Source organism: Martes martes, assembly GCF_963455335.1.
Source record: "Martes martes genome assembly, chromosome: 4".
In the NCBI taxonomy this organism is placed as follows: Eukaryota; Metazoa; Chordata; class Mammalia; order Carnivora; family Mustelidae; genus Martes; species Martes martes.
The window spans coordinates 96,983,381-97,269,129 of record NC_137891.1 but is presented as its reverse complement, the minus strand read 5'-3'; the positions used below and the strand labels follow the sequence as shown (position 1 = coordinate 97,269,129).

Below are 285,749 nucleotides of genomic sequence, written 5' to 3'. Positions count from 1 at the left end.
GCGGGGGCTGGGGGGAAGGCTGCCCTTCACCGGCCCGAACCTAGACCCCCACTGCCCACACATATACCGCCGCCCCCTGACCCCACCACCACGGGGCCCAGTACAGAGCAGCTCGGAGCCGGGAGAGGAGGAATCTTAACGCTGACATGGCTGGAGAACAGAAGGATGAACGGCAGCGAACATGCTAAGGCAGACGTCGTCCTCAGCCACAGGTATGTGAATATAGATAACACATGGATCAGTTAAGCTGTCTTAAAGAAAAATTATTTATTTATTTATTTATTGACTTGAGAAAGAGGGAGAGCACAGAAGGAGTGGGAGAGAGAGAAGCAGACTACCCGCGCCCGATGCAGGGGCTCGATCCCAGGACCCCGGGATCATGACCTGAGCTGAAGGCGGATGCTTCACTGACTGAGCCACCCAGGCCCCCCCAACTGATCTGTCTTTAATCTCAGCAACCAGTCTGTGAGGTAGGGACTAGTCTTGTTGCCAAGTTACAGATGAGGAAGAGGAGACACGGAAGTTGCTCAAGGTCACCTAGACATAAGAGGTGGACCTGAGACCAGTTCGAGGGGGCATGCAGTCGTGGTGGCCATCCTTGTCCTTTCATGTACTGTGTCCTCTTCTCCCCGAGCCTCCCCGAGATGATGACAATGATGATGGCCACGATGGTTTGCGAGACTTTACTATGTAATAGGAATTGAGCTAAGTGTTCTAGGCCTGTCACCTCTTTGGATCTTCATATAAACCTATGAGTTTGCTATTATTGCTCTCGTTTTAATAAGTTAGCCCTAGGGTGTGTGTGTGTGTGTGTGTGTGTGTGTGTGTGTGTGTGAAGTAACCTGCCCAAGGTCACACACACATCTCATGCTGCTGGGACTCAAACCCAGGACGCCTCACTCCAAATGCTCTGACCCTAACTAGACGACCAAGCCTGCCTCAAGATGGTGGGGCTGGGGAGCTGGGCTTTGAGGCTACTCTGTCCTCCCCAAGGCAGTGGAGAAGGGTGGAAAGGGACAGGAGGGCAAGAGAAGGAGCTCAGATTCCCGAAGATAATGGGTAGGCTGGGGGCTTCCTTTCACTGCCATGCACATCTGGCCAGTCAGGAGAGAGAGCTAGCTTTCCACCGCTCTTCCCACCCCTTTTCTGCCCTCCAGACACCTGTCCTCCCTCAGCTGCTCTTAGACTTGGCTCCCGTGCTCTTCCTGCCTTCTCAGCCCAATTGGCTCCATGGCTCGGGCCAAGAGTGGGGACACCGGAGGCCAGCTCCCTTGTCCCTTTGTGGGTGTCTAAGGCCCGGGTCCCAGGTGCCAGCTGGAAGGGACTGAGAGGCTGACTTGGGTGAGGGCCGAGTTTGGAGGCTGGGCAGGGGATGCGTGGTCTGATAACATTCACAGTCCAAGCTGCCTTGGTCCCGCCAGCTCCCTCCCCAGATCTGCTCATGTTACCAACAGCAGACCTTGCATGAGGGGACCATCTGTTTCTTAAGCCCCCCAGAGACCTGCTGGGATCGTCTTACCTCCCAGCCTGGTCCTAATGCACAGAACTAAGCCCACGGGGCGGAGAGCTGGAGGGATCGGGAGCAGAGGGGCAGAGGCGCTCAGGACAGCACTGGCAGCTAACCCTCTTAGGCTCTGGGTCAAGCCCTCCCCTGTCCACCTCAGCCCTGGTGGAGGCAGGGCACCACACTGGGCTCTCCTGAGCCAGCGGTACTGATGCCTGGAGGACTAACTGTCCCTGCTGGCAACCCTGGGATTTGCCGGATTGCCCTAGCGAGCAGTCTCCGTTTGAGTGGCGGCTACAGCAGCGAGAGATGCAGCCTGGGAGGTGGCTGTGCTTGCCGATGGCCCCTTGCTCTGACCTCTTTGGCTTCCAGCCTCCTGGCCCCTTCTCCTTTTGGAGCATCTGGGAGGACCCAGGGCAGGGTCTGAGCAGACCCCAAGCCTCAAACCAAACTCCTCAGGTCTCTAACTGCAGACTGCTTCTCTTGACTTCCCTTTTTCTGCCACCTCCTTCATACCCTTTTCCGCCTCACCCCAACCGGGATGTCAGAGTCCCTTTTGGCTGTTCTACCCAGTGCCCCCATTCCTGTCCCCAGATGTCTCACATCTGCTTTTCTGTCTCCTGGAACGCAGGACCACCTGACCAATCTTCCCAGCACGCTCCTGTGATCATGTCACTCAGAAGCGTCTCTCTGTCCCCCACACTGCTGTCAGAACCTTTTCAGGGACACAACTCAAATGCCCTTCCCTGGAGTGCTACTCTCCTCCCCTCCCTGGCATCCTCATATGTGTAAAGGCTCAGTCGTTCTCAAAACATTCATTGAGCATCTACCATCGAGGGCAGGGGTGGAGATCTACAAATGGTTAGGTCTCCCCAGAACCTAGCTAGCATATTGCCGCTGCCATACACCCAGAAAACACAGTGAGTACCCCTGAACGCCCCAAGTCATCTCTCCAGCCCTGCTGCCCTCAGGCAGTAACATACTCCACAGGGGGGCAAGTCAGGGATGTGGTTCAGGGCTTCATTTCACCAACAGGCCAGGACTCTGAGCTAGCAGGCTTCCTTCCAGAAGGCTGGAACGCAGTCCAGGTCAGAGGCAGTGGGAGGAATGAAATGACCCCATTCAATCTCTTCCAGTATGGAAAAATCCCGAAGAAATAATGCTGACATTTTGTATGGTTTTCCAGTGAGAATGTGTGCGTATGTATGAATTCGGGCCTGCCCATAAAACAGAGGCCCCATTTAAATAAATAGGAGGTGAAATTTTACCTCTATGGAAAATCATACTCTGCACTGGTTAAGGTCTTGGGTTCCAGAGACAGATGGCACAGGGTTCAAATCCCAGCTCGGCCACATAGTAGAACCTGTGTGACCTGGACAGGCTATTTAAATTGTTTTTCAGTTTCTCTGTTCTTCCACATGGGAATAAGAGTTTCTGCCTCATACAGCTCTGGTCAGATGAGACGAGGTCACAGGTGTTTACGTGTGGCCTGGAGGTGAGTTCTGGTGGTTATTGTAAGACTTCCTAAGAACGTCCAGAACACTTCTTCTTCAGTGGAGCTTAGCACGTAGTAATAATAGGACTCCATTCATCTACCCGGTCCGATCAAGGAGAAACACGTCTCTTGTCCTGTCCCTTCTGCCCCACCCCTGGCCCCCACAGAGGGAGAGCCGGGGAAGGAAAGGGAAGCCCCACATCCTCTTGTCCATTCTCAGGACGGCTTGGTTGGCCAGCCACAGTGCTGACACTGAGGGCAGAAGGCAGCTGTGGGAGGGAAGACCAGAGGAGAAGGAAGTGCGGGAAGCTGGGAGGGCCAGGGAAAGTGGGGAGGCCGGAGCATCAGCTGGGTCTTGACTGAGAGCAAGCTGCCTTTCCCAGCCCCAAGGGGAATGATGTCACCCAGGGAGAAAGAGCCAGAGGGCAAGCTACTCTCTTCTTCTGGGGCGTGGGACCTTCTCCGATCCCAGGGTTTCTCTGGCCTCAGGAACACAAGAGGGAGCAGTGTGGGCTGGGGAGCAAAGGAGAGGGGCCAAATCAGAGAAGGTCCCAAACTAGATATTATTGACACTAAATCCCAATCCCCAGACTGTGGCGGCTGAGTTCCTCTCTGTCCTCCCAGTGCCAAAGCCTCAGGTCCTTCCTCAGGACAGGGACGCAATCCTGCCCAGCTTGCCCTCAGGGGCCTGTTGGAAAAGTCCTTAGAGGGTCTAGTTGGTTCTGTTTAGTCTGAGTGAGAGTGGATCTAGCAGCCTGCCCTCTATCCACCCCTAGTCATGCTCGCTGACGCGCACACATGCCAGAGTGGATCTGCTCCACCATCGGACATACTACCCCTAACAGCACATCCCAGAGACGGGTGGGGGTCTCCTTGCTGAGAAAGATCGTGAAGGTATCACCACCCTCCTTGCAAGACCCCGTACCCTCACCAGCCATCTCCCATCTCCTGACACTTCCTGGGCCTCAAAATGTTTCATCCTGAAAGTTTTCTTTCATTTATTCATTTGTCAGCGAGAGAGAGAGAGAGAGAGAGAGAGAGAGAGTGAGCGCTCGCATAAGCAGGGGAAGCAGCAGGCAAAAGGAGAAGCAGACTCCCCGCTGAGCAAGGAGCCCAACTTGGGACCTGATCCCAGAACCCTGGAACCATGACCTAAGCCAAAGGCAGGTGCTTTAACCAACTAAGCCACCCAGGCGTCCCCTCAAAGTTTTCTTCACATCACGCTTCAGTCTCTCCCGATGCCGTTCAATCTTTCTCCGTGTGTGAGAGCTGGATGGCCCCTGGGCACCCTGCGCGGGAGTCCTAGCTGCCTAACTCAGAGGATTCCAGCCGGCCGTCAAGTGATAAGCTCTTTCCTCCCGCCTCGTTGGACCCCCACAGTTACTCTGGCAGACTGGGGACCCCACTGCACAGAGTGAGATCTGAGATGTTCATTTTCTCCCCTGACGTCCTTCCCTAGACCGCCTTCACGGTTTTCACCACATCCACGTAGGACCTCCTTCCCGACTTGATGGTGCACACACGTCTGTTCGTCTAAATAAACTGTTTTTAGGCAGGAACTTATATGAAGTGCATATACTTATCATAAACAGATGGTGACTATCTAAAACTAGAAGGTTTTCAATGGAGCGTCACATAATGTCACCCCGAGGGCCTCCGGTGCAAAGGCGGATCTACGGCCCAGGGTCTGAGGCGTCTTTGTGGGAGGACTGGGACCCCAAGCCTGGCCCTCTTACTCTGGGCCAGTGGGCTCCTCGTGCCATCACGATGTGGCTTCTCAGCCCCATGGGACTGTTGTGAGAAAAAAACCAGGGTAGTCAACGCGACACGCAAAGCACAATTATCATCCCTTGGGGAGGAAGCGCACGAAGCCTTGGAAGGGCTCCAAGACCCAATTCAGCTGCTTTCCCCTGACGGCGCCTCTTCGTTGAATCATCTGAAGGAAGAAGGGCTGTCTGTCTGGAGCTGAAGGGGAAGACATCTCTAGCAAGCAGACCCACCATCCTTGACCTGCAGCACTGTGCCCTCCAGGGCTAGGTCAGCTGCCCATGGACAGCACATTCCCCCTTGGCACTCGCTGGGCCTTTTTGATATGGGAGGCGTGGCGATGGGAAAGTGACACCAGCATCCTCGGCAACCTTCCCAAGCCCTCTCCTGGGCCCCTGATGGATCCCACAGCTGTGCCCTCCAACCGTCCATCTCACGCCCTCTCCCAGCTCAGCCGGAATCCTTTGACACAGGCTCCGGCTTTGCCCGTGGACCTGGCAGTGCGCCCTGCCTTGCTCCCCCCACCCCCATGACTCACAAGACCCCCACACAGATCCTTTCAGTCCCTCTGGAAGCTACAAGGAGGTTCGGGGCCGGAAATGGGAAAAGCCCTGCTTTTGCCAAGTGGCCCATTCTCCAGTCCAGTGAATAGGGACCTTCACAGTCCCCTGTTCTTGGCTGCAACGAGCAACAGGAAGGTAAAGAAGAAACTGTGCCAAGAGCTGGAGGAGGGCGGAGGGTAGGGAAAGAAGGAAGTGTGAAATGGATGAGCCCACTCTCGGCTGAACCACCTACCGGGGGCCATGGGCTTGGGCAAGAGGCAGACGCGTGAGGAGGGGGGCCCAACCCTGCCTCCCCTGACCAGCTTTAGCTCCTCTCCACCGCAGGCACTGCAGTCACGACCTCCAGAAGCTACCTTCCTTTTCCCCTTTTCCAGTTCAGGCCTTCCTACTCTCCTGTGTGGGCTCTGTGATCACCACCTAACTCAGCCTCCCGCCTCGGTTTCCTCCCTCCTCTCCTCCACCCCATAGCACACACCTCTTAGATGCCAGAGCCAGACTTTCATCCTGCTTCTCCCAAAGCCCACAGAGAAGGGCAGGCTGTTTAGCATGGCACTCAAGGCCCCCATAGGCTATTCACAACAACACTCCCAGCCCTGTTGCTCCCTATTCCTCTGCACGTACCCTATGTCCTAGCTAAGCTTCTGTCATCTTCAAACATCCCTCCCGTTCCATCTCGGTGCTTTTCGTTCCTGTTGCTTCATTATCTGCCTGGAATGCTGTTTTTCTCCTGGTCACCTCCCTGCTGATCCCTCAAGGTCAAGCTCAAATGCTCCCTCTCTATAGAGTTTTCCCTGATTCCCTGGCTGGAGATAATTCCTCCCTTCTCGGGGCACTGCCCCTGTGCCTCTATGTAGCACGCAGCCTCTATTTCTGTACTGAACATATGCCTACATGTGCTGGTTAAGAGTCTAAGTTCTGCAGTCTGAATGGCTGGGTTTGAAGCCTTGCTCTGTCACTTACCAGTTCTATGACCTTGGCCAAGTCACTTGACCACCTCATGTCTCATCTGTGGAATGGGAATAATGGAAGTACAACTTCTTTGAGTTGCTTTGGCAATTAAATGACATAATCCATTACATGCCTGGCGTATGGATAAGGATGAACATCAGCACATGTTATTATTATTACCTCCCTGATTGAACGGCAGGTTCTGCAAAGGCAGGATCTTTGTCTGTTTGTATTTGTGATCACAGTGCTAGGGTCTGGTCAGGTGCTTTAAACACTGGATGAGCTCAGTTAATGTGTCCTGTGAATGAGTGACGCATGCGCACCAGCCTGATCCACCCGTCAGGATAGTTAGCACTGTGTTACGTGCTAAGGACAGATAGCCAGTATGTAATCTTCACAGTGGCTCTATAAAGCAGTTATTTTAAAAAGCCTGCTTTATGGACACCTGGGTGGCTCAGCCAGTTAAACATCTGCCTTCGGCTCAGATCATGATCCCCAGGTCCTGGGATCCAGCCCCACATTGGGTTTCCTGCTCAAGTGGAGCCTACTTCTCCCTCTGCCCCTCTTCCAGCTTGTGCTTTCTCTCTCTCTCTCTTTCTCAAATAAGTAAATAAAAATCTTAAAAAATTTTTTTTAATTTTAAAAACCTGTTTTACAGATGAGAAAACCAAGGCACAGGGAGTTAAGTAATCTGCCCCAAGTCCCATGGTCCACACTCCTCCCTCACTGACCCTACCCTGTTCTTCACCATAGATCTAAACATCAAAGGAGGTGACATTAGGAGATTCTTGGCAAAAGCTTTTTTTCTGCCTCAGGAAATTTGCTCTTTGGTCCCAAGAGCTGAAGGCTGTTCGTACTGTATCTCTTCTGTCACCTTCTTCTGTCCTTATCTTGTCTTTAGGCCCTGGTCTGCTTCTGCATGTCAGAACCTCTTGAACTTGTGGCCACTAGTGTCTACATAAATGCCTTCTAAATACTGAGTTGTCCTAGAAGGACCTTCTCCAGCCCCAGAGAAGTCCCTCTGCTGCTTCATCATGCCTCAGCTAGGACAGGTATTCCAGGAGTCAGCCTCCATCAACCTCCCCCTCCTCCAGGAAGCCTTCCTGGCTTGGCTGGACTTCATGAGCCTCCATCACTCAGCCTTTGCACACTCTATTTGCTCTACACTGGTATTGACTCAGGAACAACCCATGAGCATCTTACATCTGCTTCTTCTGTGTTCTTGTGTCTACCCCCATTTGTTGGAAGCCCTCAAGGGAGCAGTGTGTAAGAACAGCTGGTCCCAAGGCCTTGTGTTCATGCAGGGCCCCTCTCTGGTGGCTGGAGAGGAGAAAGCTATGTTCTCCGCTGAGTTGTGGCAGCCCCGACCCCCCTCATACTAATGAAGAAGTGTGTCAGCTGCTGCTACTCTCCTGCCCCATTTCATCCCTGAAACGGACCCCAGTCCCCTTCCAGGAGGGGGGAAAGGGCCAGTCCTCTAGGCATCAACCTAACTGAGCGAGGATCCCCAAATGCTTAGCCTCCCCACAAGGCTCACTTGTTAGAGTGCAATTTTCTGCTCTGAGAAATTGAGAAATTCTGCCACTTTGGTTTTCAGGAACACACTCTTTTTGTCTAGATTTTCTGGGCCAAGGACAGGGCCAGGATGCAGGAGGGGGACCCAGAACACCCTTGACAAAAATAATGTCACAACTTGTTAATGCCTTCTCCAGCAGTTTAACCCAGTGTCTGTAGGACACACACTTCTTGAAGGGATTTGGTGGCATAAATGAATGTAAAACTTGACCAGTATTGCATGCGTGCCATGCCTGGGCATATACTAACTTAAGGCAAAGCCAGGCAACACACAGTCCTCCTCAGTGGCAGGGAAGAATCTGCCCGAAATAAACATACAGGCCCCACTGCCTGCCACCACCCTCGAAAGTTCATACGCCTGTATGCCTTTCCCACCCCCTTGCTGACCTGGGGTATAAACAAACAAACTCTTCCTATCCTAGTCACAACCAAGCTGCACTGAAGTCAATCCCCACAGTCTTCAGAGGAGCCAGAGGGCTGAGCCTGGGCTAACTCAGCTCTACTTTCTTCTTCATTCCCATTGGGGAAACTGAGGCACTGAGATTTGGTTCAGCTACCTAAGCACTGGGCTGAGGTGTTGGGGAGTAAAGGGAACTCTAATACCTCTGCCTGTCACTGCTCTGTCTCATTTCTGGGCAGCCTGGCATGGGGGGAGGAGGAGGGGCAGCGTGGGGGTGGGGGAGGGGGAGGGGGAGGAGGAGGGTGCTGAGCTCTCCCATCTGAGCGTCATTCTGGGCCCCAGGCCAGGCATTTGGCTTCCTCTCCAAGAGAGTCAAAGGCTGAAGCTGCTCAGACAAAGGGCCAAATGAAAGCTAATGGGGAGCTCGGTGACTTCAGCCTCTCCCCTTCCTCCTTGCGGGTACTGGGGGGCTCAAGTCCTTGGCAGGAGAGGGTGCAAATCAAGACCTGGAGCTCAGTTCAGTGCAGATTCCTATTTGCCTTTTTTTATTCTCCTGGCATCCTCAGACTATCTTCCTCCCCTCACCCCTCCCACCTAGGGTGCTATAAAAAATGCAAATCAGTAGGATTTTAAAATTCAAGCCTATGCCAGGAACACCCACAAACCCTCTATTAAGGCAGATCCTGAGGTGGGTGGTGTGGTCCCAGATTCCAAGCACAAAAAGAGGACTCTATTAGATTCTTTTTTCAGTATGGGCCTTGGACTTCAGACATGATCTGTGATGACTTCAGACATGATCTGTGATGACCTTGACCTTTCTGATCTTGGACAAATGAATGGGAAGAGTCAGAATTATATATGCGTGGGCTGGGCCTGACCGTCCCAAACTGACACGGGAAGCACGGGAAAACCAGCATGGGAAGGGCCAGGGTGGAGACTCCTCTGTCCCTCACCTAAGCAGCATTTCTCTGGATAACTTTCCCATCTGAGTGTCACCACAAAAAGGGCTTGAAGAGGAAGTCCCAGAGAAGTGACCATTGACCTGAGAAGGCAGACGCTGGAGTGGGACAGGAAGAGTGCCTTCGGCCTTGACCAGGAAGCATCAGTGAGAACACCTGCTCTGCGAGCTGCCCTGCCCCCAAACTGGCCCCAGATACAGCTGCCAAGTTTGGAGGGGTGGGGGTGGGGTAGTGTAGAGTTTGCAGGAGCTGGAGAGGATGTCATGGAATCTGGAGAGCCACGGATCCAGGTCTGCTGTTGAGAGCCTGGGTGCCCCTTGCTCTGGAAAGAAGGAAGAAAGAAGGGAGAAAAGCGAGACCGAGGAGAGGTCCACTCCAAGAGAAACTAAAAGGAACAAAAAGAGGTAGAGGCAAAGGAACAGGAGGGAATCGGATTGAGAGAAAGGTGGGCCTGGAGGCCAAGGTGGGGCGGGGCGTGCATATCTGCGTGAATTCGGGTGGTTGCAGGAACAAGAAAGATGGCAGGTGTGTGTGTGCAGGGTGGGGTGGTATATGAAGTAGGTGAGAATCAACCTAACAGAGATTTGGGAGCACACATCCCTCTACTTGGGTGATTCCCTGTTCCCAGCCCGAGCTCCTTCTCCTGACCCCTGCACCCCTGACCTCCTCAAGCTCCTTCCGCACTCCCCACGCCCAGCCCTGACATCTGGCCGGGCCCCCGCAGCTCCGCTTGCGATCTGCCAGGCGGCGCCCCTCCTCCGGCGCGGGGCCCTCCCCCGCCCTTCCAGCTTGCCAGCACCCCCTCCCTGCTGGCAGACAAGCCCGGGCAGACAGCCGGCCCGGCCTGCCCCCGCAGCCGCGCCAGCTCTGCCAAGCCCGGCGGGGCTAGGGGTCCCAGGCGGTGCCAGCTCCCCGCGAGCCAGCGGTCCCCAGCCGCCCTCCGGCCCGCGAGCGCCCGGCCTTGCTCCCGGCGCCCCGCCAGCTCCGCGGGGGGACCCCGAGCGGTCCCAGCAGCCGTCCGTCTGGGAGTGCGCCCCCCGTGTCTCCCGCGCCTTCTCTGGGCGCATTTCAGTCTGGGTTTGGGTCTCTCGGTCTCCGTCACTCGCTCGTGTCGGCCTCGCTCTCTCAAATCTTTGCTCCAAGTTTCCTCGCGGCCTTTGCCCTCGGAACAGGCCCTGCCCTCAGCCTGCCCGCCCCCTCCTCGCCCGCCTTCCTCCGCCCTCGCACTCCCGGCTCCCCCGCCCGCGGCGGGGGCCAGGTGCGGTCCGGGCGGAGCAGTCCTCCGGACCCCGGCGCCCGCGCCGCGCTTACCAGCTCCTGTTTGAGGCGGCGCAAATAGCAGTCCATTTCCCTGCTCTCTTCCTCGTGCGCCCATTTGCCGGGCTCGGCTCCGCAAGAGCGTCCCCAGGTGGGAACAGCGGTCCCGGGCCCCAGCGCCCCGCGCCTCTCGCAGCGCAGAGCAGAGCCGAGCCCCGGCGCCCAGGCCCGGACTTAGAGCAGCTTCCTCGGCTCTCAGCGCGCGGTCCGTGCGGGGGGCGGAGGAAAAGTGGGACAGCCTATGAGAATTCAGGGGGGATGGCTTCAGCCAATGAGATGGGCGCACCGGGGGCGCGGGCTGGGCCGCGGCGAGGGGACCCTGCCGCGGAAGGTGGCACGCGGTAGGGCAGCGGCGACTGGGGGCTGGCCGGGCGACACCTGGTCCTCGCAGGCACGGCGGGGGGTATCGTGACGCCAGACTGTACCGACGTCCCCCAACAGAGCACGTGATCCCCGTTTGGTCATAAAGAGAGAGCACCGTCTTACGCGCGCGGGCGCTGGGTAGCGGTCTCAGTAAGAGGCCGAGTGCCTTAGTTTCTTTCAACCCTGTTTCCCAAACTCCGATCAGAAAAGGAACATCCTCCACCCAAGCAGCCAATCAGCAGCCCTTTTGAACTCTGGAAGTGTGCTGGAAGTCTGGAAGTTTGGGTGTACTTCACTTTCTAGTGTACGGTCCCTCCAGCCCCACGCCTCACCGGTGGAGCTGAAGAGCCACTGCTCGGTCCATTCACTTAAATTTAACTAACACATAACCGAAGCAGAGGCTCTGCTGTATTCCTTGCCAAGTGTGTTAAGTCTGGGGATACTGAATGAAGAAGACAGGGAAGGAGGTCTCTGGTCTAGACAACAGGCATGGGGGAGGGGTAGCGAAGGATAGGATAGGTTAAAATGAACAAACACGGTAATCTCAGGTAGTGATTCTTGGTGAAAAAAAGGGGGGGGGGAACAGGGTAATGGGATGGGGGCTGCTTTCGATAGGGTGGGCAAGGAGCGGAGGAATAGCCCCTTTCTTCCGCAGTACTCCTTCAGCGTCAGTTATCCCGACTGCTGCTCTAGGGAAGAGGACGCAAAGTTGCTCGATTCTATTCGGTGGACAGGGGCCTAGCCCGAGCCGGAGCTGGGGCAGGTGGACCTGAGAGGGGCCGCAAGCCGGCCGGGCGCCCCTCCCCTCGGAGCTCCGGACCCGCCACGCCAGCCTCCGCGCACAGCCGGATTGCGGGTCCTCCCAGTGTCTAGGCGCCGCGCCACCTTCCCCAACCCGCCCCAACTCGCCCCGACCCCCGGGAGCTGGTGTTGCAGGACCCTCGCGTAATTAGGGTGACTAGCGACATGTTATTTCAAGATAATTAACGGGAGAAAGTTTGCCCCAGGCAGAATTTGGGGTCTCTGTGACAGAACCGTGCAGACGCGGGAGAAGGGACAGAGAAAGCAGGCGCTGCGGTCATTCCCATCTTTGTCAGCAAAGAGTGCCGCCCCTGCTCGCTACTGAAAGGCGGGAGAGAGGCAGGGAGAATAAAAATGAACATCATCAGAAACGAAGACTTCGCAGAGTCCATTTGGATGCTTCCACTTAACCTCGGGTCCTCACTCACAGGGGATTTTGCCCTGTCTTTCGGCCCCCTGAGTGCTCCCCACCCCCCACGCCGCCTTTTGGACGAAGCTGCAGCAGCGGTAGCAGATGGTTCCAGAACAGAAAGAAGAGGAGTAGGTGAGTCAGAACCCGGTCCGAATTCTGTGTCTCGATGACCGCTTGCCAAGCCCAGGGACCCGCGCTTCCTCTGCGGTCCCTGCTCAGGATTCCACGTGGGTCACAAAACCCGGGGGACCGCAGGGTGGAGCTGAGAAACTGCTCAGGCGTTCCCAAGCTGCGGAACCTGACATTCCATTTCCTTCCTCTTTCCAGGTCCGTCGATAACCGGGATGAGTCGGGCCCCGTGGGTCCACACAGCGCTGTGCTCGGCCCAGCCTGCAGGCTTCGTTGCAGTTTGGAGCCAGAGATCCCCAAGGCGCGTCTTTCCGTGGTACCCCAGGCATACTCACCGTGGGAGCCACCCCCAAGGACCGAGCTGCAGTCCCCAGACTGGCTGAACCTTTTCTGGAGTTGAATCTTCTGGAATCGGGGCAGAAAAGGGGCACCTGACCACTATCATAATCTACAGACAATCTTACACAGGGAGAAACACCACCAAAGGTTCCCCCACCCCTGCAGGCCTTGCTCACTCTTAGAGCTCCAGGGCCCAGCAGTGGCAGCTATAGAAGGCAGTGAGTAAACATTTGTGGTCCGGGGTAGAAATAGTCTTTAGAGTCAAGTTTAAGCCACAGTTTTGCCATCCCCGAGGGCTCCTGGACTGGAATCCTCTTGGAGGTTAAGAGGATGGCTGCAGTTCACACTCTAAGAGATGCAGGCTGATCTCCTGTAAGAACCTTAGACTGAGTGGTCGGCCTCCCTAGCCTGCTGACAGCACACTCTGACTTGCACAAATGCATCCTTTTTACCGGCCCCAGCTTCCCTTGTGTGTAGTTCAACCTCTGTGAGCCTAACACTTTTCTACTCCTTATGAAACTCTACTTTGCCAATGATCTGGGATGTAGTCAGGACAAGAGGAATCCATCTCAGAGATGAAGAATATATTGTTAGCAAAGCCAGACTGTATTCCATCCACTTTAAATATATGTATGTATATAAAATAAAATCCCTTAAAGTGTATACATCTATATGTATATACATCTACATGTATATTTATATAGATGTATATGTATATAGATGTATATACCTATAGATGGCTATATATATGTATATAGATGTATATACATATAGATGTATATACTTTAAGGGATTTTATTTATTTCTTTGACAGAGAGATCACAAGTAGACAGAGCAGCAGGCAGAGAGAAGGAGGGAAGCAGGCTCCCTGCTGAGCAGAGAGCTTGATGCGGGGCTCGATCCTAGGTCCCTGAGACCATGACCTGAGCCAAAGGCAGAGGCTTAACCCACTGAGCCACCCAGGTGCCCCTATACATTTTAATTGAAGTATAGTTGACATATAATATGCTAGTTTTAGGTGTATGACATAGTGACATGACAGTTATATACATTATGCAATCCATCTACTTTTTAAAAATTTTTATATTTTTATATTTATTTTTATTTTTTATATATTCATATATTTTTATATTTTATATGTTCATATATTTTTTATATTTTTATATTATTATGTTTTATATATATTTATATTTTCATTAGCATATAACATATAATGTATTATAATGTGTATATATGTATATATATATATGTATATATGTATATAATACATATAATGTATTATAATGTATTATTAGCCCCAGGGGTACAGGTCTGTGAATCGTCAGGCTTACACACTTCACAGCACTCACCATAGCGCATACCCTCCCCAATATCCATAACCCAGCCACCCTTTCCATATCCCCCCATTCCCCGGCAACCCTCAGTTTGTTTTGTGAGATTAAGAGTCTCTTATGGTGTGTCTCCCTCCCGATCCCATCTTGTTTCATTTTTCCTTCCCTACCCCCCAAGCCCCCCACGTTGCCTCTCAAATTCCTCATATCAGGGAGATCATATGATAATGTCTTTCTCTGATTGACTTATTTCGCTCAGTATAATACCCTCTAGTTCCATCCACATCGTCACAAATGGCAAGATTTCATTTCTTTTGATGGTTGCAAAAATCCATCTACCTTTAAAGGCAAGGATATGGCAAGAGAAAAAAAATTGATGACCATGATCCCAGTGCAGGGCTCCAAAGACAGGTTTCAGACAAGTCAGAGATACTAGTACTGTGTGGTTCCCACAGGGTTTTGGACAAAAATGGCTGGTGGACTCTTAAGTTCTTTCATGACATTGGGCCGTTGCAAACTTGCCCTTGAGAAGGCCGGTGTTGCATGAGGGTGTGAAGGTGTATCTCTTACCTTGCTTCTGAAGAGATAGTTCTGTCCTTGGGGCAGAGTAGGAGGCAGGAGCAGGAAAAAGGACTTTCTTTTTTTTTCTTTTCTTTTTTTCTTTCTTTCTTTTTTTTTTCTTCTTTTTTTTTTAAGGTATAAGTGGTAGAGGATAAAGCTTGTTGCCATAGTTATATAAACATGGGTAAATATTACTCGGCTGAGGATGGGGGATGGGGGGCATGATTCATTTTTGCTGAAGAAGAATCAAATAGTTCCACCTCCTCTCTCCTGCACCCCGGAACCCAGCCTGGAGGGAGGAAGAGATTCTCTCATTTGAAAATTAAAGAATATGTCAAAGGTCTGAGATTGGCTGTGAATATATACTTTCTCAAAGCCATCCAGAGCTGGGATGGAACCCTCAGAAAGGCAGCTCAGCATTTGCCCCCTGCTGGTGGGATCGGTGGGGGGGGTGCTTTTCCTGAGGGAAAGAGTGCAGCTCCTGGAAACCGGTGTCTTAAGGGTGTCAGACTCATGGGGTTCGCCCAGCCTAGTCAGGGCGGGTGGCCTCCTCTGTCCCGCTGCCAAAGCCTGGAGGTCCTGGCACCAGTGACTGAGCTCAAAGGGAGAGGCAGAACTAGTTGTGTCCCAACAGAACTCACATCCTAAACGAAACAATGGAAACCCTGCTATTCTGGCTCCGCATCCTGTGGCCCCCACCTGGAGGTCCCCACCCACCACGTCTCAGCAAGCTCTGGAAGGGGCATCCCTGGGTGAGGCAGTACCCATCTCCCCTGGCAGCGGAGGAACCAAAGGGCTCATATGGAGGTGAGGAAAGACATATGGGGCCACACGCAGTCTGGAAACCCCATCATAACATACCCCTCCTCAGAGTGGGTTCCATATCCCCGCTGCCCTCCTGCCTCCACACCCTGGGCCTGCTGACAGCTCTCATCCCGAACCCCCTCCCTGATCCCCCCACACCTCCAGAGCATCAACAGGAAAGGCTGACCCTAGAGATAAACGCGTGCTGTTGGAATGTGTTCAGATAGCACTGTGGAACTGCTGCTCTCCCCAGGCAGAAGACCTTGCCTGGCAGGCAGGCCCGGAGGTGCTGAGCAGAGACTGTGCATCTGCGCGTGAACAGAACATGTCAGGATGGTGGGGAGGAGGCTCAGTGAGGTTTGGCTGTTCTCGAAAGAATCGAACTCCTAGCTTTAGTCCTCTGTCCACCTTAGACAGGGTGCTGGGCTCCTCTGTCTCATGCAATCCCAATTCCAGGCGGGACAACAGAGGGACCAAGTGGCCTATATGTTAGGAGGGCTCTAGGTTCAAGAGGAAAGATTCACTTTGGATTTAAATTGAAAAGTATTTTGACTGGCCAGAGGAATCGAAGAGTCTAGTTGTGAAAAAAAAAAATCCTTAGCTTTCATGTCTTCAAACACGGGTATCATTCTCCCCACTCACAGACAGAGCAACTGAGGCCTGAAGAGATTGGTCTGTATGGTGGTGGAACAGTCTTCCGGTTCCCTCTTTCTACTACCTACTCTGGCAAAAGCAGGAGGGATGTGTCCAAGGATGGGTTACCAGAGATAACTAGAGCCACTCAGGGAGCGAGCCCTGGAGCTCGCCTCCCGCCCCCGCCAACCTGTCCACAAACCCCACCATCGATTCACGTAGTGCCAACCTAGGTACCAACCTCAGCCTTAGCTTCTCCATCAAGTCACCTGCCTGCAAGACCAGGCCATCGGTCTTGCAGGTGCTGAAACTTCTTTGAGGGGCACGAAAGGAAGGTGTTGGAGGAAGAAATAGCAGTGTAGTACTTTGGAAAAACTCCAGGTATGGATGGGCCTTCTCTCTTGAACAACCCAGAGGGAGTTGACTAGTGTAAAATCAGACTCATCCAGATAATGAACCATAATTGAGACCAATCCAAATGCAGGCGGCTACCGAGCCCTATTTTGGCATTATTGACAACTATGGGTCTTGTGCTAATGGTGCCTAAGCAATGGCCTCATTGCTACTTGGGAAGCAAATAGTTCCATTTTGCAAACATTTACTGGACAAGCAACTTTTCAACTGCGAAGAATACTTGAAGAATGTCTGGGCATGGCCAAGGGAAATGCTTATGCTGGTAGAGGCACACTGCACGGAAAAGGAGAGGGACTCGTTCTCAGCACTCTTCTAGGGACATTCTGCCACCGCCAACGACTGGAGACCCAGCGCCGGCTTCTCTGTCATCTTCCCTCCAGTGGCCTGCCACTCAGAGTGAGCGCTCATTTCATTACAGGCTACTTACCACCCCAGCCAGCTTCACGTAGCTGTGAGCAAAAACCAGGAGTCGGCAACCTGCCAGGGAGAGACTTGTTAGCAAGCCAGAAAGAAGGCTACCTGCTTCTCCTCCTGAGGCTATGGGGCCAGAAGAAAAAGAGGTCACGTCTCAGGGTTGGTTTGCTGCGTGATTTACTTCCAGCAGGCTGGTTCCTAAGCATTTTCTGGTCTTCTGCAGGGACCTAGAGAACTGTGCTAGCCCCATCAGTTGTCAGTTCTGAGGTATCTCTGGGGACCCAGAGGGCAGCTGGGGCCGGGGTGACAGCTGCTGCTGGGAAGGCTTCTGCCTGACCAGAGAGGCAGGACCCTCTCCGTGGGGTTTGTAGAGATGGGGCGGGGGGCCAGTGGCTCCCAGCAGTAGCAGTCTACATCCAGAGAAAGCTTTGAATGCCAGAGTGCAATGGCTATGTGGCCAAGAGACCCTTGTCATCACTTCACGAATGAAGATGTATTTTAAAGAAGAGGCACTGGCCGCACAAAGGGGTTTGGGTTTTCACTGCCCCCCACTTTGGACAGGTTTTCTTTGTTGTGATTATTTCCCATGAATCATCACCCGTAGGAAGTAACCCAAGCACTGGAGAGTGAATAATGGAGTCCCTAAAAGGTCTATTGTGTGTCTGCCTGGAGGGTTTTGGAACTGACTTGTTTTTCATCTTTCGGACTTGGAGTCATAGAATTTTGGAGTGGAAGAGGACCTTCTAGAGAATCAGGGGATTGTGACCTCATGGAGAGACCAAATGTCAAGACGTGTGGGTCTGAACCTCCGGTCTATCTCTAAAAATAGCGCCCGCTAACATTTACGGAAGGCTTTCCCTGTATTAGGCGTTCATCTGTTCTTCCCAAACCCTCAGAGGCAGGGGCTCCTGTTGCCTCCATTCTTCAGACGAGGAAGGGAGATGAGCCAGAACTCCCCTCCAGTCACACATAGGCTCTGGCTCCTGCTCCAGAACCCACACCCACTCGGTCACTCCACTGCCTCTGCAGGGCCTCAGACAAGTAATTCAACCTCTCTGGGTCTCACTTTTCGCCTCTGTGGTCTTTAAAGTTTTAAAACTTTAGTCTTTAAAACAAAGTCTGTGTTTCCTGCCCAAGCTTATGGCTTACAAGTCAGAAATGCCAAATGATTTCCCGAGATCCCCCAGGTCGCTAGTGGCAGAACCAGCATGGGAGCCCGTACCCGGTGGTGCTTCCTCCCTGCCTCCCAGGCAAGGTGACCTTCCCTTCCCCTCACTCGGGCAGGTGTTTCTAGAGGAATCCAACTCCTTGCCTAAGAGGAGTTCAGATGGATTGGAGATGTTGGTTCTGGGTGTGGTCAATGACACCAGAGATGAGTTTCGGAGGCAGGTGACATTTATCTAAGTAACTTCGACCTACCTGTCCACCTGCCATTTCCTATCTTTCTCAGGTCAAGAGCGGTGATCAGAATCCTGTGGTATACAAGAAGAAAGAGCATCCAGTGGGACATGTAACACATCCTCCCCGCTGTGGGTGATGTTCACGGTGAAGCCAAATGTCCTCATCAAGCAAACGTTACCACCTCATGCCCACTCTTACCCAGCGTCCTTCATGGTGGTTGGAAGTCTGTTCCTCTCTCCCCTTTCTCCTGTTCCTGTTGTCCTGTGGCAGGGTTTGATCATGAACTGGTGTGTGAGGAGTGTGCCCTGGAGGAGGCTGGTCCCGCAGTGCCCTCCGGCAATCAGTGTGCACCGCCCCTGCTGGCATCCCGGTCCTGGTGTCCTCCCTACGGAAACAGAGATGGGGAGGGCTGGAGATGTCAACAAAGAAATCGTTGGCGTGCGCCCGGGGTGGGGACAAGGGCATCGTGGGTGAGGCAGTGCTCTGTTCACAATGGCAGTGTGTAGCCTGTGTGTGTGTGTGTGTGTGCGCGTGTGTGTGTGTTTCAGACACTCTGAAATGAGCTCTCACCCACCGGTGAGTGGAAAATTAGCTTTGGCAGGTGAGGAACTGGGTGACAGGTGAGGAAGCCAGCAGGGTATCGGTGTTATCCTCCTATGATTGCTCTGGTTGGTGTGGCTAACGGTCTCTCTCCGGCTTACCCCCCTGCCCTGAATTATAATTAGGGGAAGTGGAAATGGCTTGGAAGGGCTTGGGCGTGTGGGTGGGTGATGTGAGTGTGACAGAATGGCCTCATGACCTTTGGAAGCTGGCTGTGTGTTTTGCAGGTGGGCTGCACCAAGCCAAATGGGAACTGGCATTTTGCCGACGGCCCACAAAGCAAGCCGTGTGGCTTTTACATTTCTCTGGTGGGTGGGAGAAGAAATGGCAGTCCGGGGACTAAATCCTGGGAAATTCTGCCATATGGCATAATGTCGGAGGCGATGTGGGCCAGAAGCCGCAGGCAGGAGACCTGGGGTCTCGGGCAGGCTCTGCTGCCCATTTCTGCTGACTCTGGTAGGCTCCATGCCTCAGTTTCTCTAACTGCAAAGTGGGGCCTGTAATCCCTCTGCTCCCTGCCTGTTGTAAAGGTTAGCTGTGTAGAGGCCCTTTGAAATGTCAAGAGCACCATTGCAAATGTGAGGCCCCACTCCCACAAAGGGAGTTTGCAGGGGCTACGGGGAGGCAGCTGTCTGCCCCTGTGTCAGCCTCACAGCCTGTGCTCAGATGGGTCCTTAAGCATCACACATTCGTAAATCTCATCTCCTATCTGCAGTCAGCAAATAAGGGAAAGGGCAGGCTGATGCTCCCACCACCATCTGATCTTCTTACCAAGCTCGCCTCTAGGCCTCCTCCACCCCCACCGGAGGCGATGATCCCTCTGCCCTCCCGCTCTGCTCTCGGCCTGTCAGTTTAATTTAACGAGGTTGCGAGAGAGGTTTGATTTAATCAAACCAGTTGCTGTCTCCATTCTGCGCCGGGGTCCCTCAGTGTCACCACCGAGGCTCAGATTAGACAGTGACAATTACTTTTTCCCTGGCTCTGGCCTCCCCCTCCCCTTCTCTCCCTGAAGGGAACAAGGAGGCAGGCCAGTCTCCTGGGACCTAAGAATAGATGCACGAGGATCAAAGGAGGGAAGCAGCCTAGCCTGAGAGAGCCCCTCTCCGGCCTTCCATGGCCTTGTTTAAAGCTGAGCAACAGCCCGAGGGACGGGGGCCTAGAGAATTCGAGCAGAGCTGCCTTGGGAAGGCTCAAGGCTGCCCCAGGATAGAGCTGTGCCATCATCTGTGCCATCATCACCCCCTTATTGTCAGGAAACGGAGCACACCACAGGCATTTACTTCCAGGTTCTCAGCCTGGATCCTGGGGGCCCCCAGAGCCAGGAGACAATCACAAGAAAAAGTGAGTACTCCCTCCGTCCGAGTGTCTGAGGCTCTGTTCTTGATGTGAAAGCGACAGTGACAGGGGGTGCTGCCACCTGAGCCAGGGGTTGGAGGGAAGCTGCGTGATAACCGGCGTGGGGGCAGCTGGGTGACCGTGGGGCATGGCGGTGTGGGGGTGTTGTGTAACTGAGGGTCGGTGACTGGAAAACAAGGGAGGGGTCTCTGGGGCGGAAACCTCAGGGCACAGGGAGTTTAGAGTTCCAGAACAAAGCTCTCTTCTTGCCACTTCACCCTTTCATTTCCCCTCTTTTCCAGGAAGCAGGTGCTCAGCACCTCTTGCTTTCCTGAGCGGCTCGCAGGAGAGAGACAAAGGCCTTTCTGGAAGGGGAGTCCTCACGGACGGTGATGGGAATCCTGTTTCTGTTTGCTCATTTGTGTCACATTCTTCCATTGGGCTGGGCAACTGACAGGTGCCTCCCTCCCCGGGCCCCTTTCGGAGCCCCCCTCCCTGCCATTTGTCTCTCACGCGCATAGCCAGCAGACAGACACCACCATCCGCAGGAGCTGAATATGATTAGCAGAAGCCCTTCCTGACAGCTCCAGAGAGAATCCCTCAAACGCATATTCTGTTGAGTGCATCTCATTGCTGCTGACAGCCGCTTTATCAATTAAATTCCACGTTCCCGGTCTTTGGAGAGGCCGCGAACCTCCCTACCTAATAAATCACAGCCCCCCAGTTATTGTTACATGTCCCATCAGTCTCTAATAAACTCGCTGCCAACAGGGGCAGGTTATTTATTATGTTGCCCGGACAAGAATGAATGGGGCTCCCATTCTCACAAGAAGAAGAGCAAACGTGACGCCCTCTGCCCTAAAGACTGAGGCTGTGGTAGTAAAAGGGCCAATTAATCAACGTGGGCCTTGCTCAGAGGGGAGTCAGGTCTGGAGAGAGGGAGGAAGACCTGGGGTTCTTCCCCCCAAATCCTGCCAGGCTAATGCCCAGGGAGGGATGTGGCTACGCAGGGTGCAGTGGGGGGGCTAGGTCTTGGCTGCTTCCCCACCTCCTAATTCCTGTCTGCAAAGGTACTGAACATAGGGTCACCCCCTCAGCCAAGGGGCACGTGTAAATATAGTTAACCTCCCTGTTGGGAGGTAACCACACAGGACTGAGCAGATCACGAAACAGTAAGTTCCGTCTGGACAGCCAGATATTGTGCCTTGATAAACTCCAAGTAACTGAAGTTTATTGATGGCGCCAGTGCACTGAGCAGACAAACGGTGGAACACAGGAGGCAAGGTCCCTCTTGTCTGGGAGAGAGTGAGGAAAGGTGTGCCGAGTCAGTTTGCTGGATAAATAGCACGCAGGTAAGCCCTGACCCTCGGAAAACAGTGTGCCAACATCTAAAACACCCAGGAGCCATCAGGTGTGAGAAACAGTGTGTAATGTGGGCCCTACAGTCATCTGCCTCCAATTAGATCCCAAATTTAGACGATGCTCTGAGGCCTGCAAGTTAAAACCCAAATCCTTCTGCTTTGCCATGAATCGAGCCCCATCCACATTTCCAACCCTATTTCTCTTGTTACATAACAGACCTCCCTACCCCCATGCATTGGAGAGCACAGCACGCTCATTTGATCATCCTTATGGTCGCAGACAAGGTCCTCCGTAATGTGGGACCAATATAACTCGGCAGGCTCATTTCCTGGTACCTGCTGCCACACTTGCCTCCGTTCGCACTAAAGCTCGTGGCTTCCCTAAACTCTTATGGTTTCTCAGGCTTCCACGCCTTTGCACAAACTGTTCCCTTTGCCCAGAATATCTCTCTGATTTGTCTGCTTGGTGAGCTCTCCTTCCACCCCCACTACCTGATGAACTCCTTATCTATCCTTCAGGATTGGCTCAGAAAATGAGCCCCCAGTGCTTCATGGGACTTGAGTTTTGCCTCCTGGTGATGCCTTTTTGGTAGAAGTACTAGACCCTAGGGATTAGGTAGGGAGTGATCCGTGCATGGAGTTTTTCCCATAGTTCGATGCACGCTTTCAGGCACTTTCATTTGGGGTGGAGATGAGGAGGGCGTAAAGAAGAAAGCTATTGCTCTCTGAATACCAAAAGCCATTTTCCTTAATTTCTCAGAAGTTCTCACTCTCTCCCACATGACAGCCACACTTGAATTAAGGCCCTGAAAAATGTCAGGATTGCATGTGATTTTACACCACCTCGGGCTGCTTGCATATTTCCTCCTTGATGGGCACCACCTGTTTAGGTGTATCTTTCTCCTTGAGGGCAAGGGTCTGTTTATTTTGTCCCGTTTCTGTATCACTCTCATGTGGCTGATTCATACTCGGTGTTCAGAAGATGTCTGTCGAAAAAAAGGACAAGAGATGTTTGGGGGTTGAATGCAACTAACATTGCCTACCCTTTGTTGCTTTGAAGGTCAAATGAGAAGAAGTTGCTATAAAAACGGTAGTGCTTTTCCTTTCTACGTTTTCCCCATGGATCCGCAACACCCAGGTGTGCTTCTGTCTCCATTGTTTCCCTCTCCACTGGTACAGAAACCTCCACTGGGAAATGATGTATGGGACCATCAGATAATCCTCAGCATGCATCCCAAGTCAACAATTTACTTGCTTTTCGTTGCACAGAAATCCTTCCCTTCTCTAGCTCCCAGGTATAGAAGGTGAGGAAAGCCTTTCCAGGTAGACAGAAGAGCATAAGAAAAGGCTGGGTCCCAGTGCGATCTTACCCTGGGGGAGGCCAGGAGGCACACAGCAACAGTCCGACTCCTTACTGTGTATGTTACCCTCAAAACTTACCCAGTTATTAAATGGTCTCTTACATTTGGGTTTTACATTTATGGCACAAAAAGTTACAGCCAACAACATTATTAACATTTTTTGCTACTGAGGAAAACATTTTATTGATTTGTGTTTTTAGCTGGAGCAATACAATTTATTCCTCGTAACACTGCAATATTTGTGTCCGTGAGAAATCATAAACAACAGACACAATCACAGAATGCCTATAAAACTGGAAATGTTCTTCTCTGGAAGAGCAGTCTTTTTGTTTCTTTGGGGATGAGAGCTGGCTGCTTCATCAGTGACAGGCGCAAATTCTACAGAATTCTACAGAACTATTGCTATATGCATGGAGACTCCGTGGAGACTTTTGAGCAAGACTCTGTTTATTAGGCCCACCAAGGGCCTGTGCTGGGCTGGACAGTACAAAGTGACAAAATTTCCACCCTTGAGATGCTCCGAGTGAGGGACAGACACTCAAATAAGTAGATAGAACATGGGGAGAGCAAGACTGGAGTTATTGTACTATGAAGGGGGGTGTGGGAAATAAAAAAGGAACAGGATCTGAAGCTGGACCCAAACAACCTAAGATACGCCCTTAAGAAGGATTACTCCAGCACCTGTGGGCTGAGTGGCTGGGAGAGAGCACAAAAGCGTCTGGGGGACCATTCAGGAGGTTGTTTCAACAGCTAGGATGATAAAGGGGCTTAAAATAGGACACACGCCATGGAGACTGGACAGAGGAATGAATAAAATATGTGGAGGCCAAATTACCTGCCCTCAGGTCATTGTTAGAAAAGGAGAGGGATGGTAGATAGTGGAGTCTAGAATAATTCCCAGGTGTGTGATGTGGGGGTTAGGTGAATGAGAGGAGGGGGTACTACGAGAAAGCCTGGAAAATTCAGTGCCCTCTCCCAACAGCCCCCCCTTCACATGGACAGTTGACATTTTCTCAATGTTTCTAAATTTCTAAGCAAAATATATCATTGGGACCTCTTTCAAATGGGATTACCTTGCCAAAGCACCCCCCCCCGGCCGTCATTTGGAATCTGGGTATGTGCACATGTGTGAAAATCGGGAGAGAGATAATGATCAGAACGATGATATAAGGACAAAAGAAAAAGAATATCTTTGGATATCTGGTTTGGAATTGTGAATAAGATTAGGTCCAGAAATATTTAAGTTTGAAATTATGACTAAGACTTGGTCACAGGAGCTTGTTTATTCAATGTTGAGCACTTACTATATTTCAGATGTGTGTGTGTGTGTGTGTGTGTGTGTGTGTGTGTGTGTGTGTTTCCCATTAGGAATACGGAAGAGAACAAGAGAGGTCCCTGTCCTCATAGAGTGGGGGGAGAAAGACAATAAACACAATCTCAGGTAGTGGTAAATACCATGAAGAAAAATAAAGCAGAACAAGGGAACAGAGAGTGGTGGAAAAGGTGGGGTAGTGGAGGAGATAGGGGAACTAGGTTAGCTGATAATAATAGGTAGGGGTGAGATAGGTGATGGGCATTAAAGAGTACGCTTCTCATGGTGAGCGCTGAGTAACGTACAGAATGGTTGATCCTGTATCGTACACCTGATACTAATGTAACACTGTTAACTCTACTGGAATTAAAATACATCTATATGGATGGAACTGGAGGATATTATGCTGAGCGAAATAAGTCAATCAGAGAAAGACAATTATATAGTTTCACTCATATGTGGAATATAAGAAACAGTGCAGAGGATCATAGGGGAAGGGATGGAAAGCTAAATGGGAAGAAATCAAAGAGGGAGACAAACCATGAGAGACTCTTAGCTATAGAAAACAAACTGAGGGTTCCTGGAGGGGAGGTAGGTGGGGAATAAGGTAACTGGGTGACATGCATTAAGCAGGGCAGGTGATGTGATGAGCGCTGCCTGTTCTGTGCAACTGATGAATTACTGAACTCTGTATCTGATGATGTACCATATGCTAGCTAATTCAATTTAGTTTAACAAAGTATTAAAAAATAATAGGTCAGAAACGACCTCTTTGGAAAAGACGGTATTTGAGCAGAGATCTAAAGCAAGGGAAAGTGGCAAAGACTGTCAGTTGTCACCCTTGAGATGGTGGTACATAGCGCCAGCATCACCGCCCAGATGACCTCATAGATTTGGGATGTCCATCAGACTTTTCAGGGGCGCGGCTGAGAAGGCAGACGCCTTTTCACATCTAAGTTCAGAGAGCGGTCTGAGGCCCAGCTAGGGCCTTGGGAGGTGTGAGTCGAACCCGGCTGCAATTCAGCGGACAATATGGGAGCTCCGTGCGCCAGGTGCTGGGGCTGGCGACGGAGATGAGTGAAGCGATACCGGGACAAACTCGGACCGGACAACGGGTAAGTCCGGTCTGGCTGTGCTCGGAGCTCCGGGCGGGCGGAGACAGGCCCGGCAGCGGCGCCCTCCCCCGCATCCCGGAGGCGGGGAGCGTGACGCCCCACGCGCATCACAAAGCCCGCGTTGTGAGGATGGCTGGGCGGGGCGCGGGGCTGGCCGGACCGCCCGCGGAGGCCCGGGAGGCGGGGCTGCGCCCCCACCGTGAGCGCGCGGCGCCCTCTGCAGGCCGCCCGCGGCCGCATCCCGGTAGCCTCCTTCTTCCTCTCTTCCCTCTTCCCGCCTTCCTCGGGCCACATATTTTGTCGTTGTCGCTGTTTCCGAGACTTCCTAAGCCTCCGGTTTCCGTCCCTTCACCCCTCTCCCAGGCCAAGCGTGTCCGTGTCTCCTCGGGAGGACTGCCAATAAAGTTTTTCCTCTTCTCGCTCTTAGGCGCCCTCCCTCGCTTCAAGTATCGCGAGAGCCGGCGGCGCGGCGACGATGGCGGCGGCGTTTGAAGCACCAGCGGCCTTAGCGACGGTGGAGGCCGCTATGCCGGCGGAGCGTGTGGCCTCACAGCTCGCGGCCTCGGAGCCATTCCCCGGGCCGGTGCGGGACCTGCGGACGGCTCACGACGTCAGCGGTCCGCGGACCCGCACGGGGGACGTGCTGCTGGCGGAGCCGGCCGACTTCGAGTCACTGCTGCTGTCGCGGCCGGTGCTGGAGGGGCTGCGCGCGGCTGGCTTCGAGCGGCCCTCGCCGGTGCAGCTCAAGGCCATCCCTCTCGGGCGCTGCGGGCTCGGTGAGGGCGGGGGTCGTGCTCCGGCTGGGAGGGTCCGGGAGGAGCCCCAGGGCGACCGCCGGTGCAGGCCTCTGCCTGCGGCCAGGCGCTCTGCGCCTTCGAGACTCCGTTTCCTCTCGTAAAACAGAGGCGCGGTGTTCGTTTGGAAGATGGTTACTGCCCTTTGCACGACGACCGGTGGCTCTCAGTTCCAGAAGATGAACGGTAGAGGTTCAGGGAAGAGGCATGTTTCTGGATATGACCTCATGCTTTTTTGAACTAAAAACGGAGGTGCCATCTGGGTCCTCTCTGGAGGAGACCCTTCTGGTTCTTTGATTTCATGTTGGTATCGAAGCTTTTTTTAGTCAGTACTGGCTAGTGATATATGTGCATGTATATGTATATATGTGCATACAGATGTATATATGTATACATTTATTTATTATTTTAATTAATTAATTAATTTCCTCCTCAGATTTAATTGTTCAAGCCAAATCTGGCACTGGGAAAACCTGTGTGTTCTCTACCATTGCTTTGGACTCGCTTGTTCTTGAAAACCTAAGTACCCAGGTGAGTGTAGCTCTGAGAACCCAGAGGAGGAGGGTATGTTATGTGGATTTTATCACAGGTTGGATGCAGTACCAGTAGCTCCTGAGAGACAGAAGAGATGAATTTGATGAATGATTGAGTTAAGCCATATGAAGAGTATAGAAGTAAAGTAGATATTAAAACCGTTGAGTGGCTTGGTGGTGTGGATGGTGACAAAGGATTCGTCATTAGCGTTTGGAAGTTTGGAAGTTTGGAAGTTTCTGTTACTGCATCTTTTTTTTTTTTTTTTTTTAAATTTTATTTATTTATTTGAGAGAGAGAGATGACAAGTAGGCAGAGAGGCAGGCAGAGAGGGGGAAGCAGGCTCCCCGCTGAGCAGAGAGCCCAATGCGGGGCTCGATCCCAGGACCCTGAGATCATGACCTGGGCCGAAGGCAGAGGCTTAACCCACTGAGCCACCCAGGCGCCCCATCTGTTACTGCATCTTATTAAATAGATTAAGTCTGCCATGGGTGTCAATTTTTTCATTACCTGAAAATACAGATAGTTCTTTATTCTTTTACTTGCTGACTCAATTGTAGGATTTAGTATTTGGCCTGACTGATGGTAACATGGTGCTCTGGCTATTGCAACTGCAGGTGATTCTTAGAGCCTCTGTGAGTGTGTCCTGTTGATCTCCCATCTTCTAGGTTCTCTTGGAGTAGATCTAAAGATGGCCTTACCCAAATTAATAAGAGATTTAGGTTTGGGGTTCGTCTCTTCAACAAAGTTTGGCTTTGCCCTTGTTATGTATAAACAGTATGCCAGTACATCCATATTCAAAGCTTTTTGAGTCTTACAACCACCAAATTCTGGGTTGTGCACATAGGAAGTCCTTCTGCTTCCCAAGGACCTAAGCTATTCTACTTGTGAATTTGAGACGTATTCAAGATTTTGGCTTCTGACAATTTGGCAGTAGGTGAAATGCCAAAATGCTGCATGAGTTCCATAAACCAAATTTGTCAGATCTTTGTGTTCTCAAAGTAATACATATTCATTTTTGAAAATTGGAAAATTCAGAAAAGAAAGAAGTACCAAGAAACGGCACATACTCTTACCTACCCAGAAAAAAACTGCTGTTAACTGTTTTGGCATATTTATTCTAGTTTTTTTTTTTTTCTTTATTTTAAGGAACTTTTTTCTTCCCGTAGCTGAGAACTTGTAATTTTACCTTGTCCTTCAGTTGATAGTTACATTGCAGAGTTCTCACTGTGAGTCTCAAGACTCCTTTTTCATGGACCTAGATATCTGACCCTGATTTGGTCCAGTGACATGGCCTCCCTGCTGTTCTTCAGTTACACTGAGAACATTACTGTCACAAGGCCTTTACATTTGCTGTGTTCTCTTCTTGAAAACAGTTCCCCAGGTGTCACGTAGCTAGCTCTGGTCTGTGGTTTACATTTAGGTCTCTGCTCAAATGTTACTCTCTTAGTGGCCTTCCTAGATTGCCCCATTTAAAACAACTCCTTTCCTTCCTTGTCACTTCTCTCTTTTCCCTGTTTGATTTTTTTTTTATAGCACTTTTCATTGTATGTCATAATTTATGTATGTTTATTTATTGTGTATCTTCTTAAGCAGAATGAAAGTGCCATGAGAACAAGGACTGTGTATTATTTTTTGTTTTAAAGATTTTATTCATTTATTTGAGAGAGAGAGAGAGCGTGCATGAGCCATGGGGAGGAGGCAGAGGGAGAGGGAGAAACAGACTCCCCACTGAGCAGGGAGCCTGATGTGGGGCTTGATCCCAGGACCCTGAGATCATGACTTGAGTCCGGGGCAGACACTTAACTGACTGAGCCACCCAGCACCCCTCGACTGTCTGTTGTTGACCGTTGACTCTACAGCAGCTTACATGTTGCTTAGTATGTAAAGTAGGTTTTTGTTTAATATTTGTTGAATGAATACATAAGTAAATGAATGCAATAGCTTCCCTTGTCTATAAAAACCCATCATTTAAAATGATCGTTTAAATGAAAAATAGCTCACTGTAGTACGAATGTGCCAATCACATGTACCTCTTCCACTGACTTGTTAAAGGTATATATATTTTATGCTTTTTTAGATTTTGATCTTGGCTCCTACAAGAGAAATTGCTGTACAGATACATTCTGTTATTACAGCTATTGGAATAAAAATGGAAGGCTTAGAGTGTCATGTCTTTATTGGAGGGACTCCATTATCACAAGACAAAACCAGACTTAAAAAGTGTCATATTGCTGTTGGCTCTCCTGGTAAGATATCACCCTGTTCATAACTGGGGCTTTTAAGGAACCAAACACTTTTCATTTCATAGAAGTGATATAATTAAGGTAAAAATATGGGACTCTTTAATAAATATGATAATTAATTTGAATATTATAAATGAAGAGGCTTAGACCAGTAAGATACAGACACATGACTGGATTACCAGCAGAACTTATGAAATCTCCATTCCGAAGGATGTTTAAGCACACGTATAGAATTGGCTTCTGAGAAGAGAAGGAATGAAATGATTCTCACGAAGCCTATCTAGGCCGTGGATTGGGATTCTTTGCTTCTCTATTAATCATTCATTCACGAATCACTCAAAGCAGAATTTAGTATTCAGGGTCTTAGCATTCAAGTCTTTTGATGGGATCAGTGTTATGATCCATACTTACTGGTGGTGAAATGTGAGAAAAATAATGGGTTTAGCCAAGATCAGAACTCAGTTTCTGATTTGTGGTTCAGTGTTTAAATACATAATAATGAGGGTTGGGTCAAGAAGGTCAGCAGTATAACCTGTGAGTAAGTAGGGTAACAATATTGGCTGAGATTTGCACACATTTAGTGCCTCTTAAATATTTCAATATGCTTTTTTCTGGAATTTAGGCAGAATTAAACAACTGATAGAACTTGACTACTTGAATCCAGGCAGTATACGTCTATTTATTCTTGATGAAGCAGATAAGCTTTTAGAAGAAGGCAGCTTCCAGGAGCAAATAAAGTAAGAGAAATAACTTCCTTGACTATTAAAATGGTGTCCTAAAGTGTCTCTTTTTAGCTTTTCCAGGTGGTAGTTACTGTGATTGGTTTCCATGGCGTGTATTTCTCTTCTGTTTCACAGCTGGATTTATTCTTCCTTGCCTGCCAGTAAACAGATGTTGGCAGTATCAGCTACCTACCCTGAATTTTTGGCTAATGCTTTGACAAAGTACATGAGAGATCCCACTTTTGTAAGACTAAATTCCAGTGATCCAAGTCTCATAGGTGAGTATAGGTATTGGATACTTAGATTCCTGGTTTGTGATATTCTGGAGCTTTCCCTTGCCTATTTGGCTGTTGCTTTCATATTTGCTATTAGGATATAGCAAATATGTTTGTTTTAATAGAAGACTCTTCTTTGTAGGTTTGAAGCAATATTACAAAATTGTCAATTCATACCCGTTGGCCCATAAGATTTTTGAGGAAAAGGCTCAGCATTTACAGGAACTGTTCAGCAGAATTCCATTTAATCAAGCCTTAGTTTTTTCTAATTTGCACAGCAGGTAATGTACCTTAAGGGGTCACCTGGGGTACTTGTGGAATAAAAGGTGTTAGGGCTGTATTTATAAAATTATAATCCTCTGTGTTACTTTTCATAGAGCACAACATTTGGCAGATATCCTTTCTTCTAAAGGCTTTCCTGCTGAGTGCATTTCAGGTAAGTTCAGCTCTTACTTTAATCTGTGTTTAGTATTTTGACTTGAAGCCTGTCCAGAGTCAGGAGGAAGAAATAGTACTTTGTGAGTTGCCTTATGAATGTGAGGTTACACTGAGTCTTCAGAGTAAAGGAAGTTCCAGGTGAATTTTATATTGGGATTTGATGTAGTGGTATTCTTGTTCTTCAAGAAATAACTTGGTATATAATATGAAATTAGAAAATTGGGATGAATTGTCCATGAAGAACTTAATAATTTTATAAAGTTTGTCTTTGTCATCTTCAGAGAAAAATAGGTTGCTTCTTCCATAATCATTGTAAAAATGCTAAGAACTGCTACTGAATTAACTGCTTTAAGGTCTTGTGGAAGGCAAAGATGAATTTTTTTTTTTTAAGATTTTATTTATTTATTTATTTGACAGAGATCACAAGTAGGTGGAGAGGCAGGCAGAGGGGGTGGAGAGAAGCAGGCTCCCTGCTGAGCAGGGAGCCTAATGTGGGGCTCAATCCCAGGACCCTGGGATCATGACCAGAACCGAAGGCAGAGGCTTATTAACCCACTGAGCCACCCAGGCGCCCCGTTAAGATTTTATTCTTAAGTAATCTCTATATCCAATGTAGGGCTCAGACTCACAGCCCTGAGATCAAGAGTTTTATGCTCTACCCACCGAGCCAGCTGGGTGCCCAAGATGATTCATTTTTGACACAAAGCAAAATTATTACTGCTGACCTAATAGGAATAAAAGATTTAAAGGAATTTTTGATCAGTGAGATCCTTTTTAGAGTTTTCATTGATAGCTTAGTTTTTAACCTGTTAGCCTAAGCTTGTCTAGTCATTATGTGTCATGAGATATTGGGGAGAGTGTTCTCTAATGGACAATATTTTGACCATAGATCATGCTTCTAAACTAAATTTATAAAGAGCTGATTATAGCAATTTTATTTTCCTAAGAATTATTCTACTTCATATGTAACTTTGCAGATATAATGTTATATCTGCAGGCATAACCTAGTCACCATTTAAAATTAATTTTTGAATATCAAGTTGCCTGCCTAACCAGATTTTAAAAGATTCTGACTAGGTCTTAATCTAGAATTGCATATAAGGAGAGAATTAACTTCGGTTGGTATATTTTTCAAGTGTTAAGACTGGTAGTTAAAATTTCTGCTTTTTGTGGATTTGATAAATTTGTGTTAGCTTGTTCTTATATGACTTTCTTTTGGGGTGTTTTTAGGCAACATGAATCAGAATCAGCGTCTTGATGCTATGGCCAAACTGAAGCAATTTCATTGCAGAGTCCTCATTTCCACAGATTTGGTAAATTGCCTTTTCAGTTTGGGTGACTAAGCCATCTTGACTTGGGCTCTTTTATCAGATGCACAGGTTTCATTTATTATTTTATGTGGGTGTATCTGATAAGAATAGCAGAAGGGAATTGTCTTTCCAGTGCTGGGCAATTTGCTTTCTTCAAAGTCTTTTGTATTTTTATCTTTATTCTTGAAACTGGTCATTAGAAATGAATTCCCTTTGCTCCTGATCATCCTCCTGTTCTTAACTTGGCTGCTGGTTATATCAGAACAGTCGGATGTGTGTTGATGCCAGTGTAGCAGTTAATGCAGACACTTGTTCTCTTCTTCAAGACTTCCCGTGGGATTGATGCTGAGAAGGTGAACCTGGTTGTAAATCTGGATGTACCATTGGATTGGGAGACATACATGCATCGGATTGGCAGAGCTGGCCGTTTTGGTAAAAAAAAAAAAAAAAAGTTTGGCTGCTTTCTTTAGGAGGAAGAATTGTAGATGTGACAGGTGGAGCATCACTTACGTGAAACTGATCTACTACATAACATTCCCTCTGCACTTTAGGTACTTTGGGGTTGACAGTGACCTACTGTTGTCGGGGAGAAGAAGAAAACATGATGATGAAAATCGCCCAGAAATGTAACATCAACCTTCTGCCTTTACCAGGTATATTTTGTCCGTTCGTTTTTCCATCAAGAGAATAATCATATTGGTTATAGGCATAAAAATAATAGCTGATATGGAGTACTTAGGATATTGGGTTCTGTTCAGTATGTTAATTCATTCGTTTTATTTATTTATTTATTTTTAAATTTTTTTTTAAGATTTTATTTATTTATTTGAGAGAGAATGAGTGAGAGAGAGCATGAGAGAGGAGAAGGTCAGAGAGAGAAGCAGACTCCCCAAGGAGCTGGGAGCCCGATGCGGGACTCGATCCTGGAAGTCCGGGATCATGACCTGAGCCAAAGGCAGTCGTTCAACCAACTGAGCCACCCAAGCGCCCCTGTTAATTCATTTAATTCTCACCACAGCCCTGTGAAGGGTGTGCTCTTATTACCGACTTTTTATGAATGAGGCTGTCAAGGCATTGAGAAGTTAAGTAATTTGCCTAAGTTCTAATAGCTCATAAGCAACAGGGAGAAGATTGCAAGCTAATTCCTGGCACATGAAAAATGTTTTACTACTGTATTGGCTTCATATTTAGCTTGTAACCTTGTAATTTCATTTTATCCTTTTATATAACAGGGCATATATTTTATTACTTTTGTCACTGTAAAGGTAATTTTTGCCATATTCTCCTTCATCACTATGAAGAAGGAGTAGTGTCTTTGAATGCTATTTTGAAAATTTTGAAGTGTTTTCTTTCTTTCCTTTTTTTGAAAGTTTATTTATTTATTTATTATTAAGTAATCTCCACACCAACATGGGGCTCAAACTCAAGACTCCGAGATCAAGAGTTGCATGCTTTTCTGACTGAGCCAGCCAGGCACCCCTGAAATGTTCTCTTTTGATTTTAGTTAATCATTTGTCAAGCTCAGTTTTTTAAGTTCCACCTTGGAAACTGCATGTCTGAAACTATTAATGTTCTCTTGAAAATTTTTAAAAAACTGTCCTGTGGAAATGTGGTTTATTTGCTATATATGATAATGTATGCAGTGTTATAGGGTTTATGTGTATATACATGTGTATATGGACATATTGTGTGTAAATATATATAAACATATATAACATACATGATCTTGTAGAATATCAGATATATAGTTATTGAATAAATACAGCATGGAATATTTTACTAATTTATATATAACTCCTTTAGTGGTTTTTATAAAGCTAGATTAAGCAGAAGTCTGGGAATGAGTTCTGGCTTTGTAATCACTCATTCTGTGATCTTTTTACAAATTTCTTTAATTGCTCCAAACTTGTGTTCTGGTTTAGAAAGTACTTGTTTTTAGAAATGGTCTTTAGGTTCTCTGTCAGTTTTTGGACACTATAGTATGTTAATTCTATGTGTAAGTCTATTGGTAACCTGTCAAATGATTATAATGTGGAAATAGTAAATTGAAAATTGGTATAAGAGGGTTAGGACTTTTGGTGTAGGATTCATTATCATAGCATCTAGTGATAAAAAGAAAATTTGCCTTTGGATACTGGAAAAGGACATATTTGGATCTTTTTAGTGTTCATAGAGCCCTGAAATCATGAGAAAGTGTATTTGTGGTGTTAGATTTATATTGGAGTGGGAACTTGTAAGACAGTAGACTGCTCAGATGAAGTACCTGTGGCAGGAATGGGAGAGAAATCGTCCTGTTTGATAGGTATAGGCAAGCAAGGATATCACCTTAGCAGGAGCTCTGACTCCCGCTAAGCCCTGTTCAGCCCTGGCTGAACAGACAGGGTTCAGGAGCCCCATCTGAAGAATCCTGATCTGAGGGATTACGTCGTGGGTACATACACGTGAGCACCAGTAGCAACAACAAACAGGCAAGACCTCTGTAACTCAGGGCTCTGTATGTTTTGTCTGCCTAAGATGAAAACTGATCACACTTTGGGAAGGTCAGAGTATGTAGGTGGGAGCGAATTTTTCCACCTGGATGGAATAGGAAATTTAGAGAGCTGGAGCCGGCAATTTTTTTAAAAAACTCAGACGTGCCATTGAGACCATAGATCTTTTTTGCAGTCATCTAACTTTTTCCCCTCTAGAGATTTTTCTCTATTGTTGGGGGCAGTGATTTCTCCCTGTTGGGAGTAAGAGTGGCAGATTTACTTGGGTGTGAAGTTGTAGTTTTACTATTTCCCAGCTGACAAGGTTTGGGGAGCATAATCACTTTTCTAACATCTTGTTTTGCTGTCAGCATTACTGAGATAAAAGGGAGGAGTTGGGAGAATTGTTGCAGACTTGAACCTTACTCCTAGCCCAAGTCCTTTTTGAGTGGGAGGTATGGGGAGATGTTGCTTGTGGGTTTGGGATGGGTCTTGCATATTTGGGGGCATATTTCTTTACTGCAAGGATTATTTAGGTCTTTTGAAATACTAATGTACTCCTTAAGCTTCTCAGTATATTATTAGTATATTTTATTTCTTAACCTTATTTGACCATGGAAGGCTTTATGAAGTCATTCAAAAATTGCTGGTCTAGAACAGCTCAAAATTTTAGTATTCTTTTGTTTCTTTTATGTAGATCCCATTCCTTCTGGTCTAATGGAAGAATGTTTGGATTGGGACGTGGAGGTTAAAGCAGCTATGCATACGTATGGCTTAGCAAGTGTACCTGCGCAGCCCTTAAGAAAGCAGATCCAAAAAATGGAGAGAACCTTTCAAACTCAGAAAGCTCATGGTAACCACGTGGCTTCATCTAGAAATACTTCTGTATCTTCACTAGTAGTCAAATCAAAAAATAATACTAAACAGAATCTTCCTGTGAAAAGCCACTCAGAGTGTAGAATCATAGAAAGAGCAATGTCACCAAAAGAAGTGGGCTGTGGCATACAATTGGAAGAGCATACGAAGACTTCTGTTGAGATCTCTGTTGAAAACACTACCGATCAGCACCAGGTCAAAGAAGCTTTACCTGTGTCACTGCCCAAAATTCCTTGTCTGTCTTCCTTTAAAATCCATCTGCCATACTCTTTGACTTTTACAGAATTGGTAGAGGATTATGAACACTATATTAAAGAGGGGTTAGAGAAACCTGTGGAAATCATCAGGCATTACACGGGGCCTGGGGATCAGACTGTGAATCCTCAGAATGGTTTTGTACGAAATAGAATTCCCGAGGAGAGAGTGCCGATACTGGCAAGTAGTAGTCAGTCTGGAGACTCAGAGAGTGACAGTGATTCTTACAGCTCGAGGACTTCTTCCCAGAGCAAAGGAAATAAGTCCTACTTGGAAGGCTCTTCAGATACTCAGCTGAAAGACTCGGAATCCACTCCTGTGGATGGTCATATTTCTTTGGAACAACCTCTGAATGGAAACGACACCCCTAATCCAGCAGAGTATCAAGAATCACCTGGAATCCAGACAAAGGCCAGGCATAAAGAGGGGGCTAACCAGAGAGCCAAGCAAAGCCGGAGAAACCCTCCCAGGCGGTCTTCCTATCGCGCACCGGCAGAACCTCAGGATGATGGTTGGTATGACTGCCACAGGGAAACCCATCCGAGTTTTTCTGATGCCTATCAGGATTATGAGGAGTACTGGAGGGCGTACTACAGGGCATGGCAGGAGTACTATGCTGCTGCTTCTCAGTCGTATTACTGGAATGCTCAGAGGCATCCAAGCTGGATGGCAGCTTATCACATGAATACCGTTTATCTCCAAGAAATGATGCGAGGCAACCAGTGATCATAGGCAGCACCTCGCACCATCCAGAAATACCAACGAGTGATACCTTTGGATAGCCAACCTCCTTGGCCTATAGTAGAGTGGCAGTTTTGAGGAATTTGAAAAGTCTTGAGGCTTCCCTCTGGGACACCTCTATTTTTCAGATTGTTTTGACCTACCTGACCCAGGTACATTATCTTTTTTTTAAAGAAACTTCACAGATCAGATTCTTGAAGGGAAATTTTGGGGACATGGAGCCGAAGGATGCCATTTTCTGTAAGCCATTTGAAAAAGAAACATTTAAAAAGACTTACACCAGTGCTTACTTTAAAAAAATAAAAACAGTTGAGATTTAAAAAAATGTCAAGTTTATGCTGTGGAGTTCTTGACAAAAGGCTTAGACTATATTTCCATAGAGGTGTGTTCTTGGAGAAATTTGTAGCATGGTAGATCAGAAAATCCCCTTTTATGTTTAGGCAGGAAGGACTAAATACTGCTTCAGACTTTCCTAAAGGTACTTTTCCTGCTTTTTGCTTCCAGTAAAAATATTTGTTACCAGTAAAACTGCAAACTTAGCCAAATGTTTATTGACATGTTTATTGTTCATCTTTTGAATGTCTTTTAAGATTGTGAAAGCTGTCTGTTTTTACTGTGTATTAAATAGCTCAAGATCATCAATGGTGGTCTTATTTTTGTTTCCTTTCTTTTTTTTAAGATTTTATTTATTTGACAGACAGAGATCACAAGTAGGGGGAGAGGCAGGCAGAGAGAGAGAGAGGGGGAAGCAGGCTCCCCGCTGAGCAGAGAGCCCAATGCAGGGCTCGATCCCAGGACCCTGGGATCATGACCTGAGCTGAAGGCAGAGGCTTTAACCCACTGAGCCACCCAGGTGCCCCTTATTTTTGTTTCTTAAGAAAAAGAGTAACTCTTACTCTTTGTTGGTTCTTGGACCCTTTTATGATTTAGATGAAAGCTATAGATTTGAAGAGTTCCATTCTGTAAACAGGAACTGTATGTGTAATTCTAAGAGGTTCATAGATCCTCTCAAGCCCATGTATGGAATCCAGGTTAAGAACTGCACTACTCTGCTGGGAGGCTAAGGGAAAGTTCTAGCTCTTTAAGTATTTTTCGGAAGCTTGAATTCATTCTGTTCAAACTCTTCCCACAGTGTGTCCTAATCTTATGTCTTCTAGAAATTTCCCCTCAGTTTTTACTTGTAATGTTTTTAATTTAAATTTTCTCCCAGTTTTTACTTTTAATGACACCCAGTGGGGAACATCTCATTCTTCTGAGATGATGCATCTATGAATTACAAGTTAGAAAAAATATGATTGGAAGTTACAGCAGTTCCCCCTTATCTGGGAATCTGCTTTCTGTGGTTTCAGTTACCCCCCCCCCCCCCCCCCCAGTCAATAGTGGTCTAGAAGCAGACAATCCTTTTGATATATTGTCAGGCTGATAGTAGCCTAATGTTATGTCACAATGCCTATATCCTTCACCATCACATGGACATCCTAGCATCCCAGCATCACAAGAAGAAAGGTGAGTACATTACAGCAAGATTTTGAGACCACATTCTCGTAACTTGCAGTATGTTGTGATTGTTCTGTTATTACTATTAATCTCTTACTGGGCCTCATTTATCAACTGAAATATATATATATATACACACACACACATATATATATATACACACACACACACACACATATTTATATACAGGAAAAAATGTGGGTATATATAGGATTCAGTACCATCTATAGTTTCAGGCAAGGTCCACTGGGGACCTTGGAACATATTCTCTGTGGATGAGAGGGCCCGGGCTGCTGTACACATTCTTTCATCCCTTCTCTGGGGCAATCCTTTCATGATAACTTGCTTGGGTCCCAAACCTTTTTGTGAACTGGATTTGTGGTGAGAGAGCCTGTTACAGATAGAAACATATTTACTTTTTAAAAGGAAAGTTCTTTCCTGTATACATACATAGTAGCTAGGCAGTACAAACATTTACTCCCAGGGCTGTCCATAAACATCCACGGCCATTGTCATTTACTGTCCACCACTCACCTAAGCACCCCCCTGAACTCCTGTTTCACTTGGATTCCGGTCATCCAGGTTGGGCAATGGTAGGCTTTACTTACACGTTTCTGTACTGTACATGTATTGCCAAGTTAGAATGAATTAGATTAACTCTGTAAAGAGCAAATCCATAATTAGGTCCAGCATATCATTGAGAGGTAGAGACTTTAATTACACACATTTCAGTAAGATCCCGTTGCTATATAATTGAACTTACCTCTTTTCTTCTACCCTTTCCCCCACACTACAGCCAAGTTCACAGTCTGTCATTGCTAGGGGATTTTAATTAGAATACTGCTGCATCTTAATTAGAGATGAGGTTACCCATTAGTCTTGAAATTAATTGGATTCTCTCTTTAGGTCTCTTTGTCATATTTTGTGTTTGCTTTTTTTTCTTTTTACTAGAAATATAAGCTGGAGGTGAGGATACATATAACAGGAAAATGATAGCTTCATTTTCCATAAGCATTTCCTTGGAAAATTTCAGCTATTCCCATCCCAGAGAAGGGTGGCTGTGGAAGGAACCTGCCGCTATTTGTGCATGATTATATGGAAGACTTTTTTGTTTAGAATTGGCAGTTGAGGTGCCTGTCTCCGTCACCTGTTAGGAACCATAGATAGGTTTTAGGTAAATTCGCTTGTGAATGCTTTGTGACGTAGTGGAAAGAGTATTTGTCCTGGTGGAGGGTTTGCTGCTGCCTCCTTTATCTTCTATCTGTCATACGACCTCTCAGGGTCTAGTTTTCCCATCAATTAAATGAGGGAGCTAGACTAGATTTTTAGGTTCCCTCCCAGTTTCTAAGACTTAATTATATGACTAATAAGAGAAAATATAGTTAGGGAAGAGAATAATTTCATGAATATAGAGAGCCTTTATAAATTCAGGTGATTTGGATAAAGGCCACTGTGAATTGGTTTAACGTCTGAGTTGTAGAGTGCTAAACTGTACTGACCACAACTATTAAGTTAAGCTTTAACTTAAATTAGGCTAGCAGTATTAACATGTAGAGAGATCTTTAGGAAACCTGCAGCTGTGGATAATTCTGATTTTTGCGTAATAAAAAAGTAACATTTTCTAAATTAGCATAAGTATTACAGTAATACCTAACCTTTTAGAAACATGTGATCTAAATACTAAACCCCTGAATAATAACAATTGAACAGGAATTATACTATGTGAAGACCAAATCCTATGAGACAAGGGAATAGTTTGAAGTTTTAGGGGTTTTTTCCCCTCCCCTAAATATAAATAAGTCTGTTAATCTTTCAAAATAAGAGGATATTTTTGATAGTCGTAGCTGACCATTGGAACTGGATCCATTACCAGGTTGTTCTCTTGTTTTGGCAGAATATGGTTTTGTGCCTCTGAACAAGCACATATGTCCCAGTTAACACGGCTTTTCAGTGAAAACAAACATGCATTGCTCAGTGCACATCTGGTTTCCAGTTCCTGGGCTCCAGATTGTGTGAGCTGTGGATCTGTAGTGACACCTAGTGGGTGATAAGGATAGGAGCACCTGTATTTCATAGCCAACTTCTAAGGCCTTGAAGCACCATGGATTGGCCTTGATGTTTTCTATTTCGGTTTTCATTGACTGGGATGTGGTTGTGGGGAAATTAAAAGGATTCCCATTGTTGTTGGGGATGTGTGTCGTTCACTTGATGGTAGAATATGAAAATGCCTGTTGTTCTCACTACCTAAATCAGAATTAGTAAGGTTAGAGCAGGTCTTCAAGATATCTAATACAGTACCCCCATTCTTAAGATGAAACACACTGAAGCCAAGAGAAAAGTGCCTGAAGGGAAGTCATGCAAGGAAGTGAGAGAACCTAAATGAGAGCCTCCATCCCCCAATTCCAGAGCTTCCTGCCCTACCCTACATAGCATTTCATTTGGGGGTTTCTTTTCAGTGTCAGACCCTGGTTTAGAGGAAGGAGAAAAGATTCAGTATTCTCAGCAGAACCAATACCGATCTGTAAAGACAGATTTTCTTTCAGTAATGCAGAGCTGGGGCTCAAAACAGGGCTGTTGACAAAGGCAACACAGTGCTTGTGGACATCTCTGACAAACATACAAGTGGGCAAGAGCCATGGTCCCCATGGTAGAGGGGCTGCTTGCACGGAGGAGGGGAGGAAAGATAAGACCGCCCCGTCCGCACCCTGCAGAGATGCTGTGGCTTCTCTCCGGCAAGACAGAAAACCCCTCCGTGTTCAAATTACTCTTAGTTTCTAGCGGATAGCAGGAGAAACGGTAGGGAAATAACCATCCGTGATCACTTGAGGCTTTGTGGCACATGGTCTGTTTAATCCAGATCGGACACATCAGGTACAGCAGTGGCACGTGACTCAGTAATACTGTAAATGATAATACGTTTTAACATACGCACTACAGTTTCAAAAGAAGACGACCGGAAACTCAAGAGTTTTGTTTTTTTTTTTTTCCCATAGAAAGTGTTCACATGTTTATCTTCCTGCAGTTTTGTACAGTATTTCTTCTTTGCCATTGAGATGTTGGTAAGCAAAGCCCATTTATTATACGAAAATAGAAAAGAACACACTTGATGTTTTTCACGATAACATTAACGAAGGAGGGGTGACCTCTAAGGAAAACATTACATTGGAATGTCTGATTATCAAAAATATACCATCCCTCCCACCTCCCAGGTTTGTAAAATAGTCTATTGGTCCAAGGAGCCCCCCAGGACTTGGGTCAGTGCCCTACACTGGTTCGGCATGATGCCATCCAGTGTAGTCAAGTAACCTGCTAAGATAAATGTCATTCCCACACTTGATGAGAAAAAAACGTAGAACATTCTGAATAGAGAACAAGACTCAATAGGAACCCCCTTAAAGCTGATAGCCACTTTCTCTTCATGATGCTGTTTGGGCTCCAAGGGTCATGGGTCATACAAATGCTTTTCCTTTGTCCAGTAAAGCTTTGCACATGATGAGATTTCATAAGGAAATCACAAAAGGAAAATAAAAATCTTCCAGGTTCCCGTGTGTCATGGTTACCACGCCAACTAGTTGAGAAGGGAAACTAATCCTGCCTTAGACAACAGCATTGGGATCTTTCTGCCTCGTCGTGACCTGATGATTGAAGTGAGGGAGCCTGGACCACTGGACTTCACGAATAACCTCAGAGTCTAGGTTTAGCTCTATTCCAACCACTTCTTAACTCTGCAAAGTTAATTAGATGAGGGAAAAAATCTAGGTACATGTTTCAATGTACACTTTTCCTGCCTCTATTCTGACAAATAAGCGACATGATCCTGAACGGCAGGAATCGTAATCTGAAAACCAGGTAAAGCCCTCAGCATGTGCACAAGGTGACTCTCATTAATCATGGATCAGCATTTACTGTCCACTTTAATTTCTGTTCAAATTCTTTGTTTCTCTTAGTCTCACTTTTCTACCTGTTGACCTTAAACTCCCATGTGACTGTAGGCTAATCTGTTCAACTGTCACTGAGGACACCTGGTCTTTCAAACAGCATTCCACACAGTTAGTCCTGAACTTGACACTTTTAAGAGAACAGGGGATGAAGGTGAAACAGTACAGTTCGCTTCTGGAGGTCCTGGTTCACGGTGGTTCTGATGGAATGCTTCCTCCCACTAATCACTACCCCGGAAGTCCAAGTATTAAAAGTAGAAGCAAACCCCAGAGCAATGCAACATGATGTAGAAGAAAAATCTTAGGACAAGATGTCTAAGCCCTGGACTGCAATCAGTTCTGCCACTAACTTGCTGTATGAACTTGGATAAGTCACTCATCTTCTTCCTGCCTCTTTTCCTTCTCTGTGAATCAAGGACTTAGTCACTTGACCTGCTACCATCAGAGGTTGCAGTAAGGATCAAAAGGACTCTAGAAAGTATGCTTTGAAATGTTTTAGCCCTCTCTTCCTGAGAAGAGGTAGCATTCGACTGAATGAAAAACGTTCACTTGTTCACTTTTTTTTTTTTTAAACTGAATTGATAGTCCATAGCTGGTTCTACCCAGGGAATGGTGGTTTCAAAAGAATGATTTGTATTAGTACATGAAATGGTTCCCAAGGGCTGTGTCCAGCTCATATTAAATTTACATAAGACTATACCTCTAGTTACAGCATGTTTTCTTTGATGAGTCTTCTCCAAAGTGTCATTCCTCTGAAAGGCAGCAACTGTAGTAGAAAAAGCATAAGACTAACAGCCAAGGGACTTGTGTTCAGGTCCCAGCTAGAACATTAATGACTGCATGACCTTGAGCAAGTGACTTGATTTCTCTGGGCCTCAGCCTTCTATATACTGTAAAATCAATTAGATATTCCTAATCCTTTCTAGTTCTGATGTGTTCTTAATCCTATGTTTTCTAAGTTTCCATTCATTTAATGTAGCCTATAATAATTATATTATTTTTAAATGCTTCCTAATGCTGAATGGCATCAAATGGGGTAAGTGGTTTTGGGAATCTTCTATTATGCTGAAGTGATTCAGGAACTAGGAAAGCTCAAGAGTCATTCCCCCGAAAGGCATTGCCTCCAGAAAACCCTGATATCCTGGTTCTTCAGTCACTGGCCAATGAGTTAGATTGATTAGCTATTCAGCACACTTAGGTCTTTTGGTTGACTTACAAAAGTCTTCTAGCAGCGTAGTCTTGCCGTATTCTGCTGTGTGGATGCGCCATTTTGCCGGGTTGACATCCCTTGGACCAGAGGTGAGCTGGGTCTCTTATCCCCAGCTAAGTCTACACTGGGGGATGGAGATGAAGCGGATAGTCTAAAGTCTTTTAGGAACTGGCATAATGTAGGACTTAGAAATGAAGTTGAAGGAACACAAAACAGTTCATTAGGGCCAAAAATTGAGAAATTATTTGAAACATGATTTTAAAAGCTTGTTCATTAATTTTGTGGGACACAATAAAACGCTCCCTTGGTGCACTATCAAACAGACTCTGGGGTTGAATATTGTCATTATTCTAATCCTGTGATGAGCTGTTTTTAAACACGGGCAATTCGTATGTGTATGTAACCACGTTCCTATTTCCCTCTTTGTCCCTTACCCCACTCAGTTTTTATGATGTAAACTTAGATACTACAATATTCCTGACTTTGTTCCATTACCATTCTTTCAAAGGAAAAATTCCGTTTCTAGTCTTTTGCCTGACCTCTATATGGAGTCCAGCCCAGTCTTTTGCCTTCCCTAATGGGATATGTGTACAAAGTGAATGGATTTAAGCACTTATTCTCCAGTATGTTTAGGATGGTGGTGGTGTGTGTGTGGGAGTGGTGGTGTGGGGGTGTGTACACATATATATTCCTCCGTAGTTGTAAAGCTTTTCTGTCTACTTAGACTGCAGGCTCAGAAGGCCAAAAGTACCTTATTTCCATAGGGTGGTTGCCCCCCATTAGGGGGAAATCCTTGAGGCCAGACCCAGGAAAGGACTCAGTTGGTGGTGAGCAAGGATAGCATGAGATAAAGGTCAAAGGCTCCCTCTCCTCTGTCCTTCTGGCCACCTTCTGCTTAGAGGCCACCTCAGAACCCACTGATCTTCCCCTTCCACAGGGTCAGTAGAGCTGGGGGTCATAGGGAAGCCCACGGAAGGTGTTTCGTAGGTTCCCGACCAGTGAAACTTGTCTAGATGGTTGGGGTAGGCAGAGAGGTCCTTGGCTTATTGTGAAATTGCAGCTCGCTAACCTGTAAAATGGATAAGGGGCTTCTGTATCTCAGAGCCCAGACTAGAGATACTGCAACTAGGGAGGGTGGGAAGGGGCTTGTCATGAACCCTGAGGCCCACCTGCCCTCCTATATGCAGTGAAAATGGTAGAATTCCAGAAATGCTTTCCCAGTCCCACCAGAGTGCCAGCCACTTGAACGGGCTCTCCAGAAGTAACATTCACTCCCTCCCTTGCATGGAGGTGATCAGGCTTTGCCCCCACTTCAGTTACCTTCTGGGACATCAGGCCCAAAGACCCTTCAGACCTCAAATGTGTTTCAGGCCAGGTATGAATCATCTAGAATCGCTTACTTGCTTTCACACTTTGACACATCCTCCATGAAGCACACGGTCTTAAATCTGCCGGAGCCTCTGGAGTTACCTCGGTCATAAGGTAAGTTGGAAGCTTGCCCCTTCTGCAAGAAACTGCTTATGGGGCCTTTTGGCAGAATTCTGAATGGGCTTTATGATGGGTCCCGAAAGAAGGCTACAAACCAAGGAGCTCCAGGGGCCCACTACAGCTGTGAGCCCTGGGTTCTTCTGTTCTGTCTTCACTGGCCCACACCGGACTCGACTGTGTGTCCTAGGTCCTGGCTAGTTCCTGTGTCAAGATCCCAGTGTGAAAAATCTGGTCATTCCCTTTTCCCCACCCAGAAATGGAAACTGCAAACACCACTGGTTCTAATTGCAAGGGAAGCAATTCGTTCTCTAAAGAAGACTTCCCTCCTCCCTAAACTCTTCTGCTTTGGCTTTATTCTTCTCTCTTCCACAGCGGCAGTCACACAGCTCTAACTCCCAGGCAGGAGTCTGCAGGTGCTTGGAAGTGGAGACGGCTTTCCTAACATGTCTCAGGATCACTGGGGTCCATGTAGAGACAGATGGCTGGACACAGAGAAGAACGGCCAGGGGGGTGAAGCAGAGAGGGACAGAGACAAAGGATGGACAGAGGGTAAGTGTTGCTGTGTGGTCAGTTGGCAGCTCTGTGCAGGTCAGCTGGGCGGGGGGTGGGGGGGCCCAGGCTCAGTTGACCTCACCCACCTGGGGGGATGGAGAGAGAACTCAGCAGTAACTGACTTCTTAGCCTAAAAGCTTCTGCTATAAAAGAAGGAAAAAAAAAACCCTCACAAAATGCATTGTTTTGGTTCAAAGGTATTGGGTCCATGGAGAAAAATATTTCACAAAAATCCGTTGATGTTTTGTTTTCCACCTTTTCCCATGAATAAATATTATCCATTAAGAGCCTTGAAAAAGGTGCTTAAATACACAGTGTTATATTTTCTTCCTGTTTTGCATGACAACTTGGCCTCCGTGCTGCTCTTGGTCTTGTGTTTTCCTCACCCGGGTCTCCAGAAACAAGAGTTACTGGGTCTGAGGCTCCCCCCTCCAGGCCCTGTCCTGGCAAGCAGCCTCTCCAACACCCCCCGCCATCCCATCCCCTACCCCCCCTCCCTTCCTCCGGCCCCAGCGAGTTGCAGTAGTACAGGGCCAGGGCCAGGGCCACGACCACATCCACGCCCACGCCAGCAGCGGTGAACCTCAGGTGCCCCTTTGCTGCCTCCTTTCCCTTCCAGGCACAAGTTTCAGTGCTAGGGATGCAACAGGGCAGGCAGAAAGAGTGGGGGATGGGGGGAGGGAGTGGTCCCAGTGGCCACCCACCCACATGCCAGCCCCCTTCGCTCCCACTCCCCGCACTGGCCCTCTGTCCAGTGGTTTTACAAGGCGGAGACCTTGACGACATTGCTGGCTATGGAAGGAATGTTCGTGTTGGGGCCCGGGCTGGCAGGGGGTGGCCGACTTTCTCCCTCTGGGGTTAGCGCTGGCGGGGTGGGGATGCTGATGATGGCTGTGGTGATCTGGGATGTTTTGCAGTTTGGTCTCAGTCCGTCGTCTGCTTTCAAATTAAGGCTGGAACGACTGGGATAAAAGAAGAGTGAGTTGGTGACTGTGTTTCTTGCTAGTGTTCCCAGCATCCTCAACCCTCGCACGTCTAGCTCCCGGTAACTAGGAGGAAGCTCTGCCGTCCCTCTGTCTCTGGTTTTAGTAATCAGCCTGTCGCTATCCATTCTAATTATTATTTCTGACAATTGCAAAGTCACGTATACCGGGCTTTGGAATTCAGAGTACATGTTTCTCTCCCTGCCATAGACCTGTTCCCCATCCTTTGCGGCATTTGACTTTTGTTTTCCCTGAGTTCTTTGCAGCTCACTGGAGGTAGTGGGGAGTGGCCTAAGAGTTCTCTGCCTCCCTCTGGCAGAGAACGGAGGGACAAGGTCAGTCTCTGGTTCAAAGTGAGCCTGGGATAAGCCACGTCTAACACCATTGTGAAAACTGGTTCCCTGGGAACACGATCCATTCTTTGCACTGGGGAAGTTTCTTTCTTTGTTTTTGTTTGTTTCCCCAGTTATTGTTTCTGATATCTAACCCACCTGCTAGAGTACCCTCCCAAGCAAAGGAAGGGCCTTTGGGTTAACTTGCAAGGATAAGGAAGGGGGAGGGGGCTCGTGCATTACCTAAGGGGAGGGAGGGCTGGAGGAGCCTGCTCCCTTCTGGGACTGGCAGGACAGAGCGTTGGGGAGTGATGGGGCTGGAGGCCACGCACCTGGTAGTGAGGGAGGGCTGCTCACTGCCCTGGATGTGGATCGTGCTGAGCTCTTGCATGCTGCGCAGGCGAGTGGCCGGCAGGTTGGAGTTGGGCAGGTGCGTGGTCTTCTTACTACGACGGGAGCAGCAGGTGGTCGTGAGGCCCGGGTGACTGGACAGTGAGGGGCTTCTCGTGGACGGGTAGTTCTGCATCGAGCTCTCCATGCAGTTCTGCTCAAACATCTGCTCATCTATGAACTCGTGGTTCTGTGGGAAGCAGAAGGAGAAGAAGTAGGAAAAGGACATGGGAAGGAGGGGGACGAGTCCCCGTGTGGCTGCCTGCCTCTGTCTGGGCCTTGAGAGGAGGGCTCCCAGCTGCCTGGAGCACGGATAAGCATTTGGGAGGGGTGATGTCCCACAGGCATCAAAGGCAGAAAGAAAAAGATTGCTATGGGCAGCGGTGGCCATCAGGTAGAAGGGTGGGGACGGCAGCCGTTAAATCATGATGGGATGTACATTCCATCTGCAGCTTTGAGCTGATAGGACACAGAGGACCTGGAGGGATTTAGTGGCATCCTCAGAGCTAGAAGCAGACTTGACTTACTTTGCCGGGTTTGCACAGATCTCCTGGAGGCAGCCGGTAAGGAGTTGCTGACCTTGGGGAGTGGGTATGCTAGGCTATCTTGAATGCTGGGTTGGATTTAATGGGTAAGATCCTTATGATTCCTGGGTACGTGTGTGCTATGAACTTTTAAAGGCACTGGATTATTCATGCAATTGGGGGGAGATTTGCTCTTGAAGGCCAATGGGGTCAAACTGTCAGGGTTTTAATTTCCTTTAATTATTGTGTTTTCCGCCCCCTACCTGGTTCTGGGATGTAGATCCTTACTATATCTGGAGGCACAGTATTCCCTAAGTCAAATGTAAGCAGGGCAAGGAATGCTAACAGCTTGCTGGTGTTGAACTCGGAAAACAACAATAACAAAAATGGCTGTTTAGTTGTTTGCTCAAGGCGACTGAAAATCTGTGGCATCAGTGGTCTGGCAGAGGCCGCCACGCTGGAGAGGAATAGTGTAAAAAGAGAGTACAGAGAGAGATCAGCCCTGGCAGCCAGGACCAGGAGTTCCTGCGGAGCTGGGGAAGGGGCCCAGGGGCACTCACAGGGGACCGCATGGCCGCTGCATTCTGCCACCCTCTCCAAGGCCTTGGGGAGGTCAAAGGAGGGAAGCAGAAAAGCAGTCGGGTAGTTCAGCACCAACACCCGGAGGCCTGAGCTGCTACTGCGGATGGCCGTAGAGGTAGGAAAAAGCCCCCAAAGAACCGACAGCACATGCAGAGAACCGGACCGGGGTGAAAAGAGGAGAATCCACAGACTCAGAAGAATCAGAGAGAAAAACATCAATTGAATTTTTTAAAAAGTGATACCTTGATGGTGGAGGTTCGTACAGATAACAGGGGATCATCCACAAGATAGGACAACCCCTACAGGACAACATGCCAACAGAAGATAAAAACACCATTGATTGTACATTCCAGCATTCCCAAGCTCCGTTCTGACATTCAGTCCCTCCGTCCCAGCATTCCGCCCGTGAACCCAACATTGCGACCTCGCTCCCGGCATTCTCGCTCCTCTGTCCCAACATTCCACCCCTTGGCTCCAACACGACCCTGTTCAAACCCCACCTTCATTCCTTCCATCCCAACATTCTGCTTCTTCTAGCCCGGCATTCCTCCCCTGAAGCCCAGCATTCCATCTCTTTCACCGCAGCCCTCCCCGGCCCCGGCCCCGCAATCTGACTTTCAGTCCCACAAATTCAGCATTCCATCCCGCCACCTCCCAAGTCTCCGTTCTGCAATGCCAACATTCCAGCCCCTCAAACCCGAACATTGTTACCCATATCCGTTCAGTTGACACATTCCACCCAACACATGCAACTTGGAAAGGGCAGTTGGGTCTTGGCCTATCCCATTGGCAAGCTCCGAGTTTTTGACAGAAGTTCTAGATACACATATACAGTTCTTGACAGTAAGACACATTCGATAGATCCTGGAAACTAGGGTTCTCAGAGTACTTTCCCATTTTGGAAGCCCTCTTTGGGCTCAACTGCCATCCACAGTGTGCCATCCACACTTGGCTCACAGTAAGAGTCATCTGACGTCTATTCCCCTGCATCTAGAGCCCAGGATATGGGACATTCAGAAGTAGAAAGCTCCTTCCCTAGGGTGCTGAGCCCTGATTGTGGGCTCTTTGGGGAGGGCGGGCCTCGAAAGGAACAGGGAAGGACTGCACTCTGTCTCTCTTGGGTTGTCCACCCATATCCTCTTCCCTTCTGTTCCTCGTGCTTCTTGCCAAGGGTCCAGGGTTGGCCCTACTGCCCTTCCTTTCAGTCTGTTTGTGGGGCACAGGCAGCATGCCACATTCCAGCTACGGCTTCCTAAACCACAGCTCTATTTTCACAATAATTCTTGGAGCATCTGAACTCCCCGGGCCCTACAGGGTGACTAGGAGACAGCAGTACTGATGGACTCCCTGGCTCCAGAACTATGGGCACAGCCTCCTTCATTCACTGTCCTTTAAGGAGTGATGTGGGGAGGAAAAGGGACCCACACACTGCATCAACCTAGTCCCAGGGACGGGACAAAAACTGAGGACCTTCTCCACTCTCCTGTAGCAATCTAGGATAAATTCAGCCGAGTTTTGAAGAGTGATGTGCATCCGGACTGAGAAACTGAGCGGCAGAGTGCTGGGAGGCTCTCAGTAACCACGATAACGGGCTGTAGGAGCCGTGTAGGGGTGTGTGGGAAGGCTCGGAGCAGTGACCTATGCTGCAGCAGGACGGAGCTGGCCCTCTACCCTGGAGACTGCGCCCCCCTCCTTGGGGTCTTCCTCCCAAGGATTGACAAGGACCTCGTCGCTACTCTTTGGATCTGAAGGCAGACTCTGACGTCTGCAGCCTGGGCCCAGGGTGAGGATGTGGGCCCAGAGTTCTCGCTCCGAGAGCTCTGGCCCTCAGAAGGGAGGATGGGGGTTGGGGACGAGGAGGGTGCGGTGGGCTGGGACTCACAGTGGTTTTCTCCAGGCAGTGCAGCAGGTGGTGGTGCTGGCTCTCAATGAGTGACGTGCTCTTGCCCACGTGTTCCTCCTCTGGGGTGCCCTAATCAGAAAAGGAGAGAAGGCTGAGGCTCACGCCAGTGGCTCCTCCCACCTTCCCCAGGGACTTCATTTCCCACAGGAGGTGGGAGGGCACCAGAGAAATCGGGATGATCCACATTTCAGGGTCAACAGAGAACATGCTAGCTCTGGGGCTGGGGGCCCCGGGTCTACAGCTGGGTGAGGGGGTAGCGGTGATAATCCAGTGGGAGAAGTCTGTAGAGGGGTGCTCCCTGGAGAAGGTCTGGAAACATGTCCTTCTTAGGGTTCACACTGGGCCTTTGGGGAAGGTGGTGCCCCTGGGAAGAGAAAAGAAGCCCTTCCCCCCTTCCCCGTCCCCAGCCCAGGCCCACAGGCCCCACAGGCGCCTACCATCAGCTCCAGCGCCTCTGTGAGGAGCCCGTTGCGCTTGCTGTGCAGGTAGGCATTGGAGCTGCCTGTCTTGGCCACACGGATCCTGGCAAGGCGGGCTTTCTGTGATCGGCAGAGGACAAAACCAGTGAGTGAGTCGGAGAGACCAGACAGCAAGCCTGGCAAAGCCAGTGACAGCAGGCCACCCGGGCATGCAGTGGCATTCCCAGGGGATGCCGGAGGAAGGGGAAGAAGCTGCTTCTTCGCAGCCACACAGATCTCTGTTTGCAGACCCCAGCGCTGGGTCTGAGGCTCTGCATACCCACTTGGGGAAGCCTGGTCCTGGTCAGAGTTCCTGGGGGTCTCACTCATCTCTCCGGCTTTGGTACAATTCCAGCAGCAGGAATACCCCTCATCAAAGCCCTCCCTTCTCCCAAAAGCTTCATGAACTTGACCTACTCGGTACTGCACTAGAGTATTTCTCATCTCTAACTGGACAGTCAGCTCTAGAAAAGAGCGTGTGTGAGAGCTCTCCCGACACTCCCTGAGGGCCCAGTGCCATTCCCAGTATCCAGCAGCTGCTGGATTAACATCAGTTAGTTAGGAGAAAAGCAAGGAGTGTGCATCTGTGCCCTTCAACACGTCTTCACTTCTTTCCTTCTTTCTGTTTTGTCCGTAGCCCTTATTACTAAGGGAGTATACGGTGTCAGCATTTACCTCGCTACTGCCTCCCAGAATGTAAATTACTTGAGGGCAGGAGTTTTTTTGTTTTGTTCAGGTGAATCCCCTTGGTCTAGTCATTTTTAAATCAATAAATGCCTTGGGGCGCCTGGGTGGCTCAGTGGGTTAAGCCTCTGCCTTCAGCTCAGGTCATGATCCCAGGGTCCTGGGATCGAGCCCCGCATCTGGCTTTCTGCTCAGCAGGGAGCCTGCTTCCCTTCCTCTCTCTGTGCCTGCCTCTCTGCCTACTTGGGATCTCTGTCTGTTAAATAAATAAATAAAATCTTAAAAAAAATCAATAAATGCCTTGAAAATCGCATGTCAGTTTTGGGGAGTGGATGCCTGCATGGAGGGGCTGATACGCATCTGAGCTTGTCACGCCTGCCTGTGGGAACGAGGGCAGGGGCATGCACGTGTGATGCAGCGGCCTGCCATGTGTTGGAAAGAGGGGTGGACGGAACACATTTTTACACACCAGTCCGGCTTTAACTAGGACAATGGGAAACCTCCCTGGCCCCAGTCTAGGAGACCCCAAGCAGATCCCCTGCAGGATGACCTCGCAGTGTCTCAAGGCAGAGGGGGCGTGGCACAAGCCCAGACCCGCTGTGCATGCTGGCTGCTCCTCTCCTTCCTAACAGGCCCGATCACTGTCACCGTGATGGCAGCCAACCACGGGGGAGGCCCAAGAGGAAAGAGCCTTCAGGAGAAGGTTCTACTGGCAGTCCAGGCTCCTGGGGTGAGGAGCCAGCTCTAGGTCCTGGCTGCTGGAAGCAGAAGAGCCCTCAGTGACTCATGGGCCCATCGTGGGGCAGAGCAGTCGCACCCCTGCCTCTGTGAAAGTCCGCTGTCACTTCGCCACAGACCCTGAGCAGGACTAGAGACCTTGGGAAATTATGGCAACTTCCCTTTCTAGTCTACCTCTCCCCAGCACCAGGAAATGTCCCTTCCGGGGGGGCCCTGCTGGGCTGCTGCATGTGCTAAAAAGAGGCCAGGTCTTAGGATTCAGGCTGTCAATAGAAGCACAAAGGACATCGGTCTCTGGTTTCCTGTGGCCTGCGTGTCCCCACAGGGACAGCTTGACTCCCTTTCCTGGCCTCTTGGGCCTGGCAGACCTGCCCGGGAATCGGAGGAAGAGGGCTTCTCTGGGCGGCGAGAGCACAGAGGGGAATCCAGCAAGGGAAGCCTGGTGAGGAAGCCCCGTCGGTCCTCTTCTCTCCGAGCCAAGAACTTTCATCTCTGCCCCAGCTCGGTGCCGGCCCTCCCCACATTGACATGTCCACATTCAAGCACGGTGCTCATTTCAGGATGAGGCAGCTTTTGCCTTGGGTGAGGACTGGATGTTGAGAGCTGCATATGGAAATCCAATTGTGTCAAGCTCATTATAGCCTTATATAATTTGATTGCACCACTTAGAGCCAGACCTTTCTCATATCTGGGGTCTGTCTTCATTACTTTCTAGAGATGAAAGATTTTCCTGTTCTCCTCTGTGGCACTTCTTTTAATCTTATCTTACCCTGGGCTCTATTAAAGCAACAGATTGTCATATCAAATGCACAACACTGTTTAATCATTTCCCACACGGGATAAAGAGGTTTGCGACGTATTTACAGAACCCTAACCCAGCACATGAAATTCGGTGAGGATTTCTCGTTTGACTTGGAGCCCCTGAGAGCCACGGTCTGGCTTATGCGTATTTTTATCTTCGGCATCTGACAGGGAGCTGTGCACGGAACAGGTGTTCAAGCCAGGCTGGTGAGGACCCAGGAAGGGGGGCGGTCCTTCCCAGTTGGACAGAAATCCATTAATAAGGCCCTGGTCATGGGCTCGTCCCTGTGTAGACTGTGTCAGCCTCTCCCTCTTCCACAGGCCAGGAGCACAATGTGAGAGGTTAAAAGAGAATGTGGCCATCATCTAGGCTATTTTGAAGACAAGAAAATGGAGGCTATGAGGAGAAGTAACGTCTCCAGGGCAAGGCAGCATGCTGGGGGGACTTCTGCGCAGGTCTCCCTACCTTTAGGCCAAATGCTCTCTCCATAAGGGGCCTCTCCCTGAATTTCAATGCCTGCTGGGCAAGTTTCTAAACCGGATGAACTAGGTCTGGGAAGGTTCAGTTTCAGCAAGGATGGAGATTCCAGGGTTGGATAAGAGGTCTGGAAGGAGGATGCTCCCACTCTGGCTACGGTTCCAGGTGTGGTCTGGGCCACGAGAACTGACATCTCTTGCCCCAGCAGAGGCAGAAGAAGGACAAAGGGGAGACGTGGAAAAGCCACACAAAAACACAGCCAATTGCACTCTTGGGTGTTCATTCCCTGAGAAATGGAAAGTCACGTTCACACAAAAACCTGTTCACGAATGTCCACAGCAGCTTTACTCATAACAGCCAAAAATATGGTCGTATAGCCCCATGGCATGTGATACAGCCAAGCCATGGGTTACTGCCCAGCAAGAAAAAGGAACGGACTACTGATACAGACAACCTGGATACATCTCCAGGAGAAATGGAAAACAAACAAAAACAAAGAAAGAAACCCTCCAAAGGTTATGTAATCCTCCAAAGGTTACGTACTACACGAATCCATTTATGTAGCATTTTTTGAAATGGAAACATTGAGTAAATGGAGGACACGTGAATGGTTGCCAGGGCTTAGGGATGGGACAGAGGTAGGGTGGGAGAAATCTTTATGGTGCTGGAATAGTTCCGCACCTTGACCAAGGTGATGGAGGCATGAAGCTGCCTGGTATCAAACTTCACACACACACACACACACACACACACACACACACACACGGAACACTGGGGAAGTCTGAATAAGATTCGTGGATTGTATCAACATCCATACCCTGGCGGTGATAATTTTATAACCTACATGTAAACCTGTGCTTAGCTCAGTAAAATCCAGATGTTCCCTTCTCTCTGTCTATAGCCGGACCTCCTCACTTAATCTTCAATTCACTTAGCTTCAAGAACCCAGCCTCTAAAGCAAATAATCGTGGAGTCCGTTTTGGTAACAACCCCAAGCAAACCAGTCATGAAGGGAAAGGATGACAACTTTGTAAGCCTTTCCTTTACAGTGGAGGCCGGTGAGTGGAGTTTACCTTCACGGCTGGGCTGACTAGCTCCTGAGTATGTGGTCTGGGCTGAGAACTAGCAGCTTCCCAGTCCTTCCTGTCCCAGCTCTCCACTGTCACTAAACCTCTTGTACCTGCCTTCCTCGCTTCGCGGTGACACACTCAGTACTGGAAATGGTGGTATTCTTGCATTCTTTTTTTTTTTTTTTCCTTGCCTCTCACAAGAAGTCCAAGGTGAAAGAAACCAAGCCAGCAACCTTGAGGAGAGACAGTATCCAGTCGAGGTGAAAACACTGTAAATATTTATTTTGATTTCAAAGGGAGAGGGAAGAGGGTGGGGAGGGAGGCAGAAGGGAGGGAGAGTCAGTCTTAGCAGCTGGAAGGAAGGATACACCAAGGCTGATCCCTCCTGCACCACAATCATACAAGGTGGATGAGCCTTTTAAAGACCCAGCCGGAAATGACCACTGTTCTGTTCCTTGGAAGGGCGAACCAGCAGGGGATGCGATGCTCTTGAGAGGTAGGTGAGGGTGTGGGCACGGAGGGAAAGGTAGCTGTGGGAGCAGCTGAAAGCCCAGCCTCACTGGGGATTCCTTTAACCCTCCCCCACTGGACCAAACCCCTGTGTCAGCCCAGCCACTGGGGAGCGTGGCTCTAGGACCCTTGGCCCTTTCTCGAGGACAGAATAATGAATTAAGATATTGTCTGATATTGTCTAACACCGACCAGCTGACTCGAACAGGGAACGAGATAAGACTTCTGTTTCAGAGCCAGAAGATTGGTTTAAGGAAGGCTGGCAACATTACACAGCCAGGTCAAGAAAAGTCAAAAGATAGCTCAGCATGGGCTGAGGAGGTGACCACAAGGGCACGCAAAAGGGACTGTGTTGGAGGTGGGAACTGATTGGGTTCATTATGTAATTGCATTACATATATTATGAAGAAGTATTATATATAAATTGCCAGACATTTCAGAGCTATCGTTCATGAACGTAGTGACTTCGTTTCAGACAGCATATACAGATGTGTTCTGAAATTCTGGATTCCTCTGATACGTCAAAGAGGCCCAGCTATTTGGTGTTCCCCCTGTAAATGGGAGGGCAGTAGCAGGGGTCGTGGGGGGAGGAAACCACCCGCCGCGCGCACAGGACCTGACACTCCGCAGGTGCGGGAAGTTTGTGGAATGAATGAATGGCAGAAAGAATAAAATAAGGACATGAAATCTCCGCCCCCCGTAAGTGACTCTCTCAGCAAGCCCTCCACGCCGCCCCCCCACCACCGCCCCACTACACAGAAAGGATCTGACTGCGCCCCCTGGAGGTTGAGCGGCTGCTGAAGGGGTACCTGTTTCAGGCCAGGTCAGAAGAGAAATGGAAAACAGCCCCCATGGTCCTCCCCCTTCCTGATAGGAAGCTGGCAAAAGTCCCGACCCCAGAACCTTCACTGGCAGATGCCCTAAGAATGCACCAAAGCCTTCAGGCATTCTTCCTCATTCCGCCGGCCAGTGGGGGTGCCTGCCTTCAGAAGAAGCATATACTGGACATCACCGCAGACTTCTCTCAGGACCAATGGCTCTTCTCCTGCTCATCTGGGCCTGAACCCCAAACACCCCAAAGTGACCAAAGCCCATTTTGCCATTTGTTCTGGAACTCAGCAGCTTCAGAATGCTCTCCTTTCTGAGTATTTGCTTTCCGTCTCAGCACATTTCTGTGCTCTCCGTATGTTTTGTATGGGCTAGCAGAGGGTTTTGGAGAGCACTTACGTGCCCCAGTAAGCTCCTGGCAGGCACAGGAAGGGGTCCGGGGCACTGAGTGTTGGTGGCTGAGGTCTTGAAGGGGGAACCAGGGGACAAGGAAATTGCACAGAACATCCAGGAGGGAGAGAGTCAGCTTACGGATGATGGATGGCTCACTGCACCTGGCAGCTGAACGGAGCTTGGAGCTGGAATGCAGGACAACTGGTGGGTAGGAAGGGACACAAAGCTGCCTTACCTTCCAAAGCCAGAGGGTGTCTGGGTAGGGAGCTGCCCTGGAGGTCCAGGCCTGGTGACCTGACCGTGACCACGGTATAAGGCCCAAAGCAGAGGGCCAGGCCCCTGTCTGAGGCCGCCCAGGCTGAGGCTTACCTTTTGTGCCCTGCGTTTATCGGCTCTCTGATTCTGGTGGTAAATCCGGCTGAAGTTGGAAACAATCACAGGGACCGGCAGGGCAATGACCAGGACGCCACTCAGGGAACAGATGGAGCCAAAAATTTTCCCTGCAATTGTTTTGGGCACCATATCTCCATATCTGAGAGAGAGAGAGAGAAACAAGTGTGAGGAAGAGGGGGTCCCTTGGGAGACAAGCCTGGTTTCCCTGCCCATCACCCGCCCATCCCTTCATTCAACCGTTGTTTGAAGTACCTACTGGGTGCCTACTGTGACCTGGGAGGGAACAAAACAGATGAGATCCCTGCGTTCCCAGGGGCAACCACCCACAAGGAGAAGACCATGAGAAAATAAGGGAACACATAAAAACACCGGCTTGTCGTTACTTCTGTGAAGAGGAGAGAGACAGCTGCTGTGCCAAGCAGGGACAACACGGCCAGGAACAGCCTTTCTGAGGAGCTGACACTTCAGCCGAGATGTAAAAGTAAAGGATCCGGCCACACACCACACTTGGGGAAGAGGGTGCCCGGCAGAGGGGACAGGAAGGCAGAGGCCTTGAGGGAGGGGGAGCGTGGGCGGCCCTGGGAATGACTGCAGGCCCGCTGGTGGGGGCGCGGGGGCGGAGGGTCGCTACAAAAGGAGGTCGTGGCCACCCCAACAGAGTGTGGATTTTGTGCCAAGTGCTGCACGCCGCCAAGGATGAGTAGTAGGAAGAAAAGCCGCACAATCTCATTTATGTTCATACAAATAACAAATAATAAACCCACCCTCTACTCACGCGGAGACTTCTCACGCATAAAGCCCTTCTGCAAGCTTACCTCCCACCAGCTCCGCGGACGCCGTGGACTTTCTGTCCTCAGCCCCACTGTGCAGATGCGGGAAGTGAGGCTCACAGGCAGGGGGCTGCCCACGTTGGGGCAGAGGCTGGGATTAAAACCCGTTCCTCTTGCTTTCGTCTGTTTTCTACCAAGCACACTGTCTCAGAGGGCAGCCATGAGCTCCAGAACTCAGCGCCCCCCAGCTGCGAAGCCACTGGGGGACAGTGCCAGTTCCCCTCAGTTCCCCTCAAGAGCTCTGAGAAGCTCTCCTAAGTGCTTCACAGCCTGGTAGCTGCCCCTGGGGACCCACTGGGCCTGGCTACTGCTCAGCCCTGGGAAGGCAGGCCAGGGCCTCCCTCCTCCAATCAATAAGGGACTCTCCACAGTGGTGAAGCCTTTAGTCTCTTCTTTATTGAGATAAATTAAAGGCTTTATTAGGCAAAGAGCTGTGATGACTCTTTTGGCCAAAGCCAGAAACACCGTCTCCCCTTCCCCACCCCGTCATGTGGAGGAGGACCAGGAATTGCTGGCACCAAAATAGAAATAGCGAGGCTCAGAGTCCCTTGTCCTGAGGGGACCTAGGGGTCCTGAGGACTCAGAGAAGAAGGGGAGGGTATAGGGCGATCTTCTCAGGAGTGTGACGTCCTCCCCTCCTAAGCACCTAAGGGCTCTGTGGACGACCTGCCAGCCGTTGACACATATTTGGTGGGTGAATGAGTGACCTCATTTAAGCCTCTCGACAACCCGTGAATTAGGCTCCTCTTTTGCGAATGCTCTGCCCTCTCCTTTGGTGTCTTGGCCCCTTGTCCTGGCTTCAAGCTCTCTCTGTCAGGCCACTGACGCTAAGGCCTGAGGCCACTCTCTGTGGAAGCCCCAACATTAGACTGGCCCTCTCTACCATGCCGCTCAGGAGGTGCCTCGGAGAGTGTGGTCCAGACCCTGGCTTTTGGAGTCAGGTGACATGGGCTCAAGCCCCATCCAGCTCATCATCACACCACTGCACAACCTCAGGGGAATGTGACTTTGGGCCTCAGCCTCCTTGTCTGTCAAGGGGAGACAGGACGAGTAACCCGGACCATGATCCTTTGGTGACACGTGCAGCTCCATAAGCCATCCACACCCATTACTCAGGCCCAGGCGTCCCAGAAACCGTGGTCTCTAGGGCCGGGAAACTCTAAAAACACAGCTGCTTGTCCCACGTTCAACTAATCCCGATGAGGAAGGAAAGGGGGTTGCCCCTAGAGGCGAATGATGTTAGCTGGGATTTTCAGGGTTGTGACTGAAAGGTGGACATCGAGCTCACGGCCGTGGGTGGAAACGAAGCACGGCAGGTGTGTGTCAGCACCGTGTCAGAAAGGCTACATTTTGGGGGTGATGGAGGCTGGTGGAAAATGCTAAGGGCACACGGAAAGGTGGTTTTACCCCCTGGAAGAAAGAGTGAGGAGTAGATGGTCTGCACAGATGGTTTGCTGGTGACAGATGACAGAGCCAAAGCAGGACAGCCCAAATCCCGTGCGCTCTCTGCCTTCTCCCCGCAGAAGAACAGGCTTTATCTTGGAAAGGCTGAGGCAAATGTGGGGCGAAAAGATGCGGAGCTCAAGGGAGAAGAGGGGAGAGCGGGCGAGTGGCCAGCTGTCTTCACTGCAGGCTCCTCACAGCCCACCTGGAGCCCACCCCAGGAGACAGGAGGGAGGCACAGATGGGGTTGTAGAGCCTTGCCCATGACAGCTGAGAAATCATGGCGCAGCGCAGAAATACCCAGAGACTGGAGGTCCCAGACCACTGTGTTGATATTTTTGAAGACGGGAAAAGGAAGTCTGAGAAGCCACAGACCAACAGGCTTGGCACCCATCAATTCTGCCATCCAACTGCTGGCAGAAATTCGAGAGCAGATTATTAAGCGGACAGCTTGCGAATGCTTGGAGAATGAGCTGTATTGCTCACTAGGCACGCATCTGGCCAAATTAACCTTATTTCTTGTTTCGGGAGGGTTTGCTGGTTGGTGGATCAGGGGACGGCTGCGTCGTGATCTTCGCAAGGTGTGTTCTTGTCCCAGTTTTTCGTACCCTTGACAAGCTGGAGGAATGGGTGTGGATGGCAGCGCGGTCGGGAGGGGCTAAACAGGCACCTCCAGCCTTCTGGCACTTTCCAAAGATGACCAACAGTGGTCCAAGGCCAGCGAAGGAAATTTATGGCTTTCGTGCCAGAAGGGTCTCCTTTAGCGAAAGGCTAAATAAGTAAATGGAATAAAGGATGGATTGAGAGCTCGGTCTCCAGTGGTGTGTTCCAGAATTTCTCAACAACTTACATAAAGCCAGAGGGAGGCAGCATGGCCTAATGATTGAGAGAGGAGACTGGAGATAGGTCCCAGGTTGATCCCCGGCCCCACATTACTTACTGGTTAAGTGACCTTGGGAAAGTTATTTAAGCAGAGTCTCTACCAATATAAAATAGGTTTTATATACCTAACTTACAGGGTTATTGTAATAATTAATGAGATGATTCAGAAGAGGCACTTAATGCTGTCTCTGGATACATGCAAATTCTCTACAAATAGCCAGTGTGGTGGGCACCTATTGTTTTGTCTGCTAATGGCCTAACCATCTAGCAACTGTGCCCTCCCCACCATCATGAGGGAAACTCTGCCCAGAGGAGCTGGTTCTCAGAGGGGCTGCCGTATTCTTACAAACCTTGCCCTCTGCCCCTGCTCCCACCAGGCACGGTTAACAGGTTCAGAATGAGGCACCTGACTCACGCTGGGTCAGGGAACGTCTGTCCTGGATTCATTTGTGAAGAACTTTACTGACCTATAACTTATATACCATATAATTCATCCATTTAAATCCTACAATTCAATGTTTTAAAAAAGATTTTATTAATTTATTAGAGAGAGAGCATATGAGCAGGGGGGTGGGGAGGGGCAGAGGGAGAGGGAGAAGCAGACTCACTGCTGAGCAGGGAGCCCAATGCGGGGCTGGATCCCAAGACCCCGGGATTATAACCTCAGCCAAAGGCAGGTGTTCAACCGACTGAGTCACCCAGGCACCCACAGTTCAGTGTTTTTCAGTGTATTTCCTCAGCTGTGCTACCATCACGAAGGTCTGATTTTAGAACATTTTCATCACCTCCACTCCCCCCCAAAAACCCTACGCCCATCAGCAGTGGGGGGATCAGCCCACCTCCTCACCCCTCAGCCCCAGACCACCACTAGACTACTGTCCGTCTCTACGGACTTCCTTTTTCTGGACATTTCATGTCAATGGATCCTACAGTGTGTGGCCTTCTGTGTCTGCCTTCTCTCACATAGCGGAACATGCTAGGGCTTCAGGGTTCGTCCCCGCGGTAGCAGGGGACACTATTTCAAGCCTTCTTATTGCTGAATAATGTCCCATCGTTCGGATGTCCCGTTCTTTCTTTCACCCCCATCCGTTGAGGGCCATTTGAGTAGTTCCCGCTCTGGGACTCTGACGAATCCATTCTGCTCTGAAGACCTGCGCGCGCGTTTTTGCGCGGAGAGGTTTTCCTCGCTCTTGGAGTCCCACGACCGACTGCGTACTTCACAGCGTAGGGGACTGTGGAACTGTTTTCGAAAGCGGCTGCCGCCGCACTTCGCGTTCCCACCAGCGCTAAACCAGGGCTCCGCTCCCTCCATATGTTCACCGACACTTGTTACTATTTGTCTTTTGATTCTAGCCATCCTAGTGGGTGGGAAGTGGCATCTCACTGTGGGTTTGGATTTGCATTTCTCCTGCGGGCTACTCATCGCGGGCAACGTCCTCCCTCCCCTGGAGTGCTACCTTTGAGATGAGACCCATCTCTTCCTCTTCACAGAGGGCTGGCGCCCTAACAGAAGGGCATGGGCTGTGGGTGGGGGTGGGGGGGCGGAGGACAGGTGGACACGGAGCAAGAGGTGAGACGTGGAAAAGGGAGTCTGATGGAGCCTGAGTTCCCACCCTGACTGCGGGGGCCAGCTTTACCCTCGCCTTCCCCGTGGCTTAGCTGTTCAGTCTCTCTCCTGATTCTGCACACCAACAAATTGTTTCCGTTTTAACCTCCTTCCGTTTGGATCCCATGATAATAAGATGACGGTGATGGTGTTGATCGGGCTACTGCTGATCATTATTATCTTTAAGATTAATTTCCTCCCTCAGAGTCTAGCTGCTATATATTATCCTATTAGTTTCAGGCACACGTCATAAAGATTCGATATTTTTATACATGACGCATTGATTCCATAAGTGTGGTCGCTGCCTGACACTACACAGTTATATTGGCTATTCTCTATGCTGGATATTACATCCCTGTGACTTCTTTATTCCAAAACCAGAGGTTTGTACCTCTTCCTCCCCTTCATCTATCCCACCTATTCCATCTGTTAGGATACTTTGGTAATCAACAGTTTTTCCCTTAACTATGAGTCTGTTCCTGTGGTGTTTTGTTTGTTCGTTTGTTTTGTTTGTCTTTTTTTTTAGATTCCACATTTAAATGAAATCACACGCTGTCTGCCTTTCTCTGTCTGCTGCTGATTATTTTTAAGCGAGTTCTTCAAATTTCTAAATGACAGCGCTACTATGAATTGAGGTCTTTCGCAGTCAAAAGGATTTTAACAGGTTGTAATCACGGGTGAAACCAGCAGATTAATTTTAACAAAGGTGAATGACAACACCAGCATTTTGATTCAAGTAATCAATGACTTGTATAGCTGATGGGAAAAGCCAGCTTAAAAGCCATCCGTGTTAAAAATCACCAGGGAAATTTAACTTCAACACAGCCACCAGCGGAAGGCAGCTGCTAAAAAGCGAAGACCACCGTAGACTGGACAGATAAGAGTACAGAGCCCAGAAAGAAGGAGTCGGTGTTTGTACTTGCCCCTTGGGACAGACCACTTCCAGGGGGCTGTGCGGAGTGCGGGGCACTATATATTCTACAGGACATTAATTAGCTGGGTTAATTAATTAACTGGGTCGTGTCCAGAGAAGGGAGGTTGAGCTGGTGACTTGCCTGGAACCCCTCTCATAGGGGAAACAATCAAAGGACCAGGAACAGGGGCGCCTGGGTGGCTCAGTGGGTTAAAGCCTCTGCCTTCGGCTCAGGTCATGATCTCAGGGTCCTGGGATGGAGCCCCACGTCTGGGGAGCCTGCTTCCCTTCCTCTCTCTCTGCCTGCCTCTCTGCCTGCTTGTGATCTTGTGTCTGTCAAATGAATAAACAAAATCTTAAAAAAAAAAATTAAGGAAAAAAAAAAAAAGGACCAGGAACATTGGGCCTGAAGAAGAAGGGGTGGGGAATGGAAGGGTGGACGGGAATAATGTACGGGAGCCTGTGTGGGGACCTTTATCCGCATCCGTGTGTCTCACAGTAACCCTATCCTTAGGGACGCGGAGCCCATGTCCAGAGAGGACAGCGAAGTGTTTAAGGTCCTCAAGTAGTGAGGGGCAGAACTCGCTAGGTTAAAGCCCAGGTGGGTCTGTTCCCACTGCCCTGCTCCGTCCTTCACATCCAGCTCCTTGAGGGCCAGCGGGGGGATGGGGCAAGGATGGTCGTGGGGAAGGGCTCTGGGGAGGCAGCTGGAGCTCACCCACTTCTCTGCCTCTGGCTGCCTCGGTGGCAGAGGTCCCGTGCAGCGGTTAAGAGTGTGGACTCCGGGGGCACCTGGGTGGCTCAGTGGGTTAAAGCCTCTGCCTTCGGCTCAGGTCATGATCCCAGGGTCCTGGGATCGAGCCCCACATCGGGCTCTCTGCTCAGCAGGGAGCCTGCTTCTCCCTCTCTCTCTGCCTGCCTCTCTGCCTACTTGTGATCTCTGTCTGTCAAAAAAAAAAAAAAAAAGAGTGTGGACTCCGAGGCAAACCCTGGTTTTGCCACTTGTTAGGCGGGTGACTTGGAGCCTGTCACTTAACTTCTTCCACCACATTTCCTGGGACTGATAAAATAACAGTACCTACACTTCACAGGGCTGCTGTGAGGGGTTAGTGAGGTCCGATTTGGAACATGCTTGATTTGGGCACAGATGAAGAACCTTATTGAAGCTTATTAAACAAATCCAGGGCCCGGACGAGTGGGCCTTCTAGACTGGGGGTCCGCAAAAGCCTCCTCACCAGACTTCTCCCTTCTACTCTTGTTCCCTTTAAATTCCCAAAGAACCACATTCTTAAAATGCAAATCCATGCGTGTCCTTCCCCTGCTCAAACTTTCATTAATGTTGCTGGAACGTGTGAGTTAATGAATAGAACACACCTTGCAATGGGGTTGTAAAGACTACATGCTTGTTACGCAGTAAACACTCATTAAATAGCAGCTCATTATGACCGTAGTGCCCGTGCTGGGCAGCCATCTTGCCCCTGGGGCCTCCCAGGTCCCCCCCTGGGCAGGAGGACTGAGGTTCGGGAGCGGACAGTGGTGCTCCAAGTCCTAATGGCAACTATGGCCTATTTTCTATGTGGAATTTTGAGGAAAGAAAGGGATGAGAAAAGAAAAAAGAAAATGTCATGGCCTAGAAAAAAAAATTCAAGCCTTAGCCTTATTTCCTTTTTGTCTTCCTTTTCTCATGCAAATAAGGCCTCCCTTCCCCCTACCCCTCATCCTGGCTCTGCCAGTGGAAGAGAGGAAGGGAAGAAACAGCCCCTCCTGGAGGGGGACTCCCAGGTAAGGAGGAGCCATGGTGCTCATACCAGACTTAGGACTCACACCCAGACCTCTCCTGGGGCCACCGTGAGGGAGCTGTCTGCCCCTGGCCCAGGGGCGGGGGTGGGGCAGGCACTCAGTGTCCCTCTGTCCACCCCTCTCTCCCAGCACATTCTCGGTAATCCACAGTGATGTCTGGGCTGTGGCAAGAGCAGGGACGCTTACCCTCCTAATATGGAAGGCTAATTAATTTGTATTAGGGTTTAGGGATAATTAAACTTTTTATCTGAACTTAAGCTGCACAAACCACCCGCCTTGTACAATTAATTGCTGCCTTCCCTTCCTCCTCCAGGTGCTGAGAGATAAGTGCAAGCCAAGCTTCCTGGTCTGATTCTGCCTGCTGCCTCTCAGGCAGGGGTGAGGCTAAGCATCCGGAGGGCGGGGAGTCCCTTCTTTACTGGAGGCCACGCACTGCCCATTCAGAACCCAGCTGCTGAGAGCTCATTCAAGGAGACTCGTCCTTGATGAGTTCCCACGAGGGGGACATCTCCACCTCCGCACCACACCCAATCTTGCACCTGAACTTGGCTCCCTCCTCTGCTTCTGGACCCTTGGGATTGGGGGTGCAGGTGGGGGATGGAAGCTGCTGTGCGATGGGTGGGGTCATGGTGGGGAGACGCCTTCTCAGAGCAGGCTGGGCACCATGGCGAGTTCCAAGGACTCAGACCCCTGGGGTCACCTCCTTGTCCAGGGCAAAGGACAATGACTGACTACCCTGGAGGACACTAAACCACCAGCCTGGCTGACGAGTTCATTTATTGACAAACCTCTGGTCAGCCTCTTTTCATGTCCAGATCCCCTCCCATGGAGTAGAACTGCTGTAACTTTCTTTCTTTTTTTCTTTTAGCTCTTACGTCATGTTGGGTACTACAATACATGATCTCATTTGCTCCTTCCAGCAATCCTACGAAATCGATACAATTATTATGCCTATTTTCCTGATGAGGAAACTGAGGCACAGAGTGGTTAAGTAATATGCCCAAGGTCACTTGGGTAGCCAGTGGCAAAACCAGGTCTCTTAAACTCCAAAGTCCCTACACATTACTAGTTCCTATAGCCCAAAGCCATGGTCCCTGAGGAGCCAACATGGTGGGCGGAAGTCTGGTTCAAGAGCAAGGGGGGGCCATTCAGAGCTGATTACATCTATGGCAGGAGCCTAGCCATACCCCTACAAGGGATGTTAGCCCTGTGCTGTTGGTACTCAAGGAGGGGGGACTTGGAAAACCAAATGAAAGCCTCACATCATTTTTCCTTTCTACCACATGTCTCCATCCCCCTAAAAAATCAACCCCCATCCCTGGTCGTATTCCTGCAGCCAGGCACTCTCCTGGCTTCACCCAGTGGTAAGCCAGGAGCCAGAAGAATGGGTTGGCATTTGGAGCCTTGAGTTTCTTCTGAAGATCCCATCTGGGAATGGACCCAGAGTGGGGAACTGAAACCCAGAGCAGGAGGACCTCACTAATAACAATCACAGTAACAATCCACTAATAGTCTATTTTCATTAACATCAATACGCGCCGTTCGAGCTTCCTAACAACCTTACACGGTATCATTAGCCCCATTTTTGAGGAAACTGCCGCTGGGAGGGGCTGAGTACCATGTACAGGGTCATCTGCTTGGCCAGGCCAGCGTGTCAGCCTCGTGTGACTTCAGAATGCCCTGCGCGTTGTGTTTGCTCCACACACACTCAAACCCGCACGAACACACACGTTTCCACCCGTCCCTCTGGACTGATGGATTCATCAGACGCCTGCTGGGTGTTTACCCTGTGTCCCTCCCTTTGCTAGTGCCAGAAATTCAAAGCTAAATAGACAGGCATGTGCCCTGAGCTCATGGTCTCAGGGGGGATGGACAAGTAAATTTCTATGGTGGTTCAATGTCATACTGGTACACGGAGAATGCCCAAAGGCTCCTGTGTGAGCAAGAAGGAGGGGGGCTCTACGTGAGGCTGGGGGGAGGGGGGGGTGGCCAGAGCACCTCCCGGAGGTGGTGGCCCAGGCTGCCTGCTGGAGCTATGAGTCAGTAAGGCTTGCTGGAGGAATAGAAGAGAGTACTGGCTGCAGGGAGGGGCAGATGGGAGACGAGGTTGGAGAAGTGGTCCCCCGAAGGTCCTTGCAGGCGAATCTGAGGACTTCGACCTTTTTTCTGAAAGCCGCGGAACCAGGTGAAGGATTCTAAGTGGGGCAGGGAAGAATCAAATGCTCGTCTTTGAAAGATCACCCTGAGCACAGAGGGGAGGATGGGTTGGACGGAGATGGGGGCAGAGGCAAGGGAAACCAGTGAAGAGGCTACTGAACCAGTCCAGGCAGGGAATGGCGAGGCCTGAACCGGAGCAGGGGCAGTGGGTCTGGAAGGAGAGGCCGAGAGGCAGGATGGAGGAAGTAGAGCCTGCTGGACTTGGCTGGTCCCTGGCTCCGTGTGAGGGTGCACAGAAGAGAGGAACCTAGGGGGGCACTCGGGCAAGCTCTGTGTGCATCTGCAGCCAAGCTCTGACCGGGCCCTTCTTCCCGCTGTCTACACTCCTGCTCCCTGAACTTGCCTGTGCTCCCACTGGCTGTGGGTTCCTCCATGACCTCAAGCCTTTTGCCCGGCCCTTCCCTCTGTTGGAAAGGGTTCTCTTTCTCTTTCCCAGGCAATAGCTACTCATCTTTCCAGATGTTCAAATGTCACCTCTCTTAGCAGTCCTCCCTCACCCCCTAAACGGAGTATCACTTGTCCTGCTCTGTGTCCATTTCCATCAGAACATTTACTCCTCCCTGCAGAAACACACCCCCAGAAACAGCTGTTTTCCCCATTTCCATGAGTGTGCTCTGAGCACAGGACTCTCTGTGCCTGCGTCCCTGGTGCCTGGCACGCAGCGTGATGCATAGTAGGGACACAGCAGTTCAGAGGGAGTAAGAGCAGAAGGAGCCACTCTGGTGTGTGTTACACGGACTGGACTGGACCCCTGGGACTGGCTCCTTTTGGAATCAGACCGCAAGCTCCAGGAGGGGAGAGGCTGCATCCTTGGTATCTAGAATCATCCCTGGCACATGACATACACTTGGGATGTTTGTTGAACGAGCGAGTGAACTATAAACAGATTTAGCAATGGAACTGCTGACTCTAGCAGACAACATCATCAGGGAACCCTTCTGCAGCAAAATACCTAAATCCGGAATAAAATATACTTTCTGATACATTGCTGGGTTCACGTGCTGGCGGGGGAAATCCATGTTACCCCCAATAAAAAGGGACAAACCCCAGGGGGAATTCACCACTGGGAAGAGAGAGCAGGAAGCAGAGGGAGGAACACGGTTGCTCTGAGCACAAGTGCTGACAGCAGCTGGCAGAGCTGTGACCTGTCACTGGACCTTGAACCTTGGGTCAACAGCAGAAAAAGAACTCTCAGAGTCTTCAAGTGAGTTCAGTCTCCGCACGTGGGCTAAACTGCTCCCAAGAGGGTCAAGCTACCTGGCTTCTGGGAAAACCCGATTTAAGCCCAGTCCAGAGGAAAACACCCTTAACCCTGACCTCCAGGATTCCCAGAGATTAAGATCACGTAAATATGAGTTTGCTTAAAAAAAAAGAATCGTAAAGAAGCAAGCAACTGTGAATGAGAGTCAACAGAAAGAAACCAATAATAGATTAAGGTGCTCCTCCCTGCCCCCCCACAAGAACTTCAGACACTGAAACTGATGGGCACAGAGACTTATGTACGAAATGGTTTTACGAAGTAAAGGGTGGAAATAAAGACATCACAAAGACGAGCCGGCAACAGGACACTATCGGAAATCATCAGGTGCCCGTGAAAAAGAACCACGTGGAGTTTCTAGAAGCGAAAAAATTAAACGCTGAGGTTAATTATGACTGAAATCAACAGCTTATCCCTCATGGGCTCAGCCTCTGGAACAGACCGCCACTTCTCAGTCTCACCCTTGAAGACTGGTCACTCACATGGTCACCCAGTCCCTGAGTCTGTCCCTATCCCGACAGGCAAGGGGGTGGTGAAGACCACGGAGCTGCCCACAATGGCCCCTGCGTCATCAAGAGAGGCCACCACTGAAGTCACATCCCAGCGCTGAATGGAGCTTGCTTCTGGTACAGACACAAACCCTTTTGCTCTCACGGCTCCCAGGAAAGGCACAGTGGCACCGGCGAGTACATCGAGGACAAACAGATGACAAAATAAAGACAAGAACCCAATGTTCTAACTAGACAGGAATAGAGCCAACCAGCCAGCCAGCCACCTTCGTGTAAAAACCGGGAAGGGAGATGTAACCTCATTCACTGCTGGTCTCCCGTCAATGGGAAAATACGCAAACGAAAATTGGGATTTGGTTATTTCTGGGGATACTTCCTCTATACCGCCCCTCAGCCGTCCCCTGTTCTCTGAGTGGGCTCGCTCCCAGCATGGTCTGCAAGGTCGCCTGTCCTTCGGAGGGAAGACGTGGAAGGGCAGCGGCCCCGGGCACCGTGAAGCTGTCCGTGCCTGACTGGACCTGGCCCGGGGTCTGGAGAGGGCACAGAGGCCCTGGCCTGGGGCACCCGGGGCCACGAGTCACACTGGCACGCCCAAAGTCCCAGCCCCCATCTCGACTGGCAATGCTCTTCTGGAAAGTGGACCTCGCTCAGCCATTCTCCCCAGCCTCGGCCCCCAGGACGCCTGTCCCCATTTACCCCCGCTGCACTCTCGGGAGGAGACTTGACGTGAAGGGCCATGAGGAACAGCACACATGTCTGGTCCAGCCCCGGTGCTCCCTCAGAGACCTCGTCCCACAGGCCCGCGCCATCTGCTTCTCTTTCTCCATATGTTCCTTACAGCAGTCCTTCTCCCCGGGGCAGCTTGTCGGCCTTCTGCCGCCCTGGGCAGGAAGGAGCTGCCTCAACTACAAAGTGGAGCGTGACAGGCCAGACGAGCCTCAGGTGAGCTCCGGCATGGGCACAGACTGCGGAAGGCGCGGGCGGGACTCTGGGAGAGAGAGGGAAGGGCCCAGAAGGTCTGTACAGCCAAGGGGGGGGGTGTGGCCTGGGGCAGACACCAGATGGCGCCAGGGAAGGGGCTGGAGCAATGAGGTCAAAGTCCACACAGGGACCAGGGAGGCGGGGCAAAAGCTGGGGTGGGGAGGTGGTAAGGGGGACGAAGTCTTGGGGAGCGTGTACTTATTGCTGGTGGGGACCCTCTCTGGAGGTCGCGCTTGCTTCCCCTAGCTTAGCTCATTCCCCTGTAGCCGCAGCCGGACGGTGGTAGAGACAGGGACAGGCCGGAGGGGAGCGGGCAGGAGACAAGCACTGCAGGGCTGATGGGAGTCTTGGCCCCAGGTCCCAACAGGTGGAGGGGCTAAGCGATGAGACCCCTGGACCCTGTATATGGCCACCGGGTGTCCCCACTTGTCCCAGCACGGCTGTGCTGGCTGGAGGGTAAACTAAGTCTGCTCCAGCAGCCCCTCCCCTCCAGCCTGTACTATCCAGGGCTGCCCTCCCTCATCTTGGGGGTTTTCAGTCCCCTCCTCACCCGCCCCACCCTCTAAGGATCAGGAGGTGGATCCCACTTCCAGTAGGCCTTAATCAGAACTGTAATCTGTCCCCAGGGTCTCCGAGTCTCAGGGTGGCACAGGAGTCCTCTCCGCCGTGGCCTTCCCACCCGCTGGGGACCTCCTCTGCACAGGCTCTGGAGTCAGACAGACCTTTGTTTCAGGCCCTGCTCCTCCAACTCCACCAAGACCTCAGGCAACCACGAGCTTCCTCACTTTCCTCATCTGACCACGGGCGTAGCAACAAGCCTCCCCCCACCCCCTGTAGGGTTGTTAGGAAAGTCGCGTCTCTAACAGCTCTTTGTAAACTATGAAATGAGCTTCACTATAAATAATTGTATAGTTTATAGTTAGCACATGTATGTAAACCAAAGTTATCCTCACATATATAACTAGTTAGAATTACTTGACTATACGTAAGGAGTCATACGCAGCTCTACCCGAGAGCTCAGTCACCCTTCTTCAGGAAACAATCTGGGTCATGGACTCCTCACGTTGTCAGTTCACCCATAACTTATCCCTGTAAGCCCCGGTTCTGCCACGGGAGCCACAGAGTTGGTCTGTCCTTCTGCCGGCACGACAGCCCTCCTCCGAGCCCTTGTCGGGCTGTGGCTCCCCATTTCATTTGGCCTGCGCTGGAGGTCACTGCCCCACACCTGTCTTGTGCCCCCGTCCCTGGCAGACCCCAGGTGTGCGAGAACGCAGGTGTCTCGTGAACCTCGTGTCACTGTTGGGAAGACAGGGTCTCTCCCTTGGGTGTCACCTCAGCACCGGGGCCACACGGACAGGCCGTGGGCTGTGCAGAGGGACTGTGGCGATGGAGACTAGACTCAGACTTCATTTCTACGGCAGCTCTCGCCTCGGGCCTGGAGCAGGACTACATCCCTGGGTCTCCCAAGACGCTTAGCTATTACCTCTAACCTCATCTCAGGCACTTAAAATCCCGCTCCGGGGCCTGCGGCCAATTTCATGTTTCTGCCGAGCTGTGGAAAACCCCGAAGCAGCCTTCGGCATCCTCCACGCAGCAGGCCCCGGGCTCAGCGCTGCTGTGGTCCGGTCTGAGGCAGCTCCCTCTGTTCGCTGAGACTTGATCATCCCCCTGACGTGTTTCTTTTGCTTTGGAAGGTGGAAATGAGCTGCGGGCTGGGCTCTGTCTTGCCTGACCCCACCCGAGGCGGCTGGGGAAGGAAGGGGTGAGGAGGACGTGGTCGTCCCCCCCTGCAAACAGCACCCCCCCCTCCGGTTCTCAGGAGGTGCCTGGCCTCCCATGCCTGCCTGGAAGGGAAGGAGCCCAGCCTTTCTCCATCGCTAGCCTCTGTGTCTCAGAACTGCTGCCTCTTTCTCTCTCTCAGCCTCCACTTGTGGTTCGATGCCTCTCGGTGTGACACCCTAGAACAGCCCTCTCCTGCTCCATACCAGCCTGTCTGCTCTCTGCCCTCACCCCTGCCTGTCTCCCCATGGCTAGCCAGTGACAGCAGGGGCCCTGCCAGCCCGGGCCACCTCCCCTAGTACTCCCACACTGCCTGCCAGGTAGCGGGCTCTTCACAGAGTCGGTGAAGTAAGGGATGTTTCCCTGCTTCTCTTTTAGGCTCTGCCTCCTTTGGAGCCTTACGTCCAAGCTGTTCCGGGTAGCCCTGCCTGGGCTGAGGTCTGCCAGGAACAGGAACGATAGTCTTGGGGTGGGTTAAAGGTGGTCCTTGGGGCTGCTGGTTGTATGTGCATGCGGGTGTAAAATAGCGTTCCCCACCCCAAATGAACACACCACTTCCTCCTTGCCCCTCCAGAGGAATACTCGGGCTTCATACCACCCACGTGCTTGAGCCAGGTCAGAGTTGGAAGAAACTTCAAATACTGTATGTTCCACGAATATCAAAGTTTATGGGTGAAATGACTCATATCAGGAATTTGCCTTACAATACTCCAGGAATAAGACGAAGCCAGGTGGGTAGGTTCATGGGGCTTCATTGACCTCCTCCTACTTTTGTGTACACTTCAGATTTTCCATAATAAAATGTTAAAAAAAAATTTAGTTAGAAAAAGAGCCATCTCCTCCAACCCCCTCATTCTCTGTGATGTCAGAAGCCACTGCTCATTTCTCCCATATGACAAACAGCCCTGCAAAATCCCTTGTTGCCTCTTTAGTGTTTTATGGAGAGTGGGGCTTGTGTTGATAGCTTGATTCTTGCCTCTTGAGGGCAGGGCTGTGTCTGCTCTTCTGGATCCTTCTACAGAGCTTAAATGGGGCTGGGCCAATTGAAAAGTACTCAATAAACACTGATGACAGGAGCTGCCCAGCCCTCATCCCTTGGGCCAAGGCGTTCTTCATATCCCCACGTCCTTGATGTGTTGCTCCTTCTCCGTGCTCACCCCATCCCAGCTCCTCTCTGGCTTTGGCCAAGATGACGGGGGGATGCTTTGGGCAAGGGCTCCCCTCTTTCCGTGATAATCAGAGCCTTCCCTCTTCCCTGGCAGCATGTTGTCTGTCTGGGCTGTTGATATTTAATTTAACTAGATCTGAATGGAGGGAGGCTTGTGGGCTTGGATGCTACATCTCCCAGACTCCCCTAAACCCCAAAGTGACTGCCCATACATTGCCTTGTAATGGAGCCTCTACTCTGGACCCTCCCTTTAGAATGTTTCTGCCCTGTGCCCTTCAATTTATCTTCAGAGGTGTGGGCTCAGCGGGGGCTTCAGCTGCAGGGGAGGGGACACTCCGGCCAGTGCCATGGCTCCTCATGACACACACCGCCCCCCCCCCACCCGTGGGAAGCCTCTGTGGGAAACACAAGCGCCCCCAAGTGAAGGCGATGGGCCAGGATGATGTGAGCAATTCCAGCACATGAACGCTTATTTACCATGGGCTAGGCCCTGGCCCCACGAGCCTTCACTTATTTAATTCCCCCAACGACCTCCAGGACAGGGGCTGTGACGATCCCCACTTTGAAGATTTGAAAACTGAGGCTTAGCAAGGTGAAGTGACAAATCCCCAAATCACACAGGGGATAGACAGCAGAGCTGGAATTTGTGCCTGTGAACTTGAACACTTCCTTGCAGAGAGAAGGATGCTCGCTGGACCCAGAACACAAGGCCCAGGCCACTGAGCTCTGAAAAGTTTGCACTGCCCTCCCCCGCACCCCCCACCACCCCACCCTGCACCTGCTTGCCCTTCCCTCCACATTGTCCCTTGAAGGTCCATGCAACCGACTGATGGGCTGGGCGAGCCCACCGCAGGACGAGGGTGTATCAAACAAAGGGCAGAGGGCTTCTCGGCTACAAAGCAGAACCCTGTGGCATAAGGCAAGGGCAGCCTAAGTGACAGGCAAGGCTTATTTATGTGCTTTCCCTTCATCGAAGGGCTCCTTTCAAAATGACTCAATCTACTATTAATCTTGATGAAACATTAACCCCAGTGGGGCAGGGGGAAGTGTTAGAAAATCTGCAAGAGTAAAATGCGTGCATCTCAGCCTCGGCCACTTGGAGAAGGGACATGTGGGGACACTGCGGGGAGGAAATCTTCCAGGGCCTGGCCAAGAGCCACAGCCACCACCTGGGCATGCACCCAGAGCCCAGCTTGGTCCTCTGGTCCCCTACCCCTGCCCTGACTGGCTTCCCAGGCTGCCCTCCCTCTCTCCTGGCTGGTGGGGTCCCCACTGAGCCCCATCACAGCCAGACTGACACACCCCTTCTGTGTGTTAATGAGCCTCCTGTGTGGACGGCGTGGAAATTAATCTTAGAAATTTTACCCAGTGCAGAAGGAGAGTCCTCGAGGGGCATAAATCCATTCCCTCTAAAAAGCTTGGCTCAGCAGAGGCCTTAAAGTTTAGGGAGAAAGCAAACTTGACCAAGAGCAAGATTAGAGCTGGGAGGGGAGGGACGCAGAGGGTCTAGTCTTCTGTTCCCCTGGGCTTGGGTGGGGGTGGGAGTGCTGACTCCAATTCCCCCTGCTGCAGCAGGCACAAACGCAGCAACTCGCTTGTGGTGGGGCGGCAGCTGGGGGGAGGGGAAGTAATTACAGAATGTGTTTATGTTTTCATAAACTCAGAGGTCTGGGACCAGAGTGTTCTGGAAAGGGCTGCTGGGTGACTTCCCAGTGATAGAAGGAGGATGAGGAGTGTGGGTGAGCAAGCACTGTGGAGGCCTCAGTAGGTCAAATCTGAAACCCCTCTCTGGCTTTCCTCCTGGGCCCTTCCAACGAACAAGCCTAGCCCCCCACCCCCGACATCGGGCATTTTCTCTGGGGGGTACATATGCTCCAACCTGAGTGCCCACCTGCCCCTGTACACTCCAGCTCTGTGAGGAGCAGCTGTGTCCCCAGGAACAGGGTCACCCAAGGGGGCACAGGGATCCCCGCTCCAGCAGACAAGCTGGCCTGCCATTGCCACTTGGGGATTTTTCTTCTGACACAGACGCTCTGCTCTGCGGACGCAGCTGTTCACGGGACTCACTGCCTGGCTCTCCTGCTTTCCTCCGAGCCTTTCAGGGATACTTTATTTTTTATTTTTTTTTTTTTAAGATTTTATTTATTTATTTGACAGAGAGAGATCAGAAGTAGGCAGAGAGGCAGAGAGAGAGAGAGAGGAGGAAGCAGGCTCCCTGCTGAGCAGAGAGCCCGATGCGGGACTCGATCCCAGGATCCTGAGATCATGACCTGAGCCGAAGGCAGAGGCTTAACCCACTGAGCCACCCAGGCGCCCCTTTCAGGGATACTTTAAATAGCTTTCCTGCTCCTCTTTTCCATTTCCCAAGCATGGAAGAGGGGTAGACTATGGGCCTGGGTCTCAGGACAGTCTGGATTCAACTCTCGTATCCTCCACTCGGGGACCACTTGATCTGAGCAGTTTCTGACCCCCATTTTTTATCTGTAAAATGGGATTGTTCCTATCTGCTCACCTCACCCAGTCACTGTAAGGCAAAATGGGAGAAGGGACCTCTGCTTCCAGGAATGGAAAACTAACAATGTGGAAAAATCTCTCTGCGGAGGACAAATAAAAAAAAACTAGAAGAAATACGACAAACATCTCAGATCATCAATGAGGTAGCATCGGACCATAACCTCTAAGGACATGAGGGCTCAGGGAGGTGAGCCCGGTACTTGACGCCACCCTTGTCTTTGGAAAAATAAATTAATCCCGAAGTCACAGTGACAAAAATGGGCTGTGGATTTCGCTGTATCCCCTCTCCCCTCCAAGGTGGGAAGCCTGAATAATGCTTCCCACCTCTTTCAAAGTTGGGGTCCTGCAGAGCTTCACACTCGGGGTAAAGATGGACTGAAAGTAGTATTCCTTCCTATGATCATGCGGCCTTGAATTTGGGTCCAGGAATCCAGACTAAGGTGGTCCTGGATGGGCAGCCTTCCCAAGTGTCTGGGGGAAGCAAACTCAAATCTTCTTTGCAGGAAGACTGCTCTCATCCCGAGCTTACTACTCCAACCAATGTCTCGATGCATGGTCCAGCACAGAGTCAAAGAACACAGGGAAAGAAGACACTATGAGTGAGAACCAGAGGAAATGACAGATAACAAAGAGAGGCATGTACCCTTGAAATATTGGAATTATCACCTGCAGACAGCGATGTTTACAATTCAAAGAAATAACAGGCAAGCTTGAGAATTTTGCCAGGGCGTGGAAACTAAAAAGCAGATCTAGCAACTTTGAAGAAATTTAAATAGAAATTTTAGAACTGAAAAACCACAACAACCAAAAACTAAGGACTTGATGAATGGAGTTGAGTGTAGATTAAGCACAGCTGAAGAGAAAATCATTGCACTGCAAGTTGGAAGGAACTATCCAGAACAGAGCACCCGGGAGCAAATGGGAAAGTACTTGTGTCTTGTTCCAAGTCTGACATATAGATGTAGGAACCTGCTAAGTGTTTGTTTTTTTCCTTTTCCTCTTTCAAGTACTAAAAAGTATTTCTTATTTCAGGAAACCTTTTATGATTCGTCTGACCTGACATCCGTCACTCCATTTTGCCGGGTTTTCTTAGCATCTTTGTACTTGTTTATTCCTATTGACAGGAACTCGTTTATTTCTTGAGATCCATGAACGCAAGAATTAAAGTCATACCCAAAACCATGTCCCTTGGTTGAAAGTGTCCTGTCTGTAAACCCATTCCTCCTCTTTGCCATGATGATGTATGAATGCGAGGACTTCCTGGTTGCAACTAGTGTTCCACGCAAGAGGAGTCTGTTGGATTCCAGAATATGGTCCGTTTCCTGAACCCATTCTCCCATCCGTGACGGGCTGAGGCAAGAGCCGACCAAGAACTCCTGCAAATGCTTCCAGGTTCAGGGTCAACAGGGAACATGCACAGGCTCTCCTAAGCTTTCCTCTTCTATCACACCTTCCGGTCTAAGGTGGTTCTGGAGATTCTCATGAGCCAAGCTGGTGAGGAGTGGGAGGGGCCATTAATGAGACCAGGGAAATCACCAGCCTCAATCTGTCGGTTCTACAAGCAGGACTTCTCTTCTGCAGCCCCCAGCTGTCCAGGGCCTTTGAAATTCACAAGCATGTCTTGCCAGAGACGCACATTGCCTTAGGGCCTGTCCTTATTTCCAAGCACTGGAATGAGAGAGATAGGGATACCCTGAACAATCCCATACCCCACCCCTGATCTGGGTCATGTCAGATTCCTGGCTTCGAGGACACACGTGGACAGAATTGAGGCAGAACCAGGGCCCATGGCTGTCTCCCCTTCCACGGGCCTGAAGTGTAAGGGAGAAGGACTGGGACCAGCTCTGGTAGAAGAAAGAGAAAGATGCTGGGCTGTGCTGAGTTTGGGGAAGGCTGGTTGGGGGACCAGGGAGGGGAGAGCTGCGCAGGGGCTTGGGGGTGGGTGCTGGGCTGCTGAAGCAGGTGGGGGTGGGAGGCCAGGCAGGTGCTCTGTGTAGGCGGCAAGGAGAAACATTGTGTTTTGATTAGTAAGTGCCGGAGGGGACTACAGAATCCCATGCCCTGGCCTCACCTGTTCTGTTTCAATAGCTGAAAATTATTTTTCCGGACTTAGAAAAAATTGCATCCCATTTCCTCTGTGTGGTATGTGTGTGTGTGGGCGCATGCATACATGCCCACATGCATTTGATTAAGGGTTCACCAAGAACAAGGGCAGGCAGCTCAGTTTAAACAATACTGGTTGATGGCCTCTGTGTGTCTGGTACTCGGGAGAGCTGGTGACACACAAGTGATCCAGATGGGATCCCCACCCTGCTCCCTGGATGTCCAGGGGCTCAAGGGAGACACAGGCCCTCCTGAGGGCACCTTGTTCTGCCCAGGCTGCTCTGGGGCTCTCTCCATTCATCGATTGATATCTGCTCTGGTCAAAATGGTTTTTCATAGCCCCTCATGGCCTCCCAAGACAGCTCCGGAAATTTCAAGTAAGAAGCCGCTTCCTGGTCCAGCACTGGCAGCGTGGACAGGAAATTACTGAGAACAAGGATGGATGAACTGCTTGGGCTCTTGTCTGCCCTTTCTGCCCCTGACTGGGGAGCAGATACCCAAGGGTTCAGTGGGGGAGGGGCCTTCAGAAGAGATGGGAGGCTCTACCTTGATGAGACTGGGGGATGCTATTGTCTCTTGCTAAACCCCGCTTCCCACCAGCTTTTATTTCCTTCTTCAGATTTGGGCTGGGTTAGGTCCTGGACCCAGTGGCTATTTAATCTCTGTCTTCTAGAATGGGCCTTTACCTTGCTGGAGGAGGGTGGGACCTTCATGCTGAGACCAAACACCTGGAGAGGAGTAGCTCCTGGTTGCCCAGGGACTCATGGGGGCAGAGGAAGGAGCCACGCTCCATCCTGGGCTCCATCAGCCTACTTTGTCCCAAGGCTACGGCCAGTGGTCTGTGCCAGGCACAGGCTGACAGGCCCTGAACTTCTCCCCAGGTGTCCATCTTGGCTGGAGAGACAGCAGGTGTCTGAGAACCATCCCCTTCTCTTCTCAGTGATGACCCACAGCCAATTAGCTGAGCCCAGGAAGGTGGAAAATGCCTCTCTCCAGCCCCGGAGCTAACAGCAAATGTGGTGTTTCTTGTCGACATCTCTGCAAAGGGGGAGGACAGGGTAACCTCCCAGGACCTCAGGAACTGGTCTGCGGCTGTCAGCCCAAGGCTTTAATAACAGAAAAGGCAAAGGAACCCTCCACCAGGTAGCTGAACATAATAGTACAACTTGGCTATAGCTTTTCCTGACTGAGTCTGGAGCTGTGTGTGTGTGTGTGTGTGCACGCGCGCGCGCGTAGAAAGCAGGGACTCCCCCCGGGGTCTAACAAATTGGGGTCTTTGCCGTGAGGGGTGATGGCGGCAGTGAAAGGAGGAAATCTAATAACTAGGGGCTAACATAATTGGTCTCACACGTACACTTCTTCCAGCCCCTGCCTGTCGCTCCCTCCAGCTGCCTGGGCCTCTGGCAGGCTGACTCACGCAGCCGGCTAGACGGGGACACCTTCCCCATACCGCAATCAATAGTCAATTTAAGCAGATTTTATCCGTGTAAGACAGTTGAGTGAGGGAGCGGGGATCTAGGTGGTGCCATTCGATAGAGGAGGCCTGGTTCTGCCGCTCTCCTGCAGTGTGAATTTCTGTTTTACTTCCCCCATCGGCTCCTTTGACGTGGTGAGCCCTGGGTCACCTGCACACAGGAAGAAAAGGGGACCCGTGCTCCCCGAGTGGGGCCACAATGCACCAGACCCAGGCCAGATGCTCACCAGATATACTGTTCCACAGGCCGTGGTATGATCAAAAGGGGACGAAAGATGCCAAGGAATCTGGACAAAGCCAGGAAACACCATATAAATACAGGAGCCCATATGTTTTCTGTTTGCCACTCAAACCCGGGCATCCCCGATGGTGCCGGGCATACAGCAGGTGCTCAAGCAACATGCTGAATGCATAAACCCTGGGTTACCGGTGCAGTGTCACCCTTGCCCTACCTGGGTATGGGGCTCGGCGAAGAGCAGGAGAGGGAGGTGGGAGGGTGAGCCGGCCTGCAGGGCTTGAAGCTTGTTTCTGGGTCCTGGGTGGACGCTGCCACAGGATTCTGGGCCCATGCACGCTCTGGACCATCCTGCTGGGGATGGCCATCCGCGCCCCTGTTCTCTCGTCCTCGCCCAGCAGTCTCGGCTGCAGAGGACTAGGGCTTGATTGTTTTTAGAAATCAATCAGCTCCATTAAGGTATGACTAAAGTTCTATTTTAAACTTCCCCTGGAGAGACATTACTCACCGGAAATAGGTGAGTAACTCTGGCATTCTTCTCTGAGAGCTTGGGGCCTAGAGAATGGAGACTCGGACGTCTCCTTTCCCTTCCTGCACTGCCCGGCCCCTGCGCCCCGCACAGAGTGATTCCAGCACATGGGGAGGCAGCGAGGGACAAGGTGAGGCTGAAGAACCCGCAGGATGACTCTACTTTATCACCTTCACTGTCCCCTGGGGCCAGTCTCTTTGACTTTCTCTTCTGAAACCTGACGTTGATTCCTGGGAGGGGAGATATGATGATCTTCTGGGCCTGGTGCCTGGTAAATTCTGGGAGAGAAGCGGCTGTGCCGGGCTGGGGAGGGCCTGTCCACTTGACCTTCGCCAACAGCGGTGATGAAGAGGGAAGGAGACGGCAGGACCATCTCCCTGGCTCCACTGGGCACCCCGGAGAGCTGGCTTTCATATGCCTGGGGTCAGCTACTCAGTTGGTTTCGCCCGAACGCCAGGGGTCCCCGTGTGCCGCCTCTGCACCAGAAAGGACAGCGGGGTCCCTGGGCACCGACTACTGTCCAAGATGGAGCATTCAGAGGGCTTTGGTGCTGAGGGTCGGTGTTAAGATGCAATCGGAATGCAGTGTGGCTTTTTTCCAGGGCCTGCCGGGCAGGAGCCCCCCACCAAGTAGGCAAACCATACAAATAAGGGCATGGCACCTTTATTGAGTGCTTACTGTATGCCATGTACTATGCTAGTGCTTTCTTCACTTGGGCCTTTCACATTCTGATCTGTACAAGGGCTCAGCCAAGGAGGTTCTCTTCTTGTCCCCATTTCATAGATGGTGAACCTAGGGCTCATTTGTTTAATGACTTCTCTGAGGTCACCAGCTTGTGAGCAGGAAGACCAGACCTCAAACCGGGTCCTGCTTCACCCACTATCTTCACCAAAGCCCCAACGCCCCGGCAGCTGGGCGCAGACTGGCGCACAGGCTGGGGTGCCCTTCTCTTGGCTTTCTTTTGCTTGGCGGCAGGGGGCCTTCAGAAAGCTGTTCTCCCAGGTTCCAAGGGTCAGGCTCCTCGGTGAAGGAACCCCAGGCTCCGGGAAGCCGGCCGGAGAAGAGTGGGGGGAGCTCAGCTGTAGGCCACCGGGTGGGTGTCGGGAAAAGTTCAGGGAGGGGTCACCGAGGGGGCCCCCAGATCACCCTCTGAGCCCTAGCGAGGATTAGGAGCCTGCCGTTCTGGTGCCACCCCGATCAGACCACAGTCCCTCAAATGAATGTGCAATCCAATTTAATTTCCCTTTAGGAAATTACGTATTTTTAAAAAATACATGAAGAGTTGGAAAGGAGTCATGGCAACGAGGAGGCTGAGCTTCAGAGTCACGGCCGAGCCTCTTCTTCTTGGGCTGGGGCATCTGGTCTTCCAGGTCAGACCTCCTGACCGTCTTCGCATCATCATGCTTGTGCAAAATGTCGTCTGGGTCCAGGACACTAGGGTCAGTGGGGGCAGAGCCATCTGTAGCTGGGGGCCAGCAGCCCGAGGCTTTAGTTGTCTTTGACCTTCTCGGCTATAGAGGCCTATGCCCCTCACCCCTGCACCAGGGACTGGCTCTCTGGTCAAAGGCCGCTGGATGGGTTCAGGCGACACTGACCGGGCCATGCTAGGAGCCAGGCAGGCTTCACCTACAAGAATCTTGCGGCAGCTGGACTTTATAGGAAGCTTGGAGGCATTTGGTGACTCGCTTGAGATAACCACAGTAGTACTCAGTGAGTGCTTCTACTTTGTTGGGCACTGTGCTGAGGACTTCACACACACCCTCTGCTTCTGCTGTGGGATCCCCGTCTCCCCACCCCTCCCCACGCTGCTGATCTCTTTGCCTTCTTCCAGATTTGCTGCACGCCCCGGTCACTCATCAGATGAAGAGCACTTACGATGTGCGGGGCCCCAGGGTGGGTCTGGAGACGAACAAACGAGATGGGCCTGCCCTCGGGGAGCCCGGCAACGGACACAGGGACGCAAGCGCTTGTTCACCTGTGCCAGGGGCCTGGTGCTGCCTGGATGCCCGGGTACACAAAGATTGAGCAACTCCTAAAAGGTGTAGACCCGTGGAGGAGCCCAACACACGTCAGTTGACAGACTGCAAGGCAGCCCAGGCAGCAGATCCACACCATGAGAAGCCAATGCACCCATTGAGGGGGTATCCCCGCGGATGAGATGTGGGTACATCTGGGGGAGCAGAACTGTGTCTGACTTGACCTGGCGGAGTTCTGCACACAGCGGGGGCTGTGTGGTGAGGAAATGAGGTGCCTCTGTCATCCTCTTATCTCTCAGATTAATCTGGCTGGAACAAGTGCTTAAAGCTGGGGACCGATTACCAGAGAAACCCTAATTGCTGGGGTAAATAGCTTCTTCGGGGGCTTGGAGGTAACAGCCAGGGAACCAATGCGAACACACAGCCCCTGTGTTCCTTGGGTGTCCCATTGGTGGGGGGACACCGGCCCAGGGACCAAGATGGTGGCCGACATCCCCCTCAGGTTTTTCCATCTCCCCAGCCCGCAGCTTTGCTGTCCGGGGCACGTGCTTGTTCATCTTCTCCGCCCGAGTCCCTACATGTGTCTGTTCAGCTATATTAGGAAGGCCCAGTGCCCTAATATTTTTATCAAATAGCAGAATACCTGGCCATATTTGTACCAGGACCCATGTGGTGCCTTTATACCAAAGAACACAAGGCAGTAGGCAGACTTTGGGTCAGTTTAGCCTCCTCCTGCCTTGGAGAGGAACAGTAAATTCTCTCTTGTCGGCAGAAGGGACAGCTGAGGCCCAGGAATGTGCCTGAACCCTTTGGGTCTTGCTGGAGAACCTGGACTACTAGAATCGAAGGGGATGGGGCGTCCATACTACATTCAGGGAAACTGAGACCCACCCTCCAGGGCCATCTCTAGCTCTCTGGAGGCCCTGCTGACTTTCCCACTGGCCACTCTGACCCCTGATGGTTGTCATTCATTTCCTTCCTCTTCTCCTTTTGGGTCAGTCATTTCCCTTCATGATACTTGCAAGAGGCTCAGTTCAAGACAGAAGTGGAGGGGGCAAGAATTTCTGGGCTTTCCTGGATATTCCTGTGCAGAAAAATAGTCCTCCCTGCGGTGATGCCCAGCCCCCACCTCTACTGCCAGCAACCAGTCCCAGGACCCTGGAGAGAAAGCGAGGGGATGAGAAGACAGTGGTGGGAGGAAGAGGCTGGGGTTGCTGTGGGAATAGTGACAGCTACCCTTCCCCAGCAAGGACAGGAGACAGGACTACAGGCAGTGAGTTTTCCATGAATTCTCTCCCTTAATCCTCACAACTGTCTATGAGGTAGGTGTTCTCTGTATTATTCCCATTGTACAGATGAAGAAGCTGAGGCAGCAAGGGACAGCTGAGGTCCTGGCTCAGAAGGGTGGGCTAGGACATGAACCCAGGCAGTCTGGCCCCAGAGCACACTCACAAGCCACCATGCTGCCTCCCCAGGAAAGGCATGAGCCCCAGCACCCCAGCCTTTCTCCCTGAGGATGCCTGGCGGCAGTTCCCACAGGCCCTCTCACCAGCACTTGGCCTCCTCCTCCTTTCTCAGGCATATGAGTTTTATTCATGATAGGAGCTAAACATGTCAGGTTGGAAAGGGTCACCCTCAGACCTGGCGTGCCCTCAAGGACTTGAGGAAGATAAGATGGTCAGAGTGGAATGAACTCAGACCTCTTGTTTCTTCCAGGGAAGCCCATACGCATCATACAGTGGTCCACTCATTCCACACGCATTTGTAGAACCTGAAGAATGGACCATGCTCCTAGTGACTGAAAGGCAGAGAAGCATGGCTCCTGGGAAACCACCCTCTAACGGGTCTCGTTCAGCCTCCAAACATGCCCACCGGGACGCCCAAACTGGGGGAAGACAAGGGGAACTCTTACTGAGGGGGCCTCTGTGGCATCTTTGTGGGGTCATGTAATATTCGCCACAATTCTGTGTCACAGATATCATTCCCATTTTACAGATGATGAAACAAGGACTAAAAACTGGCCCAAGTCATACAATTACTAACTGGGGAACATGGAATCTGAGTCTGAAAGCTTCCAAAGCTCACTTTCTTCCCTCTTCATCTCCCTGTCTCCCGCCAGAAAGTGAAAATAAGCTCACATCACCAGTACACACACCCATACCTACAAATGTACAAATGGGAGCATCTGATCTCTGAGAGGCTTGTGCTGGCTGCAGAGTCTCTCTCTCTCTCTCTCTCTCACACACACACACACAATCCCATACCTGCATTCACAAATCAATGTTTTTTTCCCTAACTTCCTAATGTTGTGAACATTAGTCAATAAGCACATGGAAAAATACCCAAACTCATTATAAATGAAAAAAAAAGTGAATTAAGGAAGCAAGGAAGTACTGTCATTTTTAGTCCACCAAATTAGCAAATATTAGGGGAAAAAATGGGAAAACAGTCCTGAAGAGGACGGATCGCAATGGGAACCCTCACACCCTGCCGGCTGATACAACCCTTTGGGAAAGTGACGTGGTAAAAATCCATCAAGAGGTTTAAGAGTGTCTGAGACCATCTGCTCAGTCATTTCGCCTGAGGGCCATTCCGAAGCACACACATAAAAATGTTCAACACAACTCTGTTTATTACAGCACACCCTTGATAGTGACCCCAGTGACTTGTACAAGGGCTTCAGCCCATTAGATCAGACAAAGAGAACGACCAACAGCAAACAAAACAACGCAAAAGTGTGAATAGTGGTTCGGTGTGAGTGATCAGAAATCCTGATTAATTTCTTCCTCCTCCCCTCTGCATTTTCTTGCTTCCAGTTTTCTGTATTTTTCAATGAAAAAGGGGCCTGCTTCCCATTTCCAGTGGAGGTAGACTTGATGAAAAAAAAAAGAGGGTGCAGATCACAACACCACATGAGTGATAGAAAGCAGAGTGACACAGGGTTTTGTGTCGTCGTCAAGCGACACCTACAACAGAAACGATCTATCACGTCAGCAACGAGCAAAAGAGCCACTGCGCACCTGTGATCGGGCATAAATAGTAAAGAGTGTTCATAAACAGCTGTAATTAGGTTGGCTCTTACACCGCCGTCCAGTTTTTAGTTTCTCTCTCTGTAGTTCTTTAGCATCTGTTAACTGCATGGGGGCTGACGGTTTAGCCTAATACCAGGTGGGAGGTGTTCCTCTAGGCGTGCGCATGTGTGTGCGTGTGCACACAGGCGTGGACACACACACACACACTCACGTTATTATCAGCGAGTGTCCTGCCAGCTGGTGTCCAGGGCTGGGCTTCTTGAACCTTTCTCCTGGGCTGGTGGGTTCCAGGCAGTGGAACCAGCTAAGGGTGGGGAGATTCAGTGGAAGGTGGCCTCTGGGTGGAGGCAGGCAGGACAGGACCAGGGCCGGGAGGACCACGGGGCACCTGCCCATGCCCAGACCTGAAGCCTCGGATCTTCTTCTTCAGCAGGAGGAGAACAACTTCCCACTGACCTTGGTCACACGTGGCCTGGGGTGCAACGTGACTAATGTCAGATTAGAGGCTGAAAGTAGGTGGGAGTCAGGCAAGGAGGGCTGCAGAGCCCCGGCTGGCAGAAAGGCGGTGGGAAGGCCAGGGAAAAGCAACCTGACATTTTACTAGGGAGGGATTTTCACCTTTTCAAGAACCTTCTCTGCTTTTCTCCTATTGATCTATCAATTTTTTAAAAAGATTTTATTAATTAATTTATTTATTTGAGAGAGAGACCAAGCAGAAGGGAGAGGCAGAGCAAGAGGGAGAAGCAGGCTGAGCAGGGAGCCCGACACGGGGCTCAATCCCAGGACCTTGAGATCACAACTGGAGCAGAAGGCAGATGCTTAACCGACTGAGCCACCCAGGTGCCCTTCCTAGAGATCTATCAACTTTGCAATCACCAAGCCTTTTCATACCCCTCAGAGACTGGGCAGAGACCCCAGGGGACCGGGTGTAAGCGAGGGACCACAGTGTTCCACGAGCTTCCTGGGTACAGGTGGGAATGTATATTGTCCCCTCCGCGTTCACCTTCTCGCTCCACACCCTGCCCGGGCAGGCTGTTCCACAGAGCCTTCTCATCTTCTCTCCCAGGTCAGTGGGGCCAGTCTGGGCTTTGCTGTCTGCAGAGCCTTCCCAGGCTCACACAGGTCAGGGGCGCAAGGCTCAGGCCTTGTCTTGTGAGGAGATCCTGAAGAGGCCCCCGGGGACACAAGGCCAAGAAGGGGCTCAGTCCCATCCCACCGTTCTGCCTTATCTTTTCTCTCATCTCTGAACAGCTCAACTCAAGAGGAGAAGAAATTTCCAGCTCACCTTTGAACCCAGACAGGGCTTCTTGGCGGCCAGGAGGGCTCCCACACGTGTGGACACCCAGCCTCTCACCCACATGTGCTCACACATGTGTACCCACAAGTAGACATGTGCCCCTCTCTACCTGCGTCTGCTCTGATGCTGCTTAGCTGCTAGTGTGAACAGTATGCAGTGGGCCTTCTCACCTCTGAGGAAGCAGCACGGAGAGACGCACGGCATGGTTGGAATTCAGATCAGAGATACGAAACAAAAAAATCCCCAAGCTCAACGGGGGAGAAAAAGCTCATTAACATCTCCGTTCTCCTCTTCATTAAGCAAGAGCTCACTCATAAATATTCACAGAATTCTAAAGTAAGGTCAGGTGACAGTTCAGTTAATGCACAACAATTAAGAACTGTTCCCAGCTCTCTAGCGTTCGCATGGCTCTGCCTCCCAGTGCGGCAGGGCCGGAGCAGGGGTGTGGCAAAGCTCCGGGTAGAGACTCACTTATCCACACCCCCAGGTGCCCTTGAGAAAGCAGCTCATAGGACCTGCTGCTGTCTTGTGACATTGAGAATACCATCGTCATGGGAGGGGCTTGAAGCTGTTCCAGTGCCCATATCTGAGCACCCCAGCTTTTTTTTTTTTTTTTTTGCTTTATTGTGGTATACTGACAAATAAAATTGTCAAAATAAAATAAAATGCATTTGAAGTGCATATTTTGGTGATTTGATATATGTGTACACTGTGGAAGGATTCCTGATCTAGTTAATTGATAGATCCATCATTTCATTCATTCATTCATTCATTCATTCATTCGTGAAAACACTAAAGTTCTACTCTCTTAGTAAATTTCAGTTGTACAATGCAGCGTTATTAACTACTAATGGTCTCTGACTTAGGATGATTCAACTTAATGATTTTTTGACTTGAGGATGGTGGGAAAGTAATAAGCATTCAGCAGAAACTATACTTCCCATTTGGAATTTGGACCTTCTCCCTGCCTGGTGATGCGGGATATGAAGCTCTTGTGACGCTGGGTGTTGGCAGCTCTTAGGCAGCCTCGTGATCACCAGGGTGAACAAAAGATATGCTGACAACCATTCTGTACCCACACGGCCACTGTGTTTCTCGCTTTCAGTACCATAACCAACAAACTGCATAGATATGCACCACTTTACTGAGCCCTAGGCTGTGTTAGATGATTTTGCCCAAGTGTAGGCTCCTGTGGTGTTCTCAGCACATTGAAGGTGGGCTGGGCTAAGCTGTCATGTCCTGTGGGTTAGGGGGATTAAATGCATTTTTGACTTAATGATATTTTCGGCTGAATGACAGGTTTATCAGGATGTAACCCCATCATAAGTTGAAGAAGGTCTGTAAGATCACCTTGTGTTACACTAGATCCTCAGACCTTACTGACCTTATAACTGGAAGGTGTTTGTACCCTTTTCCCAGCGTCTCCCTATTACCTTCCCTATTACCCTTTTCCCAGCGTCACCCAGCCCAGCTCCTGGCAACCGTTTTTCTACTCTCTGTTTCTGTAAGTTTGACTTTTTTTTTTTTTAATAGATTCCACGTGTAAGTGATTATCATGCTATATTTGCCTTTCTCTGTCTGCCTTACTTCACTTGAGGTCACCGTAACCAGAAAGGGTCCATGACTTCCAACATGGCCACACCAAGCCATCCCTGGGGCTGGGGCACGTTCCACAACCCACCGTCAACCGTTGGCCAGGACCAGGGAAGCTCTCACTTCCCCAGGGGATCTCCTCTGGTTCCTCCCTTCCCTAGAGCTCTCTGATCCCGCACACTGCAGCCAGATTCATTTTCTTAAATGCCAGTTTAATCGCGTCCCTCCTTCCAAAAAACAGTCATTGGCTCCCCATTGACTATGAATTAAGTGCAGACTCCTCGTGTTCTGTGGTCCAAATGCTCCTTTACAACCTTAATTACCATTACTCTTTATTCATTTCCCAATGTTCCAGCCAAATGGAAATTGGAGACCTCCAAAAATGCTTTATACTTTCCTGCCTCCAAGGCTTGTTTATGTAGCTCACACTTTCTGGAATTCCCTCCCCGGCAGGTTCTACCTGTCAAAACCCTATCCATCTTTCCCAGGCCTGTTTCAAATGTCCTCTCTTCCATTAAACTAAACTCACCCTGTTTCCCACAATCTGATGTCATCTCCTCCAGGGTGTTTTGCTGGAACCTCTCGAATGCCACAGTTATAAACATCTATGCAATTCAACTAATAACAGCAGAATGAGAATAATAGTTGCAAAAGTAGTAGTTACTGCTTCTGAGTACCTCCTGTGTGTCAGTTGCCTTGTATATATCATACCCTGCAAGCTAGATACTGTTTTCCCATTTTATAGTTGAGTCCGCCTGGTGCTGAGAGGCTAAAATTTTTTGCTCTTTCTCTTTTGCTATATTGTCTCACTCTTACATTCCAAAGCTCCTTGGGTTGAATTGTGTCCCCCCCCCCCAACAGATATATAAAAGTCCTAACCCCCCGAAACCTGTAAATGTGACTTTATTTGGCATAGGGTCTTTCTGGTTGTAATTAAGTTACAACGATGATATCCTGCATAAGCCTGTCTCCCCATCCAGTAACTCATGTCCTTATAAAAAGGGGATTTTTTTTTTTTTAAGTAGACTCCACACCCAGCATGGAGCCTGACGTGGGGCCTGACCTCATGGCCATGAGATGGAGACCTGAGCTGAGATCAAGAGTTGGACGCTTAACCCAGTAAGCCATCCAGACACCCCAAGAAGGGGGAAATTTGGACACAGACACACCGAGGAGAGGTGGTGGAGATTGGAATAGTGCATCCACAGGTCAAGAACGGATGGCAACCATCGGAGGCTGGGAGAGAGCCAGGGGAAGTGTTCTCCCTCAGAGCCTCTGGAAAGGAAACCATCTTGCAACACCTTGATCACTAACTGCGAGCCTCCAGCACTGTGAGAGAAGGAATTCCTGGGGTTCTAAGCCTCCCAGCCCCTGGTACTTTATTCCAGCAGGACTAGGACACGAATACGGTCCCCAAGGACTGCATCCGCCTTTACCCTTCTCACTGCCCTCCTCAGACTGGAGCACTGTCTTCATGTGGCGGGTACCCAGGAAAAAGGCCTGTGGGAAGGAATGGAGCTTTCCATTCCCGGCCTGCAGAGGTCCCAGGAGCTGGGAACAGATTCAGCATTTTATTGGTGGGTGTCAGAGGCCCACAGAGGTCAGTTACCTTACAGCTAGCTGGCGGGGCAGCCGCTCCGGGGACAGGAGTCCCAGGTCTTGGCAGCTGGACAGCGCGGCGCCTGGTGCAACCTGCCTCCAAGGGTGAGGTCAGCCCAACCCAGGCCCTTGAAAGTGCATGTGGGTTTCTTTGGCACCCTCCACTCACTATAAGCCATTTAAAACGTCCTGGGGCTGTGGTGGTGCTGGAGGAGATTTTTCCTGGTGACCTACCCACTCAAGAAGCCCAGGGTGGCCCGCTCTGGTCCTGGACCTCAGTCAGGGTTGCTCTGGGTTCTGGGTTTTCCAGAAGGCTGCTAGAAGCATGTGCGGCTCGGGACACCCTCCAGAAGCAGCCAGTGGTGAGCCTTCCTTCCACTGCTGACTACTGGAGGTCGGTCCAGCACCCCGCACCGCAGCACCAGCAGCCCGGCTCAGCCTGGGCTCCCGTCCTGTCAACAGGCAGCGGGCTCCAGCCACTCCCGGAAGAGGGGCCGAGGGCCGTCCCCGGGATCTGGAGCATCCCACAGCCCCCCACTGCTGTTTGGCAGGGGGATGGTGAGCGTGGGGAGCTCTGCGGGCTGGCTGTGTGTGCCAATGTTGTACACGTCAGGAAGTGGGGCTCATCTCCTGGGCTGCTCACCCTGCCCCCCAAAAACTGAGCAGTGGGACTTCCTTTTCAGGAATTCTAAGCAACACTCTGTCTGATATTTCCCCCTTACACCTGCTGGGTCTGTCTTTGCCCTTGACCATGAGCTACGATGGATTCTATATTTTTTGGTTATGTAAGCAATTTTTCTAATTGTGGTAAAATATATGTAATATAAAAATCTACCAGTTTAACCATTTCTAGGTGCACAGCTCAATGGCAGTAAGTTCATTCCCAATGGTGTCCTGCTGTCACTACCTTCCAGCTCCAGGATTGGTTCATCTTCCCACATGACACTCTACCCATTAACCAATGGCCCCCGTTCTCTGGTCACCTCAGCCTTTAGCAACTGTTCCTCCATTTTCTGCCTCTAACGTCAAGGCGCTAGGTACCTCTCTTAAGTGGGATCATACATTGTTTGTCCTTCGTGCCTGATGAATTTCACTTTGCCCGACATCACAATCCGTCTACATAAGGCCACGTTGCCAGGATTTCCTTCCTACGTATAGCTGAATACTAGTCCACTACACATGTCTAATATATTTTGTCTACACATTCATCTCTCGATGGACAACTGCCTTGTTTCCACCTTTTGGCTGCCATGAATGGTGCTGCTGTGAACACGGGTGTACAGACAGCTATCCAAGTCCCTGCTTTCCATTCTCTGGCACATATACCCAGAAATGGAGCTGCTGGATCCCACGGGAGTCTCTGTTTCGTTTTTGTGGAATCAATCCTCTTTTCATAAGTAGGAGATGTAAAGAAAGGAAAAGAACTAGCTTGAACTTGGACACTTGAACACACACTTTGTGCTACGAATTTCATAGCAGCCTGTCTAAACGGTACAGCAAGCCTGTTGGTGGGGAGGTATCATTTCCCTTGTAGACCTGGGAAAGCCGAGCCAGCCTCTCCCGCAAGGCACATGGTTTGTAGGTTGAGCGGCAATTTAGACCCAGACAGACAGTAGTGGGGCCCAGCCAGGTGGCTGAGCTACGGTTGGGACCCCAGAAGTCGGGGTGGGGGGTCTCACAGCTGCATGGTCCTTCCCCTGAGGAGATAGTGAACTCCCCTCAAAGATCCTGAGGAGTGTCCTGGGGAGTTGGGCAGGGTATGGACTGCGGCGGAGAGATGTGCTCCACAAGTCATGAGGTGTGAGGGTGAACTCCTCATTCTAAGCAAGTAGGGTTGTGTATCCTGCCAACCTAAAGGTCATTTCCTATTTAAAAAAATAGTTTATTTATTGATTTATTTGAGAGAGAGACACAGAGCGAGCATGAGCAGGGGTGGCGGACAGAGGGAGAGGGAGAAGCAGGCTTCCCGCTGAGCAAGGAGCCTGCCGTGAGGCTCGATCCCAGGACCCTGAGATCCTAACCTGAGCGGAAGGCAGATGCTTACCCGACTGAGCCCCCCAGGCGCCCCTAAAGGTCTTTTCCCATCCAAACCTCTCAGTTTCTCTCAACAGTTTCTACATGTGACAGTGGCCAGAGCCCCCGCTGTCCTTCCTGTCCTCCCTCTGCTGAACCCACTCCGGTCCCTGACACAACAGGGCCTGACACATCCCATCAGAGCCTGCACATCAGGCCTGATGGCTCCAAGGCGCCAAGGGATCAAGCTCATTTAATGACAGTGAACTCCTCTCTCTCTTTGCTCCTATTTTGAGCTTTGGTTCCCTTTTTAATGGTGCTGATCTCATGCTTTCCAATCTGAAGAACATTCTCCTTGATGGGAAAAGCACAAGAGACAGAGATGCTGAATAACACATTGCATTGCGGGGTACATGATGCCCCGCAAAGCTCTTGGTGACCAACCTTGGCTTGATCCCGAGAACTAAGAGGGGCAGGGTTATTACACATTCGGCAAGGCTGAACGGCGGACACGGGGTCCCTTAGCTAGTTAGCAGCCCTGGCAAGGCCGGAGACTGAGGGAAAATTCTGACCACACAAGCACAAATCCTCCCAATCAGGAGGCATCTGAAGACAGTAATGTGGCCATGCCGGGGCTCTCTGATAAGCCATGTCTGAAAACCCAAACTACAAACAATAGAAAAAGGCTGCTTGAGTTGTGAAGAGGCAGAGCCCAGCCCCAGAGAGAGCGTGGCCCCCACAGGACACAGAAGATGCCGGCTTTTTAGGAAAAGTGCAGAGACAAACTAAAAACATTTTTAGGTGTGCCGAGAGCATGATCCCAGGCCCTCCCCAATGCCCCGAACAAACAAATAAACAAAGCCCAACAACAAACTCATGTAAGAAACAGCACTCAACAGCGAAGAACAAAACAGGGTAAGCTCGCTGTTTAGAGAAAAGTGGAGAAACACCAGTGTGGAGTAGACGGCTCCTTGGAAGGCAGGAGGGCAGCGAGCAGAGGGCCTGTGTGATGGGGGAGGCCAGGCTTAATCATGGGGACAGCCGGCTTACTCACGGGGAGCCACCCCCTCTCCTGCCCGCCCCCTACCCCTCCACGTTCCAGATGCCCAAGATTCTGGGCTCAGTGTTTACTACACTGTACTCATCCTTCTCCTGCTCCGGAGACTCAGCTATGTCCACATACCACCTGCATTACTAAATTTCAGCCAGATGCTGTGGCCCACTTAAGGTACCAAGCCTGAAGCTCACTCACACTTGGCTGGAGAGGGAGATCGGCACGGCTTACGGAGGTGTTACAGACACTTGACTAAGACTTCCTCCTAGGTATAGTTGGAAAGATAGAGTAAACTGAAAAATAAAGAACTTAAAAAAAAAAAATTCCGTGTCCACACCCCAACGAAGTTGCATCAAGCTTCATTCAGCCTCCTTCTGGGGATCACCAGTGATCTAGGGTGTGCCCAGTTTGGGGAGCGGTGGGCAACGCTGGAGATCACGGATGTCTCAGCACCCAGGTCTGTGGCTTCTCCTCACTGGGCAAGTCCACCCGCCCACTGTGTGCAGGTGTTCCGTCAACCCTGCACCTGCCTCCCAGCAGCACCCCTGCCCCGTGAACGTGAACATGACCTCCTGCTTCTCCACAGCCAGACCCTCTTGAAGCTTTAAGGTTCCCTGAACCCTCGGCCCCATGATCCCAGATGTGTCTTCAACTATGTGAGCCTTCCTCCAGGTCTTTTCAGATCTCTGGCCTTTTTACGCAGTTTATTTTTTCCATAATGAAAGCGATGCATGTGCATCGAAGAAAATCTGATCACCATCCAGAAAGGCAGAAAGAAGTAACTCTCCACTGTCCCTTCACCCGAAGGACCCACCCCTTATATTCTGTGTTCTATCAGTCATTGTTATTCTTTTTTCCAAATCATAGTTGTTAACAGATTATCTGGGTCATTTTGTCTCCCGCTTCTTCCCAGACTATCATGAACTCATCATAAACATCATGTTGCAAGTTGAATTATATCTCACTTTCACTTGTGCAAGTAACGTTATTAATAACAGTATTTCTGAACTAGTTCGAGTTCCTTAGGAGAGATCTGATAAGAAGGGACTCTCTTGGGTACCATATCCTACTTGTAACTTTTGAAAGGGACTCTATGCTGCTCCCATCCCGGATTTATTCAGATTCATTAAAAATCAAAATCGAGAATAATTTTGGTAAATTTCCCCATTTACAAGGCAAGAGCAGCTATCTAGTCATTTGAATTTTTGTTTTGATTACTAGTGAGATTGAAGAATTTCCATCTTTTGGAAAACGGGCTTTATTTTTTCTTTAGTGAATTGTTTATCACATCCCTGGCTCACTTTCCCATTGTACCTTAGGGGTTTCATTATTGATTTAAACTAGCTCTTTCTATGTTAAAGATACCAACCATCTATCCAAGATTTGCTGCAAATATGTTTTTCCCAGTTCGACATTTAAAATCTAGCTTCATTAGACATTTTCCATGTAGCCACACTGATTTCTTTAGATGCCTCCATTTTCTTCCTTGTTGGAATTATATGTGATTTTTTATTGCTATAATTTCATTTTTAGAGTCGCTCACAACTTGTGAGCTATGTTTTCTTCTGGAGTTCACAGCCATGGGACCATAATAATTTTATTTCCAACTTTAAAATCTAGGATATGGGTCTGCTATCATGCAGCATGCTCCCCCTTTGAGGGTGCACCCCCCCAGCTGTCCTTTATCATGAACACATAGGGACACTGAATAATCACTTAAAATATGCCAGTCATTGTTCTAAGTGCTTCACATGAATCATGCGGTTTAATCCCCAACAACTCCAGGAGGCTGGCACTCTTACTACTGCCAGGTTTCATATGAAAGAACCAAGGCACGGGGTGAGTAAGGAATTGCGCAGACGCCTTACAAGACTGGGAGACATGCACACATAGGGTGTGTTACTCAGAGGACAGGTGGGCATGCAAGTGAGCAGAAACTTCCCGGAGGGAGCTGAGGAGGCAGGAAATGGGAAGGTGCCCAGGGGAGAGGGAAGGCAGCAGGTGTTGGCTGGAGGGGGAGACAGAGTGAGCCCCCCTTCGCCCCAGCGAAGTCTCCATGACCCTCAGTGGGTTCACCCTGTAGGAACCCATCTGGTACAGGAAGCGGAGATCTCCCCGGGAGCCCCCTGGACACTGAGCAGATGGAATTTTGATACCTGCCTGCACAGCAAGTTAGGTCTTGGGACTCCTAGGCTTCAGGAGGGCAGGGACAGGGAGTCAGAGCAGCAACAGCTGACCTGCAGGGAGCGCTCGGTCCAGGCCAAGCACTGGGCTAAGAACTTCACATGCATATCTTCTGCACTCCTTGTAATGATCCTGTGAGACTGGTACCATTATTATACCCATTTTATCTATGAGGAAACTGAGGCTCAGAGAGATTTACAATTTTCATAGGCGGAGCATGCATGTCTCTGAAGTTTTTCCTTCTGCTGCCCTTTATGCTTCCTTCGGCTGCCCCTTCCCCTAGGTGGCTGGTGTTGGTACCATCTAGCTCCTCTCTCCCTTCCGCTCTGAGACACGCTGATGATGTGTCAGGGCAGAGCAGAGGGAGAAGAAATGCGGCTCCAAGGGACCCAGCAGAGGACATTGCCATTCTCTCTCTAGAGCTCTGGGACAGAGAAAAGTAAGAAGAAAGATTTGCAGTTTCCAGGTTGTTCTATTCCATCTCCTTTTCACTAATAAGAACTGGTGCCTGCTAAGGATTCCTGGAGGGTGGGGGGCACCTGCCTTCTGTGCCATGCGGGGCCCCAGGCTGGGCCCTCAGTAGCGAGGAGTACGTCCCAACAGGGCCCATCTGGGCATGGCAAGAAACACTCTCACTGATCATGGTTCTAGCCCCGTTTGCTGGGCTCAGGGCTGTGTCTGGTGCTGGCAGCAAGATCTGACAAAGCCATTTTCTTTCCCTCATGGAGTCTAGCATTCATACAATGTCCCGGAGGATTTGTGAACCAAGATGGGACCCAGCTTTGCTTTCGTCTACCTGTGGCTGGTTCATAATAATGGTCTCACTTTATGGGTTTCTGTCTCGGCTTTTAGCTCATTACTGCTCTCCTCTGAACAGATAAAGAGTGCATTTATACTATTCAGCTTCATCTCCCATTAGTGACTAGGCGAACCCTGTGCCCTGATGGGGCCAGCTCCCTCGCTGACTCCCCGAGCAATGAATCAGCGAGGGCCATCTGTGTGCAGCAGGTGCCATGGGCAGCTGCCTCGGCAAGCCTTCTGGTCAGAAGGCTCCTAGGTATCTGGTTGAGGTCACCCTAGAAGACTTGGCAATCCCCAGTTCCTAGGTCCAGCCCAAGAGGACACGTCTTCACTGTTGCCTGGAAGAAGCTGAGAGATCAGGTACTTGCCACAGCTCGGTGTGCTGGAGAGTGGAGGGAGCCACCCATGAACTCTGCTCAACTTTCTGTCCTCTCATCTGGACACTTGGCTTTGCTCATTGTTGCTGACACCCCCTGTGCCATCCAGGCTCAGCTAGGGACTTTCTTAGAACAAAGGAGGCACGTGGAAGCAAGGCACTCCCTCCCACCTGCCTGTGAATTCTGTGATGCTTATAGCCTGGCTCACAACCCAGACCGGAGCCCCTGTGGTCTTGATGTTGGGTACCTTGGCTGCTGGAGCCACCTGAAGACCACTGAATGTATCTCCTGCTGTCGCCCGCCAAAGCCGGGTGAAAGAACAGTTGACCTACAGTGTACGAGTGTTAGAACCCAGTCCTGGTGAGGCAGAACGGGAATGACCACTACATCTGATGGCATAGGCTTGTGTGTGGCTGGAGGTGGGGTGGCAAAGACCTAAAATGAAAAGGGTTGCTCGCAGGTCTTGAAGCATGACTGGGAATTCTCTAGGTAGACCAGTTTCTGGTAGAGTGGCGGGGGGTAATGCAACTTTCTAGACAGAACTGAGTGCAAGAGTGCAGAATGGTCTAGGGCGACAGCTGGTAGGGCAGGGAGAGCTGAGTGGACCACGGAGCCATGGTCGATGAGCGCTGAGCTTCTGGGGTGGACAGCACCGTGGTTACTGGCTTCATTGGTCAAGATGGAGCACCGTCTTCAGCGGGGTGGGGGGGGAGGGAGCCAACCTAGCCGACTTCAGACGTGCTGCCTTCAAGACAGGTGTGGCGGGAACAGATGGGTTAAGTGTTCATGTCCCTTGGCTGTCCTTTCTCCTCGCTTGGAGCATGGCTCCTCAGTGACACTGTTCAGCACCTGAATAAGGGATGACTCTTAGGTTTCAGTCCCCAGTCCAGCCCTCTGTCCTGGGAGGGGGACCCACACAATCTGACAGCTTGCTGGACCTCTCCTCCTGAATGGATCCACTCTCCCGGCACCTCCAACCCAACAAACACATTGCTAACTGAGCTGACTGTCCTTTCTCTGCCAAATGCTTCTCCTTGTGGGTGTGCTGTATCAGAGGACGGTGTCCCGACTGCCTGTTGGAGGTGGCAAGCTGGGCCCCATCCCAGACTCCCCCTATGGTAACACAGCCCACGGCATCCTTAATGCTGCTTCTGCCTGTCCCCTTCTTCCTCCTCGCTCTCCCCCCCCCACCACCCTCGTCACCATCACCCCTTGGACCATCGTTCCGACAGTCTGCACCCTCTGCCCCTCAGTTGGTGTCTTTGCCAGCAGGGTGGCTCTAGATGCCTACATTTACATATCTTCTGCTTCTTACTAGAAGATATGCTCCTTATGGGCTCCATATAAACTCCACACAATCAGAAAACCTCCATTCATCGTCATCCCGAGTGCTGGGACACAATAGGAGCTACAACAAGATCACTTGAGCAAAGGAATGGATGAATCTGAGGACACAAATCTGGTCCTGTCACTCTTACACGGCTTCCTACAGCTTCCCAGATCCGGGCCAGTTTCTCAGGGGAGCATACAAGGTCTGGCCCCGCTCAGTTCTTAAGTCTTCCGGCTCATGACTCCTTGTCCCTCTGGCTCTATTCCAGCTATGACAACCTCCCTGAACTTCGGGGGGCATCTCTGAAGCCAGCAATTTTCCCAGTATGGTCTGTGCAGCCCTGAGGGTTCTAAGACTCTTTCAAAGAGTCAGGGAATGTGGGTAAAAGATCCATTCAAAGTGCAAGAATGATTAAGAGATTTTAACGGGTCAACAGGACATAAAAAGCTCATCGGTATGGTTCAGATCCCGTGACGGAAGCAACTCACCACTGGTTATGTTCTGGTGTGGTGTCAAAAAAAGACAATCCCTCCTTACCCGATGAGGCCATTGAAGGACTCCTCTTTGGGTGCCTGGACAGTGGGGCGAGCTAGGCTCCCGGAACACAGAAGCTAAGGAAGGCCCCGCTCTCAGGGTAGACCCTGTGTCAGCATGACCCCCGGGTGGGGGTGGGGAGGCCTCCTTCAGTTTTGCTTCCTAGGTGCCCTGCTTGTCCCACCTCGGTCCTGGCTTTGCTGGGCGGGTCTGGGTTTTCTTCATCTGCCTGCACCAAAACCACACAGAACCACAGAGCGAGCGCAGATGTAGACAGGAGAATCCAGCTGCCTTCTATTAAGCCAGACCCCGAAGAGATTTGCAAAACTGTAAAACCATGCCATTCTTCTCGCTAGTTTTATTTTGGAAAATACAGCCATTTTTTTCGTGATATTCATGTGAACATGCAATGGATTTTATTTTTTTATTTATTTTTAAAGATTTTATTTATTTATTTGACAGACAGAGATCACAAGTAGGCAGAGAGGCAGGCAGAGAGAGAGAGAGGGGAGGAAGCAGGCTCCCTGCTGAGCAGAGAGCCCAATGTGGGGCTTGATCCCAGGACCCTGGGATCATGACCTGAGCTGAAGGCAGAGGCTTTAACCCACTGAGCCACCCAGGTGTACTATTTTATTTTTTAAAGGGGATTTTATTTATTTATTTCAGAGAGAGAAGAGTGAGCGAGAGTGAGAGCGAGAGAGAGCATAAGCAGGGGGAGGGGCGGACGAGAGGGAGAAGCAGACTCCCTGCTGAGCAGGGAGCCCCATGTGGGGCTGGATCCCAGAACACCAGGATCATGACCTGAGCCAAAGGCAGACACTTAACCGACTGAGCCACCCAGGCGCCCCTGGATTTGTTATTTTATTTTATTTTATTTTAAGATTTTTAAAATTTGTTTATTTGACAGACAGAGATCACAAGTAGACAGAGAGGCAGGCAGAGAGACAGAGGGGGAGAAGCAGGCTCCCTGCTGAGCAAAGAGCCCGATGTGGGGCTCGATCCCAGGACCCTGAGATCATGACCTGAGCCGAAGGCAGAGGCTTTAACCCACTGAGCCACCCAGGTGCCCTGGGCTTGTTATTTTAAGATGAATGAATGGATACATGTTTTTAAATACTTCGAAGGTTCCAGTTTTGGTTTCTAACACCATACATACCCCATATATATAAAGGCTCTTTGGGGTCCTCGATGATTTACCACTCTGTTAAACTAGACAGTGGGGGAAACATTGTTTTTTTTTAATATTAAAATGAGTATGGGTTGCATGAATGTTATCATTAAATAGGACTTCAGAGCACTCTGTGGTGGACGGATTCAAGCAGCCCTCCCGCTGGCCTCAGAGGCTGGCTGTACTCACTCCGCTTTCATGTTGGCTGTGCTCACTGCCTCTTTCATCCTCACAGAAGAGGGAAGGTCATGGATGGATGGATGGGTGGACCTAAGCTTCCCGCTTCGGGAGGGCTCAAATCTCTTGCCCTGAAGGCCCCAACCCTCTCCTCCTTCCTCATTCTTGCTCCTCCTGTGCTTTTCCTTCCCTTCCCGTTCTCACGTTCCCGTCACTGTCCAGCTCAGTCTCACTGACTCCAGGAAGTCACCGATGGCCCCAGTCCTAGGGCTCCCAGGGGGAGATCCCCAGATGCATGCTGGGCTGGTTCCAAGGGTGCACCTGGGGAGCTCGCCGAGCCCAGTCCACAGCCGGAGATTCCGATCCACAGGTCCAGGAATATGTATTTTTAAAACTCTCTCTAGGAGACCCCTTGAAGCCCAGGGTGGGAAGTGCTGGGTGTGGAAGGGGCGCTACCTTGAAGTTTTTCTTTCTTTTTTTTTTTTTTTATTTTTTTTTAAAGCAGGCTCCCTGCTGAGCAGAGAGCCCGATGCAGGGTTTGATCCCAGGACCCTGAGATCATGACTTGAGCCAAAGGCAGAGGCTTTAACCCACTGAGCCACCCAGGCGCCCCAAAGTTTTTCTTTAATAAGACTGTCATCTTGGGCACCTGGGAGGCTCAGTTGGTTAAGCAGTGCCTTTGCCTTGGGTCATGATCCGGGAGTCCCAGGATTGAGTCCTGCATCGGGGTCCCTGCTCGGCAGGGAGACTGCTTCTCCCTCTGACCCTCCATCCCCACCCCCCAACCCACTGATGCTTGCGGTCTCTCTCTCTCTCTGAAATAAATAAATACAAATCTTAAGGGAAAAAAAAAAAAGGCTATAATCTCCTAGAACTCGGGTTAGAATGTCTCCTTCCTTTCTATTCCAGAAGAAAGAGCACAGCGCTATGCATAGGGCTCTAGGTGTGCTTAGAGAATCCCGCTGAGCTGGGACTGCCAACGCCATGAAAACCCTTCTCTGACCTCACGTCCTATTCTGACACCCACAACACAGGCTTCCCCTTACTCAGGAAGTGCTGGGGAGCCAAAGCTTGCATAGACTCTGCAAGCTCTCCCTTCATCCACCCTGACTCCGAACCGCCCTGGCTAATGGTCAGCAAGCCAATAACAGGCATCTTTCAAAGGCAGGTGTACGCGATCCTAAGCTTGTGCGTGTACAGATCATATAGACACAAACAGGCTTTCCACTCCTCCACTAGCCTGGGATGCAGAGGGACAATTGGGGTCAGATATGGTGTTTCTTTTTCTGTTCTCTTTCTGGAGACCTTCTGAGTTCAAGAAGAGCTTCCAAGGGAGGCTTGTGTCAATCACAAGCATCTTTAATAAACACTGATGCAATTCTCTGATCATCTCTTCTATCATTTTATATGTCTTCCTTCTCAGAATCCCTGAACTCTTTCCTGAAAATGTCTCCAAGCTCACTGCCTTCCCCAAAGTGTAGGGCAGCTAAAACTATTTCTGGGACAGGCACAGGGAAAGGTGGCTAGGGAGGGCGTCCCAGGTCCTGCTTTTTATTTAGACCTGTAACCGCTCCATCTGCAAACTTGAGCTTCAATTTGGATCGAGTCCCCACCCCCCACCCCCGACCCCACCCGAGCCCCGCTGGAATGCAGCGGCAGAATGACAAATGTACCAGAGATAACTAGGCCGAAGGGAGGTGTCGATCTAATGGTATAAATACATCTTTGGTAAATCTTCTCACCAAGATGTCTTTATAACTAAAAACAGCCACTCTGTTCCCCATGGCTGCTGTGAAGGCCAAGAGGCTTTTGTATCTCTATGGGAGCCATTTCTCCTCCCTCTTCCAGCTCACCAGCAGCAACCAGACCTCATCCTGGGTCCGGGAGGGAATTAAAGTTTCAGGGGCAGGTGGGAGGCAGTGGGGGGAGAAAGCCTGTCAAATAGGAGGACCACACACTGGCAGTGTTGCCAGACTGACCTTGGCCCCTGGCTCCTGGTGACAGCCAAGCGTCTACAGTCCCTTGCTTTTATGGAGATTGAGAAGAAATGGAGTTTTTGCTTTTTGCCAGTTTCAAGAGCTCTCTGCTTTGCACATTAACGGGCTGGCCGTTTGACACCACACCCAATCCATCCACTGCTCTGCGAGGTGTCAAGCAAACTTGCTAGAGAGATGAGGGCCCAATTATGGCGCCTAGTTTGCACTTGGATCTTGACAGATGCTGGAAGCCTCTTAGACTCTGGGATAATGAGGGCAGACCTTCCCCTTTCTTGCAAGCAGCTCAGAACCCTTGCACCTGTTTTCTCAGCATCTGATGCATCCTGAATGAGTGGCCCTTCCCAGTGTGGCCCAGAGGGGCATCAAAGGTTCAGCAGCCAGGAGGAAAGGTGACTTTGCCTGAAATTATACTTCAAGTCCGTAACAAGTCGTCCGTTCCTTCGGAACCATGCTCAAAACAAGAAGTTCAGACAGGTCAAGGTAAGAGCAGCAAGCCAGGCAGAATTTTTTGGATGAAGAGAAGAGAACAAATTAAGGGGAACACTGTCCAAATGGCGGCGGTGCTGATTCCTGGCACGATCGCTCTGCCTTCTGCTGCCCAGACGGGAAGGCCAGGGAGTCTAAAATAGAACCTCTCCATATCACTCATTCTATGTCAGTTTCTTAATTCGGGGAGGGGGGGCATCTCCGCAGACGTAAAATGGCACACAGGTAGGTGTGCAGGGAAGATGGTGATGGGCAGCGGTGATTGAAAACCTTTAAAAAAGAACAGACTCATCTGATTAAAGAAACTGGAAGAGAAAGAGTGAAGAGAGCCCAAGGAGATGTGGCACTGGTGACAGCTTCTTTCAGGAGGGAAACGGACTGTCCAGGGTATGTGTGGAGGGGCCGGGGCTCAGAGGCTAAGAGTAGGAGGAAGATTGGTCACCCACAGGTATGGATGCCTGCTCGATAAGGGAAGTAGGGCTCTGAGTCATTTGAGGTGACTCCTTAGGTGGGCCTAATTCCATTTATCCATTCTGCCATTTCATGCAGGACCAGATCAAGGTGTTGACTGGGTATACTCCTCCAGCTCTCTCCCTGTTCCTGGGACCACCTTGAAGTCGGAAAAGGGGGTGAGGCTCAAGGAATGGAAGGAGCCGCCGATGCCCACCGGCGTTTGGAGGCAGCTTTCCTATGGAGAGCAGGTGTCTTTAAACATTCACACAGAAGCCAAATCTGGTCCCGCGGCTCAGACTCAGATTTCCTGCTCCTTCTGTTAAAAAGAACTCGAAAAACAAAACACAAGAGCTTAAAACCCAAACTCGAGACTTACTAAACTTGAGGATTTTATCTCAGCTCTACATACTAATCTCAGCTCTTTCCAACGAAGCCACCTCCCGCTCTGCCGACTCACTGAGAACACATGAGCCCATCATCGGAAGCTCGGGAAGGAATTGAGAGATCCTCTCATCCAAACTTCCATCGGAAGTGGAACCCCTCAGCGGCAGCCTCGACAGGCGGTAATCCAGTCTCTGAACCCTTGCCATAATGAAGAACGACTTACTTTTCTATGCCATCAGATTATCAGAGACACTCATCGGGAGAAAGCCTTCCTCGGGATCCAGCCAAACCCTGCCTGTCCCCAGCTTGGGTTTTAACTCTGCCTTCTGAGGATACAGAGAGGAAGTCTATCCCATCTTTTCTATGACAACTCTAGGTATTGGAGACAAGCAGCACGTGGCTTCCCCAGCAGGGCCTGGTCCAGGCCCCCCGCAAGTCAGGCTGCCCAACAGCGGAGTGTCTGTCAATATCTTTCCTTAAAGGCGGGGCCCTGTTCTGAGTACAGATAAGCCCCCTTGTCTGCACTCAGTGGGCTCGCAGTGACCTAGAGGGACAGGCAGCAGCTTGCATCCTGGTGGCTGGGAGGGGGCTCGGTCCATCTAAAGGGTAAGTTGAGAGCTGTTTTTCGGAGAGAATGTAGTCTGGTCACCTTCCAAAGCAGCGTGCCTACACCGAGGCAGCACGGGCGGGGGTCTGGGAGGGAGTCAGCCAAACCCAGTGAGGCTTTCACTCCTCACCTTGGCACCCTCAGGACTCACAGAGCGTGGGCTCTGCTATTTGGCCATGGTTGGACGGCTGGCAGGGGGTGATCCATTTTAGCTGTTGTTGATTTTATCAAAAGTATTCAGAAGATCAGCGTCTGTGTCATTTTATGTAAATCCAGATCCATCTGTCACCGTCTATTGTACCTCCAGGCTCTGCAGAAATTGCTAATACAATTGTTGTTGTTTTCCTCTCAAGGCATGCGGTAACATCTTTAGAAATCTCTGGTGTAAGGAGACGTGGGCAGAATGTGTGGCTTCGTGCCCTGGATGAGGCTGGTATTCCATGGGTGGACGCCGGACGGGGCACTTCTGGGCTTCTGAGATACGAGAAGGGTCACCATGGATCCTGAAGGACCAAATCACCATACTCCCTCTTCTGTGTCCCCGTCATGGTGCTGCCTCTGGGACTGGGTGCCTGGGCTCTGATGTTTACCCAGAACTTCCTTGGCCATTAAGCGCTCCATAAAAGGTGGTTTTGATGCATCTGGGATGACTTGTTCTTCTCGTTCTGCACCCCACTGATGCAGACCCTGTTCCTTATTCTCTACACTGTTTCCCTGTGCTATGTGGTCTGTCTCCGTGAGCGTGGGCTCTTCCCCACTGACCCCGGAGCCCCAAGGGTAGTGACTACGTCTCCTGACAGGCCCGAAGGACGGGGTTCTCAGAACACTAGCCTTTCCCCAGAGCTGCTGGGGCGGCAGATTACAAGGGCAGCCGCCGCTGTCCACCTGCTTACTGCGGGCTGGCCCACGCATGCACGTACTGTCACGGCAGCCTCGTGAGGGTGATGCAATTATCTCCACTGTACAGGAGAGAACACGAAACATCCCGGAAGTTGGATCAGTTTCCAAGATCTGTGCATCGTCTCCAGTCCACCCCTACTGCGCCGTGAACTCCCCACACAAGACTCCACCCCTGAAGAGAAGCCTGTGTCCTTGACATGCCCCTGTCATGGTTTTTGCAGCTAGAAAAGGAAGCATTTCAAGTGGCATTATCTTGGCCTCTTGCCCAACCTCTGTGAATGGGCACCATAAGAAATATACATCTAAGGTGGTTTTAATAAAACACATACTAACAATAGTTGCTTTTCCCTTGGCACGCTTCTGTATTTACTAACTCAATTTCATCCTCTCAGCAACCCTGCACAATTGACCAAAAGGAGTCTTCATCTGTACTTGGAGGATCAAGAGGCACAGACCCAGACAGGAGGAGGGACCTGCTCAAGGTTTCAGTAAATTAATCACCAAGGCTGTCCCTTCCATTTGCTGGTTCTCCACATGGCCTGAAGCAAGGGCTCGCCGGGTCAGCGTTCTCTCCAAGGTAAATATCATGAGCTCCTGCCACTCCTTCATCTCCTGCTGTTCTCTGAGATACCGAACACCCTTCTGACACAAGGCTTACCTTAAAAATAAGGGGCGCTGCCTGCCCCAGTCAGGCCTCTGTTGCCCACAGAGATCCACTTCCTGAGTAGTTGTCCTGGGTCAGAGGTGCTGCTCCACTAATGGCTCTACGAGGTAGTCACCATTCTTTGCCCATTTGGCAGGTGAGGAAACTGAGGGGCGGGAGTTTAAGTGGATCGACAAGGTTCCTATAGCTAGAATGCGGTAGTGCCTGGGCTTGAACCCAGGAAGTTTGGGCTCCAGAGTTGAGTCTCCTCACTGGGTCTGAGGAGCAGAGCGCTGCCAGGCTGCCTGATGTGGATGTGAGGAAGTGCGGGGGGCCGCGGCGGACCCCCTGCCTCTCACTGCCACACTGCCCAGTGCCAGAGACCGAGACGTATTGAATTTGGATGTCTCCCAAGATACATTTACAGTATAAGTCATTTTTTATGTTAAAAGCAGAAGTTTACACTTACATCCATTAAGTCTTTAAAATAAGCGTTTTTTTCACTTGAGAATAGTCGTAGGTTTACAGAAAACCTGTGAAGATAGCACAGTGAGTTCCAAACCTGGATACCCAGCCTCCTAACAACTTCTGTTTTCAGGGGCTACATTTTCCTACCATTAATGAACCCTTGTTGATCTGTTATTATGCAAGGACCATCCTGTATTCAGATTTCCTTCGTTTTTTAACTGAAGACCCCATCTAGGACATCGCCTTATGCTGAGTTGTCATATCTCCTTATGCTCCTCTAGAGAGTGAAAGTATTTTGGAATGTTTTTTTGATGATCCTGACAGTTTCGAGAAGTGAGGATTTTGTAGAATGTTCTCGATTAGAGATTGCCTAACACTTTTCTCATAATAAGATAGAGGTTATAGGTTTTGGGGACGAGGAGGACAGAGACAAAGAGCCATTGTCATCACATCATATCAAGGTATGATACCATGGCCTCAACAGGACTGGTCCCAATGGGCGACCACCTTGCTCACCTGCCCCAGGTGGTGCTTGTCAGGTCTCTCTGCTGTAAGGTCACATGACTGTCCCCGCCCCTGCCACACTGCTTGGAAGGAAGTCACGAGGTGCTGTCTACACTTAGGGAGTGAGGAGTTACCCTCGAGGGCAGGATAGCTATAGAAATCACTTGCAGTTTTTCTGCATGTCTCCCTGACATTTTGTTCAGATTAAGCTCATCATTTCAGGTGCTGGGGACCTGCTTGTGTCCCAAAACTCTGACCCTCTGATAATTTAACTTCCCTGGGTGGGTGGTGTCTATGTACCTCTCAGCATGACTTCTGTGTCACTTACACAAATACTGGACAAACCCCCTCTAAAGAGATTCTCTTGACAGGGGAACAACCTGGCATTCTGAGGGACATTTCTGAAGCCACATCATCGTACTCATGTCCAAATCACCCTTCTCCATTTTACCCACAATGTGATAAGGAGTAAGTTCATTTAATGTTTTCCTGAAATTAAATCACATTCTAATATTCTCAAGAAAATACCTAGTAAAAAATCTTTTTAATTTTGCCTGATTTATTTTTAGCATCCCCTGCTAGCTCCTGGGTATCTATCTGTTTTCTAAGTGCACACAAACGATCTATTTACTGCTCTGTTTATGACTTCACAGTGTCATACCAGGCTGCTCCATCCAGAGCTTCTGGAAGCTTGCTTTTTGAAAAGTGAGCTGTTTCCAATCCTTGAGCATCTCCTCTGTCCCATGTTGTTTCTCAACAATTACAAGCAATGTTTTCCTCATTGTGTCTGCAGATTCTTTCCATCCCGGGATGTTAAACATCTGGGTCTAGGCTCTAGCCCTCATTTAAGGATGATAGATACACAATTCCCGACACGTCCCATCAACAACTGTTCCCTTCGGTGACAAAACGGAAGCAAAACCCAAGACAGGTGGCTCTTTCCTTTTCTCTCTCTCGTCCAGGAGCGTGGTTCTCCACACCAGCTCATGAGCTGTATTCCCTGCCTGCCTTTCAGTGCTTCTCCTATTCCCTCTGGTGAGCTGTTTCTTTTGAACAAAGTTAATATTACGTCATCTTCCCCAAGGAGCCAGTCCTCTATCCTGTTCATTTTCCTGCTTCAGGCATTACTTAAAAATAACAAAACCCACTAAAAGCTAACATTTATGGAAGGGTTTGATAGTTAGAACAGAGACAAGGGCATTAGAGGCAGAGAATGATGATAATAATACAGATGGTGAGTACCTATTAGACCAAATGAGCCAAGCACTAGGCCACGTACTTGACAGGCATTACCAAGCATGGCATTCACAGTAACCCTTTGGGAAGAGATATCACTCCCCTTTTACAAGTAAGGAAACTGAGGCTTGGTGTGGGTAAAGAGGCTGTCTGTAGTCGCAAAGCTGAGATTCAAACCAGGGGGGGGGGGTCTGATTCCTGATTCCTTGCTCTTAGCAACAATAGGTATACAAATACCAAAAGTGCCTTTTCACTGTCTGGATTTTTGAGAACAAGTTTGTTCTGGCCTTAGACTTTCAGACATAGTTCTTGCAAGGAGTGGTGTCCTCTGGTACCTCTCATTGTTTTAACAGCCTCTGATGTGCCTCTCATCCTTCCCGAGTGGTAACCCCTCAGAAATATCCTCTGTACCTTCGTTGGTCCTTTTACACCAGCTCTCCTTAACACGAAGTCTCCAACCCCTCCCAAAATTATCTACAAAATGTTGCATAGATGTGCATTTGTTTTTTGCCTGGGAGAAAGAGTCTATAGTTTCATCAGATTCTCGAAGTGATTTATTATCCAACTGCTCATTCAAACCCGTATGAGTCATTGTTTTGGATGCCTCCCTTTTTCTCTCAGATGCTTTGCGACTGTGACACAGACATTTCATTTTTATAATCCCCCAACCCTCTAAGCTGTGTTCCCTTTTGGCCCAGGAACTAAACTTACTGTTCCATTGAGCTTTTCAGGTTCTCCATTTATAAAGCCTCACACTTACACCTGCAAATACCACCATCGCCTTCTCTGGCTATCGGTGGTGCTGAGCTGATGTGGCTCTCCTTCCAGGTTCCCATCCCTGTTCTTTTTATTCCCCGAGAAAATACTTGAGCAACTCCAATGTGCCAGGTGCTGTCTCAGGCAGAAAGGTCAGCCGCGAGCAAAACAGAGTCCTTGCCCCTGGCAGAATGTGCATTCGTCAGAGCAACAAGTCATTCTTTCCTGTGTCTCCCAGTTCAGTCTAGACTCAGTTCCCCTATTTGCCTGTTCTACCTTTTAAGGAATGAAATTATTAGCGGATCAAGTAAAAAATTCATCAGCTCTCCTGCTTTTAGCAGAATGATACTGTCGTTGTTTAATTAGCGAGCAGCCCTATCACCGTTCCTCTCCGTCCTGCGCTGCTGGGGCCTCGTTCCGGGGCCCGTCTGGCAGGCAGCTCGTGACATGTCCCCCACTCAAATCCCTCACCTGGGCCATCCCTCTGGCTCGCGTGTTTCAGGCAGGGAGGTGTCTCCCCAACGCACAGCATGACCCTGTCCCTACGTGGTTAGAACCTTCCTCGCTGCACACCTGGGGATGCAAGCTCCCTCCGACAGGCAGGAGGGCCCAGGATATGACCAGCGAACTTGGCCTCTGCTTTCTGTGCCAGCAGGCAGAGAGCAGAGAACCTAATGGCTCCTGGGTCTTGAGCTGCTACTTCTCAGGCTTCCTGGGTACCCCTTCCAGAAAAGTTCTTCTTTCTCCAGGATCAGTGTGTTCAACCTCCCCTCTGTGGGGCTTTGGGCAAGTTAAGTTCTCTGAGGTCTTCGCCTTTCTCTAGGAAGGATGATAATATTCAACTCATGGGGCGGACGCAAAGCATAAATGAGACAATGGTGGGCAGCTTGCGAAATGGGGCCCCCACATTCGGGCACCACCCAGGTCAGCTCGCTTGCCTTTCCTGCTGTGTCTCACCAGTCCTCCCCCAAGGTACCTGGCCTTTTCACTTTAAAGTCTTATTTCAGTCTCTGCTGGTTTAGGGCTCTTTAGGAGAGAAGAAAGAACTGAGAGGTGGCCCTCAAATGGTAAGGGTGGCAAGGGTCTCTGCCCAATGTGCCTTGGGGACAGGGGACAGCTCTTAGCCCAGAGATGCCATTTCCAACAAGTCCCTATTTTTAGCCCGTGCCTCTAGGCCAGGGCACACTGGGGCTTTGCCACACGGAAACACACTCTGGAGAAAAGAAGGGCAGCTGGGAAGCAAGTGCCTGAGAGGACATAGAAGGCTTCGCTCTGGATCCCAAATGCCAGGCAGCAAGGGGCTCAGGTGTCCTGGCTTTGGGACTGCTCTCGCTAAGCTGGGCATTCACAGGGGACATGGGGCTCAACGGAACTCCCAGCAGAAGCCCCATGGTGACAGTGAGTCAGTGTGGAGCTCTAGACTGGTCTCAGCTGTCCAGACTCTCCATCTGCCCTGAGGGGCTCCCCGGGCCAGACGACTATCCTTAGGGTCAGCTGCCCCATTGGATGTTCCTCTGAGAGCAGCCATGGCGGGGGGCGGCAAGGACACCCTACAAATGCCAGAGCTCAAGACTGGGAAAGGGGGTACCACTATCCACGGGGAGATCTAGCAAGGCTCTGACCAGGGAGCAAATGCCATTGAGAAGTATCGGGGCTGCCAAGGACCCAGCTGAGTCTGGAAGGACCGGGAAAAATATTTCAGCCAAGGCCGGGGGTAACTGGAGAGCAGGGCCGAGAATGACTCCAAGGAGGGTCCTCACTCAGCCCCTGATGGACAGTGACCATCAGGGACTCTGAGGAGCAGCCAATTAAGGCCGAGAATCTCTGCCAAGGTGAGTGACACCCACTGTCAGCCATCTGTATGACAGGTGCCCTCCCAGTTCAGCTGTGAGTTCGGGCTGGGGACGGGTGGCAGATAGGCTGAACCAAGGGCCACTGCCAGAGAACAGAGGAAGGGGGAGAAACTATAACCCCAAGGATTCAGCTTTGGAGGAAGAAGCACCAACCCTCCCGCCACCACCCCGCACTCTCTGCTTCCAGTCCTTGGATCCTCGCAGTCCCGCTGAGCAGCTGTGGGGCAGAGAACAACAGTAGTGCATCTTGAGGGCAAAGATGAGGTTCTGTCTTTTCCTGGCACCCTTAGCGTGCTTTACGGGCCTGAGTTCTCCCTTCGCTGAGCGAAGGATACATGATGCTCTTTGTTACCTTGTCTGGGAGGAGCTCAATGGAGAGCTTCTTTGTAACTCTCACCGTCCTTCCCCCTCTGAGTCCCAGATTTGCTCGCAGTCCTATGGAAGCTCAAACAGAGCTCAGGAAAATGGTCGCTGGGGCCTGGGGAGGAAATCACAGAGCCAGAGCCCGGGGCACAGGACGGACCACACGGGTTCCAGTAGACTCCCGTCCCACTGGAAGCCCCAGGACATAGATCTCCTGGCTTGGAAACCTTGGACGGGCAGAGGGCTGCGCTCCCCTGGCTTTGCATCGTGAGGGGCAGGAGAAGACCGGGCTTGCCCAGTCTCTCCACTGTGGCCAGATGGTGTAGGCCCCAAGCTGTCTGTTGTCAGAAATTGGGGCAGGGCTCAGGGGCTCACAGGGGAGCTAAAAATAAGGCCGGTCTGTTTCCGCTTCCTCGGTGGGGGTCCAGCTGGCCACTGGAGATAGGAGGGCTGTGGTCCTCCTTCCCCGGGGAGGGGGGGCAACCTGCTTTCATCTGCCTTGCGAGGCAGGGGAGCGCCTCGTGCCCTGCAGCCTGGGGTCCTATCGTGCAGCCCTGGGGGCCAGGCAAGGGAGCGTGGGGGACACTCGGGATGGGCACACAGTACATCCTATCGAGAAGCTAGACCTCCCCTGACAAAACGCCCGTGGCGCTCCCATGGGACCGTGTGTTTCCCCTCCCCCATGTGGGCCCTGCTCCTCGGCTGCACCCTGCAGCGTTGTTTTGAGTTCCTGAAAGACCCAAGCGCTGGAGGGCCCCGTTGCGGTCCTTGCAGGTCGGCGTTAAAATGGGGTGCGGGAGTGGTGCTGGGTAGCTGGGCAGGTCTGCCGCTCTTGGGGAGACGGACGGCAAACCCCCGTTTTCCCTGTTCTCCGCCTCCCAGCTCCCCACATGGCCCACGAGGAGACGCTCTGCTGGCACTTCTCAGGGATAGGAAGAGGCCAGGTCCACGGCAAGACAGGCGGAAGAGCCCCTCGGAATGTGAGCAAGGCATTCATTCATTCATTCATTCACTCATTCATTCTTTCACACTCGAACAGCCAACATTTCTAAACAACTTTAAATACGGGAGATGGTCAGGGACACAAGGCGAAGGCAGACGGGGCCCGGATCCCACCTTCAAGTTCCCCACATCCCCGCAGACCTCTTTGGGAGGAGACGCTCGTTTTTCTTGGAGGCAGGGAGGCCCCACCTGGTCACCAATGCCACCTCCGAATGATTCCTGGTGTCATATTTAGAAATTTAAAATTTTTAAATGCCGCCTGCTTCTTTGATGCTTAAGTAGATGCTGCTTCTATCCTTTTGTTGGTCCGTCATCTGTCAACGGCTCACTGGGCACCACGGCATCTAATTCACTCCGGTCCCAACCCTGCTGTCCCCCCAGGTGTCTGTGGGGTCCACATGGACCAACTTGACAATAGCGCCCGCCGGGGAAACACTGCTTTCCTTCCCATGCTTGGCTCTTCCCCAGGTGCACCCTTTCCTCCAGCCTCCTTACTCCCGTCCCTTCCCTTCACGGGGAGTCTTGCCGCCAAGGTTCTGGAGACAGTGGTGCCAGCGGCATGCTCGTCACGCCCCCCACAAAGTTACCTGCATCCCCACTCCGCCTTCTCTCTCCCCTCTGTCTCGCTGTAGAAGGCAGCCTTTCCCCAGTCAGCTAATCCTGCTGGTAGCCAGCACCTCGCAGGCGTCCACCCTCGCCAGGACGGGCCTCCGTCACTTCTGCCTTTATCTGGTACCTTCCACCTCTCCGGCCCTGCTGCGCTCTCCCCAGTTTGAGGCTCTGCTCCTTAAAGACCAGGACGCCTCTCCTGATCTTACATCCCTCTGTGGTCCCTGTCCCTTTCCTCTGCAGCCGAGCTTCTTAAAAGGGGACTACACTGGCTCCCTCTCGTTCCTTGTCCTTCATTCCCACCGTAACCCCTGCCATCTATGGCCAAATGCGCCTACCAAGGCCACTGATGGCCTCCACGGATTAACAGGAAAGCGGCTCTCCATCCCTGAATTGGCCGGTCTCGCTGCGGCATGGGCCACTGTTGAAAACTGCCTCCTTGGGCACCTGGGTGGCTCCGTGGGTTAAGCGTCTGCCTTTGGCTCAGGTCATGGTCCCAGGGTCCGGGGATCAAGTCCTGCATGGGACTCTCTGCTTAGCGGGAAGCCTGTTTCTCCCTCTCCCTCTGCTGCTGCTCCCCCTGCTCATGCTTGTTCTCTCTCGTGTGCGCATGCACAAAAATAACTAAAATGTTTAAAAAGAAAGAAAAGAAAACTCTCTCCTTGCTGAAATTCAAGTCTGCTTGGCTTCTAGGAAATAATTCTCTCCTGGTTTTGCTCCTGCCTTTCTGATCATGCCGAGGATCTTTTCACGGACCCCTCTCCTCCATTGGCCACCTAAAGGCTCATGCTCCCAAGGGCTTCTAGGTGCTTCTGCTCTGCTCCAGAAGGGGAGCATGCCAAGGGTGATGATGTAGGGGATGATGCCAAGGGTTGGAACCTTCAGCCCGGACCTTCCCTGCATGCCAGACATGGCACATCCTGCAAGCTCCTGGGTATGGCCTCTCACCTCTGATACCGCAAATCCAGTGGGTCCAAACGGACCTTCCCATGCCTGTGCCTCCCCTCCTCATATCTCCTCCTGTTCTCAAGGACCGCTTCCATTCCAGTGACCGAAGCCAGAGACCAAGTCATCCCTAGCCCGTCTCTGCTTACAACTCTTTATGTATTAAATCTATGGGATGCTTCCAACCACCCTGTGAGGTGTTAGTACTAGTTATTAGGTAGTATTAGTTAGTGCTAATATTAGACCTTATTCAGAGATAAAGAAAGTGACCTACAGAGAGATGAAATGATTTACTCAAGGCCATCTAGCTCAGAAGTGGCCCCATTGGGATCTGACTCCAGAACCGGGCAGCAGAGTCCCTGCCCTTATCCACTAACCCCATTGCCTCTCTGGGACCAAAGCCTGAGGATTCTACTTCCTTAATAATTCAACATCACTGTCCCCCCTGGACCACTACACCCTAAAGGTCTGGTTGACCTTGGCCTGTCTCCCTATAATTCACCCCTCAGTGGGTCTCCATGTCCTTCAGAGTAAAATCAGAGTCGCCGGGTGGGTTAGCAAAGCCCTGTTTTTACTCCTCCAGTACCAACCTCGAATTATGGTGACCATATAATTTATCATCCTAACTGGGATTGTCTGAGCGTGAACAGGTGCTATTTATAATTAAGCTGGGCCAACAGTATAAACCAGGACAGTCCCAGGCAAATTGGGATCTATGTTCACCCTCTCATCCACTTGGATTGAAATATTTGCTGTTCTCCGAATACACTGTGTTCTTTTACCTCTGGGCCTCTGAACACACAGTTCCCTCCACCAGAAAAAGGCCATTTATCCTCTTTCAGGAGCTCTTCCCTGGTGTCATTCCCCCCAGGTTATGTAAGACACCTTTCCTCTGGGCACCCATGACACTCTGTGCCGCTGCTCAAAGGACGACGGAGCCAGTGTTAGCTGGGGGTGAGGGCAGGTGGGGGGTGGGGCACAGCTGCCGCAGGGGACAGGCGCAGGCAGGGGAGCCAGACCACGGGGGCGGGGGGTGGGGGGTGGAATCTCAGCTCTCTGGGAGACCCGCATGGTGTCCTCCCCACACCTCCCCTTCCTCCAAAGTTTCTCGAGGGGATCGTATGGGGTGGTCCACATGAAGGGTGCCTGATGGAGAGCAGACATGCATCCCGCGTCGCTGTTGCTACGTACTGAGCTTGTGCCACATGCCGAGCGGGGCTGAGATCGGCACCCCACCCCTCACGTGCTGTCACGGAGGATCTGTGAAGGGGCTGCTATTTTCATTTTAGTTTTTCAACTGGGGAAACAGAGTCTTTTTTGCGGGGGTGGGGGACAGAGTCTTAAGGAAGTTCTCTGCCCTAGGTATCAAGCAGCTCTGGTGTGTGCTGGGCCCACAGCACGGGTGGCATGGTGATTTTCACAGCGTGGGTGATTGTCTTCTCTGGCCTCCCCCACTAGACTGCGAGCCCGCCGAGGGCTCCCCACTGCCTCTGCTCCCTTGGCCTGAGCCCAGGGTCTGGCCCAGGCCGGTAGATGTTTACCAGCTGAAGGCAGGCGCTTATAACTCAGCGGTAAGGAGAAGGAGAAGGCAAGTTCACGCTCATGCCAAAATTAAACTTCTAGAATGAGTGACCATTGTCACCAGGGAGGCAGGGCCAGGGGCCAGAGGGACTGAGGGGGGAAGACGCCTCATAGGCGCCGGGGGCAGGGACAGGGCTATCTTCTCACCGGATTTGGGTTTTGATATTCACAGAGGCAGCGAAGAGACACCTCTGCACCTCCTCTGCTCTGAGAATGTAGGTTGTAAAGTATGCGTATTGGGAGGTTGGGAGGAGAAGAGTGCCTGAGTGTGTTTGTGTGTGTGTGTTTGCTTTTTGCGGCAATTTGGGCTCCTGCATGCCTCTCGCCCAAGATAAAAATAGCCAGAAGAAAACAAGCCTCCCTCAGCCGTGTTCCTGCTCTATTCTGGAATCAAAGCCGCAGGAAGGACAGCCCAGAATGCCATGGACCTCTGGTGAGCACGTACAGTAATTCAGCAACGATGAAGACATGTGTGTGTGTGTGTGTGTGTGTGTGTGTGTGTCTGTGTCTGTGTGTCTGTGTGTGTGTAGGGGGATCCAGGTGGGGGCTGCCATATCAGTCTCTATGCTGAGGCTAAGCAGCAGCAAATTAACAAAAAATATTCCTACCAGGCCTCACACTGCTGAAGAGTAAATATAATTATCCTTAATCAATACAGGCCCTTCAGTGCTAGCTAATGGCTGTCCTGGGCTTAATTGTTCGCAGCAGCTGGGGAGCGAGGATGAAGGGAACAGAGTCCTCCAGCTTTTGTCTCACAGGCCAGGATCCCCGGGATGTGTGGAGGGGAAAGTTGGAAGGAAAGTTGGTCAAGGAGAAGCTCACACCATGAGCCCAGACTGAGCTGCCACCCGACCGTGGCATCCACAAGCCTCCACAAGCCTTCAATAAAGTTCTTGCAGGGTCCCCACAAGCCCCTCCTCAAGCCCTGGGAAGTGCGGGCATGGCGGGCCAAAGCTCCCGCTGCTGCCTTACGCCCTTCACACGCGGCACAGGTGTTGTGAGCACCGACTGGCTGTAGGCACCGAGGGCGACCAAAGACAGAGCAAGTCGCGCCTGGCTTCAGGCCGTTGGCGGAGCCCACTCCTCAGGGACTCCGTCTTCTGGCCCAGGGAACGCTGTCAGCTGCAGGGCAGGGGGCCATGTCCTGCGGGTCCTGGGCAGACACTGTCAGAGTCTCACGACACTGTAGATTCCCAGGGCACCTGACCCAGGGTCCCCAGGTGTCCCTGGAGGGGTGTAGTTATGGGTGTGTGTGGAGGGGGTGGGGGTATCTGTGACACCTTCTGTGTTCCAGGAAGTCCAGGGAAAACGTGACACAGAAAGACCTTTGTGTGCTGTTTGTTGCCACCTGCCTGAATCCCCTCCTGCCCTCCTCTGCCAGATGTGGCTCTGCCTCCAGGTGACTCTCGGGTGTCCCTCGGTGCCACTGCAAAAGATAGGCTCACACGTGCTCATACCAAAGCCAGAGGCCTCAGAAACCCTGGTTTCTACTCCCTGAGCATGGTCCGAGCCCGGGGTAGGGGTGGGGGGCTGTTCCCAAACTGCTGCAGGGGATGGGCTTGCAGGGGCCATGGCCTCTGGGGCCGGCCTGCTCCACACAAGTTCTGGCTTCTTTTAGTTCAGAGCCCTTGGGAGAACTCCTGTGAACTCCTGTGCTGCTCTGTGCCTCAGTTCCAGGCTGTGAGACCTGGGAACGGAGAGTCCCTCCCAGGTGGCGCTAGGTGAGGAGAGGTGAGGGGAGCACAGGTAAGTGAGAAGGATGCCAGGTGCCCCGAAAGTACTTCCCACAGGAAGCGCTGCCTATTCCCATCAGGAGAGGCTGCCAGTGGTCTCCTCCACCTGCCCTGCTCCTTTCCTCTGCATCCCCGGCTCCAATTCTGGTCTTCACCCCACCATCCTCCCCACTTCTGCTCCTTTCCTTGAACCTCTTGGGAGGTCGGAGACCATCATAGAAGGACGCCGGGCACCCGTTTGCTCCATCTTGTGTCTATTCCTGGCCAGGTGCTGGTGGCCCTCAGGGCCCAGTGTCCTATCGATTGGTCCTGAACGCTGTCTAGACAGGGCAGACCTCCTAAAGCAGGCACTCGCTATAATATCACCAAAACACCTGCAAAGGCTCTTGGCACTTATCTCCCCTCCCCTTGGCAGGCGGAGCCTCCCGACCTGTTTTGGAGGCTGCTATCTGGCCAGTTGCCTGCTGTGCTGCTATACCTAGAAATAGCACCTGCATCTGGCCATGGGTAGGGAAGGGCTGGCCCCCAGGTCCCTACCCAGCTCCTCTCCTCTCCTCCCTTCCCCTACAGCATGGATCTCCTGCTCCCTGAGGACTCATGGAGCCCTGTGGCAGGAGCCTGGCCAAGGGCCCTGAAACCCTCTTCCCCTGTGGGTGGTGCCATCGGTAGGGGCGGTCCAGGTCAAGCTCTGGGAGCAATCCTATTTCTAGGCAGGAGGAGGCAGAGGAGTACAAGGCCAATCACTTTGGAGCTCAGCATCAAGGCCATGGGTTCCACTGTGCCCGTTCTGGCTGAGGGGCTGCGATCTGGGTGCTCTGTCTGTGGGGAGGGGGTGCCTGCCCTAATTCTCATGAAGATGCCGTGTAGCCTGGCTGGGACCTGTTCACCTAGAGTCTCTCTCTTTGTGGGTTCTCGTCAGATGTGGTGACCTGGTTCCCTGCTTGGACTCATTTCCTCTATCATTTGGCTCTTCCCTTGGTCCCTCTGGGCATTCTCTCAGGGGCCAGATTTCCTACCTCCAGCCGCCTGGTTACAGAATCCCTGGTCTGAGCCCCAGTCTCCTTATCCTGGGCTCTTGTGCTTTCCATGAGATCTGCCTCCTAGTAGACACTGGACCCTCCTGGCTGACTCAGTCTGTGCCTTTCTGAAGGCAAAGGAGAGTCCACCTTCTTTTCCAAGGAACCACCCCGAGAACCCCAGAACTGCTTCATTGCCCACGTCACCGTGTTCCCTCCTGCTCCATCTAAGCACTTTTTCCTCTCATCCTCTCCTCTGCAGAGCTAGCAAATATCTGATTCTCCTCCAACTAACCCTGCCCGAGAATGTCATCTTTCCCGGTCCAGTCCTAACAGGCTCTGCACAGAATTTCCAATCCCGTGACACCCTGAGTTGGCCTGTTCCCCGCTCCCTGATTAGAAGAGCCCAAATTGCCTGAGTGCTAAGAATAGCGTCTTCTTCAGTGCCTAAACAACCTGACAGACAGCACCCTCGGCTCCCCCGGCCCAGTGTGCCCGGGGACATGTCTCCTGGGCCTCTGCTTCCTCGGGAATCCTTGGAGGCTGAAGAGCTATCCGGGGACCCCTTACAGCCAACCCCTAGTCTCCCTTCCCCTCAGAACATACCCCTTCCTGTGAAAGGAGGAATAACCAAGGGAGGGACACATGATCAAGAGGCATCGTCCCCACCACTCCGGGGAGCTTAAAGCGCACAGACCCTGGGCCCCAGCCTGGGCACACCAGATGGGAAGGTGTGCTAATGAGGCCCTCAGGAGACTCTGAGGGGACTGCTTCAGTCCCTGGCCACCACGTGCCACGACGCCACGTGACATTCCCGTGTTTGCCTTCAACTAATAGGAAGCCCAGGGACTGAGTAATTGACTAGGGCCATCCCTGAGGGCAGAGGAAGGCCGGCTCCAGGCTCAAAAGCCCCCACGATATATCCCCATAGGGGTTAAGCCCCCAAGTCTGTTTCTCTCATGCAGAGAAATCTACAGAGGGCTTATTCTCAGTGAGAGTCACTTGGCACTTGGGAAGTTAGTGTGCAATATTGGGATGCATTGTGTATCTCTCATTTGTATTTCTGTGGAGCTCCCGTATTAGCTAACTGCTTATGTCCTCAAAATCATCTGCACGGACCTTATAACAGGCCACTTTTGACCTGGAAACTCCTAATCACCCTTCAAAACTCAACATGGACACAACCATCCTTGGGAAGTCTTCCCCGAGCTGCTATTCTTTCTGCTCAAGTAGCTGTTTCTTCCTCTTTATATCCTAAAAGTTTCTTCTTGTGATGAATATCCTCCCTTCACTTGGCATGTGTTTAGTTCATCAGTCTGCCTCCCCTGTAGACCAGGGCAGCGACCTTGTCTAAACATCTTTGTATCTCCTGAGTCTAGCACAGCTTCTGGTATACAGTAGGTGCTCAGAAAATGCTCACTGAATCAATGAGCGCAGTGTGAGTCTTCCCACCTAGGGGGCAGACTCCTTGAGTCTAGGAACCATACATCTTCTACAAGCCGGCATGCCGGCATGATGCTCAGTACAGAAGGGCACACGTTTCTCTGTGCAATAAAGGACATGTCACTGCTCTCCTTCTGTCCCCAAACTCACCTGTACTCAGTGAAAATCTCAACAATCTTATTATCAAGTCAGGGCAAATGTAGTCACTCTTCTCTGCATTCAAACCTCTGTAAACACGCCCATGTGATGGTATTTATCCCACTGGATTGCAAGCCTTTGTTTACATATCTGTCCTTCCCATTCAATGGGAGACTCCTTGGGGACTGAGCGTGTTTCTCATCCTCCTTTATTCCCCCCATCCCAACACCTAGCAGGGCGTCGGTATGATGTGGGCGCTCAGAGCCTGCATATGGACTGAATCACCACCAGGACGGGGGCTGTGGCTGTGGGACAAAGAGTGGCTTACAGCTCAACGGAGACCCTGTCATGGGACTGAGGTGGTTCTGGAACCTTGTTGAAACCTTGCTGAGAGCCACTGGCCACTTGCTGATGGCAGTAAAGTACTAGGGCAGTTTAGAAAGGTGGCCAGTCCTTGATTTGGCTCCCCATAGCCTCCTCCTGTCCCTGTCCTGAAGGCCCTAAGAGCACCCGATCGATCAATCTGTGTAGCTGCCCCCAGGATCAGTGACTCTTTGTGGAGGTCATGGGAACAAGTGGTTCATAGGCTCAGGTTTCTATCCCAGAGGATGAACAGACCATCCCTTCGTCCTCCTTCCCTGTGAACCACCTCTTGTTTGATATTAACTGGGTACCCACTATGTCTAAGTCGCTATTCTAGGTGCTGAAGGCACTCTTCTGGAAAGAGAACTAGAGAGGTCAGTGGCTATTACAGTCCTGGGAAGGTTGGCAGGGAGAAGACACGGAGGGGGCTGGATCAGCAAAGCAAGACCAGGAACGATAAATTACAGAGGCCGGGAAAACAGCTTCAACACCTCAGGGCAGCCCAGAGCTCTCTGTGGGGCTTGTTCCCCTATACGTGGGGGTGGGCAGGGAGCTCTTTGTGGGAGCTGGCAGCGACCAAGCCCCGAGCTCTGCACTAGATGTCCCATGCATGAGCTGGCCCAGACGGCATCTGGCCTGGTGCTGGGCTCCGTCCTCAGCACCTTGCTTTAGGGTAATCATTTTAATAAATATGAATCGCAGGACTCTTGCCTGCGAATGAAACCGAAGCCGAGTCCCTGATGCAGCCAGAGGGGCGTGCAGCTGCACCGGGTTAATTACTCGCACGCCAAGCATATGGCGGCACACCTCCAGACCGGCAGGCGGAGAGCACTCTCTGGGACGCAATTAGCTCCCGTGCATGCATAAAAAATGAGCCAGCGCCTCCAAAAGAAAAATAAAATTGCTGAAGTCATAACCTCAAACCAGCATAATTACAATCACAGAGTCGCGCCACTTAGGTGTAAGCAACGTTTACTCATCTGCTCCCAGGCAGGTGGGCTTGCGGGCGGTGGGCCCTTCCTGCCTTCGTCCTTGTCCCGAAAGCACTTGCGCCAATTCTGTCTTTTCCTTCCCCAGCAGCCTGGGGCAGCCCTCTGCTTAACCCTGGCCCTCCACAGGGATTTGATGAGCAAAACAGTATTCTTAGAATGACAGCAGCAACAGGACTGTGCGGAGTCTGGTACTCATCCTGGAGCAATGCTGCGAGGCAGGTAATAATGTTAACCCCACTTTGCAGGTGGGGAAATCGAGGCCCAGGAAGGGGAATCAGTTGGGCCAGCCCAGCCAGCCAGTCTGACCCAAGTGCTTGCCATGACACGGGTGGACTCGGAAATGGACAGACCAAAGTTTGAAGCCCAGTGTCGGCATCTTAGGCACGACACGTCATCTTCTTAAGTCATTTTATCTTTCCTGTCTGGAAAAGCATGATAACAGAACTTACCTTTCAGGGTTGTTCTGATGTGGGGATGGAAAGAAATCATGGGTGAGAATGGGGTGGGCAGAGAGCAGACCCTCAGTCAAAGGTCTGGTAGGCAGACATGCAGTGTGGTCAGGAAGCTGATGGCGAGAATTGGAACCGGGGACGGTCGGAGCTCCTCTCAGCTCCTCCCCATGCCACCCTCACTGACTGCACATCTCGGCTTGAATGGCACCTTGTCAGGGTCCTTCCCGAGACCACCCTCATTTGAATTACAACTCCTGTCCCCGACGTTCCAGGACTGGATGCCCCCCTTTCTGTTCCTCAGAATATCACATACCCCTTTTCACAGACTACACATTAGACTTTGACTATGCCTGTCTCCCCTCCCCCTGCTCCTTGCTAGAGCTGCAGCTCTAGCTGCTTATGTTTTTTTCACCATTGCGCCAACAACAGTGCCCAGCACCTAGTAGGTGCTCAATAAATACTTGGGGAATGGAAAAACAAGTGACTAGCCTCAGTAAACCTCAGGGACCTCATCTGTAAACGACTACCTTCTTGGATTTTTGCGAGGATTATGTGACAGAACTTCTGGAGGGTTTAACGCAGAGACTGACATTTGCCACTTGCTTCAAACGCGATGGTTATGAGGGAGGGAGCCCTGGCTTGTTTGCCACTCGCCATGTAACTCCACAATGCAGGAGGGTGACTGGTAAAATGTAAGAGCTTCACTAAACGTTCGCTGAGTGGATTAGTGTCTGGAGGCTCTTCGAGTCTGAAAAGGTACAGGAGGAGGCCTGTGGGAACAGGAAGCCCTCGGGTGTCCACTAAAGGATGGCTTATGGCTCTCAGAGGGTCACAGTTGAGTATGGGGTTATGGCTTAGAGCATGGGGTTCGCCAGAGCGGGCTCTAGGCAGCTTAACGAGCCTTCTTGGCTGGGAGTAGGGTTGCCAAATAAAATATAGGATGCCCTGTTAAATTTAAATTTTAGATAAACATGATTCATTTTTTAGTTCAGGTATGTCACATGCAACTTCGGGACAGACTTACACTGAAAAATCATTGTTCACTGTCCTGTATTTTTATTTGCTAAATCGGGAATCCCCTGTGTTCTCAAGGCACTCAGAGATGATGGAGACACGAAGAAGACGCCCTTAGCCATAAGCGTGTCCCCTCCTTGGCTGTGATGCTTCGGCAGGGGCTTTGGTGAGCTCAGAGGCAGAGAGACAGCCGGCAGAAGGGGGCAGAGAAGCATGGGAAGGGTGAGACCTGACTTCTGCTACTGGGCAGAGGGGAGTGGGTATAAAAGGGTAAGAATACAGATACTCCCCTTGTGACACAGACATCCCTGCTCTTAGTTGCCATTGGCTACTAAAATGCCTTTCCCGTTTGCAAACGCCATCATCCATTAATGTCAGGGGACACACTAACTCCACTGGAGAGATCTGGGAATTAAGGTTCAGAGTCACCGAAAGAACTGCCTGTGTGACCCTCCTGGTCCACTGCTATGCTGGGGCTTGGACCCTGGCTTCCTGGTGCCGGACTCCTGTTTGAAAGGGGTGTAGGTTGGCCATGTGGCTAGTCTGTGCCAAGAGTAAACTGTGAAGAGCCTGAGAATCCCACTAATATTTCTTGGAGACCCTTCTTGGAGACCCAGCACCATGTCATAGGCAGAGTGGGGTGCTTGCCTCTCTCTGGCACGGTCAGCCCTGCAGCCTGGGTTCCCATCCCACCGTGCCCCGTGTCCGTGCTGGCCTAGCAGGCTGGCTCTCATCCCGTCTGGGGGACATCCTGTCCATGAAGCTGAGGTCCTTAGGCCCATGGGGGACGCCAGGCTGAGGTCAAACCCAGACCAAAATCTCAGAAGCAGAGACGCAGCCCATCCCTAAGCTGCCAGAGCGAGACCACTGTCCACACCCTCCATCCCCCAGTCAACCGTGTCCTGGGCCTCCAAGGCCTGGGCTGCTCTTCCATTCTCCAGGGCCCCTGGATGTCCACGTGGGCAACCTCCAGGCCTCCTAGTCCACTCCATCCCTTTACCTCAGGGCAAGCTCCCCCATCTCTTTCCTGAGTATGAGAATCCTTGATGCCTGTTATCCAAAAGCTACCTCATCCCACCCACCCTCTGAGGGTCAGAGAGGCATGTTCCAGCAAGTGAGACCGAGGGGGGACTCTAATCACCAGCCTATAATTACTTTTCACACCTCAGTTGCATCCTGATGGTCCTCTTTGAGCAAGGAGTCTGTGTCTCATGCTAATGACCACATGCCCGGCAGGCGAGGGAGGGCCAGGGAGGGAGCACACAACAGCAAGGTGGCTGCTGGGACCTCCTTCCAGACTGCTGGGATCCGGGGGAGCTCTGAGGAATGTATCTTTGTGAAATGGGCCCAACCTTGTGTCCTTCTCTCCATCTGGGTCTGCGAAGACCATACATCTTACTTTAGACATTTTCCAAAACTTCCTTCCACACCCCCTACCGTTGACAGATGGCTCAACATTTGGGGTTACCCTCACTCCAATGAAGGCAGCCTGGAAGGTTGATAAAGAGCCTCTCCGCAGAGGCCTGAGCAGGGTCTACCGAAACCCCGAGGGGCAGTACACTTGGCCGGGCTGGAACCCCGGACTATCACCCTGCCTTGGCTAGTGGGATGAGGGGAGGGCATGGCACCAAATCCAGGGAAAGAGAATCATGTAGAAAGGGACCCCTGGAGAGAAGCCCTGGCCTTCAGGTGTGGGACAGAGCCAGTCCTGGGTGACTCTCATGGAGTGGACAAGAGGACACCTCTGCTTTACTCTCCTTCCTCCCCGAGAGCTCCTGCCAAGCCTCCCCACCTGCAAACTCAGCCAGAAGCAGAGAAGAGTAGGTGGGCAGAGGCCAGCAGGGGAGCCCTCCCTGAGGAGTAGCTCTCTGCCTCCCTCAGGACCAGGGCAGGGCGGGGGGAAGGGCGGTGTCTCCATCCTCCACATTGTTTCCTGCGAGGGCACTCCTGTGGTGTGGGCAGATGTTTTCACCAGTTTCAGAAGAAGGAACACACAATTTGGTCTCAGAAGTGTCAGGACCTTGAACTGTGTATGTGTGACCTTGAGAGTGTCCCTTCCCTCTCGGCGATGGCGTTCTTATCTGTGAAGGGCGATACTGACCACACAGGTTCACTGTGAGGATTAGACAGGATCAGGTGAGTGAGAGCCCTCTGCTCAGTGCACGCACACAGTAGGTGTGCAATAAGCATGCCCTGAATCCCAACAGCAGCGGAAGATTGCCTGGGGACCTGTGCTTCCCTCCAATCCCGGGCCTCCTGCCTGCTATCTCTGTCTTTCCCAGCGTCCCCCCTGGCGAGGCCCCCTTGCACGTGTGGATCTCAAGCCTCTGCCCAGCGCGGGGTCGGCTCCCGGAAGCCAGCTGCCAGCCCCACCTGCCAGTTTGCACAGCTCCTGGCCAGCAGCGACCGCATCCTACCTTCCGTTCCTGTGTGCTCCTGAGTCTTGGCTCCATGCCCTCAAGGGCCTGCACGGTACTGTTGGGCACCAAGGTGAAGGACGGGGCTGAGGCCAGAGTGGGGCAGAGGAGGGAGGGAGATCTTACCTGCGGGGTCCCCTGCACCCTGGGCAAGCCGAGAAGCAGGGCAGAGGGGAGGGCCCTTCCTGCCCTGGGAGAAACCAGCAGCTGCCTGTCTACCTCGTTAACTAGAGCACAATTAAGGCACTTAGGAGTCTGACGATGGCTCATGTTTATTCATGCATTTTTCACACACTGTGTTTCTGTGTGGGTCACAGTTCCCTGGCTGCTCTGTGGCCACTCCCCATTCTTTAACTTTCTCTGCCTTCATCTGGTCCCTGGGCACACACCCTGAGCCTTCTCCCATCCACTCATTTACAAATCGTAAATGAACATCTGTACAATGTCTTACAGTTTACAAAGCGCTGTGCACATCCTTTACTCCGTGCAAGCATCCCAGCTGCCCTGCACAGTTTCTGCTATTCCCAGCATCCCATTCTACAGATGCCGCACTCGGCAGGGGGCTGTGCACCCAAGCAGCAGGGAGAGGCTGGGCCTCTTGGGCTCAGCCCCGCACTGTTCTTCCTCTGCAGGCTGGGTGCATGGGGCCATTTCTGCTGACCCAGGCGGTGGGAACAGAGATGAAGTGTCCCTGTGAATGCATCCGGGTGTGCTGTCATCCTCCTCCTCTCCTGGCTCAGCTCCTTGGGCCAGCAGTACAGCAGGGAGAAGCAAATACCCATCACTTAGGGGGAAGGGAGGGTTGCTGGCAACCCTCGGTGGGCGGAACAGTGTGGTGTCGCTGCCTCAGCAAACCTGGGGCTCTGACAAGCGTCGTGCTTGGTCCAGGGCTCCAGGGGAAGCTAGCTGCCTTCTCCGCTCTGCTCCACTGAGGGCGCCCAGAGCACTCCTGGCCAGACCCCCTTCTTCAGTGCAAGGGCCCCCCAACGACAGGGAGCTCACCTGTCCCTACATGCCCTCTCTGGGAGGCTCTCTATGATCACCTGTCCAGGAACCCCGTCTGGGACTCTCCATCCTCTCGGACGCTTTTTCTTAATAGCACATGTTCATCTCCACAATCGGTGATTTTCATTTCTTTACTGTCTGTCCCTCCCATGGGAATACAAGTTTCATGAAGGAAGAGTAAGAAACTAAGTATTTGCAAACTGAAAGTATAATGAATGAATGAATTACACCGGGCCTTTGAGAAGCTTCCATTCATATTCATGAGCACCTACTGTGCACCACACACTTTTGTTTGGGTTATTTTTTAAAAAATTTTTTCGTTCTTACAATGATGCCCAGCGATAGCTTTTGGTACCCCCCACCCCTTTCAGAGATAAGAAACTGATGCTCAGAAGAGTTACATGCTTTGCTCAAGGTCACTCACTGGCTGCCACGGTCCCTCATTAGACAGAAAAGCCCCATCTAACCCATGGCTGCCAGAGCCGGTGACCTGAGATCCAAGCCTCCTTCATCCCTGCACCTCTCCCCTCCCCACCACACACATCGTGGAAACACTCATCAAGTCTCGTCAACTCCACCACTAGAATATTCTTGACTCCATCTAATCCCTTCTCCTTCGCCATTTTCCTAGGCCAACCCACGACCAGCTCTCAGGGGCTGCCTTCACTTGACCCTTCAGGGTCTCGGTTTTCTTTTCTGCAAAATGGGGCAAGTTCAACCAACCCGGAGCCAAAGTGCCTCCGAGGACCCTCCAGCCGGGTGAGGAACTATCCTGGTGTGCAGGGCGCATTATGACTTCTGTGGGCCTTCTGCCTTCAAGGCCTTCTTCCTCCATTAAAAAAACATTAAGAATTATACCTTACCATCGTGTTAGTATAAAGACAAACATAATCCAGGCTGGATTCATTATTATATATTCATTATTATCATATTCATTTTTTTCTTCTGATTTTAAGAAAATTAGACTTAAAACATGTTCACGGGCTCCTAAAAGCATCGTAGGTCCCAAGCACTGTGTTTATTGTGCCTGGTGCCTTGGCTGGTTCTGTTGGTTTTAGCACTGGGAGTTCTCCCTCCAGGAACACCCCTCAGCCCTGTGCAAATGGGGACGGTCGGTCACTCTACCCCCAGGCCTCCCTTGACCCCGTTCCCCACTGCCTCTCTGCCCTCCATGCCTGTTCCCTTTCCCTGGCTAGTTCTGCCCCAGCCACGCTGGCTCCCTGGCTGGCCCTTCATCCAGCTGGGCACCCTCCTGCCTCAGGGGCCATGCACTCTCACTCCTCCCTCTGCCTGGCAGAAGCACTTGGCTAACTTCATTCCAATATTTGCCGAAATGCCATCGTGCCGGCACGGCCTTCTGTGACCACCGGCGCAACGCCAGGCTCCCTTCCTCCCTCCCACTCATGTCCACTTCCTTCTCCACAGCAGCTAGAGTGATTTTCCAGAAAATACCCAAACTGAGGAGGTCTGTCCCCGCTTACAAATGCTTCTTGGCTCTCTTGGCTTTTAGAGGATCCCAAGCCCCTGGCCTGCCCCACGAGACCCCACTGAGCTGAGGCCACAGCAGAAGCTTCCGCTGAGAGTCACTCCCGAGGCAGCCGGCCTGTTGGTCTTTACAACTCCTTTCCTCCCAAGGCTCTCCCCGGCACGGCCTGCCCTGATCACACGGGGAAAAGCTCTCTGGGGGGTGTCCGAGCTTTGGCATTAGCTCATCTAAGAAGAGTGGAGACCTCGGGGTGCCGGGGGAAGGCTGGGGACTGGGGCTGATGGGAAGCGTGTGGATGGAGGGGATGGAAACCCCGAAAGTTTTGGGTTTATTCTCTCCCTGAGCCTAGCAGGAACCTCGGGGGCCACCCCGGAGGACATTGGGCCCCACATGGCAGGGGAAGTGGCCCCAGGATTTTGTTTGGAAATACTTGCCTTCTTTTCCCCCTGGGTGTTGTTGGAGGCTAGACAGGGCTTTCCAGAAGCCACAGAATAAAGAACTCACAGGAGTCAGTTAGGAAGCACTGCTTTATGCCAACCCTGTTTCTCGAATGCTACGGTATCACACCTCAGTGGAAATGGAGAGACAGAAGATTGTCCTACCTCAGAGCTCTCTGTTTCCAAAGCTGGGCCCCCACTGACATGATAAAAATGCGGAGCTATCCAGTCTTTTTTTTTTTTTTTTAAAGATTTTATTTATTTATTTGACAGACAGAGATCACAAGTAGTCAGAGAGACAGGCAGAGGGGAGGGGGAAGTAGGCTCCCTGCTGAGCAGAAAGCCTGATGTGGGGCTTGATCCCAGGACCCTGGAATCATGACCTGAGCCGAAGGCAGAGGCTTAACTCACTGAGCCACCCAGGCACCCTGAGCTATCCAGTCTTTATCATGTGCCAACTACTGTCCTTGGCGCTCTACGGGCAAAAAGGCACTCCCGCCTCCCAACAGCCCTGGGAGGCCAGTACTGTTTCATGAAACGAGAGTTTGGAGCTCCTAACTCCTTGGGCCCTTCGGTACCAGGATGGCAGGAGGTGTGGGGAACACTTTCCCCACCCCTGGCCTCTGCATTCTCCAGGAAAGCCCCCGGAGGACACTCTGGGACAGTCCCGAGGAGCCGCCCCTGGGGCTGGCCCCCTAGAGTGACAGCAGGAGTTGACCCAAGTCCCACGCCTCACGTATTACTGACAGCAGGTTCTCTGACGGAGCCTGGAATATGGAGACGCTTCAGATAGACTCGGTGAAGAGACCCATGCACTGGCCAGCTATGTAACGCCAGTGCTCTAAAGGATCATTTGCACACATTGTCTCATTTAAGTCACACAGAAACCTTCAGAGGTCCCTATTATGAATTCTATTTAACGGAGGAAGAAATAGCAGCTCAGAGAAAATAAGTAGCTTAAGCAAGGCCACACGACTAATAAATGTTGAAGCTGGGATTTGTCGCCCGGTCCGTCGGACTTGCTTCTAACGGCTTAGATGCTTGATTAATACTTGTGAGGCGGCTAATGAAAGCCGTGGACAGCTCCCTGGGGATAAAAACAGCAACAGGCACGTCCAGCCCCTTGGGAGAGGAATCTGGAGCAGAGCTATAGCCTCTGGGGCGTCCCATCCGCACCTCCCCGGATCAGGATTTAAGCCCTTTCCGCACTGCTAATGGATGACCCACGCTCCTGAGCTCCCTCCAGCCCTACCCATCCTTGAGTGCGGCCGTGAAATCGTAGTGACAGATCCAGTTTAGTTCCCAGGATGAGCCCGTGATTATGTCTGTCTCAGCAGGGAGGTGACCCTTTCTCTGTCCTTGCCCTGTGACAAATGAGCTCTCCTTCCCCATTCAGGTAGCAAGCTCTAAAACACCACCTCTTCCATCAAGCCTTCCTGGATTGATCGGGTGTCGACTGTCAGCCTGTGCAGAGAAAGCTCTGGGCCCAGATCTCGGCCAGTGTCTGTCTCTGTCTTCCTGGATTATTGATGGGACATCTCTGGGAAGGTTTAGGCCCCAGCCAGGGAATTTCCCTTTGGTTCCCAGAGGGAGTCCTCTCTCAAGCAGGAGCTGTCTGGCACAGCCTGCTTCACCATGTCCCACTTCCAAAGGGAATGATGAACATGATGAACCCAGCAGCTCTTAGAAGGTGGTTAGTCGAGGTTGCCTCTTGAAAAGCCAAGGGGCAAAACTGGGGGAAACAGGGGAGAGCGAGAATGAGAGAGGGCATGAGAGGGGCGCAGGGGAGAAAGAAAGTAGATGGCACAGAGGCACAGATAAAAAGTTTTTTTTTAATTAAAAAAATTTTTTTTAAAGATTTTATTTATTTATTTGAAAGAGAGAGAATGAGAGAGAGAGAGAGCAAGAGAGGGAGAAGGGTCAGAGGGAGAAGCAGATTTCCCACCGAGCAGGGAGCCGGATGTGGGACTTGATCCTAGGACTCCAAGTTCATGACCTGACCTGAAGGTAGTTGCTTAATCAACTGAGCCACCCGGGAGCCCCAGAAAACTTCCTTTAGAAAGAGAAATGGAGTGTTTCCTAGGGCAGGAGTCTACACCTGGGTTCCCATGAAGACGTGATCTTACTTCAGGCTCAGAGATTTCGGCACAGGGAGGCACTTCCAGACTTTGGCTGTGCAAACCGTTTCCTTTCCCTCTCTCAGGAGTCTCAGGAACGTGGGATAATAAGGTTCCTGAGATCACCTTAAAAGCCTTCTCATTTTATAGAGAAAAAAAACTGAGGCCCTAAGATTTGTGGCAGGCAGGCCCACAGCAGGATGGTCCTTGTAGGCTGCAGGCAGCCTGGTCCCCTTGGGGCTGCTGAGGACGGGACAGAACTTGTCATACCTCCTGTTCTTCCCCTGCCCTCTCCTTTCCCACTTCCTGAGGTAGCATCTCCCGGCTGGCAGAGCAGGGGTGGGGTGCGGGAGGACTCTGCAGGGAAGAGGGGCCTGCAGGGCCAGGGCAGACACTAGTGACAAGAGCAATTTATTTCCCAGACACAGATTAGACGGCAACTGAGAAATTCTCTCTCTGCCATCCATCAGCTGCCCGCCTCCGGCAGCCTCCACGGGGTCAGGAAATTTGTCTTGACTGCACTGCTCTGCCACTTTATTTGGGCTCCTGTGGCTTGAGTCATGCCAGCGAGCGCCCCCACCCCCAAAACCAGGGGAAAGAATCAAACCCAAAGACTGTTCACAGAGCTAGTACCTTGGGAACCGCCCCTGCCTGCTCTCACCTGGGGCTGCAGACTTTCCCAAGGCAATGATGCATTTCCCTGTGGCCTATGGGGGGCACTGCCCTGGTTGGGAAGGGGGCAGACCCTGGAGACTCTGCCCGGGAAGCTGGGACCATTGGGATTTCCCCAGCCTGCTTGAACACGTGGGTGTTGGAAGTACTGTTCCCTGAAGCGGTTGGCAAACTTTTCTATAAAAGGCCCGGTAGTGAACATTTCAGTCTTGCAGGCCATAGACCTGTCACAACCGCTCAGCTCTGTCACTGCGGGGCAGAGGTAGCCACAGACGGTGCATATATGAGCGAGAGTAGCCAAACTCTACTTAGAAAAAAATTGGTGAGTGGCCTACAGGCTGAATGCTCTTGCCCCTAACCCTTCCACCTTCTTAACAAGATTTATCTATGAGGGGGCACCTGGGTGGCTCAGTTGGTTAAGCCTCTGACCCCTGGTTTCAGCTTAGGTCATGAAGGTCATGGTCACGGAATCAAGCCCCAAGGTGGGCTCTGCCCTCAGCATGGGGTCTACTTGAGATTCTCTTACCCTCCCACTCCCTCCCGCTCTGTTCCTTGCTTGCGCCTCTCTCTCACTCAAATACATAAGTAAATAAAATCTTTAAAAAAAAAAAGATTTATCAAATAATAATAATTTTTGCAATGAGAAGCTGTAAACTTAGCCACGGGGCCAGCGGACCTTACCCTAAACTCCCCTATCGTGAGCCTGCAAATTCTATCACCAAGTCTCAGAAACCAAGGGACCCGCTCTTCCCCGGAGCTGGGGCTACAATTTCTTGTAACACCCATACCTCTCATCCAACACCAGTGTCGGACAGAACCATGTGGGAGTTCACAGAATACTCTCCAAAAGTCATAATAGTTGGGTTTGATCCTTATTCTACCACAGTTTACTAGCTGGATGACCTCAACCTCGCTTGTCTCAGCTTCCTCATCTGTAAAATGGGGACAACAACAGAGCACCCTCACAGAGTCACTGTGAAGCTGAATAAGTTATTACAGGTGGAGGATGTAGAAGAGGGCCTGGCCTGGCTTATGGTCAGTCCCCACATGTAAGTGTTGCCAGACCTTAGTTAACCCTCACTAAACACTGGCCAGGGGATGGCTGGTCTTGGGTGACATGAAAGGTTAAGGTGTGTAGACACTACTCCTGGCCGATGGGCAGTAGGTGACTGTCTCCTTCCAGGCACATTGGCATCGGGTCTTTGGAATTTCTCTTTTGCCTTTGCCTATTTTCATTAGAATTATAGCAAAGAGAAGAATGAAGAGGAAGGATATGGAAACTACATTTATTGAGTTGCAATAATGGACTGGGAAGGGCTAGGAGCTTTGCATATTTTATTTCATGAAATCCACACAACTTTGCAAGGTGGGCATCTCTATCCTCATTATATAGACAAAGAACATTAAGTCTCAGAAAGGAGATGTGACATGTTCAAGGTCACTGAGACTGCTTAATTGCAAGTTCATTCTTTTTTTTTTTTTAAGATTTTATTTATTTACTTGACAAAGATCACAAGTAGGCAGAGAGGCAGACAGAGAGAGGGGGAAGCAGGCTCCCCGAAGAGCAGAGAGCCCAACGAGGGACTCGATCCCAGGACCCTGGGACCATGACCTGAGCCGAAGGCAGAGGCTTTAACCCACTGAGCCTCCCAGGCACCCCGCAAGTTCATTCTTTCATCAGATCTCTCTCTCTCTCTCTTTTATTTTTTTATTTTTTTATTTTTTTTTACCAATTACGGGTCAGACACTGACAATCTTGCATTTGGAAAACAGAGAGAGAAAACCAGCTCATGGTCTAGATGGAGGAAATGAGAATTTAAATCAGTCATTAAGGTGGGAATACAAAGGCAAATTTTGAGAAGCAGGAAGTCTTCACCGAGGAAGAGATACTCAAGCTGAGTCTTGAAAGATGAACGGGAGCGTATTGGGAAGATGAAGGAGAAGGGCATTCCAAGGAGAAGTAACACCATATGCAAACAGATGGAGGCATTAAATGTCATTGTGCTTTGAGAACAGCCATCCATTTGCTCTGGAGGGTTGTGAGGGCAAGTAGTAGGCAATGAGGTTGGAAAGGCAGGTCACAGGGGGCTCAGGGAGGCTCTGGCGGGTCACGACGGAGAGCTTGAACTTGATTCTGCATGCAATGGTGAGACACTTAAAGGGTTTTAAGCAGGGCAGCCACAGAATCAAACTGTGTGTTAGAAATGAAAAATGCAGGTTGGATTGGAAGGTGAATGAGGCAGGAAACAGGGAGACCACGTGAAAGCAAGTGAAATAATCCAGGGGAGACATCATGAGCAGCTTCATTAAGAAGTGGGAGTGGGGATGCAAAGGAGGAGCCGGATCTGAGAGCTATTGAGGATGTAGGCGTGGTTGGACTTGACAACTGGAATTAGGGTGCGTAAGGGGGAGAAGGAAGCAGTCCAGGGCGACTTGAAGCCTTAGGTGATGAGGTGAAACCCTGACTGACAGGGGGATGGAAGAGGAGGAGCAGGATTCTACAAAACAAATTCCATTTTGGACATGCTGAGAATGGCTAGTGTGGGGGTCAGATGCAGTGGAACGTGGGTGTCTGGATGGCTGGGACTGCGGGGAAGAAAAGGACGCACATCCTCTTCTCAATCCCATGTGGTCCTCGGTGATAAGTGCTGGGAACAGTATACTCATCAGCCTAGATAACCAACTTTGGGGGAAGAGTGGAGTGCACCCCCTAGATTTCTGTCTTGGGGAAGCCTCGACCTTCTACTCTGCAGAAGGATCTTGGAGTGGGGGAAACCACAGGTGGGAATCCTCCTTTCTTTTTTTTCTTTTCTTTTTTTTTAAAAAAACTGATTTATTTTAGAGAGGGGGGAGAGGCAGAGGGAGAGAGAGAATCCCAAGCAGACTCCCTGCTGAGCACGGAGCGTGGAGCGCGAAGCAGGGCTTGATCTCAAGGCCCTGTGATCACGACCTGAGCTGAAATCAAGAGTTGGACACTTACACGATTGAGCCACTCAGGCACCCCAGAATTCACATTTCTTAAGAACACAACCCAGTGTAGGCCACCTTCATTTCTTCTTTTCATTTCTTTTTCACTTATTTTGTGTTTCAGTAAAGTATAAATTCTGATGGTCATGCTCGGACACATGGTTCTTTAAGGGCTAAATAAAGATGACCAAACGGACAGCTTCCTTGTAACCATCTCGTCTGCCTTTCAAGTAGCCAGAAAATATTTGTCTAATGCTCCCCTTTCCCTCCAGACCCCAATCATCCCATGGCTGCTGCTGCATTTGTCTCCATGCCATGGGGACAGGTCCTGGTACCACCGAAGGTGTCTCAGGTGGAACTCCTGACTCAGCAAGGTCAAACAGCTCCCCAGCCTGTGTCCTCCAAATGACTCACTGCAGTCCTCAGCCCTGACCTCAGAGAAGGGAGTAAGGGCAAGGATTTTCCAAGGAGTAATAGGATAGCGTGCATGTTTGTCTTTGTGTCTGTGGGAGTAGAGGGGAGGAAGGGGGAGAGGGAAGGGAAGGGAAGAGACATAGGAGACACATACGGTCAGAGAGAATGCTCACGTACAAGAGAAGTGCAACATGAAACGGCAGACGGATAAGGGGTGGTAGAAACAGAAGAAAATAGGAAACAAGAAATAGGAGAAATAGTAGACAGATACAGGGTGGTGGTTGTGGTCTATCAGAGACAGTCTGAAATCAACAGTTCATCTTGGGCTGAAAGTGTCCCTGGCCATGGTCCTGCACTGCAAGGCACTTTGAGGTAGAGGCAGGTGGACCATGCTATGACTTCAAGCTGTTCTATTCACCAGGTTCCTGACTATAGTTGCTGAGTTCCCACTGTATGCCCGATCCTCTGCCACTTGCTTTCACCTATATTATCTCATTTAATCACAGAATCACTTCCTAACATAATAATTCAAAGAACTGTCAATGTCTCACCTTCGGTTACTCAAACCAAACCAGGAACGGGTACTGCCTGAAACTATCTTACTTTGTCCCAAGAACATTTTAAAAAATGCAAGAAAGGAGAGGAGGGATCTGGTCTCTGGTTACATTTAAACGATGACCGAAGGAGTCAAGGCTACATAGAGAGTGAGCCACCGTTAATTTCGTGCCTCCCACTAAGAAACTGCATGTCGGTGCGAACAGGGACAGGATCCTGAGGAATTCAAGTGTTCCTGTAAACTGGTATCTCTAAAATATCATAGACATGATGTATCAAAGAGAATCCTTCATAATACAGATTCTAGCAGTTCGAACCCAATCCAGTTATGTGGCTCTTATGAAACACTTTTCCCCCCAGTTTCTTTAAAAACACTCATTTATGTGTTTTTCAATTGTAAAAATTCTTCACGTTAAGGGTACCAGTTATTTTTGAAATACAATATTTTTAACCATTTTATTTTTATTTTAAAAATTCTTTTAAAAGCAGATTTAGTTCCACAGCAACATTGAGAGAATACCGTTTTATTATTCTGTGCTGCTTCTCTGATTTGTTTTTTCTTTAGAAAACACACACACACACACACACACACACACACACACACTATAGCTGAGAAGCTGAGCAGTGCTATTTTGGGTCAAAACCAAGGTGCGACTCTAATGTATTAAGGCTGACTTTCCTATTTAATTCTTAAATCGGCTCTAATGGCCATTTCCAGAGAGGCATTCTACAACCAATCAGGAATGCTAGCATCACTGAATTAAGTATGCAGCCTCCAAAGGAAGCCCTTTGAAGGGCAACACAATCTTTTAAATACACATCATGGAAATATTCCTGGGTGCATTTATTTTTTTTTAATAAAATTTTACAGCTTTAAAGTCCTAGTCCTGCCATTTATTCACCTGTATGACCTTGGATAAGTTACTTAACTTCCCTGAGCCTTCATCTGGAGGAAGAGGAGAGGAACAGGGACTAAACAGTTGATACAAGTACAATGTATCAAGAACAATGCTGGGCCCACAGGAAACGTGCAGCTGATGGCTTTCAACCTTCCTATCAAGCCCCTTCTTGCCTTTCATCTTCTAGGCACACATCCAGCTAGAAAAATCTAGTGAGTTACGCCATGTTAGATAGCTTGGTCCAGAATCTGGCATCAGGTAGGTGTTCAATATGTCTGTTGATCTGACTAGAACTAAATATAGCTCTTTTAGGAGCTGGAGGACTCACATTAGGATTTACTAAAAACGGAAAACTCTCTTGGATAGATTTCTAAGATCAACATGTTTTGGATATTATCTGAATATGCAGAGCCTCCCGATCCTGCGTCATAACAGGGCGAGACCAAAACTGGAAGGGAACCCTGCCCTAGGATCCTCTCTGAGCCCCCCTTCTCCCGTGGGGACACCTCTCACCACCATTTCCATGCGGCGGGAACAGGAGGGCTGGGGTCTGTGTTCTCAAAAGTATTGGATTAGAAAGTGGATCTTGCTAATGTGCTAGTTTTTGAGATTAATTCAGCCCCCGATCCTGGGGTAAAGTGCACTTCTGAGAGTGAAGAACTCAAATCGATTTTCTGGTGAAAACATTGCAGGCACCTTGATAAAGGTGTATAGGAGAACTTGGGATATTTTGTAAGGCACTTTGAAGAAAACTACTTCTGAGCGCAGTGAAAATCCTAGCATTGTGTAAGACGCTGTTTCAGTGGGTGAGGGAGCAGGCTATGGTGTCAGACCTTGGTTATAATTCCAGCTCCAACAGATACAAACTGTGTGACCTTGAGGAAGTGGCTCACTGCTCAAAAGCCAGGGGACCTCATCAGTCAAACAGGGATCATCCTAGCCTCTACTTCGGTGGGTTGGTGCAAGATATCAGTGAAATAAGGCCTGCAAAGCACTTAGCAGAGAGCCTGGAACACGAAACTCTAAGTGGTGACTATTATTATTTTAAGTGGCTGACTATAACAATAGCTACCATTTATTGAGTGCTCACTGTATGCCAAATATTCTGCTAAAGTACATCATGCACGTTATTTTATTTAAACTCTGCAATGCCTTTTGGGGTATCACTCCTATATTATAGTTGAGGGGCCTGAGGCCAGGGAATTCAGATGATTTTATCCTAGAGTCATACAAGTATTAAGTAGGGAGTCAGGATTTGAACCTGAGACGCCTTCCTCCAAAGCCCCATGCTGGTGCCCCTTCCATAGGCCACCCATTCTACCCGTGGGCCCTGTCACAGCAGGCACCAGCAGTCCCAGACTGAAATCAGAACACTTCTTCCCCCTCTTTCCTTTTCCTTGTTATAATATTTCCTCTCGAAAAGTCTGCTTAACATTCATAGGCTTCTGAGTCTTTAAAGTGAGCTCCTGAGACACATAAATATACAAGCTGCTGGAATTACCCAACAGAAACCAAGCTACAAGAGCTTCTAGCCCCAGCCTCCAGGCCCTTAGGAGTCCTAGGTGAGGGCTTCCTCCCAGCCCTCATTCCAAATGTGTCCACCAGCCCGAGCTTTCTCGGCTCGTCACTATATTACCTCGCCCTCTTCTACTCCCGGTAAGCTGGGACAATGACCGCATTACACACACCGCCCACCTATTTCTCCAGGGATGCTGCAGTCCCTGTTTACAGACTGAAAACAGAAATAGAAACTAATACTGAAAGTCAGCAAAGATCACTGAGTGGTCAAGAGGCAGAAATGGCACCAGAGCTTAAATTCTGCTAGGTCAAATCTTGTCCCGGACTGCTGCTAGATCTCTCTCATCCCTGTCCATAATGTGCACGATGGTCCCACTGAGTGCCCATTTGCACATTGCATTGGCTGGCCTGGGCAGCAAACAAGGAGCCCGATGCTCAAGGCTCCAAGTAAAGCTTGGCCCAGTGTGCTCAGTCAGGAAGGGAGGAATGAAACCAACCCAGTGAGCACCCACTCTGTCCCACACCCCATGGCAGGCAATCTCGTGTGCTCATCTCCTTCAACAACACTGCAAGGAGGTAGAGTAAGTTCGTTTTTACCGATGAGGACATTGGAATTCCCAGAGGTCAGCGTGCAACCAGGAAGTGGTGGCTCTAGGTTTGGAATTCCCATCTGATAAACTCTATACATTGTGTATGTTGGCTGGCGGGGAAGAACTGCCTCCCCAAAGAATGAACACACACACCCATGCACGCACACATACACACAGAGTCAGGTACTGACACAAAGTGTGTATATAAAATCAACATTGAGAATAACTGTATTCTATATACTACTGGATGGGAAACAAAGTGATTAACTGAGACACGTATAGGCAGAATCATAATAGGTCAAATTTGTTGAGCCCTTGCCATGTACCAAGCACTGCTCTAAGAGCTTGTGAAGTGTTAGCTCGTTTACAAGTCACATAGAGCCTGTGAAGGAGGTCTGGTGCTTACTACCATTTTAAAGATGAGAAAACCAAAGCACAGAGAGGATAAGCCCCTTGCCTAGGGTTGCAGAGCCTACAAACACTTGTGCCAGTGACTTATTCGCTGCTACAGCCCCATCCATTTTCTGTTCTCTACTCCAAGCTGGACCCATGGCTTCCCTTGGTAATTGGCTGTCCTTTAGGTTTTGCTGATCGCAGGCATTACAAGGAGACTGGAAAGCAGGAGGAAGGGAGGAGGGGCCTTCTTTCCAATTTTTTTCCCCTGTTTCTGTCAATGCAGCTCTAATAGTAGCTCTCAGCTCCAGCCGCTAACTCTTCTGGGCATCCCAGAACCAGCTTCTAGACACCCTTGAGGACCAGTGGCTGAAAGTGGTACTCCCTCCTCCGAGGTCTGAGTACCAGCTCCTTGGAGCTCCAGGTTCTAGGAACTCCTCTCTCCTGTCCTCCAAGTCCCAGGAGTGGTAGCCGTTTGCTGCATTTATGATCACTGGGTTACTACAATGTTTCCCTTGCTCTTCCAGCTCTCCAGCAGGTGTATAACCAATTCCCTGTATTGCATCCCCCCTGTTTGAAATACCTATGGTGGGTTCTTCCTTCCTGATGGAATCCTGAACACTTTAATACTTGGATCTGGCAGCTTGCTTCTGGAACGTGTTTTCTTAACTACTAGTGTCTTATTACCTTCCAGGACCTGTGGGAATTTCAAACTCCAACAGGTCAGAGCACAGAAGTCACTTTTATTACTTCATCCTCCCGCCCCCACCAGACATTAAATGCACATCTCACAAATAAAGATTCACAATTCCTAGCAGGCCATGGACACAGGCTTCACTGGGAAGATTTTCAGCTATGGGAACCCCAGTTGAGGGGCCCTGGTCATGGTGGACACTGAGAGCCACCAGTCTGACTTTGAGTTCCCTCATCCTGAGGCTGGGCCCGAGAGTCACTCTGCCACAGAGTCAGACTGAACCCAAATTAAGAGGACAGATGGTCACTTTGACACTAAAGGAAATGACTAGGGATAATAAAGGCTCATGGCTTTAATTAGAGGGCCGGCTGGTGTCAGTACCATTTTAAAGACATGAGCATTAGGCATTCAAGGTGGGGGGAAGTGAGGGCAGACACAGCTCAGAGAGCTTTCAGCTGGGTTGTCTTGTTAAGAGGACTTTGATGAGGGGAGGGGGAGCACCAACTCCAAAATCAGGAATGACAGCCATGAAAGTTAATGAGTATGGCGCTATCTATAGGTGTCTTGTCAAAGGTGGTCCATGAGATTGTACTTAGTGAGAGAAAAAAAACAACAACATACAGACACACAAACAAATCGAGGAAAAAGGTGGCCGCCGTCCAATCACCTATCCATCCATCCAACCATCCATACATCAATTTATTCATTCATTAAACATACATCTATTGAGCTACTATGCTGTGCAAAGTACGTGGGATGGGAAACAGAGATAATCAGGCATGAATCCTGCCCTGAAGAAATATAACCTCCAGTAGAGGAGAACAGGAGAGAAATAGGTAAACTATAGCAGGAACAACCGTGACTGAAGGAAATAGCAATTGAAATGCGGGAGGCAGGGGTTAGGGAGGGGAGGGTATATGTGAGGCAAGTTGAGGAATCCAGTGGGTTGCAGAGAAGGCTTTGTGAAGAGTAGTCATGGCAGTAATATCAGAAAGATGGCCGAGACCATACTGTGATAGAACTTGAGTCTTGTTCTGTAGGTAGTAGGGAGTAACTGAATATTTCAAGCAGGATATGGGATGCTGAGAACTGTTTTTTAGAAGAATATTCCAGAAGCACTGTGTAAAAGGGACTGTGTCCAGGCATCAGTTAAGAAGTTGTGATGGTCAAGGCAGTGAAGGAATAACGAAGGAGTGAATTTTGGAAGAGGCAGAGAAAATGCAGACAGATGGGAGCTCGCAACAGAATGGTAATATGAGTGGTAGGACCTGGCAAGAGGCAGGTCAAGCTTGGGTGGTGGAAAGGACAAGTGTGTCCCCAGGAGAAATGGGGAACATGAAAGAAAGAGCGAGGTTAGAGGGGTCCAGCTGTGAGTTGGAGGGGCTGTCGGGAATGAAAGCTGGAAAGAAGGACAGCATGGAGTTCGGGAGAGGAGCTGGGGATGGAGAATTCATTTGGGCACCCTCTGCCCTCATCAAGGTTGGCAGATGAAGCTCTGGAATTAGATATGATTTCCTAAGGAGAGAGTGTTGAGAAAGAGCACGGAAAAGCCAATGAACAGTTCTTGGGTAAAAGTGAAGTTTTGCAAGTGGAGGAAAGGAGGAAGCAAAGGACCAATGGCCTTTGTGGAGCAACAAGAGGGGGAGGACAAGAGGCAGAGGACTTGAAGCGAAGTCCAAGGTGGGAGGGTGAAGCATGAGGAATGGGGAGCTGGACATCAGCTGCTGCCCAGAGGCCAAGGGCAGAGATCTAGGGGCTGAGAAGTGACCAGTGACTATCAGGGGGGCAAGTCTGATGCAGTGGTGAAGGCAGAGCCAGATGAAAAAAAGCCAGAATAATCATCATAAAGATAATAATGAAAACATAACAAAACCATGTATTTGATGGTTACTCCCAGGATCGCCCGTCCTTCCTTCCTTCCTTCCTCTCTTTCTTTCTTTCAAGATTTTATTTATTTATTTGACAGAAAGAGAGTGAGCACAGGCGGGGGGGCGGTGGCAGATGGAGGGAGAAGCAGATTCCCCACTGAGCAGGGAGCCCGACATGGGGCTCCATCCCAGGACCCTGGGGATTGTGACCTGAGCCGAAGGTAGACGTTTAACCGGCTGAGCCCCCCAGGCACCCCCGCCAGGCACTTTCTAAACACATTCCATGCACTAGTTCATTTAATCTCCACGAGGACTCTGTGAGGTGAGTACAGTTAGCTCCTTATTTTACAGATAAGGGATCCCAGGCAATGAAGAGAAGAAGAGAAGGAAAGACTGGATTTCCAGAGCCTGTTCAGCAGAACCCGTGTCCTGCGAGAAGGGCACGGAGAAGGGCTCTGAGGTTAAGTCAATGTGGCATTTCTCCTTTTAGGAAAGCGGATGAGTATATTAAAGCCCAGGAGCCCTGCCCTGAAGAAACCTGTTTAATTTTGTTAAATCAATGTTTTCTAAATTTATTGGACGTGCAAACTTTTCTACTATTACCATTCCGTGGAATGACGTTCTACAAGGCTCACTTTGGGGAATGCTGGGACGCAGGCTCTTCCACAAAGTCACGGACAGAAACACGGGGACTGCAGGAGCGCTGTTCTTTTTTTTTTTTTTTTTTTAAATTTAAATTTAAACTTAAATTTTTTTGAAGGGGAAAGTGTATTTGTTTTTTATGAATGGGGAGCAAAATTTTGGGGTAAGCTAAAGGATCTGAGGGTGCGAGATACTTGAAAACAAGGAATCCTCGTGCCAGACAATTAATCAACAACACTTACAGAGCTTTGATCTGGGGTTCTTATCAAAGCGAAAGCAAGTTATCACCAAGCACACATCAGGCTCTTTAAGTCAGACTGTCCACTCCCAAGTACCCCCTGAGCACGTTCACCAGTTTACACACGCAGATGCCTCTATGGTTTTAGGAATAATCTGACCATTGTGACTCCTCTTCCCTTATCATTCATTCATTTATTCATTCAACAAACACAGCGTGGACTTTCTCTGGGCCAGATAAGGTGTTAGGCGCTGCTTTTGCTTTGATGCTTGTCTAAACTCCCAGCTCCTGGTTCTGCAGCCTGCATTTTGTTCCTGCCTCTGATCCTTTGCACTCAAAGCTGTGCCTGGTCTCCACCCCCACTCCCCCCAAAAGGTCAGTTTCCCCACTAGCCCCTGACCTATGCCTCCCGGTGCCTCATGAAACTTCAGGTAAGAACGCTGATCCAGTCCTGGGCCATCCACCACTGACACCGTCACCTTGTGCAGTGTTCCAGCCTGTCCTGCCTTGAAATGACTGTGCCCTCTGTTGGCGGGGTGGGGGGGGGGTTGGAGTGGAGGGTACAAAGGATGAGGGCACTTGGGCAAGAAGAGACGCTGCCTCCAGGAGACACATGCAGCCAGGACAGCAGTGGCACGCACTCTCCTTAGGACTGCCTGCCTAGCCACATAGAAACCAGGTGACGGTATGGCATGTGGCACAAGACCCGTGTGGTGTGACAGCTGGCAGGAATTACCGGGTGAAAAACTACTGAAGAGAAAGTCCTAAACGAGTAGCCCCACTTAGGGGCAGAAGTCCGTGGGCAGAATGAAGTCTGGCTTGGAAATTCTACTTTGTGAGTGAGAGACTGCCTGTTTGGGTCAGCTCCATTCCACGGTGGGGAAAAACGCTGCCCACTCCACCTGGAAAGACAGGCTACGTGTACTTTAATGTGCAGCTGCGGCCCCAGCCCAGAACCCCAATCAGGCCCAGGGCATCTGGCTGGAGAGGGTCTCTTTGAAGCAGATGCTTATTATAGACTTGTTTTGAGCACTTAACATGCCTTCTCTTTCCCAGCTGCTAGATGCCCATTTCCAAGTTATTGAAATTCACTGGGAAGTATGGTTAATATGCGAATATAGATTAGCCCCCTTGCCACCGAGGCAAAGCTGCCTGCTTGGCAGCCTTCCGTTACTCAAGATTCAGGAAATATCTGGCACGAGCCGGGAGAAGGGAGAAGAACTGGCCGGGGGCGGGGATGAGGGGGTAGGTTTAATTCTTGGGCTGCTAATGAATCTGATCACAGCCAACACTCGATTATACCCAGGTGGATTACACACTGGGCGAGCAGCCTGTCGGCAGCATGAAATCCGGTGAGCTTCTCCCCACTGCTCCGCGTACCTACAAAGCTTCCAGGCAGCCTGACCCAACCATTAATTGGTGCGCCCTCATAGGCAGCCAGCTCATTTCCATACTGGCTGAAGCAAAACGTAATTAGGGAGGCAAATATGCTGTAAGATACGGACAATATCTACCTATCCCACCACACGTCTGAAGTCAAACAACCGTAAGCTTTTTGGTTACCCACCGTTTTGAACGAATCACCCCACCGCTCGCCCTGTCAGAGGGAACCAATGAAAAGGCCCGGTGAGCCAGGAGGGGGTTTTCACAAACACCCGAGAACACACAAGTATTCGAGTGTGCTCTTGCTTCAGAATATTCACCTTGGGAGAGCTGCTCCTTAAGACGTCCCTGGAAGTTCTATTTTTTTTTTTTTTTTTTCGGGGAGAATTGCCTTTGGAGCATCTCGCCCATTCTTGAAAGGGTCCGTCTTCTACCAAAGGGGCAGAGAGCCATCCTGGGAAGGCAGACTTGATTTTTAAGGGAGAGGAGAAAGCGTTTTAGAGCCAAGGGCTGTGAGTCAAGTGCGAGCTTATAGTTCTTACTCATAAAGAATTGTTGAATTGTTGTCCCACTTCCTTTTTTTTTTTTTCCAAGAAAGGAGTTTAAGACGAATTTTGCGTTGATGAGCATTGCTTAAGCAAAGGGTGAGCTCATCTGTGCTCCCCAGAACAAAATGAGCAAGAGAAAACCAATCCCCCCAGCAATGACACATGTACCTTTTTTTTTTTTTTTTCTGAGCACACAGCTCTCTGCTTGGCAGCCACTGACAGCCCCACGAGCACAGCGCACAGCACACAGTGACATCTGACTAGCCCCCAGGGCCTCTCTTTTGTGAGCTGCTGCAACATTGCTTCAAACACCCTGCTCCAGGCCAACCTCCCTTGCCACCCAAATAACCCCTCATGCGACCTCTGGGGCCACTCATCAGCCCCGGCGGGCCGGGAAAGGCAACTTCATGTGAATGTCAGGGTGTGGATCCTCAAGGATCCACTGAGCTCAGGGGAGCTCAGTCCAAACCCCAAATCCTCCTTGGATTTAGGAGTTCTGATGTATTGGTTAAAACAGAAATCAACGTTTTGTCTGTAGTCCAAGGGAGTGCTGTGCCTGGTGAGAGGAGGTGGGCAGTGTGCTGGGTAAGTCTGGTACTAATTTATCAAGCGAGAGATAGCCTAAGCTCCTTCACCAGGTCTCCAAGAAGGCAAGGTAAGCTGTTGCTAAGATCCTGCTCGATTTCCCTAAATCAATCTCTTTCCCCTTAAAATATCTCCACTGTAGGTGCTACCATGGGGATGAGCCGTTGTGCACAAATAAGAAGGCTATCTCCAAGAATGAACATTCAGAAAGCCAGAGTTCAAAGGGAGGGGTGTCTGCAGATTCTCCACGAAGCTATATTCTTCCCAGGGATCCATAACCTCTGTGGACAGCCGTCCCTGGAGATCTGCTCTGATGCTCGGGAGAAGGGAATTCTGGGCCTGTCCCTAGATTCTCCTCCTCCGGGGTTGCTCTACAACCTGCTCCGGCAAAGTCCATGTCTGCATTTCCCTGGACACGGGGCCTCCAGATTCGCAGAAACTAGATTCCCATTCTTCCCTCTAAGGAAAACCATTAGACCTGCACTTAGCAACCACAGGAGGGTATTTTTAGCTCTCTGGCAGAAGTGTAATGTACAAAATGTAATAATCTCAGCCTTGAAGTTCCTCGCAGCCCCATTCAACATGAAACTGTGGCTGATGGATGTTCATGGAGAGAAGGGAAAACCAGGGCCAGCGAGCTTGTCTGCCGCTTGCCTTCTCTGCTCAGATGTGGGTACCAGACTCGGCAGGAAAGTTCAAAAACACACAGACCGAGGAAGTCCGCGACTCAACGGGTGGGTAACCTAGCTAGCCACAAATCTCTCTCTTCCTTAGGTGAAGTTGCCAGCCCGCAGGCCACAGCCACTAAGCTGGTATTTCTGAGTGACCACCAGCCTGGACCCCTACTCCTGACTTGCGCTGTGCCCTTGGGAGTGTCCTTTCCCCTGCCCGGGCCTCAGTTTCCACACCTAGGGAATGATCTTTTTCAGTTCGGACACTCTATAATTCCAAGGGCCACTGCATGGCATTGATTCAGGACAACCCCCAGGAGGGGGCAGAGGCCCAGGCAATCAAAGCCTGCGTGAGCCGAGTGCTTACGAGGTTCTCCACGTTCCTAGGGGTCTGCTCTGTCCCAGCCCAGGGTGTAGCTAATCCATTTCCTAACCCCTCTTTAGACCCATTTTCATTCCCACGGTGCAAAGCCTCATGATCTGTCACCCCTGCTTCCAGGCCTCTTCTGTGAGTGGATTTTAACTCCACGTAAAACAAAACCAGGCACGTTCACTCTGCTCAAAGACAGGGCTTCTGAGGCCCAGGGAAAGTGATTTGGGGATTAGTTGCTATTTTCAGACAACTGAAACAACTGAAGGGTAGGGAAGAGACAGATTCTGTTCTCCCTCTTTTGACCATGCCCTTCGTGAAGCAGACAAGGCCAGAAGGGGAGGAAGAAGAGCAGACGGAAATCTATAGAAAGAGGAAGAAAGATGGGAATCTGTGTGTCCTGCCCAGAAGTGAAGGAGGAGATAAAGTTGTCAACACTCACTTCCTGGTCTGACTCGCACAGGGAGCCAGCACTGCCCACCCCCTCTCCCCGCTCCCGCCACCCCCAGGGTTCCTGGGATCCTCCCCATCTTTCTCTCTCCAGGTAGGATGGTTCCACCTCTCCCTGAACTGATTGGGGTCCTGTCCCAGGGCTCTCCTGTTCCTTCGTTCCCTCAATCGTTCAGATGTATTTAGAAAAGTGCCCACTATGCACCGAGCTTACAAGTTGTCTCTGTTTAATAAAGTTTAATTTACAAATTGGGCACAGTAAGAGATGAACAGCAGTAACTGGGAATAGACTAGGACAGTTATAACAATATACTGTAAGTAATGTCGATGAGATCTCTCTCTTAAAACATCTCATTGCCCCATACTCACCCTTCTTCCTGTGAAGATGTGAGATGACAAAATGTGTATGTGAGAAGTGAGGTGAATGACGGAGGCACCGTGATGTCAGATTAGGCTGCGCTCTACCTTCCGACAATACATCAGAAGGATCACGCATCTCTGGACCACAGCAGACCACAGGTAACAGAAACTGTGGACAGCAAAACCACAGGTCTCTGTACCAGCAGTCTCTAATGGACAGAGGATGAGATTTCTCTACGTCTTACATTTGCCTGTCCCCCAAAATGCTTGAAACTCCACTGAACCGGTGTCTGCAGGGTGCCTCTGGGCACACACGTGAGAAGTGGGGGTGGAGCCTGGGGATGGGGAGGCGGGGAGAAGAGGCTCTGAGTTGCCTGCAGGAAAGGAGTAGGTCCTTCACTTTCAATGTGACCGGAGGGAGTGAGGAGGGCCCAAGGAGGACTACGAAAGGGAGGGAGTGGGGGGGATCAGCGGGTAACAGATGTGGTTCTAACTTGTGTACCAAGGGTCCACAGCCATTTGGTGGTTATCCGGGCTGGATCCGTGTAATAACGGAGCACGTTACGTATTATTCCCAAGCCCACCAAGCCGGTGGCTGTGGACCCTCACAGCCTCAGGACACGTAGTAAGGGCGGAGGGAAAGAATCACTGAACTTCCTCTTGAGTGAGTTAAGTTCCTTTCCCTGGAGTACGCATCATCTGGGGGGGGGTGGTGGGGTGGGGGTGGATATGGGGATGGGGGTGGGGTGGTGGTAGCTGGGAAGGGTCGGGGGGATGGAGGGATAGGGCAGCCAGAACTTTAAATTGGCCGTGCATATTCCACTAGCAGAAAACTGCATCTCCAAATCTCTGGAAACGAAAAGAGGCTGATGGATATTAATAATTGCTAACATTCTGGGCGCCCCTTCCATGTGCCAGGCGTTTTTAAAAGCCATTTAAATATATACACATTCATCTAGTCCTCACCAGCACAATGCTATGGAGTTAAGTGGTATTATTATTCTCGTCTTTTCTCAAACAAGGAAGCGAAGGCATGGCCGGGTGAAAGGATTTGCCCAAGGTCACATGGCTGGTAGATGCAGGAGGTATGCCCACGACAGCAGCCCCCAGACGAGCCTCACTGCCATCTCGGGTTACTGGAAAGAGACGTTGGTACTTATCTCCTCTGGCTGGTGGCCACTGCCAACTTCCAGACTCGCAGGCAGAGAAGCATGTACGTGAAACCTCTTCCTGTCTCTTTGCTGAGTCCCATTTCCCAGAGTGTGAAATGAGCTTCCCTCCTGCCAGCCACAATATGGCCTTATTATGCCTAATAAGACATGGGGCTTCAAGTCAGCACAAGCTCAGAGGTTGAGCCAAGGGGAGACTCCCCTCCGGCAGCCCCCTGTCCAGCGTGTGCGGGGCTGAGGCCCAAGGCTATGACAAGGCAGAACCCATGTGTGGACCCTTCTCCCTGTCCTTGGGGACTCTGCTCCATTGCTCCTGGTAGAGTGGGGTCTGGGGAAGAAAAAGAAGGAGGTAAGAAGGGGAGAGAGGCCTTCCCACGGTCATGGGTTCATGCTGTAACCCGCACAGCTGGCTGCCGAAGACAACAGATGCAGGAAGCCAACAGATAGGACGGCCTCATTAGGAAAGCCAACGGGACACTCCAAGCAGTCTCCCCACACTCCCGCCTCCTCAAGCATCAGTTGGAGGGCAAGGGGTAGAGAATGAGCCACTGGGTACATTCAGGCAGGGCCTGAATTTTATGGGTCAACTTGAGTGGGACACGAGGTGTCCAGACATTTGGTCAAACATTATTCAGGGTATGTCTGCGAGGGTATTTTGCATGAGACCAACCTCTGAACGGTAGACTGAGTAAAGCAGGTTGTACCTCCCCCCGCAGTGTGACTGGCCCTTACCCCATCAGCTGAAGACCTGAATAGAGCAAAAGGGCAGACCCTCCCACAAATCATAGGAAATCTCCTGTCTGATGATTCAAACCGGGGCACTGGTCTTTTTGGGCCTTCAGGCTTGAACTGAAACAGCGGCTCTTCCTGACCTTACGCTCCTGTCTCCCCTGGTTCTTAGGCCTTCAGACTCAGACTGGAACCATACCTCAGCTCTCTGGGCCTCCAGCGTGAAGACTGCAGATCTTGGGACTTCTCAGTCTCCACAATTGTATGAGCCAACTCCTTATAAGAAATATATATATCCTATTGGTTCTGTTTCTCTGGAAAATCCTGAATGATAGAAGCACCATAAATATTCGCAGGCGGGGACCTGGCTTGGAGCTTGGTGGGTTGGATTTCTGAGTGCAAGGGAAGGTTCCAAGTCAATGCATTTACATTCTCGCCTCTCCACTTCCAGGGATTACTCTAATGGCCCCTGAAATGCAGGCTTGAGCAGAAAACTCAGCACAGAGGCACTTTATCCAGCCAGATATTCCTAGATATGGCCTGGTTTTCAAAGCTTGAAATTAAAGCCCGTACTCAGAGCTCTTCCTTCTTTCCAGCTCTGTATGTGCTGCAAGGGCTGAAAAGAACCATATGGTGTGAAAGTTTGAACATGCTTTATCTCAGCCTTGCAGAGAGAAGCCTGCTTGGGTGTCCAGATGCAAGTATAGTCTGGAGAAGACAATGGTTGCCTTCAAGAGGGCCGTCTCTGCCAGTTTCGTGCTGCCGGGAGGAGAGGTTCTCATCCAGACATGTATTCTCTGCAGCCCCTCAAAGTCTTGGAGGAAGGTATCACCATGAGCTTGCCCACTCATTTATTCCAGGGTTGGCTTCTCCAGAAGATCTCAAATACTTTCATTCTAAGGCAATTCAATGTTTCTGCAGTGCAGACTTGAGTGGGCGACTCTAGGGGTGGCCTGGAGAGGCAAGGGGGCAGAGAGGATGACCACTGTGCCCACTGTCTGGGTCAATCCCAGCTCTGACACTGACCGCCTAGGAGATCTGGCGCCAGCTACTTAATACTTAAGCTCCTTGTGCCTCAGCTTTCCCCATCTGAAAAATGGGATGATGATAGTGGTAACTGGTCTTGGGGTTGCCTGTCGTGAGGATCAGATGAACTCATGTGCACGTATGGATATGGAGAGAGTAGCAAAGTGTGTGTCCTATGGTAGCACTGCACACTATTATTACGTATTTATAGGTTGGTGAAATAGTTCATCCTTCTTCGTTTCCCCCTCTAAGCCTAGAACTCGCCTGGGAGTCAAGGAAATTTACATATGCCAAAAATAGGGGGAGATGCAAAACACTCCGAGTGCAGGCATTACCCGCTGCCAGGTTCAGAGCCCCACCGAGACTCGGCGGGGGGATACAGGAGACATGGTCTTGATCATCAAGAACTTACACTCTGAGTTATGGAAGCTTATTTATTCTCACCGGGTTATACACTGGCAGCAACTGATGGGGTTCTGAGCAGAGTTCGGTCAACCCCGGGCGGAATCCGCCTGGATGGCTCCGGGCTCCAGGGTGATACCCTAGGGCCTCGAGCTTGCCTGACTGATGTCCTGGGTGGATGGGAGATGCCCATCTCCTTGGGATTAGGAGCATGGATTAGGAGAGAGGCCCTCCGAGGGGTTTTGAAGTTTTCTGTTGGGACTTCTTTGCTAGTGCCGTATAAATACGGGGTAGGAGCACAGTGTCTTAAGTAATAAAGGAGGAGGAGGAAAAAAATAATCCAGAGAGAAATCAACTTATGGCTCATTTAAACCTTATTGAAATTTCTACTGTGGAAACATTTAAATATCATCGTTACTGCCGTGTGTCTTTGCTCCTGCTATCCCCGGGTGGATGTTTCCTTGCACATTTGGTTGGGGAGCCGAACAATAAAGCTGCTTGGAAATTGCTTTCCCACTGCTAGGTAATTACAACAGGTTTTTATTCCAAATGTAAAGAATGAACCGTTATTTTTTTAATAAAGGGAACTCTCAGTTGGCCCTGGCCCTCTCCGCCTCCAGCCTCCGGCAGCACTGGCCCTTTGCTCCCTGGTCCTCTGCGGCATTTCCCAACGGGCCCCCTTTCTCTGCCTTTCTCCGAAGAGGCAGTTGGAAACAGCACTGTCTCCTCATCCAGGAGCCCCGTGTGTCACTCTTTAGAGAGAGGGACGGCCCCCTCCAGGTCCCTGTCAAGAACATTAAATATTTAGCCTGACTCCATCCAGGCCATCAAGCACACTCCTGTCTCCCTTTTCTACCCGAAGTGACACATTTCCCCACCTCCGTCTTTTTTTTAATCCCGAGCAAGCGATCTGGGATTAACTTGGCATTTGTCGGCTCTGTCTGAGCACGGGCGTGAACTCCTCGGCTCTCTCCCACCGGACGGAGCGCAGAACATGCCTTTTGTGTTCTCGGACGCACAGTTCAGCCTGGCAACCCAGGGAGCACCTGTCCAGGGCTGCACCGGCTCAAGCCCCACCAGCTGCCAACACGCGGCTTCTCTTATCCCATTTTTCAGATGTAACTCTGGGACAGCTTGCCCCATCACCTGACATGTGACTTTCTTTCCTAACCCCTCTGACTCTGGCTACTGTGTGTGGGGGGTGGGGGTTGCAGGGAACAAATTCTCTTTAAGCTAAGTCACCTTCAAGATCGCCAGGAGGGAGAGACCTTGGTGACATCTATACCTCACATGACATAGGGACAGTCCAGGGCAGCCTCTGGGCCAGGCAGGGCAGAAAGCCCACCATCCTGCCGCTGTGGGCCTCTCAGGGCCCCATCCCTCTTTCTGGGTCTCAGTTTCCCTCTTTGTAAAATACGGGAGGTATAGTAGATATCTCTGCATTCCTTTGAACCCCGTGACTTCACATTTTAATAATTTCCATTTTGACCCACTCTTCAGTCTTTGGCCTTGTCCATGTCCACATGTCCTTCCCTGAATCTAACCATACGTGGCTGGGGCCAGACAAAAGCACCGTGCTAACCTCAGAGTCACACGGCTCCCAATTTTCAGACTTGCAGACTACGCACACTTTATTCCAGGCAGGGGAGGGATGTAGCTGGTGTCCCGGTGTACTTCAGAAATATGAATGGAGACCCAGCAGCTGTGAATGGAGGCAGGTGGGTGGCCACTCCAGGACACACAGCTGCTGCTTTGGGGGTTGTCCCCTGCACTCTGTTGCTGGCTCTGACCTTTGGGGAAGCCACCTACCTTCTCTGAGCTTTGATTTTCTTCATCGGTTTAATGGGATGACATTATCCACGTCCTCTGCTTATGAGCATCAGTGAAGAAATGAAAAAAAAATGTTCTCTGGGAAGGAAGAAAAGTCAGAGGATCCATGGGGAAACAGGTACAGGGTTGCTCCTCCAACCCCCATCCCAAGTGTGTAAGAACTGACTAGCACTCACATTGGATAGTTTGTATGTTCATCAGGCAGGGTTCCTATGCTTCTGGAGGTCAGTGTTAGCAAGGAGAGATCATCTCTTGCCAGTGTCTCCCAGTCCTGGCCCAGGACCCCTGCGGAACAGACCCCTTTGGGCTCCAGGGCCAAGAAGGGGCCTGGAAGCGAAGCTCTGGTGTCTGTTCTGGGTCTGGAGCAGAGTGGGGTGGCAGTGCTGGAAGGAGACTTGGCAGGTGGGCCAGGACAGGCCCCCAGGCCAGAGCTGCCCTGAGGCTGGTGTCTGAGGTGTGGCCAGCGAGGGGGTGGGGGATGGGAGGAGAGCAGCGGCTGCGCTGGGGGCGGACAAAGGGAGAAGACAAAGATTATTTTAAACCTGTATTAATCACTGCTCCAAACAGGGACTGGGGGTGGGAGCCGCAGCTGTCATAGGGAGCTGGTGAGGGTGGTGGAAGAGAGTCCACAGGGAGGGGCCGGAACTTCGAGCTCCCCCAACCAGGACCTGGGCCCAGCCCAGCTGTGAGCCTGAGGCCTCACGGAGTCTCTGCAGCTTTGCCCTAGAGTCCAAAGTAAAGAAAGGATAAAACCTCCAAGGGCAGCCCAGTCTCCCAGCCAACCGGTCTCCTGGCCTCTCTGCGCCCTCCTCATCAGGCTCCCCTCCACACTTGCCAAGTGTTAGCCTAAAATAGTTTGGATCGTGTCACTTTTCTCAAAAGCCGGTGATGGCTTCCTGTACCCCAACAACTGGCCTCCTCCTTCGTCCGATGACAACTAGCCCACCTGGACCTTCCAGTGCCAAGATCAAGCCCCGGGCCACGGGTCCGACGGCGACAGCCCATTAAGCACTTCCCACCGCCTGGCGCCCAGCTAAGAGCTCTCATCCATTACTTCACTGACTACTCACATCCGCCCGCTGGCCGACAAAGAAACCGAGCCTTAGAGACACCACAGAACTTGACCTACATCTGTCTGATCCCCAAAGCATACATTCCTCAATCTTGGAGAGTCCCGCAAACATTCAGGATTCCCCGCCCTGCTCAGCTCTTGGTCCTTTTGCCCTTACGAAAGACCTCCTCGCTCCTCGGGGCTCTGATCCAATGCCACCTGTTTCAAGAAGTCTCCCTGATGGGAGCTTGACGCCAGACTCAAAATAACTGTGGACTTATTTCATACTAACTGCTGTTTGGGTAGGTCCCACTGTCTCCGTTTTACAGACAGAAAAACGGAGGCGAGAGAAACCAAGCATCCTTATTGACGCAGCTGAGTGACGGAGGAGGGACTGACTGAAAGCCCGCTCTCGCAGCAATTCCAAGTTCACTGTTCTTCAAAATCACTTTGACTGCTTCAATGACTCTTCCTTTATGTACCCATTGTCCTTTGTTTATGCCTTTATTCAGTGCTTATCAGATTCTGTGTCGAAAATCTGCACTAGGATATTAGAGTGCTGGATAATAGCTATGCTATTGACCGCTCACTATGCGCGCGAAGCATCTCACATGCTTATTCTCATTTCGTTTACCCACCCACGAGCTCGCTGCTGCTATCTCCCTTCTTGCAGAGGGGAAGCTGATACCTTGGGCATTAAAGCCCCATATCCAGTTAACACAGTCTCTCCATCTCCGTGGGATTCGGATGCAGCTCTGTCCCCAGTTCATGCCTTCCCACCACACCGACTGCTTCTTGCGAGCTCTTCGAGAGCTGGTCCACGTTCCATTTATCCCCGAACGAAGAGGACCCTAACCACATTTTGGAACAACGGCAGCTCACTGAACGCGAGATGGACCATTCCTGGCTGGGAGCTCTGGTCACCAGGGTCTCCGTGGGGGACCTGGGGCACTGGGCTCTACTGACACCAATGGCTCCTTCTTTAAAGCTTCAACTCAGTTCTCTTTAGACAGACTTCTAAAGCGATGTGGGGGGTGCTTTGCTTCCCCCCCAATTTGTCGAGGCTTTTGAAATGTTTGTCTGAGGACACCTCTCTAAGTGAGAAACGGGCACATCTAAAGAGGGAAAGAGAGCTGCTGTCCTGTGCCTGTCCCCTTGTTACTGACATTTCTATAAGACTCCCTCACTTGGCAGAGGTTCTGTGCCATTCCTGGCTGGGGCAGGGGGCACTGCAGGGAGCGAAGCCAGGAGGGAAGCCCTCACCAGGAATGTGAGCAGTCCCGGAAAGAGGAGAGAAGACTTTAGATAGGAAAGTCCCACGTTGAGCTGTCTCCATGGAATAGGACAGCCCTGGAGGAACTTATTCCCCCACGAGAGGAGCAGTCCCCCTAATCTGGGGACTGCCGACATGAGACTGGAGAGTCTAGATGACTTTTCATTCAATCAGAGGAGTCTCTCTTGCCAAAAAAGAATTGTATGTTTATGTAACTTTTGGAAAATGGTGATTATTAACAACGAACAAGATTCATTCAGACCAGGTAGCACCAAATTAATCTTGAAGAGTGTTTTTATTCTGGTAAGGTTCTAGGTTAGGGATTCTCAACCTTGATGCTGTGGACATTTACACCTGATAATTCTTTGTTGCGTATGTGAGTGGGGACACAGGGCCCTCCTAGTGGGCTAGGCTGTTTGGCTGCCCCCTGTACCCTCTATCTGCTAGATCCTAGTGGCTGCACACCCACCCTCAACACACACACACTCAGTAGTGACAACCGAGAATGTCTCCAGACATTGCCAAACGTCCCCTAGGGGAAGATCTTCTCTGGTTGAGAACCACTGTTGTAGACTGATGAATCAAGAAACCTCCACGCACCTAGTTCTCTAGCGAGGTGTTTGATGTACTAGAGCATTATCCCTGAGAAGGAGGAGAAAAATGGGCTGGGAATCGGCCCAGTTAGTTGTACAGAGGCCTGGGGCATATCCACAGTGACAGGTCCCTGGGCTCCATAGGTTTCTATCAGCAATGCGGATCAAGACGTTGAAGACGTCCTTACTCTGTGTACAAATGCCTTAAGTTTGGTAGATATAAGCTATGTCAGTTGAAAGACTGGAGATTCAAAAGGGTCTCGGACATTGTTAGGTGAGAAAGCCAGAGCTTTCGGGCGGTGTGTCCCCAGGCTGCTGTTCGTGTAAGAACCGGGTGATATACAAGAACTAGTATTGATATTGGCTTGTCCCCGTGTAAAGAAAGCCCAGGAGGACACAGGAGACACCTGGCACGTGGTCACCTCCTATGTGGGGAGAAAGGGGGTCGGGCAGATGGGGTGGCATGGGAACCCTTCACAGTTTACCTTCTTACATTATTTGACCTCTAAATATGGATGTGTGTTATCTATTCCCTTAATGAGATTTAAGACAGATTTTTGACCTACATTTGGGGCCGAAATAAATACGGATGAACCTGAGCAGGCACAACACCCATCCTGCTTCGGTTCAAAAAACTAACTCGGCCAGTATGACGAAAGCGGACTCGAGAAGTTCATGTGAAAATCAGTTTTTAGTTGGTCACAGGCCACCAAGTCAACCAATCACCAGACGCCCCATGTACACAAATGAAGGCTTTGACTATCCATGGCATCCAGATCAAGGGCAAAAGGGTCCCATTTGTACCCTGGGCAGCTCAGACCAGATTTGTAGCCATACCTTCGCGTCTCTAGGCTGTATTTTTGGAAGTGCATTGGCAAGTGGGTACAAAGGACAGTGACCCAGATGGCAAGGGGCCTGAAAATCATGAAAAGGATGAGGGATAGGTGATGAAACCAGGGATACTTAAATTAGAGGAGAGATGATTTAGAAGGGACACGAAAGCTGTCCTCAAACATCTGAAGGCTCATCCTACGCAGGAGGGATTACATGCCTTTTGTATCTATAGCTCCAGGTGGCAGGAGCCAGTCCTCTTCAACTTGTTGGGAGGCCAATTTCCTTTCAGAACCATGCAAAGGCTGCCTTTGCCTTTAATAAAATAGCTAACAGTCACCGAGCACTTACAAAGCATCAGGCACTGTGATAAGCACTTTCCCTGCATTACCTCCTGACTTTTCACAACACCGTGAAAGCTCTTCTCTTCATTGTCCTTTTAAGAAAAGGGGACACCGGGACTTTGTGAGGTTAAGTAAATGTGGCAGTGACACAAGCCATATATGGTGCATCCGTGTAACCCCAACGTATATTCTCAACCAATGAGCCTACCCCCAAAAGGTAGTGAGCTGCCTATCACAGCCAGCATTCAAGAGCAGTGGAAACACTGCCTGCCCAGAATGCAACGAGGAAACTCCTGCAGCCTAAAGCACTGTCATCCTCTAAGAAGATGAGCTCCGGGCCTGTGAGAAAGCCAGGGAGTGAGTAAGGCATATGGAGAGAGAGGCAAGCACCCTCCCGCTCATACTTATCTGGGAGCAAAATTGGAGTTTTTGGCAGGGGTGGTGTCAGTTAGAAGTCAGAGAAGTGTGAGCTAATAGGAAACACTGCCCAGGACCGTGAGCTGCCCTGTCTGTCCACGGAGCCTGAGCAGTCCTTGCAAACCCTGAATTACTATGTCCTCCAATCCATGAAGCCCCATCGTGGACAGGATTCCATTAAAGTACACAACAAGCTTCCAGCAAATCCCCCTCTGGCAGGTGGGGGTGAGGAGGGAGGGAAAGGGTGCCTTTCCAAGGGAGAATGACAAAAATAGACCATTAAGCAGTGGTCGTACCAGAGAAGGAAGAGGAGGGGGTTGGGGGGAGAGAAAAAGAAAACACAGCTCGTTCTTCTCAGCCTCCTCCGGGGGCCCAGACAGTCCTGCTCTGCTGCCTTCCAGTCCCTGACAATACTTCCAAGTGAAACAAACCCCCGAGAGGAGAAGAGCCCTCGTGTGCCCCACGATTCCGAGGTCATGGGATGGCGGGAGTAAACGTTTACTGGTTGGGCCAAGGAAGAACCGGCAAGGACACCAGATTGACAAGTTGCTGAATCAAAGCAAATGCAACACAGACTGGCGCTCCGTGTTTAAGAAGTTATCTGAAACGCTTGTGGGAAAAGAGGAAGGTAGGTGGGGCTTAACACGAGAAGGAATCATTTCGGAGGATCTGGGGATGGAAAGTTCCGGCCCAGGGTGAAGGAGCTACAGGGAAGTTTTTCTAATTCAGAGAAGACTATCCCATTTACACAAGAGCCTCAGAAAATTAGCAGAGGGTCACCCTGGTGAAAGCAAAGAAGTCCTAGGTCCTGGCAAGGGCTGTGGGGCATCAGACAGGCCAACACCGTGGGGCTGGGACAAGGTCACCCCGGGTGGGTGGGTGGGTCAGAGCGTTGGCAGAGCCAGCTCTAGAGAGACAAGGGGACTGGAAGGACCAGGCTGACCAATGGCTAGGGTCAACCAGAGTCATCACAGGTGGAAACCCGTACCGGGGGCCAAGCAGGAAGAGATCCAGGACTCTCCCCTGGACAGAAGACTGCCCTCCCCCCCAAAGGCCAGAGACCAAGAGAAAAAAACAGAGTGGGAGGGAGGTGGTGATTTCAGGCAAGGAAGGGGAGGATTCGGAGGGAGAGGAAAACGGACAAGGGAAGAGAGAGGCGGAACGGAGGAGAAAACAGACGGTGACACAGAGACCCAGATACGGAGAAACCCAGAAGCAGGGAGAGACAGAAAGCTCTGCGGTAGGGAGGCTCTAGGGAGAAGGGAGAAGGAGCAGCAGAAAGACGCAGAATGCCTGCAAAAATGTGTAGAGGCACATTTGAAGAGAAAAGAGGAGACACGGGCAGCGGGCAGAGGGCCCCGGGGTCAGGGAGGTGGGACTGACTGGGTGGCAGCCCTCCAGTTTCTCAAGTCCCGGGCAGCCCATCGTCCCGTCACCCCCTGGCAGCAGGCCTGCTGACACACGGTCCCCACAGCAGTAGGGGGTGCAGAGGTTGGTCTGTCGTTCCACAGGATGGGGCCGCATGTCCACCTAATGGAAGGGTCCGTCTGGGTAAATGGAGGCGCTGTGGTTGCTGGGCTGCCCTCAGCACTCTGCTGCCTCCCCAGGTCAGGTCACCCATGTGACCCCATACATAACAGAGGGCCGCTTTGCCAGTGGGTCACTCAACAGGCATTTACAGAGCCCTGCTCTGTCAGGGTCTCTCCCCGATGCTTGGAAGAACACGGCCCAGAACAAAGATTCCTGCTCCTGGGGGCTCGCGTTCTTCTACTTCCGTGAGCCAACCACGCCACCTGTTCGAAGGGGCAAAGGACTACGGAGGACAAAGCGGAGCGGAGCGAGAGGGAGTCGGAAGCCTGGGAGGTCAGGCCAGCTGCCATCCAAGGGGTGACATTTGGGGGGCAGTTGGCCATGAGGCATCTGGGGGTGAGCCTTTCAGGCTATGGAAACAGCCAAGCAAAGTCCTAAGGTGGGAGCATTCCTGGAATGTCGAGGCATCGAGAAGAAGTTCATGACTTCTGGGAGCCCGAATGAAGGACACCGTAAAGACTGTGGCTTTGTCTCTGGGTGAGAGGGAGAGCCATGAGACGGTTCTGACGGGAGAAAGCCATGCTGAGACTCAGGCTGTACCAGGGTCCCACCAGCTGCCACGAGGCAAGTAGATAAGGGATCAAGGATGCACGTGGCGGGCCCCATCAGGAGGACATTCCAGGCAGGCAGAGGTGACAGGGGCTCACACTGGTGGTAAGGGTGGAGACGGTGAGGGGCGGTCAGGTGCTGTGCGTGCTCTGAAGGGACAGTCAGCAGAAGTCCTTGATGGATGGAACGTGGGGTGGGAGAAGAGCAGAGGGGTTCAGGGCAACTCTATGGCTTTGGGCTTGAGCCCTTGAAAGGCAGATGCTCTCCTTCCACAAGGAAGATGGGCCGAGTGGGTTTGGGCCATGCCAGATGCAGGCAGGAAACCAGCGCGGTTTGGATGTGTCGGCTCTGAGATGTCTATGAGTTACTGCAGCGGACATGGGGAGCACTCCGACAGACGTAGGTTGGGAGGAGGTCTGGGAGGGAAAAATAAACACTGGAGTGGACATGCAGAGTACTGAAAGCCAGGAGATGGGACAAGAGGACCAGGGAGTGGGTGCAGATGAGAGAAAGTATGGAGAACTTAGCTCCGGGCTCTCCCCCAGCCCAGGATAGGGAGAGAGAAGCCAGCAAAAGAGACAGAAAAGTGAGGACACAGGACCAGGCAGGTGTGGTGTCCCGGAAGCCTGGGGAAGAAAGCATGTGAGTGAGCAGCTGGGCTAATGCTGTGGGGACGGCAGGAAGAGGACGGGCCAGGGGCCAGCATGGGATCCAGCAACAGGGACACCACGGGTGATCCCGACTGGACGTTCCAGAGAGCAGTGCATGGGAGTCAGGGAGTGGGGCACCCAGAGGCCCTGAGGCACAGCGACTGAGAGCACAGGTCTGGGCCCCAGGCGGCCAGGGTTCAAGTCCTGCTCTGCCTCTTCCTGGCTGTGTGATTTCAGACAAGCTCTTTAACCTCTCTTTGCTTCCATTTTCTTCTCTCTCTCTCTCTCTTTTTAAAGATTTTATTTATTAATTTGGCAGAGAGAGAGAGAGAGCGCGCGAGCATAAGCAGGGGAAGTGGCAGGCAGAGGGAGAGGGAGAAGCAGGCTCCCCCTGAGCAGGGAGCCTGATGCAGGGCTCGATCCCAGGACCCCAGGATCATGATCTGAGCTGAAGGCAGCTACTTAACCGACTGAGCCACCCAGGCACCCCATCTTTGCTTCCATTTTCAAATCTGAGGCCACTTACCTCACAGGGCCGTTAGGAGGATGAAATCAGTGAGTGCTCAGAAGGTGCCAGGCACGTGGGCACCACAGGAGAGTTTATCAAGTTAGAACGATGAGAAGAAAAGAAGAAAAAGAATAGGAAGAGATGAATCAGAACATTTCTTCCAAGGAGTTTCACTACAATGAGAAGCAAAGAGGGTGTGTTGGTTAGCAGGAAGTGGTGGCAGTGGTAGCAGGAAGGACGGAGGGAAGGAAGATCCTTCAGGAAAGAAGAAACAACAGGGTGTCTGAAGCCAATGGAACAGTCCATTAGAGAGAAGTTGGTGTTTCAAAAGAGAGAGGGCAGACTTGCTGGAGGCCTGCAGGAGGGGCGGCTCCCCGTGGGCACCTCACCTCCCACAGGCACCCTTCCAATCCCTTCTCGGGGACCAACACTGACTACCCTGCGTTCCCAGCACTGCTGCCCCCTTCTCGGCTTTGCCGTTCCAAATGACGCTGATCACGATCTAACCTATCCCTCTGCTTCCTTATCTTGCCTTGACTATCCCCCGGCCAGTATGTAACCTCCTGGAATGCAGGGAGCTTTGTCTGTCTTGCTCACAACTGTATCCAGAGTCTAGAACAGCGCCTGACACACAGTAAGGGCTCCGTAAATAAATGCTGAATAAACGAAGGAGTTGGTACCTGTACTTCAGGAGTTCCTTCCCCATCAGGGAAGGTAATAAGCCCCTATCTTCATTTATTTTACCCGTACTTCCTGAGCACCTACTATGTTCCTGGAACTGTATTAGGTTCTAGGGAACTGAAGTTGAATCACACACCACCCTTGTCCTCACTGAGCTAACTTTTTTTTTTTTTAAAGATTTTATTTATTTATTTGACAGACAGAGATCACAAGTAGGCAGAGAGGCAGGCAGAGAGAGAGGGGCAAACAGGCTCACTGCTGAGCAGAGAGCCCGATGCGGGGCTCGATCCCAGGACCCTGGGATTACGACCTGAGCTGAAGGCAGAGGCTGTAACCCACTGAGCCACCCAGGCACCCCTGAGCTAACTTTGTAGTGTGTACGTGTGTAGGAGAAGACCTAAAAGGCCGTTCCAAAGCTGTGTCTTCCAGGAGATGGAGGCCCGGGGTCCCACAGCCTTGAACGTGGGGGACAGGAGCAAGCTTCCTGGAGAAGGAGTGACTGGAACTGAAAGGGCAAACAGAGTTGCTAAAGGGTCATGAAGAGTTGGAGTATGGTCTTTTGGACAGGCACAGGCCTGGCAGTGAGAGTGCCCAAAGCTTGCGCCTGCCCTCATGCCCTCCACAGAGCCTGGCCTCCTGCTCCGGGCGCCCAGTTCTCCTTGGCTTCACCGCTAAGAGCCTGTGCATCTCACTTACTGGGCATTGCCCAGTTCTGCAGGTCAGCTATCCAAGGCACGAGTCTCGAGACCTCAGGCTGATGGTATGCTTTCTGGGGGAAAGGGGCCTGGTGACTACAGCAACAATATAGATATGGGAAGAGCTCCAGAGTCACTGCTCACAGAATGATTCCTGGGCACCTACCATGGGCAGGGAGGCCACTGTGAGTGAGAGAGTGCAGGCCAGGCCCTGCTTCCTGGAACTTGCATTGGATTGGGGACGACTAGACAATCAGTAAGTCAACATGCCTGTGAGTGAAAGATACTGCGGTACCACGCAGACCCTAACAATGGGTGGGTGGGTGGGAGCTCTCCTAGATGGCATTCGGGGAGGGGGTCTCTGACATTTCGGCTGCGACTGAAAGGTAACTATCGACAGAACCCGTTAGCAGACAAAAGGGAAGTAGGCAGGAAGACCTGCTGGAAACATATTCTGGGGAGACACGGAATTGAAACAGGGAGTCCCAGGGCCAAGAAGATCCTGCAAAGGATCTTTCCAAATCAAAGACTTCCTGGAGGGGGTGGGTTTAGGTCTGGGTTGATCCTGAATGGAGAGCAGCCTTCGGTTTGCAGATGTGATTAGACAGCTTGGCTTTTAGCTGGAGCGATGAGCATGAAGGATGGATCCGTGTCAGCGGACGCCTGTCGAGTAGCTGCTCTAGGCCAAGCACAGGGAGAGGGTGCTGGTGTGAGAGGCCAGCCCCTGCCCCCTGGGGGCTCACGGTTTTGCAAGGGATCATTACCACGCAGTGAGAGCCGGCTGTGGCGCCCAGAGGGGTACAGGGTAGCTGGGGGCAGGATGCTCTGGAACCCCGCTGCATGGCAGGGGATGGGGCAGGAGGTGGGGTCTGGGGACACTCGGTGGAGAAAGTGACATGTTGGTGCTTGAGGGATGATCAGGAGTTTGCCAGGGACGGCAGGGAGAAGACCCTCAGGAGGTGTTCAGAGAGATGGGGGACGTGCAGGAGGGCTTGGAAGAGTGACACAGCCTCCCACCGGAAGCTCAGGACTTATTAGGTGGCGAGGCTGGAGAATAAGGGGTAAGTGGGGGAGATGTGGTGGGCGGGGGCGGGGGGTGTGTGTGATCCTTTTAAAATCCCGAAGTTCTTAAAGAGTTCTCATGCACACGAAGTCCTTCCCAGAATACAGGCATCTGGAACATTTGGCAAGTGCTCCTCCTGCTCTACTATGTGGCCCACCCTTTGTTAGCCTCTCCACGGGGCCTGTCCCTTGTCTTGGGAGCCTGGACTAGAGTTGGTAGAGCTCTGGTCATGCTAGGTGTGGGCAGCCTGCAGCTGGCGGACAGGACAGAGAGCTAGATCTAAGACCCCCTCATGCCCTCCACAGTCAGCCTCCTCCGTGGGTACCCTAGCCCCCCTTGTTCCCCACAACCTGTCCTTCACATGTGAGTCAGCATGAGCATCGTAAACCATAATCCAGATCAAATCACCATGGTTTCCAACCCACCAGTGGCTCTCCAGGGCACCTAAAACCTTCCAAATCTTCCCCTGGCCTGTGAGGGAGCGGGGGCCCCCAGGGTCTGCGGCTGGCTGCCTCCTCACCGCCAGCCATGAGTGGAGCCCACTAGTCCACTGGCTCCAGCCACACGGCGTCCTTCCTGTCTCTCAGAGGGGCCCAGTCGTTTCCCAGTTGCACAGAGTGTTCTCCTTCCACCTGGAATGTTCTCCCCCTGTGTCTTTGCAGTGACTCCTCCTATCAGGGCCTGCCCCTGGGTCACCCAGACTCCTCCTCAGCGTCTGGCTAAAGCTGTCTTTCTCTCCTCCCCTCCCCTCTTCCAGCTCCTTCCCAGCGCTTAGCTTGAACTTATCTTTGTCATTTGTGTGTTTGTCTGTTTTCACGTTTGTCTGTCTCCCCCACACCTAACCAACCCATCCCCAAAACAAAGGAGCAGGAACTCTCTTATTTATGACACTGCTTCCCCCCATACCTGCCTGAAGTAAACACTGACTGACTCTCTCGTCAGGAGCTTAAAGATGGCGGAATGACGGTTACCAACCAGGGCTGCGTGGGTGCTAATGTAGGAAGCTCCTGCTGGGGGTCAGTGGAGGCTCCCTGGGGAAAAGGCTGCCCTAGCCTCACCAGGCCCGGAGCCACTTGGGTTCAGAGCAGCTGGGGAGATGGACACTCTCTGACCATCCGACTGGGCCTATAAGCAAGGCTCTGGGCCTGCATGTGTCCAACCTTTCTGAGAACTTCCTTCTGCTAAGCAATTTCCCAAATAGACTCTTTCTCAGCAGTAGGGCCTGCGCAGACCATGGTGGGCCTGGAGACCTTAGTTCATGTGTCCCTGCTGCCCAAGGGCAGGGGCCAGACTCAGCAGCAGGAGGAGGAGAGACAGGTAGGGGTGGGGAGAGAGGAAGATGGAAAGAAAGAGGAAGAGGAGGGAAGAGGGGGAGGGGGCTGAGCAGAGGTTGGGGGTGGGGGAAGGGGAAGGGGAAGGGGAGGAGGCGGCGGCAGGCAGAGGGAAGGTTCTGCCTCAGCCTATCTGGGGGCTTCTCTGCCTGGACTTTGAGGGCTAGGGCAGGGAGGACAGGGGTTTACCTTCCCTCAGCCTCCAGAGCAAAGTGCATACCAAATGGGGAGGTGGAGGAAGGGGTAATAAAAATCAAATTAAGAAAAAAATTTTAAGTTGGAAGAACAAATTATTTGGAGACGAAGCAAAAATATCTGTGACATACCGAGCACTGTTTTAATGACAGCCCGTGTGGGAGGACAGTTTAGTCATATTTTTTCATTTTCTCTTCCCCGGGGAGCTGCGTTTCAGTGATCAGGCCCTGATATCGAATTGGCATGTTCCCTAAATCAGTCACCTTCCCGGATTATTCAGCGGCAGGATGAGTCAGGGGGCCTCAGAGTAAGCCCTAGCTACAGGGCCCAGTGGGTGGGCAGGAAGCTCTGGAGCAAAGGCTGCTGGCTCCCCCCGCAGGGCCGCCTGAGGGGAGGTTCTGCTCAAACTCTGAGGGGCAAGGACAGGAGGAGGTCCCTTTGGAGGCCGCTGCAAGTGTGGAAAAGCATTTTTTCGAAGAAAGCCTGGTTCAATGCCAGGAGGAAGTTCAGGAAGCAGAGGTGCTTTCCCCTCAGGCACGGGCACTGCCAGGACCAACAATAAAAATAATGAGCCTGGTGGCTCAGTCGGTTAAGCATCTGGCTCTGGATCTCATCTCAGGTCTCAGTCTCAGGATGGTGAGTTCAAGCCCCACATCGAAATGGAAATTGAAAAAGTTTTTTAAAAATTAAAAAATAATGAGGACAATTTTCAGTGACTACCAGGATGTGTGGGCTTACCTTCCTCAGGGAACGGCACACTCTCCTCACACATCCCTTCATTTCTCTTCACAGTGGCCCTGCTACCAGCCCCGTAGGCTGGTAGCTCAGAGAAGGGGAGGTGACTTCCCCGAGAATGCAGCTGCTACGTGTCAGAGCAGGAGTTGAACCCGACTCTGTCGGATTCCAGAGTCTGTCGCCTCCCTGCATAGCATCATGGTCAAGAGTTCGCTTGCCTTCTGAGTTAACTGTGGTAAAAATATAAGACAGGGTCACCAGGAGGGGACCTATTCCTGACTCTTCACTCAGAAGATTTCCACCTTCTTACCTCCTATTTTATACTTAATACCACGTGATGCATTTCTGGAAACCAGGAGCGAGGAGGCATGGATCTTCCTTGCTTTACAGATAGGGAAACTGAGGCCCAGAACAAGGACGTGATCGGCCCTGGGACTGATAGATCTGGGCTTGAGCTCTACTCTGTTACCAACTGTCCAGTAAGTAATATATTTAAAGTTTTGATCTCCACTTCCTTATCTGTAAAATGGGAATAATGAGAACCACATCCGAGGCCAGTTGGTAGTTTCAAGTGGGCTAAATAAAGTGTATCTAAACTCTAAAGTATCATGCTGAAACGGGGGGTAGCTCACCCTTCACGAGCACTGTCATCAAAAGTTGTTAATGGCATGAGCTCTCAGGCTGCCTAGGTTCAAATACTGGCTCCTTCATTTATTAGCTGTTAACCCTCGGACACGTTACTTAATCTCTGCGTGTCTCAGTTTTGCCTTCTATAAAGTGGGAAGACAATCAGTACCTTCCTCCTGCGGCCGTTAAAGGGATTAAATGAATTAACACCTCTGTAAGTGGCAAGAGGCTTCTGGCATACAGCGAAGGCTAGCAACTATAATTTTTTAAGCCTTTTTTTTTTTTTTTTTTTTTTGAGAGAGAGAGAGAGAGTGTAAGTGCAGAGGAGCAAAGGGAAAGGGAGAGAGAGAGAATCTTCAGCAGGCTCCAAACTGGGTGTGGAGCCCGATGTGGGCTTCGTCTCATGGCCATGAGACCATGACCTGAGCTGAAATCAAGACTCAGAGCTTAGCCGACTGAGCCACCCAGGTACCTGGGTTGGCAACTACTATTATTACCATCATCAGCACACGGCTCCTATGAGCAGACTGTAACACCCTGAGGAGGGCTGGCCTGTCTTATGCACTGTAGCATTGCCAGCATTGAGCAAGCTGGCAGGCCAGGGCAGGGGCGCCCGAAACGCCGGTTCAGCGAAGTATGGCCACGGGCACAGGCCCTTCTTCAGTATTTGCCTGGCCCTTCTTCAGTATTTGCCTGGCCTGGTAGCTCCGGAGACTTTCTTCAATCCTTGCTAGCCTTTGGGGTTTGTGGGGTTTCTTGGGGTTCTCAGCTGTGACAATCGAGCAATTCTACCGCACCACAGCTCCCGGCCTCGGGGCCTGGCTGCCTGCTTCCTGAGGGTCCTCACAGCCTCGAGAGGTGGGGATCCTCCCTGCCCTCCATGGTTTGTTCTCTCCTCTCCTCACCCCAGAAAATGGCCCGGACTTCGGTCCAAGTGTCCTTTCAGAATTTGCATGTGGCGGGCATTTGTGTGTGTGTCCACATGAATGTGTGTGGGGGAGGATCTGGGAGCACAGGGGTGGGACAGTGTGGAGCTGGGTACACGTGGGACCCTGTGGGGCTGGGCCTGCGGGTCTGGGAGGTATCCACTGGGATGAGGTGAAGGCAGATGGGCCCACGTGTGGGAGTCTGGGGTGCAGGAAGAGGCCAGATCACCCAGTTCTGAGTGAGGAAGGTTGGGGGTAGGTGTGAGCTGTGGGCTTAGGTGTACATATGGACGAGGTGGGACAGGCAAGGTAGAGGGCTTTCGGTCCTGGTCTCTAGAACCAGGTCTCACACCAGAGGAATGCACCTAGTGCTTTGTTTCCATAAGGAATCTGAAGGATGGATTAATGCAGGTCAAGTATAAAGGAGAAAACACTTTATTTCTGAATTTTCCTTAGACCGCCCAAGGCTTTGGATCCTCGGAAGTCACCCCATCTCCAAACTCAGCCCTCCTTCTGTAAAACAGAACCTCTCTCCCCACCCAGCCTCGTTGGCCCTTGGGCAACCTTGAGAGGTGAGCTGAGGAAGCAGGCTGCCGGGCTTTGGAACCCAGCTGGGTTTGGTAGCTGTGGCCCCGGGCATGTCACTTCTCTGCTCTGGCTCCATTTCCTCAGCTGTAAAATGGGTCCACAGGGACTGGGAGGAGGAATCAATTAATCCATGTGGAGCGCTTCGAGAGGGAAGGACTCTAGTCATTTTAATTCCTATTATCTCTTTCTTTCCCTTGATTGTACCCCTGTGGCAGGAAATTAAAATGAATCCCCAGAAGTCCAGCCACTGGCACTGAGAAACGGCAACCCCCCCACCGGAAGTCCCCCTTCATGGGCTGTTCCGCCACCCACCGCTGGCCCCACCAGAGCCTGGAGCACAGCAAATGCTTAGAGAGGGCTGGCTGCTGTTATCCTGCCCATCGCCTGACATGGACATCAACGGATGGCAGCTGGAGATGTGTGACTGTCTCCCTGGGGGACTGTGGCCAGGACGTCACCCATTTGTCACTGGGTCCCTGGGGTCTGGCACCAGGGGACCTGCCGTAAGCACTCAGTGAGTGTAGGCTTGAATAGAGGGGGACCATGAGCACTGAGTAGGTTTCTCACTGGGTTTTTTTATTAAGCGTGGGGCTTTCACTGTCAACAAAGTTCAGCCCTTGTCCTCTAGGACCTCAGAGTCCTAGGGGAGAAGGACAGGGGGACAGCAAGAGCAGAAACCACAGTGTGGGGACTGGGACAGCTTCCCAAAGGAAGTGAGGTCTAAGCCGAGGTCATGGCCAAGGGCAGAGGTGGGAGTAGGGGACTCCAAGGCCTCCCAGGAGACATATGCTCCACACAGGGCGGCAGGACCACCAGCCAGCCTGACGTGGGGAACCCTCGGCTTTTCTGCTTAAGGACCAGGATTTGCCAGGGGCTCAGCAGCATCTCCTAACTGTTCCTTCCCTTCAGATCAGTGATACTGGCTGTCACACTAGACATGGAGGGGCGGCATGATCCTGTCCTCTGCCCCCCGCCCCTCCATGGCTGTGGTAGAAGTATTCCCTCCCTCTCTCCAGCCTCCTAGCATTAGGGGCTCAGGGGACCAAAGGCCTTCTAGCCGCTGATCTGCCTGTGCGCAGTCACTGGCAAAACTTGGCTCTGTGTCTTCCCTGCTCTGGGCCCAACTCCTAGCTTATCACTGTTCCAACGAGACTGCTGTGAGCCCTGACCTCTTCCTCTGCAGGACAGCGAGACTCACACTGCCTCTTTAGCTGGTCTCGTGAGGGCTAAGGAAAGCATAGACATGGAGGCCACAGGAGGCCCTTTGCAAATGTTAGCCCCTCTCCCCATCCATCCTTCACCTCCCTCCCTTTTTGCTGATGAACTTCCATTTACAAAGCCTTTATGTTCGGTTTTGGGGCCGGAGGCTAGGACTGTAGTGGGAGATGATGGGCGGCTCTGCCCTCTGCCTCTGGCTCCAGGTGACAGGAGCGAGGTGTCTGCAGGAGGGTCCACTAAGTTCCCTGCCAACCCCACACCCTGACCCAATCCCCATGGCTGCCCATACCCTCATCCAACCATGGTGGGTCCCCCATATCAGGAGCCTGAATCCCATTGGCCATAAAGAGCTGGGAAGGTTGTTTTGAATTTCCCCTTAGAATGTGTATGAGCACACGTGTGTGCATGTGAGTGCAGGCTGTGAACACATGTGCGTGAGTATAGGTGGAGTGGTGGCAAAGGAGGACAGAGGGAACTAGAATTGCAGGACGTCCCCACGCCGGCCCCCTGACCACATGGGGGTATATGTGGGCATCCCTGGGGACAGGGAAGGGGTGCCGAGAAAGAGCAGTCTGGGACTTTATCACAGGCTCCCGGAAGCATCTGGGGGACCACCACATCCATGCAAAGTCTCCCAGAGACTCTGTGCAATGTGGCCTGGAGCAGTGGACAATCAGGGCCATTGGCGGGGCTGCCGGTCACCTCACTCATGCCTCCTCCGAGGCTCTCCCCAGAGACCCTCACTCGAGCCTTCCCTTTGCTCTCCCACACCACTCCGCTGTGTCACCTCTGGCAGGAAACAGAACATCTGTCTGTCCCCCTGGAAGCTGGGATGATGCTGAATCCCCCACATTTCCCCCACACCTTGACCCACCCTGCAGAGAGAGGACTCCCAGGGCTCTGACTATGTTTTCCCGCCAAGCGTCCCTTTGCACAAGGCACTCAGTGCAAGGGGACCCAACAGCAACTTCCATCCTGCAAGCTAGCTACGAGCGTGAATTGGCAGAAGGGGCACCATCTCCCTGATATAGTGAAGAGAAAAAAGGAGGTTTAGATGCAGTTTTGCCCTCAGGAGCTTTGTGACCACAGACACGTGACCAAGAGTCCCTGAGTGCATTTCCTCCTCTGTAACACGGGAGGAATGGAACCCGTCTGCCTTGCACCCAGCCGCACCCCCAGAGCCCCTCCACAGCGAGCACTCAGCCCCTCTTGGCTGCTTGGGTGGATACATGAATATGGACGGATTGTCACCAGGGTTAAATGAGATGAGTGGCAGTACAGCGTTTATCACAGCGATGTCACGTAGTGGGTTAAGTAGAAGGCATTATTATTACTATTAACGTTCGATCAGGCTGCTTCCCAGAGCTGCGGTGCAGTCAGGTAATTAAGGCTGAATAGTGGCATGCCCGAAGAATGGAAGCAGTCGCCCCTGGGGTCCAAAACGTGCTACGTTGTATTCCATTCCATTCATTTTAACACGTTTGTATTAAGTACAACTTTAAGTCCAGAGTGGGTGAGCTCCTATGCAAGATACAGGAGAATGAAGGCGAGCTACCTTCCCAAAAGGGTTACCTTTTCGTAACTTGAGATCAAGGCTCAGTAACATAAATGCCTTCCAGCTTGAGCCAAAGTCTCAGACGGTATTCTACAGGCCAGCGCAAAACTTTCATTTAGGGCCTCAGCAGATAATCACAGCTCACTTGCTGCGCACGGCAGGCCCCTGGCGAGGCACTAGGGACCTGGAGATGAGCACTGTGAATTAGAGGAGCAGCTCTCAGGCTTGAGAATGAGATCTCATAAAAATGGGTCAGGACAATACCTGCTAAAACAGAGCACCGAACGCAGGGCCCTACCTCTGTGTGGGGCGGGGAGGCTCATTACCAAGACTTCCTGGGGATGCGGCTGGGAAGAATGCTTTCTCCTCCCTGGGAGATGTGCTCATAAGAGCCAGCAAAACCTCTTGACCGGGGCCCCAAAGCCTGATGTCACCCTGCTGGAAGCTGGAGAACCAGACTGTCCTTGAAAGCAGCCTGTTCCCCTGTGGCCTTACCACCCTCCCCCCGCCCCAAGTCCCCAGGAGCCCTGTGCCCTATGCAAACCCTCCAGTATTAGTGCTGGAAAGGGACTGAGAGACCACCGAGTGAAGGCGGAGCCCCATGGAAGGGAAGGACCTCAGGGCACTGCATCACGCAGTTGCAAGGCTGAGTAAGACGCCTTGTATCCTGATGCCAGGCCGGGGCCTGAGTTTCTAAAGCACAAAGATGCTGGAGCGCCTGTCAGACACAGCAGGTGAGTGAGGGGGTCTGAGACGGTCACAGGACCCAGATCAGCAGTGACGGGGAGGCCAGTCCCCGAGTGGAAGCAGGCTTCAGAGGATCCAATATGTGGGGCACCTTGTGCTACAAGTCAAAGAATCTAGGGTTCAGGGATTAAAAGGGTGGAGAAAGAGCAGGTGAGGGTCAAGCAACATCATAAAGCACCTGTTCCCAGTAGCAACAGCCCGAGGCTTCCACCAGACCTGGAGCGACAGGCGGCAACTGCATGGGAGAACGGCACCGTGGGACACAGGGAAGTATGGACGGGAGACAAGAAGTGTAGCTGAGACGACGGTCAACAGGTCCCGGGCAGGACCCTGGATCTAGTCAACTCTGCTCCTACCCCCACTTCCTCACCACTTCGTAATTCCAGCGGTTTGTGAATGCGCTGGTCTATGCTCATGGCACACTAACATCAACGCCCCTGAGAGAAGGGCCACGTGGAATCTGTGGCTCGTGGTTCAGAGCTCTGTGGCCAGGAGATCCTGTGGCTTCAAGTCTAAGCTTCGCCGGCCACTATCCAGTGTTATGTCCTGGGGGCAAGTTCAAGCTCTCTGATTCTTCTTTTTCTCAGCTGCAAAATGGAGGTAATACCTCAAGGCTGTTGTGAGGCACCAATAAAATACACTGGTGTCAAGCCCCGAATGCAATGTCTGGAATGTGCTAGAGCTCAGCCCATAACAGGATTATCTTCATTTATTCCTCTGTCCATTTTCAACACACTTTAGAAAACAATGTAGTGCTTTGCTATAAATATATAGTTTTAAGGATACAGATTTACACAGATAGACATAGCAATACACAGTAAATATACTCATACATACAAACGCTTATGCATGGACGTATGCCTAGGCTGCAGCATCTCAGAAACAGACCCTCATGGCCAGAAGGAATCCTTCACCCAGTATGTTCTGGAGCAGGACTGGGCTGTCCAGAGACCTGGCACTCTTTCACTGGGGCACCAGCCTGTGACATACACTTGGCCTGGCTCACCATCTCTGAGAGCCTGGTGACCAGCAGACGAGGGGGAACACAAGGAAAGTGCCAGATCCCGCACCTGGCTCTTTTCTCTGGTCCTCCTTGGTGCCTACTTATTGGTCCAGGTAAGAGGGCAGAAAAGGCCGAGCAGGGGGCTGGTTGGAGGAAGAGGGTCATGCGACACGAATGTCATGGGGGAGGGAAGAGGTTCCAAACGTCACAGCTTCCATCAGGCCAAGCACCCTGGGCAAGGCACCCGTTTGGGGCCCCTTGGGCCAGAAACGGTTCAGGTGTCTGAAAGCTACTACTTTCCGAAGCTCAGAGTGACCCTGCAAAGCAAAGCCTCCAGCAGAGAAGCCATCGAGTTCTGGTCTGTCTTTTAACTTGCTCATTAAGCAGCAGGGTCATTTGCATTACTGCCATAGTTGAGCCAAATTTGAACAATGATTATGAACTTGGCGCTGAACTCTTCACCTAGCACCGCTGGCAGCTGTGAAGAATGCCAGGCTGGCTAGATATTCCCCACACAGACTAGCTGGGGAGAGGGGTGCAAGGCCTGAGCCACGGGGGCCCCCACCTTTATTCACAGTCCCCAGAACCCACCGACTATTCCTCGCACCGCCCCTCCTGGCCAGTTTACATTAGGCTCCTTTGTATAAGCCTTCCTGTGTCTGCCCTTCTGCCTCCTGTTCATGCCTGTGTTCTCCCAGGAAACTCAGTCTCTCTTGTGCTTGACCTCTCTGCAATGCCAGGGGCTAAGGGAGCTCAGTTGAGGCTGCTGGTGTGGCCACGGGCTGGGCAGCAGAAGCAAAATGAAGGACATGCAATTACCTGGTGAATTCAAGCACATAAACAATTTGTCAGCCCTCTGGCTCCCCTGGTGTGCTGCATCTCTTTCAGGTTTCTTTGGAGGGCTTGGCAGGAGGGAGGCTGGACGTGCAGAGCAAATCCCTAGGTCGTAAGACCATTAACCTGGATTTCCAGTGACCCAAGTCCTTCCTGTGCCCCCTTCCGAAAGTGGTGCCCCTCAGAGGGGTCATTGATCTAGGGCCCTGGGGCAAATACTCAAATGGCCCCTGGGCTCTGCTTCTGTTCTGGACAGTGTCTCAGGGACCAAACTGACTGCTCAACAATCCAGAGAAGCGTGTTCTCGATGCTCCTGTCGCGCTTTCCAACACCTGCCCGGGGAAGCCCCCCTCCACTGTCCGGGAAATGCAGGGATGGGGTGGGTGGGGGAGCTGCGTAGGGGGCAGTTTCCCCTGATAGCTGCAGAGCAGCCTGGCTTCGTTGTTCTCCTCTCTCTTACTTTCCTTTTTACCTATTTCTTTAACCTTCTCAATGGGCGAAACACAGCCCATAGAGAGTGCCTAATTGAGGAATGTTAAACCTTCCTGTGCTGGGCTTGGAAGTCAGCCTCTTTCAAAGCTGTCCACCGGGATGTACCAGTGCAGGAGCTAAATATAGAAAGGGCTCCCTCCTCCCCCAGCCTCCCTCGCCCTCTGGGCATGGGCACAGGCGAGATCGATGCTATGCTTGGCGGCGGCAGCCTGCGCGACAGCCGCCCCTGCTTTGAGACCCTTATCTGCACCTGCCACCGATGAGCTCTGATAGAGCCCTGACATACTGAGGGACAGGAAGTCACCATGGCGACCTGGCACAATCCAGCGGGGAGAGGACAAGGGCTTGGCTGCAGGGAGACAGACTCGGCCTGCCCTCATGGGCTTGTCCTTCTGCCCTGGCCACTCCGGGGGGGCGGCGGCTCTGTGTCCAGGCCACCTGTGGAGGGGGCAGCCCCGTGGATGTTGACGGTGGGGTGGGGGGGGCACGGCAGGGAGGCAGGCGGTGTTATTCATGCCGGAAGTCCACGGCATTCTCAGGGACCTCTTCCATGTGCCTCCCCAGAACACCAAGAATGGATGAATCAGTCTCGGCTCATCAGAGCCTTTCATGCTAAACCAGCCCAAATGACTGATTTAGAAACTGCGTGGTCTTGTTCTCTCAGTGGATTTCTGAGGCTCCAGAGCAGGCCCAGGTCTTCATTATCCCCACCACACCCTTTGATCAAGCATCTGGGACCACACAGGATCGGGTGCTGGGGGCTATACCTCAGGAGGCACGGATCAGGGGCACCAGTGTAGAAACGCCTAACCAGAACACTCGGGTAGTGGGAAAATAATAAGAAAAATAATACCGTTTGTCCCAGTCTTTCAGCAGATTGTCATAACTCTGGGAGGAACGGCTATCGATCTAATCTGATGCGAGAAGGGAGAGGCTCGGTGCCTTTCACAAGGACCCCTGGTAAGTGACAGAAGGGACACACTCAAGTTTTCTAGCTGCGATGGTGGCAGAGGGCACCTGGTGCATTCCCAGCTCTGGGCTGTGAACTTGGGGCGTCAAAGACACTGGGGGGGTCGAGTGGGGGAGAGGCTTTGGTAAAGACTCCCGGTCTCACTCTGACCTGGAGACTCTGTGTCAGGAGCCAGAGGCCATGTTTATCGGGCCCCAGGTGGCTGCGGTGTGCTCTCCTCCAGGAGTCATGCATGAAACCGGCCATGCTTCAAGAGCCACGGCAAGCTTGGGGCTCTCGTGGTTCTCGTGGCTCTCATGGTTCTCTGCCCAGCAGCAGGTCAGGACCCCTCTGGTCAGTTTAAAGGAACAGCAATGCCCAGACTGTATCCCATCTCTCATCTCCTCTCTCAAGGGGCATCACCCACTTCAGAAAGACCCTTGCTCAATTCTAATGAGCAGCCAAGGTGGAGAATGGCTTTTCTGGCTGCCTGCATTTTACGGACGAGGGTCCCGTAGCTCTGAGGACAGTGAGTTGGTGGCGGTCACATAACCAGCTGCCTAGAGAGCCAGAGGGAATCCAGGTGTCCCGACTCTCATTCCGAGCTCTCTTACTGCCAAGCTCTATGAGCCCAGGAGACCCATGCTTGAGCCACGGGAGACCCATGCTTGCCTGGATGGTGAATGGGGAGGAAGCTCGTTTTCCTTTCCTAGAATCCTAAATGTGAGGAAAGAGCTTTCAATTTAGGAAAGTGGGTAGAGAGACCCAGGGACTTCTCCCTGCTCTGGAAGGCCTGTGGGGGTCCAGAGCGTCCACCCTACCCCTTCCTCTGACCCCCACCCTCTGGGGAGATGATTATGAGCACACCTGCCTGGGACCCAGCACACTCCGCCCAGCAAACATCCTGACCAGCTGGTCGGCTCTGTCTAGAGGACCACCTTGTCTACACTGCTCTGGAAAGAGAAACTTCATCCTCTCTGATCTTATGTGACCTTGTGTCCGGATCAGTTATTTGGCAGTTGGTCATTTAATTATGGCTTGTGACACTCGGCAGATCACCATATTATTTAAAAACCAAACAATCTTGGGGCACCTGGGTGGCTCAGTGGGTTAAAGCCTCTGCCTTCGGCTCAGGTCATGATCTCAGGGTCCTGGGATCGAGCTCCGCATCGGGATCTCTGCTCAGCAGGGAGCCTGCTTCCTCCTCTCATCAAACCAAACAAGTAACTTGCATTTTGGACGTTGCCCTGGCCTTGACCCAGTTCTCTCTAAGGACACTGCTTCCTGCACCTTGCTTCTCTGCCCCGCCCTGGGTTCAGGAACAGCCCCCTCCATCCTCGCTGTTGGAATTGGGGGATGAGGTCGTGACCGTTCACTCCTTCCTTATTCCAGATCGATTCGTGCACAAAGCATCCACTCCTGAGTCCAGTCCAACCAGGCCATCGAGGTGGAGCCAAGAACTAGCGAATCTGCTGCTGGCTTAACTGAGGTGTGGCTGTGTGCAGAGCTTTCCATGCTCCCGACCCTCTCACACTCTCACAGCCCAGACGCCTCTGTGGTCCCCACACTGGGTGCCTTTCTCCCCCTGAACCGCTTTCCCTGTCCCTGCTGACTGCAAACCCACTCCCCACTGCTGGCTAACATCCCGTCCTGCGGGATCAGTTTAGAATTCCCTCTGCAAGATGACATCTCTGCCCTCCTTCCCTCTCTGGTCTGCACCTGCCTGCCCTGGGCTCCTGTCCCCGGTGTTCAGCCATCCATCATGATCCGCCGCACATCGAGGGGGCACAGCACTCCGTAAAGACGGATGAACTGAACTGATCACTACAAGGGAACAGACTCGTCACTGGGGTACGCTCAGGAAGTCCCAGGTGTCATCCTCAGACCCAGAAGACCTAGAAGGCAGTGTGTGCTTTATGCATGCATGAAATAACTCAGGGGAAAGGACTCTCCAACCCATGCACTGTGGTTTTCCTTTCTGATTGGTGGACCTGGAAGAAAAAGCATCCTGTGTCTTATGGTAGGCAGCCTTTAAAATGGTCCTGCCTCGTGGTATGCACACTTGTGTGTGGGCTTCACTGAACGACTTGCTTCTACTAACAGAACGAGTCAGAAGTGATGGGAATCTCAATTCCAAGACTATCAACGGATTGTGGTGCCCACCTTGGGCTTGCTCTCTCTCTCTCTCTCTCTCTCTCTCTTAGATCAATTGCCTGGGAGAAACCAGCTGCCCTAGCAAGAGGCAGGCCACATGGTGAGGGACGGAGATGGGCCAACGAGCTCATGAGTCAAGTCTCCAGGTGACTGAGCTCTGGGTGACATCTTGACTGCCGCCACATGACAGTCCCTGAGCCGGAGGCATCCAGGTGGAGACGCCATTCCTGGATTCTCGACCCACAGAATCTGTGCGATAGTAAATGTTTCTGCTTTTAGGTAACTAAGCGTTGGGCGACTTCGTTACACAGCAATAGATAACTAACACACGTCCTTTGAGTTCCTCTTGTTTGCGTGTACACTGTGGATATGGCAAGGGGAAGTGGTAGCTGACAAGGCTGAAGGCAGGCCAGTGGCCTGAGAGGAGAGCTTTGGTCCCTGCCCTCCAAGGACTGGGAGCTCAGAAGCAGAGCCCAGATGAAGACAAACAGGGGGAGGGGTTCTGTCTACCACTTCAAAGACCTGCTCCCATACTAGCCCCTCTACCCCCCTTTATAATCATCCTGGGGCTCTGTGGATTCAGGACCTCTATAATGTCCCCAGCCTGTCTCAGCATCTCCTTGTCTTTCTACTTGACATTCATTCCTTCATTTATTCAACAAGCACTCATAGAATGCCCGTCATGGGCCTGGCACAGCTAGAAGGCAGGAGGCTCTGCAGTCCACTGTGCAAACATCACTGTTTCACCTACATGACTTTCCCCTTGGCCCTCTGGAAAGCCCCTTGAGCAGACCACCCTGCACTCGTGGCTCTCCACGGCACCTGGCCCAGCTCAGCACTCTGCAAATATTTGACTGTAGAGGAGGAGACAGTGAAGCCCTGCCCGCCAGAGGCATCTTCCCGGTATGTTTTGTATAGGGTGGCTGAGAATCTCAAGATCCTCTCTACTCCCCTGTCCCTTTAGAATACAAGATTGAGATTTGAATGACATTTATTTAGCACCTATTGTATATCTGGAAAGTATTAGCTAGGCACGTTCCTACACGGTAGCTTCTTTAACCGTCACAAATATTTGCTTGGGAGGCCCACATAATTCCCATTTGACTAGTGAGGAAATCGAGGCTCAGAGAAGTAAAAGAGCTTGTTCAAGCGGCCCGGTAAAGATAACAGCTAATGCTTACAGCCTGTTCTGAGTTAGCTCATGGAATCCTCCGCCAGCCCGGACCGAGGCAGATAAACACTCGGTAGCTTGCCCATGTTTACTTGTTACTTCCCACCTCCCAAGCAGCCTTCCCAACATCCAGCCAGTGTCACCCTGCTCCCATGTTCCAGTGACTTCCAATTTGACAGTTGATTTGCCTGAGTCGTTCTTTGACTGAATTCAACAACCCGCCCCCCCTTTTTTTGCCTCCAAAATAAATCCAAACTCTTCTCCTAGGTTATCCTGGAAATGCCACCCATTGCCTTCCCCAGCTTTTTAGAGGTTGTGCTATTGTGCGTGAAGAAAAGGAGAGGAAGGAAGGAAGACAGGAACGAAAAAAGCAACTAGTTAACAAGGGCTTTCTCATCTCTGAGGGGAAGTTTTGGTTCAAAATGAGTCGAAAGCCCTGGTGCTGTGCCCTCTTATTTATTCATTCATTCATTCATACATTCCCTTAGGTAAGACTGTGTCAGGAGGACAATAATGTGACCTGGTGAGTATAAAGTTTCCATAGGCATCCGGTGGGGACTTGAAATTTGGAAGGCAGGCTCCTCAATTCTGAATTAATTTCTTTTCTCTTGGGCACAAGAAGGTCTGTTTCACTCCTGTCTCCCCAGCCCCACACAGGCTCATTCCTGCAAGTCAACATCCCTGTCCCACAATAGGTGTGATTGCCTCCCATTACGTTGTCATGGCAACATCCACTGCCATCTGAGGGGTGGGGAGGTGGCAGTGGAAACAAATGAGTGGCCAATCAGGCTTTCCAGGAAAGTCTCATAATGACACGCCACTCATGGCCAAGTGCCAGAGCCCCGTGAAAAGAAGGTGAGTGTGCGAGGACCCGATGAGTGGGGCCCCGTGGTGGGTCCCTCCCCATCCCACTGAGGCACACTGAGTCCACATGAATGTGTCTTTGCTGATTGAGGGGCTATCGATCAGCACAAGGAAGGAGACACAGCTAGAGAACAGTAACGGCAAAAGCAAAAGGCATTCCCGTGTCGTAACCACTGCCTGGTTCGTATGAAACATCCACGGGGGCTAATGCTTATACACTTATAAAACCTCGGTGTCACCAGGGTCACTGCCGACCCTCCTGCCCCAACCCAGAAAGAAGTGGAAGAGTCCCATTGTCAAGACCTCCGAGGACCAGAGCTAGGGAAACCCTGGTTCTGGTACCAGACGCATCGCGCTCTGAAGAATCTGCCAGGTAGACGCTTGCCTTGCCCTGTCACCTTCCCTCCGACCCAGTTTTCTCCTTCATGAGCTGGCGGTCATCATGCCAGACCCTTCTTAGGGCTGTGTGGGGATTAAATAAGCCGAGGCATAGGCGAGGCGCTGGCGTCAGGCCAAGTCCTCGACAGATACCAGCCATCACGGTTACAAGGAATCACGCGTGCCCTGTGCTGGCGGAGATGGGGCCACCACAGCATCTCCCCGCCTCTCCGCCTGAGGTGCTGTGTTCTGGTGAGCAACACAGCAGGGGTGACTTTGTCGTGGCCCACGAGCCACCGCCATAGCCTTTCACTGTATGAGATTCTTAAGCCCTCTTCATCCCCTAACGTGGGAGATAGCCACCGCCGTGCTCTCCCTGGAAGAGAGGAGGTTTGACAGCTTGGCCTTCCTCTTCCGAACGGTTGCTCTCTTCAGATCACCGTCAACTAGAGTTCCTTTAACCTCACCTAAGGAAAGTCTAGAGCACAAAATGGGCCTTGTCTTGAAAGGGAATTGCAGCATCCCCCACGGGTGCCGCTGCAAGGGTTTATGGGAACTCTCTCAAGGCTCAGATCCCCAAGTCTCCAGTTCACACTCTTGTCCCAATGCCTGGTGTCTGACATTGAGCCCCTGGGGCTTTCTGATCAAGACTGAGGAAGACAGCCAGCCAGAGGCAGCCGCCAAGGTCAGCTAGAGCAATTAATCCTAAAGGTTACCAGAACCTGTCCTGCTGGGGAACAGGAATTCAATTACCCTCGGTGATAGCAGCTTCGTCCCCAGGGAGACACTTGTCAGCAGGGCGGCCCAACAACCTGTCTGCTTGAAACCTTCCTGACAAGCAGTCTCCTAAGCCTCCACTTCCTCCATGTACCTCAGCTGGGCACAGAGCTCAGCTGACCAGGACATCATTCAGGCCACAGTGCGGGGTGTGCGGAGCAAAGGACTGAATTCTGGGAGGCTGGACCAGGAGGAGCTCAGAAGTCTCCCGAAAAGAGCTCAGTTTGCTCCGTAGAAACAAGACCAGAAGGAACGGTCATTTTTTTCCAGGCTGAGCCAAACCTTTATGATCCATCAGAAGCAGGAGGGATGACAGAGCAAGAGAATCCAAATGAGTTGATTTGGTCATTAAGTAAATATGCAAAATTATGCAGATGTGGAAATGGGCATATAATTTTCAATCAATTGCTCTGCCATTATCTGAAAGAGACCCACATTTCTGGAGAAGGGACCACCGAGAATTCTGGCTTCCCTTCCTCCACCATCCCCCAAGAACACAGGGTAGGAAACAGGGAGCTTTGGAGGGAGGTGTGCTATGCCAGATGACTTACTTCTTCCCCGCTCTTCCTGTGTGGCCCTGACTCAGCTCAAGATGGGCTCCTACTGGTCCAAGACTTCCATGCTAGAAAAAAGTAGAAAAGAAGCCAAGTCTTTTGCATGGCCGCCAGTGAGGAAAAAAAATTTGACTTTTGTAATGTAAATTGGCTTCCTGGTTTGAAAGTGCATGATTAAAATGATATGTTTCGATGTGGGAGCCAGACAGCAGATTTGGTACTCGAAAGAGGCAGCTGCTGTTGCACACAGGAATATCTTTGAGGTGCGTGCAGGGGTAGGTGAAGAAGTGTGTTGGAGTCTGGAGACCATGGGACTTGCTAACCAGCATGGACCACAAAGATGGGTTGTATAGAGCAACTGGGGTGCATTCTAAGAAAGGCTGAGTACCTCTCTCTCCTTTCCAAAAAGAGCTGTTTTGTCCCAGATTTGTTAGTCAATTATTTATTCAACAACATTTACTGAGGACCAGTTCCATGTACCAGGTGCTGCCCTAGGATTGGAGAATATAGCAGGGAACACGACAGGCAAAACCTCAAGGAGCCCTGCGGTTTCGTGGAGACTGCTGACCAGGACTCAAACCTGGGCTCTGCTGCCTAAGCATGATATTATCTTGGGCAAGCTGCTTTATCTCTGTGCCTCCGTTTCCTTATTTTTACAATAAACGTAAGGAAAGTATATCTATTGTCATTTCTCCTTCCAGCCATGATAGAGTGACAGGAACTAAATGTGCCCTCTTGTCTTAAATAAGACTTAAACTTAAAACAAGGCTTAACTGCAAAATCATATAAAGTATATGAAAGAGGGACGCCTGGATGGCTCAGTTGGTTAAGCAGCTGCCTTCGGCTCAGGTCATGATCCCAGAGTCCTGGGATCGAGTCCCGCATTGGGCTCCTTGCTCAGTGGGGAGCCTGCTTCTCCCTCTGCCTCTGCCTGCCTCTCTGTCTGCCTGTGCTCACTCTCTCTGACAAATAAATAAATAAAATCTTAAAAAAAAAAAAGTATATGAAAGAACTCCAGGCACCGGAGGACAAGAGTATAAGATTGTGTTCCTGAGAGAAAGGAATCAAACAAGGTATAAGGGAGCCCACAGTTTTTCCACCGTACTGCCTGGACCCAGTTTCTAGGCTGTAGCACAGGCAAGGGGAACCCCAACAGAGGTCAGCCTCTTGGAGTTCAGGGAGACAGAGGTGGTTAGAATGTTCTGGACAGAATATCTGAAAGAGTTCTGGATATCTGAAAAGGATATCCTGGAATCCTTGGCTGAATACTGATATAGACATCCAAGCAATGAAACTCCATGAGCCTGGGGAAAGAACCACCACACAGCGGCAGGCCCAACAATTTCCGGAGTTTTAATGGGGCTGGGAAGAGTTCATGTTCCCATAAGCCAGGGTGAACATATTTTATAATAAATGCATCAGAAAGTGTCTTCAGAAAACAAGTATCTTAATAGTGGTGCTGAAAGACAGCTGCAGACTCACCCTGAGAGAGCATAAAAGCGAGCATTGAGGATTAAACTGATCCCAAGTTACTACATGCCAGGATGAAGTCTACCACTCTCTTTAAGAAAAAAAAATCACCCAGTCAAGTAAAATTCACATCTGGCATCTAATAGAAAAATGAAGGCCAGCAAAACAACAACAACAACAACAACAACAGAAAAAGTGACCAATGGCAGAGAGAAAATTAATCCATAGAAATGATCCAGAGTGACAAAGATGACATGATTAGCATTCAAGAATATTGGAACTACTATAGCAAATATACTGCATATGCTCAGGAATGTGGAAGAAAATATGAACATGATGAGGCTAGAAATAGGAGATATAAACATTACCCAAATGAAACTTCTAAGAATAAAAAAAAATATAATAACTAAAATGAAAAATATAATGAATGAGATTAACAGGAGACCACACACAGCAGAGGAAAGGTCAGTGAATTTGGAGATAAAGCAATAGGAAAATATCCAAAATAAAGAGAAGAGGGGTGCCTGGGTGGCTCAGTTGGCTAAGTGTCTGCCTTCAGCTCAGGTCATGATCCTATGGTCCTGGGATTGAGCCTCACAGTGGGCTGCCTGCTCAGCAGGAAGCCTGCTTCACCCCTCCCATTCCCTCTGCTTGCACTATCTCTCTTGCTGTCTCTCTCTGTCAAATAAATTAATAAATAATCTTTTTAAAAAATAAAGAGAAGAGAGGGGCGCCTGGGTGGCTCAGTGGGTTAAGCCGCTGCCTTCGGCTCAGGTCATGATCTCAGGGTCCTGGGATCGAGTCCCACATCGGGCTCTCTGCTCAGTGGGGAGCCTGCTTCCCTCTCTCTCTCTCTGTCTGCCTCTCTGCCTACTTGTGATCTCTGTCAAAAAATAAAGAGAAGAGAGAAAAGGACTGAAAAATGAACATATCAGTGACCTATAGGGCAACATCAAGTGATCTAACATATATATAATTGGAGGCCCCCTTCTCCCCAAAAGAGAGTACAGGAAAAATGTCTGGAAAAAAAATATATTTTTTTTTTCAAAAACTGGCAAAACCTATAAACTCACTGATGCAAGAGGCTCACTGAACTCTCAACAGAATAAACTTCTTCTTCTTCTTTTTTTTTTTTTTTAATTACACAAAGGCACATCATACCCAAGTTACTGAAAACCAGTGATAAAGAAAGAGACCTTACGGGGTGCCTGGGTGACTCAGTAGATTAAGTGTTCAACTCTTGATTTCGGCTCAGGTCATGATCTCAGGGTTGTGAGATCAAGCCCTGAATCAGGCTCCATGCTGGGTGTGGAGCCTGCTTAAGATTCTCTCTCCCTCTCCCTTCAGAAGAAAGAAAAAGAGAGGGAGAGAGAAATCTTAAAAATAGCCAGTGGACAAAGGACATTATATACAGAGGAGCAAAGGCCAGGTGGCAGTCCTCTTAACATAAAGTACGCAAACCAGAGCACAGTGACAACCTTAACCACTGAAAGGAAAAACTATCAACCTAGAATTCTATAACCAGCAAAAATATCTTTCAAATATGAAAGCAGGATAAATCCTTTTTCAAATTAAAGCTGAGATAATTCATCATGGGCAGTCTTGCTTAAGAAATGTTATAGGAAGTTTTCCAGGATAAAAGAAAATGATGAAAATCTGGATCTATACAAAGGAATGAAAAGCGCTGGGAATAATGGATATGTGGGTAAATTGAAATACGTTTTTACTCATTTTTGAAATCTCTTTAAAAATGTTGACTGTTTAGAACAAAAAAATTTTCACTATTGTGAAGTTTATAAAATGTGAAAATAAAATGTATGACAACTATATCACAAAGGACAGGAGTCAGAAAAAGAATACATAGTTATAAGATTCTTTGCACTACATATGAAGTAGTATATTATTTTAAGATAAACTATGATATACTAAAACCAATAAAATATGTTTATATTTACAATAAAACATATTGTAAACCATAGATTAATCACTAAAAAATAAGAGAAGTATGGCTAATAAGCCAACAATAGCAATGAAATGGAATCATGAAAATAATTAACACATGATAAGGCAGAAGAAGAAAAAACAGAAATAAAGAACAAGTGGGACAATTAGAAAATCAACAGCAAAATAGCAGACTTAAACTCAACGATATCAATGATGACATTAAATATAAATGGACTAAAAACTTCAACTAGGAAGCACTGTCCTATTAGATTTTTAAAAATCAATATCTAACTATATCCTGCCTCTAAGAAACACACTTTTTTTTTTTTTAAGAATTATCCACTTATTTGAAAGACAGAGAGATCACAAGCAGGGGAAGGACAGAGGGAGAGCAAGAGAAGCAGACTCCCCAGTGAATGTGGAGCCATCACAGGGCTCAATCCCATGACCCTGAGACCATGACCTGAGCCAAAACTAAGAGTCAGACGTTCAATGACTCAGCCATCCAGGCACCCTAAAACACACTTTAAATATGATGACACAGGTTAAAAGTAAAGGATTGAAAAAAAGGCCAAGCAAACACTGATCAAAACAAAACTGGGGTGACTACATCAAAGTAGACTCTAGAACAAGGACTATTACCAGGGATAAAGAGAGACATTTTATAATGCTAAAGGAATAGATTCATCAAAAGAATATTCCAATCCTAAATGTAGATGCACCTATTAATAGAGCTCCAAAATATATGATATGATACAAGTGAAAACTAATACAGGTGAAAGGAGAAATGGACAAATCCACAACTATAGTTAGAAATTTGAACATTCTCTTCTCAGTAATTGATAGAAAAGGTAGACTGACAATCAGCAGGAATGTAAAAGATTCAAACCATCTCATCAACTTTTTTTTGACACAACTGACATAATTACAAATCTTCACCAAACACATTGTCTTCTGTATATATAAACCACTCACCAAGATAGACCACAAAATAAGTCTCAATATACTGTGGTGGATTGAAATAATACAAAGCCTTCTCTTCAACTACAATAGAACTAAGCTAGAAATTTTTTAAAAAGATATCTGAAATATCCTCAAATATTAAGAGATTAAACAATGCAATTCTAAATAACCCATGGGTCAAAGAAAAAGTCACAACGAAAACAAGATATTTTGAACTGAATACAAATGAACACAACATATCAAACTTTGCAGTATGTAGAAGCTAAAACAGTGCTTAGAGAGAAATTTATAGCATTAAATGTTTATACTAAAAAAATAGTATCAAATCAATGATCTAAAAACTCCTAACTACAAGAGAGAGTAGGAAAAAAAGAGAATTCAGAGCAAAGCAAGCAGAAGGAAAGAAATAGTAAGGAGCATAAAACAATGAAACAGAAAACAGAAAAAGACCAATTCAATGAAACTAAAAGCTCTTTCTTTAAAAAAAAAAAATAAGTATAATTGGAAAACTCCCAATCAGGAAAAAAAAAAAAAAAAGACAAAATCACAGATAGGAGGCATGAAAGACTAAACTTCACTACAGCTTCTACACAATTCAAAAAGATAAGAGAATGTTATAAACAAGGTACAGAGGCTTCACTGATAAATTCTACTAAACATCTAGGGAAGATAAAATATCAGTTCTACACAAAATACTCAGTGTAATTCATCACATTAATAGACTAAAAAAAGAAAGGTCATATAATCATTTCAACAGATGTATAAAGAACTTTTAACAAGTATAATACCCATTTATTATTAAAAAAAAAAAAAAAAAACAAACCTATGAGCAAACCTCCACAACTGGAAAAAGGCATCTATAAAAAAACCCATGGCTAGCGTTGTGCTCCATGGTGGAACACAGGATGCTCTTAGACTAGTAACAAGGCAAGGATGTCTGCTTTCACCATTTCCACACACCACTGCACTGAAGGCTCGAGCTCGTGGAGTACGGCAAGAAACCGAAGACCATGAGCACTGAGACTGGGAATGAGAGGTAGCATGTCAGACCCCACGCCATCTCCATCAAAGTTGTAATGATCGGGTTAATCCCTGCAGAGTGCTTAGAATAGCTCTTGGCACATAATACATGCTCAGTAAGTGTTCACTATTGTCGTTAGCTTAAATGATTACAGAACAGAACTGAGACTATATAATGGGGGGGCCTGGCCTGGCTGGAGGAGGGGTTGTGGGAAAATGCCTGGTGGCCTCAGAGGCCGCAGGTGTTCACATGACCAGGGGGTCGGGTTGGGGGCGGGGAGGCAGGGAGTCACTCTCAGGGAGAAAATGAGTCCTCACATTTCTGTTTCTCCTCACAAAGGTCTTTGGGACACCAGGTTGTGTATGATCCTTTCATGGCCTTGGAAAGAGCCAGGGCAGATGAGTTCTCCACTGAGGTGGAGAAAGACAGCACAGGATGGGTTCCGAGGTCTCCATCCCGCACCACTGTACTTACTATTACCTCATCCTTCCTTTCCACTTTATTATGGGCTCCCCCCTCCGCCCACAGCCCCCCTGCAGCTGTAGAGGGTGTTTGAACTTTGACCAGCCTGGGTGGGCACATTTGTGAGAAGGCTGGTCTGGAACACAAGTAGGCCTTACTACGGAATGGTGCGCTGAGAGCCCTGGGGATTTACCCCCTTGCTTTATGAGGTCTTTCCAACCCACAGATTTGGTAGGCCCCTAGAAGACTAAAACGGAAAATATCCAAATCCGATCACGGCCCATAATAAGTGCTCAGTAAATGTTTACCTGAGAGATGTCAGCCGGGCCGGACCCCAGAGGAGATACGAGTGACTTCGATGTGAAGAAAGGATCACACACAAGGAAACCTCATTGTAAGCTGGAATGCGCTGTGCAGGTGTGATGCTGAGATGATAAGGAGACCAAAAAAGAAGGCTGGAGCAAAGTGTCCCTTGAGTGAGTGTGGAAAGTGTTGGGAAGAGACTTGGAAACAAGAAAAGAGGTTTGAAAAATCATGTCGCATGTGGAATGATGGGAGTGGGGCTTGGGAGAGAAGGAAGTTTCTCTAGTGTCTCCTGGGGTTGACAGGCCCTGTGCTAAGTGCTGGGCAGGAGGAGGTAAAGACACAGCTCCACCCCTAATGAGCTTGTGGCCTTATGGGGACAACGGGCATGTGGCTACTTTCCATATATTCCAGCGAGGGCTGGGATGGTGGTGAGTCCACCATCTGGGGAGCCACAGAGGAATTCTGCAAAGGGCTGAAGGAAGCTGCTACTGAGCTCAGGGAAGAGTGGCGGTAGAGAAATCAAGGTAGTAAGTGTAAGAATGAAGTAAAAGAGGGTAATGGGGCCAGACAGACTGATAATGGGTGTGTGGCAGGGGGTGGCAATTTTAGATATGGTACTAAAGGGAAGCTTCTCTGAGGATATGACATTCCCTAGAGACCTGAATGATGAGAAGAGGCTGCCCTTTGATAATCTGGAGGAAGTGGAAGCAACAGTCAGTGCAAAGGTCCAGAGGCAGGCATGAGATTGGCATGTGCAAGGACTAGAAAGAAGGCCTGATAGACTAACACCCTGAGGCCAAGGAATGGTATGAGATGGGTTTGGAGAGGAGGAGGGGCCTCATCAGATAAAGTCTGGAAGGTCAAGGTAAAGAGTTTGAATTTTATTCTAAGTGCCTCATTTTGCCTCCTCCCAAAGTGGTCACCAATCCTGATTTGACGCTGTCTCTGAAGCAGGGCAAATTTACATGTTGACAAGTACAAAACCTCACAGTTTAAAGTTCTTCTGGAAAATCCATGGTAGAGTCTCCTCAACCACAGTCTTAAAAAAGTTTGAACCCAACTAAAGCCGGCACCCCCCACCCCCTCCTGCTGAGAGGACATCTCTGGACCATTAGGACTTGACCGGATTTGAAACAAGTGCCACTCTTTTCTGGATTCTAGATTGCACCTGGAGGAATGACACTGCCCTTGAAGGAGCTGGATTGGGTAAAGCGAGGTGGAAGAACCTTCCAAGTTTCCTATTCAAAGCTCAAATTATTGCTGTGCCATCCCCTCTCCTCTCTACTTCCTACTCCTCCTTGGGACCAGGGAGCAAGGGACAGCTCTCGTCCCCAGGCTGCCGGACAAATGCCTACCTGATACCTTCAGGAGCATGAGGTGGGGGGGGGGGAAGGGGGGAAAGGACCCCACTGGCCCCTCCAGCTGGGAGCTAAAACGGAGGCCCCTCCTCCCTGTCGATGTTCCATCTGGGAAAGGTCACCGGGACATTGGCCTCACCCCGGGGTGAGCAGAGACAAACGCCGTGGGAGAGGCAGGGGGCCTCGTGTGCACGTGAGCCCTGACCCAGGGAGGAGAGGTCGCCTTCCCACAGCCCGACCTCACACATTCCTTCAGCATCTCTGGGAAATAATCACACCCCCCACACTGAAGAAACATAGTCAACAGATTCTGGTTTCCTAGATACGCCAGTGGCTTCTAAAAATAGCCAGGCAATGACAAAGCAAATTGGCGTATGGACTGCACATAATTCCAGTACCAGCTTGCCTGGCGGCACTCGAGGCTTCCCGTGCTGGGCACTTCCTCCTCTTCCCTCTCCTGTTTCTGAAAGTCTCTTGTTGCTGAACACCGCAGGCCAAGTGTGAGCGAGAGGGGTGGCTGGAGCCCCTGCCGTGGGTCCCACCCAGGGCTGGTGCGTCCTGCTGGAGCATACCTTCCCTGTGGTCAGCCCCATACTCACACTGAAAGTCCACCCCGTCACGCCACCAGCAGCTGTGTGTGTGTGTGTGTGTGTGTGTGCGCGCGCACGCACCCCAAAACCCTCCCAAGTAAACAAACCCTTCCCTTTTTGTGACCAGATGGGGCTGTCCTGGCATTCCACCCAGAGATCCCTCTCCACTGGTGAGAGGTCACTTCCCACGAGACCTGTGCCTGTGACTTAGTCCATTTCCTAGCCCCAGGAGGCAGACTTGGCAAAGTATCCCCCCCCCCCAGCTCCTTCATTTGCAAACCCTATATATGAGGGGCTGACTCCACACTCTTTACCATCTTCTCTCTATTCTTATTCTGAACTCTGTAAACCAATGGAGGAAAGAAACTCAGATGGCTAGAGTAACTTGCCCAAGGCTATGGCTGAAAAAGTTCCACTGGAATTTGCTAGTACGGCCCTTTAGCATGAAGGCCCTGCAAAACCACCACTGGGATCACAGCTCCTCTTCAAGGGGCTTCTGCTTCAAAGGAGCTTGAGTCAGGGGCAGGCAGGTACCAAACCCCATCTCAGAAGGTCCAGAGGCTCGGAGGGAAGGATCATTGGCAGCAGTGGGGCAGGACCTGGTGGGCCAATCAGGGATGACCTGGCACCCAGAGACCAGCAATGGGACTAGCCCCTCACTGATGGAGCAGGGGAGGGAGCCCCAAAAGTCTGATCGAAGGAGTTGGGGCTGCCAGGCAGGAGTGCTCAACATGGAGCAGTGCCCAGGACAGTGAGGAAGGAGGGAGGAAGTAACCCAGTCTCTCTTCTTTTCACCCTCAGGTCCCCTGTTTGGGCCTTAACTGGACGCCTGGGCATAGAGCAGACCCAGAGGGGTAAGGTAGACAATGGATCTCCAGGGACAAACAGAATGACCTGTGCGGGAAAGAAGTAAGATACTCCAACAGCTCAGGCGCAAGTCCCCCTCGATGCTCAGTGTTCGCTAAGCCAGAGTCAAGAGAAGGCAGAGAAGGACTGTGTGGCCTTTAGGAAGGAAATGAAGAGAAGGATAAGCAGGAGAGGTGGGAAACGTGAGCTCTTTCGACAAAACCCTTAATCTTGCGACTAATTTCAAAAATTATTTTAAAAATCATTTGACCCAACGGCTATGATTTAATTGGCCGTCTCTGCCTGGATCGCATAGTCTGCATTTCCACGCCCTGTGGAACTTAGCCCCGTGTCTATCACTTGCTAGTAGCCACCATTTGGTGAATGAATGACAGATCCCTTCTCACCCGGTCCTGAGGACACACTCTCTACCTGTGGGAAGCATAGCACTCACTCAACATGATCAGAGACACCTAGCCCATTACAAAGGACAGGATCAGTGGATATTAATAATTAAGAGTTGTCATCCATTGGTAATGCTCCCACATGTCGGGCTGGGGCTTTGCATGCCTTATCTCATAGAACCCTCCCAATGACACAATGGGACAGGCAAGGTCCTCATCCCGTTTTACAGATGAAGGAACTCAGGCAAAGAGAGAGTGTTGGTCCCACACCCCTTAGCCTTTGGAACCGTGTCTTGCAAGTGCTGCATTTCCTAGGAGCCAGGATGAACTGGCTTGCAGCTGGATTCAGCTGATGGGAAGGACTGGCAGAAGCCTGGGGGGCTGGGGGGAAGTGAAGAGCCAGTAGGTAGGTATCTCCCTCCAGACAAGCCATCATTATTCCACCTCCTACTAAGTGATGTCAGTGGGAGGGCTCCTACAACACTACCACTCCCCCCCCTGCCCCCAGGGAGCAGAGGCTTCCTGCTAATCCCTGATCACCTCACGACCCCCAGTCTGGCTTCTCACTCTTCACCACCCTGAATAAAGTACTCTTGAGTTCTCTCAGCTGCCACGTCTTAATTCAGAAATCGTCTTAGACCTAACATCTCACTTTACTGAAGCCCAGAGAGGCTAAGTGGCTTGCCTGAGGTAACACAGCTAGTCAATAAAGGCAGAGTAAAGGTTTAGAGTACAGATCTCCCAACGGTTCCCTGGTGATGTTTACCCCCTATGGCACCGTCAACCTCCTGATCTGTCCCAGGCTTTGGATAGGAGCAGTTACTGATTATGGTCAGAATTGACTTTCCCTTCTTGCATTGGAGCTGAAAAGGCATCCCGGCCTCACCTCTCCCAGAGTTGTTAGGAACATCAACAGGGCTCCTGGGGAGATAAGGTGGGTGCTGAAATAGAAGGCATTACGGTAGAGACTCTAGAGGGAAAGCACGTGTGGGTAAGCAACTATTTTTTAAACGATTTTAAGTTACCGCAACAGCCAAGGGTGTGTTTTCCTCAAGGCAGCTGAAAAACTCAATTCTGCAGACATTTCTGTCTCTGACTGTTTGTTGCCTTGAAGCCCAAGAGGGCTCCCAGGCAGCCCTGATTTGTCCAAGATGAACACAAAGGCGGCAATGGTGTGGCGAACCCAAGGCCACAGGCGGCATCATGTTTAATTCATGAGCAGGATGGCAGTAGCGGCCGGAAAGGAAGGGAGATGGTCAGAGGAATCTGCCTTGAACTCAAGGTCAAACGAAGATTCTAGCCAGTTCCAACACAGCTAAGTGGTTCTCAGTGTGTGTTCAGAGGACAGGCGATGTGGTCAGCGGTCATGGCTAGCAGAGCAGGGACTCTGAGCAGCGCCTTGTGCTGAGAGCCCAGGTGAAGAGCCCCCCGCGGTTCCTCCATTCTAGGCATTCATTCAACGATGTTTACTGAGTACGTGTAGCATAGTATTGAGAATGAGTTCTTCTGAGTCAGAGATCCTAGGTGCAAACCAGGGCTCTGCTCCTTAATGGCTGCATGACTGTGGGAAAGACACTTATGCTCTCTGTGCCTTTAAAGGGATAATAACAGCATTTATCTCCCAGGTGGTACGAAGAATTAATTTAGGACATGGAAGGGGCTGGATCGGTGCCCAACATACAGGAAGCATGCTGATGCCGTGCTTGTTGCCTTTCGCTGGGAAGTCAGATCTGTATGCAAGTTCTGTTTCTAGCAGGTGGCAGCTGTGTGACTTGAGGCAAGTTACTTGACCTCTCTGAGTCACAGTTTCCTCATCTACAGAAGAGCAGTTCCTGTTTTTACATGAGGGTTCAGTGAGACAGCAATGGGAAGTATCCAATCAATGTTGATTGAGTGTCTCCTCTGTCATGAAACAGAGACAAGACCTCACGCTTAAGGTTTACGTCTGGGGGTGAAGCAGGTGCACGCGTGTCCATGCACGTGATCATCCCTGCAGGCTCTCAACAGACACTGGGCACGAGTTGACCGGCCTGGTTCTGTGCTGGCTCTGCCCTCGTTGTTGGGTAACCATGCTCCCTGAGCTCTCAACCTCCGTTTCCCCACCCCTAAGATGAAGGGGTTGGAACACTCAGCCACGAGAGCCCCTTACAGCTCCGCCCCTCCGGGGCACGTTCTGTAGGACCCTCTGGACTCCAGGCTCAGACAGTCTTGAGAACCACCATGGTGGGGTGGAGAGGGCAGGCTCCCTGGGGTAGCTATGAGCGCATGAAGCTAGACAGCACTGAACAGCCAGCATGCACTCTACGGTGGCTTCCCGCCTGCATCTCTTATCCAGCCAGTCATCGCCATCCCATTCCACAATACAGGGTGAGAGGGAAAAGCTGAGGGGTGCCCCCAAACCATCCCGTATTCTTCCTCCATCCTGGGTCCCAAAATCCCTTCCTCCCATTCTCCAATGAGCCAGGACCTTGACACGCAGTCGTGTGTGTGTGTGTGTGTGCGCACACGCGCGCACATGACCTTTTCACTTTCTTCTCCAGGATTCTAATCTCTGGCGTTCTAACACCTGGGTCAACATCTTGGAAATGTATTTCTGTTCCTCCAGCTAAGGAAGCAGCGCACGTTTCTCTGTCAGTGAAAAGCCAGGAGGGGCCTCATTACCTCCTTGGAAGCTCTAAGCCCCTCAGTAGAAGGATAGGAGGCATGTTGCCCAGGTAGGTGAACACCGCACCCCCCCGCCCCCACCTTCCCGAGCCACAGGCAGGCAGTGGGATGGGCAGAAGTGCCACTGTGAGTACCACTGGCCAGAGAACGTGTCAGTGACCAGCTGCGAGGCAGAGGCTCAGGGCCTGAGATTTCAAATCTCAAAGAGATCCAAGAGCCATCCCTCAGGCAAGGGACATGCCCTTGGGCAGGGACTACCAGCGGAGCCCTGAGTGGTCCCAGGAGATGGCTCCCACGGGCACTAGCAAGGAGGGCTCTGCACTGTGTTTCCCTGCCTCCCTCCATTCGCATCCCGTCTGCAACATCCGGCGGCCACCTGGGCCAGGCCCGGAGAGTGGGACTGCAGACAGAGAGGTGAGTAAGGAGAGCACCTTCCCTCCGAAGAGCCCACAGCCTGGAAGAGAAGGTTGGGGACTGCTCAACAAATGATGACCAGAGCTTGCGCCAAGTGCTTTAACGTAGCCGTGGGTGCGATGTTCTGGGAGCGAGGAAGGTTCCTGGGCACATGAGACCGGAAGAACGCTCAGTTCAGAGAGGTGGAGGCTGGGGTCCCATCAGCCTGCCCGGATCCTCCAGAAGCATTTCCAGCTCCCACTTCAGGCACAGGAGGTTTTCTCTGCTTTCTCTGTTTTCTCTGCTGGCCGTTAGCATGCCCCCAGCTGGGAGCTCAGCTCTGGAGCCGCCCCACGGCCACCCCAGCCCACGCCAAGGGCCTCCTATGCCGAGCAAAGGCCTCCCCATGAGGATTCTGCCGATGTGGAGGACCAGGACTCGGACGTCCTCAGACCATTATAGTTTAGGAAGAGCAGAGATGTCGGGGTTGCCACAGCTCTGGCCTATTCCAGGACACGGTGCACTTGAGAAATAATAGCCTGCCTGTCTTCCCTCCAGACACGGGCTCCCTTGCACCTGACTCTCTCATTTCCCTGGAGGGGGAAACATATTGCTTCTGGCTGTGACCCTGAGAGGGACACGCGCATCCACCTTCCGGACCAGCCATCTCCTACCTGGGACGGGAGCCAGGCCCCGCATGGAGGTGCACTCAGGAAGGGAGCGCTTCTGAGGAGGGATCCGTGGAGCCAAGGCCTTCCTGACCCCAAGGCCTTCACTGCTTGTCTCCACAGTTGGGCCACCCTCTGTGTCCAGGAACCAGCATGATGCTGGCCACGTGTCAGGCGATGATTTGGACCTTACAGCAAATGTTCCCTTGACCTCTGTGGTCAACTGACCGGTGGGGAACGGGACAGAGCAAGGAAGGGGCCAGCCGACCTGGTTTCCTACACAGGGCTGCCCACACCCCTTTGCCCCTGGCCAAGGCTGTGTGCGGCCTCTCCTTGGGCACTGGCAACCCCAGAATGTGTGCCCAGATCATGCCAGACACCAAGACGTGCTGAACTAGACCAACTACAAACAGGTCTTGGCCCTGGCCATGGGTTTCTCTGGGGGATGAGGTCATGTCTGCCTTCATCGTGGCACACTTAGGCTAGGGGTCTGAGTCACATTCTCGTGCAGAGAGAGAGAAGCCAGAGGGCGCCCCTGACCCAGAGTGGGTGCTGCCCATCACAGTCCAGGGGCCAGAGCCCAGCTCTAGGTCCTGCCTGGGTCAGGGGTCGCCACCAGAGAAAACTCCCCACCAGGCCACACACATCCCTTGCCTGGGCTCACTCTGACACTCACTCCCCTAGCAGGTCATACGATCCGGATCTGCCACTAGAAGGAGGGGCTGGGTACTGGCAAGTCACAGCTGACACGTATCATGCTTGTCTGTGTCAGGCAATGTGCTAATGGTTTACATGGGTTAACTCATTGAACGCCCACATGGACACTATGAGAGGTACTGTGACTCTCCCCGCTGTGTTGACGAGGCACTGAGAGGTTATGAGGCCTGCTCAAGGTCACCCAGCTAGCAAATGGTGAGGCCAGGATTTAAACTCTAGGAATAGGAATTTAGAGCCTGCACTCTTACCCACTGCATTACTCACTCAAATTCCTCATTTAACTTGGGAGACACCACAATGGCTTCTTCTAACTAGCAATTTCATTGGTTAACAGTGCATGCTTTGGAGTCAGACACAAAGCAGATCTGGGTTCTAACTGTGTCACCTTGGGAAGGTCTTTTTGTTGCTCTGGGCCTCAGTTTCCTCATCTACAAAATGGGATAAGAGCACCTGCCTCACGAGAAGTGAAAATAGGATCACGTACTTAGTACAGTGTCTTTTCACCAGAAAGCAACTCCCAGAGGTTAGCGATTAATCATTTACAAACGCATTTTCTGGGCTGCGCATAGGCGATCTGGCCAATACCTAACCGATTATTAGCTGTGTGACCCTGGGCAGGCCATTTCATTGTTTTCTTTCTCTAAAACACTGGATGGCATAGTGCATTCCCCAAGCAAACCCAGGCTGGGCAGTGGGGAGAGGGCACCTTCCAGCTCGCCTGGGATTTGAAACTTCATCCCAGAAAAGCCACAAAGTAAACATCTACACACACACACACACACACACACACTCTGACATGCAAAAAGTCTGAGATGCAAAAAGTCTGTGACCTTCCCACGGTGTCTGGGGCCAGTGTGGTCCCCCCACCCCCACATCTGCCCCGGCTTCCTTTCCTGCCCTATCTCCACTTCACTGTTGTCCACTTAGCACCTACTGAATTACTCTATGTTTAATTTCACCATCTCCCCCGCCCCCACTCTGTCATAGCCCCAGGTGGGCAGGGACCTTGATGGTCCTGTTCCCAGCTGCATCCCGGGCTCCAGGAATAGAGCCTGGCACGTGGGGTACTCAGTAGGCGTAAACGTGTGCTCAGTGAATGGAAGAAGGAATGAGCAGCCCCTGAGGGCCGTCCTGGCTCCCCACCGAGGGCTCCCCAGTCAGAATTGGCCCCTCCAGCTCCCCTTCACTGCCCCTCTCTCCGCCGCTGAGCTGGAGAAAATGAAGTCAGTAGGCTTCAGAAGGCACAGACACTTAATAGGAAGGGCCAGAAAATGGCTAATGAATGGCTTTATTTAGCATGACAGTGCGCCCTGCACCGGGCTGGGCGAAGGACTCCGGGTGTATTCGCTGTATTAACTCACTAATCCTTATCACGGCCTGTCTCCAATTCACCAGGCACAAAACCAAGGCACAGGACAACTAATTGTGCAGGAAATCACGCCTGGGCAGACTGCTTTCAAAACAGACAGTCCTGACCTCTTTGTGCCAGGGCCTCCCAAGTTGTTCCCGGAGCTCCCCGCCAGCTTCCTCCCTTCTTCCCCCCAGATTCTCCTATCTTCCCACTGCTGCTCCTCAGTTACAAACATCTCCGCGCAGAGGCATGTCTCCACACAGGCATTCATTCAACAGATAGGCACTGAGGGCCTGCAGGCCCCCGTCACTATTTCAGGGAAGGGTCCCTTTCCCCCACCCCCACCCCCACCCCAGAGCACGCTGAGGCTCCTCAGGGCCTTTGATTGTGTTCTTTCTTCTCCAGGACTTAGTACTAGAGAAGTGCCCCTCTAACTTGGGGCGGGGTGCGGGGGGGGGGGAGGTGTCAATGGGGTCTGCCCCCCCCCCCAGCCGACATGACCTGGGAAGGAACCAGCCTTCTCTTGTGGGCAGAGAAGGATGCCGCCCCCACTCCCCCTGCACATACTTCCCCGGGTCTGATCCTCTCCCCCAGCTCTGGGATCCTCCCTCCTCCCAGCTGATCACAAAATGCCTTCTTTGCCTAATTATTACATACACTAATTATTTTCATTTACATGCCTAGCTTACCATTTATGTCTAATTATTGTGCAGCTCAGAAACAATCATGCATACCATTAAGAATGTATCGGGGTAACTCTGCAGCAGGTTTCACTAACTTCAGTACCAAATGGTTTGTGCGTGATTCATCTCCGTGGTGTGTGGTTCCCATGGCATGTAATTTCCCTAAACTGAGTTGGGGGCAGGAGCAGGGACACTAGGGTGCGTGACTCTGCTCTGTGATGGTGCAGAAGAGTGGCAGTAGGAGGACCCATAATGGCTGTAATTTACTGAGCCATGATGCACCCACCCCAGCTACCATTAAGCATTGCCTATTCATTATCTCCTTTAAACTTCTAGGCCTCCCGATGATTAAAGTGGAGGCAAGTAACACTTTCAGGCACACACAGCTGGGAACGGCATTCTGGGGCTCGGGTACAGATGTGTGAGGTCGGAGACTGATCTCTTTACTGCCTTCTAGGTGCCTGCCCACTGAGAGGTAAAAGGGGGGGCCCCCAAGGGCACCCGGGAAGCCATGCAGCCCACCCGCCTCATTCTCCCAAAAACAGGAAACCGAGGCAACAGCGGGGAAGTGGCTTGCCAGGGCAGACCGGGCCAGACTGAGACCAGGGCCCATCACCTGGCTCCCTGCTGTGCTGGAGGAAAGCCGCCCTGGGAACAGAAGCAGCATCTCTGAATTCCGGCCCATCATTGAAGGCTGAAGCAGGTAGCGTTCAAGGCTGACACAGGCACCTTGGTCAAGAACACCATTCGCTCCCATTCTCGAAAGCTGGCCAGTTCTAAGTGGCGCTCCTTCTGGAAGATGCCTGGTGTCTTTCTTCCCCTTAGGTCCTTCCTTTTCTAAACATGCATCCCCCCCTTCACTCCTCCATTTGTCTTCATTCTTGAGGTGTTAAACAGCACTTAGTGAGTGCTTACTATGGGCTGCTTATTATGCTAAGCGGTTTACACCTACTTTCCTGTGTAATCCTTGAAGTACTCATGTGGGGTGGAAATGATCCCTTGTCATCTCCCCATTTTCCAGCCAAGAGCTCTGAAGCCCAGAGAGGGTAAGTGGCATGCCCAAAGTCACACAGCTTGGTGAGGTCAGTGCACAGATCCACAGCCTGGTGTCTCTGATTCCAGAGCCTGCTCTCTGAGGTCAAATCACAACATAAAGTTTCTTTACACCAGCTCTGCTGGCTGCCAGCCTGGCCTCACATTTCTTTTTCTTTGCCAGGCAGCCAAAAGCAAACACTGTGTTTTGAGCCCAAAGATTCCAAGTGGCTCTAAAGTTGACTTCTGTCCTATTGCAGAGCTTTGGGCTCTGCCAACAGTTATGGGCCCTTCAGGGACCAGGCTAGATTCTAGGAAGTGTTTCTAGAAAGATCTCTGCTTCTGTGTCCCGGGATCTGGAACTCCACAGACCAGGAAGTCTCTTCTGGCCTAGTGTCAGAATTATCAAAGAGCAAGAAAACAGCATTCTGGGAGTTATGAACATTCACTGTTCTAAAGCTCCTGGGTGGGGTGCCTGGGTGGCTCAGTGGTTTAAGCCTCTGCCTTCCGCTCGGGTCATGATCCTGGGATCGAGCCCCGCATCGGGCGCTCTGCTCAGTGGGGAGCCTGCTTCCTCCTCTCTCTCTGCCTGCCTCTCTGCCTACTTGTGATCTGTCTGTCAAATAAGTAAATAAAAAATTAAAAAAAATTTTTAAAGCTCCTGGGCCTTCTGAACAGTGAGCTTGGGGGGCCAGCAGGACCCTTCCTATTGCCTATAGTCGGTTACCAACACTTTCCGGGCCTCTCCCCTCCTCTGGAATCGTGGCGGAGCAGCAGGTAGGGGGCAGCCCTCCATGGGAGGATTGTGTGGCAGCGCCAGGCTGAGGAGGCCAGGAAAGCCAGCCCGGAGTCCCTCCTTCTTCCTTCCCCGTGGGAGCCTGCTCACTCCTCTCACTCCTCGCCTCCAGATCTGCATTCCCACCCACAGGTTAGAAAAGGACACATTTTATTATCCACTTAGGAACCCCATCCCTGACTGGGCATGCCTTCCTCTTCTGGCCATAAGCCACTGAAGTCCCAAACACAGGGAAGTGACGGATAGCCAGCGTCGTCCCGCGTGGCAGACTTGACAGAGGTGGAAGGGTAAGCTCACTACTTCCCAAGTGTGCAGAAGGACAGAACACTGGCCTGGGCTTTCCGGACAAAGTGTGAGTGGCAGTGCCTATATTCATCTCTCTCTCTTTTCTCTCCCCGCCCTCTCTCCTTCCTTCCATTCATCCATCCGTCCATCTGTCCCCCCTGTCCACCCAACAAACATCCACTGAGCCCTTACTATATGCCAGGCACTGTGCTAGGCAGCAGAGAGGCAGCTCTGAATGATACACCTGCCCTAGGGCAGCAAAAGTTCACCAGAAAAGAGACCCAACAAACCAGAAATTACGGTACTATTGTTAAGTGTTAGAGCAGGAAAGCTGAGGTTAGAACACGGGGGCCTGGCTCATGGTGGCCTCCAAGGCCCTACCTACCAGTCCCTCGAACGTTCTCGACCCCACCTCCTCCCCCTCTCCAGCCACACTGGCCTACCTGGTGGCCTTCAGACATCCCTGGCCTGGTCCCACTTGCAATTCAGCTCCTGCTGTCTGGAACGTTCCTCCTCCCAGAGCGCAGCATGGTTCACCGTGCTTCCTATACTCAGAGGTTCTTTTTTTTTTCTTATGTATCTCTACATTATCAACAGTTGCTAGAATATAAGCCACAGGAGGGCAGGAATTTCTTCCTACTTTATTCCCTGCCATATCCGCAGGTGACTAGAATAGCGCCCATCCCATGGGAGCACGACAAATACTTGTTAAATGAATGGCCCTGAGGGGGTGGGGTCATGATGCACGGGAAGGAGAAAGGGTCCTGGGTTGGGCTCCCCTGTTCCCCCAGAGACCCAGCTGGCTGGGACCCCCTGCTCATAAAAATCTCCGAGGAACCCTTCCCTCCTTCACACAGGAAACACAGACACAGTCAATGCCCGGGCTCCGCTCAGCTCAGCAGGGAGCAGCAGGAGTGAATCCCCATCAAAGCAGGGGACCAGGCTGTGGAGTTCCCTCCTTAATGGCTGCGGAAGGCCACGGTACAACTGGTTTGGGGACAAATCCATCACCCCGACTGTATCTGCATAAGGTGGGGTAAGATGAGTTTGCACCCTCTCGGCAGGGCGCCCCAGGGCAGAGAAGGCAGCAGGCAGGGGTCCGCCAGGGAGGACAGAGCCATCAGAACAGAACCTGAGTCTAACTCACAGGTGCCCGCACCCCCCCCCGCCCCGTGTCTTGGCCCCAGAACCTCAGGGCAGCTCCACATAAACCTCATAATGTTCGCCAGAACAGCTCTTCCTGGGAGCGATGTCACAGTGGTGGGTGGGCCTTGAAATGTGAAGGCCCTTCCTACCTCCGCCTCCTGTCCCTGCCTCCCTGTGTGCAGGTCAGAGAAGGCAGCCTGCCTGGGGCCAGAGGCCAGGGGAGGAAACTTCTGCTCTGTAGACAACGGACCTCTTTCAAAGCAAAGATAACCAGCCTGTGAAGGCATTAGGGTGAACAGAGCCTCCTGTAAACTTGGAATCTGAATGGCTCCGGCAGCTGCATTAAAATCTAAAGTCTTTCCTGTGGATTTTTCCGATTAATGCAAATTTGTTTTGCTTTGCAAATTGAAAATCAGTTGCAAGCACCTGGTGTAAAAATTCTAGCCTTCCAGCAGGGAATGGAGAACCCCGAGGGCATCCTCACACCAGCCAGCCAGCCCCACCCCCGGACCTTTGCCATCTTCTGATTCTGGGGCAGCCAGACTTTCTCCTGGGTTCGAGGCTGGTGACCCCCACCACCCCTACCCCCTGTCGGTAACAAGCTCTCCACTGAGCAAAACTGAATGCATCTGGCGGTTTCCAGGTGCTGGGACACCCAGGCCTCTTTCTTCCCTGAAGGGTGATCAGTAAAATCTGGGAGGTCATTCAAGCCCTCTGTAAGAAGCCTGCCTTTGCAGGTGTGTGTGGAGGGGCATCATCAGAATGACAAGAGTGGCACAGCTTCATCTTTCAGCGCAGGGACTGACAGAGTGCCTTGGAGCTGCCCCCAGGTTGAAATCATTCCTTCTCAACCGTCCCAGGCCTATCCTCAGGGCAGGGCGACTTCTCAGCCTGACCAAGCACGTCCTCCCTCAAGCTCGGGAAAGCAGAGGGAACTGCGGGAACTCCCCGGGAGAGCTGGGTGATGAGGACGGTGCTGCTGGTGTCCCACAGCTGCCTCTCCCCCACAGAGCCAGGCCCATCCTGCTGGTGCCTTCTCCAAGTCGGGCTCCGTGTGCTCCCAGCCCAGTGGAGCAGATGAACGGATGAACGGGGACACCCTTTCCCGCCTGTCCCCTCCTCCACCAGCCTCGCATTGTTCATTCAGCTCTGAGATAAGTCAGGAGGGAGGGTAGTTATGAACGGGCCCCATTATGCTCCCCCTTCCTCTGCTACGCAATTTAAAGGCAGGAGACAGAGAGAAACGCTCTGGAAATCCAAATTAAAATGTATTCCGGCAGCAATCCTGCACCCAATTAAAGTAACCCAGAGCCTATTGTCCTTTGCTAAATTTAGAAAATGCTCAGGTGTGTCTGATCCTACTCTGCACAGATATTTTTAATACAGATTTAATCATATTTTGGGTTAGGAGAAGAAGCTAATTAGGTAGGCAGATTTAGAAAGGCTGCGGGAATGCAGGACAAAGAGAGGTGATTTGATGCAATTCACTATTTTCTGGGTGTTGTTTTTTTTAAACAGTAAGTTGTGCTGGGCCTGGGTTTGGGAGTCACAGCCAGCTGGCTTGAACACTGAGGTGGTAATGAACCGGAAAGCCCATATTAGTAGCCAACAAACCCTGGGGCTGCAAGGACCCCCGAAAGACGCTCACATCACTCTCTTGTCTCCTTTAACTGTTGAACCAAACAGGGGCAGGGGACCTCACTGTTTAAGATGACACATAAACAGGCATTCTTCATCTGTGGGACGGGGAAGTTCTCCATCTGCAGGAAGGCAAGGTGCTGCTTGGTGAATACTGGCCAGGCTCAGTGGCTGAGCAAAGAAGCCAAAAAACCAGACAGCCCCTTCACAGGGGCGAGCTGCTTCCGGCTTAGACCCACCCTGTCTCCTGGGCACCTGTCTGCCTGCGCTCCCTCCACTCTCCACGACTGCACCAGAGTGTAACAGAGAAGAGTGGGCTCTTGGCTTGACTCTGTGCTGAATCATGTGATTGAGTAACCGACTTAAAAACTCCTCTAAGCCTTAGTTTCTCCCCCAGCAACACGGGGATTCTGGTCTCTGTCTTCCTTAAATTAAGGCTGGCAAAGGTAGAGCGGGACTCAGTTGGGGCCATCTGGACATGTCAGGAAGGAGGCCGCTGAGGGCACACACCCAGGCAGCTCAGCTCCGTGGGTGAGACAGGAGGCGAGATTCCCAGTTCATTGTGCTTTAAACCAAAGCATGAGTGTATTATGGGGAGTGCTGTCTTTATCCAGGACCCACCCCAGCTCCCGTCTTTGTGATGGAGGAAGCTGAGCCCAGCACATTCTCACCGAGCTTTCCAAGTTCCTCCTGAACATACTATTAGGTAGTTAAGATCCGTGTCTTAAAATGCAAAGTGGGTTAAGCTTCTGCCTTCAGCTCAGGTCATGATCTCAGGGTCCTAGGATCGAGCCCCACATTGGGCTCTCTGCTCATCAGGGAGCCTGCTTCCCTCTCTCTCTGCCTGCCTCTCTGCCTACTTGTGATCTCTCTCTCTGTCAAATAAATAAATAAAATCTTTAAAAAAAAAATGCAAAGTACAGAGGCATTCCCACAGTATACCACTCCTCACTTACGAAAGAAAGGAAAAGAAGGAAGTACACCAGTGGCTTGCTCATTTGTACAAAAGGAATACAGGAGGGATAAGCCAGACACTTCAGAGATTGGTTACTGGGGTGCCTGGGTGGCTCAGTCCTTAAGCGTCTGCCTTCGGCTCAGGTCATGATCTCAGGGTCCTTGGATTGAGCCCCGCATCGGGCTCCCTGCTCCGCGGGAAGCCTGCTTCTCCCTATCCCATGCCCTCTGCTTGTAATCCCCCTCTCACTGCGTCTTTCTCTGTCAAATAAGTAAATAAAATCTTAAAAAAAGAGAGAGAGAGATTGGTTACCTGAAAGAGGTGGATGGGAAAGGGATGGCAAGAAGAGGGAGTGGGAACAGGGAGCAGAGATGCGGTGGGAGGGATACTTCCCTGAGAATACCTTTCTTTAGAGCTTTGATTCTTAGAGCCTTGGCAGTGTTTCACGGAGCTTTCATACAACCTAAAAGAAAGAAGTGAAACCAGCAGACTTCTTCCTCAAGGCAGGCTCTCTCCTCCTCAAGGAATGGGCCCCACAGACCGGAGAGCCTATGATTTTTATAGTATAGCAGCTGAAAGCGAAGATTCAGGGGCCTGGTTTCAAATTCCAGCTCTAATGCTTAGAGGCTGTGTGATTTTGAACAAGTCACTTACCTTCTCTGGACTTCCGTTTTCTCAACTATAAAGTGGAGTAGAACAGTAAGTACCTCACACAGTTATTACGAGGAGCTTATGAGTTAACACAGAACCAGACCTTAGGGCAGTGCTTGCTCTTAGGATGATCATTATTTTAGGGCTCGCTGGTTAGGAGCTGCTGCAGTCCCATGGGATGAGGAATCCCTTCACCCCCTAGGACATCCCTCAAGCACTGGGAATAGGCCAGCCTAACACGAGAGCTTTCAGGGGGAGGCACGCTGTGATGGCAGGAACCATGGAGCTCTGAAGGCCCCTGCTCAGGGACCTTATCCGTTTCCTCTGGCTGCCAGAACGCATTACCACAAACCTAGTGGCTTCACCAATAAAATCGTATGGGCTCATGGTTCTGGAGGTCAGAGGTCTGAAATGGGTCTCGATGGGCGAAACCCCTCGACTTGCGGTCCCCTCCTTCATCTTCAAAAGCAACGACACGGGTCCAAGTCTTCTCCCCTGGCATTACTGTGACACCTCTCTCCTCCCTGTTCCATGTTTTAAGGACACCTGTGGCTACACCGGGCCATCTGGATAGGGACACTCTCCCTTTCCTGAGGCCAGCTGATTAACCACTGTGATTCTCAACTGCTGCCTTCTTCCCCTCTGCAACATACTCCCATGTCGGGGGTCGTTAGGACATGGACCTCGCTGGGCCCGTTCTTCTGGCCCCACTCGGACCAGCCGTGAACCTGCTCCACCTCTCCCCTAGTGCTTAGGGCGTGGTCTCGGGTTGGTTGGGTTTGGTCATCTTGGCCATTTTTCAGTGCACAGGTCTGCAGCACTAAGTAGTCACACTGTCATGCAACCATCACCACCGTCCACCTCCAGGACATCTCTGGTCCTGTAAAACTGAAACTCCGCTCTCTGTAAACACTAAGTCTACACTACGTTCTGTCCGTTTGAGAACTCTCGGCATCTCACGCAGAAGGGCATCTCAGGCTAGAAGCTTGTACATGGATGTTCTGGCAATTAAAAAAAAAAAAAATTGTGGTGCGATGTGGTGTGATGTTGTGGACTGGGGTTGGGGAGTGCGGGGCAGACGGCTGCTCTGGGGTCCCGGGCACCGGGCTCCCACCCAGGCCAGCCGCCACTGGCTGTGTGTGGCTATCATCGGCGCCACTCACAGGGCGCCTCCAATGCACCAGTCTCCCCGTGAGGCACAGGAGCCCAGAGCCTGCTCAGTACCGTGTCGGCCACTTAGTGAGTACTCCCTGAACACTAGTTTGCAAAGGCGGGTGAGGTAGGGGCAGAGCTGAGAAGACAACTTCTTCCCAGGGTTCCCTGTGAGCTTCCTGTTAGAAGTCTCAGGGAACTGTGGTTGGGAGCTCTGAATCCTGGCAGAAGAGCCTACACAAGATCACAGCTGCCTTTCAGGTGGGGGCAGCTGCTCTGAGGAGCCTCTAAAGATGGGGGCCGGAGAGGCTCCCAGGAAGCAGCACCAATTCAAGAGTGGCATGAGTATGGGAAAGGAGGCAGGGAGGGCAAGTTTCACCTTGCAAAGCTGATGGGTGTTCCTGATCCTGCTTATTCATCTCCTCCTCCAGGAAGCACTCCATGATTATACCCACAGAACTTCAGTGACTTTTACTAGACATTTCCTCCCTATTCTCCTCTGGAGTCTGTGCTGTACTAATCTGCACGTTATCATTCACAATACAAAAACACTTAACCAGTCTGGATTCAAGCACTGTACTGCCAAGCATTTAAAAAACTCTCCCCAGCCTTCCCTCACACAGGGGCTACACTATGGGCAGGAGGCACTAAACATTGGGCATTGACGGAAATAGATGGGAAGGAGGAAGCCTCCTCCTGTATAGATCCCACTAGGTTAGCGCTGGACCCTGACCTTCCCAAAGGCCCTGGGAAAGGGGGCACAGTGGCAGCCAGGCATCTATTTGTGTGGTTCCAGGGAAAACACTGCAGGTTTCCAGGCTGCCGTCCCTCACCTGTCCCACTAGGAGGTGGGGGGCAGGGCCTGGGAGGTGCGATCTCTAAGCGAACTTGAGCAGGCACCGTTTTGATGCCTGTTTTGCACCTGGGCAAACAGGTGCAGAAGGGAGGAGGACGGCTCGGCTCCCCGGCTGGGTTGCGGTTTGGGTTCCAGGATTAAGGGTCTTCTTACTTAATCCTTACTCTAATTGCTAGGAGACCTCCTCTGTAGGTTGGGGGGCAGGTTACGGGGAGGGGTACAATAGCAGGATCTGCATAGAGATGAAGGGAAATGTACTACATGACACACTTCAGAGTCCCATCTCACAGCACGTCCTGAGTAAAGGCTGCTATGACCCTAGTATGGTCAGATGTGCATAGGGGGCCTTCATGGTCTCGGGGTCACAGTGTTGAGAAGATCCTCAGAATTCGCCTGGAGCAGACTTCAGCTCCAGCCAGGGCTCCCCTTGGAGATGAACCCACCTGCAGCTGTGCATTTCCAACCAGAGCTAGGCTGTACCCATGGAAATGCCACATCCAATGGACCAGAAAAGCCTGCTGCCTGCACGGGGAAACCATGTGGATGGATGGCAAGCCATCACGCTCACCAGCCTGCACAGCCCCTCGGGCCCCTGCCTCCTACTTGGGGGCCCTCAAGGAGGAGGCAGCAATGGTACCAAAAGAGAAATGAGCCTTTGCTGCTGTGGCAATTTACTTGGGCCACCTGGTTGGCCTGCGGCATTTGGGCAATTCATTCCTCCTATTTGCTCTCCCTCCTTCCCTCCTTTCTTCTTTTCTTCTCCCCACCCACTTATTTTTAAACAAAGGTACAGAGGTGAATATCCTGGCAAAGTCCAGACCAATCTAGCTATCAGCTCTCCTTGCCTTAGTCTTGGGCCAGGACTGTATTTTTCCAACTGAGGCCTCCAGCTACCCTCTCTGTAGAATGGGATTAAGCTGATGTATTCTCTACTAAGGACAGAGACAAAGCAATATGATTACAGACAATTCTTAATTCTGAATCCACTAGGGATACCTACCGCCAAGGCCTCCCCTCTCCCCCCATATTCAAGCCCATGCTTGTCTAAGCTGCTCTTAGAAAAGGGAACAAAGTGAAAATCTGGTGAGTTCTCGCCTGTTGGACACTTCACAGCCATCACTTGGTTAATTACATCCCCCCTCATGACAACCCTGTAGTGTTATTCCTATGTTACAGATGAGGAAACTGAGTCCCTGAAGTGTACATGACTTGTCCAGTGTTGTTCAGGGTTTGGTGGCAAGACAGAGAGAGCAGAGCTATTGGCAATAATGGGGTTCGGGTCTTCCTGATGTCCTCCCTTCTGTATGACAGGAGACAGCAGCCCTGACTACCCAAAGCTAAGTGTCCCTTGTCCTAACAAACACAGACAACTCTCGGGGCACCTGCACGGCACAGTGGGGTAAGCATCTAACTCTCGGTTTCAGCACAGGTCATGATCTCAGGGTTGTGGGATCGAGCCCTATATCGGGCTCTGTGCTCGGCGAGAGTCTGCTGGAGATTCTCTGCCTCTCCATCTGCCCCTTCCCCTGTACTCTCTCTCTCTCTCTCTCCCTCTCTCTCAAATAAATAAATAAATAAAATCTTTTAAAAAATAAATAAACATAGACAAATCTCGTTCAGCATGTCACGAGAGGGGTGCAGATCGCCCATCCCTTCCTGTTGGGCTCCGATGTTGATGACGAGTGTTCAGATTTCTTTAGGGGCAGACTTACCCCTTGATTACATACATCTGAAGGCAGCTACGAAGAAGAATTTTTCTTCGGAGCCACGTGCGCCTGGGTGTGTTGGGAGATGGCTGGGACCAGACAGGCCAGGAACCATGCTCCCGTGGCAGTGGCCCGTTGGCAACAGACCCCCAAAGGGCTGTGTGAGGCGGGGGTGGGGCAGCTTCCAGGGTCAAGGCTGCCCTGGCTTGTCCTGGGAGCTGTCTGGTGTGGCCCATGCCTGCCTGGTCTGGGTGGGGTGAGAGAGGGCTCCTCGGTCTCCCCTCTCACCCACGCCCCCACCCCTGCCATCCAGAGAAGAGTGGGCGGGTGCCCTGAGCCCCAATGGCTCTGCTTTCCCCCGGTGGACATCGTCTTCTGTCCTGGGGAGAGCACGCCATAATCATAGCTATCTTCCCAAGTCACCATTGCTCTCTAGCCCTGCAATTGGGCCACCGCTGGACTGAGAGGACAATTTGGAAGTGATGTGAAAGGATGGCCCAAGCACACGTGCCTGCCAAGGGATCAGCTGATGCCCAATGGGATGAGGGAAACTGGAGCCAGGGGATCCTGGCCACGGGCAAGGAACTCTACCCTGGGCCTGGGAGGTGGAGACAGACCAGGTGAACGCAATGGCTCAAGCCACAGGGAAGCTGTGAATTAATCCCACACCACTACCCTGTCAGACTTGTGTGGGTTCTAGAAACGCCAGTATCATTCTTAGAAAGATGGATATAAATCTGCCTAGGAGTGTGCACATGAACATGTGTGTGTAAGCATATGTGTTGCACACACGAGCATGCACACATATGCATGTGTGTGTGCACGCCTGTCTCTGTGTGTGTGTACACTGCAGGCAGAGACACAGTTGCATGCACGGTCTCTGGACCCTGGGTCTGTGTGTCGGTCTGATCACCTCCAGTTGGTGAACTTGGGCGATCGTGTCAGCCTGCTATGCCTTCGTTTCCAAAGCCACTTTGTGGGACAGTTGTAGTTATTTGGGGAGTAAAGGTGTATGGAGCACGTAATGCTTGGCACGCAATCCACGCTCGGTAACTGCCGACTGTGGTTCTTATTTTTGTTTGTTGATCTAGGTCAGTTGGCCGGTAAGTGTCCCCTCTTGTTGACTTCGGACTGAGGCACGCGGGCATCCCTGGAGGTCAGCAGACTCCAAGCTGGAGCCATCCGTATTTTCGGCGGGCGTGTAACGCCAAGCATGTTCACCCACACGAGACTTGTGCTTTTAAGTCGCTTCTCAGGTTCACGGAGGGACCTTCCTGGGCATGCCGTTCTGAGTCCACGCCAACTGGAGCCTTTGGATATGTAACCACCTTACAGCAAGGCCCTTCACATACTTCCATCAGCCTGGTCCCATGTGATCTACCTCAGTCTCTGGCTGGATGGCAGACAGAACTCTGGGTTGACTGGAGAGCCCCCATCCTCGGCTTTTGGACTATTTGTGCCATCGCTGGCTCCCCTTACTCCCAGATGACTGAACTGCCAGTGTTTACGTGTTTAGGGAGAGAGATCGCTACATAAATGAGACCGTTTTAATATCTTATCTTTATTTGGTTGCAACTACTCAGAGAGGAGAAAAACATGTCGTTTCCCCCTGAGAGGTGTAGATCTTTAGCATAATAGGTACAAGGAGCAGAGGGTTTTAAGTGACAGAGCCGACGACAGCGGTTGTGGAATACTAAATCGTAATTAAAATGGCAACAATGCTAATGGTGATAACGAGGACACTGGTGACAGCTTCCATCTCCCGCTGACACTTATAGGTGGCAGGCGCTATGCAGTCCTTCCCGGGCATTAGCACATCTGATTTTGGCCTCGGAGCCGAACTGCCTCTTTGCTGCATACTGACAGGCAAATTTCACCTTTTCAGGTGTGCGGACGAGGGTCGGAGGGGCCCACAGCTCTGGCTGCGCACCAGGGAGCGTGAGAGCATGCCATCCTGGAATCCCGACCCCAATCACATCCCTAAGGAGAACATCGCTCCTGCCCTTGGTGTAGAACACCCCCAGACCGCTTTTCAGTGATCCATATAACACGCATGCCCCCCTATGTAATTATCCCAACAAATGTGCTGAAGGAAAATAAACTCCACAAAACTACCCGTGTAAAAATAGCAAAATGCACGGCACAGGCCTGCTCTATATAATTCATGTAGAAAGCATGGAAACATCTTACCCTGATGAATGGTGCTTTCCGTGAATTTGCTGGTGATATGCACACACAGGCACGCACACTCGCATGCATGCACGGACTGCCTCTGTACGGCTGGCATGTGGATAAAGAGCTGGGGAGAGCCCGGTCTGAAGAATCGCTGTGCCCTGACAGGGAGGCTGGGGCGGGGGGGCTGTCAGCTTAGGGACGGGCACCTGAGGGGCTGGGCTTGTGGGCACTTTCTGGCAGCCTGGGCATGTCTTTCAGTCCAGGCTGTTCAGCTTCATCATATTTAGCAAGTCCCCGTGACACACTAGCCTTGGGTAAGCAAAGGGGTCACAGGGAAGAATAAGGGAGGAAGCAGATCCCTGAATGGATAAAAAGATGACAAGGTCGGTACGACTGTGATGCAGAACAGGAGGCTCAGGTGGGCTTCCTGGAGGAGGAGTCTGAGTCTGGAAGAATGACTGTGGTGGCCAGGGGAAGATGGTAGAGAAGGCATTCCAGGTAGAGGCAACAGCAAGAGCAAAGGCACCAGGCACCAGAAGACAGAGCTTGGACAGTTGGTCTCGTATCGCCAGGCCGGCGGCAGGACAGGCCAGGGCTCAGGCTGATGAGCGAGGGGCAGCGAGACAGGAGGCAAGGCCCCACCACTTGCCAAGTCGCCTCCCCACTTGGCCTCTGCTTAAGGTCTGTTTACCCTTCGGGGTCTGCTTAAGTGTCCCTTACTCAAGGAGACCTTCCCTGCTCCCCGCCTGGACAGATTGGAGCCCTTCCTTGCCAGACCCTCTCAGACCTCCTTCTCCTCCATGCAGGGGCTTCTAACTCCAGCTGGAATTAGAGAATTATCCATGCGATTTTGGGTCACAGTCTGCCCCGCGAGACGCCGGGGGCTTTCTCGTTCCCCCAGTTCCTGGTGCCTTTCCTGCAACACAGGAGTCACCCAGTACCCGCTTTTGCTGAATGAATGCAAGCATAGCTAATGAATGGGTTTTGCAACTAATCATGGGCTGGCTGCCTGGGGCTGAGTCTGGAGGCAGGAGACCCGCTGGACGGCCAGTGGAGTAACTTTGCCTGAAAGAGAAGAGTCTGAAACAGAGAGTAGGGAGGGAACATGCCCACCCCCTAAGAAGGCTCAACAGCGGGCAGACGCAGCTGGATCCAGGTGTGGGGGTAGGGAGAGGCTGCCTGGATATCCCAGTCGCACTCACTCTGGACAGCCGGTGGGCCATCTGCCCAGGTGAGGAACAAGGGAGAAGGAGCAGGTTTGGGGGCAGGGGGGTGAGGTGAGTACATGGTGGACCTGGTGAGTCTGACTTCCCAGAGACTCAGGACATTCCCCGCCTGCGCACAGTCACGGTGACCCCGGGTGGGCTGCCCCGGCATCCCTGCCACAGGCACTATTAGCATTCCCGCTGGCTGGGCCCTGCGCTTGGCCCCTCCACCAACCCTGCCCCCGTCTCCGGGCTCCCTGGGGGCAGGCAGGCCTAGGCCTGGCAGACTGCTGGTCTTACTGGGAGGAGGAATAGGAGGTCTGGCATAAATGGAATCTCAGCAGCTCCCCAGACAGATCATGGGCTGCTCCACACTGGTGCTCATTCCTTTCCGGGCCTTTCTCTCTCTTGATAACACAGCGATGCCCAGAGGCAGAAAAAGGGACTGGCCATGTAACGCTGTGGTCACTACAGGAGGCCACAACAGGATGGGGCAGCCTCTCCCACTGGGCTCCCAGGAACACTCAGGGAGAAGAGACCAGGCTTCTACTGAGGGTTCGGCCTCCAGCCTGGGAGTGGATGGGCAAGCCTCTCCCTCCCTGCCCCGGGGAGGAGCAAGCGATGAAGGGCTGGACAGAGGTCCAGGGTAACTGCCCTGGGCCCCACCCAGCCCACGCCCCCTGCCCACTGCCCACTTAGTCTTTCTAAAGTGACCCTGACACTCTCCTGCTTGACAACCTTCATGGCTCCTCGGTGTCTTTGGAACGGAGCTGAAGTCCAAATCCCCGTGTTCGTAGCCCCCTTCAGTCTGACCCCGGCCTATGCTCCCGACATGGCAGCTCGCATCCCCCCGAGTCCCGCCTCCACAAGGCTACTTCACTCCAGCCCCACGGGGTCTCCTTGCTGACTCGAGCCCCCAGAAAAAGGCAGAATCATGGTAACTACACCCGAGGGCAGTCTGGAGAGATCGCTGCAGCACTAAGGTACGCCTGAAACTGGCGCAACACAGTGTGCCAGCCAGACCTCAACCACGAAACAGAGACTCGTGGACTGTGGCTCTGGAAGGAACCCCTCATTCTACAGACAAGGAAATCAAGGTCCGAGGAGGTGAGGGATGTGCCTCAGGCCGGGGTCGGACCTGAGCCCAGGGTGTGAGCCATTCATTCATTCCCTCTGCACTGATTCAATGCCTCTTTCCTGCCAGACACGCTCTCAGCTCACACAAGAACATGAGAGCTTCCCTTAGTCGTTTACTTAACAAATTATTTATTAAGCACCTTCTCTGTGCCAGGCGGGGAGCCAGGATGCAACAGGAAACAGAGCAGAAAAGTCCCTGCATTCTTGGAGAGTCAGAGTGCGACAGGATCAATGCAGACACGCGTCAGACGGCCGGCGAGGACAGTGAAGAGCACCGGGGAAGTGGACGGAGAGCGACGGTGGAGAGGCGACTTCCAGGCAGGGTGCTAAAAGAGGACCTTGCGGACAGCTGGGCAAGCAGGCGGGAGCCCGGAAGAAGGGCGGACTCCCTGGGGGAAGGGTGGTCCAGGGAGAGGAAGCAGCCATCACAGAGGCCCTGAGGCAGGAGCACCTCAGCGAGTTGGGGGAGGGGCAGGGACCACTAAGGACACCAGAGAATTGGGGGATGGTCCAGCAGGTAAGGACTCTGGTTTTACTCTAAGTGAGATGAGGTCCAGAGTGGTGGAGGGATGTGAGCTAACACTGCGTAGTGTGACGAGGGTGCAGTAAGCCACAGCCGCACAGGAGATGGGGACAGGGAGGTTTCCCCGCCTTGCTTCCCAAAGCAGGATGGGCAGGTGGTTAGGCAAGAGAAGTGTATGTGTGTGTGTGTGTGTGTGTGTGTGCGCGCGCGCAAGAGTAATAGCTAAAAGGACTCACTACATGCCCGGAACTGTGCCGAGTATTAACTCATTTAATATTTCATTTCCCTCCATTTTACAGATGAAGAAACTGAGGCACAGAAAGGTTAACTTGTTCTAGACCATGCTACTGGGAATGACAGGGGGGCTCTGAAACCCAGTCTGGCTCCAGATGCCACCACATGGCATCATACAGGGCAAGTGTTCCGGGTACAAATGAGAGAGGCAAGGTGAGTGGGGACGGGTCAAGCATCTGGAGCAAGAAGGGCTCTGGCCCTTTCCTTCCCTTTGAGCCATGCCCCAGTGTTAAGAAAGCCCAGGCCAAGGCAGGGTCAGATGTGCTGTGTGTGGGGGGAAGAGGATCCCATCTCAGCCCCAGGGAGCCAGAGCCTGGGATGGGGCCCCTCACCCCCACAGGTCCTAGTGCTGCAGCCACACCTCTATGGTCCAGGGAATGTCTAGCCATTCTTCACCTCCTGAATCATAACTCCCATTTAAGCAAGACCCCAGGGGATGTATAGCAGACCCATTAAAATGCGTGAAGTCCTGCTCTTGACCTTAGGCCAAACAAGATTTCTTCAAGGAATCCCTTCCTGACCTACCAACTCTACAAGGCCTCAAGCCATGACCTCATTCTCTAAAAGCAGCTTCGAACCCTCCCACACAACGTTTCCCACAGGGTCACTCTATCGTTCTGCACACGTACTCACCTGGGGAGAGTGAAAAATGCGGGGTGGGAGGGTCGGGGAGGTCAGCTACACGCCTCACCAATGAGGTCAGCACCCAGATATTAGATTCCGTTTTTATTTCCACCAACCCCCCCCCCCGCCAACCCCAGGCACACACACCCTGGGGTTTGCAATGTTGCAGTCAAGTTTTTGAACCCGTGTTGTAACCAAATGCTTTATATGGTTCTTCTTCGAGTACATCCCATGATCACAGGAATTACGTTTGCCTTGTTTCCTGCGGCTCTCAGTGTCTCAGCATGGTGCCTGGCATGGAGTAGGGGTTCCATGAACATTTCTCGAAGGAAAGCAGGAAGGTAGGAGGGGTCGGAGGAGGGCAGGGTCTCCTGCTCTGATCAGCTTAGCTCAGAAGGGCGACGGCTATCTCGATTCCATGGATAGAAAGAAGAGCAGGGTCACTGTTGAGCTGCTGACCAACTTCGCCCATAAAACCTGACCCATTTGCCACTTCTTCTCGCTAACTAGAGGCGCCCAGGAAGGCTGAGGGCCTGGCTGGCGTGGGCTCTGCCTCCCACAAGAGGGAGCGGTTAGGCATCAAGAATGTCAGCGTGAGGAGGAGAGGGGGCCTGGAGCCTGCTGTCTGTGGGACCCCCTTCTAGGCTTCTCCTGCCCTAAGTGCCCCTGCACATAGTGGGGCTACAGAGGTACCCGTGCAAGATGACCAGGGAGCACCTGGGCCCAAACCCTTGGCCCTGCTCCTGGGGCTGACAGCTCGTGGGGGCTGACGGTGCCTGGCTCTAGATCGACTCCAGTTTTTATCACAGAAATTAATCAGGGGGGCGCCTGAGTGGCTCAGTGGGTTAAGCCTCTGCCTTCAGCTCAGGTCATGATCTCAGGGTTGGGATTGAGCCCCGAACTGGGCTCTCTGCTCAGCAGGGAGCCTGCTTCCCCCTCTCTCTCTGCCTGCCTCTCTGCCTACTTGTGATCTCTCTCTCTGTCAAATAAATAAATAAATAAATCTTAAAAAAAAAAAAATTAATCAGGGCCTTGTTCGACCCCGGAGTACACACTACTTTTCCTCTCCCACAAAAACAAACTTCTCTCCCATCCCTTCTGGAGAGGTTCATTTAACAGTGTGTGAGATGAAATGTCAACCAGAATTAGAACACATGGCCCCGTAATCCCCAACAGATGACAGGCAGCCAGGGGCCTGTGGCCTCCAACAGCCCCAGGCCGCAGGGAGCAGGCCTGGAGGGGCCCGCTGCCCGACCTCCACGCAAGCAGTCTCTCTGCTTGCAACTGGAATAAGGTCTTTGAGCTTCTGACAGCCGAACAGAAGCTGCCTTTGACACAGGAAATAACTTTGCTCTGACACACAATTAGCAAAGACAAGTATTCCCTGGGGCAGGGACCAAGAGCCCCATCAGTCAGCCCATCAGGGGTCCTGGCCACGGCGGGGCCATCCAGAGCAGGGTCTGGGACCTGCTGCCAATAACCATCAGCTCCCCTTCCCTTACTTGCTTCTACACAGGCCCCTGCCTCTGCCAGCTCACCTGCCCCTGGGACTCGAAGGTGTGAGAGAAAAAGGCCACCGCCCTCTGCCCACCTGGGCCATGGTGGGCAATGCCACGTTCACTTGATTCGATAACAGAAACAGTGAAGGTTACTGGGTGCTTAGTACGGCCGGCTCCTGTGCTAAGCCTTTCAGGTGTATTATTCTTCTTAATCGGCTCCTTCATTCAAACACACATTTATTGAGTATCTACTACGTACCAGACACGGTTCTGGGCACAGCCGTGAACCAACAGATACCAGCCCCCGAACTTGAGGCGCTTATGTTTGCGCGAGGCTGGGAGAGGGAGACAGATGGTAAGATAAATAAGAACAACATGTAGTAGGGAAACAAACAGCGCAGCAGACGGCAGGGCGCCATGCCACACCCCCTCCCGTCGCACGTGGCACATCATGGCGTGACGCCACAGTCCACACCGGTGGGGGCCTTGGGCTTGCTCTCCTTTACTATCTCAGGGCTTGGTCTGAAGCCTGGGGGGGGCCTCTGCACTCATGGAGGCACAGCCGGGGGGACATAGAGGTCAAGGACAGGTGACCACGCTGATGTCCCCCCCGCCCCGTGGGGCTGAGCTCCCCAGCCCCCCTTGCCGGCCTTTCCCCAGCTGTGTCTCACTTACCCTGCCATCCGGGGTGCCACCTTCAGGCAGCAGCCCCCAAGTCTTGGTCCCTGTTTTCAGGAGAGCACAAGCTCAGGCATGAGATGACGCATATGAGGGAGAAACTCAAGCGGGAAAGAGAGCGGGGATTCCATCGTAAGACAGGAAAGAATGACAGCATTCCCACTTTCTAGATGAGGAAACCAAGTTGGGCCTTCGACTTTCTAAAGGGCAGCTACTAAGCGGCAGGACGGGACTGGCTGCCTTCCTGGTTTTTCGAGAAGGTGGCTTTTATGTTTTCCACTCCTCCCATGGGAAAGGCTGGAGGAGGGGTCCGAGCAGGGCTGCAGCACAGGCTGTTGGAAGAAGGGGGGCCTAGGAAGGGCATCCAGGGAGAGAAATGGGAAGCCAGGAGTCACGTTGCAGGCTGCAGGACCCTGGTTTCCTCCCAATAAGGTAGGGTGCAAACAGAGAGTTGCCCTGGCCTCGGTCAGTTTCTCCTAGGCTCCTTCTCTAGGGACAGTACCGTGCCCAGCTTCCCTAACCTGCAGGTTCTGCCCCAATTCCTCCCCGGGCACGTGGCACTGTATTCACTCACCTCTGCCCCTTGGGTGGAGGCGGAAAAGCTGGAAGAAACCCAGATGTTGGCTCCTGGAATACCTTCATTGCTCCAGGGCAGAAGCTGGGGCCCAGAGAGGGGGCAGGACTGGTCTAGAGTCACACAGTGGGGCAGGAACAGAGGTAGGGCCAGAACCCAGGTGTCTTGACACTTGCTCTGGGGCTGGTGATGCCTTTTCCTTTTCTCCCAGGACAGGGGTTATATTTGCATAGAGCACTGCCTGCCCGTGCCTCCTCCGGAGAAAGGAAGCTGGTGAGAGCCAGGGGCCACGCGGATGCCTTCAGGACATGTCACCTTGACCTGTGACTCAGGCTGGACAGGCCCGGGGTGTAGGAGAGGAGACCTGGGCGGGGAGTTCACCCAGCCCAGGAGTGGCATGGCCAGGATTGGAATCCGCAAACTCTGATTCCCAAGTTTCATGCTCTTTCAAATTACGCCAGAGCCAAACCCAACCAGGGCTTCACAGTGATTACCTTTCATTAGCTTCAGAAAAACCTCTGCTGTGGTGAGTTGCATAAAGGACTAAATCTGTCAGGGAAACATAAAGACAGGGCCCTCATCCATCTTCTCGACAACTATTTATTAGACTTATTATTATGTAAATACAAAAGAGGATGGGAGAACTGCATTAAAATCCCATTGTGGCTGCCTCTGCAGGTAGGGGGTAGATAGCAAGGGAGGCAGAGGGGGCCTGGGTCCTTGGTCCTTCCTGGAGGCCCAGCAGGAGGCTGAGGACTGGTTGGGGGGGGGTGGAGCCTGGGGACTGGGGGCAGGGGGAGAGACACAGGCCGATGCCCACTCCAAGCTTGCAACTGCAGCGCTGCTTGGCCTATGCCATTGTCATTCCATTCTCAACTCATGAAAGGTTAGGATACATGCAAAAAGCCCAATGGTGCCCTTAATCCTGGCAGTGGGAGAGCAGCCTATGAGGGCCCTGAGCAGGCCCTTCTGGAGGGGCCCCAGACTCCCTCTGTCTGCCTGTTCCCACAAGAGACCCTCTTGGGGGCTAGCCCAGCCGGCCCTGGTCCTGACACACGGAGAGCCCCAGCTGGCCCTCCTTGATACTCCCTGCCCAGTCCCTGTGGACTTCCCGCAGCCTCTGCAAGGGCACAGTGCATGGCAGCTCAGGGATGGATCTGCTCCCCATGCTCCTCCCCATCCTCCCCCCCCCCAACCCCTGCCCTCACGCTGCTGCAGCAGCGTTGGCTCATTGGTCTTTGTGTGTCCCCTGCAGTCCTGGCACATACAAGGAACTCAGTAAATGTTCCTTCTTAGACCTGTAAATACATTCCCTGGGGGTGATTACACTGCAAGAGGAGGGAAGTGAAAACAAATACGGGCATTTCAGCCACCACCATTACAGGAGGCCCAAGGAGAGCCCCACGAGGCAGGCGGCATGGAGCTCCATATCCAGCACTCCACCGGGCCCACATGAGTGTGGGCACACAGCCTGCCAGGCTGTCCTCGGGCTGCTGGCCGGCCCGCACCTCTCCACCCTGAGCACCGTGATGACAGGGCTGGGTCTCACGTCCCCGAGGCCGGCACAGTGCCCGACACACTGTAGGTAGGTCCTCAGCAGGTATTTGCGGAAGGAAGGGAAGAAAGAAGGAAGAGTGGGAGGACAGAGGGAGAGGAGGGAAGGGGAGTTGGGGAGCTGAGTCTGGAACCTTCCATGACACACAAGGGGCACCCTGGGAGGAGCAGAAGTCTTGGCTCTGGATAAGGGAGAGGCAGCGCCGCAGGCACAGCTAGAAGCACACTGCACCTAGCAGGGCCACTGCTGGCCTCTCTGTGCTGATCAGAGCAAGGGGGGACACCTGTCCCCATTCTGGTGCCCTTGTACGAGGTACATTGGCTCAGCCATACATGGCAGCCTGTGTGATTCAGTTGCCCAGGGGGGATTTGTGGGGAAATTCAAAGACAGATTTGCACTGGATTCTTGGAGCAGTCTAGGACACATGGTTCAGGCTTCAGGGTCAAGGGCATAGCCCACAGGTCCTTCTACAGTTAGTTATCTTCCACTAATGGAACAGAGTCCTGCCAGTTCTAGACACAGTATCAAGAGGTGGGTGGATATGATCTACCTCCCTGTGATGTTTACAACAATCTTAGGAAGCAGGCACTAGTATTGCCCATTTCACAGATCAGCTCACAGATGCTCAGAGAAGGTTCAAAGGCTGCCCAAGTCATGGCTGGTAAATCCTGAAGCTAGAAATAGAGCCCAGCTGGGAGGAGGAGCTTGGCAGCTGCGTGGCTGACCCAGGGAGGCTGCTGGGACGGTAATAAACCAGACCTCGGCCAGGTCTTAAGCTTGTCCCTTTCTCACTTTCTCGGAACTCGGAGGCTCCAGGGGTCTTACCTAACTGGGCTTCTGCGGCCAAGTAGCCCGGCAGCTGTTTTGCTTTGTTTTTGTTTTTACCAGGCAGGAACCTGGAATCCCGAGGTCCTAGGCCATGACCAGTGATGGGGGATGAGAACAGCATTTGCTAAGAAACTGCCTTCCTGCCCCACCTGATACTACTACCAATGAGGGGGCAGCCAGGGGTGTGTGGTCTCTCTCCACACGTACGGGTAGTCCGGGGAGCATAAATCTGGGTGTCAGCTGGGTGGGGCACGAGTTCTGGCTTCACCATGTCACTATCTGGCCCTGTGACCTTGTACAAGCCTATTTCTGCCTCTGAGCAGACGGGAGAATACCGCCCAGCTAACTGAGTGTTGTGAGGATTAAATGTGCTAATCTTCGTCCAGCCCCGGGCCCCCTGCTTGGCACACAGTAGGTGCTCAATCTGTGGTAGCTGTTATTCTTCATAAATTATCAGCTCGGCTGCCTCATGGAATCATAAAAGTACAATAGGGCATTCTGGAAACTACAGGGGACATGCGCTCAGAGTACAGGGGACACAAGGAAGAAGGGATCCGTAACGCCTAAGTATGTGTGTGTGTGAGAGAGAGAGAGAATGAACGAGCAGGAGCAGGGGGTAAGGGAATGGTCAGGAAGGTTCCATGACCCCTGATCGGAGCTGGTGTTCAGGTGGTGGGCAGTGGGGGGAAGGTGTTCTGGACGGAAGCTGAACAGAGCAGAAGCCGCCATCCCACATCCTGCATGGCGCTGAGCACAAGGCTAGGAGCGGAGCTGGTGCTCCCTGGTACTCATTGAGTAAACAAGATGGGGCACATGTTGTCTGAGACCTTCTTGCCTTCTTAGGAGGAAGGGGGCCAACCTGCTCTTGACAGGCCTCCAGCCCCCCACCTGCCTGAGCTCACTCCCAGAGGTCTCCAGGGCCCTCTGGCTTGGGATGTGGCCGTTGCCTCCTTATCTAACCTCAGTGGACAGAGAACAACACGTCCTCTGTGTCAGACTCCTCCACAGACTGGCAGATTATTATTAAATGCTGAGAGCGTGAGCGCGGAAGGTTATGCTGCTCTCGGTGTTTGCAAAGGGCTTATCCACGTCCTGTCAGAGCTGCTCTGTGTCTCCACACCCCACCCCATGTGGGAAGCCAGCCAAGGGGGCCCCGCTGGACAGGCAGGGCCGGGGACACAGCTGTTTACTGGCACAGTCCTGCTCTGAGCCTGCCTCCATCCAACACGGAGGGTAGGATGCACGAAGCAGGAGCTGTGAGGCTCCACAGAGATGATGGCAGGCTGTGAATATGTCCCTTTCTGTCCCTTTCTCCCAGAGACTGGGAAGGCTGTGCAGTGGATACGTGACGGGACAGGCACAGTGTCTGTTTTCTGGCTAACTGGTAGGCCATTGATTAATACAGTCATCATGTGAGTGATTACTGCATGTGAGGCGCTGTTCGAGGTGCTGGAGCTATGGCGGCCAAACACCAAGGTCCCCGTCCTCGTGGAGCTCACCTGTTAGCAGGAGAGACAAACCATCCGGAAACAAAACATTTGCACAGCACTTCAAAGTTCACAATGTACTTTCTCAGACATCACCTCAGTTCTCGCACTAACCCTGGGATCATAGTACTTGTGTTATTCTCACAAGTAGCTGGAATAAAGACTCAGGTGAAGGGACTTGCCCTAACTCCCCAGCAAGTCATCGTGAGACCCAGACCCAGACTCCAGGTTTCAGACGCACGAGCTCATGTGTTCTTGAGACGGCGCTCTGTCAGAACACTGGTGTAATCGGAAGGGCTGTTCATGGTGGGGGGTTTCCATCATCTGCCTGGGACCCTCGAGGGGGATGCTGAGGTTGGCGGGTGCCACACTCGGAATGGCTGACAGGTGACCTCTGTGGTAAATCAGCTGTCTAAGAACTATCGCAGGAATCTGTGAAATCGCCGGCTGGGGTAAAATGGGGTATTTGACCAGTATTTCGTGTATTTGCTCATAGAACTATGTTTTGCTTTGTGGCTCTCGTCTTGGGTATGCAGAGGTTTCTTTAATGGGGACTGTGCGCATACACACGAGCGGGGAGCCAGGTAAACAGAGATGGAGGAAGACAGCAGGTAATGGCCTGATCTCCAAGAAACCTTCTGCTGCCACTTACTCTGTCTAAAAATCTGGGAAGTTCCTAGTGTCCCCTGGAGTACAAAGTCTACTAAGGCAAGCCCCATCTGCCTGTTTTGGGGAGGTTGCCCCACCCTGCCCGCTAGACAAGTGGGTTTGCCTATGCCCCTGGCTGTGCCCTCGCCTGTCCAGCTCTCCAGAAAGATCTATTTCAAGGCGCTAGGCTGGTGCTGGGCATGGGGCTCCCCTGCCAGAGATGAGTGTTGTTCCCATCTGTAAATGGCTCCAGCTCCTGGAAAAGCAGCCACAGACAAGTGCTTAGTAGTGAATAGATCACTCCCCACCGAGCCCGTGATTCACCAGGGCAGAGAGCCAGCCTCCCGAGGCGCAGGGAGGCAGCGGCCCTGGGAGGTGCCAGGGAGGGGCACGGGACTCTGGCCCACGCTTAAGGGTAGGATTTATTTCTTCCCCTCCCCACAGCGTGTCAGGCTCTTCTGCTAGTGCTTCTGCTTATTTTATTTTGTCCCTAGGGTAGGAGTGAGTTTCCATCCCAGCCATGCAGGGCATTTCCCTAGAGAGGCTTAAAAACCCTCGGACAAATTGGCTGACGTCTGTGGCCGGGGTCTCTTTTGCTCTCCCTCCTCAGCCAGCAGATCTCTCGCCTCCCTCCGTGCTGCTGATGCGAGGCTGACTGTGCATGGCAGGAGTGGGGAGGGAAGGGGAGGAGATGAGGGAGGAATGGAGAGTGGAGAAGGGGCTCTTGGAAGGCCACAGAGGGAGAAGCAAACAGAGAAGAGAGGCAGGTACAAATGGAGAATAAAGTAGGAGAGCAGAAGCGTTTGATACCATGACGATCCCTTCCTCGGAGCCTAATGTCATGCTCCAGTGTGGGCAGTAAACCCCAGCAGCGTCTCTGGGTATCATTCTGCATGTCTGGCACTGGGTTGATGCACGAGGGTAAAACGCGGCATTCGTCCCAGCGGGGTTTCATTCGGGAGGCGACTGGGCGAAGGGCTGTTATGAGCATCATAGCTTTGAGGTCCACCATAATATAAATATAATATAAATGCGAATGCATTTGTCTGGGGGACAGGAAATCTGCTGACAGTTCTGGCTTCGTTACTCACATCTGGGTGAACCTGGGCATGTACTGGACCTCCCTGTGCCTCAGTTTCCCTTCTGTAAAGTGGACATAATATGACACCTCTCTCGGACCTTGTGTGGCCATGGGGACCCTCCAAGGAGACACCATGGGTCCAAATGAGCTGTAAATTCTAAAACTCAACAGAAATGCAGGAAGCATAGCAGTCAGGGTCTGGATACTGAGCCCAATTGGGAATGGTCAGAGTCTTGAGACCAGGGCATCGGGCAGGGCTGGGAAAGGTCAACAAATAGTGTTAGACCAGAGAAGGAAAGGGAGTCTGGGGAAGGGGTAGGACACCCAAAGAAAGGCACAGAGGTGGGAATATGCTTCTTTTCTTTGTGACACAATTAAAAAATAATTCTGGGTTTGTTCCTTTGCTTGCTCTCTCCTCCCTCCTCCCACCCCTGGGCACATTTAGATGATTTTTCCAACCTAGGATAGGCTCCTATCTTCCTACCCTTCTGCTTATAAACTTTTATTAATAGTTCATGTCTCTTTTAGATGTCATACTTTCCAAGAAGCTCTTCCTGATTCCCAAGGAGGGGCTTGGGAATCCCAATATACCCTATGTTAGTGTTTTCTAAACATTTCTACTGTGACCCAAAAGAGGAAATATGTTTTACATCATAGGCACACATAGCACACACACATGCGCACACACAGTCACGCACGTGCACACATACCCCAATATATAAAATGGAAATGAAAGTTTTAAAAAAACATTTTTCCCTCATTATGAGTGTGATCCCATAATATCATTCTGTGATATTTCTATTCTGCTCCATTTAATTTTTTTTTAAATGCTGGTCGTGACCCACTAAGTTAATTTCATGACCCACTAACGGGCTGGTAACCCGCTGTTTGACAACACCACCTTCTGCTCACCCCTGCCGTCACACTTACTCCCCGCACTGGATTGCTATGCCTGTCTGCACCCCCGCCTCCCCCTGCAAGCCCCCTGAGGACAGGCACTTTATCAGGCTTGCCCGGGGCCCAGCCCCCAGCCCCCAGCACTGTGCCTCGTGCCCAGCAGGTGTTTTAAAAACGCTGAATGTAAGAACTAGTGAATGGAGGGACACCTGGCTGGGGCGGGGGAGTGTCACCCGCAGGAGGATGAATGAGGAGGTCCTCAGAAAGCAGGTGGAAGAAGGGGAATCTTCAGGGAGCCTACGAAGGCAGCAGGGCAAAATCTTGTAGGAGAGGTCGAGGGCCCGGCCTGGGGGTCACCGGCTGCAGCAGCCATGAGGAAGGGCTCTTTTCTGAGGCCATCTGAAGGGAGAGGTGACAAGGCTTGCTAGCAGAGAGCTCTAGAGGTAGCGAAGAGTAAGCGACAAGGAGGACCCCATATGTCCGGCATAGAGGCAGACACCATATGATAGCTTTTTTTTCCTCAATCACTGCAGCTTAGGGAATACCCATAGTCATGATGGCTTGTGTTTACTGACCACCTACTATGTGCAGGCACTCTCCCAGATGCTACGCACACTTCCACTATCGACCACCACAGGCCCAAGCTCATGCAGCTGGTGAGTGGCACAGATGGGACTCAAGGTGGGTCAGTCTACGGTCCACAACGCTTTGGCCTGCATGGCTCTGCCGAAGCCACAGTCTTCCTCACTTTCTGTCCCTCAGTTTCTGTGAGGACACAGTCTATGAGCTCCCAACGTTTTGTTTTTTTTTTTTAAGATTTTATTTATTTATTTGACAGAGATCACAAGTAGGCAGAGCGGCAGGCAGAGACAGAGGGGGAAGCAGGCTCCCCGCTGAGCAGAGAGCTCGATGCAGGGCTCCATCCCAGGACCCCAAGATCATGGCCGGAGCCTAAGGCAGAGGCTTAACCCACTTAGCCACCCAGGCACCCCTCCCAATGTCTTTAGAATTGGGAATTGCTTATAATCAGGAGGGCAAGAAATATGTGCACGGCCGGGGATAGGATGAGTGGGGTGGGGTGCAGATGGCATGTGTTGGCCACCATGAAGTGTGGGTGCGTCCAAGGGGTGAGGAACAGGGCACTCATTCATTCACTCATTCCTACATTCACGCATTCATTCATTCAGCAAACATTTTAGGGAGTGCCTTCCACCCTCCAGGCACTGGCCAAGGTGCTAAAGACACATGGAAGCCAAAGCAAAGCCCCTGCCTTTGCAGATTTGACATTCCCAGAAAGAAGGGAGCCAGATGATACTCAAGTAGTTATATAAAGTCATACTGCGACCTAATGAGTGCTAGGCGATTAAAGAAAGCAGGGCTGGAGTTAGGCTATTATAGGTAGGGTAGTCTGGAAAGGTGTCTTAAGGAAGTGACCCCTGAACAGAGACCCGGGGCAAAGGTCTACAGGAACACCCAAGGTTGTAGGTGGGAGGACCCGGCAACAGCAGCAAAGAGAGTCCAAAAAACCTGTTAGAGAGGATGAGCGTCTCCAGATACTCCAGAAAAACAGCAGGGGGTTTCATGGGAGAGGAGAGAGTATTTCAGGGCCCAGGAAGAGCATGAAAGCCAGGAGGCACGAATGTCCCCACCAAGACGCTGAGACTATTGACCAAATACTGCCGAGCCAGTGGGGCGTGCCTCAGCAATCGTGGCATCTTCCAAGAGCAGACTCTGGACCACTGGCCAGACTCCAGCCTCTGGGAGCCAGCCTCGGGGTCAGGATGGGGAAACACCGCCCTCCCGCAGTCTCCAGGGAGGCGGCTGCTTGCAGGGTGGCTGGGGGATTTTGCTTCAAAAGGGTCCTGCTCTCTGTGCCTTGTGGGGCAGGGCTGACCTGGAAGCTTCTGTAAACACACACGCCCTCTGCCTGTCCTTTTCCAGCGTGGGGTCGGAGAAGAGAGGGGAACCCTGTGGGAGGCTCAGGGAAATTCAGGGGCCCTGGGCAGCCCCAACAAGGTGATTCAACCTTCCCCTGCTCACGTTTTACCATCTTGTCTCAGAGCTTGCAGTTCTTGGTGTCCTGATAAGGGTAAGAAGTTTCTAGGCCCTGCTGCCATTCCCCTCTCAGCCAAGGTGGCTGGAAAAGGAGGGAACACTCTTCTTGGCTTCTCCCATTCACATGTCCAGGGCAAGGAAGAAGCTCGCTCCTTCCCAGAAGAGATGCAGAATGCTGGACGGAAACCTGCCCAATGTCAGACCTAACACTAAATATGAGAAAACCCAGAAACCTCCCTGCTTGCCTCCTTTTCTTGGCAAGGCACCCGGTACCTCCCAAGCTCCCTCACTAGGCTTGGAAGGCCAGCAAAAGAGAGGGGAAGAAGGGGGCTCTCTGGTTTCCTCCCCTCAGCTCTTCTTACTGGTGACCCTCCCCACAAATCATTTCCTAATCACATAAGAAAAAAAAAATTGCCCTCAACAGCATTTTATTGAGCAATTACTATATTCCAGGTATTAGCTAAACGCTGTATAGGAATAAACTCACTAAATCCTCATGAGACCCGCTGAGGTACCATCCTCCTCACTGTCCAGACAAGGGAACTGAGGCACAGCGAGGCTAATTAACTTACTCAACGTCACAGAGATGGTGCCACCAAAGTGGTCCACCAGACCACCAGACCACCAGGTCCACCAGAGTGGACGTCTTTAATCTCGGTTTCAGATGAGGCTCTGCATCAATGGCGACCATATTATTCAGGGAGGGGCAAGCCCCCACGCGGGACCCGAGCTCTCTGCTCACCGCACGCATCAGCACTGAAGGGAATGAGAGGAAGGTGGTCGGAGCCTGGAAGAGAGTCACTGAGGAGTCACTGGTGTGAGGGGAGCTGGGAGTGCTCCTCTTTCAGCTCAAGCCAAGAGCAAGGGGCTTTAGGGAGACCTCTCAGAGAGATGTACAAAGGTCCCCTGCCTTTGGGAGACATGGAAAATGCGGGTCTGGTTCTTGCCCGAATAATCTAAAGGGAAAGTTGGAGGCTCACTGACAGCTCAGAGGTGGAGCAAAGGAGAAGTTTCACATTCCCAGGTTCTCGGGCACGGGGACGGGGATGAAACGATGTGGAGAAAGCCTGCCTGGAGGGCTACCTGGGTGGGGGGCTGCTGGGAAGTGGGGGTGCCTGTCCAATGCTCAGGGCAAGAGGCTGAATGCCCCTGAGCAAGAGGTTGAATGCCTAATCAGGGAGAGGGCATCACTTACACTGGGGGAACTGCACGGGTTTCCCAGCAACTGGGTGGGCCAAGTGCCTCCAAGTGCCCCCAAGTGCCCCCCACTCCAGGGGAGAAACAGTCAGCATTACGTATCTGCTAGACCCAGAGAACTCAAGTGAGAACATCCACACCCTGCCCTCCTGTCCTCCCTTTCACCACACAGTCCAAACTGGGAGCAGAGGAAGAGAGAGGCCCCCACGCGCCCCTCCAGATGCACTGTCAAGCTTTCTTGGCTCCCATGCCCCCTGAAAGGAGCCACTGAGTCTAATGAGCATGGGAGGATGGTCTTCCCTCTTCCTCCCCTGCTTGGGTCTCTGTGGGCTCCTGTCCCCTTCTCCCTCCAGCGGCCCTGCCCTTCAAGCTCCCTTCTCTTGTGTCTAGTAGCTTCTCCTTCCCCTAGCACCTGCAGGCCCTAGGGCGCTCTGCTCTCCGAAGCCTGCCACCACCTTTGTAAATAGTCCTTTTAAAAAACTCCCCTCGACTTTCCAGCTTCTGACAGCCATTCGCTTCCTGTCAGGACTCTGATAGATACAGAAGGGAAGGAGAAAAGAAGGCGAGCATGCCCACCATGCTGTTTCCACCTGCGGCAGACAGAGCCGGGGGACAGGAGATGTCTTAACTTTAAATGGAGTTGAGAGCTGCAGTTATTGGACTGGACTGGACACAGCCATTATAGACCTAAGGCTGTTCGTGACACCAAAAACCGACCTGAAAAGTCATGGGACCTGGGCCCATTTCCACCCAGGAAGAGCGGGTGCCACTGAATAAATTCACGGTGGGAGACGACAGTAAGGCTGCCATCTCATCATCTGAGGCCTTGCCTCATTCACCACCCAGCTGCTCCCTCAAGTGCCAGGGCTGGGGGTCCAGCCCAGGTGCCGGGCTCCGGAGCCCATGTTCTAACCATTCTCCTAAACCGTTTCCTGCAGTGTGGGTCATCGCCCTCGCCATGATAAGAAACTCTGTCCTTTTCAGTGGTTGTCCCAAATGGGAGACACCAGACTTTTCTCTTAGCTCCTTCCTTCAGAATTCCACCTGTCGCTTCTAGGCTTCTTGTTCTAAACCCAGCTATTGAGTTATTTCCTTTGTTTTTCCAGGGAGGAAAGCGATCTTTGAGCCCAAGCCTGCGCCCAAGCACCTGCGAAGGATGTTGGTGAAACAACCCCTCCTCTCTCACAGCTCCAGACCAGCAGCTCTGCCTCTGATGTCACCCTGCACTGAAATGTTCCACCCAGATTTTCCTGAAGGATCAGAATGCTAACTTTGAGAGCTCCAGGCCTCTCTTTGCACACATTCTCCCCTCTACCTCGAACCTCTACATTCCCTCCACGTCCTGCTATGATCCCTTGGTCCTGCCCTAAGTCCCAGTCTCTGTGGCATGGCCAGAAAGCTGAGTACCCCCACTTGTCTGTGCCCCCCCCAAAGATCCGGGCCCCACTTCTGTAGCTGCTCTCACGGCTCTGCGTAATGATCCTGCACCATGCACGTCTCCCCCACCAGGCAGTGAGCAGCTCAACAGAACCCCCGACTGTGTTTAATGCTTTCCCTCTCTGTGATGTCTGGTATGGGCCTGACACATGAGGGCTCAATGAAGGTTCTAGGAATAAATCAATTAATGAACCAATGAGTGAGTGGACACAGCAGCCAACATTGATCAGTTTCTCTGCCCTCTCTGTGGCCAGCACTGGGCAGGGCACCAGGGGAGGTCACCTCAAGTGTAAAGGTACAGACCATTTCTGCCCTCAAGATGCACAATCTGGCCAGGAAGACAAGATGGTAGTGGTGATAGGAGCGACTGGTGCTTACTGGGAGCTCGCCACATGCCAGGCCCAGTTCTAAGCAAGTCAGCAGGAGGTAACACGTTCTGATCCTTGTAACCACCTCTGAAGAAGGTGCTACTAGGATCTCCAAAGCACAGACGAGGAGACTAGCACTTAAAGCCACCCAGCTAGGAAGTGGCCTACCGATCCCCAATCAGAGCATAAAATAATGCAGGAGGGACTGTGAGTGTTGCAGGAGCCCAGAGGAGGGGGTGCTCCCGGCCTGGAGTGGTTGGGGAATGCTTTGGGGAAGAGCCCGACTTGAGCTGGGTCACAAAACCCCTTCACCCTAACCTCTCCCTGTACCCTCCTGGCATCCCTTCCCACCCCCACCCTGGTGCATCCGGTGAACTGGGGGAGAGGAACTAAATAAATTTATTTATTCATAAATAAAAGTGCAACACCGCCCACTGGCTGACTGTGTGAGGGCACCGATGTCATCGACCCTCTTGGGGCGGCTGGTGCCCAGCTCCCGCCAGACGCCTCCCCAGTTCTGGAGCCTGAGGGGGCAGGAGCCCACGGCAGCCGCTGATTAATTTCTACTGACAAGAGGTTGCGTCTTCAGCAAGCACGGTATTAAATAGCTCCCTTTGATCATAATTAAGTTTCTCCCGGGCTGATGCTATAAATAGGCATGCCCTATTGATTGGAGGGTCTGGGCTCTGAGCTCAGCATCCTCCGGGAGCCTTTCCAGGCCTGGCCTGGGCTCTCGAGTCCCACTTTTCTCTTCCTGACACGCAGCTTTCCTAATTTCAAGGGCAGGTGCAGCCAAACACCAGGCTTGGGGGTTCAGCTCATTTTCCCAACCCTCCCCCAACCCCACTGCCTTGCCAGCAGGAGCCCAGGTTGACTCACTGGGTTACTCAGCGTCCTGAGGGAGGACCAGAAAGAGACCTCAGGAGGCAGGACACCCCTCAGGACTTGAGCTTCCCCCTCTCTCTGCAATGAGGCCGTTCTCCTTCCTCCTCCCTACTCTGCCCGGACACCCCTTCCTGTTAAACCAACAGTGAAGATGCTGTTAGTAGTCTCCAGAGAAGGAATAAACTCACGAGTGTTTTCCCTTCTTCCTTCTCTTCTTAAAGAATGCATAACCAAGCTTGTTTTGCTGTACTCAGTGCTATGTCTTAAGAGATGCTGAATGGTGGGGACTGGGGCCCAAATCGCAGGGTCACGATAAAGGGGGAAGGGAGAGGGGGAGGGCGGAAAGGGGGAGGGTATCCAGAACAAAGCAGTGATTGCAAAGCTTCCTCTGCTCAACTTGCATTTATGCTAGAGAAAAAAGCACCCAGTAGAAGGCCCTCCTTCTCTCCCACTTGGTGCCCAGGGGAGTGACTTTCCAGAAAGTAACACAGCTCTTTCTCCAGGGCTTCTCCCCAACTCCCGAGAGGCCCCACAGAATCGCTAAACACACACGCAGCCCTGTTATTTAGTCCAGGCTGTGGTTCCTTGGTGCTCAGTTCTGTGTTTGGTTCTGCCCCATTTTAGAAACATGACAGGCTACGAAGCAGGCTGTACGAGAGAGAGGAAAGGTCCGTCCCGAAGTCACCAGACTTTGCATGACCCCTCCTCTGCCACCAGCTAGCAGCACGGTCCTGGGCCAGGAGCCTCCCTTCTCTGCGCCTTCGTTTTCCTCATATTGAAAATAAGTGAGTAGAGTGAAATGACCTTTTCAGCTCCAAGTTCTACAAGGATAAGATTCTAAGTAAAAAACGAGTATGTGCACATAGCACCAAGAAGGGAGCATGGAAGAGCCAATGGGAAGTTTTCATTTTAAAGCATAAGTGTTGATTGGACTCCCAGAAAAAGAGGATGTCTGCGGAGGGCAAGCCCTGGGGTCAGGCTTCTGCCAGCCACTCCTTCTGAAACCACACCCTTGGAGCAGATCTGTCCCATCTTCTGTTTTCATAAATAAAAGTGCAACACAGCCGCGTTCATTCGTTACCGTCAATGGCTGCCTTTGCGCTACAACAGCTGAGTAGTTACAACAGAGAAGGTAGGGCCCACGAAGCCTCGAATATCTACCTCTGGCCCTTCACAAAATGAGTTGGCCACTCTCTGCTAGTGCATGTCAGCGGATGGACAGAAGGAGAAAAGGGCTCTCAGTGACGATAGGGAGTACGTGCCTGAGGAGCTCCTGGACAGAACGGACTGCCTGTTTCCCACTGCAAATCAGGGTATAGCCGGGGCCACTGGTCCTTTTCCAGGGGACCTGGATAAAGACCCTTGAGTCCCTGGGAGCTCACACACACCCACACACAGTTAGGGTGGGACAAGGGGATACTTTCATCCTAAGTTGTGACAGCGAGAGTATCCTAATCCAGCTTCTATAAAGGCATCCAACCTAACCTGACCAGGCTGTGCTCTTCTCTGCCAGAGACCCACGGTTAATCTGGAAACCTACTCAACCCCCTGCAGCTCTCTGAGCTGAGACCAGAGTAGGAGAAAGCCTCAGGCCCGATCAGCAGTGCCCAGAAGCAGGGCTATTCCCTGGGAAGAGCAGAAGTTGGTCCCGACATGCAGAGGAGACTGGAGGCCCTGCGAGCTTCAGCCTCGAGCTACTGGGGGAGCTGCTCGGGGCTGCTGGGGCTGCCGGGGTTGCCAGAGGACCAGGAAGTGGCTGGGGCTGGGGGGAGGGAACAAAGGCATCCAGAAGAATCAGCTTGGGTGAAATAAAAACACCATTTAGCCTCCACTCTTCGGCTCCCCCAGCTCCCCTAAACCTCTCCAGGCTCGGGCTGCTGAGCTGCAGAATTCCGAGGGTATGTCTGCTGTTCCCCATTCTTCCGCACCCTCTGGAACTCACAGGTCCCCTGGGTCTGGCCCTGTCCTGCAGTCAGCTGCGTATGGCCGCCCTTGATCTCCACCCCAGAACCTTCATCATCCACCTGGTGGGTGGTGGGGGGCTTTGATGGCCTTTTCTTCCTCACCATGAAGCCCGATCTGGTTTTTCAGGGCCGGGGGGGCGGGGGGTGTGTGGAGCAAAATCTCCCCAGTGAGTTCTCACAGGGCGCCTGCCCGAGGCCATATGCCGCGTTCCCCAGCTCTGCCATTATGCATCTTGCTTGTAATTGCTTTAGAATGACACTCATCATGTTCTATTTTATCACGCAGTGACAGATCCATATAGATAGGGGAAGGGAAACACTCACACCCTCACTCACAGAGGCAGCCAGACTGCAGAACGGTTTAAGAAGAGTGATTGTGCAGGAGTTCCAAGAGCTGGGCTCTGCCCCCTTGCCCGAACAGAGAGCGTGTGGCGTTCGCAGGTCCCCGTTCTGTGGTTCTGAGTATCAGAGGGAGGCAGTCAGTGGCGGACTGCCTGCCCTCGTTTTCCAGAAGCACTTGCACAAGCTCCCCAGCTCCCTGTAAACCCTCCATAAAACCTCAGCCTTCTTTGCTGGAATGACTCAAGGTATGAAGGCTTCTTTTCAGGAGCAAAAGGCAACTATAAACAGAGAGGCAGAAACTGAGGTTTTGCTCCATATTTAAACGCTCCACACGAGCACCCTAAGGTGCATAGTCCTCCCCTCCCGGCGCCACCCTGGGGCTGCCTGGTCGTCCCCTTCCTCCAGGCAGCTCACGCCACCCTCTACTTCCTACCCTCAGCAGGAGGGGCCTCTCATATTCCTAAAGGTCCAACAGGGTTTCGAAGCTTCCAGGGCCCCCCCCATGAACTGAGTGGCAGATGCTTTAATTCCACTCACTGCCTCCTGCTCTGGGGCCCAGCAGGGGTGGGGACGGCTATACTCTCTCACTGCCCAGTGCCGGGAAGGGTGTCTGTGATGAAGGAACGGAAGCATCTTCTGTGCCCCGCTGTCCCTGCCAGGGGTTCCGTGGCACGTAGAGAGTACGAAGTAGGATGCCAAGGGAGAGCTCCTTCCCCAGAGCTCTGGGTGTGTGTGTGGGGGGTGTGTGGGGGTGGGCAGGAATGGCTGCGTGTGTGAGAGCCCCATGGTCAGAAGGTCCCTCTGTCCTACCCACTTCTCCTTTCCCTGCCTTGGCCCAATCTCCTCCACACCCCACTGTGGGGACGCATTGCCTCCGCCAGAGCTGGCTCCACTGAAGACCCCACGCAAATCCTCCAGGGCCGCACTGGTCCCCAGATATTTAGGCCTTGATATATGGGCCCAGAGAAAATACTCCGAAGCCCAGGATCCTTTTTGGCTAAGGATGCTGATCCTCAGAGCATTGAAGAAAGCCCCACTGAGCAATAGCGAGGAGACTGCTCACAGCCCCTGGTCACCCTCCAAATGGAGAAAAGCGTCTGCCATGGAGTGGTGACACCACGGGGGCCAAAGACTGGCCAGCACTGGGTATCCCTCCCCACCTTCCCACAGGATTGGTCAGGCCCAGGAGGTCCCCCACGAGCATAGGCCTCTGCAGTCCCTACCCCTCACCCAGAAAGGGGTCAGGTACAAAATGCTGGAAGGTCCTGGGGGAAACATGGGGCTGCAGGTGGGGTGGGGGAGACACAACATCATTTCCCCCAGGCTGAGACAAGAGGAGAGGCCTGACTGAAGCAGACGCAGTTACCTATGGAAAGTGCCTAACTCCAGGTGAGATGCTTTCTCTCAATCCCCTTCTTGTATTAAGATGGGAATGAGCGTAGGTCCCCAGGGGACAGGGCAGGGAACAGAACAGACTGTTTCCAGAGCACTTTCCCGTGGGCACTCATCTTTCTATTTCTTAATGAGGAGCCCAAGGGGAACCTGGGGCCTTGGCCGTGGGGGGAGGGTAACGAGTGACTGGGGGAACCCCATCCAAACGCCCACTTCCGCTCTAGGGAAGGCTCCTGCCTCTGCCAGAGCACCCTGGGCATTTTTGTCCAGAAGCCCAGACTCCCTCTTGTCCCGGGGAGGAGGGAGGTGCTACGGAGTGTAAAGCTCTCTCTGCTCTGGGACCTGGGCTCCAGCCCGGCCTACTTTGCTGCTCTCTGGCTGTCCCGCCAGGAGCTGGTAGCCGGGATTCTGGCTGGCTGCTGAGGGCCTGTCTCCCTGCCTTCATCACATATGCGGTGGGCGTCCTCAGCTGTCCCTCAGAAAGCAAACACTGACGCCAGCGAGCCCATTGTGCTCCAAGCAGCCCGGTCACCCCCATCAGGCCCAGTTGGCATGATGTTTCCTGGTCTTTGCTGAATGTGTCCAATTTCCTGACCAGCTCCCTGATAAATAATCGTTTTCCTCGTTCGCTCCAGGCAGCTCCAAGTGAGAGGAAGGCGGGGGCTGTTTGATGGGGATGGCTCTCTCTTTTGTTTCCCCGGTGTCTGAAAGCCAGGCCTGACCTCAGCTCAGTGTCTCTGCAAAGGCCCGTGTCCTCCTCAGCAGCTGTGAGCAGCTACCAAACTCCCTCCTCACAGCCATCCTTTGGGCCGATGACGCGTCTTCTCTCCCCTTCCTTACGCTGAAGCTCTGGATCGAGGCCTGGTAACCTAATGATGAACTGGGTATTTTAAGGGAGGCCGGAGGGAAACATCAGATCTCATGCCACGGAGGGAAGGGCCCTGGCCAGGAATAAGGTGATCTGGGCTCTTCTCTGACCTTGGTTGCTGCCTGGCCACTAGTGGGGATGGCATCTCAGTTTTCTTGTGTCTAAGACTCGGGGACTCACCCAGAGCCCTGCTTGCCTGTGTGACTGGGACCCACGGAGCTGAGCCCTTGGGCAGCTACAGTCCCACTTCGGTTCTCACTGTAGTTTCTGCCCTGCATCTCCCTGGCCCGAGTTGCTGGCACACCATCTGGTATTCCTGGGCGAGCCAAGAGTTAGTTACCAGTGACAGCTCTGTCGCTCTGCCCATCCCTCCCCATGTGCAAGGGCAAAGGGGCCCTCCAAGCCCTCACGCTGGGCACTCGCATAGCCAGGCTCTGGCCTAGGCACCTTCCTAAGCAGCATCATTGCCGAACCTAACAGCATTCTTTTTTTTTTTCCCTAAGATTTTATTTACTTTATTGACAGAGAGAGAGATCACAAGTAAGCAAAGAGGCAGGCAGAGAGAGAGAGGGAAGCAGGTTCCCCACTGAGCAGAGAGCCCGATTCGGGGCTTAATCCCAGGATCCTAAGATCATGACCCAAGCTGAAGGCAGAGGTTTAACCCACTGAGCCACCTAGGTGCCCCGAATATAACAGCATTCTTCATCTGCCAAAAGATGAAACCATGGTCTGCAGGCAGCCTACTGTGTAGTCCTGCCATGGGAAAGTGGCAGAGCTGGGGGTGAAATGCAGGTCTGTTTGCTTTCGGAGCCCGTGCTCTTTGCAACCTACTCTCTCCAGTGGGGGACTCCTCAGAGAGGCCAGGCCTAGCCTCCAGCAACAATCACAGTTCTCAGAAAGGAACAAGCCTATGGCTTTTTGCCTTGGGATAGGAGGACACTGACGTTACCAGAGAGTAAAACCCACTCTCTTCACTGCTTTCTCCAACCCCGATCAAAACAGCCATACCACTCCGTTACTTCCCACAGTCAGGGACTTGAAACCACTGCCCCCATGTTGCACCATGAAAACAACTTGGAAGTTTAACCAGGCTAAGGTTCCTGTGGACCACCTTCCAGCCTGTCCACACATCCCCCGTCCATACATCCCCCCTGGTCCCCCACTATAAAATTGAGGCCACAGAGTTCACATAATGACCCTGTGGCAGGTTACAAAAACGTCTGCCAATTCTTCTCATCCTTTTGTATTCCCACCCCTGTGTAATGTGACATTGTGCTTCATCCCATCAAAAGCCAGAATCGACTTTCTACCCCCTTGAACTTGGGCCTGCACATGGGATTTGCTTTGGCTCTCGGGGCATTAGCAAATGTGACACAGCAGGGGGTTGAAAAAATGCTTGTGTGTTGGAGTTGACATTTCTTTCAGCTCTTGTGACCTTGGTGACCTGCTACCAGTTGAAGGATCCGGGCCAGCCCACTGGATGATAAGAGACAAGAACCACGCCATCCATCCCCATCGCTCCAGCCAGCCACCAGATGGGTGAGACCGTCCTAGACCATCTGACCCCAGTCAAGCCCCAGCTAACCAGAGAGATCAGCTCCACTGAGGGTGAAACCAAGGCAGTGAACAGACCCTATCATGACAGACAGAGGCTGGCCCTCAGCAGAACCTGCCTGATAGGGAGCCTGGCTGTGTGCAAAGAAGGTTACAGGGGACCTGACTACCAGATGGCCTTCTGGGGCTGGGAGGAAACCAGACAGCAGCACCGTCACTCTCGCCCGCTGCTGCAGTGACACAGATAGATACAGGATTTCTTCTCTTTCGAAAGGTTTCCTGCCTAAGCAAATCCTCAGCTTTTCTTCGATCATCTTACTGCCCTCCTCAAGGCATGTCTGAGCTGTTGGGGGGAATCAGTCCTCCACAGAAAGGGAGATGAGGACTCATCCTTTACCTCACTCTTTAATGTTCCTTCCCTCCCCAAGTCAGTGCCTCCAAACTGCCTTCTGGTTACAACTCTATTGCAATTCAGCAGAAGGAAGGAAATAGGCACTTAGGTGCTATTGTGGCTGCCTGGGCTCCTGGCCAGGGCCGGGCAGGGAGGGTGGAGGGGCCAAGACTCCACCTGGACCACAGTACTGGACTCTAGGATCTCACTGTCTTCCTCGGCTTGGCAGACAGTGCTGGGCCAAAGCAGACGGCCACTGAGGATGGCCCAGCTGGGACCTTGAGAGCGCCAGGTGGGTAGAGGTGAAACCAAGGATTCTAGAATTTCCAACCTGTGGGCTGTGGTGCACAGGTGGCCAAGAATGGGCTCCAGGCATGTGGAGAGGGGCAGAGCTGCTCGGGACCCAGGGCAGCCGGGTGGGGTGGGGGTAGCAGAGCCCCCGGCCGGGAAACTCCTACCTCAAGCAGCCTGGCCAGCCCCAACCAGCAAGGTCAAAGGCATGGCCAGGGGACCACACTGGGGAGGGCAGGCACACGTCTAAAGGAAAAGACCGTCAAACTTGGAGCTAGGAAGGCAGCATAAATTCATGCAGGGGGCCATCTCGGAACCAAAGTTCATATTGTTGAAATTGTAGCTGTCAGGAGGAGGTTTAGACATAAGAATAGAAAGGAGGAGGGAACCCATTCTGCCTCTCCCAAGGACGGGAGGCAGAGGAGCTAGGGTTCCACCATGCCACTGCCACGCCCCCACCAGGCTGGAATGAGCCCCAAGGAGAGGGGAATCCCTCGGGGCTAGGCCAGCGGAGAGGGCTGCTTCCTTCCCCTGCCCGCATCACCCGAAGTGCCTAGTCCTTAAGAAGAGCATAGTCACAGGTGCTCTTCTGATTCATCTCCTGTGCCTGCTGACCTCGCCCGAGGAGCTTTCCCTCACCTCTAGAGCAAGGTGCACCACCTGTGCAGGACATGAATGTTTGTTGGATGAATAAAGGAAACTGACCACAGCGGATTCTGACTGCATCTGAGGTCAGAGGCTTCCGGTTCCCACCTCCATTCCCAACACATTTTTGTGTCAACGGGACGACAGATTCGAGGAACTACTGAATCTCTCTGGTTCGGGTTTAATTTTAAACAAATTCGTTTCCGGTTTCTGGTTGGTTTAATTTTAATATGAAAATAAGATTTTTATGGTTCACCCATGGAGGATTTTGGAGGGGAGGGGGGTGGGGGGATGGGTGAGCCTGGTGCTAGGCATTAAGGAGGGCATGGATTGCATGGAGCACTGGGTTTTATACAAAGACAATGAATCATGGAACACTACATCAAAAAATCAATCAATGAATTAATAAAACACCAAAAAAAGAGAGAAGAGAACATTTTTAACTTTTTTTTTAACAGTAGAACACACATGCCTTTGTATCTACACAAGCCCCCAGCCTCATTAAAATAAAGTTGCCCTTATCCTATAACATGAGTTTCACTAAATAATCCTGCCACCCCAGTGAAAGGCACTCACGTCTGTGGGCAGAAGGGAATTTTACAGATGCTGCCTGAAAGATGGCAAGATCTTTTTTTCTTTGTATGTTTGTATGTTTGATATAGTTCGCAATTTTTTAAAGGAAAAGATCTAACATCTTCATTTACATGAGGTCCCTAGAGTAGTCAAATTCATAAAGACAGGATCCCCATCAGTCCTCTGAATTCTCCACGCACAGAGTCACTCTCTGGGGAAAAGGCATGGGTGGGTGAGGGTCTCATGTGAGAGCCAGAGTCCTGAGTTCTGGCACAGGATGATGCTTCTGCTAGGGGAGAAGGGTCACCTCTGAGGAGGCCAAGGATGGAGGCACTCCAAATGGCAAAAAGAGCACAAGATCTAGAAATTTCCCAGGGCCAGCAACAGCCTAGAGCTACACTGAGAACTCCCTCTCCGCCCCTCCTTGCCAGCGGGTCTTCACATGTGCACAAGCACTCACACACACACACACACACACACACACACACACCACGAGCATGCTGCCTTTTTCTGAGTGTCTCCAACTTTTCCTTTTTGCCTGGAACACTTTCCCTTTCCCGCTCTCCAAGCCTACTTCCTCCCAGGATGTGCACACAAGGTCTCTGTCTTCCGTGGCATCTCTAGGTCGAGCAGATCTGATGATCTCTGTGGCCCGACCCTCTCTGGATAGGAAATGGCCCAGAGTTACATGCTCCACCCCAAAATTGGGCACATCCTCCCTCACCACGTGCCATGAAATCCACAAACCTTGCACCTGACCCATGATCCAGCCCTACTCGGTCTAAAGTTCTGTCCGCCATTTTCTCTGACCCACACGTGTGCAGGTGCTTCTCGCTGTGTCTGAAGGGAACTGGCAGGGTGTGACGAGGAAGGGATGGGCCAGAACCTGGCAACTGGGCCCCTTCCGTGTGCCAGGCGCCCTGCTGGGAGCTGGGGTCTGGGACCAGAGTGCTTGCCTTGGAGGAGCCAGGGCTACCTACGCAGACAGGCCTGTGTACCCAGGCTTTCAGATGGTGGTGACAGAAGGCAGAGAGCCCCCCTAGGAGGAGACTCACTCACCTGGCCCACCTCCACCAAGCTTCCCCTTCACTGCCACCACCTGCTGCCCTCCCCCCCCAGTCCTTGTCCTCTCTGCACTCTGCACACTGGAAAGAAAGCCCACGAGATGCTCCCAGCCAGAGAGAGCTCACAGGTGGCTCACCCTCTCCCCAGTCCTCTGTAATCATCAGAGGTTGGTTTCATTCAAACACCTTAAGGTAATGTCAGCCACGCTGCCCACACGAATGCTAACAGTGATATATAGATTGCCCTGCGTTCCTGTGGGAGTTCATGTCATAAAATAATGGGGGTGGAGAAGGGAGAATCATTTCCAGACCCACGGGATAACGGGAAGAGAAGGAAGCTGGGGATGGGGTGGGACAAGCAAGAAACCAGCTCCTGGTGCAGGCATCGGCGGGGATGGCATGAGGGGAGACAGTGGAGGGGTTCCACTTGCCTGCCCACCTTGGCTATTCACCCCAAAGTGTGTGGTTTGGAGCTCGTTCACCCACAAAGCTTCCATTCCCTGAAGGGACTACCTGGGCTGGGGCTGAGTCACCCTGAGACTGTGCCAGGACAGATGTCACGGGGTCTTCCTGCTGCTGAGTCCCCTAGTCACTCCCCCAGCTATAATTATAATTGCCTTGCAGAACGGTTTCCTATACGGAACCTTCTGGGTTCTCAAAGCCCTCCCCCTTCTGGGGTGTAGGAGGAAGGAGACTTGGGCTGAATATACAGGGCAGGGTGGGGATCACTGACCCTTTCCAAAATGGGATGAGCTGCGGCCACAAGGGTAAACATTCATCCCTAAAAGTTCAGGCAGACCTGTTGCCATCTGCTGGGAGGTTGTTGGGGGGAGGGGGTCCAACGCTGAAGGGGTTAGCAAACTAGACTCTTTCTAACCCCAAGACTTGTGAGGCTCAAACAGCTGTCTGACGGTCCTACATCTTATGCCTTCTTCTCAATCTGGCCTGTGCAGAGGAGCCCTGGGCCTGAATGCACAATTCCCTGCTCTCACCAAACACAGTTCTGTGTGGATGAGGGCTGCTAACCTTGACCATGTACGTCATCCTGGCTCACCATCAGATGCCCTGGAGCTTTCTGGGAGAGTCTCCCAGAAGAACCTCCTAGGCCTTGCCTTTCTGTGGTCATTTTGGCCAGGGACTCTTAACTTCTTCCTCTTTGGAGGTAAGGAAAGGGAAATGGGGAGGTCCCCAATGGCCCGCCATGCACCCAGGGGTGGCGGTTGTGAGGGGTGGGGGTTCTCCAGGCTGTGAATCATCCAGCCTAATGGACTAAAAATCAATTTTCCTTCAAAGACTGAGAGACTTACAGCTTGTGGAACCGTCTAGGAGATGAAAACTCACCAAATTCAACCCCTTCTCATTCAGAAGAGGATGCTGAGGACCAGAGAGAGAAAGCAGCTTGGCCAAGGTCACACAGCCTGCCCAAACCAGCCCCACAACCCACATCTCCTGGCTCCTGAACCGGTGGTCTTTCCCTTGCCCTAGGGAGTCCCACCCCAGCCAAAGAATTCGGTCAACTCGTGTGGGCCAGCCCAGGCGTAAAGCACCTAACTCGGAACGTGAACGCAGCAGCCTCTGTTCTTCAGATGAGAAGCTGACCTTACATGGAAATATTAAGAAAGTCCAACGCAGTGTGTGGGGTGGGGGGTGGGCATAACGCTTTATCATCCCTAAGCCCTGCCCAAACTCTGAGCGTGGCCATCGGACTGTAAGAAAATGTTTTATTAATCGACACAGTGCCCTTTTGTTAGTCCAGAGAGAAGCTTCTGCTGGAGAGGGGAGGGGGGAGAAGGAGGGGGGGAGGCTTTGGCTCCAAGGACACAAGCCCTCAAGATATAAAACTCTGGGGAGATCTTCTAGCAGCTTCTGGAGGCAGACGAGAAACAGACCAGGGAAGAAGGGGAAAAAGAAAAACTAATATCATGTCTCATTTGGCAAACACAATTCATGAAGAGAGAGTCGCACCTGGTACTGTGATTCCTCATGGAGGGCGGGTGCAAAGTGACAGCCGTGACCCGTAGGGGTGGAAACCTGTGGTGACAGCCGTGACCCTTAAGGGTGGAGACCTGTGGACCGGTGGGGAACCCCGGGAGACTCCTCCCCCTACCTCCACCTGTGCTATCCCCGGGATCCTGTGCAGGGGCTAGAGCTGAGGGGTGTGAGAACGGGCCAGCCTGAGCTCTGTTGCCCGGCTCTGACACCCCCCACCCCCGCAGAGCTGCTTCCCACCATTCCAGAACTCTGAGCCTGGCCTCCAGCTCCCTGCTGCCTCGCCTGCTGTCTCTCCAGGGCGCTCGGAGGGTCCAGGAAAGGCTGTTGTGCCCAAAGGCCTGCAGCGGAGTGGGTGGGGATCCCCCCAACACCCAGAGCACCCAGGCAGAGGACGGGGCAACAAAGCCATCTGGGACCAGAATCTCTGCAAAGAGGAAGACCGCACGAGATTTGTCAAAGTTATTCTAAAAAAATTTTACAGAGGGTATTTACATAGTATGCGTATTTACCACTTTCCCTCTTCCTTGATTGTTTTTTCTTTCTTTCTGTTTTTTGCACTAACTCTACAACTACACTTATAATTTCCCTTCTCCTTTGTTTTGTCCTCCTTCCTGTTGCCAGGATTCCCTGGTCCTGTTGGCGACCTCGCCCCCAGCCTATCACCTGCGGTCACATCTTGTGGGCCCAGAGGAGCTTGATCCCCACTGGCCTTGTCTCCAGGGACTCTGCTCTGTCCTCCATCGCCATCCTCTGTCCACTCCTTATGCTCCTGACCTTTCCAAGAGGCCCGAGAGTCATTGGTCCAGGCACATCAGCACATTGGGGAGGCTGTGTCCACCTCCCTCTGACGGAGACAGAGGCTGTGGAAGGAGATTTCCCCCACCAAAGGCCTCCCGGGGGTAATGTGGGTCTTTAGGGAGAGCCAAAGAGTCCCTGCAGGTCAGACCAGTGCATGGGGGAGTCCCAGCCCCTCTAGTTCCCAGCAGAAGGCTCCGGGCAGACCTCCCGTTTCCCCAGCTTTAAAACACAGACAACAGTGATCTCCCTCTCCTTTGGTTAATGGGGGAGTTGAATGAGGAAATGCATATAAATAATTTATATCTAGCACAGGACCTGGGACACTGTCAAAGCTCGGTATCATCAACGAGTATTATTATTGTTGTTGTTGTTGAGGAGGAGGAAGGTCAGCGGTCCCGCACACATCACGGTGAGCCTATCTCTCCTCAGTCTCCAGCGAGGAAGACACACAGCTGCTTCTCCGCCTTCTGGACAGCATCCCTAACGAGACTCCAACACAGCTCTTACATCATCGTTTCTGTGCCGGGGCCAGCCTCCCTTGGACTCCTAACCAACAGCGGAGAGCACTTCCACTCGGGTAGAGGCTAGAGGAGCTGTCCCTGAGTCCTCCTGGCCTGACTCCTCATCTCTCCCCAGTGCTGCTGATGCCCTCCCTCTCTCTTCCCTTACCAGCTTTCTCTCTTTCTTCTCGGCTTTTACTTCAACCTTCCCTTTCAATACATTCATTTTACCGTCTGCCACTCCAGCGAGAATGCCAATCCCAGAGGCTCTGTCTGTTTAGTTCACGAGTACCCCCTCAGCCCCCAGCACACGGCCTGGCCCATGCAGACCCACCCTATTTGCTGAAGAAGTGATCGAAGGAATGAACACATCTAACATTGGCACTACAATCTTCCAAGGGCCGGCTGAAATGCCACCTCCTCTGAGAAGCCCTGATTCCTGCCTCCTGCACCTTCCCCTCGCACTTTGCTATGGTTTTACTCGTACCTCTCACCTTGCTGAGCCCGGACAGATAGCTCTGTGCACACACGGCACCTCTGTTACTGGGCTGACGCTCTTTGTGAAGACTCGAAAAGAGTCAGAAGACTTCAGACTTCAGTCCGAGCCCAGTAACGCTCCTACAGTGTATGAGCGGGGGCAAGTTCCCTACACTGTCAGTATCTCGGTCTTCTCAGACGAAGAATGGGAGCCTAACACCCACCCCGCAGGATTTAGTCCTCGCCCTGCTTTCTTTTTGTAGCTCCTCCGGTTAACCAGGAAGCCGTCTTGCTCATAGGCACAGCTCAATGCACATTTGCAGAATTACTGAGCCATAGCCATGCCCATTGCTTACCATGGGCCCAAGACAGGTATCTCTGGGAGGGGACAGGCCAGAGGAGCCTCCCAGTGATGCCAGCAGTGTGTCCGACGTTTCTCCCTAAGGAGAGGAGGGGAATGAGGGGCACAGGCAGCGTCTTAAATCCCCTAGGCCTCTGCTCAGGGGTCTGACCCTGCAAGCATCAGGACAGGGCCAGCCCCAGAGGCTAGGCCACTCTGAGTTGGCATCGCCCTGGGCCCAACACAGATGCTTTGTTGGTCTGTGACCACCCAAACCCCATCTATCTTATCCACATGGCAATGTGAGGATCCTTTTAGTATTATTGTTCAGCAAAGCCCCTAAACCAATTTTGCCTTCCTGGGTCAGAGCTGCTTATTTAATTAGCGTTGTAGGAAACTAAAAGAAAACCTTGTTTGACTCAGAAAACCAATACGACCTTTTGGCCCCAGCAGAGATGCAGCAGGACAGGGAAGGCCCACAGGCCGAGGAGAGAAGCTGAACGGAAGTGTTGGCAAAGCCACTGCATGGATACCAGCCGTGTTCCTGAAGGAGGCAAAGTGCCAGGGACGTGGGGCCTCTCCTCCACCTTCCCTTCGGTTTTCTTTGGTAATATCTATTCCCTGCTGCAGCCCGTTCCAAAACTGCCCCGCTAGACCCCTTCTCTGTGTTAAGCTCCAGACCTACCTTCCCACCTGCCTGCCAGCTGCCTCCAAGCCACCCAGGGTCAACAACAAGTGACCAAGGTCCAAAGCCAAGTTCACAGTCTCTATTTTCCCGTGCCTTTCTGCCAAGCTGCTCCTTCTCTGACATTCGCTGTCTCCCCTTCCCCAGTCACCCAGTCTCATGATCCCGGAGTTCACTTAGACTTCTCTTCTCTGGGATGCCTTTCCACTCTACCTCCTTCTGTCCCTTTCCACTGTGACCATCCCACAACAGGCGTTCTGCACGTCTTCCTGATCAGTCCGCTTGCTGATGTCACAATGGGTCAGGGCCCCCTCTAACATTCACCCAGGAGACCACTCCAAATAAATCTTCCTAATCACTGCAACAAGGACCACCACCCTTAGTGACTCCCTGACACCCACCAGATAAATGCCTTAGCCTAATAGTTTAGGGCCTCCGTGTCTCTAGCAAGCCCTTTATTCCTGCTTACCTCCAGCCAGTCCCCTCATATGCCCTAACCCCCAGCAAAGCAGCATATTGGTTAAGCTCCCAAGCACCGTGCCCTTTTGCAATTTACTTGGATTTCCCATTTCCGCATCTCAAAATCCTACCCACCGTTGTTGGTCTAGCTGAAATGTCACCTTTTCCATGAAGCCAATCACTCATTCATCAGCAAATATTTATTAAGCATTTATTCTGTGCCAAACACTTCCTGATCATTTGGAACATGCCCCGTCCTCTCTTGTCTGCTCGTAAACATACTCAAATCCCCTGCTGTATTATAAACTTCTTAGGACCAGGAGCGAGGGCTTATTTATTTCTGTTTCCCCAACACCGGCTAATAGGGAGCATCACAAATACTAAGTATCATATTTGTCAAACTGTACCGAGATTTATGCTGTCTGTGGTTTTAATATCATTTAGTTTAAAACTCCCCTACTTTTTTTTTTCTGCTTAAGTATACACGACCAGGAAGAAGTAAAAATAAACTAATGATACTTCTTTCTCAGCAGCTCTGAGCCTGTAATTATGGAGAGCTCTAAGTTACCCATGACACCGAAACCGTCATGCTGGAGAGAATCTCCCGCCAGAAGCATGAAAGCATTAACATCGCCAGTCTTTGACACGTATCACAGGACCGTGGAGGAGCGGATGTGTCCTTTTAACTTTGTGGGCCCAGTCGGCTTGGTCAGTCCTGGGAGCTGGCTGAGCGAGAGGGATGGAAGGAACGATGGAGGCCTGGCTGGTGGGAGGGTCCAGGGTGGGATGGAACGTCTGCCCTGCACAACCTCGAGGCAAGACTGGACAGTCACGCTGTCGCGGGCACTCGGCGTGTGTTTGCACGGCTAAGGCTCTGGCCGGTTCCTCTCGGACGACTGCAAAGGGTAGACACATCCCAGCCCCCTGGCAGCACAGGGTCCAGAATTGATTTTTGTTTAAGGACAATACCAAAGCCTCACTGGGACTGAGCAAGGTTCTGGGGTGCAGGAGGGCTGGGCATCCAGCCCTCAGTGGGCCACCGGGAACCGGGCGCGAATCAAAGACAATGAGATTCGCAATTCTGCATTGATAGCCGGATAATGTAGGGGAGCAAGCTCCCCTCTCCCACTTCTGAAGCAAACAAATATCACATGGGGTGATTCCGCAGCTGCATTAGTTGGGGAAAATTGATGCACATTTCATGTGTCAGGGAGCTGAGTCCCAGAGAATGGAGCCAGCCTCCCAGAAAATGGTTTCTTTATATAGTTCCATCCATTTATTGTTTGATTGGACTTTCTGTATATTAAATTCAAGCTGTTCTGCCGCTCGTGGGCATTCTGATGCGTTGGCTCCGTGGGAAATAATGAAGGTGATGGGATTTTACAGCTTCACATTACAAAGGAGGCGTCCCCAGCCTCATCCATCTCTCCATCAACTAGCTTGTGTGTGAGGTGGCACTTATATTAAAACGATTTTTCTGATTCAGTTTAATGACACTCATTCCAGTCCTGACACCCAGAATACGGTTACATGAGCCAGATGCAATCTTCCTCCATCCAGTCATGGTCAGCAGAGGCTGAGTTATCTTCCCTCCTCCTGGCCTCCCCACCTTCCCAGGCACCCAGCATTTGCGTGGCACTGGGCAGAGGGAGGCGGAGGCCGGGGAGAAGAGGCCTCGGTTCCAGCCCAGGAAATGCAGGCTGGATAGAGGCCCAAGCACGAGACTCAACTTGGAGGTCACCATCTCTGAATCCTCTGGCCCGGAACTCTGGGCGCTCCAAGGCACTGTGGTAACTCCTTCCTCCTCGTCACAAACAAGTCCCCGTTGGAAGGTGGTCTGAGGTCACCATGGAACACCCCTTTCCAACAGAGATTGCTTGGAGACCGGTTCCTACTTCCAAAAAAGAGAAACTGCTTGGATATCACCAGAAGGTGCTTAGGTCATGAGTACGGTGTTGGCTTCTGGGAAGGAGTTGCTTGTGTTCAGGGGGCCACCTGCCTGAGCACAGGGGCTGGGAGCCTCACAGCTAAGTCTTTGCTCCTCTCCCTGCCCAGGAACGGGGTGGGGGAGGGGACAGGGACGTTCCCGGCCACAACAGTATGTGGACCAGAGTCCTGCACAGTCTGGAACAGGAGCTCCCTCCCGGGTGAGAGAGGCAAAAATACTCGGGGAGTTACTGAGGGGTTCTGGGTCCCTCCCCTGAGGAGAGGGAGGGCCGGGCTGCCTTTTATTTACACTATTTTCAGGCAGAATAATTGCTGCTCCTCGGGAAGAATCATGTTTGTGTTTATGGGTGTGTTTAAAGAGGGAAACCCAAACAAAAGCAAACAGAGGGAGAGAGGGAGAGGGAGGGAGACTAAGATTGATTTTGAGAGATTTAGGAAGAGAGCTGTGAAATGGACACCAGCCTAAAGAGCCCCTCCCCAAAACTGGAGCAATGTGAATTGCTGGCTTGGAAGACCCATCAAAGGTAATGGTTCTACTGGGAAGCCCCCGAAAGTCTCCTATCCCACCCATGGGACTCCATCTCTCCCCACCTGCAGCCCCGACACCCTGCCCACCCCTCCGTCTCAGCTACTATTCCAGCCATGGACCTCCGTCTCCCTTTCTGAACCAAGACTGTCCCCCAGGGTGGTAAGCACGGTGCCCAGCCCTTGGCAGATGCTTGGTACTTGCTGCCTGTGTTGAAAGGAAACCCCAGGGGTGCATGGGTGGCCCGGCCAGTTAAGCTTCTGACTCTTGGTTTCATCTCAGGTCACGATCTCAGCGTCATGGGTTCAAGCCCCCGCACTGGGCTCTGTGCTCAGGGCAGAGTCTGCTGGGGATTTTCTCTCTCCCTCTCCCTCTACCCATTCCCCCACTCACGTGCTCTAAATAAATAAATAAAGGAGTAAATAAAACCTTTTTAAAAAAAGAAAAGAAATCCCAATCCAGGTACAGACGCTCCTGCTTGCAGACAGCCCCAGCCCGGCTCTCAGACATCCACACTCCAACTTGGGCTCTGGGGCTGGTTCACTCCATCCTTGCTGGGGTCTTGCTGCCCTGGGCCTTGAAGCCACCTTCTTGCAAGAGGCCCCTTCTTGTGAAATGCTTCTCGCAGGGGTGGAGAAGGTTTTTGGGACCATGTCTTCCCGGGCCAGTCCTTGATTGGGGAGTGAGGAAAGCCCTGGGCGTGGTAGAGGCAAGACCAGCATGGCTCCCTCCCTGTTGCCCCTGCCTTCGAATACATGCAACATCTCCCAGCTCTCCCTTCCCCGCCGCCAGCACCCTCGGCCCAGCCACCATCACTCGCTGCCTAGACGTTGGTATTCACTACCCAGCAGCCAGAGTGATCCTTTGCAAATTTAAGTGAAGCCTACTTAAAACCCTCCAGTGGCTTTCCATTCCAGGCAGAGAAAAAGGCAAAGGGCCGAGTCTCTGACCCCAAGGGCCCCGCAGGAGCTGTTTCCCCCATTACCTCCTGTACTTGGTCCCTGCTCCTGCCGCTTGACCATTAGGACCTTGTAGCTATTCCAAGAATAGCATGCCAATCCTCTCCTGCCTGACGGCCTTTGCTTTTGTTGTTCTCTTGGCCTGGAATGCTCTTTCCTAAGCTACCCACATTCCTTCAGGTCTCTGCTCAAATATCACCTGAGCTCCCGACACAAAATAGCAACTCTCCCTCCTTCCACCACCTTGCCGGCGCTCGGCACTCCCGGCTTATCCCCCCAGGCTTTATTTTTCTCTGTACCATGAACTGGTATTTATCTGCTGATCTATATACTACCTGGGCTCCTCCACCAGAATGTAAGCCCCACAAGATCAGAGACTACTGTGTTGGCTGCCATGTTCCTAGTGCCTACTGGCTAAGCAATAAATATTGGTTCTCCAAAGAATCGAATGGCAGAGAATTTCATGGATGGGGGCACTTATCTCTGGCTCCCTTCCTGTTTCTCCTTGGTCCCAGAGTCTGTTGTGGGAAGCATGGCCAAGCGGCCCAAAAGAGTGAAGATTGAGGGTTGAAACCTCCAGTGCAAGAAAGGCCCCACCAAGCTAAGGCTGACATCCAAACTAGACAACGTACCGCTTGGCCTCCCCATCTACCCTCTGCCCAGAAATGGATATTTGTCTGACATGACCAAAGAGCTCACATTCGGATAGCACTTCCACTGTTTCTTAAAATGACCAGGAGATGGTTAGCAAGTAAGGAAAATGAACATAGGAAAACTGGAGTACAACCCTGTTTAGCTGAACAGCAATCTAGGGAGACCCCGACTTAGGCACGGACCACACGATGATCTCTGGAATTGAGACCTGCCCTTGAAGAGCTCACAACCTGGGAGAAAAACACATAAGCAGATCAGGTTAACAGAATGTGGCAACTGACAAGACAAAGTTATGTCCAGGCCACAGTGGAAAGCAAGTGGAGGGGTACCTACTACACCCTGGGCCTGGGGGTGGCAGGAAGGTCCCCTGGAGGAGACGATGTAGGGGCTGAGCTGCGAAGGATGACGGGAGTCAACCAGACACAGAGTACAGTGAGGGCTTGTCTCTGGAGTGGCAGGAAGAATATGAGAAAAGGCCTCTTTTTCTGACCCTCGGTCTACTGCTCTTTCCACCATCTCTTGTTTTGGTCCAAAGGAAGAGAAGTGGGTCTCATTTAATTCATTCTGCCTGGACCTTATGCTGGGCTGATGAGCAATCATGGTGCTTTGTATTTGCAGGGCCTGGCACACAGCAGGTACTCAATAAACGTTGAATGAATGCAAGACTCCTCATTGGGATGTGGATCTGTGTCTTCTCTTGGGAATTGCAACATCAGAGAACTGTTGGTTAAGAAGTGTCAAACCAAGAAAAGATCTGCAGTCATTCATTCCCCATAAATGCGGCTATGACCAGATTGCCCTGGGCAGGAACACACCACCCTCCAGGTAGTCACAGCTGGCTAGTGTCCCGGGCCAAGGCACTTGGAAGTTGGGAGGAGAGCTGCTGGGCGCCAGAGGCAGGGGATGAAGATGCAGCAGGAATTTGGGGGACTGAAGGGTTAACCAGGTCTCAGACTGGCTTTACTTCTGGCACTGGGTGGGGGGTAAACCTGGTCAAGCACCCCGTTCTGTGATGTGCCTCTATTGATTGTCCAGGCCCAGCTCCCAGTCTCACAAAACCTCAGGCAGGCCCCTTCCAGGATTATGTTTTAAAGGGAAATGCAAATCACCTGGAGGCTGCTTCATGCTTGGAAGAAGTAAAAATCGATTCTGTTTTCGTTAAAGTGATTTTTGGACACCGTCAAAAGCTCTCTCATCTCAGGCCATGGGGTGACAGATAGGCTGCCGTTCTCGATTACATAAGCAAGCCAACTTGGAAGCGGCAGGCCATTGCACCAGGAACAAGGCTGCTTGGGGCCCTTCCCAAGCCCCCACCCTGAAAACAGCCAAGAAGGCCTCATCCTCCCCAGTCTCAGAGCTGGCTCTTGACAGCCCTGGTGGTTGCTTGCTCTGCAAGGATCTCCTTCCGCACGCTCCCCAGTTCCACACACTGAACTGGAGCCTCACCCACAGACTGACTCAGTCTAGGCCAATCACGATGCCAAGCAAAGTCAAACAAAATTCAGAAGGAAAATCTGCTTTAAAAAGTCTACAACATAGAATATCTGCACGAACTAGGTATGTTGGTCTTAATTAATACTGGGAGTTCTGCGTTATCTCTTTCCTCTGTTAACTGAGATAATTGAGGATTTTATTTATAGCTGCAATTATAAGCACCAAGAGTAAACCTTTCGTGGTACATGTGGGAGCTCCACGGTCAAGGGAGCATAAGGGAAACATGAGCTGGCCATGGGGGTCTTCCCCACCAGCCCAGGAGGCTGCAAAGGTAAGTCATCCTTGAGCCTTGGTGGCAGTTGGGCCGTTATTGTTCTGTGTGCTTAAGGTAGTTTGAGATATTAAATAAACAGAAATAATCGGTTCCATGAAATTCCTCCCTGGAGGACACCTGTGTAACTCATCAGTGAGTCCTGGGAAAGAGGACAGAGTTAGGAACCAGAGCGAGGGAGCATGAACTCCCCTCAGCGCATCGGTCCTCGGTCCAGCCCCATGGCCTGTCACTTGGCCCTCCTTTGCAAAGGAGCCGAAGACAATTTCTGCCAGACTGAAACCGGAACTTGGGGCAGGATTAGGGCAGGGAGGATCTGAGGACGGGAAGAACAAAGTGTCTGTTGGGAGCTGTTGGAAGCACTCGGACAGACGGTGGAATGTGGCAGAATATTGGCCCCTGTTATTCCACAGCCACTTGGGGGCTCAAATGCCAGTAAGGAGTAAGAAAAAGAAGGGTTCTTGGGGATGGTTTAGGCCTGAAACTAGCCAGTGAATATGTTCAGGGCCGGAGCCAGCCAGGGGAGAGGGAAACGTTTCCAGGGTCGAGTTGGGAAGACCTCCAATCAGAGCAAGAAGATCACCCACCCCCCACAGCCCCCACTACCACCACCACAATGCTGCAGAGTGTCCCAGGGGATGGACCAGAGGCCAGGTGAAGGCTGCCCTCCTCTGCCCCCAGGACCAGGGCTGGGCCAGAGCACGCATCTTAGGTCCACCCTAGAAAGAGGACGGGCAGGTCTGGAAAGGACTGAGAAAACTATCAGGCCAGGCAAATGGAAAAGGTGCCCCATTGACACTGACCAAGCCACTAAAAAGGGTTTTGCCAAGTACCCGCTATGTATAACCAGACAGCGATCCTGGCGATGGTTCCATTTGCCAACTCAGGAAGAAGTCAAAGTAGCCCAATCCAGCCTTTGACCACACCAGCTGGGGCAGATGGGAAGAAAAAGCCTGCTGTCCCATTACTTATCTGAGGTTAAGGAAAACACTATGGAAGGAAGTCTTCTTTTCCTGCTCATTCCTATACCCTCCCAGAGGCCAGATGTTTGGAGGCATGGGAAGAGCAGGGCGAGGAGTCCACAGGGCCACTGGGGAAACACGCTTCTCCCTTTTCCCCTTTCATCTTCACTCCTAGCCGTCCCCTTCCTGCCCTCTGAAAGTAAATACGAGGCCAAGATTGTCCGTCCCTGACACTGGACTTACCCCTTGACCTACAGGGTGGATGCTAAAGGAAATCAGTGGCCTCCCTAGCGACAGGGAAACAGTGAATTTTGCCAGGAATGCAGTCGTTGATTTCCAAGGCAGCATTTGAACTGACCAGATGAAAATGTTTCATTTACAAATTCCCTGTGTGCCTAAGGCAGTGGCTGTGGTACTCACTGTGCTCCTGTTCAAGAGCGACATGCCTTGAATGAACTAACCCCTGAGGCCATAATATAAAAGAAGTAACCCTGGAGGTCTGCTTTCCACCCATGACCCCGAACGGTATGGGGACAAGCAGACTGGCATGTGAACCGGGAATGGGTGCTGGAGACAGCCAGACTGGCATTGGAAAATCAGCTCTACCCCTGATCAGCTGTATGACGACAACAATCTACTTGACCGCTCTGGGCCTCGCCTGCTGCATCTGTGAAGTTGGATGGCATTTTTCCTACCTTGCAGGGCTGTTGTAAAGACTCAGAGGGATAATATATGCAAAGTGCTTAGTGCACCACTGACACACAGTAGACACACATATGCTGTTATACTAATAATAAAAAGTAAAAGGCAGGTGGTCTCCGAAGTTTCCATCGATCTCCTCTGAAACGGTCCCACTTCAACTCTGACATCCATCCATCTGCCCTGTTTTGTCCTCATGGCAGTCCCGAGGCATCACTCTAGTGTCATGAGTCCCATCAAAGGACACATAGGGCAATGGACAGTCACAGCCACATCAGGAGTGGGGCCAGGGAGGTCCTGGACTTTGGGGGGGGTGTCCCTTTTAGGAAAATATGAAAGGACGGTTAGGGTCAGCCTCCAAGGGGCAAAGCTGCCTCTTCTCCTGACATGGTGAGCAGCTTCCAGGCCATTTTATCTTTAAACATCCTACTGTGCCAAGAGACAAGGTCAAACAACCAGATGTTCCTACCAACCCCGGGTGTGAGTGGCTGTTCGAAGAACTGTGTGTGTGCTGGAGGGAGAGGAAGGGGCAGGATGGCCTGTGTCAGACAGACAAGAGGGAAACAGAATGCCCCCATTCAGTGTAGCCTCCACAAATGGACAGTGACACCCCTTGCTCCCCCGCTCTCGTGTGGCACAATGACAAATGTAATCATTTTAAAAGTCCCCTCACCTGCTCAGTCATTCCCAATAAGCACACACAGCACTATGGAAAAACCGACACCAGCGCCGCGGGGTGTCGGCCAGGAAAAAAAATCGAATCACCAGAACGCCACCAACCAAATTGTCAAAGACCAAATAAAAAGCTTCATGAATTCTCCATCAGCAATATAATGCTTCCCAGCCTAAGCAAATACAGACCCAGCATATGAATTGTAAAGGGATTTTTGCATTAGCCTCAATGACTTCCAACGGCCGAAGCAGAAACCCTTAAGAAATACGTGTCTCCAGAAAGCTGCCTCCATTGGCTCTAATCCTGTTAGGGGGAAGACTGCAATCTCCTTCCTGAGCCCCTTCCTCGGATGGAAAGCTTTGCAGGCCAGCCCCATAAATACATTTCTGTGACCACAGCTAGAAAAGGGACCTCGGGGAGATGGAAGACATGGAGTCACCCATGGCCTTGCTGAGTGCCTCTCCCTCTCCGGGATGGTCCTGCTGCTTCGGGGGCTGACCCCATGATCCCTTCAGACCATCTCACAATGGCCCAGGTAGGCCGGGTCATTCAATCACAGTCAGGCCGAGAAAGCAAGGCTACTCCTCCTTCAGTGAGGAAATAAAAGTAAGTCCGGTGCCCTGCTTTGCAGAAAACCCAAGTTCAGAGTCACTTCGAGAAAGTCTGCTCAGAGCTACTGAACTCTTGAGCGTCTATGGCGGGGCAGGGGGGCGGGGGGAGCAAAGCCCAAGAGAGATAGCCTGCAGATACACGACTGAGAAGAAACGCAGGAAGGATCCAGAGAGAGTGCTCTCCGTGTGTTCTGGTTAATGCAACTGTGCACCCTCCTTACGGCACTCCCCGAACTGCTCAGGCCCTTCTTCCTTCCCACCTGATGCCCTTACAAGCACAGATGCGTTTAAGAATGCAGCAACCGCTACTCACTCCACCCCACACACAGACACGAAATGCACGGCTGAAAAGAGAACTAATGTCTTCATTTCCATGTTTTATAAAATGCATGCCACCGCCCCCTCCCCAAGAAAACTCAATCCAGAGCGAGCTCTCGTCCCCAAACGAATCACCCGTGCGCTTTCCTCCTTCGGATGAGACAACTCCCCTCGCTCCTATGACCCCAACAGGCGACTCCACCCCTGTCTGCTGGATCCCGCTACCGGCCCAAGTTTCCCTTCCACGTAACCTTCCGCCCAACCCGCCACCAACGCGGACTCACCCCAGCGTGGTCATGGTGACAATGGTGTACCAAAACGAGGCGGGGATGCTCGTGAACTTGCTGGCCGAGGAGCCCTTCTCGGCGTAAAACATCACAGTGGCAAAGATGATGATGGCCATGGTGAGGGAGAAGAGGAGGAAGCCGAGCTCGGAGGCACAGCTCTTGAGCGTGTAGCCCAGGATCCGCAAGCCCTGGGAGTGGCGTGAGAACTTGAAGATGCGGAAGACGCGGAAGACGCGGAGCGTGACGAAGGCGCCCGACACGTCCTCGTTGTTGGTCATGACCAGGCCGATGTAGTAGGGCATGATGGCCACCACGTCGATGATGCTCATGACGCTGCGGACGAAGCGGTAGCGGCTGGGCGCCGCGAAGAGCCGCAGGAGGTACTCCACGGTGAAGATCATGACGCAGGCCGTGTCCAGGCAGAAGAAGGCCACCGAGTAGCGCTCGCCGCACGGCAGCTCCTTGCTCCCGGGCACCGTGCCGCACGGCACCGTCTCCACCACGTTGGTGATGACCGACACGGCGATGAAGAAGCCAGTCACGTAGTAGAAGACCAAGGCCAGCGTGCTGGTGTGCGGGTTCTCGAAGGCGCGCCACATGGTCTGGCGGAAGCTGAGCGACGGCATGGACTCCTGGTTGTTCTCCGAGTCGTTGTCGTCCATGAGGCGCTCAGCGTTCTCCCGCTTGCGGTCCTTGTACTCCTCGTAGCAGCAGTCGCCGATGATCTCGGGCAGGATGCCGTAGAAGGCCAGCTCGTCGTCGTATGCCGAGATGCACTCGTAGCGCGGGTAGTGCAGCTTCCCCGTGCGGTAGAAGTTGAGCACGCAGCGGAACACTTCGGGGTCCCGGTCGAAGAAGTACTCCTTGGTGTCCTCGTTGAAGAAGAACTCCTTCTCCGTGCTGCCCAGTAGCGTGTCCGGGTAGCGCTCCAGCGTGGTCCGCCAGGTCTGGAACCTCCGGCCGCTCACGTTGAGGACGATTAGCTCATCCTGCCGCTTGTTCTTGTCGGCGGGGGCGAGGGGCATGGGGCAGTTGGCCACTGGCATCCACCCGATGGCCGCCGCCCGCGCGAAGGGCAGCCAGGCCGCCACGCCCGCCGCCATGGTGACGACTCCAGCTCTCGGGCCGGCCGCTGCTGCTCGGAGGCTTGGCACACCAGCTTGGAGTCAGTCCCGCGGCCCCTGCAAGACAGGAGGAGAGAGCAGAGGAGCGGGTGAGCCCGCGATTGCCTACCCCCCCCCCCCCCGGAGGAAATGGGACTCGGGGCGGGGTCAGCGCTGAGTGAGAGACAGCCAAAGTCCTGATGGCAGGTCAGTGGAACACAAGTCACTACCCAAGGGAGGGGACTTGATTCTTTTTCCCTCCCCTCCTAGAGAGAGCACCTGGGCCAGGCCAGTGCAGCCGTGTGGGCTTGCCAGATGTTGTTGACCGCCCAACAAACTGTCAAGTTCCAGGAAGGCTCAGGAGCATTTGGAGGGAAAGCCTCTTTGGTAGGAAGATCTGGGAAGGTGCAGGTAATAATCAGCTCTGAAAGGTTATGGCATTATTACGAATTTAAATTGGGAGAGGGTAAATGAGTTCTCATTAAACACATTTAAAAGTGGGATAAACATGTTAATTTTTATTTCACTCTTCACCCACCAGGGTAATCAGGAATGGGAGAGTGGGTGAGGGAGATCAGGTAAACATATACTTTCTACTCTTCATTGGTGAGGTGGGAGGCTGGGCCTGCCCATGTCTGGAAAGTTCTTCTAGATGGCGGGTGAAGACGATAGGCCCAGAGCTTGATACGGTTCTTTCCCCCAAGTCCCATGGAGAAGGCGATCCCTGGTGTGCTACTCTCTGGGCCAGCTGGCAACTTAGCATCCATCCGTGCTCCTCAGAGCCAGGACAGAAAAATGTGGGAGAGGCTGTGAGGCTGGGCAGGGCTCCTTCACCACCTTGTAAAGCGGGTCTTGGGCTCTTGGTTCACCTGCCTTCCATGCATTGTCCCTCTCCCTCCCAGAGGAAGCTGATCCACACTCTGCCATCTCCAGATTCCTCGCCTCCCATCTCCATCTGCCCACCATCCATAGCTCCCTCGGGTTATGTAACAATACTCTTTCCCATGCCAGCCCCTTTCACCCGGCTCCACTCCAGCCCTGGGCTGCCTCATCCCTTCCCCCAGTAGACTCTGAACCACACCGTGGACACATCTCCCCATCACCTGCATGGATGGGTGGGGGGTGGGGATGGGGAGGGACAAGGGCTCAGAGAATTATTTTTGGCTTTGAGAAACAGATTTACCTTCCCAAATCTGGCTTTTTAAGGATGATACTGAAATGACTCTGAATCCCCAAATGTGTTACCATCTGTGGGAAGACATGTGGTGACACAGAAACACACGTAACAGCACCAGGAAATTGTTTGGGGTTGACACACTCATTTTCACTGATCCTAAACTGGCACACGGGACCAATCCTCGCTCAGAATGATTTGGACCCTCTGGAGTTCGGGTTGGCTTGACTCTATGTTGAAATGAATGAGGCAGAGGTTTATCTTGTAAATGGGATTTTGATCTTCATCTTTCCCTCTAAACCTGCTTCCTTCTCCTGATTACCAACTCCTCTAGGCTCTCAGAGCTCCACCTCCTCTCAGTCCTGAGCTGCCACTAGAGTGTCCCCATCTGGGTGCCCCTGACGCTGGACAAGGTCAAACCGATCCTACCTCCTTGCCCACAGCTGCTTCTCAGTCAGCCTTTTGTTCCTGGCTGCCCTACCCCCGGGCCTGTCCCTTTGGCCATCTTCCTCCCTGCTTCACCCAAAGGGTTGCCCAATAATGAGACAACAGCTCTTACTACCCTCATGATGGCCCTCGTTCCCTCAGGCCTCCTTCTTTCCCTTCCCACTGGCCTGCTCATCTCTCTCGTCCCACCCCGACCCTCCACCCCTGTTTCTCCTGGTCCCCAGAAATCCATTCTTCTCAGGGTGAGTTCCCTAAAGCCAGGTTCTGGTGGTGCTGAATCCCACAACCTATGATCTCAGGTCTGAACTCTCTGGCCCAGCATTCCAGCCTTGCTGCAAACAGATCCTGGCTGACCATTCTGGCCCGTGCCCCGTGCCCCGTGCCCCATGCACCTGCCCCAGCCTCCAGCAACAAGAGCAGAGTGGCTCGTGCACAGACCAGGCACAGAGAGGGGGGTCTGTTTATGGACACTCCTCCTTCTGTGGGGAATATCCTTCTCTTTCAACCATCCTATTTGCCTCCCTATTCCCCATCCTCTCCGCCATGCCCCCTTCTCTTGCCACCTTGAAATGCTCTCCCTCTTTGGGCTCCCGGAGCTTTGTTTGCCCCTCTTCTCCAGCACCTCTGGCCCCCTGGGCTGGATTACGAGACACTTTCCATGCATCCAATTAATACTCATCACTAACAATCATCTTGTACTTACTCTATGCACTGTCTCCCTCAGATCATCTCCTGTTACCCTCACAGCAACCTAGGAAGAAGTCTGAGCGTTGGCAGTCTGCCAGCCGGAAAGGGACAGAACAGGGATCCCACCTCAGGCAGCCTGATGCCCCCTGACCCCCGCAATACTACCTGACTACTCTAGGTCTTCCTATCCAGAGAGGGACAGCCGCTGATGTTTACAGAGGGCTGGCTGGGTGCCAGGCACCATCTCAACCCACCCCACCGACACACTGTCGGCCCCACGTCACCGATGAAGAAGAGGAATCATGAGGAATTTGAATAACTGGCCAAAGGCTGATAAGAAGGTGATAAGAAGGCAGAGAGATTTAAACTCAGGCAGTCTCCATGTGGGGTTCAAGGGTACCGCCCTGTTTTGCCCATCCCACAGTCAGCTCCTTGAAGGTAAAGACCACAACACCTCCATTTTTACCCGACAGCCCAGGGGGCAGCTCAGCATGCTGCACTGGGAGGTTTTCACACTGGGAACCTGGGTTTTATACATGTCATTTGCATTCTATCAATCTTACTCCATGCCTTGCTAAGGGAGTGGGGTTCAAGGGTAGACATTCTCTCTCCTGACAAACAGCAAACTCTGCAGCCAGACCAGAATCCAAAGAATCCAACTGAAGTGCTCTGACTCACTGTGCTCTCAGGCGGGTTTTCTCAAGAAGCCAATCTCTGCCTCAGTTTCCTCATCTGCATGCTAAGGAGGATAGTCACAGGTGCCTCTGCTCCCTCATAAAGGGAGGTTGATTCAGATGCCGCAGAAGACAACAGGAATGACAATGACATTGCCTATAAATGTCATCACTCAGAGAACAGAAAAACAGCACAAGCCTGATGAGCTCTTGATTATGGCAAAAGAACAGGGGGGTTGTTCATTCCCCGTGGTGGGGAGCCGCAGGCCCTGATGGATCTGGGAACACACCCTGCGCATTTTATATCTTTTTCCAGAAATGTACCCTGCTCACTCCCATACTTTCTTTGGGCTCTCGGGAGGATCTGCAGTCCTTTCCTGCACTCTTCGCTGGGTTTTCTAGGGAGCAAGGGCGGTTGGACAAGCAAGCCCGCAATGCACGCCTCAGTCCCAAGTAATTCCAATTCACGTCCAGGGCGTATCGATGGTGTGCTGACAAGGCTCTGGGCATGTTTTAGGCACTTCTGCAGCAACAGTTTAATTTATCCTCACAGAAAATCCTATGACTTGGATGTTTCCACCCATCAGTTTCAGGGAGGGAGCTGAGACTCAGATCCCTTCTGAGGGGCTGAATTCCACATTATGCAGGAGCTGATGATTTTTCAAGCAGGTCATTGACCGAGTCACTACCGAATGGCTCTCCTGACCTAAGCGTAGACAGATACTGATGTTCCTCACGGCAGAGAGCAGGCTGCAGAGACACCCCTCACCCTGGCCCAGGCAGCAAAGAGCAGGTCAGGGAGCTCTGCGTTCCGTGTCACTTCTCTCCTGCAGTGGTGAAACCAAGCCCCCAGGTGCCCTGCACCTCAGAGTCCTCCTCTGTCAGAGGAGAGAGCTGGACAAGAAAGTGACAAGGAGCCCTTCGGCTCAAGGCACCCCTGACTGCCAGGATCCGGGACACGAGGCTGAAGCTCCTGAGACCTCTTCGAACAGCTGCCCATGCAAAGCAGGAAGTAGAGCATCTGGGTTTGTTGCTGTGGGGACAGACTTCGCGGGAGCCTCATCTCCACAAGAGGCAGTTCTGGGAATTCCTGATGAGGCTGGTGCCCAGAACAGGGTACACAACCTGCATCAACTCAGAGCTTGAGGCCATCCGAGACCGGGTCCTCCTGCAGAGCCCTCCTGGCCTCCTCCCAGACGCTGCGCCCTGGACCTCTGACACTTAACATCTTTGCTTTATCCTGGAACGGAGCTCGGAGAGGCAGGACCTTGAGGGGGTTCGGGCGGCAAAGAGTAAGGCACGAGACTGCTGAGCCAGGAGGTACCCCGTGAGCACACTGCTCGGGCCCGATATGCAGCTCTGCACCGGGCCGGGCCAGCACCCTTCCCCTTCCAGTCTCCCAGCACTGCTCCAGCCTGACCAAGCCTCAGTGGCTGGCATCTGTCCCTACCAAGCTGAGTCCCAACCCTTTACCCTCTCCACCTCAGGCCATCTCCTCTTCTCAAGGGCAATGAGTACCTCATCTATGGCTCGCAGATGAATAATTGAGAGTTATACAGAAGGAAAAACAACCTCTGTCTATCATAAAAGCTTCTAGTCCCAAGGCCCAACCAATCCAGGACAATCTTCCCAAAGAAGGCCAAGCAAAAGCCAGGCCATCTCCAGAGGCTGTTCCCCTGGTAAGAGGTACCCCAAAGGAGCATTACCCTACTGCTACTTTCTGTATGTGTGTGTGTGTAAAGGGGGTGGTGAGGTTTGGAAGGAGAGGAAAAGTTTCCTATCTGATACCGGGCCCAAGGCCATATAGCCTCCACACAAGCCCACAGATGTGACCCTGTTTAAGCAGGGCTTCTCCACGGCACTCTGTGTAGCGCTTGCCCCCTGACAGGGGCCAACACCTTGTGGAGCAGACCCGCCTATGAATTCCTGCAACAGGCACAAGAGTGCGGCCCCATTTCCAGCCAATGGCATGGCACACGTCTCAAATGCCAAGGTTTTACTAGGACGTGGACGCTTTACAAATGAAAAATCTGAAGCTATTTTTGCTTTTGGCAGAAAGAGTTTGACAGTGGGAAAGATGGGGGTGGGGGGAGGCCGGGGAAGAGCCATTTAAAACAGGTGAGGGCTAAAATGGCAAAGGCAAAAAAATCCTAGAAGAGGGGAATACAAATTCTCCTGCCATAAAAAAGTCAGCCCTATTAAACAGCTTCTGTTTTGGAGGGAGAGGGCCCAAAGTGGGCAAAGTGACGAGACAACCTGTCCTGGGGACTGACACCTAACCTGAGCCCAGGCACAGGGCAGCAAAGCACCCCATCACCAAGGTCTGCCCTTCAGTGACCTCGGTAGAGTGCTGGGTGTGGAGAGTCTCTGGAAACTTTTACCTTCCATAATTTTACAACACGTTGCTTAGCCCAGAATGGGGCCAGTCTCGGGGCAGGGAGGGTCCTGACCATTCAGCGGGCCTTTTCCTCTGCCCACAGGGTTTGGATGGAGGGGCACAAAACAGACAGGGTGCCAGGCTGGGGATCCCTGAGGTACAGGCCTGGGACAAGCACACAGATCCTCTTCTCCCACACTGCCACTCCTAGGCTGGCCAGGGCACTTTCCTGAACTCCCTTTTTCTCCAGCCTCCTCAACAGCAAAAGGGAACAAGCTACTAATCTTTCTTCCTCTGGGGGTCCCTTGTGTACTTGCATTTTGTTGCCTTCAAGTAGCAACTGGGAAAAATAAACACATCAATTCCCATCTGTGTGCCAATATGTCCTCATGGGGAAATGGACACATGCTTTGCATTGAATTCCTGCACGCCCTTTCTAAAGACATTAAATATCCAGGTTTTCTTGAAGTAACGGTAAATACCACATACATTTAATCATCACATACATTCATGCAAAATACCAACATGCACCACAGAGGAACCCCAGCCCAGTCTTACAAACAGGATCGTAAGAAAGTTCAGACATCCTCTCTTCAGAAATACAACGGAGCTATAAGATTCCAGGTCCGGAACCTCAGCCTGTTGCTGACATATCAGGCTGCCCAGGGATAAAAGCAGAACCTCTTGGACTCAATTCAAATGTCAACGCTAAGCAAGGACAGGAATTCAGTTGATTCCAGGTAACTTCTCTGCCCTGTCCCTTCTGCGCCCCAGCCCCAGTATAAACACCTCGCCAAAGCGAGTCTTTCGAACCCCCCCCACCCCCCGCACCGCGGCCCGCACTGGCCCCAGTGTCACTTAGAGACCTTTCCCAGAGATCGCCCGGTGGAAGCGGCGTCGGGCAGGACCAGATGTGCGGCCCCCCGCCTCTGGTAGGCACACCGCAGGCTCGCCGGGCTGGAGAACTTTGCGAAGCGCCCCAAACTGCTCCCTGCTTCCACCCTCAGCCATTTCTCTTGTCCTCTCCTCGCAAGGAGCGGGGGTACAGAGCAAGCCGTCGCCACCTGCCGCCGGATCCCGGGGCGCTGCCTGTGGCACCCCCCGAGGGAAGGCAGGCCAATGGAAAGAGGGCAGAGGTTCACACCCCCCCCCCCACCAAGCCTCACGTCGCCGAGCTGCCCGGAGGTGGCTGCACAGCCAGCCGGAGGGAACCGACGCCCCCGGGCCGGCTGCCTGCTCCCCCGCGGCGCCGGCCCCACCCCCAATCCTTCCGGCGCCCCAGCGCCCACCCACCCGGGCGCAGGAGTGGGAGGGTGCCGCGTGGGCAGCTGGAGCAACAGGCGTGGGAGCAGCGCTCCTCACACTTCCTGGCTTCAGAAGGCTCGGTCGGGTCCCTCTTACCTTCGGCGAAGCGAGCCCCGGGCCCCGCGCCCCGCGCCCGCGCGCGCGAGGAAGCTGCGGCCGGGAGCCGGGGGCCGCGGAGGCGCCGAGCGCCCAGCAGCGCGGCGAAGCGCCCAGCAGCCGCCGCTCGCCGGCGAAGTCTTCCTCGCTCCCTCCCTGGCTCGGTCCGTTCGTGCGTCCCTCGGTCCGTGGGGCCCTCCCTCCCCCGCCGCCGCCGCCGCCGCCGCCGCCGCCGCTCCAGCCCCGGCTCGGCGGCGCGTCCCCTCCCCGCCGCCCCGCTCGCGGGCTCGCGGGCTCGCGGGCTTCCTCGCTCGCGCCCTGCCCCCGCCGCTGCCGGCGCCGCGCGGAGCGGAGCCCGGCGGGCCACCGGCTGCCTGGCGAGGTCCCTCTCCCGAAGGGGGAGGCGGTGGGGGCGCGGCGCGGGCGGGGCGGAGAGGAGAGTCCGGGGGCGGCGGCGAGGCTGCGCCCTCGGCTCCCTGCCGATCCCCGCCGGCGGAGCGGCTCCAGGCCAGGCCCGAGAGCGCGGCCCGCCAGGCAGCGGAGGGAGAGAGGAAGACGACCTGGAGGCTTGCCGCGGGAGGGTGCCCGGGGCGAGGGCGTGTGACTCCCCGCGCGAGGGTGTGTGTGAGTGCTTGCGTGTGTGTGTGTGTGTGTGTGTGTGTGTGTGTGTGTAGGGGCGCGCGCGCGAGCGGGGGGCGGGGAGACAAGGCAGAGCCTGGTGCGTCTCCCCGGGCGAGTGGAGGAATCCTAGGGTGTGCCTGGAGGTGGCGGAGTGTGCCAGCGCGGGTGGAAGCGCGTGTGCCGGCAAGGGTGGGCACGGGGGTGAGCGTGGCAAGGTGAGCTCGGCTTGGGCGTGGGGGCGGAGCATTGAGTGGGCACGAGTGTGAGCTCGGGGGCGTATATACTGGGGATCCGAGGAGAGGCTGCACGGAGCGCTAGTGTGTGCGCGCGCGTGGGGGGGGTGTGGAGCTAGCTGGGTGTCTCTTTCTCACCGACTGTCCACGCGACACCAGCACTTGCTCACGGCCGAGCCCTGCCACCTGGCGAGGTGGAGCCTGCTACCGCACAAGCTTCCCGGCTCGCCGCGGCTTCAGCTCCGCGTGCCTCCGCGTGCCAGGGCTGGAGATCCCAAGGGGGACTCACACTGCCCTGATCCCACGTAAGAGCCGCTCTCCTCCCGGGGCTCGAGGGGCAGGACCCGAAGGTAGGGATTCGTCCTCCTGTCCTGCCACGTGTTCCTAGTATCCAGGTCCGAGAGTCTGGACTTGGGAGGATGAACTCTGAGCCTGAATCCGCCCGATCTCTCGGTCCCTCCCCAAAGTCCACGGAGCCCCACTGCCCGGTGCCCCGACCCAGGATGGGGAGCAGGCGGTCGGCACGTGCCCATAGGACCTGGCGGATGGAGCCCGCGGAGCCCCCGAGCAGCCGGGGAGAGTGGTATCGGGCCCAGCCTCCCCTACTCCCGTCCGCGGCGCGCGGAATGTTCAGTCCCCGCAGACCGTGCGGACCGGCGGCTCCAGCTTTCCCCTTGTCTGTGGCCCGGGTGCCCGGAATCCCGGAATCTCGGAATCTCCGTCTGCCGCTCGAGAAGCCGGGCGGCTCCTTGCCTCAGCGGGACCAGAACACAGGGCTTGAGCGATCACAATTTTGAGCGTAGAGAGGTGTGTGCTTGAGACGGACAGCGAGTGGAAAGCAAAGTGTGCGGTGAAGGCGAGGGCGGGTGTGCTGGAAAAAACCTCGCTGAGTCCGGATGGGGTTTCTGGCTTCTGAGAACCCCTAACCCTGTTCCAGGTTAAGGGGTGGCAGTCAGTCTTTGTGGTCTGGGCCGCTGTGGGTCCCTGGAAGCTGGAGCCGCTCTTTCACAGATTCCTCCCACCTTCCCCAAAGCCCCCTTCAGTGCGTCAGTCTGAAAGGTGTACAATTGGCCCTTCAAGAGGTGGGCGTGGGATCCATTAGCATTTGCCAGGAGTCCCAGAGCTCTGTGGGATTTGCATACTGATTTACATACAGTAATAATGATTAACAACACTGCCACTCCCTGGCAGACAGGGGAAGAATTCAGGGAAGGCCCTGGCGCTGCTCCCATTTCCCTCCTCCCTTTCCTCCAGGGAAGAGCTAATTTTCTCACAACTACCGACCTTAGCTGCTAGGACCCCTGGGACCGCCCAGACTCTGGGTGGGCAGGTCCAGGGAGGGGCACTTCCCCTCTGTTCTCCACCCCCTGGTCCAAGCGGGGAGAGTTAAAACCCCCTATTTTATTTCTCTTGTACATTCCCACCTTTGTTTGGCATCCTGGGATAGCTCAAGGGCTGGGTTTGCCCCAAAGCATAGAGGCTTCTGGGAATAGTTAGCTGGGGGCATCCTTCCTCTTCCAGAGAGGTCAACTGATGGGACAGCTGTGCTCTCCTGTGCTTTGAAAGTCCTGTTTGAAGACAGGGCACTGATTCAGACTCCCAACCCCACCCCCCTCACACACACCTGGCCCAGTTCCTCCCAGGCTACCATCTCATCATTTAACAGAAGTAGCTCTAGAGAGAAATATGAAAGACTTGAATTTCTCGTCTAGGCCAGTAAGCTTTTTATTTACCTGCCCTTCTCACAACCAGGTGACCTGGAAAATAAGAGAGAGCAAGAGATGGGCGGAAAGAAGGTTCCTTGACTCCAGCAGCTGGAGGAGCCAATGTCCAGGAGGTGTCGTCCCTCCCAGCGGCTGCCATCCTCCCACTGGCCCTCTCCAGGCCTGCATGGCCTCACCTTCCCCCTCTCTGCCTCTGGCCTGGCCTGGCCGGGATTTTCACTTGCTTTTCCCCCATGACACGGCCGCTTTTCCTTTAACTCTCAGCTTCTATTTAAAAAGCTAATTTGGGAGCTTGTCCATGCTCCCAATTCAGACATTTTAAATAGGAACTGAAAGTCAGGAGCTGCCAGGACACTAGCTTTCTTCCCCTTGCCACCAGCACAGCTCAGGCATCTGTTCGGTTGTCCTGCTGGCCCTGGCAGTGTGTGTGTGTCTGTGTGCGCGCAAGCCCGCGCACGTGCATGCTTCTGTGGGTGTGCCTGTGCATGTATGAGAGAGAGAGAGCTAGCTAGCAAGAGAGTGCACCAAGTGTATTTCCAGCTATCTTTTCTATTTAAAGACGGTGCTCCTGTGAATGACTATTCTCTGTGTCTGTGTGTCCTTCCTAAGCTGTGCACACATGAGGATTCTTCTCGAGTCCCGTGGTTCTGGCCACTCTTTGCAGAACTTGTCACCCTGTGGACTGTGAGGGCAAAAAGCAACCCAGCTCCAAGTCAGCCACCTCCGTGCTGACATGCCAGGCTGGTGCGCTTGCGCAGCTCTTTCCCGGGGCCGCTGCGCTCAGGCTTGCCCTTTGAAGCTGTGCCTCGGAGTGTCCGTCAGGGTTGCTCTCCCCTGCTCATTGCTCCTGCTGTCCTACTTGAGCCATTTGCCCCATGTTGGGCCAGGAGCTTGGAGAGAGACTGCACCTTTGATGGTTGCAGGCTTTCCTGCATTTAACAGAGATTCAATGCCCTATGTAACCTTGGAGGTCAAAAGCATAGGCTCTGAGGTCAGACTTCTGACTTTGAATTTGCCTCTGTGACTTACTAGCTGTACGACCTTGGGGAAGCTCTTTATTTTCCCCGTGCCTTGATTTCCGCATCTGCTGTAAAATGACAGTAGATGCTACTATTTACCTTATGGGTCATTGTGAGGATTAAATGAACTCTCAGAACTTGAGAACAGTGCCAGGAACATAAGAAGTACCATAGAATTGTTGGCTGTCGTTGTTGTTCAAGGCAGAAGGGATGCAAACAGGATGTTTGCGGAGGAAGGTGGAACGGCTGTATCGTACCCAGAGGGAGACATGCCCTCTACCCGTACAATGATAAAGATGCCCAGCCACAGCCCGCAGAGGGTCAAGTTCACCTTTTTGAGATAGTTGATTCCCTAAGCCCCAGAAGAGGGAAACTTCTGGCAAAGGAATAGAAGAGGAGCCACAGGGATGGGATAAGGAAGGGGCTGGACCAGCTGGAAAGCCCATGGGGCACTTCCTGGGGGCCAATTTTATGCTAACCATATGGATCCAGCCTCCCTTATTCACCTAACCATGTAAAGCAAGGCTTGATGGAAGGGTAGTTCTGGTGAAGGACTCAGTGGGGATGGCTGCTCGTTCTCCCTTAGTCTCCCCTTGGGATTTGGGACCTCCAGCTTTGATCTGGCCATGACCTTCTACCCCTTATCCCTGCAGCTGGGCATCTCAGCATTTATTCATGGGCCAACTGAATTCATTGCCTTCAGTCCCTGGGCATCTCATCAGGGCACAGCGAGTTTAAGTGACTTCTTCAGGGTCACAGGTAGGAACTCATGAGGCCGCTAATAATAGGGAAACAATGAAAGACCAAGAATCGGAAAGCTTTCAAGGGATGTAGGGCAGGACTGCAAGTCATTGAGTTATATTGGGTTTAGTAGGAGCCTCAACTGGAGGAGCCTCCACATGCTGGACTCCTTGCTGGGTCTCCTCTAATCCTGCACAGCAGATTATTACCATTTTTTAGATGGGAAAACTGAAGGAGGTCGATGCATAGGGACGCATCCCAGGCCAGACCCCTAGAGTGAATCTCTGAACCCTCCCTCTTTCCATGCCCCAAGGCTGCTAGTCATGGTCATTTGCACTTCGGAGAATAGAGTGGCCCCCCGGGTCAGCTAAGATGTGCCCGAAGAGGACGCTATTGACCTGGTTCGGCTGGTTTCTCCAGTGTTTGGCATCACAGGCTGGGCATGGGGGCAGGCGTTCAGTGTATCCAGGCTGGGGTTGTACCATCTGAGTCTTTTTCAGGGTACAGTCCTCCTGAGGGATTTTTCAAAAAAAGATTTTGTTCATTCATTTGACAGAGAAAGAGAGAGAGCACAAGTAGGGGGAGGGGCAGAAGGAGAGGGAGAAGCATGTGCCCCACTGAGCAGGGAGACTGATGTGGGACTCTATCCCAGGACCCTGGGATCATGACCCAAGCCAAAGGTAGACGATTAAGTGACTGAGCTGCCCAGGCACTCTTCCTGAGGAATTTCAGAGCTTGGTGTTGCCTTGGCTTTCTCTAGTTTTCCAAGGTGAAGTAGGAGGTGGTGTGTCAATGCTGAGGAGATTTGTCCCTGTCCCAGAGAGCCAGGGGTCCACTTGCTGGTATTGGTCCACAGTGTTCAGCTGAGCCAGCCCAAGATGTCCTGCCCAGCACTGGGGGCTCTGCTGGCTGAACTCACAACCAAGTGTCCCAGGTCCCTTCCTGAGGGAGTGGGGCAAACCCACACTTCCTGAAGTCCTAACCCCATTCAGGAGGCCCGTAGTTGCCTGGGTGTCCTCCCATTAGTCAAAATGCTTAGAGTGGTGATGGCCAATGAGAAGTCGTCAAAGTTGGTGGGCTCCAGTGGCTCTTCCAAAAGTCAGTCTTTCCAGAACTTCAAAAGCCTGACACCTGTTCCAACCGAGGCCGGTACTAGGGAGGCATAGCCATGGTGGGGGGCTTTCTGCTCATCAAGACCTCCCTTAAAGCAAGAGAGTAGGAGAAGGAAGAGGAGGGAAGGGAAGAAGAAAAGGGGACGCTGGCACTGGAAGGAAGGAAAACATCTCAATCATTTGTTCAGTTTCTTGCTAGAAACAATTTGGAGGAGGGCGGGAGAGGCTGAAGGTGTAGCTCATAGGTACGCTGTAACTGTTTTCTTCTCTTCCGGTGGCTCCGTTTGCTTGGAAAATGATGTTTCCCAAGGCTCTGTCCTTGTTCTTCTCTATTTCTCCATCTGCCCTTTTTCCTGAAGAGTCAAGGTGAGCCTCTGGTTTCAAATTCATTCAGGTGCTGACGATCCTCGTCTGAGCTTTCCCCTACCCCTAACTATCTACTGGGCATATCTGTCAATATACACAGATACTTCTCTGTGACATCCTCCCAGCCTCCTTTAACTTTCTGCAATAGATCATTTCCTCTAAAACATCCTCATCTGATCATGACAACTCTCCTCACTTCCTTTCTGAACTTCCCTCTTTCCACTCACACACCTTTCTTTCCAACACGTAGCCTTTTCTCTGTTACTACACCAAATCCCATCATTTCACTCCTTTGTGCCTTTGGACACCTTGTACTGTCCTCTAGAAAGGCTTTCCACCACTTTCTGTTTCCTTCTGTGTTCCTCGAAAACATGTACTCAGCCAGAAACCTTCGATACCCAGCCCAAGGGTCACATAAGATGTACTGATAAAGTCCACCCTAACTCCAGGAGGAACTAGCCATTCCCCAGCTGGGCTACCCTAGTCATTCCTTATAACCTTTGTTGTTTGTATGGTGGTCTCCTGCTCTGGCTTTAAGCTATTTAAGGCAAGAACCGTTATTTATCATCTCCAAATATGCTAGCTCAGTGCTTGGTATGTTGCAGAGATTCAATAAAATTACATTAGGATTATTTGTATTTTCTGGGTTTTTTTAAAGATTTTATTTATTTATTTGACAGTGAGAGAGAGAGGGAGAGAGAGAGAGAGAGCGAGAGCAAGAGAGGGAACCCAAGCAGGGGGAGTGAGAAAGGGGGAGGCAGGCTTCCCGCCGAGCGGGGCTCGATGCTAGGAACACCTAAGCTGAAGGCAGACACTTAACGACTGAGCCACCCAGGCGCCCCAGGATTATTTATACTTTCATTCACATGGTTCCCTTGATTGTGTGTAACTGAGAATGTGTGAAAATATGTCAACTGGTCAGCCTCCAGGTCCTGATTGATCTCTAGCTCTGGCATGAGGACAGAGAGAAAGGTTCAAGGTGTTCAATTTTCGGCTGATGCTAGATGAAAAGAGCCCCAGAGTCCCCCTCCTCCAGCTTTTTCGAATCTACAAAGTGAGCCTCAGTCAATGCTGCCTGCGGAGACTTGGCCAGTGTTCTCTTGAACCAGATTGATTTTCAGAGAATTCTTTTCTTTCCTTTCTGGTAGAATATCACCTCCTTGGGAATAGCCAGGATGCTGTCAGTTGGAAATGGTACCTGGTTGTCTGCAGCTGTGACTATGCTCACTGTAAGAACTGGCATGGGGGCTTGTCAGAAAACCACTAACCAAAACCCTGACTTGGTTCAAGGAGATGCCAAGATCAAAGCTTGCTGGATTTTAATTAGAAAATTGTATGAAAATCACATCAGCAAACCTGGGAGACTTAGTGGTGAGGTCAAGGCCTTGGGATAGATCGGGCTTTAAATCTTGACTCTCTAACGGGCTGTGTGACTCTGGGCAAACCACTTTACTTTTCTGACCCTTAGTTCTCTCACTTATAAAATGGATCTTGATGATATCAACCCTTAGGGTTCATGAGGATTGAGCTATACACTCTATATAACATATCCCATGCAATTATAAACAAGAATGCTGGCGGTTATAACATAGTAACTGAATTTACAGGTATTTGAAACTAGCTTTTAAATCTTGGCCGCTGGCTACATGGCTTGTTTGCAAAGATTAGACAGGTCACTCAAGTTCTTTCCATGTAGTATTGTTCAGACTGAGACTTTGGGGAATGTGTGCTGTCAGAAAACTTGGTCACCAGACCCTTTTTTCTGTTGGCTCCTCTCCATTTTGTAGCACCCCATTTCTGCAGCACCCCATTTCTGCAGCCTTGAGCTGCCTCTTTCTCCCTATCCCCTCCCCATCAGCAAAACCTGATAAAATCATTTAAACTAAAGTGTGACTATCCCATCCAGAGATACAGTGTTCACTTTTTAACAGGATACAGCCTTAAACTAAGGCAAATGAAACAGAATGGGTAAGATTTCAGGCATCCATCAGAGTAATGAGGGAGGTCTGAAGGGTCAGGAGGCTCTTCCCAACTCCACAGAGTCATTATCCACTCGTGATACTGGCCCCATTGATGCAACTGTCAACAATGAGGCATTTCTGTATTCCATTTCTGCATTCTGAAGCCAGAAAATCAAGTTGCCAGCCTTCACAAAAGTGTTGTAATGAGGCTGATTTGGGTACCAACTTTTTATATTAACCTCCTCTTGGTAAACAGACACAGGTCATGCGTCCCAAGGCCCCTTCCAGCTCTGCACATCTATGATATTCATACTCAAATGCATTTTTCTTCAGAGCTCAAGGATGGGCTTGGGTGTTTCTGCCTCACTGGGTTTGTGGGAGACCCAGCTGCAAAGTCATTCATTGCTTTGGTGAGTCAACAAATAAACAATGACAGTCCAGCGGCTGTCCCCATACTGCAAGGTCATAAGAAGTTTCTGGACTTCTCTGCAAAACCTTGTTAAAAAAAGGATCCTTGTGGCCCTCAAAATACTATTTTTTAAAACTTATTTATTTTTGAGAGAGACAGAAAGGGGAGCAGAAGGGCAGAGGGAGAAGCAGACACCCCACTGAGCAGGAAGCCCAATGTGGGTCTCCATCCCAGGACTCTGGGATCACGACCTGAGCCAAAGGCAGACGCTTAACCAACTGAGCCACCCAAGCACCCTCAAAAAATTATTTAGTGTGGAAATTTACAAATGCACACACAAGAAGAGAGAATTGTGTAATATACCCCTCATGAACCCATGACTTAGCTTTGATAATTACCAACTTAAGGCTAATCATGTTTTATCTATACTTTTATTTGCCATCACCCCCCAATAATTTTGAAGCAAATTTCACTTACAGATGAAATACAATTTCATTTGTAAATATTTCAGTAATTGCACCCTCTTTATGGCCAATAAAGTACACCTCTCCAGGAGAGAAGTCCTGCCTAGCTCCCCTCCAAAGATGCCAAGAATGTTCGACCAGTACCTGCATCCGTGCCCTAGGACTAGTCTCTGAGTTAGGCAAGCTCAAGGGCTTGAAAAATTCTGTCCAAAGTCTGTCCTGCTCCAGGGGAGAAAGGGACATATATAAAATAGCATACGGAGATTACCACCTTGTGCAAGCTTTGGGGTGTCATCTGAATAACTGAAATGAGACCCCAAATGAGAGGCAAAAATCATAGTCATGACTCCCAACTGGCCTCAGCATTTTTCACAGGCGTTGTTTCATTTAGCCTTTGCCAATTCTTATTTTACTCCCATCCTACAGATAAGAAAACTAAGCCCAAGGTCACACAGCTAGTAGACACCTGTGGCAGAAACTGACCAGAGGCGAATCAAATTCAGTTCCTCTTTCATGGGCATAGCTCGATTACATTTCCCAGGCTCCCTTGCAGTTAAGTTTTTGTTTTTTTTAAAGATTTTATTTATTTATTTATTTGACAGAGATCACAAGTAGGCAGAGAGGCAGGCAGAGACAGGGGGTGGGGGAAGCAGGCTCCCCGCTGAGCAGAGAGCCTAATGTGGGGCTCAATCCCAGGACCCTGGGATCATGACCTGAGCCGAAGGCAGAGGCTTTAACCCACTGAGCCACCCAGGCGCAGTTAAGTTTTGCCATGTGATTGAATTCTGGCCAAAGTAATATAAGCCAGTCCCATAAAAAAAATCTGGGGTAATCTTACATGCTGTCTTTCTTTCTCCATCCACTGGCTGAATGGAGAGAATTTTGAGGACCCAGCAGAAGATGAAGCCACAAGCAGGAAGGCACTTGGATGACTGTGTGGAGCAAAGACCTCTCCTCACCTTCACTAGACTATGAAATGACTGAAAAAAATTAACTTTTATTATGTTAAGCCACTGAAATATGGCTGATATATGTTATATATATGTTTAAATATGACCGTGCTGATGTTAAATATGACTGTGCTGATGTTCAAAGCCTTACCCTGTACCACACTGCCTCCAGGCACAAGAAATAAGAATTGCTTCTAAGAATGTCCTACATGCTCAGCATTTGATAGAACTGTCTGCAAGGATCTCACATCTTAGATTTGTGCTAATACGGTAGCCACTAATCATGTAGGCTATAACAATTAAAATTTTAAAAATCTGTTTCTTAATTGCCCTGGTCACATTTAAAGTGCTCAGTAGCCCCCTGTGACTAATGCCTACCACATTGGATAGTACAGAGAAAGAACATTTCTGCACCACAGAAAGTTCCATTAGATAATCTGTCTTATGTAGACCTGACATTTGCAATGTACCTTTCCCCAGATCCCCACAGGAAAGCTGGGGGTGCAGCTCATGAGAGGACAGAGGCTGGTCCTCAGGCACAAGCGGCCCTTCCCCTGTAGGGGCCAAGGGCAGGTCACCTAAAATGTACCAACCTGTCATAGTGATTATTTTGCACTGAACTTCTTGGGGAACAGCCAGTGCAAGGACGCTCAGACCATCCTCCATCCCCCTAAAAGCAGGAAATAAATTTCACATATGAAAGGAACCCTCCCTTTACTAAGAAGTAAAAACACATTTTTATCACCAGAGATAGGAACTTGAAAGCCAAGGAAGCCATAGAGACAAACCTTGTTACTTTTTTACTAATCTACTACCTCAGCCCAAATTTCGCCTAGAATTCCTTTCTAATTAAAACTCCCGAACATCTGTCTTCTTTATCCTGTCAATTCCTCATACATTGATTGTCTCTTTGTCTGAAAAAGAAAAACTGCCTGCCTTGGTCATTTCTTCAGGTTCAATTTCATTATTGGGCTTCTCTATGCACTTAATAAATTTTGTTTTTTTTCCTCCTGTTAATGTGTTTCATGTAAATTTCATTCCTAGTCCAGCTGGAAGACCTTAAAGGTAGGGAAAGAATTTTTCCTTTCTTCACCCCTCACCCTGACTGGGAGGTCTTTGTGCCTGCCTCCTCCAGTTATCTCCCCAGGATAAACAAGTGACCTTCCGGTAGTTGGGGTCACAGGTTTTGATATGACTTCTTCCGACAGAATGAGCCCTGTTTCCCTAGGTTGCATCTCCTGAGGGCAGGGGTGACATCTCATTCTCACCTCAGCACCTGGGCAGAGGACCCAAGGCTGTGCTTCCTGGCCAAGGCTAGAGATAGGCGGGGAATTTTCCAGAAATAGAAGCCCAGCCAAGGAAGCCAAGTACTCCAGTCTCCAGTCCATTTCCCACACAGTAGCCAGAGTCATCCTTTCAAAATACAAATCCAAACCTATTGTTCTTCAGTTGAAATCCTTCCATAAATCCCCATGGCCCTCCCAATGGAGTAGACATACCTTACATGTCTCATGTTGTTATCAAATCTTTACTTCTTCGGCTTCTCCCCCTTCTGCTCCTGGAGCCCTCAAGATTGTTCCTGTCCTATGGAAAGTGCTATAATTTTTTGAATGCCCAGCTTGCTCTTACCCCTGAGGTTTGCTCAGGCTGTTCCTTCCACAGGAGCTCTATCCTTCCTCCCCACTTCTGCTTAGCTACGCCTACACAACCTGCAAAGTTTGGAAACACTTCTCCCGGGAGGCCTGACCTGCGCCTCAGCCTGGGACACTCACTACACTGCATCACCCTTGGCCCCTGACCCTGACCAGCTATAGAACTTTTCACACTTCCAAGTTTTCCCTGGGAATAGGAAGGAGGTGTTTGCAGCTGCTTTAGGAATCAGTAGGGACTATCCTGCAGAAGTTTTTCCCAAGAGATTGACACTTCTGAATCCCTCTAAATTATGAGCCTCCCTCCCCTCAACACACACACACACACACACACACACACACACGCACATACACAATGTACAAAAGTTTCCCATCCATTTCTTCCTCAGCAGAATCACGAGGGAGACAAGTGGAGCCTTGTAAATCTTTCACAAGTGGCAATGCCCAGAGACCTCTGTTTCTTGACCCCAACCAACTACTCAGAACAAATGTTGTTAAATCCATGGGACATGCTCCCGTCCCCCACCTGCCATGGTCTCGTCATCTCAAAAGGGGGGCCTGATATGCAGACCAGGGTGTGGCGGTTACAATCCAAGCTGGTGCCAAGAGGCACCACGGGTCTTCCTCTCGCTGGATTATTTTTATGGGAATCAGAGCCGATAGGAGCAGTGGACTCCAACTCCTGAGACAACATCGCAATAAATTGCCATGGCGGCTCTTCTCTGATTTGTAACTAGTAAATCAAATCTATTGAACAATACATTTACTGCAAATTTAAGAAGTTGTTCTTCCATTTTTTAAGTGTATGTGTTAAATCATGTCCAGAGTCATAAAGAATGGAGACAGCTGGGCTCAGTGTGAACAGAAGCAAACACATGCTCAAAGAAATTAGTCAATTTCTTGTCCTTTGTTGATGAGAGAGTGACTACCCTTCCCCTGGCTCTTTGGGTGCTTCTCCCACCCAGGTGGCATGGTGTCTTTGAAGTGGTAAGTGCATTACCATCTTAAGGAATGCCTGAGTCAATTTTGCAAGTACAGACTCAGTGTTAGCAGGTTTCCCTCTTTGCTATAGATTCCTGAAGTGGACAAAAAAGGAAACACATCACAGCCTTCTTAGTGAATTACAGCGCTGCTTGTGGTGATGAGAGATATGGGGAGGGGGTAGCTATGGATTGTTTTCCCCTAGGGAAATTCCTTTCCTTTTCTCTCTCATCCTCTCTTTTCCTTTTTTGTTTTTTAAGATTTTATTTATTTATTTGAGAGAGAGAGAGAAAAAAACAAGTCGTGGGGAGGTGCAGAGGGAGAGGGAGAAGCAGACTGTCTACTGAACAAGGAGTCCGATGTGGGACTCAATCCCAGGACTCCAAGATCATGACTGGAACCAAAGACAGACACCTAACCAACTGAGCCACCCAGGTGCTCCATAAGATTCCTTTCACTTCCACTTCACCCTACTTAAATGCCGCCTTGAGTTGGATTGAAGTCTCAACTCAACATGCCCTTTTGACTAGGACACATGAGTATGCTTTATCTCATCTTCATCCCCCTTCCCACCTGAATATTAACAGGGGAGCCCTAGCCCAGAGCCTGGCATTCAGCGAACATTTTAATTGAACTGATAGGCCTTCATCCACTAACACTACTTCAGCAAACACTTATTAAACCATTCATTCATTTAACATATACTTACTGAATGTCCACTCAGTGTTGTGCTGGGCAGATGGTGGTGAGCCAGATAGTCACAGGCCCTGCCTTCTTTACAGCTCAGGGTTTAAAGAGTAAGGCAGACAGCGGATATGTGCTCTGCACTGATGTCTAGGCTTACCAAACCTCTTCTGAGGTCAGTGAAGCCTGAGTGGTGAAGGGAAGCTAGATTTACAAATTCTCAAAACAATCTCATGAGATAGATCTATTTTTACTCCCATTTCTGATGAAGAATTGGAGATCTTCATAGCTATGCAGTGATGAAGCTAGTTTGTACAATGGGGCTATGCATGGAAGGCTAGGGAAGCACAAGGAAGAGGCACTTGGTCCAGCCGGTGGGGTCAGGGAAGACGTTCTAGAAAAGATGACATCTGAGCAGAGTCTAGAAAGAGGACAAGGAATCAGCCAAATGACAATGACTGAGGGGATCAAGCAAACACCAGGGAGCAAAGACACCAGGACAGGAGTTAGCTCAGTGTGTGCCCGGGATGTGGGCCCAGAGTCAGGGCACAGAAGGGGCTAAGGCTGGGAAACAAGCCAAGGAGCTGGACTGTGCCCTGCAGACCACGGGGAGCCCCCAGAAGGCTCTGGGCAGTTGCGTGGTACAGGCAGATCTGTGCTAGAAAAATCCACTCTGGCCCAGCAGTGTGGAGGATGGATTTGAGGAGGACCAGATGGGAAGCAGGGGGACCAATTAGCAGGAGCTCGCAGTAATCCTGGAGAGAGATAAGGACCTCTGCTAGGGCAGCGGTGGTGGATGGACAAAAGGGAGCACCAGAGAAATAGGTTGGAGGTAAAAATCCTCGGGACTCTTGACTGTTTGGGCATGGAGCAGCACATGAGGGTCCCGAGTCAGGCCACGCTTCCTGGCCATGTGACTCTACCAATCTAGGGCTGGGGACTGCTAAGCAAGCCAGCTGGGGTGCAGGTGCAGCCCTCCTGGGAGGGAGGGCTGGTCACGGTTCTCTCCGGGGGCCCTTTCCAGACAGAGCTGTTTATCCTGGGCTGGAGGAAGCTGTCAGCTGTGGACATTCAAGACCTGTGAGCCATGCAAACCTTCAAAAACAGACTGGCGTTTCCTTAAAACAAGCTCACGATTCCTTTGGTTGTAGGGGAGTGAATTTCCAAAATAAGGCTGAACCCATCTCCACATCACAGGCCACAGTAGCTAGAGGCTTATAGAACTGCTGACCTCTTGGGAGAGAAGAGGAGAAAGTCTTGGGTCTCATCCCCTGCCATTCTTGTCCCCACCCCCTTATTGTCCCCAACAGGCACGCACACGCAGGCGCACACACGCAGGGATGCATGCTTTAACGTCCCTAAACTTCTCACCTCCCCCAGGCACACCAGGCCCTTTCACACTCCCTCTTTGCACCTGCTGTTCTCTCTGCCTGCGGAGTCCTTCCTCCTTCCCCGCTGGGCAGAATGTGTTCCTCCTTCCAGCCCAGTCCAGATGCTGGTCCCCCCCAATGTGCGGCCCCACAGCCCCAGGTATCCTCACCACGCTTCCTGCTGTCACATAGCACCTCGCGGTGTGTGGCTCTGAGCTCTTTCTTCACCTCCAAGCTCAGCTCCCAAGTCTTACTTCTTTTGGCTTCCCTGGCAGCGGCACGAGGTCTGACGATCCCCTGTGTCAAAAACTTCTCATGGAAGGAATGAGCACAGCCCCTGGGAGTGGGCCAGATGCACCTTCCCCAGTCCAGGTCCCAAGTTCCTCACGTCACTGAGGAGGAACATCTCTGCCCTCCAGACACTCCCACGCTGCCCAGGAAATAAAGCCCGCACACGCTCTCCCGTGCGCGCGTGCACACACACACACACACACACATACATGAGATGAGAGTAACAAAGACAGTGCTCCATTTGCCCTCAGTTCCGCACGAGCTGGTCTAGCATTGCAGTAGGTCTAAAAAATCAGCCTTTTTTAAAATCCCCATTTTAAAGATGAAGGTATCACCTCAGGAAAAGCAACAGTTTGGTGGGGGGGGGCGGTGCTGAAGATCACAGATTTGTTTAACGTCTTTGGGGCAAGTGAGATTCCCCAGGCTGACGGCAGCTGGTGGGTCCAGATGAAGTCCCCAGAAAGCAAGGCCTTCAGTCATTTTCCAGGTGGCCCATGCAATCCCCCTGGATTTCTGGTGGGCTTCTGGAGCAGGACAGGACTGCCTACCTTGACCCAGCTTGTCAGCCTCCTGGGAATCCTCTCTGCTTTCCCACTCAGGCTGGGCCCTTTGACCTGTCAAAGGCAGTGCTCACAGCAGGGAAATAGACAAGGGCTAGGAGGGGATGGAGTTGCCATCATCATTAACATTGTCACTGTTGTCATCAGCACCATCACCATCATCACCGCCATCATCACCGGCATCATCATCATGGACTTAATAATGAGAGTGTGACACAGTGACGACGAACTCTTGCCTGGCATTTCATATTGCAGCACATTGTATTGAGGTCTTATGTCCATTCTTACTTTTAAGTCCTCACAGCGCTCATAGGAAGCAGAAACCCATTTATCACATGAGAAAAACCAAGACCCAGAAAAGTTCATCAGCTTGCTCAAAATCATTTGGAAAGCTGGGATTTGAACCCAAACAATCTCATCCCAGAGCTCCTGTTCTTCAAAGCTACTCTGCAGAGAGGATGCGGAAGGCAGGCCAGCACCCTGCTTTCCACGGAAAGGTGCGGTACAAAATGAGAAGCCACAGGAGGCCAGCAGCCTCTGCTCATTTCTCTAACTCCCACACCCCTTCCAGGACTCTCCAGCTCCAGGCAGGGGTGGGTGTCTGCTCCTGGACAGGTTAGAGCCCTGAGGAATCTGGGAAAGTACAGGTAAATGGGGGTGGGGTGCTAAGTAGATGAGTGGAGGTGCCCCTCCCCCCCCCGACCAGCCCCCAGCCTCCCAGTGATGGCCTTTGGATTGCTGCCTCTCTTAGATACCTGGATCACTGCTGTCTGGAGCCTAATCTTCATTCTGGTGGTTTTGGTTGCTATGGTAATCGAATTCACTTAAAGTTGTCTCCATGCTATCTGTCTACCTCTTTCTGCCCGTAGTCTGGAAGGGCACAAGCCCAGAGCAGAGGGCAAGAAGGAGGAAGGCTCAGTGACTTAGGAAACCAGTGTACTTTTCCAGATCCAGAGATCCTCCTCAGAAGCAGAGGAGAGAATCATGGAGAAATTGGTCTTTGCAAGATCTTCCTCTTTGCTGCCTGGCTCCTCTCTGCAGAGACTCTGCAGTTAGGCCATAAAGGCAGCGACAGGCAATATGAGGTGAGCAGGGGCTCTGACAGCTTCTTCTGATCCTCAGCATTTTGTTATTCATTCAACAAACACCAGGATCCAGCTGTGTTCTAGGCCCTGCTGCTTGTCTGTGGACACAGGGGTCTCTCTGGGGACAGCTCAGGTTCCAGGGCCACGGGAAATGTCCACCCACCCCCCTCCCCCCCCCCCACCGGCACATTTCCATGGGGCTACCCATATGAGATATCGGGAGAATGGCCAGCAAGATGGGGATTGTGGAAAATTCTCCTTTCCTCTTCTCTCCATCAGGGGGAGCGTGATCAGACCGAGCCGCAAGCAGAATGGGACCATCCCTAGGCAGGACCTAAGGGGTACCTCACGCTCATTTTCTCCACCATGCTAATGCACCAGAGACTTCAACGTGTATGGTCAATGACAAGGGTGGACGCCAATGTCAGAGGGCGGCCTGACGAGTGTGTGGGAGGGAGGCACCCTTCCCCCCCAACCACCAGCATCTTGCTTGGGGGATACGGAGTGGGGTAAAGAAGGTCCACAGAGGGTTATGGGTGATCGTATGGGTGTAGAGCTTGGATAAACCTCCATCAGTGCACCGGGAATCGTGCTCTGCTCTCCGCTCTGGGACGACGATGAGGACCAAGGTGTAGCAGAGACTTCAGAGGAGGTCCCAACCTGGGGAGCATGACAAATGACCACTACAAAGGGCGCATCCTATAAAAGGGCTAAAGCAGGGCACTCTGGGAGCCCAGAGCTGGGAGGAGAGGGAAGGCTATCTGGGAAGAGTGCACCCAAGGCAGGGAACTTTGAACTGCATTTTCAAGGCCGAGAAGGACTTCTTGAGACAGAAAGCCCTTCTGTGCAAAGACAAGAGCATGAGCAAATGCACAGAGGTAAGAAAATGAGCAGTAAGTCTAATGGTGGGAGTGCAGGCCAAACAAGGACAGAGGCAAGAACTCCTGCAGGAAAGGCCAGATGATGGAAAGCCTAGCTGGGGTTCCATCCTGTAGACCATGGGGGGCCAGCTTGTTAAGAACTGCATTTTAGCAAAACAAACATACAAACAAACAAACAAGCAAAACTCTGGCAGTAGTGAGAAGGGAGAGTAGAAGTGGGAGATCATGGCTGGGGTGGGGAGGTGAACTAGGGCTGTTGAATTAGCAATGACAACTGAACCAGCCAAGAAGGGGGACCCCAGAATCTGGGGTCCCCTGCCTGACTCAGTGTGGGGGGAGAGTGTGGGAGGGAGGGGGAACAGCTGAAGGAAATGAAAGAGTCAGAGAAGTCTCTGTGCCAGAGGAGAGCCAGGGCAGGGAATTGGAACCCAAGTGCAGCTATGTTTAGGATGGGTGAGTAAGGGGTCTGGGAAAGTCAAGGTCAAATGATTGGTGGAAGGAAGCATATTTCTAGCACCTGAGAGGGAGCTGCCTATTAGAAATGAGCATGTGGGAGTCACCAGCACAGAGGTGACAGCTGACTTTGTGATCAAAGACGACATTGTCCAGAGAGAAGGCATGAAGCAGGGACAGGAGAGGAAGCAGACAGAGCTCCGTGGAGAGTGGTCTGAGGCAGGGCAGCCAGGATCTTTGGTGAGGGGGCAGTGACCCAAAGTACATGGATGGGAGGAGAAAGCAGGTGCCCATGGGGTGGTGGGGGCCCCTGGAAAGATGTTGCTGAGAGAAGGCTGTGGTACATTGGTCTAGAACACTGGTTCTCAAGCCTGAGTGTGCAGCAGGAGGCCTCATCAGAACAGATGGTGGGGCCCCATCCACAGAGCTCCTGACCCACTAGGTCCGGGCTGGGAGCCCGGGAACAGGCATTCCTAACAAATTCCATGATGCAAATGGCTGCTGCTGGTCCTTTGAGAACCACAGACCTAAGGTCTCGATGGATAAGCCTATACCTGGGAGGGTTCAGATGCAAATCCATTCACTCTTTATTGTGGCCTAAGCTGGACACAGAGAGAGAAAGCCAGGCTTTGGTGAAAGAGCAGAGAGGGAGGGAGAAGTAGAGAAGGTAAGAGAGCTCCTTGGAAATGGAGTGGATTCTACTCAGGACACAAGAATGGGGATGGAGAGGAGAGAAGCCAGGGGTCCGCTAAGAGAGGGGCAGGCCAAAAAGGGCCTTGGATTTGATGACACAAGAGGAGTGTGGCCTGAACTCCATGAATATGAAGGGGACAAGGATGAGCTGGGTAGAGAGGAGTACAGGGTTAGAACCAGCCTTGGGTCCTATTTGGAGTGCCAGCCAAAAGTCCAACCTCCCTCCCTGAGAGCCTCCCACCTCTGCCCATCCTTCCCTTCCAACCTGGCGTCATCGCCAGCCCAGCAGAGGCAGCTGCCTTATAGCACGGGTCCTCTCTAACACGAGCAGCTCTGAGGACAAGAAGACCTGGTCCTCTTTCCTTTTGCTTCCAAGATCTCAGATCACAGCCTCTGAGATACTCTGCCCAGGCTCCTGACCTCAATACTCGACAACCCTCCCCCCTCCCTCCCTCCCCCAGGGCTGACCCACCCTGCCAGGGGAAGCTCAGAACTTGAGTCTTATTTTCTATCAGTGGAGCGAGTCCATAAAGAAAATCCAATTCATCGGTGTCCAAGAGAACATTACAAAGATAGACGAGACACCATGGGCAGTATTTAATTATGAGCAGGCAGAGCAAATAGGAGGGACGCAATAAAAATGCTAATCAGGGCAGAAAAAAACAAAAAAACAAAAACCAGGCTTCATTTTCTTCTAGAATAGACTAAAGCTTGTCTTCCCCACTCCACACCCAGACCCCAAACGAGTGCCGCAGACCTGGGTTCTGATTGTGACCTGGTGACAGGTGGTTCTGTTTTAGCTTTAATCCCCAGCTTCTTCCTGCCTCCATCCTTCTAGACTCCCCGTTCCTAGAAGATCCGGCCTGGAGGGAGGGAGGCCGGCTTTCACGTCAGCCAGGGAGAACTGGCAGGGAACTGGAAAAGCGAAGGAATTTATTATTCAGGGCTCAGTTCCGTGTCCCAGGGGGCCCTTTCAGAAGGGATCATGTCTTTCATTAGCGCGTCCAGAATGTGCTGAGGAGGGAGCACAGTGGAGAAGCCCCCCTCCATCAGCCTGAATTCAGTGTCCCGGGCTGCATCTCTGGCCAGTGCTGGAAGTCAGTCAACTCAGAGCCACTTAGGAAGAGACCGGGGACACTGGGTGTGGGTCAGGATTTTGTAGGCCATTGCTGTCTCACTTCCCCATTTGGCTGACTCCGCAGGTGACTGGATCCCTTGTCCTTCCTGATGAGCTCACTCAAACTTCCACTGTGCTGCCGAAAGCGGATTTATTTCTCTCGTTTCCCTTGGTCTCTGGGTGGGGGGGCCCGAGGCCTCGAGCTGGTGTCAGGTAAAACTTCTTCTCTTTGCCGCCCTGAGATTCTTGAATGAGCAGCCCAGGCCCTTTCCTTATTCTGGCCTCATCCGTTTCCTGGGCTTACCTGTCACCCTTGCTGGTGTCCTTTCAAGTCATTGCTCTTTTGTCTCCTTCAGTCTTTTGGAGCTTTGAGCTCTTCCCAGCATTGTCAGGACAGGAGCTGCCCGAGGATTGTCTGGGATGTCATCCTGGACCGTTGCCCCTCCCTGCCCACCACAGGCCCTCAAGTCCTGGCTATGGCCTCTTGTAGAAAACCTATCTGTTAGAGAAAAATTGTGTATGCCAGCTCACTTACCTGCTATGGGATCTTGGGCATGTGACTTAACAACTCCGTGCCTCAGTTTCCCCCTCCAGCAAATGGAAATTAGCAACATTAGCTGCCTTGGATGTTTACAGGGACCGAATGCAAATGCATACAGAGAGGTGAGAAAGGGGAGCCTTCTGGGGTGCAGTCAGATCAGACTCTTGGTTTGGGCTCAGGCCCTGGTCTCAAGGTGATGGGACTGAGCCCTGAGTCATGCTCCATCGTCAGTGGGGAGTCTGATTGAGATTTGCTCTTTCCCCTCCCTTTGCCCCTCCCCCGGCTCATTCTCTCTCTCTCTCTCTCTCTCTCTCTCAAATAAATAAATAAATAAATCTTCAAAATGAGAAAACCAAACAAACAAAAACAAAGAGATGAGAAGAGTGCCTGCCACACGAGAAGCACCCAGAAAGTGTTAGCCGTCATCATCGGTATTGCTGTGATATTTATTAGGAAGGCCAGTGACTGTCTTATTTGCCCAGATGTCCAGGTACTGGGTAGAGTGTCTGGCATGAATAAAGACGCAGCAATAAATGGAATCAATGAATGAGTGTACTTCTGAGCTCATTTTTCCAAAGATATTACCCTCACCAGGAAAATGTAAATTTAAAGAGAAGATCTGCACATTGATGACAATGCTGAACGTGTAAATGGCTAATGGTGTGATTCCAGTTGTCTCTGGGGAAGGGACTGAGAGTCAGTGGTGATTTTCGTATCAAGCCAGTCCGTTAACTCAAAATAAAGTGAGCCCTCGCCAGCAGCTCACAGTTAGCTTCCCTCGGGCGGAATCTCCATCCTAATGCCAAAGCAATAAAACCTTAGGAGCTCGTATGGGTATAAAGGAGACAAAGAAACCCTTTCAGCGATAAGAACAATATTTCCTGTGTCCCCTGGGCTCCGTGTCATCACAACCCCGTATGTGTCGAAGCTGTAAAGCCCACATGAGCTTGTTCACTGTGAAAGGGAGGATGAGTCCCGCAGGCCAACTAACCACAGAGCCTGGTGTGACGGGGCTCTTAGACTCCAGTCCTAGACTCTCCTGGGAGGGCCGGGCCCACTTCACCCTGCCAGAGAGCTCTGGTAATGAAGAGTAGAAGTGTTTTATCTAAATATTCCTGGACAGCTATGCTGTGAATCCGTGTGGGTGGTTGGGACAGGATCTTGGTTGGAAAACAGCTCTCCAGTTTCAAGTTTAGAGGTGAGGGGTGGCCACAGGCCTGGGAATAGTGAGTCCCCCCACTCCCCCATCATGGTTTAACAACCTGCCATTGACATCTACTTTATTTTTTTGTTTTGAAGATTTTGTTTATTCATTTGAGAGAGAGAGAGAGAGAGAGAGCAAAAGCAGGGGGGAGCAGCAGGCAGGGGAAGAAGCAGGCTCCCCGCAGAGCAGGGAGCCTGATGTAGGACTCGATCCCAGGACGCAGGGATCATGACCTGAGCTGAAGGCAGACGCCTAACCGACTGAGCCACCCAGGCTCCCTGACATGTACCTTTATAGACATGGTTGCATATGCTTCCCACAACCGAAAAGTGAGAGGGTTGGTACCTTTATTCCTTTTTCTTTCTTTTAGGGTTCTCTTAAAATACTTATTTTTACACTGTTCAAAATTCAAATGATCCTAAAATCTATGCAGTGGAAATCCCCTCTTCTCTGTCCACAGCCATCTCTATCTCCTTCCTTGGTGCAATCCAAAATCACTGGTTCCCTGAGAAACCTTTCAGAGATATTTTATGCATATCCAAGCAAGTGTATATCATCTTTCCCTCCTCCACACAAACGGAAACTTGCTTTACCCACTGTTATGCACCTTGAATTTTTTCACCCAATAATATATTTTGGAGCTTATTAATATATATAGACTGACATCATTCTTTTTGTGGCTATGTAGGATTCCGTTATATAAATTAGTTTATTTAACAAGCTCACGTACGTCTTTCCCATCTTTAACTTTTACGAGTAACGCTGTAGTGAATAACCTGTGGGCAAATATATCTCCGGGATGTATGCGAGTGTGTCGGAAGATAAATTTCTAGAAGTGGAACTGTTTGGTCAAAGGCTTTGTCCGTTTGTAGATTTGATAGCTATCGACAAATTGCCTTCCATAGATAGCCCATTTTTTTAGAGATGATGAAACAGGCTTAAAGAGAGTGAGGGATTTAACTAAAATCATATAGATTGTAAATAGTGCAACTGGGATGACAACTAAGGGTTTTTTTTTTTGCTCTCAGCCCAAGACCCTCGGGGCCCATGAGCCCAAAGCAACAGGGAACATTGAAGAACCATCACACAGACTCCTGAACTATAATAAAATCTCCAGCTCCACCTATTAAATGGGAAATACTGTGGATTCAGCTTTGAGGAAGCCCTAGGATGGATCCTCAGGGAACCCAGCCTCGAAGGAGAGAGACAAGGGAAGAAGGATTTTGGGGTTAGCATACGGGATAAGGATGAGATACAAGGAGAAACAGTGAGAACACGGTTTCTTTTGGTTTCCCGGAAGAGGAGGCATTTAAGGCGCCATGAGAGAACCTAAAAATGTCCTCTGTGACATTAGTGATGACTTCCTTCTTCCTCAACCCTCATTATTTCCCATCCCAAAGCTCTTATCAAAGTCAGGGATAAGTAGCAAAACGGATTGCTGTGTGAAAGCGGGGTATAGCTGGGATAATAATAAAGACCGCCCTATTCTGACTTCCTGCTCTGGGCCAGACTCTGCTTGCTGGCCCAGCCTTCAACTCGCCGCGTGACCTGGAGCACGGAACATCGCCCACGTGCGCCTTAGAGCCGCATCTCTAAAATAAAACAGGTCATCAGATGACCCGGAGCTCCCTACCACTTCTCACATGCTATGGCTCCATCTCCAAAGTTTCTAAGGTCACTGAAGGCCCTGCTGGGGCAAGGGGGTGGAGTGGGAGGGTGGGGTTCTGGACAAGGAAGTATCCAGGACTGGTGAATTAGGGAAAAGGAAGAAAAGGACTGGCTAGTCCTCAAACTGACAAATTAGCTTCACATAATGACACTGGGAAAGAAGGGGTTCCCCATGTCGGGGCAATGTTAATAGTGACAGCAGCTTCCTTTTATGTTTTTTCCACGGTGATTTCATAGGCTCTCTCATGTGTTCTTCATAACAGGGGTGGGAGGGAGGGAGCGAGGGAGGGACTAGTCCCTTCTGGGGGTGGGGAAACTGAGGTAGAGCCAAGGTAGGCTACTCAGCTCAAGTCCCATGGCAAGGCAGGGGCACACCAGGGCTAGAACCCTTCTTCTGTCCCGGCGCCCAACCCATTCTATTCTGAGATTCCACATGAAAGGCAACATATCATTTGGGACCAGTCCAAAGTCCCCATGACCTCCTGAAACCTGAACTGAAATGGCCTGTGTCCTGCCCCACAACCCCCTCACCAGCCTCCCAGAGCACATGAACTCTCTCCCTGGTGGCTAGAAGCAGAACTTTACTTCCAGAGAATGAGTCTAACGAGCCGTCTTGGTGACTTGGTAGCCATGGATCTGGTCACTCAGTCTTGGACTCAGCGGTAAGGGACTTCAGCTGGGGTCCGATGCCAGCCTCCATTCCCTTGCTAACCTGCCCCACCCCTAGCTCCTTGGAGCCTGGGTCCTTCCTCCCTGGGAGGAAGTCCAAATTCCCAGCCCAGGCCGAGTGATCTGGTGATGTGGTTGTTTGGTTGTCTGCAGGCTCTGAACTCTATTTTGACAGCAACCACCCCTTCCCCATCCACAATCCAAGCTGGAGAATGATGAGCTGGGTGACACGGGGCCACTTGATATCTGACCCTTTCCGGGGGCCTGTTGGCCCATCTATGAAAGTACCCCCTAGGTTCCCTTTTTTTGCAGAGATCAATAAGAACACAGCCATTTGGGGTCCCTCAAGGGAAGGCTCTGTCTGAAAACAGACGTGATTACTATTTCCATCACCTTTATAATCCTTTAATCACACATTTGCAGCAGGGAGTCTGGGCAGGGTGAGTCCATTTATATAAACAGCAGGAAAAATGAGGCTCTGTTCTATATGCCAACCATGCCTCATAGAAACGTCAGATCACTTGCCTTTCATGAACAGAAGAATGAATAAGCCAGGTATTTATCCCCAAACGGCTCACATCTAAGCTGCTGGGACCTGTGCTCACATTATGAAAGATTTGAGAGAGACATATCAGCCCTCCAGGGCCAGTGGGGGTGCTGGCCTAAGCTCTCAACTCTTGGCAGTGGGCTAGGTGGCATGAAAGACAGGCTCTCCAGGCAGCCGACTGCCCTAAACAAGGAGTCTCCCATGTCTCTGGCCCTTGGCTCCTGGAAGTATTCACATGGAAGTCTGCCCCTATCATGAATGGAATAAGGAGTCTAGTACATGTTCAAAAACCATTGTTTGGAGAGATTCCCTAACAGAAAGAGGGTTGTGGGTTTTGTTTTGTTTTATTTTGTTTTGTTTTTTAAGATGCTGGGAAGATGGGGAAGAGGATGTGGAATGTCCCACCAGGGCTTCTCCATGTCAAAGTGAGGCTTTTAACCAGCGTCCCTGGGGAGTGGAGGCAGAGAGAGGCCTCAGTGACAGTGCAGTGCCCCTCTACTCTGAGAAGGACATCCACCTGGGAAACATACCCTGACTCTTCATTTTAGATAATCCGTCGAGTAAAGGTCAGCCTTTCCTTCCGGAGGATTGATGTTCTTGCACCTAAGGCTCTCTTTCCTGGTTTTAATGGGCCATTATCATTTGCTATTGCTGCATAACAGACCACTCCAATTTTGTGTTCGGTGGCGTACAGCAGTAAGCACTTATTTAGCTCATTGGTCTGTGGGTCATCTGCAATGAGCTGATCTTGGCCAGACTTGGCTGGACAGTCAGGACACAGCTCTGCACCCCACGTATCTCTCATCCTCCTTCTGGGACCAGTGGAGTTGGTAGAGGCGCCTGGAGGTGAGGAGAAATGCCCAATGCCTCTTAAAACCAAGGCTCAGCACTGTCACATTATCACATGGCTGAAGACAAAGCAAAGGAGTGGGGAAATACGCTGCACTCCTTTATGGGGAGAACCACAAGGTCACAAAGCAAAGGGCATGAACAGAGAGGGGCGACACATCGGGATAATGACACAGCCGGATGTTAGAATCACGCCCCGCCCCTTGAAGTTCTTCCAGAAGGGTCCCTCTCTCCACTTCTCATCTGCTCAAGCTGGGTTCAGAGCCTTCTGCCTGGAAGACGAGCCAGGTTGGGGGAGAATGGATGAGATGATGGGGACCCCCTGCAGAGGACCCCATCAGCCCAGAGTAACCTGGCCTCGTGACCGCCTTTCCATCTTCCCCTGGGTGGAGGGTGGGTAGGTAGAGAATGGGAAGACAGAATTTGCGTGGAGCCAGATGATTACTTCAATCTTGTTAAACTTTCCTGGGAAAATAAAGTGGCCACAGCAATACACAGCAGAAACCGGTTACATTTTCAGGTCAGGTGCTACACACGAGCGCTCACAGGGATGTGAACCATGGAGATGAGCGAGGCTGTGCCCAACCTCTACCAGAAGCTGGTGCCTGGAGCAGAGACACTGTAAATGATGCTAACAGTGATTTTGCAGAATCTTGAGAAAAGAGCTTGGCTTCACCAAGACCCTGGCTTCTTCAAGCCAAGGGGAACACAGGCAATTCAGTTTCCATCCGTGCGGAGTGGCTGTGAACTCAGCCCTGCAGCTCTCATGGGTTTCCAAAAATCCGTGCATGCAACTTTCCCTTCCCAGCCTTGCCCCCCTCCCAGTCCCCCAAGTTAAATAAACCCTGTTGTTTTCTTCCCTGCCATAAAGCATATTATTTCACGGTGCCTCATTTATAAGAGGTTACCAAAAGAAAGCTAAATGGGGATTTTGTTCAGCTGCTGATGACTCTTCCCTACTACCCTCGCTCATTTTCAGTGGCATTTCAACACTTTGGTAATGAATTACCTCTACCATTTCTGGCACGAAGAAAAAAGGGTTTAAATTAATTTTCAGCAAGGGATACTATTGGTCCAGGCAACTTCCCTCCCACTGTGTTAACATCAATGTCTTGTCTCGTTAAATGCCGATAAACAAGTGTAACACTCTAACAAGCCACAAATTGGCTTATTGACATCTCTGTCAGCTGTTCTCTCTTCCAAAATCCCTGCTTTATAGACATACGGTGGTTATACAAAATGGGGGCTCTAATGGAACATCAGAAGGAGGAGACATTGTTAGCATCTGGACTTCCTCGCTGCTCATTTTTGCTGTGTCTGACTTTCATCTAATAATAGATTGCATCAATTTGGTGTCTCCAGTCTCTGGGGTTGTTTTGGGGCACATGTGCTATGGCATCTTCACAGAGGGGTTGGGACCCCCCATTCTAGTCCTCCCCAACTTTCTTAAGGAATGCCCCATTGTCCATTACACAGGGTAGTCCTCACCATTCAGCAAATCAGACCACTGAGGATAAAACTGCCAGTAACCCTTTAATCTGTCCATTTTGTGTGCTGTTAGGACCTGGGGACAGTGGGGACAGGAGAACAGGTGACGTCCTATGTGATCTTCCATTGCGGACAGCCAGCTGGAGGATGACTGAATGTCCAGTCATCATTCAATGGGCCCTTTGTATTAAATGACAAGAGAAATTGGCCTTAACCTACAGCAAGAACCACACGAAAGTGAAGATGACCATGGCTAAGGCCAATGGCTGACATGTGGCACATGACCAGGACCACTGGAGCTTTCCTGCCTGACCCCTTCTTGAGATCCCAACAATAGAGTAGACAACAACTTCATCACGTGGGACAGGCTCAGGTGACCCCAGAGGCAGAGGCATGGATGAGATGACTTGTTCTTTCGGCAGGAGGGTTCCATAGTTTTTCTGGTATTCAGAATCAAACACTACTTTTCAAGTTGGTATAACCACGAATTTACATAGGAAATCTCTTCTTTCACTCATTCTCCTGTGGACATGGGGACATTATCAGTGATCAGTAGAACCAACAATAAAAAAGGAATTCCAGAACAACAGGGTGGGGTGCTGACCTCCCAGGACATAGTTTTCCTTCCCCTGTCTAAACCAGTCCGTCCTGCAGCAAGGCTGGGGAAGGTGCTCCACACTCTTCCAGCCCCTAGCAAAGGATCAAGGATACCGGCATCTGTGTTCAGTGTATGTGAATGTGTACATATGCACGTGTGTGTACACACAGAAGTCACTGGGTGTGGAAGAGGCTAGGGGAAGGGGGCATTGGGGCATCGCTAGTAAAGAACAAAGGTGACCCTCTCAAGACAACTTTGAGCATGGCTTCCTTTGCAGGTTCCTTCTTAGTGTTGGAGGCCACTGGGGACCTCTCTCTTCAGCCTACCCTCACTCCATAGGTGATCTCATCTATTCTCCCAGCTCTAAATATCCAACAACTCTTATTTTCCCCCAGTTTTATTGGGAAATAATTAGGGTACATCACTGTGTCAGTTTAGGGCTTACAGCATGACGGTTGGACTCACATACTTTGTGAAGTGACCACAATAGGTTCAGCTAACATCCATCTTCTCCTATAGATACAGTAAAAAGGAAAGAAAGAAAAAAAGGAACGAGATGTCTTCCTTATGATAAGAACTCTTGGGATTTAGTCTCTTAACTTTCCTTCCCACGTTGTTTGTGCCACCTGCCAGGCCTCTTCCTGAACCCTCCCCTCTCATCCCCACTGGATGTCCAAGGGAGGTCTCACATAGCCGGTCCCCAAACAAACTCCTGATTTCTCTCCTAAGTGCATTCATCCCACCATCCATCCCATCTAGGTAAGCGGTGACTCCATTTTGCCAGATACTCAGGTCAGAAACCCTGGTGTCCTCTTTGAAGCCCCACGTCCAATACATCAGGAAATCTTACAGGCTCTACCTTCAAAATATATCCGGAATCCAGCACATCTCTCCCATCCATGCTACCTTCTCTTTTGCTGTCCTCCTGGGCCCAGCCTTGCACCATCCCCCACAGTCCATTCTCAACAGTAGAGAGCCATCCTTCTATAATGGGTCAGATCACTCACTCCCCTGATAAGAACCTCACTCAGGGAAAAGCCTGAGTCCTCCCAATGACCTCCAAGACTAGACGAAGCTGGCCCACAGCCTCCCTGCCCTTAACCCCTTGCTTGCTCGCATTATCCTGGCCATTCTGACCTCCTAGCTTTTCCTCAAGTCTGTTAGGCACACTCCCAGCTCAAGAGCTTTGCAATTGCTGTTCCCTCTGCAAGGAATGTTTTTCCCCTGAGGATGACAAGGTTCACCTCCTTGACTCTTCTAGGCCTTTTCACTAAGGCCTTCTCTGCCCTCTTCCTATATAACACTGCACTCTCTAACCCCAGAACGGACACTCCTTATGTTTTCTTCTCCATACTTATCACCATCATATTTTACTTAAACATTTGTCTGTCTTCTCCATGAGAATACAAATTCCATTAGAACAGATTTTTTTTTTTTTTTTGGAGAGGGTCTGCTTGTTCATTGCTGTTTCCCAGCACTTAACAGCACGTATGAATGAATGAATGAATGAATGCCCTTATCCCTCTAAATCCCAATTGGAACCTAGGTAAACCCAGTGGCATGATGGAATGGAAGTCCGAGAGAAAGGTCCTATTCCCTTCTCCTTACAACTATTCTCACCCTCCAGAACATTCTTTTCTCTCTTCACCTAATGCCAAATCATCCTTGAGAGGTCATCTTAAATATCACTTCTCCAGCCTAGGGGACTAAATTAGGCACCTCACTAAATGCTTATGTAGTTCCGGAATTTCTCTTTGCAGCACTCTGCATGCTCAGAATCTTAGAATAAATTATTCATAGCTGTTGTTTAATGTCTGCTTTCCCCATTGGACTGTGAGTATCACCAGGCAGGGGTTGCATTAGTCTTTGCTCACAGCTGAGTCCTGGCAATGCAGCACACAGCTTGGCACCTGTGTGTGCTCAGTTAGTGACAACTGACAGTTGGCAGAAAATGGGATTTTAAATGTGCCATCAAAGCTTGAAAACATGGTGAGACCTCCCCGTGGTGTCATAGGGCAGGCCCTCACAAACGCTTATTAAATATTTAAATGGAGAGACATAAAACTTTCCAGGGAGGGGCCAAGGCCAGGTCCCCTGAGCTGTGATGTAGCCAGGGTCTGTGTTCAATTCCTTGAACTGTTTGAACCACTCATAGTCACGCGTGGGTTCAGTTTGCAAATGCAGCTCTCGGGATAATGCCTTGTGTGCCCTTAGTCGGGATCTATGCCCTATGGATAAGGAATGCCTTGCTTAGGACTTTGACCTCATCTTTTACACAGTTAGGGAGCCCATTGAGGGTGTTAACCAAGAAGGAAATACGTGCATTTTCCACTCAATGAAAACTACACACAATTTTAGAGCCAGAGGACACCACTGAATCCTGTGCTCTCATTTCACAGAAGAGAAAACTGAGGCTCAGAGAATTAAGATGACTTGCCTGAGGTCACGCAGAGCATTAATGACAGAACTAAAAATCCATAAATCTGATGTCAACATATGTTCTTTTCACTGTGCTACAATTGTGTTTTTTTCTGCCCCCGAAATAAAACTCCTTGTTAAAAAGAAAACTTAACAATAACATTAAGAAATGACAGAGTGCCTTAAAAAGTAAACTTTAAAACTTTAAATTATTACTTTGAAAAAGTATTAGTAAACTAAGTACAATATATTATCTTTATTAATGATTAACTTTAAATTTTAATCTTACTCGATCTCTTTCCCTTAGGCTTGAATAAAAGCGTTCTTCTAGCTCACCCGGACTTCTTACTTCTCAGCTTACAATTACACGTCCAAAACTGTCATTGTAGAGGCCAAGGGCAGGCCTCCCCAAGATGAGCCACAGGGGCATGTAGATTATTTTGAGCTGAAAACAACCAGGACCCAAAAGACTCAGGAAGAAACTTTGACCTCCCGCTCAAGTGCCTAAGAAGAAATTTTTTAATTTGTATTTTTTAATTATGTTATGTTAGCCACCACATAGCACCTCATTAGTTTTTGATGCAGTGCTCCATGATTCCTTATTTACATAACACCCAATCTGAGGGTTTCAGAGGCCAGGGGCAGGGGCGGGGGATGGGTTAGCCCAGCGATGCGTATTAAGGAGGGCACACATTGCTAAAAGAATTTAGATAGAGGACTTGTACCAGGAAGAGAGCTATTATCAGAGATTCCATTTTACCTAAGAAGCCTATCTGCAAAACAGGAAAAATCTTGTTTTCTAAAGCTCTCCTCTCACGTTCCTGCTAACGGTCTTCCTCCTCTTCATATCCCCAGACTCCTGCCCCTCTCATTAGATCAGGATGACACATACACTTCATTTTGCCTATCTTTGGACTTTCACGTCTGTGGGGATGCCCCATACATACAAAATTAAATTTGATTTTGCTCTGTTAATCTGTCTAATATCAAAATCAATTGTTAGTGCCTTTAGAAGAATCTTTGAAAGGCAGAGGAAATTTCTTCCACCCTGGCACCATGTCGACTCAACGTTTGTAGGTAAGGCTCTTCTCCGGTGCAGGCAGATTATTTCTCTACTGGGCTGTGAAGCATAACATGCGAACCATGTTTCTGATCTTCTTTTTCTCTTTCCTTCTCCTCCCTCTCCTTCCTCTTCCCCTCCTGTCCCATCCCTCACTGAATTATATGGTTCTACTGAAAACCTGTGATGCCCTTTTCTCCAGAACTTAACTTGTTTCATCAACACTTCCATTGCAGATACATTTGGTTTTACTTGAAATTTGTGGGTAATTTGAATACAGCCAAGAAGTTTTCTCGATGACTCCCTTTCAGCTGTACCTCAACCTTGGCTTAGAGGCCAACCAAATGACTTATTAACAAAGAAGTGGGAAGCCTCCTATCTTCCTGCGGGGCAGTTACAGTTGGAGTTGGGACACGTAGCCTTAGTGTCAGGTGTCTATGGTGATGCTTCTTGCCACTCCACTGCCAGCCCCTGTTCTGAGCCACCACCATCTATTGCCGGAATTACTGCATCCATCTATTGCCTCCCCACTGGCCTCCCTGCTCCTACCCATGCTTCCCTCCCCCCACAGCCTATTCTCAGCATAGCAGCCAAGGTGATCTATGTAAAATGGAAATGTGGACCCTGTCGCTCCTTAGCTCCGAGCCCTGTAATGGCTCCCCATTCCTCAGGGAGAACTGAAGTCCTTACACCAGCCCAAAGGACCCCTTCTCCCTTTGTTAAATCTGATTTCCTTTTCTCTTGCTCATCACTCTGGTTCTCATGCTCTGTACACCAGCCCCCTTGTCATCCCTCAAACACACCAGACACCCCTACTTGAAGGCCTTTCTATTGGCTGATTACTCTACTGAAGTGCCTTTACCTGTGTAAGGCTCTATTCAGCTCATGCCTTCTCATTGAGGACAGACTAGCAAGGCACCCTACTTACTATGATCCCTGCTCCCACCCTGTCCTTCCAATACCCCTTAACCTGCTTGACTCTCTTTCCACTAATATCACTTCCCCCTTCTGGGGTTCTACACAATCTACATATTTGTGCTATTTATTGTTCACTGTCTATCTTCCCAGTTAGGATGTCAGCTCTCTGAGGGTAAGGATCTTCCTCGTTCCCTGTTGTTCCCAAGCACCTAGTACAGGGCCTGACACAGGGCAGGCACCCAAGAAATACCTGATGAATTGAATCGCTCCATTGCGAAGATACTCCAAGTACTTAGTAGCCAGTACTTTTGGAGTACTTACTCTGTGCCAGGCATCATTCTAAGCCTTGTAGATGTAACTCATTTGATTGACAGTGAGTGCTGGCTTCTGGCTGTTTGGATCTCCCCTAAGCTGTGCAATGCTTTGTGGTTTGGCAAGTGATTCTCTGCCAGGTGACACCTACAGCCCTAGGCAAGGAGGGAGGGGGAGGTGCTAAAAGAAGGGAGGATAGTGCAGCTGGAAATAATAATTCAGTATACTGACATTTTACAGTACAGATAATTGAAATAAGCTTTAAAATATTCTTCTCTGCTAGTTGGGTTAGGTTGGGAGGAATGAACAAATGGAATGAGAAAGCATTATAGGCGGCTTGAATGGAAAAGAAATTCTGGAGCACAACATTCATAATCCAGGTAAACAGAAGCACAAAGGTCGCCATCAGTTGGCAAGACACAACTGATTGTTTTTGTGTGGCTCTCAGAATAAAAAGCACATTTAAGTTGAAAGCAACTAGAGTATGACTTTTACAGATACATGTATATTCTGAGCTCCCTGGGCCTCGCTAGCCTGTGGGTTCAAGTGCTTCACTGGTCACAGTAATAGCTCAGATTTCTTAGGTTGTCCCCTCC

General features: G+C 51.3%; 3 protein-coding genes across 4 annotated transcripts in view; 1 reads left to right on the top strand and 2 right to left on the bottom strand.

Annotated features, from left to right (window-relative positions):
• INKA2 (inka box actin regulator 2) overlaps nucleotides 1-10,732 on the bottom strand; it is a gene marked incomplete at its 3' end in the record, with an annotated part of 11,595 nt that extends 863 nt beyond the window's left edge. The window contains exon 1 of the mRNA XM_080801612.1: nucleotides 10,523-10,732. Within this exon, the coding sequence (XP_080657738.1) occupies nucleotides 10,523-10,558 (36 nt within the window). The 5' untranslated portion in view covers nucleotides 10,559-10,732. The remainder of the gene's footprint in view (nucleotides 1-10,522) is intronic.
• A 14,915-nt stretch (nucleotides 10,733-25,647) lies between these two features.
• Nucleotides 25,648-36,516, top strand: DDX20 (DEAD-box helicase 20). The gene is made up of 11 exons (XM_080801594.1): nucleotides 25,648-25,990; nucleotides 26,445-26,539; nucleotides 28,620-28,788; nucleotides 29,408-29,522; nucleotides 29,643-29,785; nucleotides 29,925-30,063; nucleotides 30,160-30,218; nucleotides 31,451-31,533; nucleotides 31,857-31,962; nucleotides 32,082-32,183; nucleotides 34,696-36,516. The coding sequence occupies exons 1-11, from the start codon at nucleotides 25,690-25,692 to the stop codon at nucleotides 35,853-35,855; spliced, it is 2,472 nt and encodes an 823-aa protein (XP_080657720.1). The 5' UTR covers nucleotides 25,648-25,689; the 3' UTR covers nucleotides 35,856-36,516.
• An 8,227-nt stretch (nucleotides 36,517-44,743) lies between these two features.
• On the bottom strand, nucleotides 44,744-246,757 carry KCND3 (potassium voltage-gated channel subfamily D member 3; the record flags this gene model as incomplete). 2 transcript variants are annotated; one of them, XM_080801595.1, is made up of 7 exons in its annotated part: nucleotides 44,744-45,517; nucleotides 46,203-46,450; nucleotides 47,609-47,665; nucleotides 49,249-49,338; nucleotides 49,707-49,808; nucleotides 55,599-55,761; nucleotides 245,652-246,757. In XM_080801595.1, the coding sequence occupies 7 exons, from the start codon at nucleotides 246,755-246,757 to the stop codon at nucleotides 45,316-45,318; spliced, it is 1,968 nt and encodes a 655-aa protein (XP_080657721.1). In that variant the 3' UTR covers nucleotides 44,744-45,315. The 2 variants fall into 2 exon arrangements, with proteins under 2 accessions (XP_080657721.1, XP_080657722.1); XM_080801596.1 differs by lacking the exon at nucleotides 47,609-47,665.
• Nucleotides 246,758-285,749: the final 38,992 nt, after the last annotated feature.

What these genes read in the sequence shown, in the direction of transcription:
- DDX20 (XM_080801594.1), top strand. Translation starts at nt 25,690, where the DNA reads ATGGCGGCGGCGTTTGAAGCACCAGCGGCCTTAGCGACGGTGGAGGCC. An exon ending in TCCTCATTTCCACAGATTTG is followed by an intron (nt 31,534 to 31,856) that starts GTAAATTGCCTT and finishes CTCTTCTTCAAG; the next exon opens with ACTTCCCGTGGGATTGATGC. An exon ending in TGGCAGAGCTGGCCGTTTTG is followed by an intron (nt 31,963 to 32,081) that starts GTAAAAAAAAAA and finishes TCTGCACTTTAG; the next exon opens with GTACTTTGGGGTTGACAGTG.